The sequence below is a fragment of the Ranitomeya variabilis genome, chromosome 2 (genome assembly GCF_051348905.1).
Source record: "Ranitomeya variabilis isolate aRanVar5 chromosome 2, aRanVar5.hap1, whole genome shotgun sequence".
In the NCBI taxonomy this organism is placed as follows: Eukaryota; Metazoa; Chordata; class Amphibia; order Anura; family Dendrobatidae; genus Ranitomeya; species Ranitomeya variabilis.
In genome coordinates this window covers 442,780,065-443,064,524 of record NC_135233.1, presented here as the reverse complement: position 1 = coordinate 443,064,524, position 284,460 = coordinate 442,780,065, and the positions used below count along the sequence as shown (strand labels likewise).

General features: G+C 43.5%; 1 protein-coding gene across 2 annotated transcripts; it reads left to right on the top strand.

Annotated features, from left to right (window-relative positions):
* Positions 1-79,269: 79,269 nt before the first annotated feature.
* On the top strand, positions 79,270-283,100 carry LOC143806508 (uncharacterized). Of its 2 annotated transcripts, XM_077287121.1 has the most exons (84): positions 79,270-79,425; positions 80,522-80,537; positions 85,037-85,267; positions 87,444-87,575; positions 90,743-90,944; positions 91,276-91,406; positions 92,741-92,866; positions 97,358-97,559; positions 97,885-98,015; positions 102,643-102,768; positions 109,543-109,744; positions 112,863-112,993; positions 117,091-117,216; positions 118,326-118,527; positions 119,122-119,252; positions 121,754-121,879; positions 123,867-124,068; positions 124,664-124,794; positions 128,055-128,180; positions 129,946-130,147; positions 130,610-130,788; positions 131,153-131,260; positions 132,069-132,270; positions 134,818-134,996; positions 135,962-136,093; positions 141,537-141,738; positions 151,910-152,088; positions 152,686-152,829; positions 155,213-155,414; positions 155,786-155,952; positions 157,142-157,273; positions 157,967-158,168; positions 158,914-159,092; positions 159,243-159,371; positions 159,665-159,866; positions 163,534-163,712; positions 163,862-163,990; positions 164,288-164,489; positions 166,769-166,947; positions 167,097-167,228; positions 167,522-167,723; positions 175,794-175,972; positions 176,122-176,253; positions 176,547-176,748; positions 184,665-184,843; positions 184,993-185,124; positions 185,419-185,620; positions 190,933-191,111; positions 191,261-191,392; positions 191,689-191,890; positions 192,704-192,882; positions 193,969-194,100; positions 194,581-194,782; positions 199,387-199,565; positions 211,382-211,457; positions 212,258-212,302; positions 213,321-213,431; positions 214,285-214,329; positions 214,805-214,900; positions 215,058-215,153; positions 215,957-216,001; positions 217,986-218,075; positions 229,689-229,784; positions 231,997-232,089; positions 233,210-233,293; positions 241,342-241,437; positions 241,672-241,755; positions 245,254-245,349; positions 251,982-252,071; positions 263,982-264,077; positions 264,862-264,957; positions 269,090-269,182; positions 269,530-269,625; positions 270,187-270,267; positions 270,409-270,504; positions 271,221-271,316; positions 277,046-277,133; positions 278,240-278,330; positions 279,705-279,778; positions 280,142-280,276; positions 280,907-281,026; positions 281,132-281,292; positions 281,394-281,529; positions 282,784-283,100. In XM_077287121.1, exons 1-84 carry the CDS (start codon positions 79,339-79,341, stop codon positions 282,958-282,960), a joined length of 11,634 nt encoding a protein of 3,877 aa, XP_077143236.1. In that variant the 5' UTR covers positions 79,270-79,338; the 3' UTR covers positions 282,961-283,100. The 2 variants fall into 2 exon arrangements, with proteins under 2 accessions (XP_077143236.1, XP_077143237.1); XM_077287122.1 differs by lacking the exons at positions 92,741-92,866; positions 97,358-97,559; positions 97,885-98,015 and having other exon boundaries at positions 79,271-79,425.
* The last annotated feature ends 1,360 nt before the right edge of the window (positions 283,101-284,460 follow it).

Sequence of the window (284,460 nt, the reverse complement as noted above, 5' to 3'; positions counted from 1 at the left end):
ATGCTATCAGTGTTTGATGGATGTGGGTACACAGCTATGACAGCTTTTAATCACAAGAACAAAGTGCAATCAGAGCTAAGTAAGTACTCTCCAATGAGAGGTATTGTTACATATGCTAGGAAATGTAATTGTTTAAAAGACATAGTGCATTAAATCAGTCACCAATGTCATAAATCATTGTACAAGAATAATATGCTCTGAAAACTATTCCTCACTGACAACTACTGCAAGGTGCAAGAACATCAACAAGCAGCAACCTTATTAATAAAATTATTTATGAATATATTTATAATATCAGGTTTTTTTTTTCAATTTTGTGTTGTCTTCAAAAAACTCTTTTTAAAGGTAATCTGTCACCAGTTTTTTGCTACCCCGTCAGAGAGCAGCATACACAGAATATGTGTACACAGAAAGCTGACAATCACTAGTGTGGGTGGGGTCATAAAGAGCTCATAAATATGGAGGACTACCTGGAAGAATGTTTACTAGTCCTCTAGTGATAATCTCCTGCTGATAAGACAGTGATTTTATCAAAACTACAGCAAGCAGCCCAGTAAGTGACACATCGCTCTAATGCTGATCTTAGATGGGGTAGCAAAAAATCTGATGACAGATTCTCTTTAGCCTTTGTGCCCACGTTTAGGATTTTTAGAATTTTTTTTAGCTGTTTTTCTTCGGTTTTCCACTGCAAAAACATTAAGAAACGCTTACATTAAAGGGAACCTGTCACCACGTTTTTGGAAGATGGGATAAAAATAGCGTTAAATAGGGGCAGAGGTGGGCGTTACATTAGTGTGTGTGTTATGCGTTTATTACCCACCTAAGTTGCCGAAATAACTTTGCAAAGTCTCCGTTTTCGCCTGTCAATCAGGCTGGTCAGGTCACATGGGCGTGGTGTCTTCACCCAGATTTGGCGTAGTTTTCCGTTGGTGGCGTAGTGGTGTGCGCATGCCCAAAGTCCGGAATCCTCTTCCAGGGGATTTAAAATAGCGCGGTGTTCGTTATTGCATTGGTGATCGGTGGGCGCGGCCATCTTCCTTTGGCCGCGCGTGCGCAGAAGCGGCGCTCTGCTGGCCGCGGCTTCAGGAAAATGGCCGCGGGATGCCGCGCGTGCGCAGATGGATATCGCGGCGGCCATTTTCCTGAAGCCGCGGCCAGCAGAGCGCCGCTTCTGCGCACGCGCGGCCAAAGGAAGATGGCCGCGCCCACCGATCACCAATGCAATAACGAACACCGCGCTATTTTAAATCCCCTGGAAGAGGATTCCGGACTTTGGGCATGCGCACACCACTACGCCACCAACGGAAAACTACGCCAAATCTGGGGGAAGACAACGCCCATGCGACCTGACCAGCCTGATTGACAGGCGAAAACGGAGACTTTGCAAAGTTATTTCGGCAACTTAGGTGGGTAATAAACGCATAACACACACACTAATGTAACGCCCACCTCTGCCCCTATTTAACGCTATTTTTATCCCATCTTCCAAAAACGTGGTGACAGGTTCCCTTTAAGGATCCCATTATTAGAATGTATTCCGCGATTTTTGTGCCCATGCTGCGCTTTTTTCCACAAAAAAAACGCATCGTGGAAAAAACGCAGCATGCTCATTAACATTGACCATTGGCCACTATATAAGATAGTAGTGCGAAGCTCCGGAAAAATAAGCGAAAAAAAACACAAGAAAAACGTGAGCGGAATTCCAGTGAAAGGAGTCTGGTTTTGTTCAGGAAAATTCTGCTAACATTCTGCAACGTGGACACATAGCCTAAAGATAGCTTCCTCCCTGCTATCACTTTTGATGGATAATTGCATTAAATATCTTCGGGAAACCAAAGCTCCATTGTTCTCATTATCATGATTGCACGCTGCAAGCCTTAAGGTACCGTCACATTAAGCGACGCTGCAGCGATAGCGACAGCGATGCCGATCGCTGCAGCGTCGCTGTTTGGTCGCTGGAGAGCTGTCACACAGACAGCTCTCCAGCGACCAACGATGCCGGGTAACCAGGGTAAGCATCGGGTTGCTAAGCGCAGGGCCGCGCTTAGTAACCCGATGTTTACCCTGGTTACCAGCGTAAAAGTTAAAAAAATAAACAGCACATACTCACCAGCGCGTCCCCCAGCCTCTGCTTCCTGACACTGACTGAGCTCCGGCCCTAACAGCAGAGCGGTGACGTCACCGCTGTGCTTTCACTTTCAGTTTAGGGCCGGCGCTCAGTCAGTGTCAGGAAGCAGAGGCTGGGGGACGCGCTGGTGAGTATGTGCTGTTTGTTTTTTTAACTTTTACGCTGGTAACCAGGGTAAACATCGGGTTACTAAGCGCGGCCCTGCGCTTAGTAACCCGATGTTTACCCTGGTTACCAGTGTAAAATATCGCTGGTATCCTTGCTTTTGCTGTCAAACACGGCGATACACGGCGACCTAGCGACCAAATAAAGTGCAGACCTTCTAGCAGCGACCAGCAATTTCACAGCGGGATCCAGATCGCTGCTGCGTGTCAAATACAGCGATATCGCTATCCAGGTCGCTGCAACGTCACGGATCGCTGGCGATATCGCCTAGTGTGACGGTACCTTTATTGCTGTAAATGAACACTCATCATTGGGTCTTAGTTCCATTTTTCATGTAAAAGCTGAAATTTCCAGACAGACTGCAAGTCTCTTGATATGAACTCATTGGTTTCATACGTTCGGTGATCTGGCTCTGTACATGGACTGTGAAACTCAGAAGTGTATAGAAACCGGCCTTAACCCCTTAATCCCATATGACGTACTATCCCGTCAAGGTGACCTGGGATTTAATTCCCAGTGACAGGATAGTACGTCATATGCGATTGGCCACGCTCACGGGGAGAGCGCGGCCGATAGCGGCCGGGTGTCAGCTGACTATCGCAGCTGACATCCGGCACTATGTGCCAGGAGCGGTCACGGACTGCCCCTGGAACATTAACCCCCGGCACACTGTGACCAAACATGATCGCAGTGTTCCGGCGGCATAGGGAAGCATCGCGCAGGGAGGGGGCTCCCTGCGTGCTTCCCTGAGGCCCTTGGAGCAACGCGATGTGATCGCGTTGCTCCGAGGGTCTCCTACCTCCTTTTCCCTGCAGGCCCCGGATCCAAAATGGCCGCGGGGCTACATCCGGGTCCTGCAGGGACGTGGCTTAACCAGCGCCTGCTCAGGGCATGCGCTGGTAAGCCTGCAGCCCTGCATGTCAGATCGCTGATCTGACACAGTGCTGTGCAAAGTGTCAGATCAGCGATCTGACCCTATAATATGATGCCCCCCCTGGAGCAATGTTGTAAAGTAAAAAAAAGAAAGAAAAAAAATTTCCTAAATAAAAAAAAATATATACCGTATTTTCCGGCGTATAAGACGACTTTTTAACCCCTGAAAATCTTCTTAAAAGTCGGGGGTCGTCTTATACGCCGGGAATCGCCTTGTACGCCGGGTGTATATGGTGGGTGGGGGGGGGGGAGTGGTCCTGATGACGACGAGGGGGCGTCTCACAGGAAAGTGAGTATCCCCCATTACCTTATCGTAGCGCTGCAGCGTGGAATCTCTGTGCTGGGAGCGGCGGCTGCTGTGCTGTGGGGCGGCGGCTCCTCTTCTGCAGTGTGGGGCCTCTGGTGCTGTCGGGCGGCGGCGGCGTATCTACGGCATCTCCTTAAAGCCTGGAGGCCCCGCCGGCAACTCCATCGGTGCCTCCGGGAAAATGGCCGCTGCTCAGATTCAGATCTCGTGTCCCGAGATTTCGGGACGAGATCTGAATCTGAGCATGCGCAGCCCCCAGCGGCCGTTTTCCCGGAGGCCACCGCATCGCACCTATTGAGCTGCCTCCGGGAAAATGGCCGCTGCTCAGATTCAGATCTCGTCTCCCGAGATCTCGGGACGAGATCTGAATCTGAGCAGCGGCCATTTTCCCGGAGGCCCCCGCATTGCACCGATGGAGTTGCCGGCGGGGCCTCCAGGCTTTAGGGCTGTCCCACACGTCCAGATAATTCCGGTACCGGAATAAATCGGTACCGGAGTTATCCGTGTCCGTGTGCCTGGGAACTCACGGAGGCCATACGAGCGGGACACGTGTGCCGCCCGTATGGCGAGTGGGTACCACACGGAGCGTGTGGTACCCACTCTGCATGGTGCTGAAGCTGCGATTCATATCCTCTCTGCAGTAGCGTTTGCTGCAGAGAAAATATGAAGAATAGTGTTAAAAATAAAGATTTAGGTGTCCGCCGCCCCCCCACCCCCTGTGCGCCCCCCCACCCCCTGTGCGCCCCCCCGCTGGTCAGAAAATACTTACCCGCCTCCCTCGCTGCTTCCTGGTCTGGCCGCGGCTTCTCCTGCATGCGGTCACGTGGGCCCGATCATTTACAGTCATGAATATGTGGCTCCACCTCCCATAGGGGCGGAGCCGACTATTCATGATTGTAAATGATCGGCCCCACGTGACCGCATACAGTAGGAGGCGCGGCCAGACCAGGAAGGAGCGACAGCCGACGGGGGACCCGGGTAAGTATTTTCTGACCAGCGGGGGGGCGCACAGGGGGTGGGGGGGCGGCGGACACATGGATCTTTATTTTTAACACTATTCTTCATATTTTCTCTATAGCAAACGCTGCTACAGGGAAGATATGAATACCGGCTTCAGCACCATGTGGGGGGGACAGCGCTTACTGTAGCGCTGTCTCCTGCACGCACACGGACCCCAGACGGAGAATGTCCGTGTGAGGTCCGTGTTTTACGCGGACCCATTGACTCTATTGGGTCCGTGTAAAACGTGCGCTCCCACGAACACTGACATGTCTCCGTGTTTGGCACACGGAGACACGGTCCGCAAAAAATCAATGACATCTGCACAGATGCATTGATTTTTATGGGTCTACGTGTGTCAGTGTCTCCGGTACGTGAGGAAACTGTCACCTCACGTACCGGAATCACTGACGTGTGAAACCGGCCTTAAGCAGATGCCGGAGGAGCCCTGACTGCATAAAGATACGCCGCTGCCGCCGCCACCCCACAGCACAGAGGCCCCACACTGCGGAAGAGGAGCCGCCGCACCACAGCACAGCAGCCGCCGCTCCCAGCACAGAGACCCCACGCTGCAGCGCTACGATAAGGTAATGGGGGATACTCACTTTCCGGCCCTATAAGACGACATACGGTGTATAAGAAGACCCCCGACTTTTAAGAAGATTTTATATTTTAACTGGTAAAGTTGGGGGGTCGTCTTATACGCCCAGTCGTCTTATACGCCGGAAAATACGGTATATTGTTCCCATAAATACATTTCTTTATCTAAATAATAAAGTATCACCGCGTCCGTATCGACCCCACCTATAAAACTGTCCCACTAGTTAACCCCTTCAGTGAACGCGCTAAGAAAAAAAAAAAAAAAAACGAGGCAAAAAACAATGCTTTATTATCATACCGTCTAACAAAAAGTGGAATAACACGCGATCAAAAAGACAGATGTAAATAACCATGATACCGCTGAAAACGCCATCTTGTCCCGCAAAAAATGAGCTGCCATACAGCATCATCAGCGAAAAAATTAAAAAGTTATAGTCCTCAGAATAAAGCGATGCAAAAATAATTATTTTTTCTACAAAATAGTTTTTATCGTATAAAAGAGCCAAAACATAAAAAGATTATATAAATGAGGTATCGCTGTAATCGTACTGACCCGAAGAATAAAACTGCTTAATCAATTTTACCAAACGTGGAAAGGTATAAACACCCCCTTCCCCCCCCCCAAAAAAAAAAAAGAAATTCATGAATAGCTGGTTTCTGGTCATTCTGCCTCACAAAAATCAGAATAAAAAGTGATCAAAAAATGTCACGTGCCCGAAAATGTTACCAATAAAAATGTCAACTCGTCCCGCAAAAAAACAAGACCTCACATGACTCTGTGGACCAAAATATGGAAAAATTATAGCTCTCAAAATGTGGAGACGCAAAAACTATTTTTTGCAATAAAAAGCGTCTTTTAGTCTGTGACGGCTGCCAATCATAAAAATCCGCTAAAAAAAAGCTATAAAAGTAAATCAAACCCCCTTAGTTAGGGAAAAATAATAAAATTTAAAAAATGTATTTATTTCCATTTTCCCATTAGGGTTAGAGCTAGGGTTGGGGCTAGGGTTAGGGTTAGAGCTAGGGTTGGGGCTAGGGTTAGGGCTAGGGTTAGGATTAGGGCTAGGGTTAGGGCTAGGGTTAGGGGAAGGGTTAGGGCTAGGGTTAGGGTTAGGGCTAGGGTTAGGGTTACGGCTAGGGTTAGGGTTAGGGCTAGGGTTGGGGCTAGGGTTAGGGTTTGGGCTAGGGTTAGGGTTTCAGTTAGAATTGGGGGTTTCCACATCAGGGACTCTCCAAACGCGACATGGCATCCCATCTCAATTCCAGCCAATTCTGCATTGAAAAAGTAAAACAGTGCTCCTTCCCTTCCGAGCTCTACCGTGCACCCAAACAGGGGTTTACCCCAACATATGGGGTATCAGCGTACTCAGGACAAATTGTACAACAACTTTTGGGGTCCATTTTCTCCTGTTACCCTTGGTAAAATAAATCAAATTGGAGCTGAAGTACATTTTGTGTGAAAAAAAGTTAAATGTTCATTTTTATTTAAACATTGGTTTGAGCACCTCGAGGGGTGCAGTTTCTAGAATGGTGTCACACTTGGTTATTTTCTATCATATAGACCCCTCAAAGCGACTTCAAATGTGATGTGGTCCCTAAAAAAAATGGTGTTGTAAAAATGAGAAATTGTGGTCAAATTTTAACCCTCATAACTCCCTAACAAAAAAAAATTTTGGTTCCAAAATTGTGCTGATGTAAAGTAGACATGTGGGAAATGTTACTTATTAAGTATTTTGCGTGACATATCTCTGTGATTTAAGGGCATAAAAATTAAAAGTTGGAAAATTGCGACATTTTCAAAATTTTCGCCAAATTTCCATTTTTTTCACACATAAACACAAGTCTTATTGAAGAAATTTTACCACTATCATGCAGTACAATATGTCACGAGAAAACACTGTCAGAATCATCAGGATCCATTGAAGCGTTCCAGTGTTATAACCTCATAAAAGGACAGTGGTCAGAATTGTAAAAATTGGCCCGGTCATTAACGTGCAAACCACCCTTGGGGCTTAAAGGGCCACTGTCACCCCCTCCAGCCGTTATAAACTAAAAGAGCCACCTTGTGCAGCAGTAATGCTGCAGTCTAACAAGGTGGCTCTTTTAGTTTTTGATTCATTTATTACCTCAATAAAGCGTTTTAAAAATTGGCCACACATACCAGATATTGTACCAGGAGGCGGTCCGAAGCATCCTGTATGAATCCCCCAACTGCCGTCACTCTTCTCTTCAGGGCCGATGGTACCCGCCCCCTTCGCGTTGTTGCTTCTTAAATCCGGCGCCTGCGCTGTGCGTGCCTGCCTGGGGCCTGCGCAGTGTTCTTTGTCAGTCACATCTCAGATGCCGGGTGCCTGACTGCGCCTGTGCGGGCAGTGCGGCCGCCCTGTTACTGAATCCCCGCCCCGCACTGTGTTATTCATTATGCACAGTGCGGGGCTGGCATTCCTGGGCATGCGCACTGCGCTGTTCAGGCGCTCCCCCATCTCGGACGCTCTCCCATCTCTGATGCTCCCCCGCCTTCCCAGGAACCCCAGCCCCGCACTGTGCATAATGAATAACACAGTGCGGGGCGGGGATTCAGTAACAGGGCGCAGTCAGGCACCCGGCATCTGAGATGTGACTGACAAAGAACACTGCGCAGGCCCCAGGCAGGCACGCACAGCGCAGGCGCCGGATTTAAGAAGCAACAACGCGAAGGGGGCGGGTACCATCGGCCCTGAAGAGAAGAGTGACGGCAGTTGGGGGATTCATACAGGACGCTTCAGACCGCCTCCTGGTACAATATCTGGTATGTGTGGCCAATTTTTAAAACGCTTTATTGAGGTAATAAATGAATCAAAAACTAAAAGAGCCACCTTGTTAGACTGCAGCATTACTGCTGCACAAGGTGGCTCTTTTAGTTTATAACGGCTGGAAGGGGTGACAGTGGCCCTTTAAGGGGTTAAGGTGAGTATTGACAAAGAATCTGAGAATAATTTATAAAATGTGTATAGAAAACCAGTTAGTGTAAATTCCATTTGTCATGCGCATGGTAGTCATCAACAACAAGTAGGACATAACTTGCCAATGGGAGAATATATTCAAGCTAAAAGAATTTGCAGTGCTGACAAAGATTTTTGACAACAGTGTGTACTGATAAATCAATGGATATCTGCAAAAAGTTGCGCAAGTAATTATTGGCTCTGATGAGATTTAACCCCTTCATGACCCAGCCTATTTTGGCCTTAATGACCTTGCCGTTTTTTGCAATTCTGACCAGTGTCCCTTTATGAGGTAATAACTCAGGAACGCTTCAACGGATCCTAGCGATTCTGAGATTGGTTTTTCGTGACATATTGGGCTTCATGTTAGTGGTAAATTTAGGTCGATAATTTCTGAGCTTATTTGTGAAAAAAACGGAAATTTGGCAAAAATTTTGAAAATTTGGCAATTTTTACATTTTGAATTTTTATTCTGTTAAACCAGAGAGTTATGTGACACAAAATAGTTAATAAATAACGTTTCCCACATGTCTACTTTACATCAGCACAATTTTGGAAACAATTTTTTTTTTTGCTAGGAAGTTATAAGGGTTAAAATTTGACCAGTGATTTCTCATTTTTACAACAAAATTTACAAAACCATTTTTTTTAGGGACCACCTCACATTTGAAGTCATTTTGAGGGTTCTATATGGCTGAAAATACCCAAAAGTGACACCATTCTAAAAACTGCACCCCTCAAGGTGCTCAAAACCACATTCTAGAAGTCTATTAACCCTTTAGGTGTTTCACAGCAGCAGAAGCAACATGGAAGTAAAAAATGAACATTTAACTTTTTAGTCACAAAAATGATCTTTTAGCAACAATTTTTTTATTTTCCCAAGGGTAAAAGGAGAAACTGGACCACGGACGTTGTTGTCCAATTTGTCCTGAGTACGCTGATACCTTATATGTGGGGGTAAACCACTGTTTGGGCGCACGGCAGGGCTCGGAAGGGAAGGAGCGCCATTTGACTTTTTGAATGAAAAATTGGCTCCAATCTTTAGCGGACACCATGTCGCGTTTGGAGAGCCCCCGTGTGCCTAAACATTGGAGCTCCCCCACAAGTGACCCCATTTTGGAAACTAGACCCCCCAAGGAACTCATCTAGAGGCATAGTGAGCACTTTAAACCCCCAAGTGCTTCACAAATTGATCCGCAAAAATGAAAAAGTACTTTTTTTTCACACAAAATTTCTTTTAGCCTCAATTCTTTCATTTTCACATGGGCAACAGGATAAAATGGATGCTAAAATTTGTTGGGCAATTTCTCCTGAGTACGCCGATACCTCATATGTGGGGGTAAACCACTGTTTGGGTGCACGGCAAGGCTCGGAAGTGGAGGCGTGCCATTTGACTTTTTGAATGGAAAATTAGCTCCAATCGTTAGCGGACACCATGTCGCGTTTGGAGAGCCCCTGTGTGCCTAAACATTGGAGCTCCTGCACAAGTGACCCCATTTTGGAAACTAGACCTCCCAAGGAACTAATCTAGATGTGTGGTGAGCACTTTGAATTTTGATACCCCATATGTGGGGGTAAACCACTGTTTTGGCACACGTCGGGGTTCGGAAGGGAAGTAGTGACGTTTTGAAATGCAGACTTTGATGGAATGCTCTGCGGGCGTCAGGTTGCGTTTGCAGAGCCCCTGATGTGCCTAAACAGTAGGAACTCCCCACAAGTGACTCTATTTTGGAAACTAGACCCCCAAGGGAACTTATCTAGATGTGTGGTGAGCACTTTGAACCCCCAAGTGCTTCACAGAAGTTTATAACGCAGAGCCGTGAAAATAATAAATGTGTTTCCTTTCCTCAAAAATATTTTTTTAGCCCAGAATTTTTTATTTTTGCAAGAGTAACAGGAGAAATTGGACCCCAAAAGTTGTTGTCCAGTTTCTCCTGAGTACGCTGATACCCCATATGTGGGGGTAAACCACTGTTTTGGCACACGTCGGGGTTCGGAAGGGAAGTAGTGACGTTTTGAAATGCAGACTTTGATGGAATGGTCTGCGGGCATCATGTTACGTTTGCAGAGCCCCTGATATGCCTAAACAGTAGAAACCCCCCACAAGTGACCCCATTTTGGAAACTAGACCCCCCAAGGAACTTATCTAGATGTGTGGTGAGCACGTTCAACCCCCAAGTGCTTCACAGAAGTTTACAACGCAGAGCCGTGAAAATAAAAAATCATTTTTCTTTCCTCAAAAAAGATGTTTTAGCAAGCAATTTTTTATTTTCACAAGGGTAACAGGAGAAATTGGACCCCAATATTTGTTGCCCAGTTTGTTGTGAGTACGCTGATACCCCATATGTGGGGGTAAACCACTGTTTGGGCACACGTCAGGGCTCGGAAGGGAAGTAGTGACATTTGAAATGCAGACTTTGATGGAATGGTCTGCGGGCGTCACATTGCATTTGCAGAGCCCCTGATGTGCCTAAACAGTAGAAACACCCCACAAGTGACCCCATTTTGGAAACTAAACCCCCGAAGGAACTTATCTAGATGTGTGGTGAGCACTTTCAACCCCAAAGTGCTTCACAGAAGTTTATAACGCAGAGCCGTGAAAATAAAAAATAATTGTTCTTTCCTCAAAAATTATGTTTTAGCAAGTAATTTTTTATTTTTGCAAGGGTAACAGGAGAAATTGGACCCCAACAGTTGTTGCCCAGTTTGTCCTGAGTACGCTAGTACCCCAAATGTGGGGGTAAACCACTGTTTGGGCGCACGTCGGGGCTTGGAAGGGAGGGAGCACCATTTGACTTTTTGAACGCAAGATTGGCTGGAATCAATGGTGGCGCCATGTTGCGTTTGGAGACCCCTGATGTGCCTAAACAGTGGAAACCCCTCAATTCTAACTTCAACACTAACCCCAACACACCCCTAATCCTAATCCCAACTGTAGCCATAACCCTAATCACAACCCTAACCCCAACACACCCCTAACCACAACCCTAACCGCAACACACCCGTAACCCTAATTCCAACCCTAACCCTAATCCTAACCCTAATCCCAACCGTAACCCTAATCCCAACCCTAACCACAACTGTAACCCCCAACACACCCCTAACCCTATCCGTAACCCTAACCACAAGCCTAATCTTAACCCTATTTCAAACCCTAGCCCTAATTCCAACCCTAACCCTAAGGCTATGTGCCCACGTTGCGGATTTGTGTGAGATTTTTCCGCACGATTTTTGAAAAATCTGCAGGTAAAAGGCACTGCGTTTTACCTGCGGATTTACAGCAGATTTCCAGTGTTTTTTTGTGCGGATTTCACCTGCGGATTCCTATTGAGGAACAGGTGTAAAACGCTGTGGAATCCGCACAAAGAATTGACATGCTGCGGAAAATACAACGCAGCGTTTCTGCACGGAATTTTCCGCACCATGGGCACAGCGGATTTGGTTTCTCCATAGGTGTACATGGTACTGTAAACCTGATGGAAAACTGCTTCGAATTCGCAGCGGCCAATCCGCTGCAGATCCGCGGCCGATCCGCTGCGGATCCGCGGCCGATCCGCCGCGGCCGCGTTTCTGCATGGAATTTTCCGCACCATTGGCACAGCGGATTTGGTTTCTCCATAGGTGTACATGGTACTGTAAACCTGATGGAAAACTGCTTCGAATTCGCAGCGGCCAATCCGCTGCAGATCCGCGGCCGATCCGCTGCGGATCCGCGGCCGATCCGCTGCGGATCCGCGGCCGATCCGCTGCGGATCTGCGGCCGATCCGCTGCGGATCCGCGGCCGATCCGAGGCCCATTCCGCTGCGGATCCGCGGCCGATCCGCTGCAGATCCGCGACCGATCCGCTGCGGATCCGCGACCGATCCGCTGCGGATCCGCGGCCGATCCTCTGCGGATCCGCTGCGGATCCGCGGCCAATCCGCTGCGGATCCGCGGCCAATCCGCTGCGGATCCACTGCCAATCCGCTGCGGATCCGCGGCCAATCCGCTGCGGATCAGCGGCCAATCCGCTGCGGATCCGCTGCCAATCCGCTGCGGATCCGCAGCCAAATCCGCACTGTGTGCACATGCCATAACCCTAACCCTAACCCTACCCCTAACCCTAACCCTACCCCTAGCTCTAACCCTAGTTCTAACCCTAACCCTAGTGGAAAAAGAAAAAAAAATATTTTCTTTATTTTATTATTGTCCCTACCTATGGGGCTGATAAAAGGGGGGGGGGGTTATTTATTATTTTTTTATTTTGATCGCTGCGATAGAACCTACCACAGCGATCAAAATGTACTTGTAATGAATCTGCCGGCTGGCAGATTCGGCGGGCGCACTGCGCATGCGCCCGCCATTTTCCAAGATGGCGGCGCCCATGGAGAAGACGGCCGGACACCGGGAGGGACATCGAAGCTAGGTAAGTATGGGGGGGTGGGATCGGAACACGGGGGGGGGGGGGGGGATCGGAGGACCGGGGGAGCGGACAAGAGGACCGGGGGAGCGGACAGGAGGGAGGAGGGGAGCGGACAGGAGATCGGGGCAGAAAGGACGACTGGGGGGGCGATCGGTGGTGGTGGTGGGGGGGCAGATCGGGGTCTCCAGCCATGGCAGATGCTATTGCAGCATCGGCCATGGCTGGATTGTAATATTTCACCATTTTCATAGGTGAAATATTACAAATCGCTCTGATTGGCTGTTTCACTTTCAACAGCCAATCAGAGCGATCGTAGCCACGGGGGGGTGAAGCCACCCCCCCTGGGCTGAAGTACCACTCCCCCTGTCTCTGCAGATCGGGTGAAAATGGAGTTAACCCTTTCACCCGATCTGCAGGGACGCGATCTTTCCATGACGCCACATAGGCGTCATGGGTCGGATTGGCACGGGTTTTCATGACGCCTACGTGGCGTCAAAGGTCGGGAAGGGGTTAAGCCAACTTAATCATTGAATTCAGATTTTTAATTCAGTCCAATTGCCACTAGAGTATAAAATTCAGTCTCTCTTTGTTTGCTTAATTTGATCATGGGACTTTGATAGGAGCGATTAGTGTAACAAGTTAGTTCATAACATTTCTTCCCTCCTAAATATTTTATCATCAGCATTCTGTTAACTCAATAACTGCTGAGTTCATGACTTCCTCGGGCAATAACATCAGTGCAAAAACTATGATTCGGGAACTTCATGGCATGCAGCCTCACATCACCAAGCAGCGGCATGCAGCCTTACATCACCAAGCACAGTGCCAAGCGTCAGATGTAGGGTTGAGCGACTTTTACTTTTTTAGGATCGAGTCGGGTTTCGTGAAACCTGACTTTCTCAAAAGTCGTATCGTGTGAAATCGTCCGATTATTGTGAAAAGTCGGGGGGCCGACCGAAACACGAAACCCAATGCAAGTCAATGGGGATATATATATATATATTTTTTTTTTCTTCTCTCTCTCTCTCTCTCTCCTCGGACAGTGTAAATCGCTACATTCCTCGGACTGTGTAAATCGCTACATCCAAAATGGTAAGATGGCGTTTATACCCCCACCCCCTGTGACGCCGCAGAAAGCAAGACGAGACCTATGTCATCACGCTGCCCACACTCCTTCATTGGCTGAAAAAATGGCGGTTAAAGCGTCATACGAAACGCGACTTTGGCGCGAAGATCGCCGACCGCATGGCCGATCCCACACTGGGATTGGCTCGGGTTTCACGAAACCCGACTTTGCCGAAAGTCGGCGACTTATGAAATTGACCGATCCGTTTCGCTCAACCCTAGTCAGATGGAGTGGACTTTGGAGCAGTGGAAACATGTTTTGTGGAATGATAGATCTCACTTCTCTATCTGGCATCTGATGGATGAGTTTGGGTTTGGTAAATGCTAGGAGAACATTACCTGCCTGACTGCATTGTGCCAAGCATAGAGTTTGGAGGAGGATTGATATGCTATGGTGTTGTTTTTTTATGGGTCGCATCAGACACTTAGTTCTAAAGAAGGGAAAACAATGCTTCAGAATACCAACCCAATTTGGACAACTGTATGCCTCCAATTTTGTAAGAACATTCATGGGAAAGGGATTTTTGGTCCAGCATGACTGTGCCACAGTACACAATGAAAGGCAAATAACAAAATGGTTGGGGGAGTTTGGTGTGGAAGATCTTGGCTCCAAAATCTTGTTGAAAGCCTTTCATGGGAGTGGAAGCTGTTATAGCTTCAAAGGGGGCAATTTAATATTTATGCAATGGATTTAGAATGGGAGGTCAGAAAAGCTTCTGGAGGTGTAATGTGTAAGTGTCCCAATACTTTTTGTCCATATTATGCATTATTAGAAAATATCTTCCAATGCTAATTAATGATGAACAATTAACAAACATTCTGAAAAATGGATACAAGTTTGCATGGCTGCTTCAACCATGAAGCGTGAAGAGCATTCTACAAATGCTTGCTCCCTGATTATTGGCTTTTCTAAATGCACCATAAAATTGTACACACATAGAAGTGGGCAAAGCTCCTATAGCTCACAAAACTTAGAGTGCTGATCTATTGCATCCCAAGGATATCATGTGCTTGGTGCATTTTATTTAAAGAAAGGAGACCTAATGCAAAAAAAAAGGCTACAGTAAGATGTTAACTGGTGACTACTGATGAGCGAACATGCTCAGATAATGTCTTAGCCGAGCATGCTCAGGTGTTATCCGAGCATCTGGGAGTACTGTACTTGTATATTATGTTCGAGTCCCTGCAGCGGCATGATTTGCGAATTTTAGGCAGCCTCCATACATGTGAGGATTGTTGCAGAGTGCGTCTTCTTGCAGTCACGCTGTAGTTACGAGAGCTTCAATCAGCAAGATATCTTGAGTAAACAGTATTTATTTCATACTGGATAAACATGAGATACAATTCAGTGTCACACAATCCGTGCACTGAGGCATATACATTCTTGAAGAAGGAATAATCAGGAAGTAAGAAAACAACCAACAACAGAGAGTTTCCCTCCCCATATTACAGCAAGTATATAACTTTACACACTATCGCCATCTGCTGTCTGGTTAGTATAAAGTCCTCCTTTCACTTATAATAAGTCCTAATCTGTTGCATATGCCAACACCCTTTCTCAACAATAAGGACTTATTCAATCAAACCCAACTTTTGTATTAGTCTCTGATGTTTATCAGCATTCAACGCCTTCGTAAAGATGTCTGCTGTCATTTCTTCAGTAGGACAGTACTCTAACTTCAAGACTCCTTGTTCCTGATGATCTCTCAAGAAATGATATTTCACATCAATATGCTTGGTTCTTGGATTGACTCTTTCCATCTGAGCAAGAACAAGACATCCTTGATTGTCCCCTTTCAGTTTTGTTGATGCCAACTGTGGTTGTCCTAATTCTGTCAACAATTATCTTAACCACAGTACTTCTTGACTCGCATGTGCTGCGGCAACATATTCTGCTTTTGTTGAAGATAGTGTCACAATTGACTGTTTCTTACTTGTCCAACTTATTGGTCCACCTGAGAGGAAAAAAATATGTCCACTGGTAGATCTTCTGTCAGTTGGATCTCAGCCCAATCTGCATCAACATATCCTGTTAGAATGCAATCATCACTTGTGGGTAATTTGAGCTTAACATTGCTAGTTCCTTTCAAATAACGCATTACTCTCTTCACGGCATTCCAATCAGCTTTATTTGGTTTTGATACCTTTCTACTCAGGATTCCTACTGCTGCTGCGATGTCTGGTCTTGTAACGGTCGCTAGATACAGTAGTTTTCCTATTGCTGTTCTGTATTCTTCATTATTTGGTAGCATATTTTTTTCACTGTTCATCTCTTTGAGATAATTAGTTTCCATTGGAGACTTTACTGTTTTTGCATCCTTTAATCCAAATTTTTCTGTTATGTCTTGAATCATGTGATTTTGATTCAGTAGGAAACTTCCGTCTTCTTCTCTTTCTACCTGTATTCCTAGATATTGTTTTACATTTCCCAAGTCTTTGATTTCGAAATGTTGCTTCAGGATTTTTAGAATGTTTTCGTTATCCCTTTCTTGTTCAAAGCAAATCAAAATGTCGTCTACATATATGAGTATATAAATCCATCTATTACTCAGCCTTTTTGTGTATAAGCATGGATCAGCTTTGCTTCTTTTAAATTTTTCATTTGTAAGTACTTCCGTGATTTTGTCATTCCACGCTTTAGCTGCTTGCTTTAAACCATATATGCTTTTCTGTAGTTTACAAACTTTGTTTGGATTTCTTTCATCTTTGAATCCTGGAGGTTGTTCCATATAAATGTCTTCTGTTAAATCTCCATTCAGAAAAGCTGTCTTTACATCCAGATGTCTCAGTTGCATCTGTTTCATTGCTGCAACTGTAAGTAAAGTTCTTATTGTAGTGTGTTTGACAACTGGAGCAAATGTCTCATCATAGTCTTCTCCATATTTTTGAGAATACCCTTTAGCTACGAGTCTTGCTCGGTATCTTTCAGCTGTGCCATCTGTTTGGTATTTAACTTTAAAAATCCATTTACATCCTATGGTTTTTCTTCCTTATGGTAAATCTGTTAGTGTCCATGTATTTGAGTCTTGCATGGATTTAATTTCTGTTTCTGTTGCTTCTATCCATTTATTAGCTTCTTCTACAGGAAGATTAGATATGTCTTCCCAAGAGGTAGGCTCATAGATTTTTCTTGTGCTTGTCTTTTATGAGAGATGTTTTGGTGGTTTTCCTTTGTTCTCTCTCATTGAACGTCTTGGTTCTGTGTCTGTTTGTAGTTGTGATTCTTCACTTTCAGTATTTTGTTCTTCATTAATTTCTGCTTCTTTCTCATCAGATATTTCTTCAGTTGTGTCACTATTGGTTTTCTCATTTTTTGTTTCAACTGAAATCATAATATCTTCATTTAAATCTTCAATGAATGTCACACTGTTACTCACCGTAACTCTGTCTGTTTTGGGATCTAGGATTCTGTATCCTTTGCAATTTTCACTATATCCAACAAATATTCCTTCCATGGATCTGTTTTGAAGTTTGGAACGTTTTTCTGTTGGAATGAATATGAAAACTTTACAACCAAAAACTTTTAAATGATTGACACTTGGTTTCATACCTTGCCACAGTTCATATGGAGTTTTCGTCAGTTTTCTGGAAAAAAGTCGGTTCTGTAGATATGTAGCTGTCATTGCTGCCTCACCCCAATATTTCTCTGGTAGTTTGGAATCCTTCAGCATACATCTTATCATTTCTGTTAGAGTTCTGTTTTTTCTTTCTGATACTCCATTTTGTTCAGGTGTGTATGGAACCGTTTTCTGGTGCTCTATTCCATTTTGTCGTAAGTAGTCTTCTATTCTGTGACCTGTAAATTCACCTCCATTATCACTTCTGATGACAATTGGCTTCCTTTGAAATTTGTTACTTGATCTTGTTACATTAATTAAGTATGTGACTGTGTATCTTGAGTAATCGTCTATAAAAGTCAACATGTATCTATTGCCTCCTGATGTGGTCACTTTCATGGGTCCACATACGTCAGTATGCACCAAATCAAGTGGTCTTTCGCTTTTCATCTCACTTTCTTTTGGAATAGATATCCTTGTGGCTTTGGATTTTATACAACATTCACATCTTATGATAATTGAGCAATCTGATATCTTTAAATCTTTTGTCAATTCTTTTCTCTGTAGTTCCCTTATACTGTCAGGGTGTCTATGTCCTAGACGTCTATGCCACATGTGAATACAGTTTTTGTGATCATGTGTACATACCTTCATCTGTTCCTTTGGTGTGTCAAAATGATATAATTGTTCATCTGCCTTGACTTTGGTTATCACTTTGTTTCCTGCAATAATTGCACACTCATTGTCTTTGAATTTCACTGTAAGTCCTTTTGCTGTTAAACGTTTCACAGATAATAATCCGCCTTCCAAATTTGGAACATACAACACATCTTGTACAAGTATCTTTGAATCTTGCCCAAACTTGTTTGAACAATTTAGCATACCTTGTCCGATACCTTCTGCGGTTATTTTGCTTCCATCTGCAAGATAAATGGCTTCTTTCTTATCTAAATCAAGATCAGTAAAGAAATTCTTGTCACTTGTCATATGACTCGTGGCTCCTGAATCAATAAACCAACCAAGTGATGATTTCTTGTCTGTTACTTTAAATGTGCCATTCCAATTATTCTCACATGAATCGGAAATTGTGTTTTTTACTTTCTGGGTATGCTGTTTATGTTGTAATTTTTGTTGTTCTGCTTTCCATATGGTACAGTCTTTCTTTAAATGACCTTTTTTCTTACATCTGAAGCATTCTCTTGTCTCTTTATTATAGGGTTTTTTGAATTCTGTAGCTTTAAGAGCATTTTCACTGTCCTTTTCAGTAGAAGAATCATTTCTTTGTTCTTTTCTTCTCTGATATTCATCTATTAGTCTTGTTTTCACAAAATCTAATGTAATGTCAGTTTCTGGTCTCGTCTCAAGGGCATTTATCAAGGCTGTATACGAATCTGGTAAACTGCACAACAATATAGCTGCTACATGACTTTCTTTAACATCTTCACCAATAGATCTTAGCTGTGATATCACTTCCATCATTGAGAATATGTGCTTCTGCATATCGTCATTTGCACTCAATCTCATACTGTAAAGCTTTCTTAATAAAAATAACTTGTGATTCAAGCTAGGTCTTTCATACAGTTTTCTTAATGCTTCCCACATTCCCTTAGCTGTTTCTTCATTTCTTATATGTATTAATTGAGCATCATCCACTAATAAGCTAATGGTGGCTTTAGCGTGTCTATTCTTTTTATCCCATGTCTGATTATCTTGATCTGGTCTTGCTGTAACAATTACTTCCCATAGATCATCCTTAGATAACAATATCTCTACTTTAAATTTCCATAACTGATAATTTTCACTATTCAGTTTAGCTACTGTACATTTCAGTTCTGTGTTACTCATCATCTTTATATAGTCTTACTTGTTTAGAGAGTTGTACTGAAGATATTCTCCTTTATGTCCAGCTCCTGGGATGATGAATTCCTCTGTCACTCTGTATTTATTTCCTTGTTTACAGAGCTTATCTGTGTGCTCCGTTATCTGAGGTTATAAACCAGAATCCTGCTCCCTGGGCTTGTAGTGCAGACCTGTAGTGTCTGGGGTGCCTGGGCCCATAACCTGTTGCAGAGTGCGTCTTCTTGCAGTCACGCTGTAGTTACGAGAGCTTCAATCAGCAAGATATCTTGAGTAAACAGTATTTACTTCATACTGGATAAACATGAGATACAATTCAGTGTCACACAATCCGTGCACTGAGGCATATACATTCATGAAGAAAAAGGAATAATCAGGAAGTAAGAAAACAACCAACAACAGAGAGTTTCCCTCCCCATATTACAGCAAGTATATAACTTTACACACTATCGCCATCTGCTGTCTGGTTAGTATAAAGTCCTCCTTTCACTTATAATAAGTCCTAATCTGTTGCATATGCCAGCAGGATTGCCTAACAAACAGGAAATCTCCACATGTGTTGAGGTTATCTAACAGCAGCAAATCATGCAGCTGCAAGGACTCGAACATAATAAACGAGCATGTCCAAGATACTCGGATAACATGCAAGCATGGTCTGATAAGACATTATCTGAGCACGGTCGCTCATCACTATTGATGACACAAAAGTAAAATTGTTTCCTGTTCTTTGTACACATACTCTACATCTGAGAGCAGCAATTAAGTCATTTTTACTCTTCCGTGCTTCTGGGGCTTTCCATTTGTATTAAGTCAGTGGTAAAATCCAAATGTATTTTTTATACTCGGGTTTTGGATTAAAACATAACCTTTAATGTAAACCCTTAAAAGGTATATCTATCAAAGCAAAAAATAATCAAAAAGTGCAAGGTGCTTAAGACAAACAACACAACATGTGGAGGATGCACTAAACAGGCAAAGATTACACCATTTGGGGATTGCCCATGTCTGTCTGATTTGTACAGAACGAGGATATAAAAAATCCCATGCAAATGAGATAACAAAAAATGCATGTTAAAGGACAATTGATATACTATCCTCATACACGTTAGCAGGGTGTACAATGAGACATGTAGCTAAACCCCCTGTCTTCTTTAAAGGGCCACTGTCACCCCCCTCCAGCCGTTATAAACTAAAAGAGCCACCTTGTGCAGCAGTAATGCTGCATTCTAACAAGGTGGCTCTTTTAGTTTTAGGTTCAAGTATACCCCAAAAAAAGCGATTTGATACTTAGCCATAATTGGTGTCTCTAGCCACATAGGCTGGTCCTCCCTCCCCAGCTTGGCCAGCTCCTCTGCCGTCACTCACATCTTCTTGGTCTTTCTGCGCCGCCCCCTCAGCGCTGTTTACATTTTCAAACCGGCGCCTGCGCTGTGTAGTACTGTTCTGCGCAGGCGCAGTAAAGCTCTGGCCGTCTGCCGTCCAAGCCAGGCTTTCACACTGCGCCTGCGTGGGCAGTGTGGCCCCCACCTTTGGAATCCCAGCCCCGCACTGTGCATAATGCATAACACAGTGCAGGGTTGGGACGGCAGACGGCCAGAGCTTATTGCGCCTGCGCAGAACAGTACTACACAGCGCAGGCGCCGGTTTGAAAACATAAACAGCGCTGAGGGGGCGGCGCAGAAAGACCAAGAAGATGTGAGTGACGGCAGAGGAGCGTTTCGAGCTGGGGAGGGAGGACCAGCCTACGTGGCTAGAGACACCAATTATGGCTAAGTATCAAATCGCTTTTTTTGGGGGTACACTTGAACCTAAAACTAAAAGAGCCACCTTGTTAGAATGCATCGGGGATCTGCGCTAGCGGGATCGGCTTTTAGTGTTGTTAGTCTTAAGCACCTTGCACTTTTTTGATTATTGTTACCTTTGATAGATATACCTTTTAAGGGTTTACATTTGTCCTCATTTAAGGCCAAAACAGCTACTATTCAGAAACTGTCAGACTCGAATGAATTTGTGAATATTTTTTATCTTCTGTCAGTTGGGTTTCCTGATTGGAAAGCTATACTTTTGTGAAACTTCTGCTCCACCTCCCCCTCCCCAATGGATCACTGCTGCTATCCCAGATTTCGTCTACAGCAAAAGAAACCAAAGACGAATGCCTCACCCAGAGACTGGCCAGTGACATTTCTGCAGACATGTGGAAAATGTCCTATTTTGTGAGTTTTGCTGTGAGTCTTTTTCTCCCTTTATGTTAATACTTATATACAATTATCAATTTATAGAAAAATAATCAAATTACAAGGTCTAAGTCAATGGGGAATCATAAAAAACTAGTATATATATAAAATTAAAAATGTATTTAAATCACCTTAAAAAAGTCAAAATTGATACACCACATCCAACGGACAGAAGACTCACAACATGAAAAACATTAAAAGGCTATTATATAGATATCCACATATATGTACCCTGATGGACCCTATAATACTCTGCACTGTGCCCCTGCCTATCAGCGGAGGTTGGCACCCTATGTATGGACGTAGTATATATGGACTTTTCCAAAGCTTTTGATACGGTGCCACACAAAAGGTTGTTACATAAAATGAGAGTAATGGGGATAGGGGAAAATATGTGTAAGTGGGTCGAGAGCTGGCTCAGGGATAGGAAACAAAGGGTGGTTATTAATGGAGCACACTCGGACTGGGTCACGGTTAGCAGTGGGGTACCACAGGGGTCAGTATTGGGCCCTCTTCTTTTTAACATATTTATTAATGACCTTGTAGGGGGCATTCAGAGTAGAATTTCAATATTTGCAGATGACACTAAACTCTGCAGGGTAATCAATACAGGGGAGGACAATTTTATATTACAGGATGATTTATGTAAACTAGAAGCTTGGGCTGATAAATGGCAAATGAGCTTTAATGGGGATAAATGTAAGGTCATGCTCTTGGGTAGAAGTAATAAGATGTATAACTATGTGCTTAATTCTAAAACTCTGGGCAAAACCGTCAATGAAAAAGACCTGGGTGTATGGGTGGATGACAAACTCATATTCAGTGGCCAGTGTCAGGCAGCTGCTACAAAGGCAAATAAAATAATGGGATGTATTAAAAGAGGCATAGATGCTCATGAGGAGAACATAATTTTACCTCTATACAAGTCACTAGTTCGACCACACTTAGAATACTGTGCACAGTTCTGGTCTCCGGTGTATAAGAAAGACATAGCTGAACTGGAGCGGGTGCAGAGAAGAGCGACCAAGGTTATTAGAGGACTGGGGGGTCTGCAATACCAAGATAGGTTATTACACTTGGGGCTATTTAGTTTGGAAAAACGAAGACTAAGGGGTGATCTTATTTTAATGTATAAATATATGAGGGGACAGTACAAAGACCTTTCTGGTGATCTTTTTAATCATAGACCTGAGACAGGGACAAGGGGGCATCCTCTACGTCTGGAGGAAAGAAGGTTTAAGCATAATAACAGACGCGGATTCTTTACTGTAAGAGCAGTGAGACTATGGAACTCTCTGCCGTATGATGTTGTAATGAGTGATTCATTAATTAAATTTAAGAGGGGATTGGATACCTTTCTGGAAAAGTATAATGTTACAGGGTATATACACTAGATTCCTTGATAAGGCGTTGATCCAGGGAACTAGTCTGATTGCCGTATGTGGAGTCGGGAAGGAATTTTTTTCCCCATGGTGGAGTTACTCTTTGCCACATGGGGTTTTTTTGCCTTCCCCTGGATCAACATGTTAGGGCATGTTAGGTTAGGCTATGGGTTGAACTAGATGGACTTACAGTCTTCCTTCAACCTTAATAACTATGTAACTATGTATGTGAAGAAGCGTTGTGGCACCCCCGTTCCATGACGGCTATCCCTGGAGTGCCCTGTTGCACCTTACTAAAATGTTTATGAGCTTGGTATGGTACTCATCCATCCACTCATCTGATGTTTTTTGATGAGACATGAGCTGACATCACAGCCACCAGTGTCTCCCAGTGCCCAGTCAGCGAGATGTAACACCCCTGCCCATGTTGCTCCTCCACGTGTCAGTGGTGAAATGCACCCTGGCAAACATAGAATTTTTTAGGGAACGGGTGATGTGATGTTGTCTGCGAGATGCTGGTGTAGCGCAAGCACAGCTTTCTTAGAGAAGTAATGACGACTGGAGAACTGGTACCGGGGTACTGTGATGGCCACCAGCTTTCGGAAACTGTCTGTATCCACCAGGCAGAAAGGCAGCATTTCCGTGGCCAACAGATTAGAAATGGTGGATTTCAAGGTCTCAGCTTTGGCATGTGAAGGAGGAAACGTTCTTTCGCATAAAGCAACTGCGGAATCGACGGCTGGCTGCTGTGCTGAGAGAGGGTGGAGTAGGTTGAACATGGCAAACTGTTGGACTGTGAGTGAGGTGCAGGCGGAGATATTAAGGTGGATTGAAAAAGATTTGGTGTGCTCGGTGAAAAAAAATAGCAGGCATCTCCACTTCCATAACAGCTGATGGGCTCTCACTCACCCTGACTATAGGGGGTAAAGAAGTGGAGGTTCTACAGTGGGAGATCTTTGTGAGAACACTTGCCATGGTGACAGAAGAGGAAGAAGCAGCGGATGTGGTTAATGGGACGGATGGAGGTTGGTGAGGCCTGCTAGTCTGCATTTTAGCGCAGTGAGATTCCCACACTAAGGCATGTTGATTGCGCATGTGCTGGTTCATGCATGTAGTAGTCAAATTATTGCAATTTTTTCCTCTACTGAGTTGTTTTTGCAACGTTGGCAGATATATTTTGAGTTGGGTCATCCTTTGCAGTCTGAAAAAAGGCCCAAGCTAGGCAACCCTTGCTGCCCCTGCAAACTGCACACTCGCAACCGATGCTGGCCACAGCCAGAGTTGTAAGAAGAAATATGAATGGCACTGAGAAAAAACGCTCTTAGTACTCACTGTTAAAGGATGAATGAGCTCTGAATCACGGACACATTCCAGAAACCTTCACCTTGCTGGAGGTGCTTGCTATGAAGAAGGTGCATACAGAGTCCAAGAAAACAAGAAAAAAGCAGCAGCACTCCAATTGTTGGTGAAAAAAACAACCTTAGTCATTTATTACATAATAAAGATCATGGACAAGGTATTGCGGGTAAAACAAGTGCAGATTATGCAGGCAAATGAAGCAGTCCTGCTTCATTTGCCTGCATATTCTGCACTTGTTTTACCCGCAATACCTTGTCCATGATCTTTATTATGTAATAAAGGACTAAGGTTGTTTTTTTCACCAACAATTGGGTGCTGCTACTTTTTTCTTGTTTTCTTGGACAGCCAGAGTTGTGGCTGAGGATACAGTGCTGGTTGTGGTTGCAGCACTACATATATGTACGGCAAGCTGCAACGTAACGTCCTCATCTTCCTCCTCCTCCACCCCCTCTGCTGAACTACTCAGCTGCATGCCTCTGGGTTCACACCAAGTGGGATTTACAACCTTATCATCAGCATCTCTATTCTCCCACTCCTCGCCCTGAGAGTCACCCTCCTCCTCTTCCTTTCCTAACAGCACAGTACAGTCTGCGTGAACTTCAGGTATTTGAGCCTCATCAGGATCATCTCCACCCCCGGGAGTTGGCTTATGTTGAGGAGGGTCTGGATTCTGCTGGGAGCCTACTTTGTCTGGCCCAGGATCCAACAGGAAAAAAATTTGAGCATCGGTGCAGATGCTTTCCTCCTCTGGATACTGTGAATCTTTGGAGCAAACCTCTTAGGGCATAGAATATGTGAACAGCTCTACAGACTCACCCATCTGTGGTTCCCCACAGTAAGCTGGAAGGTTAGAAAGTTGTGAGGGGGGAAACAAGGGTAATCGGGGTGTCAGCTCTGAGGATTGTACTGTCTGTGATGTTAAGGTGGAGGAAGAGGAGGAGAGGACACTTGATGCAGTGCTTGCCATCCACTGGAGCACATGCTTTTTCTGGTTCTTATCCAAAGGTGTACTGCTGTGTGCCTGCCAAAGAAAGGGAGTCAAGTAGCCTGTCCAGTAACAGATGTTGTCAGTGGTCTTTGGATGAGAGGAGCCGGTGTATGTTCACTAGAGCTTTCAGCAACATTACCACCTAACCCATATACACGTCGAACATCAAGCCTATTCACCCTTCCACCATGGTATCACTTTTTCCAACTCATGTTGAATGTACCCTTCCCCTCTTTTAAGCTGCTGTTTTACAATCCTAGACACAGAACTGTCAGTCACCTGTAACAAAATTAACAATCAGTATTTACTTACTGAGATAGTGTGCCGGCGCAATAATATTGCCCCAAACAATTTTGATTAGGAAATGGGGCCTCCTGCCTGCACCCCAATATTAGCCCAATCAATTTTACTTGGGAAATGGGGCTTCCTGCCTGCACCTTAGTATTAGGTTTTTGACTAGAAAATGGGACCTATTTTCTGCACCTCAATATTAGCCAAAATGATGTTGATTAGGAAATGAGGCCTCCTGCCTGCACCCCAATATTAGTCCAATGATTTTACTTAAGAAATGACACCTGGTGCCTATACACCAATATTAGCCCTAACAATTTGGAATAGGAAATGGGGCCTGGTGCCTGGAAACCAATATAAGCCCTAAAGATTTTGATTAGGAAATGGGGTCTCCCGCCCGCACCACAATATTAGCTCAAAAGATTTTACTTAGGAAATGGGGCCTAGTGCATACATACCAATACTATCCCAAATGATTTTTTATTAAGAAATGGGGCCTTCTATCTGCACCCCATATTAGTGCAAATGTTTTTGATTAGGAAATGGGGCCTGGTTGTTATGACCCCAATGGCGAGGGTCTCAGAGATATCAGCAAGTCTGCGAAGTACAAAAATCCAGCTCATAGGGCAGTGGTAACTGGGTTGACCATATATCTACTCCTAACGCCAACACTAGAAGTAGCCGGGGAACATGCCTACGTTGGTCGCTAGATGTCTCGCGCCAGCCGGAGGACTAACTACCCCTAGAAGAGGAAAACAAAGACCTCTCTTGCCTCCAGAGAATAGACCCCAAAAGTTGGATACAAGCCCCCCACAAATAATAACGGTGAGGTAAGAGGAAATGACAAACACAGAGATGAACTAGGTTTAGCAAAGAGAGGCCCACTCACTAATAGCAGAATGTAGTAAGATAACTTATATGGTCAACAAAAACCCTAACAAAAATCCACACTGGAGATTCAAGAACCCCCGAACCGTCTAACGGCCCGGGGGGAGAACTCCAGCCTCCCTAGAGCTTCCAGCAAGGATAGGATACAAATAATGTACAAGCTGGACCAAAATGCAAACAAAAACAATAGCAAAAAGCAAGAAAGCAGACTTAGCTTAATCAAGCAGGAACCAGGATCAGTAGACAAGAGCACTACAGATTAGCTCTGATATCAACGTTGCCAGGCATTGAACTGAAGGTCCAGGGAGCTAATATAGCAACACCCCTGACCTAACGACCCAGGTGAGCATACAAGGGATGATAGACATACCCAGAGTAAAAACACTAGTAGCCACTAGAGGGAGCCAAAAGGTAAATTCACAACAGTACCCCCCCCTTAGTGAGGGGTCACCGAACCCTCACCAAGACCACCAGGGCGATCAGGATGAGCGGCGTGAAAGGCGCGAACTAAATCGGCCGCATGCACATCAGAGGCGACCACCCAGGAATTATCCTCCTGACCATAGCCCTTCCACTTGACCAGGTACTGAAGCCTCCGCCTGGAGAGACGAGAATCCAAGATCTTCTCCACCACGTACTCCAACTCGCCCTCAACCAACACCGGAGCAGGAGGCTCAGCAGAAGGAACCACAGGCACAACGTACCGCCGCAACAAGGACCTATGAAATACGTTGTGAATGGCAAACGACACAGGAAGATCCAGGCGAAAGGATACAGGATTAAGGATCTCCAATATCTTGTAAGGACCAATGAATCGAGGCTTAAATTTGGGAGAGGAGACCTTCATAGGAACAAATCGAGAAGACAGCCATACCAAATCCCCAACACGAAGTCGGGGACCCACACCGCGGCGGCGATTGGCAAAACGCTGAGCCTTCTCCTGTGACAACTTCAAGTTGTCCACCACATGATTCCAGATCCGCTGCAACCTATCCACCACAGAATCCACTCCAGGACAGTCAGAAGGCTCCACATGTCCCGAGGAAAAACGAGGATGGAAACCGGAGTTGCAGAAAAATGGCGAAACCAAGGTGGCAGAACTAGCCCGATTATTAAGGGCAAATTCAGCCAACGGCAAGAAGGTCAACCAATCATCCTGATCAGAAGAGACAAAACACCTCAAATACGCCTCCAGAGTCTGATTAGTTCGTTCCGTTTGTCCGTTAGTCTGTGGGTGAAAAGCGGACGAAAACGACAAATCAATGCCCATCCTACCACAAAAGGATCGCCAGAACCTGGAAACAAACTGGGATCCTCTGTCCGACACAATATTCTCAGGAATGCCGTGCAAACGAACCACGTTCTGGAAGAACACAGGAACCAGATCAGCAGAGGAAGGCAGCTTAGGCAAAGGAACCAGATGGACCATCTTGGAGAAACGATCACATATCACCCAGATGACAGACATGCCTTTAGACACCGGGAGATCCGAAATGAAATCCATAGAGATGTGTGTCCAAGGTCTCTTCGGGACAGGCAAGGGCAAGAGCAACCCGCTGGCACGAGAACAGCAAGGCTTAGCTCGAGCACAAGTACCGCAGGACTGCACAAATGACCGCACATCCCTTGACAAGGAAGGCCACCAAAAGGACCTGGCCACCAGATCTCTGGTGCCAAAAATTCCCGGGTGCCCTGCCAACACTGAGGAATGAACTTCGGAAATGACTTTGCTGGTCCATTTAGCAGGCACAAACAATCTGTCAGGTGGACAAGAGTCAGGCCTACCAGCCTGAAATCTCTGCAACACACGTCGCAGATCTGGAGAAATCGCTGACAAGATAACTCCTTCCTTAAGAATACCCTCAGGTTCAGCGACTCCATTAGCATCAGGCACAAAGCTCCTAGACAGAGCATCGGCCTTCACATTCTTAGAACCTGGTAAATACGAGACCACAAAGTCAAAACGGGAGAAAAACAATGACCAGCGGGCCTGTCTAGGATTCAGGCGTTTAGCAGACTCGAGATACATCAAATTTTTGTGATCAGTCAAGACCACCACCCGATGCTTAGCACCCTCGAGCCAATGACGCCACTCCTCAAATGCCCACTTCATGGCCAATAACTCCCGATTGCCCACATCATAATTTCGCTCTGCCGGCGAAAACTTCCTAGAGAAAAAGGCACAAGGTCTCATAGTAGAGCAACCAGGGCCTCTCTGCGACAAAACGGCCCCTGCCCCAATCTCCGAAGCATCCACCTCAACCTGAAAGGGAAGTGAGACGTCAGGCTGGCACAAAACAGGCGCCGAAGTAAACCGGCGTTTCAACTCCTGGAAAGCCTCCACGGCAGCAGGAGCCCAGTTAGCTACATCAGAGCCTTTCTTGGTCATATCCGTCAGCGGTTTAACAACGCTAGAGAAATTTGCGATAAAACGACGGTAGAAGTTAGCAAAACCCAAGAACTTCTGAAGACTCTTAACTGACGAGGGTTGAGTCCAATCATGAATAGCTCGGACCTTGACTGGATCCATCTCCACAGCAGAAGGGGAAAAAATGAACCCCAAAAAGGGAACCTTCTGTACACCAAAGAGACACTTAGAGCCTTTTACAAACAAAGAATTTTCACGCAAAATCTCAAAAACCATCCTGACCTGCTCCACATGCGAGTCCCAATCATCAGAAAAAACCAGAATATCATCCAGATAAACAATCAAAAATTTATCTAGATACTTCCGGAAAATGTCATGCATGAAGGACTGAAAAACTGAAGGTGCATTAGAGAGCCCAAATGGCATCACCAAGTACTCAAAATGACCTTCGGGCGTATTGAATGCGGTTTTCCATTCATCGCCCTGCCTAATGCGCACAAGGTTGTACGCACCACGAAGGTCTATCTTGGTGAACCACTTGGCACCTTTAATCCGGGCAAACAAATCTGACAACAACGGCAAAGGATACTGAAATTTGACAGTGATCTTATTTAAAAGCCGATAGTCAATACAAGGCCTCAAAGATCCGTCCTTTTTGGCCACAAAAAAGAATCCCGCACCAAGAGGGGAAGAAGAAGGACGGATATGCCCCTTCTCAAGAGACTCCTTGATATATGAACGCATCGCGGTATGTTCAGGTACCGACAGATTAAACAGTCTCCCCTTAGGAAACTTACTGCCAGGGATCAAATCTATTGCACAGTCACATTCCCTATGAGGAGGCAGTGCACTGGACTTAGACTCGCTGAAGACATCCTGATAATCAGACAAATACGCCGGAACTTCCGAAGGCGTAGAAGAAGCAATAGACAAGGGCAGGGAATCTCCATGAATTCCATGGCAGCCCCAACTTGACACTGACATAGCCTTCCAGTCCAAGACTGGATTATGGGTCTGTAACCATGGCAAACCCAAAACAACCAAATCATGCATTTTATGCAGAACAAGAAAACGTATTACCTCCCGATGTTCGGGAGTCATGCACATGGTAACCTGTGTCCAAAACTGCGGTTTATTTTTTGCCAATGGCGTAGAATCAATACCCCTAAGAGGGATAGGATTTTCCAATGGCTCAAGAACAAATCCGCAGCGCTTGGCAAATGACAGATCCATAAGGCTCAGGGCCGCACCTGAGTCCACAAACGCCATGACAGGATACGATGACAGTGAGCAAATCAAAGTTACAGATAGAATAAATTTAGGTTGCAAATTACCAATGACGACCGGACTAACAACCTTAGTAAGACGTTTAGAGCATGCTGAGATAACATGTGTAGAATCACCACAGTAGTAACACAAGCCATTCTGGCGTCTATGAATTTTCCGCTCATTTCTAGTCAGGATTCTATCACATTGCATTAATTCAGGTGCCTGTTCAGACAACACCATGAGGGAATTTGCGGTTTTGCGCTCCCGCAACCGCCGGTCGATTTGAATAGCAAGGGCCATAGAATCATTCAGACCTGTGGGAATGGGGAAACCCACCATCACATTCTTAATGGCTTCAGAAAGACCATTTCTAAAATTTGCAGCCAATGCACACTCGTTCCACTGGGTCAGCACGGACCATTTCCGAAATTTTTGGCAATACACTTCAGCCTCGTCCTGGCCCTGAGACATAGCCAGCAAGGCTTTTTCTGCCTGAATCTCAAGATTGGGTTCCTCATAAAGCAAACCGAGCGCCAGAAAAAACGCATCAATATCAGCCAATGCCGGATCTCCTGGCGCCAGCGAGAAAGCCCAATCCTGAGGGTCGCCCCGTAAAAAAGAAATAACAATTTTCACTTGCTGAGCGGAGTCTCCAGAGGAACAGGGTCTCAGGGACAAAAACAATTTACAATTATTCCTGACATTTCTAAACTTAAATCGGTCTCCGGAAAACAGTTCAGGAATCGGTATCTTAGGTTCTGACATAGGATTTCTGGTAACATAATCTTGTATGCCCTGCACACGAGCAGCAAGCCGGTCCACACTTGTAATCAAGGTCTGGACATTCATGTCTGCAGCAATCACAAGCCACTCAGAGGTAAAGGGGAAAAGAAAAAAAAAATGAGAGAGAGAAAAAAAACCTCAGAACTTTCTTTCTTATAATCCCGCTTCTGCAATGCATTTAACATTTAATACTGGCCTGGCAAACTGTTATGACCCCAATGGCGAGGGTCTCAGAGATATCAGCAAGTCTGCGAAGTACAAAAATCCAGCTCATAGGGCAGTGGTAACTGGGTTGACCATATATCTACTCCTAACGCCAACACTAGAAGTAGCCGGGGAACATGCCTACGTTGGTCGCTAGATGTCTCGCGCCAGCCGGAGGACTAACTACCCCTAGAAGAGGAAAACAAAGACCTCTCTTGCCTCCAGAGAATAGACCCCAAAAGTTGGATACAAGCCCCCCACAAATAATAACGGTGAGGTAAGAGGAAATGACAAACACAGAGATGAACTAGGTTTAGCAAAGAGAGGCCCACTCACTAATAGCAGAATGTAGTAAGAAAACTTATATGGTCAACAAAAACCCTAACAAAAATCCACACTGGAGATTCAAGAACCCCCGAACCGTCTAACGGCCCGGGGGGAGAACTCCAGCCTCCCTAGAGCTTCCAGCAAGGATAGGATACAAATAATGTACAAGCTGGACCAAAATGCAAACAAAAACAATAGCAAAAAGCAAGAAAGCAGACTTAGCTTAATCAAGCAGGAACCAGGATCAGTAGACAAGAGCACTACAGATTAGCTCTGATATCAACGTTGCCAGGCATTGAACTGAAGGTCCAGGGAGCTAATATAGCAACACCCCTGACCTAACGACCCAGGTGAGCATACAAGGGATGATAGACATACCCAGAGTAAAAACACTAGTAGCCACTAGAGGGAGCCAAAAGGTAAATTCACAACAGTACCCCCCCCTTAGTGAGGGGTCACCGAACCCTCACCAAGACCACCAGGGCGATCAGGATGAGCGGCGTGAAAGGCGCGAACTAAATCGGCCGCATGCACATCAGAGGCGACCACCCAGGAATTATCCTCCTGACCATAGCCCTTCCACTTGACCAGGTACTGAAGCCTCCGCCTGGAGAGACGAGAATCCAAGATCTTCTCCACCACGTACTCCAATTCGCCCTCAACCAACACCGGAGCAGGAGGCTCAGCAGAAGGAACCACAGGCACAACGTACCGCCGCAACAAGGACCTATGAAATACGTTGTGAATGGCAAACGACACCGGAAGATCCAGGCGAAAGGATACAGGATTAAGGATCTCCAATATCTTGTAAGGACCAATGAATCGAGGCTTAAATTTGGGAGAGGAGACCTTCATAGGAACAAATCGAGAAGACAGCCATACCAAATCCCCAACACGAAGTCGGGGACCCACACCGCGGCGGCGATTGGCAAAACGCTGAGCCTTCTCCTGTGACAACTTCAAGTTGTCCACCACATGATTCCAGATCTGCTGCAACCTATCCACCACAGAATCCACTCCAGGACAGTCAGAAGGCTCCACATGTCCCGAGGAAAAACGAGGATGGAAACCGGAGTTGCAGAAAAATGGCGAAACCAAGGTGGCAGAACTAGCCCGATTATTAAGGGCAAATTCAGCCAACGGCAAGAAGGTCACCCAATCATCCTGATCAGAAGAGACAAAACACCTCAAATACGCCTCCAGAGTCTGATTAGTTCGTTCCGTTTGTCCGTTAGTCTGTGGGTGAAAAGCGGACGAAAACGACAAATCAATGCCCATCCTACCACAAAAGGATCGCCAGACCCTGGAAACAAACTGGGATCCTCTGTCCGACACAATATTCTCAGGAATGCCGTGCAAACGAACCACGTTCTGGAAGAACACAGGAACCAGATCAGCAGAGGAAGGCAGCTTAGGCAAAGGAACCAGATGGACCATCTTGGAGAAACGATCACATATCACCCAGATGACAGACATGCCTTTAGACACCGGGAGATCCGAAATGAAATCCATAGAGATGTGTGTCCAAGGTCTCTTCGGGACAGGCAAGGGCAAGAGCAACCCGCTGGCACGAGAACAGCAAGGCTTAGCTCGAGCACAAGTACCGCAGGACTGCACAAATGACCGCACATCCCTTGACAAGGAAGGCCACCAAAAGGACCTGGCCACCAGATCTCTGGTGCCAAAAATTCCCGGGTGCCCTGCCAACACTGAGGAATGAACTTCGGAAATGACTTTGCTGGTCCATTTAGCAGGCACAAACAATCTGTCAGGTGGACAAGAGTCAGGCCTACCAGCCTGAAATCTCTGCAACACACGTCGCAGATCTGGAGAAATCGCTGACAAGATAACTCCTTCCTTAAGAATACCCTCAGGTTCAGCGACTCCATTAGCATCAGGCACAAAGCTCCTAGACAGAGCATCGGCCTTCACATTCTTAGAACCTGGTAAATACGAGACCACAAAGTCAAAACGGGAGAAAAACAATGACCAGCGGGCCTGTCTAGGATTCAGGCGTTTAGCAGACTCGAGATACATCAAATTTTTGTGATCAGTCAAGACCACCACCCGATGCTTAGCACCCTCGAGCCAATGACGCCACTCCTCAAATGCCCACTTCATGGCCAATAACTCCCGATTGCCCACATCATAATTTCGCTCTGCCGGCGAAAACTTCCTAGAGAAAAAGGCACAAGGTCTCATAGTAGAGCAACCAGGGCCTCTCTGCGACAAAACGGCCCCTGCCCCAATCTCCGAAGCATCCACCTCAACCTGAAAGGGAAGTGAGACGTCAGGCTGGCACAAAACAGGCGCCGAAGTAAACCGGCGTTTCAACTCCTGGAAAGCCTCCACGGCAGCAGGAGCCCAGTTAGCTACATCAGAGCCTTTCTTGGTCATATCCGTCAGCGGTTTAACAACGCTAGAGAAATTTGCGATAAAACGACGGTAGAAGTTAGCAAAACCCAAGAACTTCTGAAGACTCTTAACTGACGAGGGTTGAGTCCAATCATGAATAGCTCGGACCTTGACTGGATCCATCTCCACAGCAGAAGGGGAAAAAATGAACCCCAAAAAGGGAACCTTCTGTACACCAAAGAGACACTTAGAGCCTTTTACAAACAAAGAATTTTCACGCAAAATCTCAAAAACCATCCTGACCTGCTCCACATGCGAGTCCCAATCATCAGAAAAAACCAGAATATCATCCAGATAAACAATCAAAAATTTATCTAGATACTTCCGGAAAATGTCATGCATGAAGGACTGAAAAACTGAAGGTGCATTAGAGAGCCCAAATGGCATCACCAAGTACTCAAAATGACCTTCGGGCGTATTGAATGCGGTTTTCCATTCATCGCCCTGCCTAATGCGCACAAGGTTGTACGCACCACGAAGGTCTATCTTGGTGAACCACTTGGCACCTTTAATCCGGGCAAACAAATCTGACAACAACGGCAAAGGATACTGAAATTTGACAGTGATCTTATTTAAAAGCCGATAGTCAATACAAGGCCTCAAAGATCCGTCCTTTTTGGCCACAAAAAAGAATCCCGCACCAAGAGGGGAAGAAGAAGGACGGATATGCCCCTTCTCAAGAGACTCCTTGATATATGAACGCATCGCGGTATGTTCAGGTACCGACAGATTAAACAGTCTCCCCTTAGGAAACTTACTGCCAGGGATCAAATCTATTGCACAGTCACATTCCCTATGAGGAGGCAGTGCACTGGACTTAGACTCGCTGAAGACATCCTGATAATCAGACAAATACGCCGGAACTTCCGAAGGCGTAGAAGAAGCAATAGACAAGGGCAGGGAATCTCCATGAATTCCATGGCAGCCCCAACTCGACACTGACATAGCCTTCCAGTCCAAGACTGGATTATGGGTCTGTAACCATGGCAAACCCAAAACAACCAAATCATGCATTTTATGCAGAACAAGAAAACGTATTACCTCCCGATGTTCGGGAGTCATGCACATGGTAACCTGTGTCCAAAACTGCGGTTTATTTTTTGCCAATGGCGTAGAATCAATACCCCTAAGAGGGATAGGATTTTCCAATGGCTCAAGAACAAATCCGCAGCGCTTGGCAAATGACAGATCCATAAGGCTCAGGGCCGCACCTGAGTCCACAAACGCCATGACAGGATACGATGACAGTGAGCAAATCAAAGTTACAGATAGAATAAATTTAGGTTGCAAATTACCAAATGACGACCGGACTAACAACCTTAGTAAGACGTTTAGAGCATGCTGAGATAACATGTGTAGAATCACCACAGTAGTAACACAAGCTATTCTGGCGTCTATGAATTTTCCGCTCATTTCTAGTCAGGATTCTATCACATTGCATTAATTCAGGTGCCTGTTCAGACAACACCATGAGGGAATTTGCGGTTTTGCGCTCCCGCAACCGCCGGTCGATTTGAATAGCAAGGGCCATAGAATCATTCAGACCTGTGGGAATGGGGAAACCCACCATCACATTCTTAATGGCTTCAGAAAGACCATTTCTAAAATTTGCAGCCAATGCACACTCGTTCCACTGGGTCAACACGGACCATTTCCAAAATTTTTGGCAATACACTTCAGCCTCGTCCTGGCCCTGAGACATAGCCAGCAAGGCTTTTTCTGCCTGAATCTCAAGATTGGGTTCCTCATAAAGCAAACCGAGCGCCAGAAAAAACGCATCAATATCAGCCAATGCCGGATCTCCTGGCGCCAGCGAGAAAGCCCAATCCTGAGGGTCGCCCCGTAAAAAAGAAATAACAATTTTCACTTGCTGAGCGGAGTCTCCAGAGGAACAGGGTCTCAGGGACAAAAACAATTTACAATTATTCCTGAAATTTCTAAACTTAAATCGGTCTCCGGAAAACAGTTCAGGAATCGGTATCTTAGGTTCTGACATAGGATTTCTGGTAACATAATCTTGTATGCCCTGCACACGAGCAGCAAGCCGGTCCACACTTGTAATCAAGGTCTGGACATTCATGTCTGCAGCAATCACAAGCCACTCAGAGGTAAAGGGGAAAAGAAAAAAAAAATGAGAGAGAGAAAAAAAACCTCAGAACTTTCTTTCTTATAATCCCGCTTCTGCAATGCATTTAACATTTAATACTGGCCTGGCAAACTGTTATGACCCCAATGGCGAGGGTCTCAGAGATATCAGCAAGTCTGCGAAGTACAAAAATCCAGCTCATAGGGCAGTGGTAACTGGGTTGACCATATATCTACTCCTAACGCCAACACTAGAAGTAGCCGGGGAACATGCCTACGTTGGTCGCTAGATGTCTCGCGCCAGCCGGAGGACTAACTACCCCTAGAAGAGGAAAACAAAGACCTCTCTTGCCTCCAGAGAATAGACCCCAAAAGTTGGATACAAGCCCCCCACAAATAATAACGGTGAGGTAAGAGGAAATGACAAACACAGAGATGAACTAGGTTTAGCAAAGAGAGGCCCACTCACTAATAGCAGAATGTAGTAAGATAACTTATATGGTCAACAAAAACCCTAACAAAAATCCACACTGGAGATTCAAGAACCCCCGAACCGTCTAACGGCCCGGGGGGAGAACTCCAGCCTCCCTAGAGCTTCCAGCAAGGATAGGATACAAATAATGTACAAGCTGGACCAAAATGCAAACAAAAACAATAGCAAAAAGCAAGAAAGCAGACTTAGCTTAATCAAGCAGGAACCAGGATCAGTAGACAAGAGCACTACAGATTAGCTCTGATATCAACGTTGCCAGGCATTGAACTGAAGGTCCAGGGAGCTAATATAGCAACACCCCTGACCTAACGACCCAGGTGAGCATACAAGGGATGATAGACATACCCAGAGTAAAAACACTAGTAGCCACTAGAGGGAGCCAAAAGGTAAATTCACAACACCTGGTGCCTGCACACCAATATTAGCTTTAATGATTTTGATTAGGAAATTGAGCCTCTTGTCTGCACCCCAATATTAGGCCCAAAAGATTTTACTTAGGAAATTGGAACTGGTGCATACATACCAATAGTATCCCAAATGATTTTAATTAGGAAATGGGGCCTCCTGCCTGCACCCCAGTATTAGCGCAAATATTTTTGATTAGGAAAGGGAGCCTGGTGCCTGCATCCCAATATTAGCTCTAACAATTTTTATTAGAAGATAGGGTCTTCTGCCTGCACCCCAGTATTAGCCCAAATGATTTTGCTTATGAAATAGGGCCTGGTGCATACACATCAATATTAGCCCTAATGATTTGGATTAGGAAATGTGACCTCTTGAGTCCTGACTGCAACACAGTATTAGCCAAAACAATTTGAATTAGTAAATGTGGACTCCTGCCTGCACAACACTAATAGCACAAACTAGTTTGATGTTGGAAGGTGGATTTCACACAGGACAGGATCCTATCTAACTATCTGACAACTTGCAGCAGGAGCAGGCTCTCTGTGATGTTACATTAACAAAATGGAGCCAGCAAAACAACATGTCCACTTTTTAAATGGAGAGGAACATGTGACTTCGGCAGCCAAGAAGCCCTTGTGTCTGGACATTGGGGATGGTTTCTGCGCCTTGATTGGCTGCCGAAATGTACACACATTAAGTTAATTTAAAAAAATTACACTCTGATGCTACTGTGACCTATATGCACACCCTCCCCTCATAAAATACGTCCCCCCCGGCTCATCATACAGGCCAAAGTCCTAATAAAAGCATTAGTGGTAACGCGATCATTTAACAAACTGTGCCTGAAATTTGATGATTTTGAGGGAAAATTCTCAGGAAACCGAACTCCAATTCGAATGTGCTACGTTGATGACGAATTTGAGATCGGTGATCGAATTCTGAACAAGTTTGCTCATCTCTATTCACAGTCGGTATTGCTTCATAAATGGACAGGTTGATTTCACAGAAGCGTGATTGACTTGGAGATTTAGTGTGTTGTTTCAGTGTTCCCTTTATTTTTTGAGCAGTGTGTATATTGAGATTGGCAAACGTTTTCTGAACAAGTTTGCTCATCTCTAGTCACTAGATGAGAGAAATAAGAAGAGTTCGGTGGAGCGAAGATAGATCTAAGTGGAGAGATAATTCCACGTTGACCCATTAAAATTATTATTTACCTCTGTGGATATCATTTCTTGTTTATTCCATAGTTTGGGGGAAGGCTGGAAGAAATAGGGATGAATTCTCAATGCGTCAAGTGAACGGATATCGTCGGGAAATTATATCACTTTGCAAGACCTTGCTATGTAAGTTTTGACTTGGAATGCGAAAGAGTTTCATTCCCCACATAAACATAATATGGTACTGAATCATCGACAATGTCTGAAGATTGATGTCATTTTACTTCAGGAGACACTTCTCGGATAACAGGATTTTTGGAGGATGCAAAAAATGTGAGTGGAATATGTGTCGTGGTCCTCAGCGGTTGGAAACAATGTAAGGCCCCTTTCACACATCAGTTTTTTTGCTATTAGTCGCAATCTGTCGAATTTTGAAAAAAACCCGAATCCGGTGACTGATGCCACTGGATCTGTTTTTTTTCATAGACTTGTATTAGCAACGGATTGCAACGGATGGCCTTACGTTTCATTCGTCATTCGCCGGATCCATCAAAAATTGTGTGTCCGGTGGCCGGAGACACCGGACAAAGTAACGTTTTTTGTGTACATCGAAAAATCAGACAGCGACGGATCCAGCACCATCCACCGTTTGCTCGAATGGAAGCCTATGGGCGCCAGATCTGTCAAATGACGGAATCCGGTGATGGATTGCGTTTTTTTTAACTGAGCATGCTCCGATTTATTTAGGATCCAATTAGCCAGATCCGCTAGTTGGATCCGTCGAAAAAACTAATCCGTCGCATCAGTTTTTCCCAATCTGCAATGTATGGCAAAAAACTGATGTGTGAAAGGGGCCTAAGAGTTATTATTTTAAGTTCTAAAGAATTACTTTGCACACTTCTTATTTGCAAGGGTGAAAGAAAGAGAGATGGCTGCAGAGGATTCCAGGTAATTTTCCCATGGTACAAATGAGAATTTATAATGTATCAGAGTCCAGATGAAGTAAACACATGTTTTCTCAGAGATATGGAGAACCGTATAAGTTCAGATGATGTTCACTTTAAGGTGGTTGAGGAAGATTTTACCTCTGTCCTCAATGGGGAGGCAGATAGGAAGGGATCTAGTGGGACCCTATGATGAGGAGACCTTGATATAATGATATGCCTTTTTGCAGTAGCAGGTTTGGAGGACCCATACAGATTATCTCATTTGGAGTGGAGAAAATTGAATAATTATTAATTTACCCATAATTTCAGATCTTGCTTCAATTATGTTTTTATTTCACAATACTTGATGGCATAACTCCACGACTAAGGATTTGGCTATTTCAGACCACTCTCACTTAGTGCTTGAGCTACAGTACATGATCATTAGCCCAGGTGTCAGAATATGCATTGATGTTTCCCTGGTGGCACTGGTGATGGAGAAAACATCATGGCCAATGACTGTGAGGGCGCAGGCGCTGTTCTGCCAGAGATACTCGCATGGCTGGGACCGGTGGTGCTACCCAGTCAGACAGGTGTGTGCTGTCCAGAAGCTCAGCATTAGTAATCAGCTCCCTGCTGTGGCCAGTGGGGTAGCACAACACCCTACTTTAACTCCTAACATACTGCCGGAAGTTGTGAGTTAGAAGTTTATACTTACCTTGGTCTTTATTCATGTATTAATATGATATTAGATACTTATTGCTGACACTGGACTGACTTAACCCTTTGTTTTCCTTACATTTCTACCTCTGTCCTCCACCCTCTGATTTTGGCCATCTTTATATTGTGTTCTGTCCTCACTAAATGAGACAGGCCCATGTAGCTATCCAGTCAGCTAAACCGCTATACCGGGGTCCGATAAGGAGACTGTGGTTGAGTCTGTGCTTTATTAAACGTAGTGGTATATTGATGCGGTGAAACTGTGAACAATGATATACATGGAATCAGTACATGGTATAGAACGATACATACTACACATGATAAACGTTATGCATTACATTTAGAAGGCTAGTAACTGAACTAGGAGTGCAACTGGTTAAGCTAGGCTAATATAGAGCAGAAATATCTACAGAGAGCATAAAGACATACCGGCAATGCAATCGCAAGGGGGATGAAGTGTAAGCTTCTTTCCTGTAAGGCAAACTGGAAGTGAAATGATAATGGAGGGAAATGTAGGCTGAGCTACCATAATGCATTGCAAAGGAGGAGGAGAATCAGACATAAAAAATACATAACAGAAAAATACAACTGTCAACATGACTCTGACCGCTAGAGGGAGCCAAAGCACTACAAATAAAGGTATGAATATATCAAGTCCTGTATACTGGCTGAGAAACTGCAAATTATGCAAACAGATAATCGGAGGTAACAAATTAGATGGCGGAGACAGAACACTCCCCGTCTGACATCAACGGATGTCACTACTCCTTTCTTCCGAAGGCAACAATAGGACCAGTTCAGATACCGGTCTGGAAAATGTCTTAGGTTCATTCCCTTTGGTCATCCTTAGTTCAACTTTGCGGACGTTGCCGTCCTTGCTCGGGAATGTTGCGGTAACTAGACCAAGTGGCCACTGGTTCCGGTGAATTTGAGTCTTTCACAAGAACAAGGTCACCTACGTTAAGATTAGGTTTAGTAGATTGCCACTTCGTACGTGGCTGCAGGGTAGACAAATATTGTTTGCACCACCTGTCCCAGAAAGTATTTGCAAGACTTTGTACCTGTCTCCATTGGCGCTTGTAGAGGTCCTTAGCGTCGAATCCTCCTGGAGGGGCACTGGACAGTCCCGTTTTCTGGGCAAGTAGAGTAGCTGGAGTCAATAGCAAGGGCTCCTCAGGGTCGTTAGGAACTGGAACCAGGGGTCTTGCGTTAATTATAGCTGCTGCTTCTGCCATGAAGGTGATGAGGCTTTCATGGGTGAGCCTCGCTGCTCCTTCTTGAAGAAGAGTGGAGTCAAGAATTCTCCGTACTAGACCAATCATTCGCTCCCAAGATCCTCCCATATGTGAAGAATGAGGTGAGTTGAATGACCATGTGCAACTTTGGTCACTGAGGAACCTCTCAAGAGTCTTATAGTCTAGATTTGAAGGTATTCCCAATTCCTTTGCTGCACCGACGAAGTTGGTACCTCTGTCTGAGCGTATGTGCTTGATAGGACCACGGATGGCAATAAAGCGTCTTAAGGCATTGATGAAGCTTGACGTGTCGAGGGACTCAATGTGGACGGCTCTGATTGACATGCAAGTGAACATGACTGCCCAACGTTTACTATTGGCTTGGCCGCCTCTAGTACGACGTGTAACACCTGACCAAGGCCCAAACACATCGAGACCAACGCTGGTAAAGGGAGGGTCTGGGCTGAGTCTATCTGCTGGTAGGTCAGCCATCTTTTGAGTTTGAGTCGAACCACGAAGCTGACGGCAGGTAATACATTTGTAGATGACACTACTGATGAGTCTCTTTGCACCGACGATCCACACACCGGCAGACCTGATGGCTCCTTCCGTAAATAGTCTTCCTTGGTGCTTGACCTGAAAGGTGAAAGTGTCTGACTGTAGATTCCAGAGAAGCCCAAGGCTGCGTTGCATTGGTGCGGGGTCTGACCCCAGGTCCAGGTCTCTGAGACCATTACATAGGTCCTGAGAAGGGAATGCTTCCATGAGTTCTTGGCTGTTTGAGGCTATTTTATGAAGCCTAAGGTTCGAGCAGGCAAGCATGTCCTGGGCTCTCCTGAGAAGACTGATGGCAGTCTCATTTGAAGGCATGGCTTTCAGACAGTCGTCGACGTAAAAGTCCTTTTCTATGAATTGTCTGACATCTGCTCCGTATTCTGCTTCTCCTTCCTGAGCCGACCTTTTGAGTCCATAAATGGCGACTGCAGGGGAAGGACTGTTGCCAAAGATGTGCACTCTCATGCGATACTCTGTGACTTCTTTAGTAGGATCATTGTCTCTGTACCAGAAGAATCTTAGGAAGTTCCTGTCTCTCTCTCTCACAAGGAAACAATGGAACATTTGCTGGATGTCAGCGATGAAGGCAATGGAATCCTTACGGAAGCGCATAAGTACTCCCAGCAGTTTGTTATTGAGGTCTGGTCCTGTTAGTAGAACGTCATTTAGGGAGACATCATTAAATTTGGCACTGGAATCGAACACGACTCTAAGGCTAGGTTCACATTGCGTTAGAGCAATCCGTTTAGCGCATAGCGCTAGTGGATTGCGCTAACGCAATGTTTCTTTAGGGTTCGCGTTCATCGTTCCCGCTAGCGCAGATCCCCGATCTGCACTAGCGAGGACCGGACCTCGGACGCACTTCGGACGCTGCAAGCAGCGTCCGAGGTCCGTCACAAAAGAACAGCACATCGCTAGCGCGTGCCGAAAATGGCATGCGCTAGCGATGCGCTACAGAGACAAATCACATTGCTGTCAATGGGTGCGCTAACGGACCCGTTGCACGGCGTTAATTGCGACAATTTCACCGTGCAACGCAGTCCGTTAGCGTTAACCCATTAACGCAATGTGAACCTAGCCTAATCTGGCCTGGTTTCTTAGGGTGGTATACTCCGAACATAGGTAGGAACCAGCATTCTTCAGAGTCTTTGAGAGTGGGAGCTAGTTCTGCGTGACAGTTTTCAAAAATCTTTGACATGAAGGAGAAAAAGTGATCTTTCATCTCTGGTTTCTTTTGCAGATTACGTTTGAGAGAGGAGAAACGTTGTAATGCCTGATTTCTGTTGTTCTCTAGACGTGGTCTGTGGGTTTTGAAGGGAAGAGGTGCGACCCAGCTGCTGGTCTCATCTTTAACGAGTCCCTTGTCCATTACCTCCAAGAACAACTTGTCCTCTACCGACATTGCCACTTGGTTGTCCTGCTTAGTTCTCTGGAAGACTGTGCACCCTAACTGATCCTCATAGCTTCCCGACACTATACTGCTGTCGTGAGTAAAGTCTATTAAATGGTTGGGCAGTTGGATGCTGTGTGGCAGTTCCCTGACATGGAACTCATTGATACAAGGTTGAAACAGAGATGGTCGTCCTTTCTCCAATGTATTTGTCAGCATGCTTGTCACAGAAGATGGGGCGTGCATGCGTCCCAAGCATACGTTGCCAATTATGACCCATCCTAGGTCTAGCTTTTGGGCATAGGGAGCATTGTGGAGTCCATTGATATGACGTCTCACTTTATGAACCTGCAGGATATCTCTCCCCAACAGCAGAATTATCTGGGCCTGATGGTCGAGTTCCGGTATAAGGTGTGCTATTCGCTTTAAGTGAGCGTGATGGATTGCTACATCTGGCGTAGGGATTTCAGACCTGTTGTCTGGGATCTGGTTACATTCGATGATCGTAGGTAGTGGTAGGCAGAATTGTTCGTCTAATGACTCGATTTGGAAGTCTGTAGCTTTCCTGCCTGCTGTTGTCACAGTACCTGCACACGTCTTTAATGAGTAGGGAGTGCTTGGCCCTTTGATGTTGAATAGGTCAAAGAATGTTGATCTTGCCAAGGATCGATTACTTTGATCATCCAAGATAGCATACAGTCTTACAGCCTGGTCTCTATGGCCTTTTGGGTATACTCTGACAAGGCATATTTTTGAACAGGACCTACTGTCTATTGTCCCTTTGCAGACCTCGGTACATTGTGAAGTGATCTCTGGCGTAGCTGTATCAGTGTTCCTTTCCTCCCTGCCATGCTCACTGTCAGCTGGCGTGTTTTGTGCACTCCATGGAGCTGGGCCTGGGTGTAGAGCAGTGTTATGGTCTGTGGTGCCACATTCTGTGCATTTTACACTGACCTTGCAGTCCTTGGCGAGATGAGTTGTGGACGAGCAGCACTTGTAGCAGATACCGTTCTCTTTCAGGAAGCTTCTGCGGTCTGGCATAGATTTTCCTCTGAAGGCTCTGCATTTCAGGAGAGGATGAGGCTTCTAATGAAGTGGGCACTGCTTGTCAGGGTCCTGCACCTTTGTCTCTGATTGGGAGCAGCCAGCAGACCTGTAATTAGAACCTGGAGAAGAAACATAAGTCTTGTGTACTGCCACGGATGTTCTGCGTGGATTTGCAGGTGGTGACGGTGTGGCATATGACATTGCAAAGTCAAAGCTGGGATCGTTTCTAATTCTCGCTTGTTGGTGTATAAAGTCTACAAAAACGGAGAAGGGGGGAAATGGAACACTGTGTTTGTATTTGTACGTGGAACCATGTGTGAGCCACCTCTCCTGTAGATTGTAGGGCAACTTCTGGACTATAGGGTTAACACCTCTGGCTGTGTCGAGAAATGCAAGTCCCTGTAGGTCGTCCTCGTATTTGGCAACTTGGACTTCCTTTAGTAGGTCGCTTAGCTCTCTAAGTTTCTGGAGACCTTTGTTAGAAATTTTAGGAAAGTCATCGATTCTTTTGAACAAGGCTCTTTCTATTACCTCTGCCGAACCGTAACACTCATCCAGCCTCTTCCAGATCTCTCTGAGGCCAGTCTCCGGGCGATTTATATTAATGTCTCTGATTCTTACTGCGTGTTTGACTGACTCTTCTCCCAGGTATTTCACTAACAGGTCTATCTCTTCCCTGTGTTGTAGCCCCAAGTCTCTAATGACATTTTGGAAGGAAGCTTTCCAAGCTCTGTATCCTTCAGCTTGGTCAGTGAATTTCATGAGCCCCTTGGCAACCAGTTCACGTCGTGTGAAGAACCTGGCAAATTCTGTCGTGAACCGATTGTCAGCAGAGTAAGCTGGTGATGGGTCGCCCTGATAGTGATGTGAGGTGCGTTCATACCTGTTAGTGTCCTCAGGGTGGCGCCAGCTGGTGTCGTATTGTTTCGGTCTGACGTACGGTGTGTCAGCAGGGTGATCCACATTGGTTACCTGGTGAGGGGCAAGGTAGTCATTAGCAGAGTTGTTTTGTGTCACGTTTTCGAGTTTGTTTCTGTCCTGGAGCTGAGCCTCGTGATGACTCTCGCTCACTTCGCTGGAGACGTCGTATTCTCGTTTTGGTGCTGGTTCAGGGTTATAGTTTGGATCAGGAAGTTCATTAACATACTGAGATGTGCGTTGTGGTGAGTCTTGTAGTGGAAACTCCAGACTCGACATACTGCTTTGGCTATGCAGCGTGGGACTTTGCGCGGCTTCTAGCGACTCCGCTTCAGCGAGGGCTGCGGCAACTTCCCTTTTTGCTGCTAAGCTTTCTAAGGCGGCATCCACACGTGCCTTTTCTAACTGCGTCCTTCTCTCTTGGTCGGCTCTCTCTAAGCGTGACCTTCTCTCTTGCTCGGCTCTCTCTAATCGTGACCTTCTCTCTTCGTCATCTAAGCGTGCCTTTTCTAATTTAAGTTGCATCTCTTGGTCAGCAAAGCTCGCTCGTATTTTGGCGGCTTCAGCATTTGCGCGGGCAATGGTGACCGCGCTGCTGATGGATGTTGTCTTTGAGGAGACGGAAGTAACAGATCTTGTTCTATGCGATTTGTGAGACATGGTATCTTGGGAAAGTGCTTGGCTGTGCAGAGATTGCTGTAGCTGTATTTAGTCTCTGAGTAGCCGGTGACTTGAATCCCACTAGTTGGATGGCTGCCGTTTCACTGTTCTGTCCTCACTAAATGAGACAGGCCCATGTAGCTATCCAGTCAGCTAAACCGCTATACCGGGGTCCAATAAGGAGACTGTGGTTGAGTCTGTGCTTTATTAAACGTAGTGGTATATTGATGCGGTGAAACTGTGAACAATGATATACATGGAATCAGTACATGGTATAGAACGATACATACTACACATGATAAACGTTATGCATTACATTTAGAAGGCTAGTAACTGAACTAGGAGTGCAACTGGTTAAGCTAGGCTAATATAGAGCAGAAATATCTACAGAGAGCATAAAGACATACCGGCAATGCAATCGCAAGGGGGATGAAGTGTAAGCTTCTTTCCTGGAAGGCAAACTGGAAGTGAAATGATAATGGAGGGAAATGTAGGCTGAGCTACCATAATGCATTGCAAAGGAGGAGGAGAATCAGACATAAAAAATACATAACAGAAAAATACAACTGTCAACATGACTCTGACCGCTAGAGGGAGCCAAAGCACTACAAATAAAGGTATGAATATATCAAGTCCTGTATACTGGCTGAGAAACTGCAAATTATGCAAACAGATAATCGGAGGTAACAAATTAGATGGCGGAGACAGAACATATTGGGACACACCATTAAAGGACTTATCATTTCCTATATATCAAACTTGCAAAAGAAATCAATCTTAAAGTTAGGAAAGACTAGCACACAGTTATAAAAGGCAAACATGACCTTTCAAAAAAAACCTGGAAGAACAATAGAAAGCTAAATGGGTCCAGGCAAAAAGGCAATATGAAGTGTGGTATGATAGGAATGAGTGACTCTGACGCTCTCAATTCTAAAAATCTTTTATTTTGTTTATTGCCTTAATTCAGCAACAACGTTGTTAGGCTCCCGGCGAAATTCTCCCGGAGAAATTACCCGGAGTAATATTTTCCAGTCTTTCATATATTAAATCTTACAGTTTCACTTTGGATGACACATTCTTCTTCGAACAAGATATTAGGGACCTTACGCAAATATTATCAGGCACAATACCCCCATATAAATCCTACCTCTTAAAATCGATGGGAACTTTAAAATACAACTTTACTACCAAGACTCTTAGAAAAGCATATGTTCAAACAAAACACCCCAATTACTGTAGTAGAGATCGCCAGGTCCATAAAAACCTAAAAAAAAAAGAAAAGCAGAATCAATAAAAGCATACAAATTTTGTAATCTATTAGATATCCTGTCTATGTGGGTTGTTTTATGTGGGTGAGAATATTGTATGTAATATCAGCACTCTGTAAATCAGTTTAGGTTTAGTGTGATAGACAATGTACTGATGCAAAGAAGAGGGGGTGACAGATTGAGGATTTTAAAGAAAAAGGAGCTTCATTGGATTTATGAATTATAGTGTCTTTATCCTAAAGGCCTTAATTTGAAATACAATATTCTTGGATGTTTTTAGGGCAGCACGGTGGCGCAGTGGATAGCATTGCAGTGGTGGAGTCCTGGATTCTAATCCCACCTTTGACAACATCTGCAAGGAGTTCGTATGCTCTCTCCGTGTTTGCGTGGGTTTCCTCCGGGATCTCCGGTTTCCTCCCACATTCCAAAGACATATTGATAGGGAATTTAGATTGTGAGCCCCATCGGGGACAGTGATGATAATGTGTGCAAACTGTAAAGCGCTGCAGAATATGTTAGCGCTATATAAAAATAAAGATTATTATTATTATAAGAATGTTATCTACAGTATATTCTGACTTGCTATCTGATCTAGTGCTTCTATTCTTTTTATAGCTTGTAACAAAACACTCCGGGATCGCCTTTGCTGGGGTCAAAGGTCACGTGGTTTGTGCATTAAACTCTGAGGCGACAGCAGGTTTCCAAGTAGACTGACCTCAGGTCAGGTTTATTAAAGTGAAAGCAAATACAGAAAACAAAACATAAAAATAAATCCTTGCCTGTCCGGCGCTAACTATACAAATACGTTCCTATCTAACAACTGGGGGGCTTCTCCCACCCAGCTAACATTACACAGTGCATGAGCACAGCTCCCACTCACGTTTGTCTCACACAGACAGGCATTCTGTGTGCCCCAGGCTGACACCTGAAACCTCCAGCTGGTCAGCCTTTATTCCTGCACTTATTAACCCCTCGGTATCCTGAAGATACTGAGCGGCTTAATTCACATAGGACAAATACCTGGGCGAGATATACCTGCCCCCGACTACCAGACCGACATGACTCTTACATATCCTCCCCCCCTGCTCAGACCACTCAGGTCGAGCAAGAATACTCTCGAAACAGTGTACTCGGGACAGGGCATCAGCGTTCCCCATCTGCACCCCGGGGCGGTGCTCCACCGTGAACGAGTAAGCCTGCAGAGCAAGGAACCACCGGGTTACCCGACTATTACGGTCCTTGTGGAGATGCATCCACTTGAGAGGGGCATGGTCCGTGACCAGCCTAAACTTCCTACCTGCCAGGTAATATTTGAGGGAGTCGAGAGCCCATTTGATGGCTAGGCACTCTTTTTCAATCACGGCATACCTCTGCTCATGTACATTCAGTTTCCGACTGAGGTAGAGGACCGGGTGTTCGACTCCGTCCCTTACCTGGGAAAGTACAGCTCCGATACCAGTATCAGAAGCATCCGTTTGCACCACAAACTCGCTGCTGAAATCAGGAGTCACTAGTACGGGCTGAGAGCACAAAGCCCGTTTCAGACTGTGGAAGGCCTCTTCAGCCGCTGAGGTCCATTTTACCATGACGGAATCCCTCCCTTTGGTAAGATCCGTCAAGGGGGTAGCCATGGCCGCAAAGTTGGGTATGAACCGGCGATAATAGCCGGCAATGCCCAGGAAAGCTTGAACTTGTTTCTTGTTCACTGGTTGCGGCCAGCCCTGAATTGCCTGTATTTTGTCGATCTGGGGTTTAACCACTCCTCTGCCAATCACGTAGCCCAAGTATTGGGCTTCTTCAAGGCCGATGTGACATTTCTTAGGATTCGCCGTTAAGCCTGCGTCTCTCAGGTCATTAATCACCGCCTGTACCTTCCGGAGGTGAGCTTCCCAGTCCACGCTGTAAATTATGATGTCGTCTAGGTAGGCAGAGGCGTACTGCCTGTGGGGCCTCAAGACTCGATCCATCAATCTCTGGAACGTTGCTGGGGCTCCGTGAAGTCCAAACGGCATGTAGATATACTGGAACAGCCCTTCCGGTGTAGCAAATGCCGTCTTCTCTCTGGCCGCCTCGGCCAGAGGGATCTGCCAGTACCCCTTTGTTAGATCCAGGGTCGTAATATATCGGGCTTTACCCAGCCGATCGATCAACTCATCGACCCGGGGCATAGGGTAGGCATCAAATTTAGAAACCGCATTCAGTTTCCAAAAGTCATTACAAAACCGTATGGAGCCATCTGGCTTAGGTATCAACACGATTGGACTGGACCAGGCGCTGTGCGACTCTTCAATGACTCCTAAGTCCAACATGGCCTTCACCTCCCGGGAGACGGCTTCACGGCGTGCTTCCGGAATCCGGTATGGCTTCACATGAACTGTGACACCAGGCTCTGTGACAATCTCATGTTTCACTAGTCTAGTCTGGCCAGGTTTTTCTGAGAAAAACTGTTGGTTCTGTAACAAAAACTGCTTAACCTCAGATTTTTGTCGTTCAGAGAGAGTCTCGGCAATCTGCACCTCCGGTATGGTAGGTGAGCAAACCGGACGGGGCAGATCCGCTGTTAGGGCAGCGCGGTCTTTCCAGGGTTTTATCAGATTCACATGATAAATCTGCTCTGGTTTTCTCTTACCAGGCTGGTGCACTTTATAGTTCACTTCTCCAACTCGTTCTATGACCTCAAAGGGGCCCTGCCATTTTGCCAGAAATTTACTATCCACCGTAGGGATTAGGATCAACACCCTATCCCCGGGTGCAAACGTACGGACCTTGGCGCCTCTATCATAACTTTGCCTCTGGGCTCCCTGGGCCTGTAACATATGTTCCCTAACAAGGGGCATGACAGCAGCAATCCGGTCCTGCATTTGCGTTACATGGTCTATCACCGTTTTAAAGGGAGTGACTTGACCTTCCCAGGTTTCTTTTGCGACGTCCAACAGTCCACGGGGACGACGGGCATATAATAGCTCGAAAGGCGAGAATCCTGTGGAAGACTGGGGAACTTCCCTAATGGCAAACAGCAAATAGGGTAACAAGTAATCCCAGTTCTTCCCATCTTTGTCTATCGCCTTCCGGAGCATCTGTTTTAAGGTTTTATTGAACCGCTCAACCAGGCCATCTGTTTGAGGGTGATAGACAGACGTACGCAACTGGTCTATTTGTAAGAGCCTGCAGAGCTCCTTCATCACCCTTGACATAAAGGGAGTCCCCTGGTCGGTGAGTATCTGTTTTGGAATTCCCACCCAACTAAACACTTGTACCAACTCTTTGGCGATCGTTTTGGTAGCAGTGTTACGCAAAGGGATGGCTTCGGGGTAACGAGTGGCATAGTCTATGATGACGAGGATATGTTGATGTCCACGTGCGGACCTGGGAAGGGGCCCAACCAAATCCATCCCAATTCTCTCAAACGGGACCCCAATAATAGGGAGGGGTACCAAAGGGCTACAGAACCGAGGTTTAGGTGCCGAGATTTGGCACTCTGGACAGGACTCACAATAGTTACGCACATCATTGTGTATTCCGGGCCACACAAAACAATGCAATATCCTTTCTGTGGTTTTTTGTACTCCCAGATGTCCCCCCATTATATGTCCGTGGGCCAGGTCCAGTACCTTCCGCCGATAAGGTTTGGGTACCACTAACTGTTGCACAGTGTCTTCCCCTTTTTTTTCTACCTGGTAGAGTAAATCATTCTCAAGAACCATGTACGGGTACGCTAGCCTAGTGTCAGGTTCTACGGGTACGCTATCTATCACTTTTACATTTTTCCTAGCCTGAGTCAGGGTAGGATCTTTCATTTGTTCGCTGTGGAAGTCATCCAACTGAACTCCCAAATCGGGTAGGCAGGGTGCTGGATGGCTGTCTGCCTCCGCCTCTCGCTGAGTTTCCTCAGTTTCCTCAGTTTCCCCCGCCATAACTGAGAAGGGGAACTGAAGGTTAGATTCAATAACCTCCCCAGCAACATCTTCCTGTGGGGTCTCGTCTAGGAACTCGGGACCTCCAGATGGCATGGGGGAAGATTCACGGTTACAGCCACCGTAAAGGAGCAACTGATTCTCCCACAACTGCCAGAAATGAGGAAAATCCCTGCCCAGGATTATATCATGTAACAATGCGGGAACGAGTCCCACTTTGTGTTGCACAGACCCATAGGGAGTGGAAATACATATGACCGCTGTAGGATATGAGCAGGTGTCACCATGCACACACGTTACAGAAAATTTATCAGACGGACCAGATGGAAGTGCCACCAGACTGGCTTTCACCAGAGTCACCACACTTCCAGAGTCTAGCAATGCCACAACATTTTTCCCATCTACAGACAATTCACGCAGGTGTTTCGCTGTATCATTTTGACCCGCATTCACACTTACTAGCCGTGTAACCAAAGACATGCGTTTCTTAGAGTCCGTAACGTTGCACTGCATGGGTTCAGTGGTAACAGGACAGTTCGCAGAAACATGGCCCTTCTCATGGCAATGGAAACACCTAACAGGCCCCCTATTGAAACCAGAGTCCGACACCCTTGATCTCGGGGTGCGAGCAGTCCCGTGTTCCTCCCCCACAGTTTTTGGCAATTTTCCTTCCCCCGCAGTCCCTGGAACAGTCTTACCGGTTCCACGAGGAGGAGGTACAGGTCGGGTAGTAGCGGTATCATCAGGAAGTCCTTCCGCCACGGAATAACGCTCCACCAAGTCCACCAATTGATCCGCTGTCGCGGGATTTCCTTGGCTCACCCACTTTTTCAGCGCTGGTGGTAGTACTCTCAGGTACTTGTCCAGAACGATCCGCTGGATTATCTCCGGAGTTGTCAGTACCTCGGGTTGCAGCCATTTCTTTATCAAGTAGATCAGGTCGAACATCTGCGATCGCGGCGGTTTATCTGGCTGATAGGTCCACTGATGTACCCTCTGTGCACGGACAGCCGTCGTCACACCCAGCCGGGCCAGGACCTCAGCTTTCAGCCTCTCAAAGTCCTGAGCGACATCCGGGTCCAAGTCATGGTAAGCTTTTTGGGCCTCACCGGAGAGAAACGGAGCAATTAGATCGGCCCATCGTTCCTTCGGCCACTTCTCTCTCAACGCTGTCCGCTCAAACGTTGTCAGGTACGCCTCGACGTCATCTTCTGCGGTCAGCTTTTGCCAGTACCGACTCACATGGATTCTCCTGGACTCTGCTTCCGGGTTAGCCTCAGGCATGCTCACCAAGCGCTGCGCCACCTGTTGGAGAAGCTGGCGGTCTGCAGTCGTCACGTCCACCAACTCCTTCAGCTGTGCGGCCATCAAGCGGTTAGCTTCCTGCTGTACGGCAGCGGACTGTACTAGGGCTTTCACCACGTCTTCCATACTGTCGCCTGTGCCACGGAGTGCCCGCGTTCTCCACCACAATGTAACAAAACACTCCGGGATCGCCTTTGCTGGGGTCAAAGGTCACGTGGTTTGTGCATTAAACTCTGAGGCGACAGCAGGTTTCCAAGTAGACTGACCTCAGGTCAGGTTTATTAAAGTGAAAGCAAATACAGAAAACAAAACATAAAAATAAATCCTTGCCTGTCCGGCGCTAACTATACAAATACGTTCCTATCTAACAACTGGGGGGCTTCTCCCACCCAGCTAACATTACACAGTGCATGAGCACAGCTCCCACTCACGTTTGTCTCACACAGACAGGCATTCTGTGTGCCCCAGGCTGACACCTGAAACCTCCAGCTGGTCAGCCTTTATTCCTGCACTTATTAACCCCTCGGTATCCTGAAGATACTGAGCGGCTTAATTCACATAGGACAAATACCTGGGCGAGATATACCTGCCCCCGACTACCAAACTGACATGACTCTTACATAGCTATAATGTCCAAGTGATGTCCTTGGATTTTTGAACATTGCATCTGATCATGGGTATGTTGATCTGGTCTCCTGGAAATCCTTGATGAGTGCTGCGGGCAATTTTCTACATAGGAAAAAAATGGGAAAATTCTAGCTCCTAAAAGTCTAGTGTTTTTTTTCAAAAAATTTTAAAACATGAATCCACACTGCAAATCAACGTGTTTTAAACGCACGCAGGCATTCTTTGTCAGAGCTTGGCATTTCTGGATGAAGATGAGAAGACTTGCTCAGGCCTGGCCGGTCAATTCGGGGAGCAACTCCGTCCCTGCTGCGGACTGTGCAGGGGTCCTGGAAGTACCTCACTGGGTCCAAGGACACTTAACTAGTGTGAGTACATGAATAGCAATGCCATTCCCTATGGTCGGTCAGCTACTGCATGTCCTAGGTCTGCGTATGCTCAGGGAGCACATCAAAGAGGTAATTTCAGCAACATGCACCACCAGATTTTTAATGGGTTGGCTGATGACGAGTGCGCCAGTGAAATTTGACCTGGAGGGGATTTTTCACTTCCAGGGTAGGACCAGAAGAGGCATCAACAGAGGGACTGTCTGTGTCTGGCCAGTCCCGCATATAAAATGTGCCCAAGCCACCGGGAGAGTGGGTTCTTTGCTCCAGCAGTCTCTACAGCTGGAATGGAGGAGCCACCGCAGCAGCAGAAGCCCCAGCAGGAGCGTGTTGAGCGGAAGCAGCAGCAACAGCAGTGGCTGCGCGGCAGCGGCAATGGCAATAGCTTCATTGGGAAGCATGGCACCATGAGTGACCGTAGGAATAGTCAACAAAGACAGAGCTTTAGAAAGGTGGATGTTGAGAGAATTGATGAATCCACAGCCCTCACAGGGGAGTGTGGAATGTGCACTCTGTAACAAAGGGCTGTCCAATTCTTGACAAAACATACTTTGTCAATCCTGTATTGAATAAACTGTGAAAAATCCCCTAACTTTGCCTAACTTTTCCTCAGAATTAAGATTCATCATTAGGACAGAGGTCAATAATTCTCTAATGTCCCTATCTCATTAGGAGGAAGAAAGGGGTAGGCAAGTTAATAAGTCTATGAGATCATACCCGCAGTCGGACAAATCCGACAGGTCAGAGGGCAAATGTCTTCAATTCCTCTTCTACTTCATCATTGTTTGGCAGTACAGGGTGCCAGTGCTTTCCTGTAGAGCAGACCTGGGCAAAGTGCGGCCCGCAGGCCACATCCGGCCCTCTGGCTGTCTCAGTCCGGCCCACAGACCGAGACAGCCATGGGGCTGAAAACATGAGGTCTGCGGACCGCATCATGCCTGCCCGCTCGCTCACTGCCTCCCACAGTCAGCATTGGTGGAGGAGGGGCCTCCGGCCACTTCCTCCACCAATAAGCGTGTGAAACAGCTGACGCGATGACGTCATGTCATCGCGTCAGCTGTGTACCGTCGGAGAGTCAGCGCATCGGAGACAGCAACAGATGCAATAGCAGGGCGCCCGGGAACGGGACCAAGGTGAGTATGTGGTGCTTTTTTTTTCATGTGTATGAACATGGGTATTCTATGGGGTGAACTTGTGGATTCTATGGGGGTGAACACGGGGATTCTATGAGGTGAAGATGGGGATTCTATGGGGGTGAACATGGGGATTCTGTGGGGAGAACATGGGGATTCTATGGGGTGAACATGGGGATTCTATGGCGGTGAACATGGGTATTCTATGGGGTGAACATGGGGATTCTATGGTGTGAACATGGGGATTCTATGGGGTGAACATGGGGATTTTATGGGGTGAACATGGGGATTCTATGGGGGTGAACATGGGGATTCTATGGGGTGAAGATGGGAATTCTATGGGGTGACCATGGGGATACTATGGGGTGAACATGGGGATTCTATGGGGGTGAACATGGGGATTCTATTGGGGTGGCATGCAGCACATGGGGAGGCTATGGAGGTGTCATGCTGCACATGGGGAGGCTATGGGGTGTCATGCTGCACATGGGGAGACTATAGGGGTGTCATGCTGCACACGGGGAGGCTATGGGGGTGTCATGCTGCACACGAGGAGGCTATGGGAGTGTCATTCTGCACCTGGGGAGGCTATGGGGATGTCATTCTGCACATGGGGAGGCTATGGGTGTATTATGCTGCATATGGGGAGGTTATGGGGGTGACATGCTGCACATGGTGAGGCAATGGGAAGGCTGTATACTGTCATGCAATATATGGGGAGGCTGTGTGGGGCTCAAACAGTATATGGAGAGGCTGTGGGGGCCTCATGCAGTATATGGCAGCTTGTGTGGGGCCTCATTCTGTATATGGAGAGACTGTGGGGCTCATGCTGTATATAAGAAGGCAGTTTATGGGGAGGCTGTGTGGGGCCTCATGCAGTACATGGGGAAAATGGGGCTCATGCAGTACATGGGGAGGCTGTGTGGGGCTCATGCTATACATGGGGAGGCTTTGTGGGGCTCATGCTCTACATGGGGAGGCTGTGTAGGGCTCATGCTGTACATGGGGAGGCTGTGTGGGACCTCATGCAGTATATTGGGAAATACGGGCTCATGCAGTACATGGGGAGGCTGTGTGGGGCTCATGCTATACATGGGGAGGCATTGTGGGGCTCATGCTCTACATGGGGAGGCTGTGTCGAGCTCATGATGTATATGGGGAGGCTTTGTGGGGCTCATGCTGTACGTGGGGCGGCTGTGTGGGGCTCATGCTGTATATAGGGAAGCTGTGTGGGGCTCATGCCATATATAGGGAGGCTGTGTGGGGCTCATGCCATATATAGGGAGGCTGTGTGGGGTTCATGCCATATATAGGCAGGCTGTGTGGCTCAAGCTGTGTATAGCGAAGCTGTGTGGGGCTCATTCCATATATCGGGAGGCTGTGGGGCTCATGCCGTATATAGGGAGGCTGTGTGGGGCTCATGCCACATATGTAGTAGGCTGTGTGAGGCTCATGCTGTATATAAGGGGCTGTGGGGAATTCAAAGATATATAGGGGGTGTCAGTATCCTTAATTATGCTCAATATTAAGTGATACAATTAATATGAATAAATTAATATTGAGTGGAATTGATTTCAAGCTATTAGTTCGGCCCTCCACAATAGTCATGGTCTCTCATGTGGCCCCTCAGGAAAATGAATTGCCCACCCCTGCTGTAGAGGATACGGATAAATTAGTAAAGGCAGTTAAATCCACAATGGGTATTTTTGAGCCGAAAGCCCAAAAATCTGTCCAGGATATCATGTTTCCAGGCTAAAACTGTCATGTCGGACGCTGTTCACACTAGGGCGTCCGACAGACAGCAGTAATTCCACTTACGTCCACTACACGCTCAGTGGCGTCGGCTAGATTTTATCCAGCTTGCTCGGGGTTAATCTAGCTGGTAATCAGGTTGGAGGCTGGGTCACGCCCACGGCCTTTAAATAGTCGCGCTGGACTTTGGGCGTCGCCGATTATAGCTTGTGCTTTATGCCTGGTGATTCCGGTCTGGAGTGGTGGTCTTGTTGTAGGAATATCGTATCTGGTGGTGTATAATCCTTTGTCATATTCCTCCTTCCTATTTGTGTTTGTTTTGCCCTGTGCACATTATAGTGTATTCCTGTGTGTCTGCGGCGTGGTGCGTTTTTCAGTTTTCCCTGTCTGTGCTTTCTGTGGGGATTGGTGTGTTGTCTCTTCACTGGGTGGCGGGTGGTAGTTTCAGCTTAGGGCTGAAACAGGAGTCAGGGTCAGGCCTGGTTGGCCAAGACATGCACACCTTTAGTGTAACTTCTGGGAAAGGGACAGACAGGGTTTCCCTAGCCTGAGGGATATCGCAGGGGCCCGGGTAACCAACCTTAGTCTACCCAGTTCCCCCGTGACAAAAACAAAGGAAGTGTCGGACTTTCCCTGTTAATGAAAAGATCCAAGACCTTGTCAGAAGAGAATGTAAGAAACCAGAGAAGAAAGGTTCCTTTCCTTTCCTCTATCGTTTAAGAGAAAATATCCTCAACATCATCTTGGGATCAAGCCCTGAAATTATATGTACCCGTCTTAAAAGCATATAAAAGGTTCACTTTACTCTTTAAAGAGATGGGAGTGCTTAAGGATCACCTGGATAGGATGGCAGATAGCTTTATTAAGAGTACTTGGAAATCCTCAGCTGGAGCTGTGAAACCAGCCTACTCAGCAACATGTACCACCAGATTTTTAATGGTTTGGCTGGATCAACTTGAAGGTCAGCTGAAGGATAAAGTGGCTAAGGATACAACTTCATTTCTGTTTGACACTTCAGTGGATTCTGCAAGGCTGGCAGCTAGATCAGCAGCACTTTCTGATGCAGCCCGTAGAGCTCTCTGGTTGAAATGCTGGCCAGGGATATTCAAGCTAAGTCAAAGCTATGCTCCACCCCATTTGAAGGGAAATGCTTATTTGGGTCAGTCTTGGATGACATTTTTGAAAAAGCAGAAGACAGCCAAAAAGGACTGTCTAACTTGTCTTTTACAACTTACAGAAGATCCTTTTGGAAAAAAGTTAAAACAGGAAAAGTCCCCCCCAAGGGATCAAGATAGATGGGATGACCAAAGGAAAAAAATCGATGTTTTATGTTTAGGGGGGTCTCTCCCATGGAAGAAAGAAATCCTCCCAGGGGGTCCTGTCCCTGGCTAGGGGGAATGCTCTCCCTATTTTTTCCTGCCTGGAAAAAAAATTCCTCAAGCAGTTGGATTCTCAACCTAGTAAGATTCTCAACCTAGTGAGATCTAGCCTACGGCTGGAGTTTCAAGCTGTTCCTCAGCAGATGTTTATTCTGACATCTCCACAGACGTCTCCGTGGGAACAGCTAGCTTTGGATTCAAAGGTCCTACACCTTGGAGGTCCCTATGCAAGAACAAGGGGAAGGGTTTTATTCCCCTCACTTTTTGATAAAAAAAAGGTAGACGGGGCTTCGAGTACAACAATCAACTTCAGGGGCCTGAACAGATTACTGACAGTTTAGACATTTGAGATGGAGTTGGTACGATCAACCATAAAGATGCTTTTTCCAGACTGTTATAAGGCTGTCCTGAATCTGAAGGATGCATATTATCACGAGCCGATACATGTGGCTTGAATCATAAAAGGAGAAATCAAACACTTTCAGTACAGAGCCCTTATGTTCTGACTGCTGGTGATCCCTTCAGGTATTTACTAAAATAATAGTGGAAGTGACTAGAGTTGAGCGACTTTTACTTTTTTTTCGGATCGAGTCGGGTTTCGCGAAACCCGACTTTGTCAAAAGTCGGGTCGGGTGAAATCGGCCGATTATTGCGAAAAGTCGGGGGCCGACTGAAACACGAAACCCAATGCAAGTCAATGGGGAATCAAAGTCGGCAGTGAGTGGAGGACAGGAAAATACCTACAGTGCCCATTTTAATGCCAAAAACATCAATTCTTATTACTTAAGCTTGTCAATCTTAATTTACTTTATAATAATAGTTAGGCATTGAAAACTGGGGGTCATTTGGCTAAAGTTGCGGGGGGGGGTAGGGCTGGCTCAAGATTTTCGTGGGCCCAGGAAACGCGGAATACGTCACGGCGGTGGAGCAGGGAGAGGTAAGTATTTCAACTTTGCAAGTGCTGTGATCCTGAGCAAGCAGGGGGGGCCCACTCGTTGGCACTGGCACAGGGCCCCTCATAGTACGGCAGTGTGTTTGGCGGTGGGTGGCGCCTCCCACTGGCAGAGACACATTTGCGTACTATGAGGGGCCTTGTGCCAGTGACGTCGCCAACGAGTATGCCCCCCCCCACCTGATGAAGGAACCTGCACTTTCATCTGCACCTTCCTCTTTGTCCCCATGTAAGGTGGTATAGTATGCGGGAAGGGAAACCTGACTTTCAGCAGGGTCAGATTCTGGCTGTGTAGAGAGCAAGGGGAATGTAGTGGTCTGGGTCAATGTACCAGCAGACTCATCTAGCAGTGGCTGGGCAATGGGCAGGATGAGGAGGAAACACAGATATAGGCCCAAATAATAAAGTAGGCTAAATGCAGTTCAAATGTGGTAACAGGACTAAACAGGCGGCATTGCTTTGTTCAGTGGAGGAAAATTGTAATGAGTGGCAGACACAGTTAGTAGGCCCAAATAATAAAGTAGGCTAAATGCAGTTCAAATGTGGTAACAGGACTAAACAGGCGGCATTGCTTTGTTCAGTGGAGGAAAACTGTAATGAGTGGCAGACACAGTTAGTAGGCCCAAATAAATAAAGTGGGCTAAATGTCTGCCAAAAAATTGTTCAAAAATAAAAAGGCGACATTGCTTTGCTCAGTGTCAGAAAATTGTAATGAGTAGCAGACTAAGTTAGTAGGCCCAAATAATAAAGTGGGCTAAATGTCTGCCAAAAAATTGTTAATCAATAAACAGGTGGCATAGTTACGTACAGGGGTGGGCTCCTCTGCTGAGTAGCAGACAGTGGTACTAGGCGCAAAGTATTAACTGGTCTAAATGGAGGCTAGGGCCCCTGTATATTTTAACTATCATCTATCATTTCAACAAATCTGTATTGGCAGTGCCATTGAAGGATTTAACAGCACAGACTACACAGTGGTGGAGCAGGGAGAGGTAAGTATTGCAAGTGGTAGAGCACTGTTCGAGCTGGGGGGAACACTCTCTCGTGGGCGGCGGTACTGGCACAGGGTCCCTCATATTACGACGGTGTGTCTGACGTTGGTTGTGCACCACCACCGTCAGAGACACTTCATTGTACTATGAGGGACCCTGTGCCAGTGCCATCGCCCAAGAGCGGGCCCACCCACCTGTCCAGGCAAACGGCACTCGCACGGGTGCTTGCGCCAGGTGGTGACCACGGCCCTGTGGGGGCAGTCAGCCCATTTAGGGAGGTATAAAAATGGCCTATGGTGGACATTCAGCAGCTGCAAATGGAGGAATTGGAGAAGTCAGTAAGAGGAGGGCAAAAGCAAGACATTTTTCAGGCAAGCTACGTGTCAGCAGGGGAAGGTGGGGCAAAATAATTTGAAATCCATGATTGGTTCATTTTAATGAAGGTTAGATCATCAACATTTTGGGTAGCCAGACGTGTCCTTTTTTCGGTCAGTATTGAACCAGCAGCACTGAAGACTCTTTCTGATAGCACACTAGCAGCAGGGCAAGCGAGCTCCTGTAATGCATATTCTTCCAATTCAGGCCAGGTGTCTATTTTAGATGCCCAGTAATCAAAGGGGAATGACCTGTGAGGGAGAACATCGATAAGGGAAGAAAAGTAGTTTGTAACCATACTGGATAAATGCTGTCTCCTGTCACTTTGAATCGATGCAGCAGTACCTGTCGTGTCAGCGGTCATTGCGAAATCACTCCACAACCTGGTCATAAAACCCCACTGTCCAACGCCACTTCGGATTTGTGCACCTCTAACACCTCTGCCATGTTTCCCCCTAAGGCTCGTGTGAGAACCATCACCGCCGCTGTGTGCTGGGAATGCCTGAACCAAACGGACTACAAGAGTTGCTTGTTTGGTAGCCAATATTTGCTCAAGGTTCTCATGTGGCATGATATTTTGTCATTTTCCTTTATATCGTGGATCCAGGAGGCAGGCCAACCAGTAATCATCATCGGTCAACATTTTGATAATGCGGGGGTCCCTTTTTAGGATACGCAAGGCATACTCAGCCATGTGGGCCAATGTTCCAGGTGTCAATTCATTGCTTGTGCTGAGTTGAGGAGCACTTTCTTGCAAATCAACATCACTTGTGTCCCGCAAAAACCCTGTACCTGACCTTGCAACGACACCAGTTTCTATTGCCCCCTGAGAAGCATCCTCCTCCCATAAATATTCATCCCCATCATCCTCCTCCTCTTCGTCCGCCACCTCGTCCAGGAGAGTTCCCTGAGCAGGCAATGGCTGACTGTCATCAAGGCTTCCCTCCTACTCGGCTGCAGATGCCTGCTCCTTAATGTGCGTCAAACTTTGCATCAGCAGACGCATTAGTGGGATGCTCATGCTTATAATGGCGTCATCTGCACTTACCAGCCGTGTGCATTCCTCAAAACACTGAAGGACTTGACAGAGGTCTTGTAGCTTCGACCACTGCACACCACACAACTCCATGTTTGCCATCCAAGTGCCTGCCCGTGTATGTGTATCCTCCCACAAATTAATTACAGCACGCCTCTGTTCGCACAGCCTCTGAACCATGTGCAGTGTGGAGTTCCACCTTGTTGCAACGTCGATTATTAGGCGGTGCTGGGGAAGATTCAGCAATCGCTGATGGTTCAGCATACGGCTGGAGTGTACGGGCGACCGGCGGATGTGCGAGCAAAGTCTTCGCACCTTCAGGAGCAGGGCTAGTAACTCCGGATAATTTTTGAGGAATCAGTGCACCACCAGGTTCAAGGTGTGAGCCAGGCAAGGTATGTGTTTCAGTTCTGAAAGGGCTATGGCAGCCATAAAATTCTTTCCATTATCACTGACTACCTTGCCTGCCTCAAGATGTACACTGCCCAGCCATGACTGAGTTTGTTGCTGCAAGTACTCAGCCAGTACTTCCGCGGTGTGTCTGTTGTCGCCCAAACACTTCATTTGTAACACAGCCTGCTGACGCTTACCACTAGCTGCTCGATAATGGGACACCTCGTGTGCAACACTGGCAGCTGCAGATGGAGTGGTCGTGCAACTGTGCTCTGTGAATGAGCTTTCGCTTCTGGAGGAGGAGAAGGGGTGGCGAACGCCTACAGCCAACTGTTTCCCAGACCGTGGGCTAGGCAGAACTGTCCCTCTATGGCTGTCCCCTGTGGACCCTGCATCCACCACATTAACGCAGTGCACCGTGATGGACATGTAACGTCCCTGGTCATGCCTACTGGTCCATGCATCTGTTGTGAGGTGCACCTTTCCACTGACTGATTGCCTCAGTGCATGGACAATGCAGTCTTTGACATGCTGGTGGAGGGCTGGGATGGCTTTTCTCGCAAAAAAGTGCCGACTGGGTAGGTCATAGCGTGGTACTGCGTAGGCCATCAGGTCTTTGAAAGCTTCGCTCTCATCTACTACTAACGAGATTAGTATAGCAATGTGGGCGTTCAAACCCTGTGTACGTGGATGAGTACTTTCTTTTCCTAACGAGAGTCTCTTGTAGGGTGAGCTGGACTTGGGAGCTGCATATAGTGGAACTAGCGGTGGTGGTGGACATGGCGGATTGAGAGAGGGTTGGTGATGGTATTCTTGATGTTGGCCTACATACAGTGTTTCCTACCAATAATCTTGTGATTCCCTGACTGCTTTGGCCTTGCGACGATACCTCCACATTTGCTGCTGGTGGTGTCCTAACCGGTGGGCTTACAGTGAGGGAAGCAATGTAGCGTTGCTGACTACCTTCATTCTTAGCAGGTGCACCAACGGTACGGGACGTTTGGTAGTTAGTCCAGGCTTGCAAGTGCATGCTGGTTAAATGTCTAAGCATGCACGTTGTATTTAAATTTTGAAGATTCTTCCCTCTGCTAAAGGTCTTTGAGCATTTCTTACAGATAACTTTTGACTGATCATTCGGATCTTGGTTAAAAAATTGCCACACTACACTCTTCCTACTATGGCATACCTTTTCAGGCGTTGCACGCTGTGCTACTTTCACCGGATGGCCACGCTGTCCTAAAACTGTTTTTGTTTTTGACAAACGTTTTTGGCCTGATACGGGCCTGCCAGATGACAGCTGTTGCGATGTAGATGGCTGCTGTGGATCATCCTCCTCCGCTTCTGAGCTACTGGCAGCGGCACCCTCTTCCCCCAATGGCTGCCAATCTGGGTCAACAACTGGGTCATCTATCACCTCCTCTTCAATGTCATGTGCACCTTCCTCTGTGTCAACATGTAAGATGCTATAGCATTCAGGACGGGGCACCATAGTCTCATCAGGGTCAGATTCTGGCTCAGTACACTGCGAGGGCAATGTAGTGATCTGAGTCAATGGAACAGCATAATAATCTAGCTGTGGCTGTGCATCAGTGCACTCCATGTCCGATTCATCTTGTAATGGGCAGTTAACAATTTCCCTTTCTAGCCCAGGCACAGTATGTGTAAAGAGCTCCATGGAGTAACCTGTAGTGTCGCCTGATGCATCCTTCACTTTTGGTTTGGGTGAAGGACACAAGGAAACGTCTTGTTCCTGACCGGGAGCATCCACTGACGACTTGCTGCTTTTATATTTGGAACTTTCTGAAGAGGAGGCGAAAGAGCTAGAGGCTGAGTCAGCAAGGAAAGCCAAAACTTTTTCCTGCTGCTCTGGCTTTAAAAGCTGTTTTCCTACTCCCAGATAAGGGAGCCTTCGAGGCCTTGTGTAGCCAGACGATGATGCTGGCTCAACACCTCCAGCCTTAGGTGCTATTGTGCTCTTGCCACTACCACCAGATGCACCAACCCCACCACCACCATCAGTACCAGCTGGCAACCACCGCCCATGGGCTCTTCCACCAGACTTCCTCATTTTTTTGAAAATCTAACCAAAATAACAACTGTTATATAGTACTGTAAAACAAGGTAGAAGGTGTACAAAACTCAGGCCCAGTGTATATAACAACGCAATCTAAGTGGCAGAAAGTGGCTGGCTGACATACGACAAACTAACAGGACTGAAGTATATCCACTTTGTGAGAATTTGAATCTCACTTTTTTTTTGGAAGACTGAACCAAAACTCAGGCCCAGTGTATATAACAACGCAATCTAAGTGGCAGAAAGTGGCTGGCTGATATACAACAAACTAAGAGGACTGAGGTATATCCACTTTGTGAGAATTTGAATCTCACTTTTTTGGGGGGAGACTGAACAAAACTCAGGCCCAGTGTATATAACAACACAATCTAAGTGGCAGAAAGTGGCTGGCTGACATACGACAAACTAACAGGACTGAAGTATATCCACTTTGTGAGAATTTGAATCTCACTTTTTTTGGGGGAGACTGAACCAAAACTCAGGCCCAGTGTATATAACAACGCAATCTAAGTGGCAGAAAGTGGCAGGAAGAAATATGAAAAAATACAAGGACTGTGGTACAATTTCAATCTCCCTACAATGATCTCAGGACAAGTATGGCAGCAATAAAAAGGACTGCTGCACACAAAAGTGTGAACAAATAAACAAGATAACTGTGCTGAAAGGAGCAACAGGATTTTTGCTTTTAAAAAAGCAGTTGGTTTGCACAGCAGCGTGCAAACAGCAATGCAGCTATCACTGAGCCTTATAAGGCAGCCTAATAAGCTACAGAGCTGATGCACAAATATATAGCCTCCACTGACCCTGCAAAAAAAAGGTGCTGTTGGACAGTGGAAATCACTACAGCAGAAGGAGTTTGGGGGTTAATCTTCCCTCCCTAACTATATCCCTTCTTCTGATGAAGCTGCAGCAACCTCTCCCTATGCTAAGATCAGCAGAAGTAAGATGGCGGTCGGCGTGCAGGCCCCTTTATAGCCCCTGTGACGCTGCAGAAAGCAAGCCAATCACTGTCATGCCCTTCTCTAAGATGGTGGGGACTGAGACCTATGTCATCACGCTGCCCACACTCTGCATCCTCCTTCATTGGCTGAAAAATGGCGCTGAAAGCGTAATTTGAAACGCGACTTTTGTGCGCAGATCGGCGACCTTATGGCCGATCCCACACTAGGATCAGGTCGGGTTTCATGAAACCCGACTTTGCCGAAAGTCGGCGATTTTTGAATTTGTCCGATCCGTTTCGCTCAACCCTAGAAGTGACAGCTCACCTTCGAGAGAAAGATGCGCTAGTAGTCACATATCTGGACGACTTTATAATTATAAGCAGTTCAGTTCATTCACTGCAATGTTCAGCTAGAAAAGGTCAGCACTCCCGTGAAAAACGTAGGTTGGCCTTTAATCTAAAAAAAAATTGAGATTAAATCCCTTGAAAGTGCAAATCTTTTTTTTTTTTTTAAAGCTACAAGGGATAGGGGGTCCATTTAGGGTATCATCTGATCCAGGAAGTCTAGCCAGGTGAAGAAAAGTCAGTTTCTTTGAACATGAAGGAGTTAGTAAAGGTTCAATATGCCATAAGGAAGCTTCTATTTTCCTTGCAGGGTCACCAGGTAAAAGTCCTTTCAATCAGGTAACAGTGGCCTATATAAATCATCAGGGAGGAACTCAGTCCAATTCCTTGATGGAGGTGACAAGCCAGCAGAGAACCATCTCCTTTGTCTAACACCTCCACATATAAAAGGAAAAGAGAACCACAATGTGGACTTTTCAAGCTGCAATTGGCTAAAGCAGGGAGAATTGGCATTGAACCAATAAATTTTCAATCAGATTGTGAACAAGTGGAGCCTGCAGACCATGGAAGATTGAGTCATTTAAGGCCAAATCCAGGTATATCTTCCTAAAGTAGCTTCCAGGTTTCATAGCACTCCAAAGGTACCGTAGTTCTTCCATCTTTTTGCTCTAATCTCAAAAATCACAAAGAAGAACTTCAAACGCTAAACATCAAAAGTTGTCTGATTAAATACTTATCAGTTACGGAATCCTGGAGAAAAGATAAATCATTATTTGTCTCTTTTCAGGGTCCTAGAAAAGGGGTTAAAGTATCTAAGTGTACACTAGTAAGATGGAAAAGTGATGACATCAGTTGAGCTTATTCTGTGAGGAGTAGTGTTATTCCAGAAGGTCTAAAGGCTCAATCCACAAGAGCTGTCGCAACCTTCTGGGCGGAAAGGTCAAACGTGTCCATTAAACAGATTTGTAAGGCAGTGACATGGTCCTCCACTTCTAACTTTTATAGACACTGTAAGCTGGATTTCACTTCTTCTTATGATCTTACCTTTGAGAGAAGGGTTCTGCAGTGGTCTCTCCTTGAATACTTATTTCTATGCAATACTCTCCATGGTGCTGTCATGGGCGAGAGAAAAAGATGTAATTACTTATCAGTAATGGCCCTTTTATCCTGTAGGTTTCCAGTTCTCGAAGGGCGGACACCCTCTCTCCATGGTGCTGTCATGGGTTCTACAAAATCCCACTACTAGTAGATAATTACATCTTTCATGAGAGATGTATAAAATAACACATGGAGGATGTGGCTATTTAGAGAATGTGCTGGGGTTTTGAATTGTGAAAGTATTCCTGAGGCAGTACTGGAAGGCTAGGGGAGAGTATGCAAGGCAGTATCGAGTGAGCAACAAAAAGAAATACATTTTTGCTTGATTTCGAGAGCAATTACTATATATATAATTACTATTATGAGACATCTCTGAAAAAAGGAGAGAGGAGTGAACGAAGAGCTGGGAAGTTAATTTCAGGTTTGCCAGATATTGTGAGCTTAATAAAAAATAGCTACAATATGTAGATTCTTGAAATGTAGAAACCACATACACTGTTTTTGTTTCACGCCTTAAAAAACTCTTAAAAATGCATCTCTTCAAAATTTTGTTTAATAAAAAAAATGTGAAGAAGCGATTGCTATATTTCAGACTTCCCTAATATTTACTAGCGGTAAATTGAAATAAAAATAGACTGAGCGTTTTTTAAAGCTGTCTGGATTGACATGCATTGTCATACAGTGAGAGCAACTTTTTCTCATTCGAAAAGAGACAGTTTTAAGTTCCCCTTAGCATTTCCTATTATCTAGCTGTTTCCATATTTCGATTCTAAAGATGTCAGGGAGAGACTTGGTGAGCGAGAGCTAATAACCCGGGCTCCTGCAATTTCCCTAAGACTAGGGAAATCCTGACTGACCGTCTACCTGAAGTTTACACTGATGGTGTGCATGTTCAGGCCTCGAACCTCACCCTAACTCCTGAGCTCAGCCCTAGGCTGAAACGTCCACCCACCACCCAGTGAAGAGGTAATACTTAAATACCCACAGTTAGCACAGACAAGGATAAAGGAAAATATACACCACGCCGCCGACACTCAGGAATACGCTATAAATGTGCAGGGCAAAATAAACACAAATATAGGAAGGAGTAAATAAGACGAAGGAATATACACCACCAGCAACGAATCTCCAACCACCAGCTCTCCACTCCAGACCGAGATAACAACGCAAGACAGAAGCTATAATCGGCGACGCCCAATGATCAGGAGAACTGTTTAAAGGCCATGGAAATGGCACAGCTTCCAATCCGAGGATCAGGTAAATTAACCCCGGAACAGCTAGACAAAATCTAGCAGACGCCAATGAGTAAATAGTGGTCAAAAGCGGAATTACCGCTGTCTGTCAGACGACCTGGTCTGAACAGCGTCCGACATGACAAAAGAACCCCATACGAATGATACCTTTAGATTAGTATTTCTTGCTAAAATGATTAAGCATCACTACATCTCAACTTTGCCAGTGTACAGTCTTGACACCATGTCAAGCATTATATATGGTAATAGATCATTATTTTAGTTTGGTATTTTCTTTTCCCTACTTTTCTGGCCTGTGCCCCACAAAATGCTTTTCAATTAACATTAAATAAACAAACACACATGAATATCCAATCACATATAGGTAACAGTAGGTGCCTAATGGAGGCTTGATGCCTTGTTTATGTAAAAGTTTTGGAGCTTTAGATATTCTGATTTGTGATGTTTTATCTAAAACATATCATTGTGTGTTATATCTATATCAGTAGCGTAGCTACTGGGGGGGCAGAGGGGGCCATCGCCCCGGGCCCTGTCACATGAAGGGGCCCACCGGGAGCCAGGGCCACTTCTGTGCCGAGGCAGAACACAACATAGGAGCAGAGCAGTATAATGTCTGCTCCCGTCTGACAAGCTGCAGGCTACTAGCACAGTGGCCGGCTGCAGTCTCCCCCCTGCAGTGAATGGTTTCGCCCTCTGACCTGATCATGAAGCTTTTCCCTGGCTGCAGTTTTCTTCCCTCTGTGCACGCTGGGATTGGCTCAGGCACGCTGGGTCCTAGTGCCCACACCGTGCATTACGCATTACACTTCCTGCTCCTGCCTGCAGTGCAAACTTTATCAGTAAGTGGGGATGGAACTTATTTAGGTTTATTAAATTCAGGTATGTCACTGTGAGACCGTTGGGGTATTGTGGGGGCTGAAAGTGAGTGAGGGGGGACAGGGTACTGGGGGGTGAATGTGAGATGATGGGGTATTGTGGGGGAGGGGAGACAGGGCACTGGGGGTGAATGTAAGACCATTTGGGTGTTGTGAGGGGAGAAGGTGGGTGAGGTGGGACAGGGCACTGAGTGGGTGTATGTGAGATGATGGGAGTATTGGATACTGAAGTGGGGGAGGGGGGACAGGTCACTGGGGGGTAAATGTGAGACCATGGGGGTGTTGTGGTGGGTGACGTGGGACAGGGTACTGGGGGGTGGATGTGAGACGATGGGGGTATTGGGGCTGAAGTGGGGGAGGGGGACAGGCCACTGGGGGCTGAATATTATAATGTTTAGTTATGATATTATATGTGATCCATCACATGTAATATTTGCTGTCTGGGGAGGCTGGAGATGGGGGGGTCAGGGGCTTCTGATACGTACCACCTGGGTCTTTTATGCGTATTAGTATAAGGAGCCCCCATACAGTAACCAAGAGCTGCATCACATTTACAGCACCACTCCAGCATTATTTTTATTTCACTGCTGGAGCGGTGCTGATAATCCCCATCCCCTGCCCCGTCTGATACTCACCTTCCAGCGTTTTCATCTGTTTTTGCCTCGCCTCAGCTCCTTCTCCTGCAGTTTGTGGCCTGTCCGAGGCTCCAGTGTTTCTTATAACTGTGTATAAGGGAGCTGCAGGCCCATCATACTGTGTATACAGGAGCTGCGGGCCCATCATACTGTGTATACGGGAGCTGCAGGCCCATCATACTGTGTATACAGGAGCTGCGGGCCCATCATACTGTGTATAAGGGAGCTGCGGGCCCATCATACTGTGTATAAGGGAGCTGCGGGCCCATCATAATGTGTATAAGGGAGCTGTGGGCCCATCATACTGTGTATAAGGGAGCTGCGGGCCCATCATACTGTGTATAGGGAGCTGCGGGCCCATCATACTGTGTATAAGGGAGCTGTGAGTCCATCATACTGTGTATAAGGGAGCTGCGGGCCCATCATACTGTGTATAAGGGAGCTGTGGGCCCATCATACTGTGTATAAGGGAGCTGCAGGCCCATCATACTGTGTATAAGGGAGCTGCGGGCCCATCATACTGTGTATAAGGGAGCTGTGGGCCCATCATACTGTGTATAAGGGAGCTGCAGGCCCATCATACTGTGTATAAGGGAGCTGCGGGCCCATCATACTGTGTATAAGGGAGCTGTGAGTCCATCATACTGTGTATAAGGGAGCTGCGGGCCCATCATACTGTGTATAAGGGAGCTGCAGGCCCATCATACTGTGTATAAGGGAGCTGCAGGCCCATCATACTGTGTATAAGGGAGCTGCAGGCCCATCATACTGTGTATAAGGGAGCTGCGGGCCCATCATACTGTGTATAAGGGAGCTGTGAGTCCATCATACTGTGTATAAGGGAGCTGTGTGTCCATCATACTGTGTATAAGGGAGCTGCAGGCCCATCATACTGTGTATAAGGGAGCTGCGGGCCCATCATACTGTGTATAAGGGAGCTGTGAGTCCATCATACTGTGTATAAGGGAGCTGCGGGCCCATCATACTGTGTATAAGGGAGCTGCAGGCCCATCATACTGTGTATAAGGGAGCTGCAGGCCCATCATACTGTGTATAAGGGAGCTGCAGGCCCATCATACTGTGTATAAGGGAGCTGTGGGCCCATCATACTGTGTATAAGGGAGCTGCAGGCCCATCATACTGTGTATAAGGGAGCTGCAGGCCCATCATACTGTGTATAAGGGAGCTGTGAGTCCATCATACTGTGTATAAGGGAGCTGCGGGCCCATCATACTGTGTATAAGGGAGCTGCAGGCCCATCATACTGTGTATAAGGGAGCTGTGGGCCCATCATACTGTGTATAAGGGAGCTGCAGGCCCATCATACTGTGTATAAGGGAGCTGCGGGCCCATCATACTGTGTATAAGGGAGCTGTGAGTCCATCATACTGTGTATAAGGGAGCTGCGGGCCCATCATACTGTGTATAAGGGAGCTGCAGGCCCATCATACTGTGTATAAGGGAGCTGCAGGCCCATCATACTGTGTATAAGGGAGCTGCAGGCCCATCATACTGTGTATAAGGGAGCTGCGGGCCCATCATACTGTGTATAAGGGAGCTGCAGGCCCATCATACTGTGTATAAGGGAGCTGCGGGCCCATCATACTGTGTATAAGGCTATGTTCACACTTTGCGGTTTTTGCTGCGGATCCGCAGCGGATTTGCAGCTGCGGATCCGCAGCAGTTTTCCATGCAGGGTACAGTACAATGTTACCCTATGGAAAACAAAAACCGCTGTGCCCACTTTGCGTTTTTCCGCATGAAAATCCGCGCTGATTTTCTGCGGAAAAAAAGAAGTAGCATGTAAATTCTTTCTGCGGATTCCGCAGCGGTTTTCCACCTGCACCAATAGGAAAGTGCAGTTGGAAACCCGCAGTGGAATCCGCAGTAGAAACCGCAGGGAAAACCACCGCCGTTTTGCACTGCGGGTTTTACAAATCCGCAGCTGAAAAATCCGCAGCAAAAAAAGCAGTGTGAACAAGCCCTAAGGGAGCTGCGGGCCAATCATACTGTGTATAAGGGAGCTGCAGGCCCATCATACTGTGATAAGGGAGCTGCGGGCCCATCATACTGCGTATAGGGAACTGTGAAGGCATATTGTGCATATGGGAGCTGTTGGCCCATTACACTGTATATAGGGGAGCTCTGGGGGGCATTATACTTTCTATAGTGGAGTTCTGTCAGCATTATACTGTGTATAGGGGAGCATTGGGCTCATACTATCTATAGGGGAGCAGTGGGAACATCATACGGTGTATAGGGGAGTTATAGAACCATCATACTGTGTATAGGGGAGCTGTGGGGGCCTTAGACTGTGTATAGGGAAGCTTTGAGCTCACCATACTGTGTATAATGGAGCAGTACATGGGGGAACTTAGGGGACATTATTAAATGTTAAGTGGGCACTTCAGCATTATTGTTATAGGGGCACTCAGAGTATTGTGACCATCAAAGTTGCATATGGTCACAATATGGCGGTAAAGTCAATGTTCGTTTTTGTATAGAGATTTATTTTCAATAACAGTGCGGTCATATTCTGAGGTTCCCCTATATTCACAATTAGAGTGCGCAACCGTAGCTGTAATCAGGGTTAGCTGGTTAGGGGCCCACTCAGATGTTTCGCCCCCCCTAAGTTGAAACCCTAGCTACGCCTCTGATCTATATGTATATCTAACACTTCAACAGAAGAATTGTACTTATAAATGAACATAAATAAACCTTTACTTTACTCTTTGACCAAATGAGTATTCTTCTTCCATGATGGTTCTACATGTTCATCTTATGACACCCCAATGGTCAATGTGGACTTCTTCGTTGATAAATATGAATCATTTCATTTAATGGGTGCAACAAATTTGAGGATCTACTGTTCCTTTAACTCTTAAATAGGATGTTTAAGTGTCTTCAGTCAATGTCCATTAACTCTTTCCGCCTACTGACTGTTGAAGGTAGATGGTGTGGGACATGATTCTGCAGTGACGCCTTTTGGCCCAGCAGACCTAGATCAGCTCAGTCATTACCTTGTGGCACAACAGGGGGCTTTTTTCCTGTAGCCATGGTCACAGCTATAGTCCTTTAGGTTGCAGGGTAACTTCTGTCCCTGTGCCTCCTTCCCCCACTAGTCACTTGGATACTGTGATGCAACTAGGATCTACATATAATCTTCTTACCTTAACCCCTTCACGACCTTTGACGCATACGCTGCGTCATGAAAGTCGGTGCCAATGCGACCTATGACGCAGCGTATGCGTCATGGAATGATCGCGCTCCTGCAGATCGGGTGAAAGGGTTAACTCCAATCTCACCCGATCTGCAGACACAGGGGGAGTGGTGCTTCAGCCCAGGGGGGGTGGCTACACCCCCCCGTGGCTACGATCGCTCTGATTGGCTGTTGAAAGTGAAACTGCCAATCAGAGCGATTTGTAATATTTCACCTAAAAAACAGGTGAAATATTACAATCCAGCCATGGCCGATGCTGCAATATCATCGGCCATGGCTGGAAATACTGATGTGACCCCCCCCACCCCACCGATCGCACCCCAGTCCTCCGTTATGGGGTCCGGTCCCCTCCGTCCTGTGCTGCGCTGCCCCGTGCTCCTGCCCGCTCCCCCGTCCTGCTGTCCGCTCCCCCCTGTGGTCCGATCACCCCCCCTGTGCTCCAATCCACCCCCCCACCACCCCTTCATACTTACCGATCCTCCCGGTGTCCGGCCGTCTCCTCGCTGGGCGCCGCCATCTTCCAAAATGGCGGGCGCATGCTCAGTACGCCCGCCGGCAGATTCCATTCAAGTACATTTTGATCGCTGTGGTAGGTTCTACCACAGCGATCAAAATAAAAAAAATAATAAATAAACCCCCCCCCTTTATCACCCCCATAGATAGGGATAATAATAAAATAAAGAAAATATATATTTTTTTTTTTTCCCACTAGGGTTAGGGTTAGAACTAGGGTTAGAGTTAGAACTAGGGTTAGGGTTACGGGTAGGGTTAGGGGTAGGGTTAGGGGTAGGGTTAGGGTTATGGCATGTGCGGATTTGGCTGCGGATCCGCAGCGGATTGGCCGCGGATCCGCAGCGGATTGGCCGCGGATCCGCAGCGGATTGGATGCGGATCCGCAGCGGATTGGCCGCGGATCCGCAGCGGATTGGCCGCGGATCCGCAGCGGATTGGATGCGGATCCGCAGCGGATTGGCCGCGGATCCGCAGCGGATTGGCCGCGGATCCGCAGCGGATTGGATGCGGATCCGCAGCGGATCGGCCGCGGATCCGCAGCGGATGGCCGCGGATCCGCAGCGGATTGGCCGCGGATCCGCAGCGGATTGGATGCGGATCCGCAGCGGATTGGCCGCGGATCCGCAGCGGATTGGCCGCGGATCCGCAGCGGATTGGATGCGGATCCGCAGCGGATTGGCCGCGGATCCGCAGCGGATTGGCCGCGGATCCTCAGCGGATTGGCCGCGGATCCGCAGCGGATTGGATGCGGATCCGCAGCGGATTGGCCGCGGATCCGCAGCGGATTGGCCGCGGATCCGCAGCGGATTGGCTGGATCCGCAGCGGATTGGCCGCTGCGAATTCGTAGCAGTTTTCCATCAGGTTTACAGTACCGTGTACACCTTTGGAAAACCAAATCCGCTGTGCCCATGGTGCGGAAAATTCAGTGCAGAAACGCTGCGTTGTATTTTCCACAGCATGTCAATTCTTTGTGCGGATTCCGCAGCGTTTTACACCTGTTCCTCAATAGGAATCCGCAGGTGAAATCCGCACAAAAAAACACTGGAAATCTGCTGTAAATCCGCAGGTAAAACGCAGTGCCTTTTACTTGCAGATTTTTCAAAAGTCGTGCGGAAAAATCTCACACGAATCCGCTACGTGGGCACATACCCTTAGGGTTAGGGTTGGAATTAGGGCTAGGGTTGGAAATAGGGTTAAGATTAGGCTTGTGGTTAGGGTTACGGATAGGGTTAGGGGTGTGTTGGGGTTACAGTTGTGGTTAGGGTTGGGATTAGGGTTAGGGTTGGGATTAGGGTTAGGATTAGGGTTGGAATTAGGGTTACGGGTGTGTTGGGGTTAGGGTTGTGGTTAGGGGTGTGTTGGGGTTAGGGTTGGGATTAGGGTTATGGCTACAGTTGGGATTAGGATTAGGGGTGTGTTGGGGTTAGTGTTGAAGTTAGAAATGAGGGGTTTCCACTGTTTAGGCACATCAGGGGTCTCCAAACGCAACATGGCGCCACCATTGATTCCAGCCAATCTTGCATTCAAAAAGTCAAATGGTGCTCCCTCCCTTCCAAGCCCCGACGTGTGCCCAAACAGTGGTTTACCCCCACATTTGGGGTACCAGCGTACTCAGGACAAACTGGGCAACAACTGTTAGGGTCCAATTTCTCCTGTTACCCTTGCAAAAATAAAAAATTACTTGCTAAGACATAATTTTTGAGGAAAGAAGAATGATTTTTTATTTTCACGGCTCTGCGTTGTAAACTTCTGTGAAGCACTTGGGGGTTGAACGTGCTCATCACACATCTAGATAAGTTCCTTGGGGGGTCTAGTTTCCAAAATGGGGTCACTTGTGGGGTGTTTCTACTGTTTAGGCACATCAGGGGCTCTGCAAATGCAACGTGACGCCCGCAGACCATTCCATCAAAGTCTGCATTTCAAATGTCACTACTTCCCTTCCGAGCCCTGACGTGCACCCAAACAGTGGTTTACCCCCACATATGGGGTATCATCGTACTCAGGACAAACTGGACAACAACATTTGGGGTCCAATTTCTCCTATTACCCTTGGAAAATTAAAAAATCCTGGGCTAAAAATCATTTTTGAGGAAAGAAAAATTATTTTTTATTTTCACGGCTCTGCGTTATAAACTTCTGTGAAGCACCTGGGGGTTATAAGTGCTCAATATGCATCTAGATAAGTTCCTTGGGGGGTCTAGTTTCCAAAATGGGGTCACTTGTAGGGGAGCTCCAATGTTTAGGCACACAGGGGCTCTCCAAACGCGACATGGTGTCCGCTAACGATTGGAGCTAATTTTCCATTCAAAAAGTCAAATGGCACGCCTCCCCTTCCGAGCCTTGTCGTGCACCCAAACAGTGGTTTACCCCCACATGTGAGGTCTCAGTGTACTCAGGAGAAATTGTCCAACAAATTTTATGATCCATTTTATCCTGTTGCCCATGTGAAAATGAAAAAATTGAGGCTAAAATAATTTTTTTGTGAAAAAAAAGTACTTTTTCATTTTTACGGATCAATTTGTGAAGCACCTGGGGGTTTAAAGTGCTCACTATGCTTCTAGATAAGTTCCTTGGGGGGTCTAGTTTCCAAAATGGGGTCACTTGTGGGGGAGCTCCAATGTTTAGGCACACGGGGGCTCTCCAAACGCGACATGGTGTCCGCTAAAGATTGGAGCCAATTTTTCATTCAAAAAGTCAAATGGCGCTCCTTTCCTTCCAAGCCCTGCCGTATGCCCAAACAGTGGTTTACCCCCACATATGTGGTATCAGCGTACTCAGGACAAATTGGACAACATCGTTCGTGGTCCAGTTTCTCCTTTTACCCTTGGGAAAATAAAAAAATTGTTGCTAAAAGATAATTTTTGTGACTAAAAAGTTAAATGTTCATTTTTTCCTTCCATGTTGCTTCTGCTGCTGTGAAACACCTGAAGGGTTAATAAACTTCTTGAATGTGGTTTTGAGCACCTTGAGGGGTGCAGTTTTTAGAATGGTGTCACTTTTGGGTATTTTCAGCCATATAGAACCCTAAAACTGACTTCAAATGTGAGGTGGTCCCTAAAAAAAATGGTTTTGTAAATTTTGTTGTAAAAATGGGAAATCACTGGTCAAATTTTAACCCTTATAACTTCCTAGCAAAAAAAAATTTGTTTCCAAAATTGTGCTGATGTAAAGTAGACATGTGGGAAACGTTATTTATTAACTATTTTGTGTCACATAACTCTCTGGTTTAACAGAATAAAAATTCAAAATGTGAAAATTGCGAAATTTTCAAAATTTTCGCCAAATATCCATTTTTTTCACAAATAAACTCAGAAATTATCGACCTAAATTTACCACTAACATGAAGCTCAATATGTCACGAAAAAACAATCTCAGAATCGCTAGGATCCGTTGAAGCGTTCCTGAGTTATTACCTCATAAAGGGACACTGGTCAGAATTGCAAAAAACGGCAAGGTCATTAAGGCCAAAATAGGCTGGGTCATGAAGGGGTTAAATCCCCTCCCCCCACAAATGTACTGTGCTGTATCAATATTATCAGTAACATTTGTGTATTCATTCACCTTGTCACTTTTATTCACCTTTCTTGCCATTCACTTGCTCTTTACTCGTTATGTGTTTTGTGTGTTTTGTTTGCTTTGATCACTCTAATGTTATGTGCTTTGTAAGTTCTTCCCCAGGGCAAGTTACGAGACCTGTCAATACCCTGGAAATAATTAATCTATTGTCTTTTACTTTGTGTCCTGGGTTCCCATGGCAGCTGTTTTCCGCCGCTTTTGTGATGCAGCTCTCATAAGCATGTTGCAAGCTCTATTATGATATCCACAGATTGCATCTAAACCTCTGATTTTTTTTTATGGCTCCTTTTAAATATTAGAAAAAACTTTTTCACAGTTAGGGTGATCAATGAGTGGAACAGGCTGCCAGGAGAGGTGGTGAGTTCTCCTTCAATGGAAGTCTTCAAACAGAGGCAGGACAGACATCTGTCTGGGATGAGTTAGTGAATCCTGCTTTGAGCAGGGGGTTAGACCAGATGACCCTGGAGGTCCCTTCCAACTCTAACATTCCATGATTCTATGAAATAGACATAATTTTATTTTTGTTATCATAGTAGCCATTTAAAGACTTGTTTTTTTGAGGGATGAGTTGTGGGCTTATTTTCGTTACCAGTCAGTGTCACCATTTTGTGGTACATGTAACTTATTAATTTTTTTTATTAACTGTTTATTGAGAGGAATAGAAAAAATGCAATTCTGCCTTTTTTATGCCACCGTGATACCAAATGTCAAAAGGTTTATTTGTTTTACAACTTTTGTACAATAAATTTGAAAAAAAATTATTTTTCTGCTGCCATATTCTGAGAGACATGAATTTTACATTTCTCCATCAAAAGAGCTGTGTGAGGTCTTATGGTTTGCATGAAAAACTATAGTTTTCTTTGGCACTTTTTTTTATTCTGGATTTGCTTTTCAACACTTGGTGTAAATGTCATGTTAGCTTTAATTTATGGGTCAAAATCATTATGGTAACATCAGTGGTATATCTTTTTGACTATTAAAGACTATCGGGATGTCTAAAAGAAAGTAAAAGTCCAAACATTAGGCTTCAGGCTGAGGGTTTCACCGAACATACAACTTACGCTGTATATGGAGTTGTACCACATATGTGGTACAACATAAGGCTGGGGTCACACATGCGTGTTTTACGTACGTAAGAGCGCAAAAACTACGTACGTAAAACTCGCATTACATACGGCACAATGCTTCTCAATGGGGCTGCTCCTATTAGCCGTATATTACGGTTCAGTATTATACGGCGTTCTACGGCCGTACAAAATCGCAGCATGCTGCGTTTGTCAGCGTATTGCGCAAATAATACGCCAATGAAAGTCTATGGGGGCGAGAAAAATACGGATTCCACACGGACCAGCAGTGTGACTTGCGAGAAATACGCAGCGCTGTTAGTGAAAAGTCGGTAATTCAATTGCCGGCTTTTCATTTCTCCTTCACAAACCCGACAGGATATGAGACATGGTTTACATACAGTAAACCATCTCATATCCCCTTTTTTTTGCATATTCCACACTACTAATGTTAGTAGTGTGTATGTGCAAAATTTCAGCGCTGTAGCTGCTGAAATAAAGGGTTAAATGGCGGAAAAAATTGGCGTGGGCTCCCGCGCAATTTTCTCCGCCAGAATGGTAAAGCCAGTGACTGAGGGCAGATATTAATAGCCTAGAGAGGGTCCATGGTTATTGGCCCCCCCCCTGGCTACAAACATCTGCCCCCAGCCACCCCAGAAAAGGCACATCTGGAAGATGCGCCTATTCTGGCACTTGGCCACTCTCTTCCCACTCCCTGTAGCGGTGGGATATGGGTTAATGAAGGGTTAATGCCACCTTGCTATTGGAAGGTGACATTAAGCCAGATTAATAATGGAGAGGCGTCAATTATGACACCTATCCATTATTAATCCAATTGTATGAAAGGGTTAAAAAACACACACACACGATTTAAAAGTAGTTTAAGTGAGTAGTGAAATAAACACAGCGGTTGTTGTAATAATTTATTGTTCTCGCAATCCATCAGGAACACCCTCGCTTGGAAAAATAATAAACGCACAAGATACATACCTTCTGGTGAACCGTCTCGTCCCACGAAGTAATCCATCTGAAGGGGTTAACTAATATTACAGGCACGAGCTGCGATAAACCACTCGCTCGTACCTGTAATCCCCGGCGAATGAATGAAATGTAGGTCATTGACCTACATTTCCTTCAGTCGCGGTGATGCGCCCCCTGGTGGATGTCCTCATATGACCTGGAGCGTGGGAAAAAGTTCCCAGGCTGCAGTTCATGAGAACATCCACCAGAGGGCGCCTCACCGCGACTCAATGTAAGTACAGATCCAGCTTTCCTTTCAGCACCCGGGGATTACAGGCACGAGCGAGTGGTTTATCGCAGCTCTGCCTGTAATATTAGTTAACCCCTTCAGATGGATTACTTCGTGGGACGTGATCTGACATCAGAAGGTATGTATCTTGTGTGTTTATTATTTTGCCAAGCGAGGGCCTGGAAATGGATTGCGAGAACAATAAATTATTACAACAACCGCTGTGTTTATTTCATTAAAATCCTTTTTAATCATGTGTGTGTGTGTTTTTTAACACTTTCCAACAATTGGATTAATATTGGATAGGTGACATAATTGACGCCTCTCCATTATTAATCTGGCTTAATGTCACCTTACAATAGCAAGGTGGCATTAACCCTTCATTACCCCATATCCCACCGCTACAGGGAGTGGGAAGAGAGAGGCCAAGTGCCAGAATAGGCGCATCTTCCAGATGTGCCTTTTCTGGGGTGGCTGGGGGCAGATGTTTGTAGCCAGGGGGGGGCCAATAACCATGGACCCTCTCCTGGCTATTAATATCTGCCCTCAGTCACTGGCTTTACCGCTCTGGCGGAGAAAATTGCGCGGGAGCCCACGCCAATTTTTTCCGCCATTTAACCCTTTATTTCAGCAGCTACAGCGCTGAAATTTTGCACATACACACTACTAACGTTAGTAGTGTGGAATATGCAAAAAAAAAGGGGATATGAGATGGTTTACTGTATGTAAACCATGTCTCATATCCTGTCGGGTTTGTGCAGGAGAAATGAAAAGCCGGCAATTGAATTACCGGCTGTTCACAGATATCGCGCTGAATGAAATCTAAATACAGAATATATATATGTGTCTCAATGACATATATATATATATATATATATATATATATATATATATATATATATATATATATATATATATATATATATATATATATACACTGTATATATGTTTTCCCTAACATTTGAGCACATAAATCCATTAGATGTCGGTTTTGCAAGCCTGCGCGAAAATCTCGCAGTACGGATGCCATACGGATTACATACGGAGGATGCCATGCGCAAAATACGCTGACACACCCTGACTACGGATCACTATTTTGGGAACATTTCTCCGTATTACGGCCGTAGTACGGACGTATAATACGTGGCGTATTGTCTTACGCCATGTGTGACTCCAGCCTAAGAGGTTAGAATATGGATATAACCTCACCTCCACACTTATGTCACCTAACCACTAATGTTTATTTTCTTCTCCACTCCCTTTTGAGGGTCCTGTCTAGAGTTGAGTGACTATGTCCGGAATCGGTCTCCGAATCTGAATTTGCCATATTCGTGCAATATTGTTACCCTATTCGAGCCAAATTTATGTTTAATGATCGGTTCCAAACATATTTGGTAATTTCTACTCCCATTGACTCCAATGACATTCAGCAATGTTTGCCGAATATTGCAAAAAACAAGATTCTCCACCGATCGTAATTGGAATAGAATTTTGAAAAATTCGCTCAACTCTAGTCCTGTCTTATCTACAAGATGATTTTTTTTTTATTTAACTCTTTATGTGTGAAGAAAACCTACCAAATATTTTGGCTATCAGTGATGAAAAATTTTAAAGAGATAACTGCAGGGCAAGAGTTGTATCCGGCTGAAAAATGACACCTTCAACTACCTTGTACAATAGAATGAGGAAGTTTGACACAAAAGCCCCAATACCTATTATTTTTGCTTTAGTTCATCTGAAGAAGTGTTTGATGCTCTGTTTCCTACACGTGGAAAGTATCTATGTTGTCAATGGACTGAATATCTTCAGTAAAGAAGAGATCAGGATATCAGCAAATGATCTGTTTGGCTTTATTGAGAATGTATCACAGGAAGATGTTCCGACTTTGTCTGCTGCTCTTTCTTTATTTGCATTTTGGAGAGGTAAGTACCTGGGGGCTGGAAAGTCTCACTGAATAATGAACTAGTGATGGTGTAAAATAAACCCATATAATGATTTAGTTGGGCATGTGTCCAATTATTGCAGAGAAAGTTTTAATTTCTATTTAAAACACCAACCGGTAAGTGAAATGGGAAAGCATTAAAAATACATTTCTAATATATCAGAGATGTATTATACTTTTTGTTGAACCCTTTAAGTTCTTACACCTCAATTAGAAATTTGTGTTACTATAAGGTTACATCAACACATTAAGATTTGTGGATTGAACATCAACAGTGGAATACAGAGGCAACAAAATGGATGAGATGTCAGAAAAATTCATAGACGTGTGTCAGAAGTTTTCCTTTGTGATTTTTTAAAATCAGTAATATGTTAATTAATGCTGCAAAAAAGCAAAGATTTTCCATGGCTTTTCCTCATTAACATGTTTGAGTAGGTAAAAATCTGCAATCATCAAATGCTTTTGTTGCTTGGACTTTGACTCAATTAATTTAAAGGCGCAGAAAATTATAAAAAATATAAGTCCAGGTTTAATTTGTTAGTGAAAAAATAAAAACCCATCTGATCGTATGACGTTACCAATTAATATTATTGAGTGCATGTGGTAGTAATTTCCTTTACTAAATTTAAATTTACTGTGGATGGTATGTCATCTATAATCACATGTTTGCGAGCAAGTTTTACTCTTGTTATTCTCTTGATTATTATTAAGATTGTATACTTGTATTGGTCACCTAACCACAACTTAATAAAATTGATTTACACAAAAAATAAAAACCCTCACACTCTCAATTTTCATCTTCTGACAACCCCGTGGTGAGGTTTCCTGATTCCCCCCTGCCAGTCTTGGTTTATTAGCCTCTTCCCATTGGGTTAATGTCTGGTATGGGACTTTCTTTTTTGGAAGATCATTTGTTGAAATCCTCTGTACAAAATCCACAACAAAATCAGCAGAACTAAGTAAGGATTTTCTGGTGGATCTCCCTGCATATTTTGGGTTAAATTTGCTGCTTACTTGCTAGTGTATTACACAGATCTTTTTCATTATTTTTGACTGTTGTTTCTTTTTGGTTTCAGCTCCAAAGGTGTGATGGTAAGTCCTGTATTTATTAACTATTATCTAAAGCCAAGAGCATTATGGTATTTAAAAAAATGAATTGCATAGTAACGCATCCCTGTGGAGATAACTTACACGTGCTTTTCACAGAATTAGAATATCATCAAAACGTCAATTTATTTCAGTTGTTCAATACAAAAAGTGAAACTCCTATATTATATAGAGTCATTACACACAGAGTGATCTATTTCAAGTGTTTATTTCTGTTAATGTTGATGATTATGGCTTACAGCCAATGAAAACCCAAAAGTCATTATCTCAGTAAATTAGAATAATTAACAAAAAACCTGCAAAGGCTTCCTAAGTGTTTATAAAGGTCCCTTAGTCTGTTTCAGTAGCTCCACAATCATGGGGAAGACTGCTGACTTGACAGATGTCCAGAAGGCAGTCATTGACTCACTCCACAAGGAGGGTAGGCCACAAAAGGTCATTGCTAAAGAAGCCGGCTGTTCACAGAGTGCTGTATCCAAGCATATTAATGGAAAGTTGAGTGGAAGGAAAAAGTATGGTAGAAAAAGGTGCACAAGCAACCGGGATAACCGCAGCCTTGATAGGATTGTTAAGAAAAGGCCATTCAAAAATTTTGGGGAGATTCACAAGGAGTGGACTGCTGCTGGAATCATTGCTTCAAGAGCCACCACACACATACGTATACAGGACATGGGCTACAAGTGTCGCATTCCTTGTGTCAGCCACTCATGACCAATAGACAACTCCAGAAGCGTCTTACCTGGGCCAAGGAGAAAAAGAATTGGACTGTTGTCAGTGGCCCAAGGTGTTGTTTTCAGAGGAAAGTAAATTTTGCATTTCATTTGGAAATCAAGGTCCCAGAGTCTAGAGGAAGAGTGGAGAGACCACAATCCAAGCTGCTGGAGGTCTAGTGTGAAGATTCCACAATCAGTGATGGTTTGGGGAGCCATGTCATCTGCTGGTGTAGGTCCACTGTGTTTTATCAAGACCAAAGTCAGCACAGCCATCTACCAGGAGATTTTAGAGCACTTCATGCTTTCCTCTGCCGACAAGCTTTTTGGAGATGGAAATTTCATTCTCCAGCAGGACTTGGCACCTGTCCACACTGCCAAAAGTACCAATACCTGGTTTACAAACAACAGTATCACTGTGCTTGATTGGCCAGCAAACTCACTTGACCATAACCTCATAGAGAATTTATGGGGTATTGTCAAGAGGAAGATGAGAGACACCAGACCCAACAATGCAGATCAGCTGAAGGCTGCTATCAAAGCAACCTGGGCTTCCATAACACCTCAGCAGTCCCACAAGCTGATCGCCTTTATGCTATGCCACATTGATGCAGTAATGTACAGGAGCCCCTACCAAGCATTGAGTGCATTTACTGAACATACATTTCAGTAGGCCAACATTTCGGATTTTATAATCCTTTTTCAAACTGGTGTTATAAAGTATTCTAATTTTCTGAGATAATGACTTTTGGGTTTTCATTGGCTGTAAGCCATAAGCATAAACATTCACAGAAATAAACACGTGAAATAGATCACTCTGTTTATATTGACTATGTAATATATGAGTTTCACTTTTTGTATTGAAGAACTGAAATAAATTAACCTTTTGATGATATTCTAATTTTGTGAGAAGTATCTGTAGCATCTTAGGTGCCATCTAGAACAAGATGTATGAAAAATGTTGTTGCTGTTTCCATAGTCCCGACCACCTGTGGACTTCATTTATATACAGATAGTCTCATATAAGCCATGAATTACTAATTTGGGAATATGTTAATGTTGTCTTAAACTATCATTGCTAGTGGGGTCCGCCAACCACTTGATGTGTATGGGGGGACCCAACTCTCAACCAACAGATAAACTCTGAGTAGAGAATCATCAGCCCTATTCATCAATAACACATAATCCGTTAGGTTCCTGAAAAAAATCAGCAAATTTTGAAGATGTGTGACAGCGTCAGACGCATGTCTATGGAGAGAGCTCTAAGGGATAAGGTTTCTCCTTGTGGAGAGTGACATACCAGCTCTGGCTTGTCAAGGTAAGGAGACTTATTTGCCGTGATATGCTCCTCTGGGAAATTTAACATGCAAATTGCCTCTTCAGAGAAAAAGAGGACTTGAACTCTATAGCGCGACCTATTGGAAGTAGCGGTCCTACAAGTCACAATCAACCCTTTAACGAGTCTTGCAATATGACTGCGAATTGAGATACTGATTTGGCTCTTATCCTAAGTCATATTGCAAGACTCATTAAAGAGTTGATTGTGACTTGTAGGATCGCTACTTCCAATAGGTGGCGCTATAGAGTTCAAGTCCTCTTTTTATCTGAAGAGGCAATTTGCATATGTCTATGGGGAGTCAGTAGTGATAGCTACCAGTTGAATGAACTGGTATATTGGAATCTTCTCACCAAGTCATTTGTACAAAGAGTGATACCACAACATCAGACAGTAGATGGATACATCGTTGGAAAATACTTTTCTTAAGCAAGACAAAGGATGACAAATTTAACAGGCTTGTTTTGTATTTGCATTTCAATTTTCCTTCTACCCTTCCTCCCTAAAGCCATATTTTTAATTTTTATATTTTTTTTTTTCTGTCAAGATAGTTGAATGTGATTTTTAGTGGTAAAATGGCTTGACAACTTAGCATAATTGTTTAGGTCAGTACGAATTGTGTTGATCAGAAAGATTAAAAAAAAACCCACAAAATAAACTTTACAAAAAAAATTTGCTCTGTAATTTTTTATTTTATTTCTTGAATGGACCTGTATGAGGGCTTGTTTTTTTGTATAACAAGCTGAAGATTTATTCATACTATTGTGGTTATATATAATATTTTAATTGCTTGTCACTGCATTTTTGGAGGACAGTACAAGGACTAAATAATGGCAACCTCAATTTTTTTTGTCTATGCATCTTTTTCACGTAAGGGGTAAATTAACTGAATATTGTAAAAAAAAAAAATATATATATACTTTTACTGGTGCAACAATACCAAATATGTTTATTTACTCTTTTTATTTCTATAGTTTTCAACTAAAAAAAGGATTGACTAATGAATTTATATATTTAAAAAAAAAAAAATTAAACTTTTTCTCTTATTTTTTACTTTATTTTGTTAATTCTCTTTGGGGCCTTGAACTTGTGATAATTTTATTGTGTGTCCTATAGACCGTATTGCTACAACATTGTAATATATATATAAAAGAAACAACAACCTCCCATGAAGCCCAGCCAATGGCTGGGCTTCAAGGAAGTACAAAAATGGCAGCAACCTGCTGCCACGGCAAACGTTGCTGTGTTAAAAGGACGATAATGGAAAAATCTGGGTTTCAAGCTGATAGCATCACACTTCACATTCCCATCAGACTGATCTAAATCTTTTATCTTCTAAACGAGCCTATTCACAGAAGGGTATGTGTACATTGAGTTTTTTGAAGATTTTTTTTGAGCAGAAGCTTTCCAAATGCTCCTCAAAAACTTGGAGTTTCTGCTCAGTTTCTGCGCCAAAAACTCAGGAGAAAGACTGAGTGTCCACATAAGATAACTGTTGAGAGAACAATCGTTTGGCTAGAAAAACAGTGTTGAAGTTCCTAAAGGAGAAAAATGTGACTCTATCAAAGCGTAGTGAGACATAATCCATTGAGTGGGTGAGTATCTATAGGAATTTGCTCTCCTGAAACAGTTGTGCTAACTGAGGCGCAATTCCCCCTTAAAGCATAGCTGTATTTGCAAGAGACTGCTGTCGACCTGGTGTGGAGGGATTGGACTCTGAAACTGTAGTATCCCACAAAAATAGATTCCATACAGAAGGACCAGGGAATGGAGCTGTCTTTACCACCGTGAGAAATCAAGGTGCAGACATTTCTGGTTGCTTGTAGATAAAAAAATGTTTTATTCCAACTGATAAAAACTATGTACACAACGCGTTTCAGCTGTCTGCAGCCTTCTTCAGGTGTATGGAGAAAATGAATTTGATCCTTCTTATATAGCCCTTTCTCAGTGTGAGAGAGGGAGGGGAGACAAAAGAGGAAGAGGAGGAGTGAAAAAAATTATTTGGCTAACTATCCCTTAACCTTCCAGAATCCTCTGGCGGCAGCATATCTCCTTTCAGAACAAAAGGATATGACATTCAAGTCTTCTCTCCCTGAAATTTTCCCTGAAGGCACAGTTGGGAGACCTCCATATACATTAGATCTTTATCCACTGTTCCGCCAAAAACTAATATGTTTATTGATCTCTTCTTTAATGTGTATGAGCCTTGAGTCATCACCTCTCATACCATTCTCTAATGGGAATCTTAAAATAATAATTATAGTAATAATAATAATATTAATAGAGGCATTGTGTAAAATTAGGCGGGCTGGCCGGTTTAAGCTACGGGTCACATGTGCTTGAGCCAGAACACGGAAGAGCACAAGTCCCTGTTGATAATTTCTATAAATTCCTTTTGCGCATGGCAATCTACTTAGTCTTAGCATTATTTATTACAGAAAAACTTGAATGTCAATCAATCAGCATCAAGATCTCCAACTCACAGATAACCGTCACTGGACTGTCAGCGGGATTCTTCTTGCAGAAGATAACGGATATAGATGGAAATGTGATTCGGGCATCTGATAACAGCTTGAATAACACGTCCCTCATGAGCTTGTCATCTGGTACACAGTATGTGATCTACTATGGGGATGAATCAACCAGCTGCTGCCACAAAGTCACCACCAGTAAGTTATGTTTTAGTTACTGTAAATGTAATTCTTTTAATCGGATAAAGAAAAAGACAAAAATTCTCAACATTAATGCTAAATTCAATATCCGTACCTATACCTGTGCCCAAAAGTGGTGAAGTTGAAGCCTCCTGGATGAGAGAAACAAAAAAGATAGAGTGCTGGGTAATAGAAAACATTAAAAAAAAATAATAATTTGGCCGATTATGAGGGATTCGAATAACACTAATACATTAGGGTCTTTTATACAGGACGATGATCACATGATTGATAGTTGAAATGGAATTAGTCAGCAGTTTTCTTGCTATGTAATCTGAGAGCAGCATTATGTAGGGGCTAACATTCTGATTCCAGCAATATGTCACTAACTGGGCTGTGTGGTGTTTAGAAAAAAATCAGTATTTTGTCACCCACAGATTATCCTTAGAGGATTAGTTGACTCGGTACTTGTAGTCCTCCTGCTCAGTATAATCCCACCCCGTCCGCTGATTGGCATTTTTCTCTCAATACACAATTTACACAAAAAGTTCCCAATTAGTGGTATGGTCAGAGGTATACACAGCTCAGCATTCAGATCTACAGAAGAGAAAGGAGGGATTTTATCACAACTGCTGCACGCAGTAAACTAAGTGATATATTGCTGGAATCAGGGTATCTGTTTTTACATCATAATGCTCGAAGATGGGCTAGCAAAATCTTGATGTCAGAATCTCTTTAATACATCCATGGAAAGATGAAATATTAACAAAGAAAATGCTTGGAAATGAAAGCTCTTACTAAAAGTCTGTTTACACTGGCCAGTTTTACTCCATTAACGTGTACGCTGAACCACTATATAACAAGTCAATGAGAGCTTTTCTACTGGCCCATTAAATCTGTATAGGGAAAAACAATTGTTATTATCACAAACTGATCAGAGTTTGATCACAACGTGTAAAATAAACATGTTTTTGCCTCGATTCCCCTTGCGTTTTTGATACGTTTTTTCCCATGTATTGGAATGAGTGAAAGATGCTGCAAAAACGCTGAAAGAATTTTCACGCTACATGTTTGAAACTGCTTTAAATCTGGAAGGAAAAAATAAGCAACAAGTGCATGAGACTTCAGGGATATCACTCATTTTCATAGTACTAGGAAATCCTTAAATTTTGCTGACAAAACTGTTTGGGAAAAAAGTCAACAAAAACCCAGTAATTACTTAACGTGTGCCTTAGGCCTCTTTCACACTTCAGTCTTTTGGCATCAGTCTAAAACCGCCATTTTCCTCAAATAGCGGATCCGCAATTTTTTTTTGTGCATCCGCTATTTTCCCATAGATATGCATTAGCGACGGATTGTGGCGGATGGTCGTCCGTTCCATCCGCCATGCAACGGATCCGTCGAAATTTGGCGGACGTTGTCTAGACATTGACGGACATTATAACGTTTTTTCTCTGCGCCGAAATGGCGGTTCGCGATGGATCCGTCGCATCCGCCATTCCATAGAATGGCCGCCTATGGGCGACGGATCCGTCGCGACCGTCATTTCGGCGGATCCGTTGCCCCAATCCGCTTTTTCAATTGCGCATGCTCTAAAAAGTAGATACTTTTCCCAGACAACCCCCAAGTAACTGATCCGTCAAAAAAACAGATCCGTTAGAACCGTTTTCTCAACAATTGTGATGGATCCGTCGATCCGTCACTATGTCGGAGCAGACTGACGCCAAACAACTGAAGTGTGAAAGAAGCCTTACACTGTTGTTAATCCATTTTTACAAGGAATAATCTTTTTTATTGGATTAAACTTCAATAAATGCTGTGGTCAGTCTGCATCATCAACTCTTTTGCTATCTGTACTTTTTATTTAACTATGAAATGATTGGTTGTGATTCTGGTAGTAATACCTTGTGCCCTATTATGATGAAAGGTTAAGCAATCTACTTGTTTGTCTCCATCTGAAATCACCTCAATATGATTAGTGCAATGAGTAAGTATGGTATACTAGTGATCATAGGGGACTCAAGTTCAGGGTCTCTATCAAATGTACATTTCGATAAACTACTTTAGGGCAAAAATTACTGTAGCTCAGTCGTTAAGGAGTTTTGAATAAAATAAATGATATAAAAATATAAAACTATGTTAGTTTACAGATTCTTGATCCAATTAACATGATATATCCACGTTATTTCCACAGGTCTGCCCATTAGCAGCATTCAGAATAATCCATCTGCACTTCATAGTGCAATGAATGTTGAGTTCTCACCTTTTCACGCTTCATATGGAGACATAGTGGCGTATGCTGTCGTAGTGACAACAGATATGACCGGTAAGGTTGACTCTTTAGAGCCGGAAGTGCAATGGGTGGTGTATAGCATTAGTTTGCACAGAAATGTAACACAGCCCTGGCTGGGGTGGTCCATGGTAGGGTGGTACATACCAGAGGAGGCAACCCCTGACGAAGGTCTGGTTGGTCCAAAATGCGCATTGGCCACGCATCTCCATCAGCACACCACCTTCTCTGGTATGTACCACCCAGCCATGGACAATTGTTAACCATGTGTCATGTTACCACTATCTAACTATTGATTGCATGGGCAGGAGCATGTATATATGTACTGTGACAGAGTCACTTGTGAAGTGATGGAAGGGAGATACATGTCACTGTGCATGATGGCATCAGTGATGTAGAACCAGAATAGTTTCCTCCAGCACACTACGTGTTGAGATGGTTCATTGAAAATTATATTATGGGCTGGTTTTAGTGGGATTTCAAAGAGCGGGAGAGAGAATATCCACCGTATCTCCACCTGCAGTGTCCTGACAGAACCTGTGTGATGTTGAGATTATGTGATCAATCACATGATGAAAGAATCACATGGACTGGGCTTAAATGGCTGACTGCCAAAGCTTTCAGTGTTCAGTGGTTGCCTGGAGAGAGAGCACTCCAGGAAAGTGTGTGCTAAACCTGAACCATGGACATTGCTGCCTGTGAGCGGGCTGACCCCGTTTCCTTTTGTTAATTTGTTTTACTGTTTTTCCCAGAAGGCCGTGCTTACTTTCTCAAGCTTGGTTTATGCTGTCTTCAATAAACCAAGCCTTTTCTTGTAGAGACAGTGTTCCAGTTATACCTCTGTGTCCAGCCGAGTTAGCCGCTCTACCACAGTACATACATTTTCTATATACATTCAATCTATATACATTAAATCTATACATTGTCTGTGATTTACTTTTTTGCTTACTGTATAATATATATACTGTATATACACTTCTCAAAATAATAAAGGGAACACTAAAATCCCACATCCTAGATATCACTGAATGAAACATTCCAGTTGTAAATCTTTATTCATTACATAGTGGAATATGTTGAGAACAATAAAACCTAAAAATTATCAAAGTAAATCACAACTAATATCCCACAGAGGTCTGGAGTTGGAATGATGCTCAAAATCAAATTAAAAAATGAAGTTTCAGGCGGATCCAACTTCAGTGGAAATGCCTCAAGACAAGGAAATGATGCTCAGTAGTGTGTGTGGCCTCCACATGCCTGTATGACCTCCCTACAATGCCTGGGCATGCTCCTGTTGAGGTGGCGGATGGTCTCCTATGGGATCTCCTCCCAGACCTTGATTAAAGCATCCGCCAACTCCTGGACAGTCTTTGGTGCAATGTGACGTGGGTGGATGATGCGAGACGTGATGTCCCAGATGTGTTCAATCGGATTCAGGTCTGGGGAACGGGCGGGCCAGTTCACAGCTTCAATGCCTTCATCTTGCAGGAACTGCTGACACACTCCAGCCACATGAGGTCTGGCATTGTCCTGCATTAGGAGGAACACAGGGCCAACCACACCAGCCTATGGTCTCACAAGGGGTCTGAGGATCTAATCTCGGTACCTAATGGCAGTCAGGCTACCTCTGGCGAGCACATGGAGGGCTATGCGGCCCTCCAAAGAAATGCCACCCCACAATACTGACCCACTGCCAAACCGGTCATGCTGAAGGATGTTGCAGGCAGCAGATCGCTCTCCACGGGCGTCTCCAGACTCTGTCACGTCTGTTTCATGTGCTTAGTGTGAACCTGCATTCATATGTGAAAAGCACAGGGCGCCAGTGGTGAATTTTCCAATCCTGATGTTCTGCAGCAGCCAAGTGTCCTGTACGGTGTTGGGCTGCAAGCACAACCCCCATCTGTGGACGTCGGGCACTCAGATCATCCTCATGGAGTCGGTTTCAAACTGCTTGTGCAGACACATGCACATTTGTGGCCTGCTGGAGGTCATTTTGCAGGGCTCTGGCAATGCTCCTCTTCTTCCTTCTTGCACAATGGCTGAGGTAGCGGTCTTGCTGCTGGGTTGTTGCCCTCCTACGGCCCCCTCCACATTTCCTGGTGTATTGGCCTGTCTCCTGGTAGCGCCTCCTGCCTCTGGACACTATGCTGACAGACACAGCAAACCTTCTTGCCACAGCTCCCATTGATGTGCCATCCTGGATGAGCTGCCCTCCTGAGCCACTTGTGTGGGTTGTAGAGTCCGTCTCATGGTACCACGAGTGTGAAAGCACAACCAACATTCAAAAGTGACCAAAACATCATCCAGAAAGCATTGGTACCGATGGGTCTGTGGCCCCCATGAGCATAATCACTCCTTTATTGAGTGTGTCTTGATAATTGCCAATAATTTCCATCTGTTGTCTATTCCATTTGCACAGCAGCATGTGAAATTGATTGTCAAACAATGTTGCTTCCCAAGTGGACAGTTTGATTTCACAGAAGTTTGATTTACTTGGAGTTATATTCTGTTGCTTAAGTGTTCCCTTTATTTTTTTGAGCAGTCTATATATACTGTGTATATATATATATATATATATATATATATATATATATATATATATATATATATATATATATATATTGTACTTAAGTTACTCTTCCTTCAATATGCATTTTTTTGCCAATTTGTGCTGTCTACTGTGTAATTCTATTGTATCTGTGCTCCTTTGTGTCACCATTTGCTCTTGTACTTGTTTTACCTATTTTACCTTTTGTTGTCCTTCTACTTTAAATCTGCCATTTAACCGGTACCCCAGTTTTCTCCTTTTTTTTTAAATTTAGATATAATGTTTGGTAGGGTCCTAACAGAAAGAGATTTCCTGATTGTGGCAGATGGGCTCACTCATTGTGATCAAATTGTTCACTAAGAACCTCATATTTTAATATCTATTAAAAAAACCCTTTTACATATAGACTATATGGGAATTATTTGAATTGGTTGTTGGCGATCCCTGATTAGGATCCTCATCTCTAAGTGAGGGTAAACGGTGGTTTTAAAGAGCACCTCTTTATTACCATTCAGAAAATATCTGCAGTATTAGAAATGGCAGGGTAGCACAATTCATAAAATGATGCTTTTTTGCTTTCAACTAATTAGGGTGCACTTGTCCCTTTTAATGGCTGTTAAGTTAAAACATTTTGATTCTTAATTTTTCTTTTAAGATGACCATCCACCTCAGGGAATTTTATCTAAAACATATGATGATTTTAAGAACAAGCTCACCAACACATATGTCACCTACATCCTTGGGGAAGAACAGATCGCTAGTTTTGTACTGTCAAAGAAGATAGGTGTTCATGTGGGTGATGGAACAAAGACTCATTCTTATTATAATGGACCACTGGACCCCCAGTTACAGTACAGGTACCCACAGTATATATTTTTTTAGCATTAAAGACATCTGGGGATGAGATGTAGACATTTACAGTATATTTCAAGTGTTATGATGACTGTTTTTTTTATACTTGTAAAAAGATAAGTAGAGTAATTTAAGAGACATGCAACTTTTTAGTTGCATCCAGGCCCTGCTGCTTGGGTGGGATTCTAGAAGACAGCAACCTATAACTTGTAATGGTTGACAGTCTCTATTACAAATAACGCATTGAGGTGAAGAAGAACGCTTGTGAACAAGAACGCTTTTACTTTGTCACCCCTTTAGTGACACTAACTACAATAATCATCTTCTGATTTTCAGGGTCAGCATCGCTGGCTTTAATATAATCCAATATGACCTAACCACAGACACCATCATTGAAGATCAATCTCTGCTATCTTTCACAGACTACATGGGTCCTTACTATTTAATAACTGAGACAAATACAAAAGGTAATCTATATCTATATATATATATATATATATATATATACATATATGTATATAAAGCTAAGTGTATGTATATGTGTATGCATCAAGCCACGCCCACTCCATATAGCCCTGCCCACTCCGCATAGCCACACTCACTCCACACAGCCCACTTTCTATACATACTGTAAGGTACAATCATTAAAAGCATTTTCTGGTTCTATATAAATAAAGCCTAATCTGTAAGTGGAGTGTTAGGGCATAGGTAAAAATAGACAACACGTCACCAGTCCCTAATGTTTAATGGCCCCATAATCCTCTCTCCTCTTCTCTCTCCACAGAATTTTATGTGAAAATCTGTATTTACTGAAGACAGATTTTATCTGTGAATTGAGTTTATTGAGAATAAAGGTACCTTCACACTGAACAACTTAACAACTATAACTATAGCGATCCGTGACGTTGCAGCGTCCTGGATAGCAATATCGTTGTGTTTGACACGCAGCAGCGATCTGGATCCTGCTGTGACATCGTTGGTCGGAGCTAGAAGGCCAGCACCTTATTTCGTCGCTGGATCACCCGCTGACATCGCTGAGTCGGCGTGTGTGACGCTGATTCAGCGATGTCTTCACTGGTAACCAGGGTAAACATCGGGTTACTAAGTGCAGGGCCGCGCTTAGTAACCCGATATTTACCCTGGTTACCATTGTAAATGTAAAAAAAACCAAACACTACATACTTACATTCCGGTGTCTGTCGCGTCCCCCGGGGTCCGCTTCCCTGGACTGTGTCAGCGCTGGCCGTAAAGCAGAGCACAGCGGTGATGTCACCACTCTGCTTTACGGCCAGCGCTTACACAGTGCAGGGAAGCGGACGCCGGGGAGCGTGACAGACACCGGAATGTAAGTATGTAGTGTTTGGTTTTTTTTACATTTACACTGGTAACCAGGGTAAACATCGGGTTACTAAGCGCGGCCCTGCGCTTAGTAATCCGATGTTTACCATGGTTACCCGGGGACTTCGCATAGTTGGTCGCTGGAGAGCTGTCTGTGTGACAGCTCTCCAGCGACCACACAACGACAAAACAGCGACGCTGCAGCGATCGGCATCGTTGTCTGTATCGCTGCAGCGTCGCTTAATGTGACGGTACCTTTAAATATCAGTCCAGGAGGAGAATGAAGTGAATCTTATCTCTGATAAGATATGTTATATAGATTCTTGTTTTCACGAATATTATAAAAAATATTATATTGGTTACTGTTATTGTTACTAGTTCAGTGTTTAAGGATTTTAAGGTAAAGAATATAAAAATATATTAATTTAAAGATTTCTCAATCCTATAAATATGTTTTATGCAGATCTGCCAGATAGCAACATTCAAAATGATCCATCTGGCGGTGCAATATCTGTTGAGTTCTCACCTTTTCATGCTTCCTACGGAGACATAGTGGCGTATGCTGTGGTAGTAACAACAGAGATGACCGGTAAGGATATCTTTTTAGATCCGTGTGTCATGGAGCACCGGGTGGTGTATAGCTGCTGTTTAAACAGAATTTTACTGTGGAAATGGATGTGGACTTTCCTACTGGGGCAGTTTTGAAGTATTCACAAAGCAGTCTATTTACGCAACATAAAGCACAGTCTTTAAACATTACTTAATGTATACACACAGGTCTTGTAAAGTGCATTATACACTGCTCAAAAAAAGGAACACTAAAATCCCACATTCTAGATATCACTGAATAAAATAATCCAGTTGTAAATCTTTATTCATTACATAGTGGAATGTGTTGAGAATAATAAAACCTAAAAATGATCTATGTAAATCACAACTAGTATCCCACGGAGGTCTGGAGTTGGAATGATGCTCAAAATCAAAGTGGAAAATGAAGTTACAGGCTGATCCAACTTCAGTGGAAATGCCTCAAGACAAGAAAATGATGCTCAGTAGTGTGTGTGGCCTCACGTGCCTGTATGAGCTCTCTAAAACGCCTGGGCATGCTCCTGATGAGGCGGCGGATGGTCTCCCGAGGGATCTCCTCCTAGACCTGCAATAAAGCATCCTCCAACTTCTGGAGAGTCTGTGGTGCAAAGTGACGTTGCTTGATGGTGCGAGACATGATGTCCCCGATGTTTTCAATTGGATTCAGGTGTGGGGAACAGGCGGGCCAGTCCATAGCTTCAATGTCTTCATCTTGCAGGAACTGCTGACACACTCCACCCACATGAGGTCTGGCATCGTCCTGCATTAGGAGGAACCCAGGGCCAACCGCACCAGCATATGGTCTCACAAGGGGTCTGAGGATCTCATCTCGGTACCTAATGGCAGTCAGGCTACCTCTGGCGAGCACATGGAGGGCTGTGCAGCCCTCCAAAGAAATGCCATCCCACACCATTACTGACCCACTGCCAAACCGGTCATGTTCAAGGATGTTGCAGGCAGCAGATCGCTCTCCATGGCATCTCCAGACTCTGTCACGTCTGTCACATTTGCTCAGTGTAAACCTACTTTGATCTGTGAAGAGCACAGGGCGCCAGTGTCGAATTTGCCAATCCTGGTGTTCTGTGGGAAATGCCAAGCATCCTGCACGGTGTTGGGCGGTGAGCACAACCCTCATCTGTGGACGTCGGGCACTCAGACCATCCTCATGGAGTCAGTTTCTTACCGATTGTGCAGACAGATGCACATTTGTGGCCTGCTGGAGGTCATTTTGCAGGGCTCTGGCAATGCTCCTCCTGTTCCTCCTTGCACAAAAGCTGAGGTAGCAGTCCTGCTGTTGGGTTGTTGCCCTCCTACAGCTCCCTCCACATCTCCTGGTGTACTGGCCTGTCTTCTGGTAGCGCCTCCAGCCTCTGGACACTACGCTGACAGACACAGCAAACCTTCTTGCCACAGCTCCCATTGATGCGACATCCTGGATGAACTGCACTACCTAAGCCACATGTGTGGGTTGTAGAGTCTGTCTCATGCTACCACGACTGTGAAAACACAACCGACATTCAAAAGTGACCAAAACATCAGCCAGAAAGCATTGATACTGAGATGTGGTCTGTGGTCCCCACCTGCAGAACCACTCCTTTATTGAGTGTGTCTTGATAATTGCCAATAATTTCCATCTGTTGTCTATTCCATTTGCACAACAGCATGTGGAATTGATTGCCAATCAGTGTTGCTTCCTAAGTTGACAGTTTGATTTCACAGAAGTTTGATTTACTTGGAGTTCTATTCTGTTGTTTAAGTGTTCCCTTTATTTTTTTTAGCAGTCTATATATATATATATATATATATATATATATATATATATATATATATATATATATATATATATATATACACATGTATATATGCTTCCCTTATTATATCTACATTGACATCAAATACCTCACACATGACTACAATTCATGCGTTACCATGGTTGTCACTAGCAGGATTGTACTTTCTTAAGTTACTCTTCCTTCAATATGCATACTTTTGCCAATTTTTGCTGTCTACTATGATGTACAATAACAAATTGTATTGTGGTACCGTGTTAGCCAGAAAAATCGATGTGAATACTTTTTGGCCCAATGATGACAGAAGTATTCTAGGAGCGATACCTTTATTGGCTAACCAGAAAATAATATGTTTTCAAGCTTTCAGAGCACAGTGGCTCCTTCTTCAGGCAAGATTACAAATAGATTAATAAGAAACATGCACAACATTTAAAGAATACTACAGCAGGACATTTCTTAGGGGGTGGGAAGTGTGATGAGTCCATAGATAAGCCAAGGTAATCAAATTAGGCATTTTCTTACAAATGGAGAGGCAGTGGGAATAATGTTCTTAGTTATCTGGAGTCCATCTGGTGGAGGTGTGAATTGTATCCATGTAGTGACTCATAAATCCAGGTGTTAAATTGAGTCCTAGGGTACCGTCACACAGTGCCATTTTCATCGCTACGACGGCACGATTCGTGACGTTCTAGCGATATCGTTACGATGTCGTTGTGTCTGACACGCTACTGCGATCAGACATCACGCTGAGAATCGTACGTCGTAGCAGATCGTTTGGAACTTTCTTTCGTCGCTTGATCACCCGCTGACATCGCTGGATCGTTGTGTGTGACACCGATCCAGCGATGTGTTCGCTTGTAACCAGGGTAAACATCGGGTAACTAAGCGCAGGGCCGCGCTTAGTAACCCGATGTTTACCCTGGTTACCAGCGTAAACGTAAAAAAAACAAACAGTACATACTTACATTCCGGTGTCTGTCCTCCGGCGTCTCAGCTTCTCTCGTAACTTCGGCATCGCTCCAGCGCCATGATTGCAAAGTGTGACCGCACTCTACGACGCTGGAGCGATAATCATACGACGCTGCGACGTCACGGATCGTGCCGTCGTAGTGATGAAAATGGCACTGTGTGACGGTACCCCTAGTGTCAATGAATTAAACATATTCATTAGTTTGTATTCCCAAATTTTTCTTTCCCTGTGGTCCTTAAAATTACCTTTTAGTATTAAGACTTTTAAATCTGTCATACTGTGTCCAGGTCCAGAGAAATGTTTTCCCACCAGTGTGTCCATTTCATTCCTGATTGTGTGTCTGTGTAGATTCATCCTAGTTTGTAGTCTTTGCATAGTTTCCCCAATATAAATACTTCCAGGGCACCTCGTACATTGTATCATGTACACCACGTTGGAGGATGTACAAGAAAAGGAACCCATGACCTTATAGTCCTGATTTGTGTTTGGTAAACGGACTATATTTGTTGGTAATATGTGGGTACACGTTTTGCATTTTTTATTGTTACAGGGGAATGTGCCAGTCACTGATGGTGATGAGAGGACACGTCTGACAAGGAGATTCCTTAAGTTAGGGGGCTATTTGTAGGAGAGAAGTGGTAGTTCTGGGAATATGTCTTTCAATTTGTGATCTCTATGGAATATGGGTTGGAGATCAGCACCAATTTTCCTTAGGATGCTCATGAGGGGGTTGTATGTGACCACAAGAGGTACCCTGTTGTTATCCTCTCTCAGTTTGTAATCCAGGAGGCTGTTTCTTGGGATCCTCGTAGCCCTGTGGATCTGCTCATCTATTACCAGTGAGTGGTATCCTTGTTGTAGGAATCTATTCCTCAGTGATCGCAGCTGTAGTTCAGAGCTTGACTATAGATGATGGATTTTTTGTGTGTCTTGGATGAAAGCTGTTCCATCTAAGATAAGCCGGATGTCTGGTGGGCTTGTGGTAAATGGATGTCTGTATGGCATTGTCCTTAATGTATATGGTCATGTCCAGAAAATGTATTTGGGTCTTTGAAACGTTGAGGGAGAGCTTGATGGTTCGGTGGTACTTGTTGAAGTTATTATGGAAGGTGAGTAGATCATCTTTTGAGTCTGTCCACATTATTAGCAGATCATCAATGTAGCAGAAGTATGCAAAAGGTTTAACAGAACAAGATGACAAAAATTCTTCCTCTAGTTTTGCCATAAATAAGCTATGTAATTCTATTGTATGTGTGCGCCTTTGTGCCACCATTTTCTCTTATACTTGTTTTAATGTAGCCTGTTTTACCATTTTTTTGTCCTTCTACTTTAAATCTGCCATTTAACCGGTACGCCAGTTTTCTCTTTTTTTTTATTTATTTAGATATAATGTTTGGTAGGGTCCTAACAGAAAGAGATTTTCTGATTGTGGCAGACGGGCTCACTCATTGTGATCAAATTGTTCACTAAGAACCTCATATTTTAATATCTATTAAAAAAAACCTTTTACATACAGACAATATGGGAATTATCCTCATCTCTAAGTGAGGGTAAAGGGTGGTTATAAAGAGCATCTTTTGATTACCATTCATAAAATATCTGCAGTATTAGAAATGGCAGGGGAGCACAATTTATAAAATGTTGCTTTTTTGCTTTCAACTAATTAGGGTGCACTTGTCCCTTTTAATGGCTGTTAAGTTAAAACATTTTGATTCTTAATTTTTCTTTTAAGATGACCATCCACCTCAGGGGATTTTATCTAAAACATATGATGATTTTAAGAACAAGCTCACCAACACATATGTCACCTACATCTTTGGGGAAGAACAGATCGCTAGTTTTGTACTGTCAAAGAAGATAGGTGTTCATGTGGGTGATGGAACAAAGACTCATTCTTATTATAATGGACCACTGGACCCCCAGTTACAGTACAGGTACCCTCAGTATATTTTTTTTAGCATTAAAGACATCTGGGGATGAGATGTAGACATTTATATTTCAAGTGTTATGATGACTGGTTCTTTTATACATGTAAAAAGATAAGTAGAGTAATTTAAGAGAGATGCATCTTTTCAGTTGCATCCAGGCCCTGCTGCTTGGGTGGGATTCTAGAAGACAGCAACCTATGGCTTGTAATGGTTGACAGTCTCTATTACAAATAACGCATTGAGGTGAAGAAGAACGCTTGTGAACAAGAACGCTTTTACTTTGTCACCCCTTTAGTGGCACTAACTACAATAATCATCTTCTGATTTCCAGGGTCAGCATCGCTGGCTTTAATATAATCCAATATGACCTAACCACAGACACCATTATTGAAGATCAATCTCTGCTATCTTTCACAGACTATATGGGTCCTTACTCTTTAATAACTGAGACAAATATAAAAGGTAATCTCTATATATATATAAAGCTAAGTGTATGTATGTGTGTATGTGTCAAGCCACGCCCACTCCATATAGCCCTGCCCACTCTGCATAGCCACACTCACTCCACACAGCCCACGTTGTTAGCACACACGGGCGGAGACACATTCATCTCGAAAGCCACGCTGCAAAACTCACCGGCTGCGATGTCACAGCCGATGCGAGCCACAATCAGGGCTGCCACTTTCAGAGTATCCGTGCGCGGAAGGCACAGGCCACATCTAGCTCCATCGTGTCTAGAATGGAATTGCTCCTGTGAGGCATTACATCAAGGAAAAGGGAGGAGCCTCATCGATTACACCACTGTGCTCATAACAGGAAAATGTGTGCACGTGTGAGGGGAAGAGAGGAGTTTGGTGAAAATGAGAAGAGTGAGGTGAAAATGAGAGGTGTGAGGTGAAAATAAAGAGGTGTGAGTGGAAAATGAGAGGAGGGAGAGGAAAATAGTGGTGTGATCAGAAAATGACAGATGTGAGGTTAAAATGACAGGTGTGAGGGGGAAAATGAGAGTAGTGAGGGGGGAAAAGAGAGGTGTGAGGGGGAAAATGAAAGTAGTGAGGGAAAAATGAGGGGAATGAGGGGAAAATAGTGGTGTGATCAGAAAATGACAGATGTGAGGTCAAAATGACCGGTGTGAGGGGGGGAAATGAGAGGAGTGAGGGGGAAATGAGAGGAGTGAGGGGAAAATAGTAGTGTGATCATAAAATGAAAGATGTGATGTCAAAATGACAGGTGTGAGGGGAGGAAATGAGAGGAGTGAGGGGGAAAATGAGAGGAGTGATGGGAAAATGAGAGGAGTGAGGGGAAAATAGTGGTGTGATCAGAAAATGACAGCTGTGAGGTCAAAATGACAGTTGTGACGGGGGAAAATGAGAGGTGTGTGGGGGAAAATGAGAGGAGTGAGGGGAAAATGAGAGATGTGAGGGGGAAAATTAGAGATGTGAGGGGAAAAATGAGAGGCATGAGGTGCTGCTGCAGTATGAGGCTGTGTATAGAGAAGAGTGAGGCACTGCAGGTGGAGGCTGTATTCACACATTCAGCATTTGGTCCTTATGTTACCTCAAAGCATATAAGCCAAAACCACGAGTGGGAGAAAAATACAGAAGTAGTGACGTGTTTCTAATATACTTTTCCTCTTATTGTTTTACTCCAAGTTTTAGCCTACAAATACTGAGGTAAAAATACTGACTAAATAACGTGTGAACCAAGTCTAACAGAGAGAAGTGTGATGCTGCAGAAGAAGTAGGCTGTGTATATGATACGCTTTACTGCAATTAGTGCAATTTCTCTCTAGACCAACTGTTTCCAATTGTATATGGAAGAGGAGTGTGAAGTGCTGCCGGGGGAGGCGACTATAAAGGAGAAAAGCTGTGCTGCAGAAAAGTGCTGTGTAAAAAGAAGGAGCATGGGGTGCAGGAGGAATAAGGCTCCTTAACTGCCGCCGTTACAAGTCGTATAGGTTGTTATTAAGGGGGTTAATATTGTGTGACATAAAACAACTTTTGATTCAACAAAATGGCGCTGGTTGTATTCCATGTACCAGTGCGGGAGCGTTGCTATCTTCAACAGCGAAAATTTCTTTTTCTTGTGCATGTGCCCACACTGGTCCTCGTAACACAGTGGGCTGCTCATGTGCAGATTGAGAGCATTGCTTGCAGATAGATGCTATTGAGCATGCACCAGCACCATTTTGTTGAAGCAAATTTTTTCTTTTTTGAAGACCACAATATTAAATACACAGTATAAACGCCTCCATTTTCCAGTTTGATTGGCATTTGCAATGTCCATTAACAAGGCTGAGGGACAGTCCTTGAAAGTAGTAGGGATCGATTTGCAATCTCCATGCTTTTCTCATGGTCAACTTCACGCGGCCTGTCAAGAGTTGGAACTGCCACAAATCTGTTCATCTTTGCACCGGAAGGAAAAACAAAAAATGTTGTTTATCAAAAGGCTTTTAAATGAGTTGAAAATAAAATACTGTCAATACTTGGATAATCATTTAGTTAATTTGTGTTGGAATTCTGTAGTGTTGAATATATGATGTGAAATGTTTTTAAGTGCAAAATAATCATTATAATTTGTTGTAACTAACCACAATTAGTTACTATGCCCGGGCACTTCAGCTGGTATGATATATATTTCTTATTTATTCTTATCCCTGAGATACAGATTTTTTTTTTGCTTTACTGTAATAGATATCTATATAACAGACACTTTCCATATATAAGGTACTGTCATTAAAAAGATGATTAGTTTTATGAAATATAAGGCTACTTTCACACTGGCGTTAACTGCAATACATCGCAATGCGTAGTTTTGCCGAAAAAACGCATCCTGCAAAAGTTTTTTCTGCATTGACTAACATTAGCGACGCATTTGCGACGCATTGACACATGTCGCAACCGTCGTGCGACGGTTGCGCCGTGTTGTGGCGGACCGTCGGGAGCAAAAAACGTTGCATGTAACGTTTTTTGCTCCCGACGGTCCGCTTTTTCCGACCGCGCATGCGCGGCCGGAACTCCGCCCCCACCTCCCCGCACTTCCCCGCACCTCACAATGGGGCAGCGGATGCGCTGGAAAAATGCATCCACTGCCCCGTTGTGCGGCGGAGACAACGCTAGCGTCGGTGACCTCGGCCCGACGCACTGTGACGGACCGAGCCCGACGCTAGTGTGAAAGTAGCCTTAGAGGCATTTTTCTTTACTGCAGTAGATATTATATTTATAAAGCAGACACTTTACATTTATACTGTAAGGTACAATCATTAAAAGCGTTTTCTGGTTCTATATAAAGCCTAATCTGTAAGTGGAGTGTTAGGTCATAGGTAAAAATAGACAACACATCACCTGTCCCAGGGTCGTATTTAGATTTTCTGCTGCCCTAGGCACTTTTAGTGCTGCCTTTCCCTTTGGTGAGTATGACACTATCGGCAGTGACTTTGGCAAGAATCGCTGATGTGAAAGTCACCTTTTGCAGCAGATCCGGCAGTTTTTCTGCATGTGCTGCATAACGGATCACTTACGGCAACACTGCATTTGGCCTCATTCATTCCCTATGGGATTTGTGGCACTTGCCATGACCTGGCAAATGTGATACCATACCTCCCAACTTTTGAAGAAGGGAAGGAGGTATAAAGCTTGTGGCGCCGCGGCAAATTTTAGACCATGCCTCTGACCACACCCATTTCACAACTAGTCACACCCATATCCACGTCCCAACCACAGCCATTTAGCACTGCTGATCACACTGTTTCAAATACAATAATTATAAACAAAAAAATATGGCCACACAGTGCTCCATACTTTATAATGGCCACACATGATGCTCAATACTGTATAACGGCCACACATGATGCTCCATACTGTATAATGGCCACACACAGTTATCCATACTGTATAATGGCCACACATGATGCTCAATACTGTATAATGGCCACACATGATGCTCCATACTGTATAATGGCCACACATGATGCTCCATACTGTATAATGGCCACACGCGATGCTCCATACTGTATAATGGCCACACATGATGCTCCATACTGTATAATGGCCACACACACTTCTCCATACTGTATAATGGCCACACATGATGCTCAATACTGTATAATGGCCACACATGATGCTCCATAGTGTATAATGGCCACACATGATGCTCCATAATGTATAATGGCCACACAGTGCTCCATACTGTATTATGGCCACACAATGCTCCATACTGTATAATGGCCACACATAGTGCTCCATACTGTATAACGGCCACACACAGTTCTCCATACTGTATAATGATCCCACATGATGCTCAATACTGTATAATGGCCACACATGATGCTCCATACTGTATAACGGCCACACATGATGCTCCATACTGTATAATGGCCATTGGCCACACATGATGCTCCATACTGTATAATGGCCACACATGATGCTCAATACTGTATAATGGCCACACACAGTTCTCCATACTGTATAATGATCCCACATGATGCTCAATACTGTATGACCCCCCTCCTGTATGCATGGCTCATCTCCCTCCCATCCCATAAGGCTCATATCCCCCTCCTGTATGCATGGCTCATATCCCGCCCTGTATGCATGGCTCATATCCCCCCCTGTATGCATGGTCGGTCGGGAGGTGACCCAGGACTTATGAAAAAAAAACAAAACACAACAAACCTTGCTCAGGTGCCGCCCCTTGCATTGTCCCCGCCCTAGGCACATGCCCTCAAGTGCCTAGTGGCAAATACGGCCCTGACCTGTCCCTAATGTATAATGGAACCATAATCCTCTCTCCTCTTCTCCTCTCTCCACAGAATTTTCTGTGAAAATCTGTATTCACTGAAGACAGATTTTATCTGTGAATTGACTTTATTGAGAATTAAATATCAGTACAGGAGGAGAATGAAGTGAACCTTATCTGGTATAAGATATATTATATAGGTTCTTGTTTTCATGAATATTATAAAAAATATTATATCGGTTACTGTTATTGTTACTAGTTCAGTGTTTAAGAATTTTTAAGTAAAGAATATAAAAATATATTACTGTGTTAATTTACAGATTTCTCAATCCTATAAATATGTTTTATGCAGATCTGTCAGATAGCAACATTCAGAATGATCCATCTGGCGGTGCAATATCTGTTGAGTTCTCACCTTTTCATGCTTCCTATGGAGACATAGTGGCGTATGCTGTGGTAGTAACAACAGAGATGACCGGTAAGGATGACTTTCTAGAGACGTGTGTCATGGAGCGCCGGGTGGTGTATAGCTGCTGTTTAAACAGAATTTTAGTATGTCAATGGATGTGGACTCTCCTACTGGGTTAGTTTTGAAGTATTCACAACGCATTCTATTTACGCAATATAAAGCACAGCCTTTAAACATTACTTAATGCATGCACACAGGTCTTGTAAAGTGCATTATACAACACAGTAGCCATCACAGAGAACACTCTTTCAGGTTCAAGTTTCAAGATGTAGTGATTTATGTGGAAGCTTTTTTCTTAAAGGATTAAGCACTAAAAAGTCAAGTTTTATAGAATGTTCTTGCAAAAAAAACAAATGTTACTCTAGCCTATTCAGTCGTATCTGCAGCATGTGGTTGGATTATATTGTGACAGAGTCAGTGCCGCTCTGTGTGAGGGGAGATATGTATCACGAAGATTGCTTTCTTCCGTGATCAAAAACCCATAAATTTCCCTCCAGAATACTATGTGCTGAAGGGAGCTCAACCAGTCATTACAAGGGTCTGGGGTTTTTGGTAAGTAGATGAGAGATGTGAGGGACGCCTACTCACCATATCTCTTCCTCAAAGGTGTGGTTGGCAGAGTTAAATGTCCAACCACTGTGTTTTTTTCTCTGTTATTTGTTTGGAGGAAGGAAGTCTCCAGACGCAAGGTCCAGCGGGAGTTGAAGTGTGTTGCATCCCAGAGGGCTGAAGCCATACTGGGAAGGACTGTTTGTATAGACTTTTTATTTTCATTTGTGCCAAAAAGGCTGTTTTTGTGTTATTACTTTGCTTTGTGGATTATGAAGCAATAAACCACCCAGAGACTTTAATTCAAAAGGTTCCTGTGTCTAACTCGGAGTGCAGCTGAGTGAGTCCACCTGACACAATATCCTCACCTCTTAGCCACAGAGAAAGATGATATAAAGAGCATCTCTGCAAAGTGTGGTATATTAAAAAAGGAAGAAGATGGTGGAGGAGCACAATTTATTAACCCCTTCCCGACCTTTGACGCATACGCTGCGTCATGAAAGTCGGTGCCTTCCCGACCTGTGACGCAGCGTATGCGTCATGGAAAGATCGCGCTCCTGCAGATCGGGTGAAAGGGTTAACTCCAATTTCACCCGATCTGCAGGAACAGGGGGAGTGGTGCTTCAGCCCAGGGGGGGTGGCTTCACCCCCTCGTGGCTACGATCGCTCTGATTGGCTGTTGAAAGTGAAACTGCCAATCAGAGCGATTTGTAATATTTCACCCCAAAAAACGGTGAAATATTACAATCCAGCCATGGCCGATGCTGCAATATCATCGGCCATGGCTGGAAAACCTAATCTGCCTCCCCCCCACCCCACCGATCGCCCCCCCAGTGCTCTGTTACGTGGCCGCCCCCCTAATTCGTCCTGTCCGCTCCTCCGTCCTCCTGTCCGCTGCCCCTGTGCTCCGGTGCCCCCTCCCTGTGCTCCAGTCCCCCCCCCCCGTGATCCGATCACCCCCCCTTCATACTTACCGGGCCTCCCGGTGTCCGTCCGGCTTCTCCATGGGCGCCGCCATCTTCCAATATGGCGGGCGCATGCGCAGTGCGCCCGCCGAGTCTGCCGGCTGGCAGATTTGTTTCAGATGTATTTTGATCACTGCGATATAGCCTATCACAGTGATCAAAATAAAAACAATAGTAAATGACCCCCCTTTATCACCCCCATAGGGACAATAATAAAAATAAATAAAATATATATATATTTTTTTTTTTCTGCTAGGGTTAGGGTTAGAACTAGGGTTAGAATTAGGGTTAGAATTAGGGGTAGGGTTAGGGGTAGGGGTAGAGTTATGGCATGTGCACACAGTGCGGATTTGGCTGCGAATCCGCAGCGGATCGGCCGCGGATCCGCAGCGGATCGGCCGCGGATCCGCAGCGGATCCGCAGCGGATTGGCCGCGGATCCGCAGCGGATTGGCCGCGGATCCGCAGCGGATTGGCCGCGGATCCGCAGCGGATTGGCCGCGGATCCGCAGCGGATTGGCCGCTGCGAATTCGTAGCAGTTTTCCATCAGGTTTACAGTACCATGTACACCTATGGAAAACCAAATCCGCTGTGCCCATGGTGCGGAAAATACCGTGCGGAAACGCTGTGTATTTTCCGCAGCATGTCAATTTTGTGCGGATTCCGCAGCGTTTTACACCTGATTCCGCAGCGTTTTACACCTGTTCCTCAATAGGAATCCGCAGGTGAAATCCGCACAAAAAAACACTGGAAATCCGCTGTAAATCCGTAGGTAAAACGCAGTGCCTTTTACCTGCGGATTTTTCAAAAATGGTGCGGAAAAATCTCACACGAATCCGCAAAGTGGGCACATAGCCTTAGGGTTAGGGTTGGAATTAGAGTTAGGGTACCGTCTCACAGTGGCACTTTGATCGCTACGACGGTACGATCCGTGACGTTCCAGTGATATCCATACGATATCACTGTGTCTGACACGCAGCAGCGATCAGGGACCCTGCTGAGAATCGTACGTCGTAGCAGATCGTTTGGAACTTTCTTTCGTCGCTGGATCTCCCGCTGTCATCGCTGGATCGTTGTGTGTGACAGCTATCCAGCGATGCGTTCACTTGTAACCAGGGTAAACATCGGGTTACTAAGCGCAGGGCCGCGCTTAGTAACCCGATGTTGACCCTGGTTACCCGGGACCTTGGCATCGTTGGTCGCTGGAGAGCGGTCTGTGTGACAGCTCCCCAGCGACCACACAATGACTTTCCAATGATCACGGCCAGGTCATATCGCTGGTCGTGATCGTTGGTAAATCGTTTTGTGAGACGGTACCCTTAGGGTTGGAATTAGGGCTAGGGTTGGAAATAGGGTTAAGATTAGGCTTGTGGTTAGGGTTAAGGATAGGGTTAGGGTTGTGTTGGGGTTACAGTTGTGGGTAGGGTTGGGATTAGGGTTAGGATTAGGGTTGGATTTAGGGTTACGGGTGTTTTGGGGTTAGGGTTGTGGTTAGGGTTATGGCTACAGTTGGGATTAGGGTTAGGGGTGTGTTGGGGTTAGTGTTGAAGTTAGAATTGAGAGGTTCCCACTGTTTAGGCACATCAGGGGTCTCCAAACGCAACATGGCACCACCATTGATTCCAGCCAATCTTGCGTTCAAAAAGTCAAATGGTGCGCCCTCCCTTCCAAGCCCCGACGTGCGCCCAAACAGTGGTTTACCCCCACATATGGGATACCAGCGTACTCAAGACAAACTGGGCAACAACTATTGGGGTCCAATTTCTCCTGTTACCCTTGCAAAAATAAAAAATTACTTACTAAAACATAATTTTGAGGAAAGAACAATTATTTTTTATTTTCACGGCTCTACGTTATAAACTTATGTGAAAACACTTGGGGGTTGAAAGTGCTCACCACACATCTAGATAAGTTCCTTCGGGGGTCTAGTTTCCAAAATGGGGTCACGTGTGGGGTGTTTCTACTGTTTAGGCACATCAGGGGCTCTGCAAATGCAACGTGACGCCCGCAGACCATTCCATCAAAGTCTGCATTTCAAATGTCACTACTTCCCTTCCGAGCCCTTACGTGCGCCCAAACAGTGGTTTACCCCCACATATGAGGTATCAGCGTACTCACAACAAACTGGGCAACAAATATTGGGTTCCAATTTCTCCTGTTACCCTTGTGAAAATAAACAATTGCTTGCTAAATCATCTTTTTTGAGGAAAGAAAAATGATTTTTTATTTTCACGGCTCTGCGTTGTAAACTTCTGTGAAGCACTTGGGGGTTGAACGTGCTCACCACACATCTAGATAAGTTCCTTGGGGGGTCTAGTTTCCAAAATGGGGTCACTTGTGGGGGGTTTATACTGTTTAGGCACATCAGGGGCTCTGCAAACGTAACATGATTCCCGCAGACCATTCCATCAAAGTCTGCATTCCAAATCGTCACTACTTCCCTTCCGAGCCCCGCCATGTGCCCAAACAGTGGTTTACCCCCACATATGGGGTATCAGCGTACTCAGGAGAAACTGGACAACAACTTTTGGGGTCAAATTTTTCCTGTTACCCTTGGAAAAATTAAAAAATTCTGGGCTAAAAAAATATTTTTAAGGAAAGAAAACACATTTTTTATTTTCACGGCTCTGCGTTATAAACTTCTGTGAAGCACTTGGGGGTTCAAAGTGCTCACCACACATCTAGATAAGTTCCCTTGGGGGTCTAGTTTCCAAAGTGGTGTCAATTGTGGGGAGTTCCTACTGTTTAGGCACATCAGGGGCTCTGGAAACGCAACGTGACACCCGCAGAGCATTCCATTAAAGTCTGCATTTCAAAACGTCACTACTTCCCTTCCGCTCCCCGACGTGTGCCAAAACAGTGGTTTACCCCCACATATGGGGTATCAGCGTACTCAGGAGAAACTGCACAACAACTTTTGGGGTCAATTTTTTCCTGTTACCCTTGGGAAAATTAAAAAATTCTGGGCTAAAAAAATATTTTTAAGGAAAGAAAACACATTTTTTATTTTCACGGCTCTGCGTTATAAACTTCTGTGAAGCACTTGAGGGTTCAAAGTGCTCACCACACATCTAGATTAGTTCCTTGGGAGGTCTAGTTTCCAAAATGGGGTCACTTGTGCGGGAGCTCCAATGTTTAGGCACACAGGGGCTCTCCAAACGCGACATGGTGTCCGCTAATGATTGAAGCTAATTTTCCATTCAAAAAGCCAAATGGCATGCCTTCCCTTCCGAGCCCTGCCGTGCACCCAAACAGTGGTTTACCCCCACATATGGGGTATCATCGTACTCAGGACAAACTGGACAACAACATTTGGGGTCCAATTTCTCCTATTATCCTTGGGAAAATAAAAAAACTCCGGGCTAAAAATCATTTTTGAGGAAAGAAAAATATTTTTTTATTTTCATGGCTCTGCGTTATAAACTTCTGTGAAGCACCTGGGGGTTTTAAGTGCTCACTATACATCTAGATTAGTTCCTTGGGGGGTCTCGTTTCCAAAATGGGGTCACTTGTAGGGGAACTCCAATGTTTAGGCACACAGGGGCTCTCCGAACGCAACATGGTGTCCACTAACGATTGGAGCTAATTTTCCATTCAAAAAGTCAAATGGCGCGCCTTCCCTTCCAAGCCTTGCCGTGCACTCAAACAGTGGTTTACCCCCACATATGAGGTATCGGCGTACTCAGGAGAAATTGCCCAACAAATTTTAGGATCCATTTTATCCTGTTGCCCATGTGAAAATGAAAAAATTGAGGCTAAAAGAAATTTTGTGTGAAAAAAAGTACTTTTTCATTTTTACGGATCAATTTGTGAAGCACCTGAGGGTTTAAAGTGCTCACTATGCATCTAGATAAGTTCCTTGGGGGGTCTAGTTTCCAAAATGGGGTCACTTGTGGGGGAGCTCCAATGTTTAGGCACACAGGGGCTCTCCAAACCTGACATGGTGTCCGCTAATGATGGAGATAATTTTTCATTCAAAAAGTCAAATGGCGCTCCTTCCCTTCCGAGCCTTACCATGTGCCCAAACAGTAGTTTACCCCCACATATGAGGTATTGGCATACTCAGGAGAAATTGCCCAACAAATTTTAGGATCCATTTTATTCTGTTGCCCATGTGAAAATGAAAAAATTGAGGCTAAAAGAAAATTTGTGTGGAAAAAAAAGTACTTTTTCATTTTTACGGATTAATTTGTGAAGCACCTGGGGGTTTAAAGTGCTCACTATGCTTCTAGATAAGTTCCTTGGGGGGTCTAGTTTCCAAAATGGGGTCTCTTGTGGGGGAGCTCCAATGTTTAGGCACACGGGGGCTCTCCAAACGCGACATGGTGTCCGCTAAAGATTGGAGCCAATTTTTCATTCAAAAAGTCAAATGGCGCTCCTTCCCTTCCGAGCCCTGCCGTGCGCCCAAACAGTGGTTTACCCCCACATATGAGGTATCAGCGTACTCAGGACAAATTGGACAACAACATTCGTGGTCCAGTTTCTCCTTTTACCCTTGGGAAAATAAAAAAATTGTTGCGAAAAGATCATTTTTGTGACTAAAAAGTTAAATGTTCATTTTTCCCCTCCTTGTTGCTTCTGCTGCTGTGAAACACCTGAAGGGTTAATAAACTTCTTGAATGTGGTTTTGAGCACCTTGAGGGGTGCAGTTTTTAGAATGGTGTCACTTTTGGGTATTTTCAGCCATATAGAACCCTCAAACTGACTTCAAATGTGAGGTGGTCCCTAAAAAAAATGGTTTTGTAAATTTTGTTGTAAAAATGAAAAACCACTGGTCAAATTTTAACCCTTATAACTTCCTAGCAAAAAAAAAATTTGTTTCCAAAATTGTGCTGATGTAAAGTAGACATGTGGGAAATGTTATTTATTAACTATTTTGTGTCACATAACTCTCTGGTTTAACAGAATAAAAATTCAAAATGTGAAAATTGCAAAATTTTCAAATTTTTTGCCAAATTTCCGTTTTTTTCACAAATAAACTCAGAAATTATCGACCTAAATTTACCACTAACATGAAGCCCAATATGTCACGAAAAAACAATCTCAGAACCGCAAGGATCCGTTGAAGCGTTCCTGAGTTATTACCTCATAAAGGGACACTGGTCAGAATTGCAAAAAATGGCAAGGTCATTAAGGCCAAAATAGGCTGGGTCATGAAGGGGTTAAGAACATACTGTGATGGTTTGCTGCTTTCTACATCATGAGGATCCTTCTCACTTTTTGTGCCTATTATGGTAAATGAATGTAAACTTTTAATTTCCCTATTTAGACGACCGCCCACCCGATGGCATTTTATCTAAAACATACGATGATTTTAAGAACAAGCTAACCAACACTTATGTCACCTACATCCTCGAAGAAGAATCGATCATGAGTTTCACTCAGTCAAAAAAGATAGGAGTTCATGTGGGTGATGGAACAAAGACGCATTCTTATTTTAATGGACCACTGGATCCCCAGTTACAGTACAGGTACTATCACTATATACAGTTAGGTCCATATATATTTGGACAGAGACAACATTTTTCTAATTTTGGTTATAGACATTACCGCAATGAATTTTAAACAAAACAATTCAGCTGCAGTTGAAGTTCAGACTTTCAGCTTTCATTTGAGGGTATCCACATTAAAATTGGATGAAGGGTTTAGGAGTCTCAGCTCCTTAACATTTGCCACCCTGTTTTTAAAGGGACCAAAAGTAATTGGACAGATTAAATAGTTTTAAATAAAATGTTCATTTCTAGTACTTGGTTGAAAACCCTTTGTTGGCAATGACTGCCTGCAGTCTTGAACTCATGGACATCACCAGACGCTGTTTCCTCCTTTTTGATGCTCTGCCAGGCCTTCACTGCGGTGGTTTTCAGTTGCTGTTTGTTTGTGGGCCTTTCTGTCTGAAGTTTAGTCTTTAACATGTGAAATGCATGCTCAATTGGGTTGAGATCAGGAGACTGAGTTGGCCATTCAAGAATATTCCACTTCTTTGCTTTAATAAACTCCTGGGTTGCTTTGCCTTTATGTTTTGGGTCATTGTCCATCTGTAGTATGAAGCAACGACCAATCAGTTTGGCTGCATTTGGCTGGATCTGAGCACACAGTATGTCTCTGAATACCTCAGAATTCATTTGGCTGCTTCTGTCCTGTGTCACATCATCCATAAACACTAGTGACCCAGTGCCACTGGCAGCCATGCATGCCCAAGCCATCACACTGCCTCCGCCGGGTTTTACAGATGATGTGGTATGTTTTGGATCATGAGCTGTACCACTCCTTTGCCATACTTTTCTCTTTCCATCGTTCTGGTAGAGGTTGATCTTGGTTTCATCTGTCCAAAGAATGTTCTTCCAGAACTGTGATGGCTTTTTTAGATGTTTTTTTAGCAAAGTCCAGTCTAGCCTTTTTCTTCTTGATGCTTATGAGTGGCTTGCACCGTGCAGTGAACCCTCTGTATTTACTGTCATGCAGTCTTCTCTTTATGGTAGATTTGGATATTGTAATAAACCGATACCACACCTGCGCTAATAGGATACCACACCTGCGCTACCTTAGCCACGCCCCCCTCCATACCGCTACTGCTCCGGCGTTGCTTCCGGCCGGGGCACGCTAGGAGTGAGCGGTTCCTGCCCGTGCTAGACGCCCAGCATTCAACCTCCCATCTGGGCACAGTAGGCTCCGGATCTCCCTAGAGGCACGCGGTTCAGCCCGGCTCACCGGCAGAAGGGACTTGGACATCTACTGACCTCCGTAACCATCTTCACGCCTACATCTAGTAAGTGCATGTGTATGTACATAAACTGTCTGCATCCCGGACCTTCTTCACTAAGCAGAGCGCAATTGGCTCCGTTTTTGCCCTCACAGCAGGCAGCGCCGTAGTGTACGCAGCATCCTTTTCCTATTAGCGCAGGTGTGGTATCGGTTTATTACATTATTTATTTTAGACAGGGTTTAGCACAGTCTCTGTCACCTCACCAGCAGCTTTATCTCCCCCTTCCCCTATTGTCCGGACAGTGCAGCGCCAGTGTTTACCCCCCTTTTTAGATTTGGATATTGATACGCCTACCTCCTGGAGAGTGTTGTTCACTTGGTTGGCTGTTGTGAATGGGTTTCTCTTCGCCATGGAGATTATTCTGCGATCATCCACCACTGTTGTCTTCCGTGGGCGCCCAGGTCTTTTTGCATTGATGAGTTCACCAGTGCTTTCTTTCTTTCTCAGGATGTACCAAACTGTAGATTTTGCCACTCCTAATATTGTAGCAATTTCTCGGATGGATTTTTTCTGTTTTCACAGCTTTAGGGTGGCTTGTTTCAACTGCATGGAGTACTCCTTTGACCGTATGTTTACTTCACAGCAAAACCTTCCAAATGCAAGCACCACACCTCAAATCAACTCCAGGCCTTTTATCTGCTTAATTGAGAATGATATAACGAAGGGATTGCCCACACCCGTCCATGAAATAGCCTTGGAGTCAATTGTCCAATTACTTTTGGTCCCTTTAAAAACAGGGTGGCACACGTTAAGGAGCTGAAACTCCTAAACCCTTCATCCAATTTTAATGTGGATACCCTCAAATGAAAGCTGAAAGTCTGAACTTCAACTGTATCTGAATTGTTTTGTTTAAAATTCATTGTGGTAATGTCTATAACCAAAATTAGAAAAATGTTGTCTCTGTCCAAATATATATGGACCTAACTGTATGTACCATTAAACACTTCAGAGAACAAGATATTGTTATTTTTATTCCAATTCTTTTCATGCTGGGTTATCATATAGTACTGATAGATTATTTATATTTATAAAGATAAAAGCAATAATACTACATGGTGAAATAAATAAAAATAAATTGGTTATTTTATAGTTGTATAGAAACAATAGAACAAACGCGGCAGCACTCACCAATCCTGCAGTTCGAGTCCGTCGCACTCCTGTTCCATTTCACTCCCCCGAGCCGTGAAGATGTCATTCCGTGTGTTTCAATAAAGGACAGTTGAACTGCAGTATTGGTGAGTGCTGCCGCGTTTGTTCTATTGTTTCTATATGACTTATACTTTATATCACGCGAGCACCTCCATTCATTTTCGGACGACCGTTTGCCCTGTGTATTTCACACTATTGATAATCTCTGGATATTCAGGCTGTGCTGCTCTCTTTTTTCTTTTTTTATTGGATATTTTATAGGTGTGCAGAGGTTTAAGCTGTACTCAGGTCCTGCTGCCTGGAGGGCCTAGAAGATATTATCATAGACAAAAAGGGCATCAGGATGCAGCAAACCCATATAATAAAGATGGTGGCAACACCGATGCATGATACTGATGAGACAACCACTCACAACCTGCCAATTCATAAAGGGGCTGATTGCTTAGTATTAGAATTGCACCCAAAAAAGGCTTGTATAGGCTGCTGGTCACACACAGGTAGTGCACAGTGTCTGGCTTACAGTCAGCAGCAAATGTCATGAAATGTTTGAGAACAGCCATTACAGATAATGTATTGAGATGCAGAACTTCTAGCTATGAATATGACAGTAAATGTTTTTACTTGGTCACTCCTATAGTGATCCTCACTATCTACAATAATCATCTTCTGATTTTCAGGGTCAGCATCGCTGGCTTTAATATAATCCAATATGACCTAAGCACAGACACCATCATTGAAGATCAATCTATGCTATCTTTCACAGACTATATGGGTCCTTACTCTTTAATAACTGAGACAAATATAAAAGGTACCGTAATCTATATATATATATATATATATATATATATAAAGCCGAGTGTATGTATGTGTGTGTATAGTAAAATAGATCAACTGACCGAACAATATATGTATATAATTTATACTAGTGCATAGCCAACAAAAGTCAAATACAAAATAGATCAATGGCCACACTCATCTGTGCTAAAAATAAGGAAATGTGAAATATGTGGAATGTGAATAGCATAATGGCTTATGAACTTTATGAAAAAAAACATGAGATTTTTAGCACAAGATTTGCAAACGTTGTGAGCCCATTCACCAAAACGTCAAGGTAATCTCAGATCGAATGGGTAACTACACTGACTGCCTGATGTGAACACTTACCTATGGTATCTGAGCTGACTGCCTAATGTGAACACTTACCTATGGCTAATAACAGGATAAAGCCTACTTATATAGGAGGCTCAGAACCAACTGTGTTGAGATGTAATTAAAATCACAGCATGGAGAAGGGCGGGACGTTCAAGTCAGAAAATAGTATATAGTAAAATAGATCAACTGACCGAACAATATACACTCACTGGCCACTTTATTAGGTACACCTGTCCAACTTCTTGTTAACACTTAATTTCTAATCAGCCAATCACATGGCAGCAACTCAGTGCATTTAGGCATGTAGACATGGTCAAGACAATCTCCTGCAGTTCAAACCGAGCATCAGTATGGGGAAGAAAGGTGATTTGAGTGCCTTTGAACGTGGCATGGTTGTTGGTGCCAGAAGGGCTGGTCTGAGTATTTCAGAAACTGCTGATCTACTGGGATTTTCACGCACAACCATCTCTAGGGTTTACAGAGAATGGTCCGAAAAAGAAAAAAAATCCAGTGAGCGGCAGTTCTGTGGGCGGAAATGCCTTGTTGATGCCAGAGGTCAGAGGAGAATGGGCAGACTGGTTCGAGCTGATAGAAAGGCAACAGTGACTCAAATCGCCACCCGTTACAACCAAGGTAGGCCTAAGAGCATCTCTGAACGCACAGTGCGTCGAACTTTGAGGCAGATGGGCTACAGCAGCAGAAGACCACACCGGGTACCACTCCTTTCAGCTAAGAACAGGAAACTGAGGCTACAATTTGTACAAGCTCATCGAAATTGGACAGTAGAAGATTGGAAAAACGTTGCTTGGTCTGATGAGTCTCGATTTCTGCTGCGACATTCGGATGGTAGGGTCAGAATTTGGCGTAAACAACATGAAAGCATGGATCCATCCTGCCTTGTATGGAGCATCTTTGGGATGTGCAGCCGACAAATCTGCGGCAACTGTGTGATGCCATCATGTCAATATGGACCAAAATCTCTGAGGAATGCTTCCAGCACCTTGTTGAATCTATGCCACGAAGAATTGAGGCAGTTCTGAAGGCAAAAGGGGGTCCAACCCGTTACTAGCATGGTGTACCTAATAAAGTGGCCGGTGAGTGTATATATATATATAATTTATACTAGTGCATAGCCAAAAAAAGTCAAATACAAAATAGATCAATGGCCGCACTCATCTGTGCTAAAAATAAGGAAATGTGAAATATGTGGAATGTGAATAGCATAATGGCTTATGAACTTCATGAAAAAACACATGAGATTTTTAGCACAAGATTTGCAAACGTTGTGAGCCCATTCACCAAACGTCAAGGTAATCTCAGATCGAATGGGTAACTACACTGACTGACTATATTTATCAAGCCCCACCCACTCCACATAGCCCCACCCACTCCGCATAGCCACGCTCACGCCACATGCAAAGCCCTGTCCACAAGGCCCACGTTGTTGGCGCACACAGGCGGAGACACATTCACCTCGAAAGCCACCCTGCAAAACTCACCGGCTGAGATGTCCCAGCCACTGCGAGCTACAATCAGGGCAGCCACCTTCAGAGTATCAGTGTGCGGCAGGCACAGGCGACATCTATCTCCATTGTGTCTAGAATGGAGGTGCTCCTGTGAGGCATTATGTCAAGGGAAAGGGAGGAGCCTCATGGATTACACCCCTGTGCTCATAACAGGAAGTTGCAGTGCACGTGTGAGGGGAAGAGAGGAGAGAGGGGAAAATGAGAGGACTGAGGAGAAAATGAGAGGAGTGAGGGGAAAATAGTGGAGTGAGGGGAAAATAGTGGAGTGAGGTGAAAATGAGAGGTGTGAGGTGAAAATGAAGAGGTGTGAGTGGAAAATGAGTGGAGTGAGGGGAAAATAGTGGAGTGATCAGAAAATGACAGCTGTGAGGTCAAAATGACAGGTGTTAGGGGGGAAAATGAGAGGAGTTAGGGGGAAAATGAAAGATGTGAGGGGAAAATGAGAGAAAAAAGGTGCTGCTGCAGTATGAGGCTGAGTAGAGAAGAGTGAGGCACTGCAGGTGGAGGCTGTGTATAAAGCCACATTCACACATTCAGTATTTGATCTGTATTTTACCTCAGTATTTATAAGCCAAAACCACGAGTGGGAGAAAAATACAGAAGCGGTGACGTGTTTCAAATATACTTTACCTCTGATTGTTTTACTCCAAGTTTTAGCTTACAAATACTGAGGTAAAAATACTGACCAAATATTGTGTGAACGAGGTCTACAGGAGAAAAGTGTGGTGGTGCTGCACAAGAAGTAGACTATGTATATGATACGCTTTATTGCAATTAGTGCAATTTCTCTCGGGATCAACTGTTTCCAATTGTATATGGAAGAGGAGTGTGAGGTGCTGCCGGAGGAGGTGACTATAAAGGAGAAAAGCTGTGCTGCAGAACAATGCTGTGTATAAAGGAGGAGCATGAGGTGCAGGAGGAGGCTGTGTAAAAAGAAGGAGCATGAGGTGCAGGAGGAATAAGGCCCCTTAACTGCCACTGTTAAAAGTCATGTAGACTGTCGTTAAGGGGTTAATATTGTGTTAAAAAAACCTTTTGCTTCAACAAAATGACTCCAGTTGTGTTCCGTGTACCAGTGTGGGGGCGTTGCTAAGTTCAACAGCGACAATTTCTTTTTCTTCTGCACATTCCCACACTGGTCCTTGGAACACAATGAGCTGCACATGTGCAGATTGAGAGCATTGCTTGCCGATAGATGCTATTGTGCATGCGCCAGCACTGTTTTGTTGAAGCAAAATTTTATAATGTATGTTTATATGTATAAACGCTTCCATTTTCCAGTTCGACTGGCACATGCAATGTCCACTAACAAGGCTCAGTCACAGTTCTTGAAAGTAGTAGGGATCGATTTGCAATCTGCCAAAAATCTGTTCATCTTTCCACCAGAAGGAAACACCAAAAATGTTGTTTATCAAAAGGCTTTTGAATGAGTTGAAAATTAAATACTATCAATGCCTGGGTAATTATTTAGTTAATTTGAGTTGCAAATCTGTAGTGTTGAATATATGATGTGAAATATTTTTATGTGCAATACAATCATTATAATTTGTTATAACTAACCACAGTTAGTTACTATGCCCGGGCTCTTCAGCTGGTAGGATATATATTTCTTATTTATTAGTATCCCTGAGACATAGATTTGTTTTGCTTTACTATAGTAGATATCCATATAACAGAGGCTTTCCATATATAAGGTACTCTCATTAAAAAGATTATTAGTTTTCTGAAATATAGGAGTCATTTTTCTTTACTGCAGTAGATATTATATTTATAAAGCAGACACTTTACATTTATACTGTAAGGTACAATCACTAAAAGCATTTTCTGGTTCTATAAAGCCTAATCTGTAAGTGGAGTGTTAGGTCATAGGTAAAAATAGACAACCCATCACCTGTCCCTAATGTATAATGGAACCATAATCCTCTCTCCTCTTCTCCTCTCTCCATAGAATTCTCTGTGAAAATCTGTATTCACTGAAGACAGATTTTATCTGTGAATTGACTTTATTGAGAATTAAATATCAGTCCAGGAGGAGAATGAAATGAATCTTATCTGTGATAAGATATATTATATAGGTTCTTGTTTTCATGAATATTATAAAAAATATTATATCGGTTACTGTTATTGTTACTAGTTCAGTGTTTAAGAATTTTAAAGTAAAGAATATAAAAATATATTACTGTGTTAATTTACAAATTTCTCAATCCTATAAATATGTTTTATGCAGATCTGTCAGATAGCAACATTCAGGATGATCCATCTGGCGGTGCAATATCTGTTGAGTTCTCACCTTTTCATGCTTCCTACGGAGACATAGTGGCGTATGCTGTTGTAGTAACAACAGAGATGACCGGTAAGGATGACTTTTTAGAGACGTGTGTCATGGAGCGCCGGGTGGTGTATAGCTGCTGTTTAAACAGAATTTTAGTATGTAAATGGATGTGGACTCTCCTACTGGGGCAGTTTTGAAGTATTCACAATGCAGTCTATTTGCGCAATATAAAGCACAGCCTTTAAACATTACTTAATGCATGCACACAGGTCTTGTAAAGTGCATTATACAACACAGTGGCCATCACAGAGCACACATTTTCAGGTTCAATTTTCAAGATGTAGTGATTTATGTGGAAGCTTTTTTCTTAAAGGATTAAGCCCTAAAAAGTCAAGTTTTAAAAAATGTTCTTGCAACAACCAAATGTTACTCGATCCTATTCAGTTGTATCTGCAGCATGTGGTTGGATTATACTGTGACAGGGTCACTGCTGTTCTGTGTGAGGGGAGATATGTATCACGAAGATTGCTTTCTTCCGTGATCAAAAACCCATAAATTTCCCTCCAGAATACTATGTGCTGAAGGGAGCTCAACCAGTCATTACAAGGGTCTGGGGTTTTTGGTAAGTAGATGAGAGATGTGAGGGACGCCTACTCACCATATCTCTTCCTCAAAGGTGTGGTTGGCAGAGTTAAATGTCCAACCACTGTGTTTTTTTCTCTGTTATTTGTTTGGAGGAAGGAAGTCTCCAGACGCAAGGTCCGGTGGGAGTTGAAGTGTGTTGCATCCCAGAGGGCTGAAGCCATACTGGGAAGGACTGTTTGTATAGACTTTTTATTTTAATTTGTGCCAAAAAGGCTGTTTTTGTGTTATTACCGTACTTTGCTTTGTGGAATATGAAGCAATAAACCACCCAGAGACTTTATTACAAAAGGTTCCTGTGTCTAACTCGGAGTGCAGCTGAGTGAGTCCACCTGCCACAATATCCTCACCTCTTAGCCAGAGAGAAAGATGATATAAAGAGCATCTCTGCAAAGTGTGGTGTATTAAAAAAGGAAGAAGATGGTGGAGGAGCACAATATATTAAGAACGCACAGTGATGGTTTGCTGCTTTCTACATCATGAGGGTCCTTCTCACTTTTTGTGCCTATTATGGTAAATGAATGTAAACTTTTAATTTCCCTATTTAGACAACCGCCCACCCGATGGCATTTTATCTAAAACATACGATGATTTTAAGAACAAGCTAACCAACACTTATGTCACCTACATCCTTGAAGAGGAATCGATCATGAGTTTCGCTCAGTCAAAAAAGATAGGAGTTCATGTGGGTGATGGAACAAAGATTCATTCTTATTTTAATGGACCACTGGATCCTCAGTTACAGTACAGGTAGTATCACTATATACTGTGTGTAGCATTAAAAACGTCAGAGAACAAGGTTTTGTTATGTTTATTCCAATTTTTTTCATGCTGGGTCATCATAAAGTACTGATAGATTGTATTTATAAAGATAAAAACAATAATGATTCATGGTGAAATAAATACGAATAAATTGGTTATTTTATAGGTGTGCAGAGGTTTAAGCTGTACTCAGGTCCTGCTGCCTGGAGGGCCTAGAAGATATTATCATAGACAAAAAGGGCATCAGGATGCAGCAAACCCATATAATAAAGATGGTGGCAACACCGATGCATGATACTGATGAGACAACCACTCACAACCTGCCAATTCATAAAGGGGCTGATTGCTTAGTATTAGAATTGCACCCAAAAAAGGCTTGTATAGGCCGCTGGTCACACACAGGTAGTGCACAGTGTCTGGCTTACAGTCAGCAGCAAATGTCATGAAATGTTTGAGAACAGCCATTAGAGATAATGTATTGAGATGCAGAACTTCTAGCTATGAATATGACAGTAAATGTTTTTACTTGGTCACTCCTTTAGTGATCCTCACTATCTACAATAATCATCTTCTGATTTTCAGGGTCAGCATCGCTGGATTTAATATAATCCAATATGACCTACGCGCAGACACCATCATTGAAGATCAATCTCTGGTATCTTTCACAGACTACATGGGTCCTTACTCTTTAATAACTAAGACAAATATAAAAGGTAATCTATATATATAAAGCTGAGTGTATGTATGTGTGTGCATTTATCAAGCCACACCCACTCCGCATAGCCACGCTCACTCCATATGCAAAGCCCCGTCCACACAGCCCATGTTGTTGGCGCACACGGGCGGAGACACCTTCACCTCGAAAGCCACCCTGCAAAACTCACTGGCTACGACTTCCCTGCCACTGTGAGCTACCATCAGGGCCGCCACCTTCAGAGTATCAGTGTGCAGCAGGAACAGGCCACATCTATCTCCATCATGTCTAGAATGGAGTTTCTCCTGTGAGGCAAGACGTCAAGGGAAAGGGAGGTGCCTCATGGATTACACCGCTGTGCTCATAACAGGAAGTTGCTGTGCACGTGTGAGGGGAAGAGAGGAATGAGAGGAAAATGAGAAGACTGAGGGGAAAATGAGAGGAGTGAGGGGAAAATGAGAGGAGTGAGGGTAAAATAGTGGATTGAGGGGAAAATAGTGGAGTGAGGTGAAAATGAGAGGTGTGAGGTCAAAATGAAGAGGTGTGAATGGAAAATGAGAGGAGTGAGGGGAAAATAGTGGAGTGATCAGAAAATGACAGGTGTGAGGTCAAAATGACAGGTGTGAGGGGGAAAATGAGAGGAGTAAGAGGGAAAATGAGAGGTGTGAGGGGGAAAATGAGAGAAATAAGGTGCTGCTGCAGTATGAGGCTGAGTATAGAGAAGAGTTAGGCGCTGGAGGAGGAGGCTGTGTATAAGGCTACATTCAAACGTTCAGTATTTGGTCAGTATTTTACCTCAGTCTTGTTAAGCCATAACGACAAGTGGGAAAAAAATACAGAAGTGGTGAAGTGTTTCTAATATACTTTACCTCTGATTGTTAAACTCCAAGTTTTAGCTTATAAATGCTGAGGAAAACATACTGACCAAATAACGTGTGAACGAGGTCTAAAGGAGAAAAGTGTGTTGGTGCTGCAGAAGAAGTAGACTGTGTATACGAAATGCTTTTATTGCAATTAGTGCAATGTCTCTCGAGATCAACTGTTTCCAATTGTATATGGAAGAGGAGTGTGAGGTGCTGCCGGAGGAGGTGACTATAAAGGAGAAAAGCTGTGCTGCAGAACAATGCTGTGTATAAAGGAGGAGCATGAGGTGCAGGAGGAGGCTGTGTAAAAAGAAGGAGCATGAGGTGTAATAATGCCCATTAACTGCCACTGATAAAGGTCGTATAGGCTGTCGTTAAGGGGTTAATATTGTGTTAAAAAAATATTTTGCTTCAACAAAATGGCTCTGGTTGTGTTCCATGTACCAGTGTTGCGGCAGTTCAACAGTGACAATTTCTTTTACTTGTGCGCGTTCGCACACTGGTCCTTGGAACACAGTGGGCTGTGCATGTGCAGATTGAGAGCATTGCTTGCCTATAGATGCTATTGTGCATGCGCCAGCACTGTTTTGTTGAAGCAAAATTTTTATTTTTTGAAGACCACAATATTAAATGCGCAGGAGCAGTATAAATGCCTCCATTGTCCAGTTCGACTGGCATTTGCAATGTCCACTAACAAGGCTCAGTCACAGTCCTTGAAAGTAGTAGGGATCGATTTGTAATCGCTATGCTTTTCTCATGGTCAACTTTACGTGGCCTGTTCAAGAGTTGGAACTGCCAAAAATCTGTTCATCTTTGCACCAGAAGGAAATACCAAAAATGTTTATCAAAAGGCTTTTGAATGAGTTGAAAATAAAATACTATCAATGCCTGGGTAATCATTTATTTAATTTGTGTTGCAAATCTGTAGTGTTGAATATATGATGTGAAATGTTTTTATGTGCAATATAATAATTATAATTTGTTATAACGAACCACAATTAGTTACTATGCCCGGGCACTTCAGCTGGTAGGATATATATTTCTTATTTATTTTTATCCCTGAGATACAGATTTTTTTGCTTTACTATAGTAGATATCTATATAACAGACACTTTCCATATATAAGGTACTCTCATTAAAAAGATGATTAGTTTTATGAAATACAAGAGGCATTTTTCTTTACTGCAGTAGATATTATATGTATAAAGCAGACACTTTACATTTATACTGTAAGGTACAATCATTAAAAGCATTTTCTGGTTCTATATAAAGCCTAATCTGTAAGTGGAGTGTTAGGTCATAGGTAAAAATAGACAACACGTCACTAGTCCCTAATGTATAATGACTCCATAATCCTCTCTCCTCTTCTCTCCACAGAATTTTATGTGAAATTCTGTATTAACTGAAGACAGATTTTATCTGTGAATTGAGTTTATTGAGAATTAAATATCAGTCCAGGAGGAGAATTAAGTGAATCTTATCTCTGATAAGATATATTATATAGAGTCTTGTTTTCATGAATATTATAAAAAAATATTACATTGGTTACTGTTATTGTTCCTAGTTCAGTGTTTAAGGATTTTAAAGTAAAGAATATAAAAATATATTACTGTGTTAAATTACAGATTTCTCAATCCTATAAATATGTTTTATGCAGGTCTGCCAGATAGCAACATTCAGAATGATCCATCTGGTGGTGCAATATCTGTTGAGTTCTCACCTTTTCACGCTTCCTACGGAGACATAGTGGCGTATGCTGTTGTAGTAACAACAGAGATGACCGGTAAGGATGACTTTTTAGAGACGTGTGTCATGGAGCGCCGGGTGGTGTATAGCTGCTGTTTAAACAGAATTTTAGTATGTAAATGGATGTGGACTCTCCTACTGGGCAGTTTTGAAGTATTCACAACGCAGTCTAATATAAAGCACAGTCTTTAAACATTACTTAATGTATGCACACATGTCTTGTAAAGTGCATTATACAACACAGTGGCCATCACAGAACCCAGAAGAAGGGCTAGCAATTACCTAAAATACTTTCAGGTTCAATTTTCAAGGTGTAGTAATTTATGTGGAAGCTTTTCTTTAAGGGATTAAGCCCTAAAAAATTAAGTTTTATAAAATTTTATTGCAATAACCAAATGTTACCCTAGCCTATTTAGTCATAGTATCTGCAGAATGTGGTTGGTTCATATTGTGACATTGTCACCGCCTCTGTCTGTGAGGGATAGATATGTATCGCGAAGATTGCTTTCTTCCGTGATCAAAAACCCATAAGTTTCTCTCCAGAATACTGTGTGCTGAAGGGGGTTCAACCAGTCATTACAAGAGTCTGGGGTTTTTGGTGAGTAGGTGAGAGATGGGAGGGACGCCTACTCACCATATCTCTACCTCAATGGTGTGGCTGGCATAGTTAAATGTCCAACGGCTGTGTTTTTTATCTCTGTTGTTTGTTTGGAGGAATGAAGTGTCCAGACACAATATGCGGCAAAAGTTAACATAGCAACATAGTTAGCAAGGCCAAAAAAAGACATTTGTTGATCCAGATCAGCCTATATTCCATCAGAATAAATCCCCAGATCTACCTCCTTCTAAAGAATCTAATAACTGTAAGATACACTGTTGTTACGCTCCAGGAAGACATCCAGGCCTCTCTTGAACCCCTCGACTGAGTTCACCATCACCACCTCCTCAGGCAAGGAATTCTAGAGTTGAAGTGTGTTGCAACCCAGAGGGCTGGAGCCATATTGGGAAGGACTGTTTGTATAGACTTTTTATTTTCATTTGTGCCAGAAAGGTTGTTTTGTGTTATTACTTTGCTTTGTGGTTTATGAAGCAATAAACCACCCAGAGACTTTAATACGAAGGGTTCCTGTTTTTACCTCGGGGAGCAGCTGAGTGAGTCCACCTGCCACAATATCCATACTAAGTACACCTGTAGGAGGCTTAGGTCCAAGAGAGAGGTATAACATTAGTATAGGGTACTAACTGAATGAGATTGCCTGGTCTTGGCAGATGAGCTTACACATTGTGATCCAAATCTTTTTAATCATAGACCTGAGATGGGAACAAGGGGGCATCCTGTACATCTGGAGGAAAGAAGGTTTAAGCATAATAACAGATGCGGATTCTTTACTGTAAGAGCAGTGAGACTATGGAACTCCCTGCCGTATGATGTTGTAATGAGTGATTCATTACTTAAGTTTAAGAGGGGACTGGATGCCTTTCTTGAAAAGTATAATGTTACAGGTTATATATACTAGATTCCTTGATAGGGCATTGATCCAGGGAACTAGTCTGATTGCCGTATGTGGAGTCGGGAAGGAATTTTTTTCCCCAATGTGGAGCTTACTCTTTGCCACATGGTTTTTTTTTGCCTTCCTCTGGATCAACATGTTAGGGCATGTTAGGTTAGGCTATGGGTTGAACTAGATGGACTTAAAGTCTTCCTTCAACCTTATAACTATGTTACTATGCTACTATGTTAAATCTTCACTAAAAAAACCTCACATTTAAATTTGTAGTTTATACAAGACTTTTGCATATAGACTACTTGGGAATTCTGAATTAATAATAGGAGTCCCTTTTTAAGATCCTCACCTCTTAGCCAGACTGCTAAGTGTGTAGTAAAAACGGAAGAAGATGGTGAAGGAGCACAATTTATTAAGAACACACAGTGATGGTTTGCTACTTTCTACATCATGAGGGTCCTTCTCACTTTTTGTGCCTATTATGGTAAATGAATGTAAACTTTTAATTTCCCTATTTAGACGACCGCCCACCCGATGGCATTTTATCTAAAACATACGATGATTTTAACAACAAGCTAACCAACACTTATGTCACCTACATCCTCGAAGAAGAATCGATCATGAGTTTTGCTCAGTCAAAAAAGATAGGAGTTCATGTGGGTGATGGAACAAAGACGCATTCTTATTTTAATGGACCACTGGATCCCCAGTTACAGTACAGGTACTATCACTATATATGTACCATTAAATATTTCAGAGAACAAGATGTTGTTATTTTTATTCCAATTCTTTTCATGCTGGGTCATCATAAAGTACTGATAGATTGTATTTATATTTATAAAGATAAAAGCAATAATACTACATGGTGAAATAAATAAAAATAAGTTGGTTATTTTATAGGTGTGCAGAGGTTTAAGCTGTACTCAGGTCCTGCTGCCTGGGGGGCCTAGAAGATATTATCATAGGCAAAAAGGGCATCAGGATGCAGCAATCCCATATAGTAAAGATGGTGGCAACACCAATGCACGATACTGATGAGACAACCACTCACAACCTATCAATTCACAAAGGGGGTGATTGCTTAGTATTAGAATTGCACCCAAAAAAGGCTTGTATAGGCCGCTGGTCACACACAGGTAGTGCACAGTGTCTGGCTTACAGTCAGCAGCAAATGTCATTAAATGTTTGAGAACAGCCATTAGAGATAATGTATTGAGATGCAGAACTTCTAGCTATGAATATGACAGTAAATGATTTTACTTGGTCACTCCTTTAGTGATCCTCACTATCTACAATAATCATCTTCTGATTTTCAGGGTCAGCATCGCTGGCTTTAATATAATCCAATACGACCTAAGCACGGACACCATCATTGAAGATCAATCTATGCTATCTTTCACAGACTACATGGGTCCTTACTCTTTAATAACTAAGACAAATATAAAAGGTAATCTATATATACATATATATATAAAGCTGAGTGTATGTATGTGTGTGTATTTATCAAGCCACACCTACTCCACATAGCCCCACCCACTCCGCATAGCCACGCTCACTGCACATGCAAAGCCCCGTTCAGACGGCCCACGTTGTTGGCGCACATGGGCGGAGACACATTCACCTTGAAAGCCACCCTGCAAAACTCACCGGCTGAGATGTTCCAGCCACTGCGAGCTACAATCAGGGCAGCCACCTTCAGAGTATCAGTGTGCGGCAGGCACAGGCCACATCTAGCTCCATCATGTCTAGAATAGAGGTGCTCCTGTAAGGCATTATGTCAAGGGAAAGTGAGGAGCCTCATGGATTACACCGCTGTGCTCATAACAGGAAGTTGCTGGACACATGTGAAGGAAGAGAGGAGAGAGGGGAAAATGAGAGGAGTGAGGGGAAAGTGAGAGGAGGAGGGGAAAATAGTGGAGATAGGTGAAAATGAGCGGTGTGAGGTGAAAATGAAGAGGTGTGAGTGGAAAATGAGAGGAGTGAGGGGAAAATAGTTGAGTGATCAGAAAACGACAGGTGTGAGGTCAAAATGACAGGTGTGAGGGAGAAAATGAGAGGTGTGAGGGGGGAAATGAGAGAAATGAGGTAGTGCTGCAGTATGAGGCTGTGTATAGAGAAGAGTGAGGCGCTGCAGGAGGAGGCTGTGTATAAGGCCACATTCACACGTTTTTTATATTTGGTCTGTATTTTACCTCAGTATTTATAAGCCAAAACCACGAGTGGGAGAAAAATACAGAAGTGGTAACGTGTTTCGAATATACTTTACCTCTGATCGTTTTACTCCAAACTTTAACTTACAAATACTGAGGTAAAATACTGACCAAATAATGTGTGAACGAGGCCAAATGAGAAAAGTGTGGTGGTGCTGCACAAGAAGTAGGCTATGTATATGATACGCTTTATTGCAATTAGTGCAATTTCTCTCTGGATCAACTGTTTCCAATTGTATATGGAAGAGGAGTGTGAGGTGCTGTCGGAAGAGGTGACTATAAAGGAGAAAAGCTGTGCTGCAGAAAAATGCTGTGTATAAAGGAGGAACATGAGGTGCAGGAGGAGGCTGTGTAAAAAGAAGGAGCATGAGGTGTAGGAGGAATAAGGCACCTTAACTGCCACTGTTAAAAGTCAAATAGGCTGTCGTTAAGGGGTTAATATTGTGTTAAAAAAACCTTTTGCTTCAACAAAATGGCTCTGGTTGTGTTCCATGCACCAGTGTGGGGGCATTGCTAAGTTCAACAGCGACAATTTCTATTTCTTGTGCGTGTTCCCACACTGGTCTTCAGAACACAGTGGGCTGCGCATGTGCAGATTGAGAGCATTGCTTGCCGATAGATGCTATTGCGCATGCGCCAGCACTGTTTTGTTGAAGTAAAATTTTTGTTTTTTGAAGACCACAATATTAAATGCGCAGGAGCAGTATAAACACCTCCATTTTCAAGTTCGACTGGCATTTTCAATGTCCACTAACAAGGCTCAGTCACAGTTCTTGAAAGTAGTAGGGATCGATTTGCAATCTCTATGCTTTTCTCATGGTCAACTTTACGTGGCCTATTCAAGAGTTGGAACTGCCAAAAATCTGTTCATCTTTGCACCAGACGGAAAACCAAAAATGTTGTTTATCAAAAGGCTTTTGAATGAGTTGAAAATAAAATACTATAAATGCCTGGGTAATTATTTAGTTAATTTGTGTTGCAAATCTGCAGTGTTGTATATATGATGTGAAATGTTTATATGTGCAATATAATCATTATAATTTGTTAGAACTAACCACAGTTAGTTACTATGCCCAGGCTCTTAAGCTGGTAGGATATATATTTCTTATTTATTAGTATCCCTGAGATATCGATTTTTTTTGCTTTACTATAGTAGTTTTCTATATAACAGACACTTTCCATATATAAGGTACTTTCATTAAAAAGATGATTAGTTTTCTGAAATATATGAGGCATTTTTCTTTACTGCAGTAGATATTATATTTATAAAGCAGACACTTTCCATATACCGTATTTTTCCGGATTATAAGACGCACCCCAAATTTTGAGGAGAAAAATAGGAAAAAACTTTTTTTTTATAAATTGGTGGGGCGTGTTATAATCCATGCGTCTTATTACTTACCAGGGGTTGTGGCTGTGGTGGATCAGGGTCCCAGGGTCGTTGCTGGAGGCAGGAGTGGAGCATTGCTGCAGGCTGGGATGAGGGGGTCTGCAGGGGGGCTCCTGTGCTGCAGGGGGGCTCCTGTGCTGCAGGCTGGGATGAGGGTGTCTGCAGGGGGGCTCCGGTGCTGCAGGGGGGCTCCAGTGCTGCAGGCCTGTCTCCGGGGCTGCAGGGCTGTCTCCGATGCTGCGGGGAGCTCTGCCGACATTTTGTGAAAGGCCAGAGCCCCCAGCAGTTAGTCCATGCGTTCCTGTATGACTGACTCCGGGGAAATGGCCACCGGAATCTTGAGAGATGAGATCTCAGCGCTGTAATCTCATCTCCCGAGATTCCGGCGGCCATTTTCCCAGAGTCAGTCATACAGGAACGCATGGACGAACTGCCGAGGGGCTCTGGTCTTTCACATAATGTCGCCAGAGCCCCCCGCAGCACCGGAGTTTCCAGCATCACCCGGGGCAGCAGTGGACAACCGCAGCAGCGGTGGCGGGCGGCAGCGGACACCCCCTCATCCCAGCCTGTAATGGTAAGCGGTATATCCGCTTTGTAAGACGCATTCCCATTTCCCCCCCAAATTTGGGGGAAATAAAGTGCGTCTTACAAAGCGGAAAATACAGTATACTGTAAGGTACAATTATTAAAAGCGTTTTCTGGTTCTATAAAAATAAAGCCTAATCTGTAAGTGGAGTGTTAGGTCATAGGTAAAAATAGACAACACTTTACCCGTCCCTAATGTTTAATGGCCCCATAATCTTCTATCCTCTTCTCCTCTCTCCACAGAATTTTATGTGGAAATCTGTATTCACTGAAGACAGATTTTATCAGTGAATTGAGTTTATTGAGAATTAAATATCAGTCCAGGAAGAGAATGAAGTGAATCTTATCTCTGATAAGATATGTTATATAGATTCTTGTTTTCATTAATATTATAAAAAATATTATATTGGTTACTGTTATTGTTACTAGTTCAATGTTTAAGGATTTTAAAGTAAAGAATATAAAAATATATTACTATGTTAATTTACAGATTTCTCAATCCTATAAATATGTTTTATGCAGGTCTGCCAGATAGCAACATTCAGACTGATCCATCTGGTGGTGCAATATCTGTTGAGTTCTCACCTTTTCATGCTTCCTACGGAGACATAGTGGCGTATGCTGTCGTAGTAACAACAGAAATGACCGGTAAGTTTCTCTCCACAATACTATGTGCTGAAGGGGGTTCAACCAGTCATTACAAGAGTCTGGGGTTTTTGGTGAGTAGGTGAGAGATGGGAGGGACTCCTACTCACCATATCTCTACCTCAAGGGTGTGGCTAGCATAGTTAAATGTCCAACGGCTGTGTTTTTTTTCTCTGTTTGTTTGGAGGAATGAAGTCTCCAGACACAAGCTCTGGCAGGAGTTAACATAGTAACATACACTCACCGGCCACTTTATTAGGTACACCATGCTAGTAACGGGTTGGACCCCCTTTTGCCTTCAGAACTGCCTCAATTCTTCGTGGCATAGATTCAACAAGGTGCTGGAAGCATTCCTCAGAGATTTTGGTCCATATTGACATGATGGCATCACACAGTTGCCGCAGATTTGTCGGTTGCACATCCCAAAGATGCTCCATACAAGGCAGGATGGATCCATGCTTTCATGTTGTTTACGCCAAATTCTGACCCTACCATCCGAATGTCGCAGCAGAAATCGAGACTCATCAGACCAAGCAACGTTTTTCCAATCTTCTACTGTCCAATTTCGATGAGCTTGTACAAATTGTAGCCTCAGTTTCCTGTTCTTAGCTGAAAGGAGTGGTACCCGGTGTGGTCTTCTGCTGCTGTAGCCCATCTGCCTCAAAGTTCGACGCACTGTGCATTCAGAGATGCTCTTAGGCCTACCTTGGTTGTAACGGGTGGTGATTTGAGTCACTGTTGCCTTTCTATCAGCTCGAACCAGTCTGCCCATTCTCCTCTGACCTCTGGCATCAACAAGGCATTTCCGCCCACAGAACTGCCGCTCACTGGATTTTTTTTCTTTTTCGGACCATTCTCTGTAAACCCTAGAGATGGTTGTGCGTGAAAATCCCAGTAGATCAGCAGTTTCTGAAATACTCAGACCAGCCCTTCTGGCACCAACAACCATGCCACGTTCAAAGGCACTCAAATCACCTTTCTTCCCCATACTGATGCTCGGTTTGAACTGCAGGAGATTGTCTTGACCATGTCTACATGCCTAAATGCACTGAGTTGCCGCCATGTGATTGGCTGATTAGAAATTAAGTGTTAACAAGAAGTTGGACAGGTGTACCTAATAAAGTGGCCAGTGAGTGTAGTTAGCAAGGCCAAAAATGCTCCTTGAAGACATCCAGGCCTCTCTTGAACCCCTCGACTGAGTTCGCCATCATTACCTCCTCAGGCAAGGAATTCTACAGTTGAAGTGTGTTGCATCCCAGAAGGCTGGAGCCATACTGGGAAGGACTGTTTGTATAGACTTTTTCTTTTCATTTGTGCCAGAAAGGCTGTTTTGTGTTATTACTTTGCTTTTTGGTGAGTCTACCTGCCGCAATATCCATACTGAGTACATCTGTAGGAGGCTTAGGTCCAAGAGAGAAGTATAACATTAGTATAGGGTACTAACTGAATGAGATTGCCTGGTCATGGCAGATGAGCTTACACATTGTGATCCAAATCTTCACTAAAAAAACCTCACATTTAAATTTGTAGTTTATACAAGACTTTTGCATATAGACTACTTGGGAATTCTGAATTAATAATGAGAGTCCCTTTTTAAGATCCTCACCTCTTAGCCAGACAGCTAAGTGTGTAGTAAAAAAGGAATGGTGGAGGAACACAATTTATTAAGTACACACAGTGATGGTTTGCTACTTTCTAGATGAGGGTCCTTCTCACTTTTTGTGCCTATTATGATAAATGAATGTAAATTTTTAATTTCCCTATTTAGACGACCGCCCACCCGATGGCATTTTATCTAAAACATACAATGATTTTAAGAACAAGCTAACCAACACTTATGTCACCTACATCCTCGAAGAAGAATCGATCATGAGTTTTGCTCAGTCAAAAAAGATAGGAGTTCATGTGGGTGATGGAACAAAGACGCATTCTTATTTTAATGGACCACTGGATCCCCAGTTACAGTACAGGTACTATCACTATATATGTAGCATTAAAAACTTCAGAGAACAAGATGTTGATATTTTTATTCCAATTCTTTCCATGCTGGGTGATCATAAAGTACTGATAGATTGTATTTATAAAGATAAAATCAATAATAATACATGGTGAAATAAGTAAAATATATTGGTTATTTTATAGGGGTGCACAGGTTTAATCTGTACCCAGGTCCTGCTGCCTGGGGGGCCTAGAAGACATTATCATAGACAAAAATGGTATCAGGATGCAGCAAACCCATATAATAAAGTTAATGGCCACACCGATGCACAATAATCATGAGACAACCACTCACAACCTACCAATTCATAAAGGGGGTGATTGCTTATTATTAAAATTGCAACTTCTAGCTATGAATGTGACAGTAAATGTTGTTTCTTGGTCACTCCTTTAGTAATCATCACTGTCTACAATAAACATCTTCTGATTTTCAGGTTCAGCATCGCTGGCTTTAATATTATCCAGTATGACCTAACCACAGACACCATCATTGAAGATCAATCTATGGTATCTTTCACAGACTACATGGGTCCTTACTCTTTATCAACTGAGACAAGTCTAACTTCCTTTAATACCATCTCAAAAATTGGCTCAGTGGAATCTACTTACACAGGTATATGACCCATAAATATGTATATATATAATTTATTCATTTTCTGAGATATTGGAGGAAGCATTTTTTTTTGCTTTACTGCATAAACTTTGAAATCAGCGTCAGCTTGGATGAACGCCATTTTATTTGCATCTCATCTCTATACAATGGCTGTAGGAAAGAAGTATGGTATGCTCAGAAACTCTAGAGATCTTGTGGCTCTCAAGGTCGGGGCTACAGTCAACTGTGTTTTGTGGATAGATGTTCAACATGTTTTTACTCTTAAGTTAAGTCCTTCTAAAGCTAAAATTAGCATAAACTCAGTCTTTACGGAGATTAAAGTATAGAAAATAATATAAACATATGATACTATGTTAATTTACAGGTTCACAACCCAATGAACATGGTGTAATATCTGTTGAGTTCTCACCTTTTCATGCTTCATATGGAGACATAGTGGCGTATGCTGCCGTAGTAACAACAGAGATGAACGGTAAGAGCTGTAGGATGTCCCTGGTTGGGGACTATATTCTTATGGCAATGTAAAAGCATTCACAAAACAGCCTGTGAAAAGTGATAACTTCACTTAATGAGAGGCATAGTCTTTAAACTTTACCATATTTACAGTTTTTGGAACACAGTTCTTGCAAAACAAAAAAAATATACAATGTTCAGGTCACATTTCAGCCTCCATAATTTATCTCACACTCTGCAATGGAACTCTTCCTCCCTTAGTTCACCTCCGGACAGCTTTTTCTTACAGCTTTTTCTCTCGCACATCCTTGGCCTACAGGGACAGCTTATTTCATAGAGCAGTCTCTTCCTCCACTCCATATAGGTGGACAATGCTGATCCTGCCCATCACAGTCAGAGAAGCGCTCAGAGGTGATTGTTATGTTATACAAGTATACCGTTTGTGTAGAGTCCTAGTCATGGCAGATGGGCTCACACATTGTGCTGAAAAGTTTCACTAAGAACATCACATTTAAATGTCTAGTTTAAAACACTCTATACATATACATTATTTATGAATTCTGAATTCATAATGGGGGACCCTTGTTTAGGATCCTCATCTCTTAAGTGAAAAATGGTTATAATGAGCACCTCTTTATAACCATTCATATCTTTTATAAAATTGCTGCCGTGTAATAGAAAAGGTACCAGGTAGTAGGTGAGCCCAATCCTAGGCTAGGTAGTAGGCTTGCACCATCATGGTTTTCTATCTCTAATGTTATGATGGCTCTTGTCCCTTTTGTTTCCAGTCATGTAAAAAAAATGTAAACTATTTTTTTTTATTTTAGCTGACCAACCACCTCAGGGGATATTATCGAAAACCTATGACGATTTTAAGAACAAGCTGACCGACACCTATGTCACCTCCATCCTTGGGGAAGAATTGATTGCAAGTTTGACGCAGTCAAAAAAGATAGGGGTTCATGTGGGTGATGGAACAAAGACTCATTCTTATTTTAATGGACCACTGGACCCCGAGTTACAGTACAGGTACCCGCACTAAGTTTTTAACTTTAAAAGACACATTTTGGTTCCGATTCCTCGGATGCTTGTGCGATTGCAGTAAGGTAGATTGTGTATATATATATATGTATATATATATATATATATATATATATATATATATATATATATATATATATATATATATAAATATATATATATACACATATACACACCACGTTCCAAATTATTATGCAAATATTTTTCTCAGATTTTCCTAAATGGTCGCTGCGAAATGACAGTCAGTCTAATAAAATTCATCACCCGTTAGAGTATACATCGAATTTTATTGAAGAAACCTCCCAATGATAACAGTATAATCTCCAAAATGAATAAAAACTCAAAATGCACTGTTCCAAATTATTAGGCGCAGTAGAATTTCTAAACATTTGATAGAACTGAAAATGCTCATTTGTGGAATTTTCAGCATTAGGAGGTCACATTCACTGAACAAAAAAGCTATTTAACTCCAAAACATCCTAACAGGCCAAGTTACATAGGAACCCTTCTTTGATGTCACCTTCACAATTCTTGCATCCATTGAACTTGTGAGTTTTTGGAGAGTTTCTGCTTGTATTTCTTTGCATGAAGTCAGAATCGCCTCCCAGAGCTGCTGTTTTGATGTGAACTGCCTCCCACCCTCATAGATCTTTTGCTTGATGATACTCCAAAGGTTCTCTATAGGGTTGTAGTCAGGGGATGATGGTGGCCACACCATGAGTTTATCTCCTTTTATGCCCATAGCAGCCAATGACTCAGAGGTATTATTTGCAGCATGAGATGGTGCATTGTTATGCATGAAGATGATTTTGCTCCTGAAGGCACGTTTCTGCTTTTTAGACCATGGAAGAAAGTTGTCAGTCAGAAACTCTATATACTTTGCAGAGGTAATTTTCACACCTTCAGGAACCTTAAAGGGCCCTACCAGCTGTTTCCCCATGATTCCGGCCCAAAACATGACTCCTTCACCTCCTTGCTGACGTCGCAGCCTTGTTGGGACATGGTGGCCATCAACCAACCATCCACTACTCCATCCATCTGGATCATCCAGGGTTGCTCGACACTCATCAGTAAACAAGACTGCTTGTGAACACGTTTCTGCTTGTGAACACTGTTTAGGGATGGCCTAATAGTAGGTTTATGCACCACAGCAAGCCTTTGAAGGATCCTACACCTTGAGGTCCATGGGACTCCAGAGGCACCAGCAGCTTCAAATAACTGTTTGCTGCTTTGTAATGGTATTTTGGCAGCTGCTACATTAATCCAATGAATTTGTCTGGCAGAAACCTTCCTCATTATACCTTTATTTGCATGACCTCTGACTGTGCTCTCTTTCAGTCACAAGTCTCTTCACAGCATAAAGAGATTTGTGACTGAAAGAGAGCACAGTCAGAGGTCATGCAAATAAAGGTATAATGAGGAAGGTTTCTGCCAGAGAGAGTACAAAGGAGGGCAACAAAGTTAATAAAGGGGATGGGAGAACTACAATACCCAGATAGATTAGCGAAATTAGGATTATTTAGTCTAGAAAAAAGACAACTGAGGGGCGATCTAATAACCATGTATAAGTATATAAGGGGACAATACAAATATCTCGCTGAGGATCTGTTTATACCAAGGAAGGTGACGGGCACAAGGGGGCATTCTTTGCGTCTGGAGGAGAGAAGGTTTTTCCACCAACATAGAAGAGGATTCTTTACTGTTAGGGCAGTGAGAATCTGGAATTGCTTGCCTGAGGAGGTGGTGATGGTGAACTCAGTCGAGGGGTTCAAGAGAGTCCTGGATGTCTTCCTGGAGCAGAACAATATTGTATCATACAATTATTAGGTTCTGTAGAAGGACGTAGATCTGGGGATTTATTATGTTGGAATATAGGCTGAACTGGATGGACAAATGTCTTTTTTCGGCCTTACTAACTATGTTACTATGTTACTATGTTACTATGATCACTCTTAAGTTTTCGTGAAATAGCTAATGTTTTCATACTTTGTTCAAGGCATTGCACTATTTCATGCATTTCAGCAGCAGAGAGATCCTTTTTATTTCCCATATTGCTCGAAACCTGTGGCCTGCTTAATAACGTGGAACATCATTTTTAAGAAGTTTTCCTTTAATTAGAATCACCTGGAAAACTAATTATCACATGTGTTTCAGATTGATTTCAGGGATCCATTGAGCCCTGAGACACAATACCATCCATGAGTTTTTTGAAAAACAAAACAATTAAATCTTTATGACACTTAAATCCAATTTGCACAATAATTTGGAACTCGGTGTATATAATTATATAATATTTTGAATGATAATATAAGTAGACCCACTTTAGAGAGGTGCAGAGGTTACAGTTGCATCCAGTCCCTGCTGCCTGGGGGCTTCTAGAAGACAGAACATATGGCGCGTGATGCTAGAGAACCCAAACAAGGTTATGCATTGAGGTGAAGGACTTCACGCTACAAATGTGAATGAAATAACATTTTACTTTGGCACCACTTTAGCGGACAACACTAACTACAATAATCTTTTTCTGATTTTCAGGGTCAGCATCGCTGGCTTTAATATTATCCAGTATGACCTAACCACAGACACCATCATTGAAGATCAATCTCTGGTATCGTTCACAGACTACATGGGTCCTTACTCTTTAATAACTAAAACAGATATAACATCTGTTAATACAATCTCAGAAATTAGCTCTGTGGAATCTACTTATACAGGTATAGGAGACATAAATATATCTGTAATTTATTCATTTTCTGAGATACTGGATGCATTGATTTTTGCTTTACTGCAGTAGATATATTTATAAAGCAGACACGTTCCATTTTTCAAGATTATTCATTAAATGGGTTTTCTGGTTCTATATGAATAAGGCGTAATCTCTGTACTTGGAGCAATAGGTCATGCGATGTGAGCATGGACAACACATCACATGTCCCTAATGTTTAAAGGTTATATACTCATTAGATTAAAGGAGTTGGCCACTTTATCTATACTTTATCACGTGTTGGGGACATGATTTTGCGTATATAGTAATATCGTAGTATATATAGTAATTATATAGTATTATGACAAGTTTGTCTCCGCCAAACGAAGCCATCAGCCTAGTTCTAAGAAGAACACCTCAAATTGGAAAGTTGCTTTTCATTTGGAAGAGGCTGATTGACTTTTGGTTACAAGTATAGATGAGTGAATTTTTTTTTGTTCCCTCTTATTCGGCAAGCTATAGTGCTTGCCGAATAAGCTGCAGTGGGAAACCCGGCTTCCTGGATCGCACCGGCCGATCAGCTGATCAGCGCCGCAGCTGCATGTGTCGCGGCTGTGTCACAGTCATAACACTTGCATGGAGAGCCTGTTTGTTGGGCTCTCCATGCATGTGCTGTGATAGTGACACAGCCACGACACATGCAGCTGCAACCATCCACCTGTCTACGGGCTGATGGAAACTACCGAGCATTGTACTTGGATGTCTGCATGAGCCCCATAGACTTTAAATGCAGTGGTAGCTTGGATGACCAGAACACTATTTGCTTTCCATCTGTATACAACAACTGCAGGGAGGAAGTATGGGACACTCAGAAACAGTACTATCCACTATATGTAAAAGCAAAAAAAAAATTATGCTGCATTAATTTACAGATTCTCAGTCCAATGAACTTGTTTTATGCATATCTTTCCATAGGTCTATCCAATAACGACATTCAGAATAACCCATCTGTACTCCGCAGTTCAATGTCTGTTGAGTTCTCACCTTTTCATGCTTCATATGGAGACATAGTGGCGTATGCTGTCATAGTAACAACAGAGATGAATGGTAAGGGATAACTCTCTATGGTGTATGTGAGGGGAGCGCCGGGTGGTGTATAGCTGCTGTTTATACAGTACTGTAGTATAGCACTGGTTGGCGACTGTCTACTTGCGGCAGGGTGAAATTATTCACAAGACAGCCTTTGGACTTTACTTAATAAGAGGCCTAACGGTGCTTAACATTTTTACTGTTATTAGAATATACTATACAGGGTGGGCCATTTATATGGATACACCTGGGTGGGCCATTTATTAAGATACATCCAAAATGGCCGATTGCAAAATGGCCTCCATGGTCACCACTCATCTTGAAAAGTTTTCCCCCTCCCATATACTAGTGTGCCACAAACAGGAAGTTGATATCACCAGCCACTCCCATTTTATTTAGGTGTATCCATATACATGGCCCACCCAGGTTTTTCCCCATATATGGCCCACCCTGTATATTAACACATGTCAGGCTTCATTTCATCCTCCAGAATTTCGCTCACATTACATTCAGGACTCTTCCCTTCCTCAGTTCACTTCCGGAGCTCTCACCATTATCCATGCACTCTGTGACACATGGCTTTTTCTTTCAGCTGTCTCACTCTCACATTGTTGGCCTACACGAGCAGCTCCCATCATAGGCTGGTCTCTTCCTACACTCCTTATGTGCAGTCATAGCTTGCTTCACTCATCACATTCATAGAGAAGATCTTCACTCCTTAACCTGGATAATCATATGATATTCATATGAATACAAAATAGTACTATTCGATCAAATTCTTGTCTGCTAAAAACAAGCCCACATACAGATTTGTAGGTGGAAAAACAAAAAACTTTATGGCTCCTGGAATATGGCAACAAAAAAAAAGATTAAAGTTGTGCAGAACTAGCAAACATAAAATCTGGAGGGGGGCGTGAAAAAGTGGGGACAAAACATGCGTCGGGGTGGAAGGACGCAGCTCGGACACCGCACACACTGAAGGTAATATTCTAGGACTCTTAGCCCTTTTTCTTATGTTGAGTAGCAGCACGTTATGCAGGCACATTGACTCATTTGGGCATGTAATGGTGGCATGTTCCTTTAGCAAATAGCAGTGTCTCAGGACATTGAGGCTGTTGCCTTGATACATCTGCATGCATTCAAATATATGCCATTGACCATTATAAACCTACTCAAGTACCAGCAATTTAAGCATTCATTTTCTTTTGAGGCATGTTATACTGGCCATGATAAGTAATCTACCTCTAGGAGTAGGATATTCTTTGGTTTGTTAATGTGTACTTATCATTACAAGGTGTGTTTAATGGTGTCCTTAGCCAGCAGCGTCCCTCACATTAGAGGCATTTGTTTTATTTCACTCATTTTCTGTATGTTTAATTTAGTGTTTAGATTTAATAAAATTGTTATTTTTTGATTAGTTTTATTCTCTTGTGCATTTTGGCCACTTCTCTCTCAGAGTAGAGTGTTTTAGTGACACAGATGGGATTTACCGTATTACCTCTTAGCCCTCTGTTGACTGAAAATTAAAAAGTTGGGGCTTTTAGATAAGAGTAACACAAAATGCATTTTAGTAGAAAAAAGTGGGTTTTTTTTGTTCATTCTTATGGCCTGCATAATAAAGCTAACATGTCACATGGTGAACGCTATAAAACCAAAACCCCAAGAAACAGTGATGGAATTGCTCTTTTTTTTTTTTCAATCAACACTTCCCCAAAAACTTTACTATACCCTGTCTGCTGCAGAGATTAAGGGTTGGTCTTATCACGATCTCTCAATTAAGTTTGGTTAAAAAACGTTAATTGTTAATGGATTGACAAAGTACAATTATGAAAGGTATATAGTACATTTTCTGAGAAATGTTTTATAAACATTAGGGCCACCGGTATTGGAGCTTTTAAAGCAAGCAAATACAGCACAACATTTACAGAGCTGTGCTTTACAGTGGCAGAATCTATGCGAATCATATTGGTCAGTGAAATGGCATATCTAACTGGTAAAACTGCAATTTTTCAATTGCACAAGATATTGCAGAATAATTTCTGGAAAACAGTGATGGGTCAGAATAACTGCTACGCTCCTAGCCCTGAGCCAAATAGCAGTTTACGTTCACTTATAGAGTATCGGCATATATGAGAGAAATTGTGAAACGTGTTTGGTTCTTTTTTCTTAAAATGAAAAAAAAAACTTGCCTGAAAACAAAACATTATTGAGAAAAATGTAATTTTTCATTTTAAAATTGCTTAAAATTCTTTGAATAGTCCTTGTGGTCAAAATACAAACTGTTCTCTTAGGAGAATTCTCTCATTTGTATAGCTTTGAAAATAGGTCACTATTTGGCAGGTTGTGCTGTTCTGGTATTTTAGGGGCTCGTCAATACAGACATAGCCTACGGAGGGAATCAGCTCTTTGGCCATATTTTATTATTATTATTATTATTATTATTATTATTAAATATTTATATAGCACCATTAATTCCATGGTGCTGTACTATTCACATTGGCACAAGGTTCTTGTAACAAACAGGGAACACTTTATTAAATGTCCAGAAAACAGTCAATCATCCCAAACAAAAATGAATTCACACTGATTTCTTTTTGAGCCTTGCCAGGTGCCCACACAGCAGTTTATAACCACACTAGATGATGGCCCGAGTCTAACGCATCGGGTATTCTAGAATATGTATGTATATAGCAGCCACATAGTATATAGCACAGGCCACGTAGTATATAGGAGCCATGAAGTATATAGCAGACAAATAGTATGTGGCCTTTGCTATATACTGTAGTATGCGGCTGCTATATACATACATACATATTGTAGAATACCCGATGCGTTAATACAGGCCATGCAATATATAACACAGCCCACGTACTATATAACACAGGCCACGCAGTATATAGCAGCCACGTAGTATATAACACAGGCGACGTAGTATATAACACAGGCCACGCAATATATAGCACAGCCCACGCAGTACAAAACACAGGCCACATAGTATGTAAGACTGGCCACGTAGTATATAGCAGCCATGTAGTATATAACGCAGCCCACGCAGTATTTAGCAGTGTGGGCACCATATTCCTGTTAAAAAAAAGAATTAAAATAATAAATAGTTACATACTCACCCTCTGGGATCCAACGGTGCTCTGGCGATGTGCGCGCGGCTGCCGCCATCTTCCGTTCCCAGGATGCATTGCGAAATTACCCAGAAGACTTAGCGGTCTCGCGAGACCGCTAAGTCTTCTGGGTAATTTCGCAATGCATCACTGGGACCGGAAGCTGGCGGAAGGCGCGAGCGCATCGTCGCACTACGGAGGGTGAGTATAGCAGGTTTTTTTTTTAATTATTATTTTTAACATTAGTTTTTTTACTATTGATGCCGCATAGGCAGCATCAATAGTAAAAAGTTGGGGACACACAGGGTTAATAGCAGCGGTAACGTTACCCGTGGCATAGCGCGGTACGTTACCGCTGGGATTAACCCTGTGTGAGCAGTGAGGGGAGTATGGAGCGGGCGCCGGGCACTGACTGCGGGGAGTATGGAGCGGGCGCCGGGCACTGACTGCGGGGAGTATGGAGCGGGCGCCGGGCTCTGACTGCAGGGAGTATGGAGCGGGTGCCGGGCACTGACTGCGGGCAGTATGGAGCGGGCGCCGGGCACTGACTGCGGGGAGTATGGAGCGGGCGCCGGACACTGACTGCGGGGAGTATGGAGCGGGCGCCAGGCACTGACTGCGGGGAGTATGGAACGGGCACCGGGCACTGACTGCGGGGAGTATTGAGCGGGCGCCGGGCACTGACTGCGGGGAATATGGAGCGGGCGCCGGGCACTGACCGCGGGGAGTATGGAGCGGGCGCCGGGCACTGACTGAAGGGGAGTAGGGAGGGACTAATCGGACTGTGGCCGTCGCTGATTGGTCACAGCAGCCATGACAGGCAGCTGTCGTGACCAATCAGCGACTTGGATTCCATGACAGACAGAGGCCGTGACCAATGAATACCCGGGACAGACAGACGGAAGTACCCCTTAGACATATAGTAGGATATGGGGAATTACGTACTTTGGAAAATTACGTAACAATTCTAGTAGTGGTGCTTTTCCTCCTAACACATGTGAAAAAGAAAATGTTGGCACTAAATAATCTTCATAAATTAGAAATAATATTCGTTTTCACACCTCATTCGATATTAATTCTAAGACAAACCTGTTGGAAAATAGTCAGCACATGTAAATTCCTTGAAGAGTGCTGTTTTAATTGTTTAAATTAATCTCGACTTTGCTTTTCTTACTCTGAAACACTTAAAGAGTTAACAAATTTCCTAAAATACTTGCTGGTTCAATTGTTAAAATTATGAAGTTTATGGTAAAACCTTTTCAGAACTGAGGGAAAAAAAATGAAAAAGCTCTTCAGTTCCAGAGAAATACAGTTTTGTAAAATGACAGCTGCCATCTCCTATCTCAGTAATGGGAAAATTTGTCTTCACTGAGTACAGATTTTATCTTAGAACTGAGAATCTGGTCAAACACTTGGCAAATGAGATTTAATGTTGATAGATGTAAAATAATGCACCTAGGATGGAGTAATCCTATAGCTGCATATACATTAAATGGGAGTATACATGGGATACAGAACAGGAGAAGGACGGGGGATTCTGGTTTTAAGTAAGCTGAGCAGCAGTACTCAATATCAGGCAGCAGCTCTAAAAGCAAACATGATTTTAGGATGTATAAAAAGAGAGATAAAATCCCGCGATCCCAATGTATTGTTACCCCTTTATAAATCGCTTGCGAGGCCACATCTAGACCATGGTATCCAGTTTTGGGACCCACATTTAAAAAAGGACATTCAGAAATTAGAGTCAGTTCAAAGGCGGGCAACTAGATTATTACAAGGGATGGAAGGCCTCTCATATGATGAGAGGTTAAAAAAGTTGGGTTTGCTTAGCTTAGAAAAAAGACGCCTCATAGGGGATCTTGTTTATATGTATAAATGTATGCGTGGTCAGTACAAAGGAGAGCACAGGACTTATTTCTTCCAAAGACTATGCTAAGGACCAGGGGGCAGGCATTACGGGTGGAAGAACGGCAATTCCGACAGCTAAATAGGAAAGGGTTCTTTACAGTTAGAGCAGACAGACTGTGGAATGCCAACCACAAGAGGCAGTAATGGCCGACACTATAACAGCTTTTATACAAGGACTGGATGATTTCCTCAATACACATAACATTGTGGGTTATAGTTAATTTAGTAACAAAAAAAAACAATTGGTCGAGAAAGGCTGAACTTGATGGACCGAGGGCTTTTTTCCATCTCTGTAACTATATAATACCAGGTGATAGGGGAGCATAATTTATATGGCATGCACAATCATGGATTGCTACCTTCTATGTTATGAAGGCACTTGTCCATTTTGCTTCCAGTTATGTAAAAAAAATTACCGTCTTCATTTTCTATTTTAGCCGATCTCCCACCTTCAGGGATTTTATTGAAGACGTATGATGATTTTAAGAACAAGCTGACGGACACATATGTCACCTACATCCTTGAGGAAGAACAGATAGCAGGTTTTGCGCAGTCAAAAAAGATAGGTGTTCATGTGGGTGATGGAACAAAGACTCATTCTTATTTTAATGGACCACTGGATCCTCAGTTACAGTACAGGTATCCTGACTATATTTATATTAGTATTATTTATTATTATGGCGCTTTACATAGATCATATGATGAGATTTAGATATTTTTGCTCCAATTCTTCTGATGTTTGGTTTTTGTGAAGCACTGATAGATTGTATATATATATACATATTGTAGAGTGGCTAAAGGTTGGATAGTCGACGGGAGGTATGTATCACAGAGAAGGCTTGTCGCTGTGATGTAACCCGGAGTGTTTTCTGTAAGGCACATAAAGCAATAAGGAGTTGCTTGGTATATTTGGGTCCGGGTTACGGGTAGCTATGAGAGATGGGAGGGTCTGGCTACCCATATACCTCACCCCTGGGTAAGGGGCATAACCATGCCTGTCTATGGTTGTTTCAGGACCTGTGGTGATGTCAGAACCACATGTCTAATCATGTGACAGGTACCTGGGTGTGGTTTCAGGCTACATAATAGAGGTGTGTTTGGCACATGGTGGTGAGTGTTTGGAAGTCTGTCAGGGTGGACACACTTCCATGTGTCCTGGCTGGACACTGCAGGGTGGCCTGTGTGTTGGACGGTTCCAAGTGGGGACAGACGTCCTGGAAGCACACAGAGACCATACTTAGGCTGGAGAGTCTACGTGCTGGACATGGCACAGCCTGTATGCTTACGGGTCTGAGAGAGAGCGGTGCTCTACTATGGACACTGAGGACTTTTCCATCTGATGTAAGACTGTTTACCCTTGTGTTGCTGACTTAAATGGTTTATGGAGTGAATAAACCTACATGAACATTGAAGAGAATGTGCCTCCTGTTTCTTCCTACGCATCTGAGCAAGTGAATCCCTACAATTGGTGTTTGGAATGCGGGCAAAGATCCAAGGAGCACGTCTTGCAGCGCTGGCTGGTCTGAGCCAGAAGATTGGACGGTCTTGAAAAACCGTGAGTAAAAACTGACCAGGGTCAGTGAGAACTGCAGTTTGTGGATACCTCTGAGGAGAAGAGGGATCCGGGAACCTGTGTGGCCGCCACCAACAGGTAACGGTCTGGAAACCGTGTGATACTGACCGGAGTCAGTGAAAGACTGTTTTTTTTTCTATAAAGCACGTGTGCAGGTGTTTGCTGTGGATCGGCGTGTCCATGAATTATTGTTTTTTTTCCCCTGGTCAACTTGCTGTGGCTCGGCGGGGCCACAAAGACTGAAGGCGTCTGGCGGTAACTCGGTGGGGTCCACGAAGGTGACAAGCGGCTTGCTGTGGATCGGCGGGTCCACGAAGGTGACAAGCTGCTTGCTGTGGATCGGCGGGTCCACGAAGTCTGCGGCTGAGCTGTGCAGTGGCGGTGCAGAGCCTTGTGAAGTGTAGCTGCAGTTGCAGCAAAGAGAAAAAAAAAAAAAGACATTGCTGGTTTAGAGTGTGCAGACTCTTAAAGGGCCAGAGTCACATCGGTGTGCTGTGCGAACTGGGGCCTGAGAGTACTGTGGGAAGTCCACAGGGTGTACCCCAGAGTGGGGTGGTGTCCCTAAAAGTGGGGTGGAGTCCCAAAACGGAGCGGTGACCCCAAATAATTATGGTTGGCCAAAAAGGGGCTGCGTCTCAAAAGGGGGTAGTTGCCCAAAAAGGGGTGGAGTCCCTAAAAGGGGTGGTGGCCCTAAAGGAGAAAATGGTCCACAAGGGGGCAGTAGCCCACAAGGGGGTGGTGACCCAAAAAGGGGTGGAGCTTTCAAAAGGGGAAAAACAATGTTTGTGTTTTGTGTATTCCGAGTGCGGCATAGACTTCCCATTTGATGACAGCCCACAGGTGTGTACTGTTATGTTACACCGTGAAGGAATGTCTGGACTGCTGGACTCAAAGAGTCAGGTGACTCTGACGGGAACTCCTCTCGTTCTCTGTCTAACCGAGAAAAAGGTCAATGTTCGCTGCATGCATGGGGTCACGGTTGACTATACTGTGGACAGAGTGATCATTGATATGTCCAGAAATGTAAAGTGCCAAGATGGCGGTATAACACCAGACTTGTTCTACCCATTTGAGAGGGACCGGGACTTTGTGATCTTTGAAGACATATGGGAAGTTGACGCAGTATGGGGTTGTTCAGAGGAGAGACAGAATGGTCATATTGAAGCCCCACTACAGCAGCAGGTTATGGGGATTCCTGTTAATGGGATGTGTAAAGAGAAAGTAGCGCCACCTAATGTCAATAGTCCAGAGTTACGGGTGACTGGAAGAAAGTGTGGGTCTGACACCTGTTTAAGTGGGGACTTGCTGTTCCAGGATGACAGGGTGAGAGGGGGTGACTCCTATCCCAACTGTGACTCGAGCGCAAAGGGAAAAGAGTGCAGTAAGGGGGAGCCCAGTAAAAATCGCAGAACTTCATCTCATCGCGGGGGACGCAGAAAGGCGGGACAGGTTACACCCTCTGAGAAGAGAGATGATGCGGAAGAGACAGGGTCAGGTGCAGATAACCTTATTGTCCTTGATGAGGAGGTCACTTTATCTCTGACAAACCCTAGCACTGAGGTAGTTAGTGACGGGCTGGGGTTAGAACAGACCTGTAGTAGACCCACATCTGCAATGCCCGGAAAGGGTGAACTGGCTCAGTGTGATGAAGTACCTGATGCTGAAGAGATGGAGATCTCTAAAGATACCAAAAGTCCAGAGGTACCGAAGAGTAAACAGACAGAGAGCCCAGGAGAGGCCATAGAGGTGGTTGCGGAAACAGGTGGAACTCTGAAGAGGCAGAGTGTGGGTGGGCAAGAGCCCCCGTTTGAAAGTTTAATTAAAGAACTGGTGGTGCGACATGTGCTGGCCAAAAGAGAGGACCATAACATAGAGCTGCTTAAAGAAACTGTTGAACAAGAAAGGGTCCTGAGGCAAGCAATTGAGCACAAAGTGGGTGACCTAGAGAAGGATGTCGTTGAACTCAGAGGTCACCTATCAGCGTGTCAGGCCATGAATAAGGGCCATATTGAAAGATATGGATGTGCTCAGAATGGCTCAAGAAAAGCATCAGCAGGAGCTTCTCCAGAGAGAGGAGGAACATCGCTGCCTGGCAGACGAGTTGCCAATGCCCATCTTGGCGAAGGCTCAAGCGGAAGAAAAGACTGAGGAAGAGTTCGTGCTAAAAGCGGAACAAGAGAGTCACCCGGTCGTGACAGACGTCTTGGTGGAAAGGTCAGAGGCAAAAAGGGAGCCATCTGTCTATGAAGAGAGTGAGACCCCGCTCTTCAAGACCGTGATTGATGTACCCGAAGACATGCGAGAAGCGTGCGCCAGGAAGGGTGTGCATGAGGCATTTAGAAAGGCGGTAGAGGCGTGTAGTGTGCACTGGGCGCCTGAGACTCAGCAATTGGTCATACTGTCGACTAAGGAAGTCACAGTGAAGCGGGTGGCTGTCCTGAGGGATATGCACCTACACTGCCTCCGTACAAAACAGAGGATCATTTTGAAGAATGATGAAGCCGTTCGACGTTTGGAGCGTGAGGAACAAGTAAGTCTGCGAAGTACAAAAATCCAGCTCATAGGGCAGTGGTAACTGGGTTGACCATATATCTACTCCTAACGCCAACACTAGAAGTAGCCGGGGAACATGCCTACGTTGGTCGCTAGATGTCTCGCGCCAGCCGGAGGACTAACTACCCCTAGAAGAGGAAAACAAAGACCTCTCTTGCCTCCAGAGAATAGACCCCAAAAGTTGGATACAAGCCCCCCACAAATAATAACGGTGAGGTAAGAGGAAATGACAAACACAGAGATGAACTAGGTTTAGCAAAGAGAGGCCCACTTACTAATAGCAGAATGTAGTAAGATAACTTATATGGTCAACAAAAACCCTATCAAAAATCCACACTGGAAATTCAAGAACCCCCGAACCGTCTAACGGCCGGGGGGAGAACTCCAGCCTCCCTAGAGCTTCCAGCAAGGTTAGGATACAGATTATGTACAAGCTGGACAAAAATGCAAACAAAAACAAATAGCAAAAAGCAAGAAAGCAGACTTAGCTTAATCTAGCAGGAACCAGGATCAGTAGACAAGAGCACAACAGATTAGCTCTGATTACAACGTTGCCAGGCATTGAACTGAAGGTCCAGGGAGCTTATATAGCAACACCCCTGACCTAACGACCCAGGTGAGCATACAAGGGATGGCAGACATTCCCAGAGTCAAATCACTAGTAACCACTAGAGGGAGCCAAAAAGGTAAATTCACAACAGTACCCCCCCCCCTTAGTGAGGGGTCACCGAACCCTCACCAAGACCACCAGGGCGATCAGGATGAGCGGTGTGAAAGGCACGAACCAAATCGGCCGCATGCACATCAGAGGCGACCACCCAGGAATTATCCTCCTGACCATAGCCCTTCCACTTGACCAGGTACTGAAGCCTCCGCCTGGAGAGACGAGAATCTAAGATCTTCTCCACCACGTACTCCAACTCGCCCTCAACCAACACCGGAGCAGGAGGCTCAGCAGAAGGGACCACAGGCACAACGTACCGCCGCAACAAGGACCTATGAAATACGTTGTGAATGGCGAACGACACCGGAAGATCCAGGCAAAAGGATACAGGATTAAGGATTTCCAATATCTTGTAAGGACCAATGAAGCGAGGCTTAAATTTGGGAGAGGAGACCTTCATAGGAACAAATCGAGAAGACAGCCATACCAAATCCCCAACGCGAAGTCGGGGACCCACACCGCGGCGGGGGTTGGCAAAACGCTGAGCCTTCTCCTGTGACAACTTCAAGTTGTCCACCACATGACTCCAGATCCGCTGCAACCTATCCACCACAGAATCCACCCCAGGACAGTCAGAAGGCTCCACATGTCCCGAGGAAAAACGAGGATGGAAACCAGAGTTGCAGAAAAATGGCGAAACCAAGGTGGCGGAACTAGCCCGATTATTAAGGGCAAATTCAGCCAACGGCAAGAAGGTCACCCAATCATCCTGATCAGAAGAGACAAAACACCTCAAATAAGCCTCCAGAGTCTGATTAGTTCGCTCCATTTGTCCGTTAGTCTGGGGATGAAAAGCGGACGAAAACGACAAATCAATGCCCATCCTACCACAAAAGGATCGCCAGAACCTGGAAACAAACTGGGATCCTCTGTCCGACACAATATTCTCAGGAATGCCGTGCAAACGAACCACGTTCTGGAAGAACACAGGAACCAGATCAGAAGAGGAGGGCAGCTTAGGCAAAGGAACCAAATGGACCATCTTGGAGAAACGATCACATATCACCCAGATGACAGACATGCCCTGAGACACCGGAAGATCAGAAATGAAATCCATAGAGATGTGTGTCCAAGGTCTCTTCGGGACAGGCAAGGGCAAGAGCAACCCGCTGGCACGAGAACAGCAAGGCTTAGCTCGAGCACAAGTTCCACAGGACTGCACAAATGACCGCACATCCCTTGACAAGGAAGGCCACCAAAAGGACCTGGCCACCAGATCTCTGGTGCCAAAAATTCCCGGGTGCCCTGCCAACACTGAGGAATGAACCTCGGAAATGACTCTGCTGGTCCATTTAGCAGGCACAAACAATCTGTCAGATGGACAAGAGTCAGGCCTACCAGCCTGAAATCTCTGCAACACACGCCGCAGATCAGGAGAAATAGCTGACAAGATAACTCCTTCCTTAAGAATACCCACAGGTTCAGCGACTCCAGGAGCATCAGGCACAAAGCTCCTAGACAGAGCATCGGCCTTCACATTCTTAGAACCTGGTAAATACGAGACCACAAAGTCAAAACGGGAGAAAAACAATGACCAGCGGGCCTGTCTAGGATTCAGGCGTTTAGCAGACTCGAGATACATCAGATTTTTGTGATCAGTCAAGACCACCACACGATGCTTAGCACCCTCGAGCCAATGACGCCACTCCTCAAATGCCCACTTCATGGCCAACAACTCCCGATTGCCCACATCATAATTTCGCTCTGCCGGCGAAAACTTCCTGGAGAAAAAGGCACAAGGTCTCATAGTAGAGCAACCAGGGCCTCTCTGCGACAAAACGGCCCCTGCCCCAATCTCCGAAGCATCCACCTCCACCTGAAAGGGAAGTGAGGTGTCAGGTTGGCACAAAACAGGAGCCGAAGTAAACCGGCGTTTCAACTCCTGGAAAGCCTCCACGGCAGCAGGAGCCCAGTTAGCTACATCAGAGCCTTTCTTGGTCATATCCGTCAATGGTTTAACAACGCTAGAAAAATTTGCGATAAAACGACGGTAGAAGTTAGCAAAACCCAAGAACTTCTGAAGACTCTTAACTGACGAGGGTTGAGTCCAATCATGAATAGCTCGGACCTTGACTGGGTCCATCTCCACAGCAGAAGGGGAAAAAATGAACCCCAAAAAGGGAACCCTCTGTACACCAAAGAGACACTTTGAGCCTTTAACAAACAAAGAATTTTCACGCAAAATCTTAAAAACCATCCTGACCTGCTCCACATGCGAGTCCCAATCTTCAGAAAAAAACCAGAATATCATCCAGATAAACAATCAAAAATTTATCCAGATATTTCCGGAAAATGTCATGCATGAAGGACTGAAAAACTGAAGGTGCATTAGAGAGCCCAAATGGCATCACCAAGTACTCAAAATGACCTTCGGGCGTATTGAATGCGGTTTTCCATTCATCGCCTTGCTTAATGCGCACAAGGTTGTACGCACCACGAAGGTCTATCTTGGTGAACCACTTGGCACCTTTAATCCGGGCAAACAAGTCTGACAACAGCGGCAAAGGATACTGAAATTTGACAGTGATCTTGTTTAAAAGCCGATAGTCAATACAAGGCCTCAAAGATCTGTCCTTTTTGGCCACAAAAAAAAATCCCGCACCAAGAGGGGAAGAAGAAGGACGGATATGCCCCTTCTCAAGAGACTCCTTGATATATGAACGCATCGCGGTATGTTCAGGTACCGACAAATTAAACAGTCTCCCCTTAGGAAACTTACTGCCAGGAATCAAATCTATTGCACAGTCACATTCCCTATGAGGAGGCAGTGCACTGGACTTAGACTCGCTGAAGACATCCTGATAATCAGACAAATACGCCGGAACTTCCGAAGGCGTAGAAGAAGCAATAGACAAGGGCAGGGAATCTCCATGAATTCCATGGCAGCCCCAACTTGACACCGACATTGCCTTCCAGTCCAAGACTGGATTATGGGTCTGTAACCATGGCAAACCCAAAACAACCAAATCATGCATCTTATGCAGAACAAGAAAACGTATCACCTCCCGATGTTCGGGAGTCATGCACATGGTAACCTGTGTCCAAAACTGCGGTTTATTTTTTGCCAAAGGCGTAGCATCAATACCCCTAAGAGGGATAGGATTTTCTAATGGCTCCAGAACAAAACCGCAGCGCTTGGCAAATGACAGATCCATCAGACTCAGGGCAGCACCTGAGTCTACAAACGCCATGACAGGATACGATGACAGTGAGCAAATCAAAGTTACAGATAGAATAAATTTAGGTTGCAAATTACCAATGGCGACAGGACTAACAACCCTAGTAAGACGTTTAGAGCATGCTGAGATAACATGTGTAGAATCACCACAGTAGTAACACAAGCCATTCTGGCGTCTATGAATTTTCCGCTCATTTCTAGTCAGGATTCTATCACATTGCATTAAATCAGGTGCCTGTTCAGACAACACCATGAGGGAATTTGCGGTTTTGCGCTCCCGCAACCGCCGGTCGATTTGAATTGCCAGGGCCATGGAATCATTCAGACCTGTGGGAATGGGAAAACCCACCATCACATTCTTAATGGCTTCAGAAAGGCCATTTCTGAAATTTGCAGCCAATGCACACTCGTTCCACTGGGTCAGCACGGACCATTTCCGAAATTTTTGGCAATACACTTCAGCCTCGTCCTGGCCCTGAGACATAGCCAGCAAGGCTTTTTCTGCCTGAATCTCAAGATTGGGTTCCTCATAAAGCAAACCGAGCGCCAGAAAAAACGCATCAATATCAGCCAATGCCGGATCTCCTGGCGCCAGCGAGAAGGCCCAATCCTGAGGGTCGCCCCGTAAAAAAGAAATAACAATTTTCACTTGCTGAGCGGAGTCTCCAGATGAACAGGGTCTCAGGGACAAAAACAATTTACAATTATTCCTGAAATTTCTAAATTTAAATCGGTCTCCGGAAAACAGTTCAGGAATCGGTATCTTAGGTTCTGACATAGGATTTCTGATAACATAATCTTGTATGCCCTGCACACGAGCAGTAAGCTGGTCCACACCTGTAATCAAGGTCTGGACATTCATGTCTGCAGCAAACACAAACCACTCAGAGGTAAAGGGGAAAAGAAAAAAAAATGAGAAAGAGAAAAAAAAAACTCAGAATTTTCTTTCTTATAATCCCGCTTCTGCAATGCATTTAACATTTAATACTGGCCTGGCAAACTGTTATGACCCCAATGGCGAGGGTCTCAGAGGAACAAGTAAGTCTGCGAAGTACAAAAATCCAGCTCATAGGGCAGTGGTAACTGGGTTGACCATATATCTACTCCTAACGCCAACACTAGAAGTAGCCGGGGAACATGCCTACGTTGGTCGCTAGATGTCTCGCACCAGCCGGAGGACTAACTACCCCTAGAAGAGGAAAACAAAGACCTCTCTTGCCTCCAGAGAATAGACCCCAAAAGTTGGATACAAGCCCCCCACAAATAATAACGGTGAGGTAAGAGGAAATGACAAACACAGAGATGAACTAGGTTTAGCAAAGAGAGGCCCACTTACTAATAGCAGAATGTAGTAAGATAACTTATATGGTCAACAAAAATCCTATCAAAAATCCACACTGTAAATTCAAGAACCCCCGAACCATCTAACGGCCCGGGGGGAGAACTCCAGCCTCCCTAGAGCTTCCAGCAAGGTTAGGATACAGATTATGTACAAGCTGGACAAAAATGCAAACAAAAATAAATAGCAAAAAGCAAGAAAGCAGACTTAGCTTAATCTAGCAGGAACCAGGATCAGTAGACAAGAGCACAACAGATTAGCTCTGATTACAACGTTGCCAGGCATTGAACTGAAGGTCCAGGGAGCTTATATAGCAACACCCCTGACCTAACGACCCAGGTGAGCATACAAGGGATGGCAGACATTCCCAGAGTCAAATCACTAGTAACCACTAGAGGGAGCCAAAAAGGTAAATTCACAACAGTAGAGTGGCTAAAGGTTGGATAGTCGACGGGAGGTATGTATCACAGAGAAGGCTTGTCGCTGTGATGTAACCCGGAGTGTTTTCTGTAAGGCACATAAAGCAATAAGGAGTTGCTTGGTATATTTGGGTCCGGGTTACGGGTAGCTATGAGAGATGGGAGGGTCTGGCTACCCATATACCTCACCCCTGGGTAAGGGGCATAACCATGCCTGTCTATGGTTGTTTCAGGACCTGTGGTGATGTCAGAACCACATGTCTAATCATGTGACAGGTACCTGGGTGTGGTTTCAGGCTACATAATAGAGGTGTGTTTGGCACATGGTGGTGAGTGTTTGGAAGTCTGTCAGGGTGGACACACTTCCATGTGTCCTGGCTGGACACTGCAGGGTGGCCTGTGTGTTGGACGGTTCCAAGTGGGGACAGACGTCCTGGAAGCCCACAGAGACCATACTTAGGCTGGAGAGTCTACGTGCTGGACATGGCACAGCCTGTATGCTTACAGGTCTGAGAGAGAGCGGTGCTCTACTATGGACACTGAGGACTTTTCCATCTGATGTAAGACTGTTTACCCTTGTGTTGCTGACTTAAATGGTTTATGGAGTGAATAAACCTACATGAACATTGAAGAGAATGAGAGAATGTGCCTCCTGTTTCCTCCTACGCATCTGAGCGAGTGAATCCCTACTAGATATATATATATATATATATATATATATATATATATATATATACAGTATATATATACAATTTATATATTTATATTTATAAAAATAGAAAGAATAATACTATTTGGAGTAATAAATAAGTATGAGTAGTCTCGTTTTATAGAGATGCAGAGGTTAGATTTGGATCTAAACCCTGCTGCCTACAAGCCTCACATAGGGCTTGTAATGGAGGAGACCCCCTATAACAGGTAGTGCACTGAGATGAAGGACTTCTCACTAGGAATGTGAACATTTTTACTTTATCACTCATTTAACGGACCACACTAACTACAATAATCATCGTCTGATTTTCAGGGTCAGCATCGCTGGTTTTAATATTATCCAGTATGATCTAACCACAGACACCATCATTGAAGATCAATCTCTGGTATCTTTCACAGACTACATGGGTCCTTACTCGTTAATAACTAAGACAAATACAACTTCTTTTAATACCATCTCTACATCCGGCTCAGAGGAATCTATCTACACAGGTATATGACAGATATTATACTTATAAAGCAGACACTTTCCATATATACTGTAAGATACATTCAGTAAAAGAGTTTTATGGTTCATATATAAATAAAGCATAATCTCTGTAAGTAGAGTATTAGGTCATGCAATATAAGCAACGACAACACATCACGGGTAGAGCTGAGCTAATTTTTCAAAATTTGGTTCCAATTATGATTGTTTTTTCAATATTCGCTGAACAAAGCCGAACGTCAGAGTCAGTGAGAGTAGAAATTACCAAATATGTTTGGAACCGATCATCAAACATGAATTCGGCATGAATAGGGTTCCAATATGGACAAATATGGCAAATTCAGTTTTGGTGACCGATTCCGAATATTTTCGCTCAACTCTAGTCACCGGTCTCTAACACTTATAGGCCCCATATTCATTAGACTAATGTCAACTGAAAACACTGTATTGTGTGGATAATTGATTAATTTATTTTTAGTTTAAATCCCAGTGAGGCTAACATTAGCTCAGTCTTTAAGAAGTTTAAAGTAAAGCAAATAATGTAAAAATATAATAATTTGTTAACTTACAGATCGTCATTCCAATGAACATGTTTTATCCAGATCTCTCCATAGGTCTACCAGATAACGACATTCAGAATAACCCATCTGTACTCCGCAGTTCAATGTCTGTTGAGTTCTCGCCTTTTCATGCTTCATATGGAGACATAGTGGCGTATGCTGTCGTAGTAACAACAGAGATGAATGGTAAGGGATGACTCTCCATTTTGCATGTAAGGGCAGTGCCGGGTGATGTATAGCTGCCATTTGTACAGAACTGTAGAATGGCCCTGGTTGGGGACTATTTTGGGGGGGCATTATGAAAGCATTCACAATACAGTCTTTGAACAATGGTAACTTTGCTCAATAATAGGCAAAGTTTCTAAGATATTACATGACATATTTACATTTATTCTTTCCTCCCTCATTTCACCTTCGGAGCTCTCACCTTTGCCCATGCACTTCATGACACAGCTGGATTTTTCCTTCCCCAGCTTTCCTGGACATACCAGTACATCATGGCAACTGTGCGGGCACAGTAGCTGGCCAGCGTGATTGCTGCCGGGAGCTCAGCTTACGTTATAGCCGAGACCCAGCTGTCACTGCCAGAAGGGGTGACCACACCGCCCCTGGGTGTTTTACCCTCTTAATTCAGCGATCAATAGCAATCACAGCATTTAGAAGGACGGGAGGGGGCTCCCTCTCGATATGCCTTTTAACGGTGGAAGTTAAGGGTTTTTATTCCATGGTGCTGTTTTTTAACGGCACTGAGAAATAAAGATATAGGGCCTCCAGCATTGGAAATCTCCGGGGTCTTGGCTACCGGGGTAGCTGAGACCGTGGAGAACATTATCATGACCGGTTTTTATGGTTTCCTGTTACGTAATCGGCCATAACAAAAAATGTTTAAGGTTAGGGTTGTTTTAGGGTTAGGGTTGAGGTTAGGGTTGTGTTAATGTTGAAGTTAGAATAGTTTTTTTCAAAAGTAAAAAAAATGATGACGATATGACGGCTAGTTTTGAGTGCAAGTGCTCACTACTATCGAGTTTGCATCGCTTGGTTGGGTATGCATGGAATATCGCGTATACCGCATGTTTTTTGGGTGTCTAACAGCCTTGAAACATGCGGGGCAGGGGCTCGAGCATGTCACTCGAGCACATGCGATATTTGGTGCATACAGAGCACCTGATGCAAACTGGGGTAGTGAGCACTTGCACTCAACATTAATGACAACGTATTCAATATGATGACCTAATGTTATATTCTGTGTCGTACCAGTGGGTTCAAAATGCTCACTATAACACTGGATAAAATCCTTCAGGGGTGTAGTTTACAAAATGGGGTCTCTCCAAAAGCAAAACAAATTTGTGTTCAAAAAGTGAAACGGCGCTCCTTCCCTTCCTAGCTCTGCCACGCACCCAAACATTGGATTTCCCCAACATATGGGGTATCGGCGTACTCAGAAGAAACTGCAAAACAAATTTTGTGGTCAATTTTCTCTTGGTACCCTTGTGAAAATAAAAAAGTTTTCCTCTAAAGTAATTTTTTTGAGAAAAAAAGTTAAATATTAATTTTGTCCTTCATAATTGCTTCAGTTCTCGTGAAGCAACTCAAGGGTTAATGCACTTCTTGAATGTGGTTTTAAGCACCTTGAGGGATGCAGGTTTTATAATGGAGTCACTTTATGGGCACTTTCTGTCATGTAGATCCCTCAAAGTCACTTCAAATGTGATGTGGTCCCTAAAAAAATTATTTTGTAAATTTTGCTGTAAAAATGAGAAATTGTTGGTCAACTTTTAACCTTTATAATGTCCTAACAACAAAAAAATTATGTTTCCAAATTTGTTCTGATGTAAAGTAGACATGTGGGAAATGTTATTTATTAAGTACTTTATATTACACATCTTTCTGATTTAAGGGCACAAAAAGTAAAAGTTTGAAAATTGCAAAATGTTCAAAATTTTTGCAAAATTTCTATTTTTTTTCCAGAAATAAATGCAAGTCATATCAAAGAAATTTTACCACTATCATAAAGTAAAATATGTCATGAAGAAAGAGTCTCAGAATCAGTGGGATCTGTTGTAGCATTCAATAGTTATTACCACATAAAATAACAATGGTCAAAATTGTAAAAAATTGGCTTGGTCATTATGGTCAAAATTGGCTCGGTCACTAAGGGGTTAAAAAGGTTGTGGTTTTTAGAATAGGTTTACATAGAAATACAAATCATTCTGAAAATCTGGGGATGAAATAATTTTCACGAATTATAATATTAATTTTCATAACCCAATTGATATTATTTCTAAGACACACTTGTTGGAAAAAGACTCAGCACACTCCTAGGTAAACTCCATGATGGGTGCTGTTTATCTCAACTTCCTCTGAAGCACTTAAAGGGTTAAGTAAAGTCCTAAAATATTTGCAGGTTCAATTTTTAAGATAACATAGTTTATGGGAAAGCATCTGGAGAATTAAAAAATGTTACATTTTATGTTATTAGGACTCTTAACTCTTTTCTTCCCAGTTATGTTATGTTTTGTTTTGTTCCCAGTTATGTTCCAAAACGTAACCTCTTAATTTTTCACCTTAGCCGACCGCCCACCTCAGGACATTTTATCAAAAACCTACGACGATTTTACGAACAAGCTGACCGACACATATGTCACCTACATCCTTGAGGAAGAACAGATCGCTAGTTTTGTACAGCCAAAGAAAATTGGTGTTCATGTAGGTGATGGAACAAAGACACATTCTTATTTTAATGGACCACTGGATCCCCAATTACAGTACAGGTACCCTCACTGCATTTTGTAGCTTTAAAAGACATCGTAGGGCGAAATTCATATGTTTTTGTGCTAATTCTTCTGATGCTTGGTTCTCTTAAAGTACTGATAGATTGTCTATATTTTTAGAAATCTAGTAATAATATTTGGAGTAAGAAATGACTATAACTAGACTCATTTTAAAGGGGTGCAAGGTTACAGTTGCATCTAAGCTCTGCAGCATAAAAGCCAAATGCATGTCTTCTAATGTTTGTGAAGCCCTATTACAGATAATTCATTGAGTTGCAGGATGTGAGCTATGAATGTGAACGCAAACATTTTTACTTTGTCACCCCTTCAGTGGTCCATGACAACTACGATAATCATGTTTTGATTTTCAGGGTCAGCATCGCTGGCTTTAATATTATCCAGTATGATCTAATCACAGACACCATCATTGAAGATCAATCTCTGGTATCGTTCACAAGATACATGGGTCCTTTCTCTTTAATAACTAAAACAAATATAACTTCTTCTAATGCCATTTCCAAGGAATCCATCTACACAGGTATATGGCATATAAATATATATTTCTCTATTATTTTTTAGCTATTTTGAAATATAAGAATTATATTTATAAAGCAGACACTATCCATATATACTGTAAGGTACCTTCAACCCTTTCATCACCTTGTGATTGCCACAGGTTACCACTTTCTGAGACCCGTAGTGTCTCCATTTTTCGTGATCTTGGGTTGGGTGAGGGCTTACTTTTTGCATGCCAAGCTGATGTTTTATTGATATGATTTTGGTGTAGATATGATCTTTTGGTCACAAGTTATTGCATTTTAATGCAATGATGTTGGTTTTTTTCACGTTACGCCGTTTACCGATCAGATTACTTTTTTTACATATTGATAGATCGGGCATTTCTGAACGCGGTGATACCAAATATCTGCTCCTGCAGACTCCGAGTTGTCATGCCAACCCATCAGCGACCTACTGTCATGTGAACAGGCGCCGATGGACGGGGTTTGTGATGTGTTTCTGGCGCAGGCATGTTAAATGCGGCTGTCAGAGATTCCATCCGGGGCTGTTAGGGGCGCGTGTTAAATCACCTGGCATGTGCTGGAAAAGTTGCAGACTTATCGCCAGAGCCCACAGCAAACAGGGGAAGGCAACCTTGGACGTACCTATACATCCAAGGTCATAAAGGGGTTAAAGTAAAGCAAATAAAATAAAATGTAATACTATGTAATAAATTTACATATTCTCAGTTCAATTACCATGTCTGATATAATTTATACCATGTCTGATATAATTTATACTGCTATTTCATGTAGATTTTTTACCAGTTGCATCACAGAAGGAGGTTTAGAGTTTTACCAATGCATTTATAGATATTCAACCACTCATTTGTCAATGGGACTGACGGAAAAAAGGAGCACTGTACTTCAATGTGTGCGTCAGCTGCATTGACTGTGAATGAAGTGACCGAGTGCTCGTCCATCATTTCTCTACTTGCACTTCTCCTTGCGATGAGTGCAGTATAATAGATATAAGGCACTCAGAACTTCCAATCTAGTGATTGTGGGGTTCCAAGTTATACTGTACATATCTGTTAAGGGTAAATTTCTTGAGACCCAAAGTAACTCAGTCCTTTAGGAATTTAATGTAAAGAAAATAGTATAAAAATGTATAACTATGACAATAGTTCTCAATTCAGTGAATACGTTTTATCCATAATCTTTCCACAGGTCTGCCCAGTAACAACTTTGTGATCAGTCAATCTGAACTCGGTGATTCAATGGACCTTATGTTCTCGCCTTTTAATAGTTCAAATGGACCCATAGTGGCGTATGCTGTTGTGGTAACAACAGAGACAAATGGTAAGGACTAGACTTTCTAAAGAAATACACAGTAGACATGTTGTAGTGTAACATGCCAGCCATCTCTAGATGTAGGACAACAACTTTATATGCCCCGTGTGGTGTAAACTAAGGGCCATATCATCAAAATCAGAGAGCAACAGGAAAGTGCAGCGAAAACTATCCTCCAAGAGGATGGGAAATTTTGTGAACATTACTTAAAAATGTCTCATGAAAGGGGCTTCAAATATTTAGAAGTTTAATAACTATTATTTTGCATTCATTAATTCGTTATTTACCATCTTGAACAATTTCTATGACCACTCATATCTGGCTAATTGCAAGGAGACTTATCAGATGGAAAGAGGTTGTCCATAGGAGAGGACCACTTAGATATTACATTTTATTGCCTAATGCCAGCCATTACTAACTTAGGAGGCAGTTCTCCTCTACCAAATAGTTATCAACATATCAGTCTTCTGCTACAAATCATTTCAGCGAATCTCACAAATTTCATTGTTATCAACTAACAATTTAACCCCTTCTTATGGTTGTGTTGGCAAGTCTTCCTCAAACTGCAGTACAAACACACATACCCCAAAATGGAACAGATAGTGATATTTTGTCTTGTAAACAAGTAGTAAAAATAAAAAAACCTGTATCAATTTTGGATCTTTCATTTTATAAGTGTAAACTATTGAGTTTTGCTTTTAGATGACCATCCAACTCAAGGAATTTTATCTAAAACATACAACGATTTTAAGAACAAGCTCACCGACACTTATGTCACCTATATATTCGAGGAAGAACAGATCGTGAGTTCTGGGCAGTCAAATATGATAAGTGTTCTTGTGGGAGATGGATCAAAGACTCACTCTTATTTCAATGGACCACTGGACCCAGAGTTACAGTACAGGTACAATAACTATATTTCTATTATTAAAAGACGTCAGAGGACTAAGTCTAGATATTGATATTCCAAGTTATCTGATGCTTACTTCTTATAAAAGCACTGATGGATTATCGATACACTGCTCATGAAATTAAGAGAACTTTTGCATATCATGGCATATGCCCAAGTCAATTACACTTCAGGGATATCAAACTGCACAGTTAGAAAGTACAAGCGATTGCGAATTAATTTCACTTGCTCTGGAATTAATGAAAGTGACAACAACCTCTTGGCATCACGTAAGCTCAGCTGCAGCTGCCGCTGACATCCGCTGAGTCACGTTTAAGTTCCACAATGACTCGCATGACTCGGGCGTGACCCATCCTGATTGATTGAACTGTGGTCGGTTTTTCACCGCACATCACAGCTCAGAATCCAGAATGCGCTTTCCTTCTCTCCTTTGCTTTCATTAGCCGCAAGCGCGCTGCATACTGGGCTGTGAAGTGTGATGTGTGAAACACCACCCACCCCTATGTGTGTGCAGGAATGGGTCACGCCTGATTGAAGCAAGACATTCTGGAACTTGACGTGACATCAGTGGCAACTGCAACCGGGATCGCGTGATGCCGATTGAGCGGTCAGCGATAGCGCCGCTCACAGGCACAGATGACTTTTTTAGAAGGTTTAAATCGGTGGGAGCATTATAGAATATAGTGGACAACCCCTTTAACAAAACACACTAGCTATAAAATTATGTTCTGATTTTTAGGGTCAGTATTGCTGGATTTAATAATATCAAGTATGACACAAACACAGACACCATCAATGAAGAACAATCTAGAGTATCTTTCACAAGTTACATGGATCCCTCCTCTGTATTAACAAGGAAAACTATCCATTCTGTTAATGAAATCTCAAGAATCGATTATGTGGAACCTTCTTTTACGGGTATGTTACAGATATTAATTAGCATTTGTGGGTTGGCAAATTTCCTTTAAACATTTTCCTATAAAAGGAATAGTATAAAAATATATTACTGTGTTAAATTTGGATATTTTTCAATCGAATGAACATATTTTGTCTATGATCTATCAACAGGTCTCACTGAAAACATTGTGTTCAGTCAGTCTGAACTTGGGGATACAATAGATGTTACGTTCTCGCCTCTTGACAATTCAAATGGACCTGTTGTGGCGTATGCTGTTGTAGTAACAACAGAGATGACCGGTAAGAGCTAGGCTTTCTACTGAAATACACTATAGATATATTGAACGATTGTAGCATGCCAGCCATCGATAGACGTAGGGCAACCTCTTTCCCTGTTAAATAGTATGGGTGTAAATAGAGGGGGTCTCATGAACTGGGCTGGGAATGAATATCATATAGAATTATTGCCTTTATAATGTTTCTGCAGTGTGTTTATTCCAAAATATAAAAAAATGGCAGGTGAGCGCATCTTATAACACAATCATGGATTGCTAGAGCATCTTCTATGTGATGAATCTAAGCTATTTTTTTAGATAACCACCCACCTCAAGGAATTTTATCTAAAACATACGAGGATTTTCAGAACAAGCTCACAGACACTTATGTCACCTATATATTGGAGAAAGAACAGATCGTGAGTTCTGGGCAGCCAAATATGATAAGTTTTCTTGTGGGAGATGGATCAAAGACTCATTCTTATGTCAATGGACCACTGGACCCCGAGTTACAGTACAGGTACCATAACTGTATTTCTATCATTAAAAGACGTCAGAGGACTAAGTCTAGCTATTGATATTCCAAGCTATCTGGTGCCTACTTCTAAAGGTACCTTCACACGAAACGACTTTGTAACGATATCGCTAGCGATCCGTGACCTTGCAGCGTCCTCGCTAGCGATATCGTTTAGTTTGACACGCAGCAGCGATCAGGATCCTGCTGTGATGTCGCTGGTCGCTGAATAAAGTCCAGAACTTTATTTGGTCGTCCGATCGCCGTGTATCGTTGTGTTTGAAAGCAAAAGCAACGATACCAGCGATGTTTTACACTGGTAACCAGGGTAAACATCGGGTTACCAAGCGCAGGGCCGCGCTTAGTAACCCGATGTTTACCCTGGTTACCAGCGTAAAAGTAAAAAAAACAAACAGTACATACTCACCTGCGCGTCCCCCGGCGTCTGCTTCCTGACACTTACTGAGCGCCGGCCCGAAAGTGAAAGCACAGCGGTGACGTCACCGCTGTGCTGTTAGGGCCGGAGCTCAGTCAGTGTCAGGAAGCAGACGCTGGGGGACGCGCAGGTGAGCATGTACTGTTTGTTTTTTTTACTTTTACGCTGGTAACCAGGGTAAACATCGGGTTACTAAGCGCGGCCCTGCGCTTAGCAACCCGATGTTTACCCTGGTTACCCGGGGACCTCGGCATCGTTGGTCGCTGGAGAGCGGTCTGTGTGACAGCTCCCCAGCGATCAAACAGCGACACTGCAGCGATCGGCATCGTTGTCGCTATCGCTGCAGTGTCGCTTCGTGTGAAGGTACCTTTATAAAGCACTGATGGATTATCGAAACACTGCTCATTAGATTAAGAGAACATTTGCATATCACAGCATGTGCCCAAGTCATTTACACTTCAGGGATATCAGACTGCACAGTTAGAAAGCACAAGCGATTGTGAATTAATTTCATTTGAATTAATGAAAGAGACAACAACAAAACAACTCCCAAAAATGGAATGGTTTCGCCAATGGTGGTCCAGACAGTTAAAATCTCTTTATCCTTCCTGACTGATTATTTTCTATTTTAACATTTTGTTAGTGTTTTGTCACTGCTGGTAGCATGATGCAAATACACCAAAAACAGGCAGAGATGCTTACCTGTCTCAATGGGCCTCAATACAAATGCACAAGCAGGGTGCAGCGGACCCAAATAAAATAGCAAATGCACAGGTGCAATACCTAATGAAACAGCCAGCCTTCAATAAGGGTTTGGCCGTGTGGCACACCAATGCACTAAGATACATACTCTGTATGTGACGTGTTCACACAAGGAATGCAAAGCATCTGGCTCCAGCCTATTAATGACGCCCTGTGGCTTGCTGCCCAGTGCTAAAATGCATCCTGTGTGAACAGAGGCCACAGTGTACAGAACCATTTGGGCCCAACTGCACCCTGCAAAAAATATACATGCAAAACAAAACATATAAATATATGTAAGGTATTAGTTGATATTCTGGCCATAATATGCAAGCCGGCAACCCGCGCCAAGGGTCCTTACGTTTTGCCCGTCCTACTCTAACATGAAAAACACCAAAAAAGGAAAAATTCAAGAAAGCATGATGCAGTAACTAAAGCCCATTAAGTTGTATAGGTAATCCAGGTGATCAAGCTCCTCGAATATGTCACGTCCATGCAAGCAGATATCACAACATGATCTGTTCCGTAAACAAAGCTGATGATGTACAATAACAAATTGTATTGTGGTACCGTGTTAGCCAGAAAAATCGATGTGAATACTTTTCTGCCCAATGATGACAGAAGTATTCTAGGAGTGATACCTTTATTGGCTAACCAGAAAATAATATGTTTGCAAGCTTTCAGAGCACAGTGGCTCCTTCTTCAGGCATGATTACCAAAGCTGGAAAGGGCCATAAAAAGGCATCAATCCAATAGATGTGCTATCTGCTCCTTTGTGCAGGGAAGAAAAGGAGGAGCAGTGCTAAAGTCCCATAATATTACCTTCAGCAGGCTATTGGTATGCCTGTTTCAGAACAAACTGTCAGAAAACGGCTCCATGGAATGAATGAGGGCCAGACTTCATGTAGCAGGATCATGCAGGCTGATTGACATTCAACAAAAAACAACAGAATACGCAGGTCCATTACCATCCTGTTCTCTTCTCAGATGAGACAGGTCTCAATGAACCCTTGGCAGACATGAAAGAGTCTACAGACACCATGTTGAACATTATATTGCCTGCATAATCATTCAGCATGGCAGGTTCGGCAATGGGTTAATGATGCTCTAGGGAAGCATATCATTTTAGAGTTCTGTAAACCTTCATGTGAGGGTCAATGGTACTTTGTTGACAAAATCTTTGGAGCCATTGTAAGACCTGGGTTCCTCCTAGTGTAGAAAAACTCAATGCATCATATGGCCTGAATTTTTATTTCCTGCATAACGAAGGCATTGATGTCATTGACTGGCTTTCATATTCCCTAGACATGAATCCAATTGAGATAATCTGATGCTGCCACATAGCTTCACATACTTTCTTGCAGCTCACTTATTACCTGATCGAGGTCTGGAGGCCTGAGATGAGATTTCCCAGGACACCATCTGCTGTCTCATCAGGGGCATACCCGTATGTTGAGGGGAGTGGATATTAGCATGTGGGACCATATACACTACTAAGTCACATTTTGAGTGACCATGATGAAATTCACACAGATCTATCATATAAATATTTTACTCTGATTTGGGGGGTGATTTGGAATACAGCCTAATCGGGCTGATAATTTTGGTGTCTATTGACTGTCAATAGTAATTTTCAATTTGAATCTTTCCTTCATTGAGATCTGATGTATGGTTTAGGTGTTCGTTTTACTAATTTTAACATTGCACATAGAAATTATCTCAATGTGAACAATGGATTTGTTTGGGGGGCAACAGAAGTTTCAGTTGCACCCAGGCTCTACTGCATTAGACGTCCTTGAAAAAAGCAATATAAACAGCTTTTAATACTTATGGACCCATATTACAGATAATTCATTGATGTGATAATGCTTTGCACTAAGCTATAGAATGTGAACATTTTTCGCTTGTCATTCCCTTAAAGAGGTTATTCTATAATGCCCCTTGTAAAGAAGTATTCCTATAAATACCTCTAGTTGCCATCTGTGCCTGTGAGCAGCGCTATCACTGACCTCTTGCTTGGCATCAAGTGACCCCAGCTCCATCTGCCGCTGACGTCACATTAAGTTCCAGAAAGCCTTGCATGACCTGGGAGTGACCCAGTTGCGCACACCCATCCTGATCGACTGGACTGCGGCCGGTGTTTCACAGCACATCACAGCCCAGTATCCAGTGTCCACTTTCCCTCTCTCCTATGCTTCCATTAGCCACAAGCGCGCTGGATACTGGGCTGTGATGTGCGGTGAAACACCACCTTCCCCATTGGTGTGCGCGAATGGGTCACGCCTGGGTGATGCAAGGCACTCTGGAAAGTTTCATCACATCAGTGGCGGCTGCAGCTGGGATCACGTGATGCCGACTGAGTGGTCAGAGATAGTGCCGCTCACAAGCACAGATGACTTATTTAGAAGGTTTTATTTCGGTGGGGGCATTATAGATTGTAGTGGACAACCCCTTTAACAAAACACTCTAACTATAAAATTATCTTCTGATTTTTAGGGTCAGTATTGCTGGATTTAATAATATCAAGTATGACACAAACACAGACACCATCAATGAAGAACAATCTAGAGTATCTTTCACAAGTTACATGGATCCCTCCTCTGTATTAACAAGGAAAAATATAAATTCTGTTAATGAAATTTCAAGAATTGATTACAGGGAACCTTCTTTTACGGGTATGTTACAGATATTAATTAGCATTTGTGGGTTGGCAAATTCCCTTTAAATATTTTACTATAAAAGGAATAGTATAATAATATATTACTATGATAAATTTGGATATTTTCAATCCAATGAACATATTTTGTCTATGATCTATCCACAGGTCTCACTGAAAACATTGTGTTCAGTCAGTCTGAACTTGGGGATACAATAGATGTTACGTTCTCGCCTCTTGACAATTCAAATGGACCTGTTGTGGCGTATGCTGTTGTAGTAACAACAGAGATGACCGGTAAGAGCTAGGCTTTCTACTGAAATACACTATAGATATATTGAACGATTGTAGCATGCCAGCCATCGATACACGTTGGGCAACCTCTTTCCCTGTTAAATAGTATTGCTATCAATAGAGGGGGGTCTCATGAACTGGGCTGGGAATGAATATCATATAGAATTATTACCTTTATAATGTTTCTGCAGTGTGTATATTCCAAAATATAAAAAATGGCAGGTGAGCACATCTTATAATACAATCATGGTTTGCTAGAGTATCTTCTATGTAATGAATCGAAACTATGTTTCTTTTTAGAAGACCACCCACCTCAAGGAATTTTATCTAAAACATACGAGGATTTTCAGAACAAGCTCACCGACACTTATGTCACCTATATATTGGAGAAAGAACAGATCGTGAGTTCTGGGGAGTCAAATATGATAAGTGTTCTTGTGGGAGATGGATCAAAGTCTCATTCTTATTTCAATGGACCACTGGACCCCGAGTTACAGTACAGGTACCATAACTATATTTCTATTATTAAAAGACGTCAGAGGACTAAGTCTAGATATAGATATTCCAAGCTATCTGATGCCTACTTCTTATAAAGCACTGATGGATTATTGATACACTGCTCATTAGATTAAGAGAACATTTGCATATCACAACATATGCCCAAGTCAATTAAACTTCAGGGATATCAAACTGCACAGTTAGAAAGTACAAGTGATTGTGAATTCATTTCACTTGCTCTGGAATCAATGAAAGTGACAACAAAACAACTCCCAAAAAGGGAATGGTTTCATCAGTGTGGTGGTCCAGACAGAAAGTTAAAATCTCTTTTCTATTTTTGAATGTATCCATTTTTCCAACTGGACAGTTAGAAAGCACAAGTGATTGCGAATTAATTTCACTTGCTTTGGACTTAATGCAAGTGACAACAAGTGAAGAGACAACAACAAAACAACTCCAAAAAAGGGAATGGTTTCGCCAGTGGTGATCCAGACAGTTAAAATCTCTTTAACCTTCCTGACTGATTATTTAATATTTTTCCATTTTGTAAGTGTTCTTGTCACTGCTGGTAGCATAAGGCAGTAACTAAAGCCCATGAAATTGTATAGGTAATCCAGGTAATCAAACTCCTTGAATATGTCATGTCCATGCAAGCAGATATCACAACATGAGCTGTTCCGTAAACAAAGCTGGAAAGGGCCATAAAAAGGCATCAATCCAATAGATGCGCTATCTGCTCCTTTGTGCAGGGAAGAAAAGGAGGAGCACTGCTAAAGTCCCATAATATTACCGTCAGCAGGCTATTGGTATGCGTGTTTCAGAACATACTGTCAGAAAACGGCTCCATGGAATCAATGAGGGCCTAACGTCATGTAGCGGGATCATGCAGGTTGATTGATATTCAACAGAAAATGCCAGAATACGCAGGTCCATTACCATCCTGTTCTCTTCTCAGATAAGAGCAGGTGACAATGAACCCTTGGCAGACATGAAAGAGTCTACAGACACCATGGTGAACATTATATTGCCTGCATAATCATTCAGCATGGCTGGTTCGGCAATGGGTTAATGATGGTCTAGGGAAGCATATCCTTGGATTGTTCTGCAAACCTTCATATGAGAGTCATTGTTACTTTGCTAATGAAATGCCTGGCATCATATGGCCCGATTTTGTACATTGTTCCTGTATAACAAAGGCATTGATTTCATCGACTGGCCTTCATATTCCCCAGATATGAATCCAAATGAGATAATCTGATGCTGCCACATAGCTTCACATACTTTCTTGCAGCTCACTTACTACCTGATCGAGGTCTGGAGGCCTGAGATGAGATTTCCCAAGACACCATCTGCTGTCTCATTAGGGGCATACTCATACGTTGAGGGGATTGGATACTAGCATGTGGGACCATATACACTACTGAGTCACATTTTGAGTCACCATGATGAATTTCACCCAGATCTATGATATAAATATTTTACTCTGATTCTGGGCTTGATTTGGAATACAGCCTCATTGGGCTGATAATTTTGTTGTCTATTGACTGTCAATATTAATTTTCAATTTGAATATTTCCTTCACTGAGATATGTTGCATGGTTTAAGCGTTCCTTTTATTAATTTTAACATTGTACATAGAAATTATCTCAATGTGAACAATGGATTCGTTTTGGGGGAGAAACTGAAGTTTCAGGTGCACCCAAGCTCTACTGCATTGGGCGTCCTTGAAGTAAGCAATATAAATGGCTTGTGATGCTTATTGCCCCATATTACAGATAATGTATTGATGTGATAATGCTTTGCACTAAGCTATAGAATGTGAACATTTTTCTTTTGTCATTCCCTTAACGAGGTTATTCTATAATGCCCCTTGTAAAGAAGTATTTTCTTAAATGACTCTAGTTGTCATCTGTGCCTATGAGCAGTTCCATCGCTGACCTCATACTCAGCACCACGTGACACCGGCTGCAGCTGTAGTGTGCTGGATACTGCGCTGTGACATGTGGTGAAACGCCGCCCACCCCCATGGGTGAGCGTGAATGGGTCACGCTCGGGTGATGCAAGGCATTCTGGAATCTATCATGACATTAGTGGCGGCAGCCGGGATCGCGTGATGTCGATTGAGCGGTCAGCGATAGTGCCGCTCACAGGCACAGATGACAACAAATGGTATTCATAAAAATACTTATTTACAAGGTTTAAATCGTTGGGGGCATTATAGAATGTAATGGACAACCCCTTTAACAAAACACACTAACTATAAAATTATCTTCTGATTTTTAGGGTCAGTATTGCTGGATTTAATAATATCAAGTATGACACAAACACAGACACCATCAATGAAGAACAATCTAGAGTATCTTTCACAAGTTACATGGATCCTTCCTCTGTATTAACAAGGAAAACTATCTATTCTGTTAATGAAATCTCAAGAATTGACTACGTTGAACCTTCTTTTACGGGTATGTTACAAATATTAATTAGTAATTGTGGGTTGGCAAATTTCCTTTAAAGATTTTACTATAAAAGTAATAGTATAATAATATATTACTATGATAAATTTGGATATTTTCTATCCAATGAACATATTTTATCTATGATTTATCCACAGGTCTTACTGAAAACAACATTGTGTTCAGTCAGTCTGAACTTGGGAATTCAATAGATGTTACGTTCTCGCCTCTTGACAATTCAAATGGACCTGTTGTGGCGTATGCTGTTGTAGTAACAACAGAGATGACCGGTAAGAGCTAGGCTTTCTACTGAAATACAGTATAGATATATTGAACGATTGTTCCATGCCAGCCATCGATAGATTTAGGGCAACCTCTTTCCCTGTTAAATAATATGGGTATAAATAGAGGGGGTCTCATGAACTGGGCTGGGAATGAATATCATATAGAATTATTGCCTTTATAATGTTTCTGCAGTGTGTTTTTTCCAAAATATGAAAAATGGTAGGTGAGCACATCTTATAACATAATCATGGTTTTCTAGAGTATCTTCTATGTAATGAATCTAAACTATTTTTTTTAGATGACCACCCACCTCAAGGAATTTTATCTAAAACATACGAGGATTTTCAGAACAAGCTCACCGACACTTATGTCACCTATATATTGGAGAAAGAACAGATTGTGAGTTCTGGGGAGTCAAATATGATAAGTGTTCTTGTGGGAGATGGATCAAAGACTCATTCTTATGTCAATGGACCACTGGACCCCGAGTTACAGTACAGGTACCATAACTATATTTCTATTATTAAAAGATGTCAGAGGACTAAGTCTAGATATTGATATTCCAAGCTATCTGGTGCCTACTTCTTATAGAGCACTGATGGATTATTGATACACTACTCATTAGATTAAGAGAACATTTGCATATCACAGCATATGCCCAAGTCAATTAAACTTCAGGGATATCAAACTGCACAGTTAGAAAGTACAAGCGATTGTGAATTAATTTCACTTGGTCTGGAATTAATGAAAGTGACAACAACAAAACAACTCCCAAAAAGGGAATGGTTTCGCCAGTCGTAGTCCAGACAGAAAGTGAAAATCTCTTTATCCTTCCTGACTGATTCTTTTCTATTTTTCCATTTTGTTAGTGTTCTTGTCACTGCTGGTAGCATGAGGCAGTAGCTAAAGCTCATCAAGTTGTATAGGTAATCCAGGTAATCAAGCTCCTCAAATATGTCACCTCCATGCAAGCAGATATTACAACATGAGCAGATACTTAAAGAAAGCTGGAAAGGGCTATAAAAAGGCATCAATCTAATAGATGTGCTATCTGCTCCTTTGTACAAGGGAGAACACTAGGAGCACTGCTAACGTCCCATAATATTACCTTCAGCAGGCTATTGGTATGCGTGTTTCAGAATATACGGTCAGAAAATGGCTCCATGGAATGAATGAGGGCCTGACATCATGTAGCAGGATCATGCGGCTGATTGACATTCCGCAGAAAACACTAGAATACGCAGGTCCATTACCATCCTGTTCTCTTCTCAGATGAGAACAGGTGACAATGAACCCTTGGCAGACATGAAAGAGTCTACAGTGTTGTGAAATTGGATTTTGGGCTCCCCCGGTGGCCACTGGTGGAATTGAACTGGTGTGCATCATCCTCTCTGTTCACCTGTTTCCATCAGGATGTGGGAGTCGCTATTTAGCCTTGCTCCTCTGTCACTTCCATGCCGGTCAACATTGTAATCAGAAGCCTTTCTGTGCATGTTCCTGCTGCTAGACAACTCCCAGCTAAGTTGGACTTAGTCCTTGTTTGTTTTTGCATTTTGTTCCAGTTCACAGCTGTAGTTTCGTTTCTGTGTCTGGAAAGCTCTTGTGATCTGAAATTGCCACTCTGATGTTATGAGTTAATACTAGAGTCTTAAAGTAATTTCAGGATGGTATTTTGATAGGGTTTTCAGCTGACCATGAAAGTGCCCTTTCTGTCTTCCTGCTATCTAGTAAGCGGACCTCAATTTTGCTAAACCTATTTTCATACTACGTTTGTCATTTCATCTAAAATCACCGCCAATATTTGTGGGGGCCTCTGTCTGCCTTTCGGGGAAATTTCTCTAGAGGTGAGCCAGGACTATATTTTCCTCTGCCAGGATTAGTTAGTCCTCCGGCCGGCGCTGGGCGTCTAGGGATAAAACGCAGGCTACGCTACCCGGCTACTGTTAGTTGTGCGGCAGGTTTAGTTCATGGTCAGTTTAGTTTCCATCCTTCCAAGAGCTAGTTCGTATGTTTGCTGGGCTATGTTCTCTTGCCATTGAGAACCATAACAGTTTGACCGGCCTAAAAGGGTTAAATTAATTTACAGAGAAAGGAGAGAAAAGAGAAGTCTGCTGAAGATTTTTTTTTTTTTTTTTTTTTTTTCTCAGTTCTGAGTGTGCTTGTAATTGAATCTCTTGCAAGTCTGCCTATATTGCAGCCTTTCTCTCTCTCTCTCCTTCTAATCCTGGAATGGCTCTGTGTTCACCTGTTTAAAATGGATATTCAGAGTTTAGCTGCAGGTTTGAATAATCTCACCACGAAAGTTCAAAACTTACAAGATTTTGTTGTTCATGTTCCTATATCTGAACCTAGAATTCCTTTGCCTGAATTTTTCTCGGGGAATAGATCTTGCTTTCAAAATTTCAAAAATAATTGCAAGTTGTTTTTGTCCCTGAAATCTCGCTCTGCTGGAGATCCTGCTCAGCAGGTCAGGATTGTGATTTCTTTGCTCCGGGGCGACCCTCAGGATTGGGCTTTTGCATTGGCTCCAGGGGATCCTGCGTTGCTCAATGTGGATGCGTTTTTTCTGGCCTTGGGGTTGCTTTATGAGGAACCTCAGTTAGAACTTCAGGCGGAAAAGGCCTTGATGTCCCTATCTCAGGGGCAAGACGAAGCTGAAATATACTGCCAGAAATTCCGTAAATGGGCTGTGCTTACTCAGTGGAATGAGTGCGCCCTGGCGGCGAATTTCAGAGAGGGTCTCTCTGATGCCATTAAGGATGTTATGGTGGGGTTCCCTGTGCCTGCGGGTCTGAATGAGTCCATGACAATGGCTATCCAGATCGATAGGCGTCTGCGGGAGCGCAAACCTGTGCACCATTTGGCGGTGTCTACTGAGAAGACGCCAGAGAATATGCAATGTGATAGAATTCTGTCCAGAAGTGAACGGCAGAATTTTAGACGAAAAAATGGGTTGTGCTTCTATTGCGGTGATTCAACTCATGTTATATCAGCATGCTCTAAGCGTACTAAGAAGCTTGATAAGTCTGTTTCAATTGGCACTTTACAGTCTAAGTTTATTCTATCTGTGACCCTGATTTGTTCTTTATCATCTATTACCGCGGATGCCTATGTCGACTCTGGCGCCGCTTTGAGTCTTATGGATTGGTCCTTTGCCAAACGCTGTGGGTATGATTTGGAGCCTCTTGAAACTCCTATACCCCTGAAGGGGATTGACTCCACCCCATTGGCTAGCAATAAACCACAATACTGGACACAAGTAACTATGCGGATTAATCCGGATCACCAGGAGATTATTCGCTTTCTTGTGCTGTATAACCTACATGATGTGTTGGTGCTTGGATTGCCATGGCTGCAATCTCATAACCCAGTCCTTGACTGGAAAGCTATGTCTGTGTTAAGCTGGGGATGTAAGGGGACACATGGGGACGTACCTGTGGTTTCCATTTCATCATCTATTCCCTCTGAGATTCCTGAATTCTTGACTGAATATCGTGACGTTTTTGAAGAACCTAAGCTTGGTTCATTACCTCCGCACCGGGAGTGCGATTGTGCCATAGATTTGATTCCGGGTAGTAAATACCCTAAGGGTCGTTTATTTAATCTGTCTGTGCCTGAACATGCTGCTATGCGAGAATATATAAAGGAGTCCTTGGAAAAGGGACATATTCGTCCTTCGTCATCTCCCTTAGGAGCCGGTTTTTTCTTTGTGGCTAAGAAAGATGGCTCTTTGAGGCCGTGCATTGATTATCGGCTTTTGAATAAAATCACGGTTAAATATCAATATCCGTTGCCACTGCTGACTGATTTGTTTGCTCGCATAAAGGGGGCCAAGTGGTTCTCTAAGATAGATCTTCGTGGGGCGTATAATTTGGTGCGAATTAAGCAGGGGGATGAGTGGAAAACCGCATTTAATACGCCCGAGGGCCACTTTGAGTATTTGGTGATGCCTTTTGGTCTTTCAAATGCCCCTTCAGTCTTTCAGTCCTTTATGCATGACATTTTCCGTGATTATTTGGATAAATTTATGATTGTGTATCTGGATGATATTTTGATTTTTTCGGATGACTGGGACTCTCATGTCCAGCAGGTCAGGAGGGTTTTTCAGGTTTTGCGGTCTAACTCCTTGTGTGTGAAGGGTTCTAAGTGCGTTTTTGGGGTTCAAAAGATTTCCTTTTTGGGATATATTTTTTCCCCCTCTTCCATCGAGATGGATCCTGTCAAGGTTCAGGCTATTTGTGATTGGACGCAACCCTCTTCTCTTAAGAGTCTTCAGAAATTTTTGGGCTTTGCTAACTTTTATCGTCGATTTATTGCTGGTTTTTCTGATGTTGTTAAACCATTGACTGATTTGACTAAGAAGGGTGCTGATGTTGCTGATTGGTCCCCTGCTGCTGTGGAGGCCTTTCGGGAGCTTAAGCGCCGCTTTTCTTCCGCCCCTGTGTTGCGTCAGCCTGATGTTGCTCTTCCTTTTCAGGTTGAGGTCGACGCTTCTGAAATCGGAGCTGGGGCGGTTTTGTCGCAGAGAAGTTCCGATTGCTCCGTGATGAGACCTTGTGCTTTTTTCTCGCGTAAATTTTCGCCCGCCGAGCGGAATTATGATGTTGGGAATCGGGAGCTTTTGGCCATGAAGTGGGCTTTTGAGGAGTGGCGTCATTGGCTTGAGGGGGCTAGACATCAGGTGGTGGTATTGACTGACCACAAAAATCTAATTTATCTTGAGTCCGCCAGACGCCTGAATCCTAGACAGGCGCGCTGGTCGTTGTTTTTCTCTCGGTTTAATTTTGTGGTGTCCTACCTGCCGGGTTCTAAGAATGTTAAGGCGGATGCCCTTTCTAGGAGTTTTGAGCCTGACTCCCCTGGTAATTCTGAACCTACAGGTATCCTTAAGGATGGAGTGATATTGTCTGCCATTTCTCCAGACCTGCGGCGGGCCTTGCAGGAGTTTCAGGCGGATAGACCTGATCGTTGCCCACCTGGTAGACTGTTTGTTCCTGATGATTGGACCAGTAAAGTCATTTCTGAGGTTCATTCTTCTGCGTTGGCAGGTCATCCTGGAATCTTTGGTACCAGGGATTTGGTGGCAAGGTCCTTCTGGTGGCCTTCCCTGTCTCGAGATGTGCGAGGCTTCGTGCAGTCTTGTGACGTTTGTGCTCGGGCCAAGCCTTGTTGTTCTCGGGCTAGTGGATTGTTGTTGCCCTTGCCTATCCCGAAGAGGCCCTGGACGCACATCTCGATGGATTTTATTTCGGATCTTCCTGTTTCTCAGAAGATGTCTGTCATCTGGGTGGTGTGTGATCGTTTCTCTAAGATGGTCCATTTGGTTCCCCTGCCTAAGTTGCCTTCTTCTTCCGAGTTGGTTCCTCTGTTTTTTCAAAATGTGGTCCGTTTGCATGGTATTCCGGAGAATATCGTTTCTGACAGAGGTACCCAATTCGTGTCTAGATTTTGGCGAGCATTCTGTGCTAGGATGGGCATAGATTTGTCTTTCTCGTCTGCTTTCCATCCTCAGACTAATGGCCAGACCGAGCGGACGAATCAGACCTTGGAGACATATTTGAGGTGTTTTGTGTCTGCAGATCAGGATGATTGGGTTGCTTTTTTGCCTTTAGCGGAGTTTGCCCTCAATAATCGGGCCAGTTCTGCCACCTTGGTGTCTCCCTTTTTCTGTAATTCGGGGTTTCATCCTCGATTTTCTTCTGGTCAGGTGGAATCTTCGGATTGTCCTGGAGTGGATGCTGTGGTGGAGAGGTTGCATCAGATTTGGGGGCAGGTAGTGGACAATTTGAAGTTGTCCCAGGAGAAGACTCAGCTTTTTGCCAACCGCCGGTGTCGGGTTGGTCCTCGGCTTTGTGTTGGGGACTTGGTGTGGTTGTCTTCTCGTTTTGTCCCTATGAGGGTTTCTTCTCCCAAGTTTAAGCCTCGGTTCATCGGCCCGTACAAGATATTGGAGATTCTTAACCCTGTGTCCTTCCGTTTGGACCTCCCTGCATCTTTTTCTATTCATAATGTTTTTCATCGGTCATTATTGCGCAGGTATGAGGTACCGGTTGTGCCTTCCGTTGAGCCTCCTGCTCCGGTGTTGGTTGAGGGCGAGTTGGAGTACGTTGTGGAAAAAATCTTGGACTCCCGTGTTTCCAGACGGAAACTCCAGTATCTGGTCAAATGGAAGGGATACGGTCAGGAGGATAATTCTTGGGTGACTGCCTCTGATGTTCATGCCTCCGATTTGGTCCGTGCCTTTCATAGGGCTCATCCTGATCGCCCTGGTGTTTCTGGTGAGGGTTCGGTGCCCCCTCCTTGAGGGGGGGGTACTGTTGTGAAATTGGATTTTGGGCTCCCCCGGTGGCCACTGGTGGAATTGAACTGGTGTGCATCATCCTCTCTGTTCACCTGTTTCCATCAGGATGTGGGAGTCGCTATTTAGCCTTGCTCCTCTGTCACTTCCATGCCGGTCAACATTGTAATCAGAAGCCTTTCTGTGCATGTTCCTGCTGCTAGACAACTCCCAGCTAAGTTGGACTTAGTCCTTGTTTGTTTTTGCATTTTGTTCCAGTTCACAGCTGTAGTTTCGTTTCTGTGTCTGGAAAGCTCTTGTGATCTGAAATTGCCACTCTGATGTTATGAGTTAATACTAGAGTCTTAAAGTAATTTCAGGATGGTATTTTGATAGGGTTTTCAGCTGACCATGAAAGTGCCCTTTCTGTCTTCCTGCTATCTAGTAAGCGGACCTCAATTTTGCTAAACCTATTTTCATACTACGTTTGTCATTTCATCTAAAATCACCGCCAATATTTGTGGGGGCCTCTGTCTGCCTTTCGGGGAAATTTCTCTAGAGGTGAGCCAGGACTATATTTTCCTCTGCCAGGATTAGTTAGTCCTCCGGCCGGCGCTGGGCGTCTAGGGATAAAACGCAGGCTACGCTACCTGGCTACTGTTAGTTGTGCGGCAGGTTTAGTTCATGGTCAGTTTAGTTTCCATCCTTCCAAGAGCTAGTTCGTATGTTTGCTGGGCTATGTTCTCTTGCCATTGAGAACCATAACACTACAGACACCATGGTGAACATTATATTGCCTGCATAAACATTCAGCATGGCAGGTTCGGCAATGGGTTAATGATGGCCTAGGGAAACATATAATTGGAGCGTTCTGTGAACCTTCATGTGAGAGTCATCGGTCCTTTGCTGACAAAATTCTTAGAGCCATTGGAAGACCTGGGTTCCTCCTAGTGTAGAAAAACGTCCAGCATCATATGGCCCGTACTTGTATTTCCTGTATAACAAACGCATTGATGTGATTGACTGGCCCTCATATTCCCCAGACATGAATCGTATTGAGATAATCTGGGGGACATTATGTATCAGTGCATCAGATGCTGCCACATAGCTTCACATACTTTCTTGCAGCTCACTTATTACCTGATAGAGGTCTGGAGGCCTGAAATGAGATTTCCCAGGACACCATCTGCTGTCTCATTAGGGGCAAACCCATATGTTGAGGGGAGTGGATACTAGCATGTGGGACCATATACACAACTGAGTCACATTTTGAGTGACCATGATGAAATTCACTCAAATCTATGATATAAATATTTTACTCTGATTTGGGGGGTGATTTGGAATACAGCCTCATTGGGCTGATAATTTTGGTGTCTATTGACTGTCAATAGTAATTTTCAATTTGAATCTTTCCTTGATTGATATCTGATGTATGGTTTAGGCATGCCTTTTATTAATTTGAACATTGTACATATAAATTATTTCAATGTGAACAATGGATTCGTTTTGGGGGAAAACCGAAGTTTCAGTTGCACCAATGCTCTACTGCATTAGATATTCTCGAAGAAAGCAATATAAACGGCTTGTGATGCTTATGGACCCATATTACAGATAATGCATTGATGTGTTAATGCTTTGCACTAAGCTATAGAATGTGAACATTTTCTTTTGTCATTCCCGTAAAGAGGTTATTCTATAATGCCCCTTGTAAAGAAGTATTCTTATAAATACCTCTAGTTGCCATCTGTGCCTGTGAGCAGCGCTATCGCTGACCTTCAGTCGGCATCACGTGACCCCGGCTGCAGCTGCTGCTGACATCCACTGATGTCACATTAAGTTCCAAAATTCCTTGCATGACCCGGGTGTAACCCCATAGCGTGCACTCCTCCTGATTGACTGGACTTTGGCCAGTTTTTCACCGCACATCACAGCCCACTATCCAGTGTGCACTTTCCCTCTCTCCTATGCTTTCATTAGCCACAAGCGTGCTGGAAACTGGGCTGTGACGTGCGATGAAACACCACCCACCCCCATTGGTGTGCGCGAATGGGTCACGCCCAAGTGATGCAAGGCATTCTGGAACGTGACATGACATCAGTGGCGGCTGCAGCTGGGATCACGTGATGCCGATAGAGAGGTCAGCGATAGTGCCGCTCACAGGCACAGATGACAACAAAAGGTATTTATAAAAATACTTATTTACAAGGTTTAAATCGGTGCGGGCATTATAGAATGTAGTGGACAACCCCTTTAACAAAACACACTAACTATAAAATTATCTTCTGATTTTTAGGGTCAGTATTGCTGAATTTAACAATATCAAGTATGACACAAACACAGACACCATCAATGAAGAACAATCTATAGTATCTTTCACAAGTTACATGGATCCCTCCTCTGTATTAACAAGGAAAACTATCAATTCTGTTAATGAAAACTCAAGAATCGATTATGTGGAACCTTCTTTTACGGGTATGTTACAGGTATTAATTAGCATTTGTGGGTTGGCAAATTTGCTTTAAATATATTATTGTAAAAGGAATAGTATAAAAATATATTACTGTGCTAAATTTGGATATTTTCAGTCCAATTAACATATTTTATCTATGATCGATCCACAGGTCTTACTGAAAACAATGTTGTGTTCAGTCAGTCTGAACTTGGGGATTCAATAGATGTTACGTTCTCGCCTCTTGACAATTCAAATGGACCTGTTGTGGCGTATGCTGTTGTAGTAACAACAGAGATGACCGGTAAGAGCTAGGCTTTCTACTGAAATACACTATAGATATATTGAACGATTGTACCATGCCAGCCATCGATAGACGTAGGGCAAGCTCTTTCCCTGTTAAATAATATGGGTGTAGATAGAGGGGGTCTCATGAACTGGGCTGGGAATGAATATCATATAGAATTATTGCCTTTATGTTTCTGCAGTGTGTTTATTTCAAAATATAAAAAAATGGCAAGTGAGCACATCTTATAACACAAAAATGGTTTGCTAGCGTATCTTCTATGTAATGAATCAAAACAATTTTTTTTTTAGATGACCGCCCACCTCAAGGAATTTTATCTAAAACACACGAAGATTTTCAGAACAAGCTCACCGACACTTATGTTACCTATATATTCGAGAAAGAACAGATCGTGAACTCTGGGGAGTCAAATATGATAAGTGTTCTTGTGGGCGATGGATCAAAGTCTCATTCTTATGTCAATGGACCACTGGACCCCGAGTTACAGTACAGGTACCATAACTATATTTCTATTATTAACCCCTTCATGACCCAGCCTATTTTGGCCTTAATGACCTTGCCGTTTTTTGCAATTCTGACCAGTGTCCCTTTATGAGGTAATAACTCAGGAACGCTTCAACGGATCCTAGCGATTCTGAGATTGTTTTTTCGTGACATATTGGGCTTCATGATAGTGGTAAATTTAGGTCGATAATTTCTGAGTTTATTTGTGAAAAAAACGGAAATTTGGCGAAAATTTTGAAAATTTCGCAATTTTCACATTTTTAATTTTTATTCTGTTAAACCAGAGAGGTATGTGACACAAAACAGTTAATAAATAACATTTCTCACATGTCTACTTTACATCAGCACAATTTTGGAAACAAATTTTTTTTTTGCTAGGAAGTTATAAGGGTTAAAATTTGACCAGTGATTTCTCATTTTTACAACAAAATTTACAAAACCATTTTTTTTAGGGACCACCTCACATTTGAAGTCAGTTTGAGGGTTCTATATGGCTGAAAATACCCCAAAGTGACACCATTCTAAAAACTGCACCCCTCAAGGTGCTCAAAACCACATTCAAGAAGTTTATTAACCCTTCAGGTGTTTCACAGCAGCAGAAGCAACATGGAAGGAAAAAATGAACATTTAACTTTTTAGTCACAAAAATGATATTTTAGCAACAATTTTTTTATTTTCCCAAGGGTAAAAGGAAAAACTGGACCACGAACGATGTTGTCCAATTTGTCCTGAGTACGCTGATACCTCATATGTGGGGGTAAACCACTGTTTGGGCATACGGCAGGGCTTGGAAGGAAAGGAGCGCCATTTGACTTTTTGAATGAAAAATTGGCTCCAATCTTTAGCGGACACCATGTCGCGTTTGGAGAGCCCCCGTGTGCCTAAACATTGGAGCTCCCCCACAAGTGACCCCATTTTGGAAACTAGACCCCCCAAGGAACTTATCTAGAAGCATAGTGAGCACTTTAAACCCCCAGGTGCTTCACAAATTGATCCGTAAAAATGAAACAGTACTTTTTTTTCACAAAAAAATTATTTTAGCCTCAATTTTTTCATTTTCACATGGGCAACAGGATAAAATGGATCCTAAAATTTGTTGGACAATTTCTCCTGAGTACACTGATACCTCACATGTGGGGGTAAACCACTGTTTGGGCACATGGTAAGGCTCGGAAGGGAAGGAGCGCCATTTGACTTTTTGAATGAAAAATGATCTCCATCGCTAGCAGAGACCATGTCACGTTTGGAGAGCCCCCGTGTGCCTAAACATTGGAGCGCTCCCACAAGTGACCCCATTTTGGAAAGTAGACCCCCCAAGGAACTTATCTAGAAGCATAGTGAGCACTTTAAACTCTCAGGTGCTTCACAAATTGATCCGTAAAAATGAAAAAGTACTTTTTTTTCACACAAAATTTCTTTTAGCCTCAATTTTTTCATTTTCACATGGGCAACAGGATAAAATGGATCCTAAAATTTGTTGGGCAATTTCTGCTGAGTATGTTGATACCTCATATGTGGGGGTAAACCACTGTTTGGGTGCACGGCAAGGCTCGGAAGGGGAGGCGTGCCATTTGACTTTTTGAATGGAAAATTAGCTCCAATCGTTAGCGAACACCATGTCGCGTTTGGAGAGCCCCTGTGTGCCTAAACATTGGAGCTCCCCTACACGTGACCCCATTTTGGAAACTAGACCCCCCAAGGAACTTATCTAGATGCATAGTGAGCACTTATAACCCCCAGATGCTTCACAGAAGTTTATAACGCAGAGCCGTGAAAATAAAAAATAATTTTTCTTTCCTCAAAAATGATTTTTAGCCCAGGATTTTTTAATTTTCCAAGGGTAATAGGAGAAATTGGACCCCAAATGTTGTTGTCCAGTTTGTCCTGAGTACGATGATACCCCATATGTGGGGGTAAACCACTGTTTGGGCACACGGCAGGGCTCGGAAGGGAAGGCACGCCATTTGGCTTTTTGAATGGAAAATTAGCTCCAATCATTAGCGGACACCATGTCACGTTTGGAGAGCCCCTGTGTGCCTAAACATTGGAGCTCCCTAACAAGTGACCCCATTTTGGAAACTAGACCTCCCAAGGAACTAATCTAGATGTGTGGTGAGCACTTTGAACCCCCAAGTGCTTCGCAGAAGTTTATAACGCAGAGCCGTGAAAATAATGTGTTTCCTTTCCTCAAAAATATTTTTTTAGCCCAGAATTTTTTATTTTTGCAAGGGTAACAGGAGAAATTGGACCCCAAAAGTTGTTGTCCAGTTTCTCCTGAGTACGCTGATACCCCATATGTGGGGGTAAACCACTGTTTGGGCACATGCCGGGGCTCGGAAGGGAAGTAGTGACGTTTTGGAATGCAGACTTTGATGGAATGCTCTGCGGGCGTCACGTTGCATTTGCAGAGCCCCTGATGTGCCTAAACAGTAGGAACTCCCCACAAGTGACTCCATTTTGGAAACTAGACCCCCCAAGGAACTTATCTAGATGTGTGGTGAGCACTTTGAACCCCCAAGTGCTTCACAGAAGTTTATAACGCAGAGCCGTGAAAATAATAAATGTGTTTCCTTTCCTCAAAAATATTTTTTTAGCCCAGAATTTTTTATTTTTGCAAGGGTAACAGGAGAAATTGGACCCCAAAAGTTGTTGCCCAGTTTCTCCTGAGTACGCTGATACCCCATATGTGGGGGTAAACCACTGTTTGGGCACATGCCGGGGCTCGGAAGGGAAGTAGTGACGTTTTGGAATGCAGACTTTGATGGAATGCTCTGCGGGCGTCACGTTGCATTTGCAGAGCCCCTGATGTGCCTAAACAGTAGGAACTCCCCACAAGTGACTCCATTTTGGAAACTAGACCCCCCAAGGAACTTATCTAGATGTGTGGTGAGCACTTTGAACCCCCAAGTGCTTCACAGAAGTTTATAACGCAGAGCCGTGAAAATAATAAATGTGTTTCCTTTCCTCAAAAATATTTTTTTAGCCCAGAATTTTTTATTTTTGCAAGGGTAACAGGAGAAATTGGACCCCAAAAGTTGTTGTCCAGTTTCTCCTGAGTACGCTGATACCCCATATGTGGGGGTAAACCACTGTTTTGGCACACGTCGGGGTTCGGAAGGGAAGTAGTGACGTTTTGGAATGCAGACTTTGATGGAATGGTCTGCTGGCGTCACGTTGCATTTGCAGAGCCCCTGATGTGCCTAAACAGTAGAAACACCCCACAAGTGACCCCATTTTGGAAACTAGACCCCCCAAGGAACTTATCTAGATGTGTGATGAGCACATTCAACCCCCAAGTGCTTCACAGAAGTTTACAACGCAGAGCCGTGAAAATAAAAAATCATTTTTCTTTCCTCAAAAAATATGTTTTAGCAAGCAATTTTTTATTTTCACAAGGGTAACAGGAGAAATTGGGCCCCAATGTTTGTTGTGAGTACAGTGATACCCCATATGTGGGGGTAAACCACTGTTTGGGCGCACGTCAGGGCTCGGAAGGGAAGTAGTGACATTTGAAATGCAGACTTTGATGGAATGGTCTGCGGGCGTCACGTTGCATTTGCAGAGCCCCTGATGTGCCTAAACAGTAGAAACACCCCACAAGTGACCCCATTTTGGAAACTAGACCCCCCAAGGAACGTATCTAGATGTGTGATGAGCACGTTCAACCCCCAAGTGCTTCACATAAGTTTACAACGCAGAGCCGTGAAAATAAAAAATCATTCTTCTTTCCTCAAAAATTATGTCTTAGCAAGTAATTTTTTATTTTTGCAAGGGTAACAGGAGAAATTGGACCCCAACAGTTGTTGCCCAGTTTGTCCTGAGTACGCTGGTACCCCAAATGTGGGGGTAAACCACTGTTTGGGCACACGTCGGGGCTTGGAAGGGAGGGAGCACCATTTGACTTTTTGAATGCAAGATTGGCTGGAATCAATGGTGGCGCCATGTTGCGTTTGGAGACCCCTGATGTGCCTAAACAGTGGAAACCCCTCATTTCTAACTTCAACACTAACCCCAACACACCCCTAACCCTAATCCCAACTGTAGCCATAACCCTAATCCCAACCCTAACCCCAACACACCCCTAACCACAACCCTAACCCCAACACACCCGTAACCCTAATTCCAACCCTAGCCCTAATTCCAACCCTAACCCTAAGGGTATGTGCCCACGTAGCGGATTCGTGTGAGATTTTTCCGCACGACTTTTGAAAAATCTGCAAGTAAAAGGCACTGCGTTTTACCTGTGGATTTACAGCAGATTTCCAGTGTTTTTTTGTGCGGATTTCACCTGCGGATTCCTATTGAGGAACAGGTGTAAAACGCTGCGGAATCCGCACAAAGAATTGACATGCTGTGGAAAATACAACGCAGCGTTTCTGCACGGAATTTTCCGCATTATGGGCACAGCGGATTTGGTTTTCCATAGGTGTACACGGTACTGTAAACCTGATGGAAAACTGCTACGAATTCGCAGCGGCCAATCCGCTGCGGATCCGCGGCCGATCCGCTGCGGATCCGCGGCCGATCCGCTGCGGATCCGCGGCCGATCCGCTGCGGATCCGCGGCCGATCCGCTGCCAAATCCGCACATGCCATAACCCTAACCCTACCCGTAACCCTAACCCTAGTTCTAACCCTAACCCTAGTTCTAACCCTAACCCTAGTGGAAAAAAAAAAAATATATATTTTCTTTATTTTATTATTGTCCCTATCTATGGGGGTGATAAAGGGGGGGGTTTATTTATTATTTTTTTTATTTTGATCGCTGTGGTAGAACCTACCACAGCGATCAAAATGTACCTGTAAGGAATCTGCCGGCCGGCGGGCGTACTGAGCATGCGCCCGCCATTTTGGAAGATGGCGGCGCCCAGCGAGGAGACGGCCGGACACCGGGAGGATCGGTAAGTATGAAGGGGTGGTGGGGGGGTGGATCTGAGCACAGGGGGGGTGATCGGAGGACGGGGGGAGCGGACAGCAGGACGGGGGAGCGGGCAGGAGCACGGGGCAGCGGAGCACAGGACGGAGGGGACCAGACCACGCACCGGAGCACTGGGGGGGCGATCGGTGGGGTGGGGGGTGGTCACTTCAGGTTTTCCAGCCATGGCCGATGATATTGCAGCATCGGCCATGGCTGGATTGTAATATTTCACCTGTTTTTTAGGTGAAATATTACAAATCGCTCTGATTGGCAGTTTCACTTTCAACAGCCAATCAGAGCGATCGTAGCCACGGGGGGGTGAAGCCACCCCCCCTGGGCTGAAGCACCACTCCCCCTGTCTCTGCAGATCGGGTGAAAATGGAGTTAACCCTTTCACCCGATCTGCAGGAGCGCGATCATTCCATGACGCATACGCTGCGTCATAGGTCGTTTTGGCACCGACTTTCATGACGCAGCGTATGCGTCAAAGGTCGTTAAGGGGTTAAAAGACGTCAGAGGACTAAGTCTAGATATTGATATTCCAAGCTATCTGATGCTTACTTCTTATAAAGCACTGATGGTTTATTGATAAACTGCTCATTAAAGTAAGAGAACATTTGTATATCACAGCATATGCCCAATCAATTACACTTTAGGGATATCAAACTGCACAGTTAGAAAGCACCAGCGATTGTGAATTAATTTCACTTGCTGTGGAATTAATGAAAGTGACAACAACAAAACAACTCCCAAAAAGGGAATGGCTTCGCCAGCCGTGGTCCAGATAGTTAAAATCTCTTTATCCTTGCTGACTGATTCTTTTCTATTTTTCCATTTTGTTAGTATTCTTGTCACTGCTGGTAGCATGAGGCAGTAACTAAAGCCCATCAAGTTGTATAGGTAATCCAGGTAATCAAGCTCCTCGAATATGTCACCTCCATGCAAGCAGATATCATAACATGAGCCATTATGTAAAGAAAGCTGGAAAAGGCCATAAAAAAGCATCAATCAATAGTCAATACATGTGCTATCTGCTCCTTTGTGCAGGGAAGAAAAGGAGGAGCACTGCTAAAGTCCCATAATATTACCTTCAGCAGGCTATTGGTATGCATGTTTCAGAACATACTATCAGAAAACTGCTCCATGGAATGAATGAGGGCATGGGTTAATGATGGTCTTGGGAAGATTATCATTGGAGAGTTCTGTAAACCTTCATGTGAGGGTCAACGGTACATTGATGACAAAATCCTTAGAGCCATTGTAAGACCTGGGTTCCTCTTAGTGTAGAAAATCACCCAACATCATATGGCCCGAATTTCTATTTCCTGTATAACGAAGGCATTGATGTCATTGACTGGCCTTCATATTCCCCAGACATGAATCCAAATGAGATAACCTGGGGGACATTATGTACAGTATCAGTGCATCAGATGCTGCCACATAGCTTCACATACTTTCTTGCAGCTCACTTATTACCTGATCGAGGTCTGGAGGCCTGAGATGAGATTTCCCAGGACACCATCTGCTGTCTCATCAGGGGATTACCCGTTTGTTGAGGGGAGTGGATACTAGCATGTGGGACCATATACACTACTGAGTCACATTTTGAGTGACCATGATGAAATTCATGCAGATCTATGATATAAATATTTTACTCTGATTTTGGGGGTGATTTGGAATACAGCCTCATTGGGCTGATAATTTTGGTGCCTATTGACTGTCAATAGTAATTTTCAATTTGAATCTTTCCTTCACTGACATCTGATGTATGGTTTAGGCGTTCCTTTTATTAATTTGAACATTGCACATAGAAATGATCTCAGTTTGAACAATGGTTTAGTTTTAGGGGGAAACTGAAGTTTCAGTTGCACCCAGGCTCTACTGCATTAGGCGTCCTTGAAGAAAGCAATAGAAACGGCTTGTGATGCTTATGGACCCATATTACAGATAATGCATTGATGTGGTAATGCTTTGCACTAAGCTATTGAACGTGAACATTTTTCTTTTGCTATTTCCTTAAAGAGGTTATTCTATAATGCCCCTCGTAAATAATTATTTTCTATAAATACCTCTAGTTACCATCTGTGCCTGTGAGCAGCGCGCACCCATCCTGATTGACTGGACTGTGGCCGGTGTTTCACCGCACATTGCAGTCCAGCGTTCATGACCTAGACCGTGTTTTGAGTCCTGTCTTCCCTTTTTCCCGGTCTGGTCATGTCCAGAGTTAACCTTTCTCAGCCTCTGTCTGGGTTCAGGTTGACTATTTATCACCGCTGCTTCCTGCAGGCAATGTCAATTATAGTTTTTGCATAGTGCTGCTGTAGCTGACTCTGATTGCTCTGATTGTTTTTGCTGCATTTGCTGTCTGAACCCGTGTCTCTGTTTTCCCCTATTCCTGTCTTGACTCAGTGATCCCCTTTAGTGTGCAGACTCCCTGGCTTTAACTTGGCTTGTATCCTTACCTGTTTTTGTCCTTTGTCTTTTGGCTTATCTGCTTCTTACCGTTACTGACCCCCTGGCTTGTGTCTGATAGCGATTCCTTTGGTACTGCACTACAGTCTAGGATTTGATCCGGCTTGTTTTACTATTCTGATGCCACCTGTGGTAGCCTCACTGCAGGTCAGCTCTGTTTAGGTGCAGACCTGCTTCCTCTCTACTGCCATCTAGTGAAGCCTAAGCGTGCTGGATACTGGGCTGTGACGTGCGGTGAAACACCGCCCACTCCCATTGGTGTGCACAAATGGGTTACGCCCAGGTGATGCAAGGCATTCTGGAACTTGACGTGACATCAGTGGCGGCTGCAGCTGGGATCACGTGATGCCGACTGAGCGGTCAGTGATAGTGCCGCTCACAGTCACAGATGACAAGAAAAGGTTTTTACAAAAACACTTATTTACAAGGTTTAAATCGGTGGGGGCATTATAGAATGTAGTGGACAACCCCTTTAACAAAACACACTAACTATAAAATTATCTTCTGATTTTTAGGGTCAGTATTGCTGAATTTAATAATATTAAGTATGACACAAACACAGACACCATCAATGAAGAAAAATCTATAGTATCTTTCACAAGTTACATGGATCCTTCCTCTGTATTAACAAGGAAAAATATAAATTCTGTTAATGAAATCTCAAGAATCGACTATGTGAAACCTTCTTTTACGGGTATGTTACAGTTATTAATTAGCATTTGTGGGTTGGCAAATTCCGTTTAAAGATTTTACTATAAAAGGAATAGTATAAAAATATATTACTATGTTAAATTTGGATATTTTCAATCGAATAAACATATTTTATCTATGATTTATCCACAGGTCTTACTAAAAACAACATTGTGTTAAGTCAGTCTGAACTTGGGGATTCAATAGATGTTACGTTCTCGCCTCTTGACAATTCAAATGGACCTGTTGTGGCGTATGCTGTTGTAGTAACATCAGAGATGACCGGTAAGAGCTAGGCTTTCTACTGAAATACACTATAGATATATTGAACGATTGTTCCATGCCAGCCATCGATAGATATAGGGCAACCTCTTTCCCTGTTAAATAATATGGGTGTAAATAGAGGGGGGTCTCTTGAAATGGGCTGGGAATGAATATCATATAGAATTATTACCTTTGTAATGTTTATGCAGTGTGTTCATTCCAAAACATAAAATTTGGCAGGTGAGCGCATCTTATAACACAATCATAGTTTGCTTGAGTATCTTCTATGTAATGAATCTAAGCTCTTTTTTTTAGATGACCACCCACCTAAAGGAATTTTATCTAAAACATACAATGATTTTCAGAACAAGCTCAGCGACACTTATGTCACCTATATATTGGAGAAAGAACAGATTGTGAGATCTGGGCAGTCAAATATGATAAGTGTTCTTGTGGGAGATGGATCAAAGTCTCACTCTTATTTCAATGGACCACTGGACCCCGAGTTACAGTACAGGTACCATAACTGTATTTCTATTATTAAAAGATGCCAGAGGACTAAGTGTAGATGATCTTTTCACCCCAAAATTTTTATTTTCACAATGCTAACAGGAGAAATTAGACCACAAAAGTTGTTGTGTAATTAGTCCTGAGTACTCCGATACCCCATATGTGGGGGTAAACCACTGTTTGGGCGCACGGCAGAGCTCGGAAGGGAAGGAGCGCCGTTTTGGAATGCAGACTTTGATAGAATGGTCTGCGGGAGTCATGTTGCATTTGCAGAGTCCCTGATGTGCCTAAACAGTAAAACCCCCCACAAGTGACACCATTTTAGAAACTAGACCCCCCCCAAGGAACTTATCTAGATGTGTGGTGAGCACTATGAACCCCCAAGTGCTTCACAGAATTTTATAATGTACAGCTGTGAAAATAAAAAATCATAATTTTTCCACAAAAATGATCTTTTCACCCCCAAATATATACTTTCACAAGGGTAGCAGGAGAAATTGGACCATGAAAGTTGTTGTGCAATTTGTCCTGAGTATGTTGATACCCCATATGTGGGGGGATCACTGTTTGGGTGTATGGCAAATCTCGGAAGGGAAGCAGTGATGTTTTAGAATGCAGACTTTGATGGAATGGTCTGCGGGCGTCATGTGTTTGCAGAGCCCCTGATGTGCCTAAACAGTAGAAAACCCCCCACAAGTGACCCCATTTTGGGAACTAGACCCCCCAAGAAGCTTACCTAGATGTGTGGTGAGCACTTTGAACACCCAAATGCTTCACAGAAGTTTATAACGCAGAGCTGTGAAAATAAAAAAATCTTTTTATCTAATCCCAAGCCTAACCTTAATCCCAAACCTAGGGCTTCTTTTACATTTACCGGGTTTTTTGCAGCCCGTTATTGCAGGCCTTTTTTTATATGCTGTCTACCGCAAAAATGGACCGCAAAAAACTTGCGGATTGCCGTTTTTCGGGTTTGCAATACTATGGCAGAAGTATTGGGAAAAAACGGCGGTCCGCAAAACTGGAAGTCATGGTGCACCCCAAAAACAACCTTCCGTTGTTTTTGCAGCCCCATTGAATTATAATGAGGGCTGTGTCCATTAGCCATGAAAAATTTCGCACAGACTCGATATTTTTTCACAGCTGTAAATACGGCCCTCATGGCCATACGGCGTTGGGCGCTCAGTAGAATTATTACGGCTCGTTTTTGCGGCCCCATAGAAATCTATTGGGACTGCAAAAACGGGACGCAAAACCATGGTAAGTGTAAAAGAAGCCTTACCCTAACCCTAATTTTAGCCTCAACCCTAGCCCTAACCCTAATTTTAGCCCCAACCCTAACCCTAACGGGAAAATGGAAATTGATACTTTTTTTGTTTTATTATTGTTCCCTAACTAAGGGGGTGATAAAGGGGGGGTTATTTACTATTTTTTATTTTTTTTTTATCACTGTGATAGGGTTTATCACAGTGACCAAAATTAACCAATAGGAAAAATCTTGCTATTGTTGCGAGGTGCCTGCGGCAGATCTCGGTGGGTGCATTGCGCATGCGCCCACCATTTTTTCCCTGATCAAGATGGCGGCGCCCACCAGAGGAAGGAGGGCCGAGGAGCACCTGGAGACACTGGTAAGTATGAAGGGGGGGATCGGGGACCCTATTTCTCTCTTCTCTAATGTGCGATCACATCCGAGGAGAGAGAAATTGCATGGCACATCGGACTTTTTTTTTGCAGCCGCCGCTACACTGTTAGTAGTGGCGATCGCAAAACCAGGTCAGTAAAAACCGACCCGAATTATGTACTTTGTGGTCTTGGCTACCCCCGGCAGCCGAGACCTCGAGATTTGCCGTTTACTGGCAGGCAGATCTCAGCAGGCGCACTACGCATGCGCCCTCCATTTTTTTCCGGGTAAAGATGGCAGCGCCCATGGGGGAGGAAGTGGAAGGACCCAGGGACACCGGGAGACTCTGGTAAGTATCGGGGGTATCAGGACCCTATTTCTCTCTCCTCTTATGTGAGATCACATCAGAGGAGAGAGAAATTAAATGGCAAATCGCACTTGTTTTTTGCGGCTGCTGGTAAACTGTTAATTACCAGCGATCGCAATCCGGGAGTCGGTAAAAACCGACCCGAATCATATTCTCTGGGGTCTCAGCTACTCCCGGCAGCCGAAACCCGGGGAAAATCTGACTCTGGGGGGCGCTAAACACTTTTTCCACAGCACCGTTAATCAACGGCGCTGTGGTTTAAGTACCCTTAACTACCGCTGTTAAAAGGCGTATCGGCGGTTGTTAAGGGGTTAACTTTCCTTACTGATTCTTTTCTATTTTTCCATTTTGTTAGTGTTCTTGTCACTGCTGGTAGCATGAGGCAGTAACTAAAGCCCATCAAGTTGTATAGGTAATCCAGGTAATCAAGCTCCTCGAATATGTTACGTCCATGCAAGCAGATATCATAACATGAGCCATTACATAAAAAAGCTGGAAAAGGTCATAAAAAGGCATCAATCCAATAGATGTGCTATCTGCTCCTTTGTGCAGGGAAGAAAAGGAGGAGCACTGCTAAAGTCCCATAATATTACCGTCAGCAGGCTATTGGTATGCGTGTTTCAGAACATGCTGTCAGAAAACAGCTCCACGGAAAGAATGAGGGCTTGACGTTATGTAGCGGGATCATGCAGGCTGATTGATATTCAACAGAAAACACCAGAATACGCAGGTCCATTACCATCCTGTTCTCGTCTCAGAGGAGAGCAGGTGACAATGAACCCTTGTCAGACATGAAAGAGTCTACAGACACCATGGTGAACATTATATTGCCTGCATAATCATTCAGGATGGCCCGTTCAGCAATGGGTTAATGATGGTCTAGGGAAACATATCATTGGAGAGTTCTGTAAACCTTCATGTGAGGGTCAACGGTAGTTTGCTGACAAAATCCTTAGAGCCACTGTAAGACCTGGGTTCCTCCTAGTGTAGAAAAATGACCGGCATCATATGGCCCGAATTTGTATATGCTGTATAATGAAGGCATTGATGTCATTGACTGGCCTTCATATTCCCCAGACATGAATCCAATTGAGATAATCTGATGCTGCCACATAGCTTCATATACTTTCTTGCAGCTCACTTACTACCTGATCGAGGTCTGGAGGCCTGAGATGAGATTTCCCAGGACACCATCTGCTGTCTCCTCAGGGGCATACCCGTATGTTGAGGGGAGTGGATAATAGCATGTTGGACCATATACACTACTGAGTCACATTTTGAGTGACCATGATGAAATTCACGCAGATCTATGATAGAAATATTTTACTCTGATTTGGGGGGGTGATTTGGAATACAGCCTCATTGGGCTGATAATTTTGGTGTCTATTGTCTGTCAACTGTAATTTTCAATTTGAATCTTTCCTTCATTGAGATCTGATGTATGGTTTATTAATTTGAACATTGCACAAAGAAATTATCTCAATGTGAAAAATGGATTCGTTTTGGTTGGGAAACTGAAGTTTCAGTTGCACCCAGGCTCTACTGCATAAGACGCCCTTGAAAAAAGCAATAGAAACGGCTTGTGATGCTTATGAACCCCATATTACAGATAATGCATTGATGTGGTAATGCTTTGCACGAATCTATAGAATGTGAACATTTTTCTTTTGTCATTCCCTTAAAGAGGTTATTCTATAATGCCCCTTGTAAAGAATTATTTTCTATAAATACCTCTAGTTGCCATCTGTGCCTGTGAGCAGCGCGCACCCATCCTGATTGACTGGACTGTGGCCGGTGTTTCACCGCACATCACAGTCCAGCGTTCATGATCCAGACCGTGTTTTGAGTCCTGTCTTCCCTTTTTCCCGGTCTGGTCATGTCCAGAGTTAACCTTTTTTAGCCTCTGTCTGGGTCCAGGTAGACTATTTATCGCCGCTGCTTCCTGATGGCGATGTCAGTTGTAGTTTTTGCTTAGTGCTGCTGTAGCTGACTCTGATTGGTCCTGCAGCATTTGCTGTTTGACCCCGTGTCACTGTTTTCCCCTATTCCTGTCATCTTGACTCAGTGCTTCCCTTTAGTGTGCAGACTCCCTGGCTTTAACTTGGCTTGTATCCTGACCTGTTTCTGTCCTTTGTCTTTTGGCTTATCTGCTCCTGACCATTACTGAACCCCCTGGCTTGGCTTGTCTCTGATCGCATTTGCTTATTGCTTATTATTACAGTCTAAGATTTGACCCGGTGTCATGTCGGACGCTATTCACACTAGGGCGTCCGACAGACAGCGGTAAATCCACATTCGTCAAATATACGCTCAGTGGCGCCGGCTAGATTTTATCCAGGTTGTCCGGGGTTAATCTAGCTGGTAATCTGGTTGGAGGCTGGGTCACGCCCGTGGCCTTTAAATAGTCATTCTGGACTTTGGGCGTTGCCGATTATAGCTTGTGTCTTGTACCTGGTGATCTCGGTCTGGTGTGGTGGTCTAGGAGAAGAAATATCGTATCTGGTGGTGTATTATCCTTCGTTATATTTCTCCTTCCTATATTTGTGTTTGTTTTGCCCTGTGCACATTATAGTGTTTTCCTGTGTGTCTGCGGCGTGGTGCGTTTTTTAGTTTTCCCTGTCTGTGCTTTCTGTGGAGGTTGGTGTGTGGTCTAATCACTGGGTGGCGGGTTGAGGTTTCAGAATAGGGCTGAAACAGGAGTCAGGGTCAGGCCTGGCGCCCCAGACAAGCACACCATCAGTGTAAATTCTGGGAGAGGGACAGACAGGGTTTTCCCTAGAGGGATATCGCAGGGGCCCGAGTAATCAGCTGTAGTATACCCCAGTACCCCCGTGACACCCGGCTTGTTTTACTATTCTGATGCCACCTGTGGTAGACTCACTGCAGGTCAGCTCTGTTTAGGTGCAGACCTGCTTCCTCTCTACTGCCATTTAGTGAAGCCTGCACCTACCTGCATTGCAGCAGCATGACACCAGCATGCAGTGTGCACTTTCTCTCTCTCCTATACTTTCATTAGCCGCAAGCGTGCTAGATACTGGGCTGTGACGTGCGGTGAAACACCGCCCACTCCCATTGGTGTGCACAAATGGGTTATGCCCGGGTGATGCAAGGCATTCTGGAACTTGACGTGACATCAGTGGCAGCTGCAGCCAGGATCACGTGATGCCGACTGAGCGGTCAGCGACAGTGCCACTCACAGGCACAGATGACAAGAAAAGGTTTTTACAAAAACACTTATTTACAAGGTTTAAATCGGTGGGGGCATTATAGAATGTAGTGGACAACCCCTTTAACAAAACACACTATAGCTATAAAATTATCTTCTGATTTTTAGGGTCAGTATTGCTGAATTTAATAATATCAAGTATGACACAAACACAGACACCATCAATGAAGAACAATCTATGGTATCTTTCACAAGTTACATGGATCCTTCCTCTGTATTAACAAGGAAAAATATAAATTCTGTTAATGAAATCTCAAGAATCGACTATGTGAAACCTTCTTTTACGGGTATGTTACAGATATTAATTAGCATTTGTGGGTTGGCAAATTCCGTTTAAACATTTTCCTATAAAAGGAATAGTATAAAAATATATTACTATGTTAAATTTGGATATTTTCAATCCAATGAACATATTTTATCTATGATCCATCCACAGGTCTTACTGAAAACAATATTATGTTAAGTCAGTCTGAACTTGGGGATTCAATAGATGTTACATTCTCGCCTCTTGACAATTCAAATGGACCTGTTGTGGCGTATGCTGTTGTAGTAACAACAGAGTTGACCGGTAAGAGCTAGGCTTTCTACTGAAATACACTATAGGTATATTGAACGATTGTTCCATGCCAGCCATCGATAGATGTAGGGCAACCTCTTTCCCTTTTAAATAGTATGGGTGTAAATAGAGGGGGTCTCACGAACTGGGCTGGGAATGAATATCATATAGAATTATTGCCTTTATAATGTTTCTGCAGTGTGTTCTTTCCAAAACATAAAAAATGTCAGGTGAGCACATCTTATAACACAATTATGGTTTGCTAGAGTATCTTCTATGTAATGAATCTAAGCTATTTTTTTTTTTAGATGACCATCCACGTAAAGGAATTTTATCTAAAACATACAATGATTTTCAGAACAAGCTCACCAACACTTATGTCACCTATATATTCGAGAAAGAACAGATCGTGAGTTCTGGGCAGTCAAATATGATAAGTGTTCTTGTGGGAGATGGATCAAAGTCTCATTCTTATTTCAATGGACCACTGGACCCCGAGTTACAGTACAGGTACCATAACTATATTTTTATCATTGAAAGACATCGGAGGACAAAATATAGACATTATTACTACAAGTCTTCTGTTGCCCATTTCTTAAAAAGTACTGATAGATTGCTCAAATTAAGAGAACAACCAGGCAGCAGGCAGCATTACTGACATGTTCCAAAGATCCACCATAGCCACACTGTTATCTTCACAGGTGAGAGTAGGTTCACACTTAACATGTGACAGAGTCTGGAGATGCCATGGTGAATGTTAAGCTGCCTGGAGCAATATCCAGCATGACTGGTTTAGTGGTTGGAAGTGATGTTCTGGGGAAAAATATACTTAGAGGGTTGTGCCAACCTCCATGTGATAGTCATTGGTAATGAAAATCTTAGAGCCATTGTCAGACCTGGTTGCCTCCTGTTGCAGAACAATGAGCTACGTCATGTGGATAGGGTCTACACAATTCCTGGATGACAATGGCATTAATGCCATTCATTGTCCCTCACACTCTCCATACATGAATCCAATTGAAAACTTCTGCAACATTATATATCAGTTCATCTGATGCCACCACATAGTGCCACAGATTAGAGCTCACTAATGCCCTGGATCAAGGTCTGGAAGGAGATTCCCCTGGAACACCTTTTGCTGTCTTATCGGGAGCATTACAAGTCTCAGGAGACAGAAATATGCGGCTTATGAAGCTTGAGGACACTTATTACAGATAATGCTTTGAGGTGCAGGACTTTCAGCTATATCTATGAGTGAACATTTTTGCTGTGTGACCCCCTTAGAAGACCAAGCTAACTACTCAACATTTTTTTGATTTTCAGGGTTAGCATCGCTAGCTTTAATAATATAAAATATAACCGAAACAAGGACACCATTAATGAAAAACAATCTATGGTATCTTTCACAAACTATATGGATCCCTCCTCTGTATTATCTAGATCAAATATAAATTCTCTTAATGCAATCTCAAGAATCGGCGCCATGGAACCTCCTTATACAGGTATATTACAGATCTGTATCTCTATATAATACTTTGTAGCCAACTTCATAGAGCAATGCTATCTGACTGTGGCATGCACAGTAAAAGCCAGCAGTCACTCATAGCCAAGGAAGAAGCACTCGCTGTGCTTTCTCTGTCTGTCTCCTTCACATAAATCGAAACCTTCAAAAAGAACCTGAAGACCTACCTCTTCCGGCAAGCCTACAACCTGCAGTAACCACTGATCAACCAAACCACTACAAGATCAGCTCTATCCTCACCTACTGTATCCTCACCCATCCCTTGTAGATTGTGAGCCCTCGCGGGCAGAGTCCTCTCTCCTCCTGTACCAGTTGTGACCTGTATTGTTTAAGATTATTGTACTTCTTTTTATTATGTATACCCCTCCTCACATGTAAAGCGCCATGGAATAAATGGCGCTATAATAATAATAATAATAATTATTGCTCCGATTTCCCCTCTCCTGGCAGTATTGTGAGCGGTACTAACAGTGGGTTATATGCAGTGTCGGACTGGGGTGCCAAGGGCCCACCAGTAACATTGACATTGGGGGGAGGGGCACTTTTCACCTGCATAAAAATGTTACACTACCCCCATTCACAAATGTACCTATATCTCTATATAATCATAAACTGGGTAGTTTGGTAAATGAATGATGAGATGCTGCTTTTTTTGTACAGAATGAATCAAGTGAATTATGTCAAGTAGTGCCCATACAGGAGGGTTGGGGGCACAGACCTGCACAGGGGTCCACTGGGGGATTGACCTGTTACCCTATGGGCCAGTCCGAGCCTGGTTATATGTCCTCCTCAGTCTCCGGACAGATAACCTGTTTACTGCAGAAAAAAACATGTGTGCATGCTGGACCAGAGTAGAAGAAGCCAGCCACTAAGCGAACTATATCATGAACAGCCTGTAATAGGAAAATAGTGCAATATTGAGAATGAATTGTATTTGTAAAAGTTTATTGCTTTTCTAATATCTTTTACACAGAATGCATTTTTAATGTAAAAAAAATATACAAATATATTACTACATTACAGATTCTCAATCTAATGAACATTTTTATCTCTAATCTTTCCACAGAGCTGCTTGATAACAACATTGTGATCAGTCCGTCTGAACACAGTGGTTCAGTAGACGTTACGTTCTCGCCTTTTATTAGTTCAAATGAACCCATAGTGGCGTATGCTGCCATAATTACAACAGAGATGAATGGTAAGTGCTAGAATTTTGGGAAATAGACAATAGACGTAATGTTACGTGCTGGTCATCGATAGATATTAGGGCAGAGACAGACTGCCGTATTTCTCGTGTGAGAGTCGTATCGTAAACCTCATACTGGCTGTTGGCTCTCCTGACCTGAGCTTGACAGCTGCATAGTAATCCATCATGCTGTCTTGCTCAAGTCAGGAGAGGTGCCGGGCCAGTCTGTGCAGTGCGATGCGATTCTCGCGCGAGAAATACGGCAGTCTGTCTCTAAGACAACCTCTTCATATCTTCTGTCAGTTAGTATGGTGAACATAGAGGCGTGTCTGATCAGTTCAGTTCAAGTAGTAGTAAATGTGGAAGATAGTAGGGGAGCATATTTTATAAGTCAAGCACGAGGATGGTTCACTACCTTCTGTCTTATGAGGGTTCTTGTCCCATTTGGTGCTGCTTATTCTTTAAAAATAAACTTTTGATTTTACTTTTTAGACAACCGCCCACCTTGGGGTGTTTTATCTAAAACATACAACGATTTTACGAACAATCTTACCAACACGTATGTCACCTATATCTTTGAACAAGAACCCATCATGAATTCTGAGAAGTCAAATACGCTAAGTGTTATTGTGGGTGATAAATCCAAGACTCATTCTTATTTCAATGGACCACTGGACCCCAAGTTACAGTACAGGTATCCTCATACTTACATACAAGCTTTTTTATTTTTCCACTGATGGAGCTGTATGATGGCTTGTTTTTTGAGGGACAAGATGATGTTTTCAGCGGTACCATGCTTATTTATATCCGTCTTTTTGATTGTGTTTTATTCCACTTTTTATTCAACAGTATAATGATAAATCATTGTTTTTTTGCTTTGTTTATCATTTTTTTTATGGTGTTCACTAAAGGGTGGGACAGTTTCATAGGTCGGGTCATTCCGGACGCGGTGATACCAAATATGTGTACTTTTATTATTTATATTTTTTTCATGCAAATATTTATGTGTACAATACTGTATATTTTGATTATTATTTTTTGTATTTAATTTTTTAAATTTTACATATATTTAAAAAAAAATGTTTTACTTTTTTACTTTGTCCCACTATGGGACTATCATTTTTTTGCAGGCTGATCGCTTGTATTGCATGGGGATGCAGCAGTATCCCAACGCTATGCAAATTGTCAGCGCTGCACTAACAAAGTTGCTGATCATGCTCTGAGCGTTGCGGCGTCTCCGATCCAAGGGAACATGGGCTGTCTTCCCTCTGTCTGCTCCCAGAATGCTGCAATCAAGTTTGATTTATAACAAAGACCGACCTTGCGGATACATTCATTAATGTGCCAATCCCTTCTACAAAAAGTGCCCATGGCACTTCAACGGGGAAGGGGAGGGGCAAACTCCCACATGAATACAATCCTATAAGCTTACCAAGAGCATAATGCCCCATATATAGACATAACGTCATCAATTTCATATAAAGTGTATAAACTCACAGCCCCCCGAGGAAGCTCAGCACGCAAAACGAGCGTCGGGGCTATTTGACTGACATCCCCAGCAGGAAACCACACATGGGTAAGCGTAACCCACGGCACTTTACCTAGATAGATTTATATTTCATGGGCTTAGGGCAATAGGGGTGGGTTAAAATAGGATATGGCACATTTGCCTTTATTTTTACCTGCTATTAGCTATTAGCTTAGGATCTAAGTACCCCTTCCTATTCCCATACAGTGTGTGCACACTCTTTTTGCCCCACATAATTGAGTACTTATACTATATGCTGTTTTGGGCTGCACCCTCACATTTGTTAAATGTGTGTGTTTTTATGCTGTAGGTGTCTATCATTCATCCATTGATCCTCATCATTTATACTGCTTGATATTTATGTTTTACTTATCCCTTGTATCTAGTGTTGAGCATTCCGATACTGCAAGTATCGGGTATCGGCCGATACTTGCTGTATCGGAATTCCGATACCGAGATCCGATATTTTTGTGATATCGGGTATCGGTATCGAAACAACATTAATGTAAAAATGTGTAAAAGAGAGAATTAAAATAAAAAATATTGCTATACTCACCTCTCCGACGCAGCCTGCACCTTACCGAGGGAAGCGGCAGCGTTCTTTGTTTAAAATTCGCGCTTTTCTTTCCTTTACGTGAGTCCCGGCTTGTGATTGGTTGCGTGCCGCCCATGTGACCGGGACGCAACCAATCACAGCAAGCCGTGACGTAATTTCAGGTCCTTCAGGATTTTAAAATTACGTTCCGGCGTTGTGATTGGTTGCGTCGCAGTCATATGGGCGACGCAACCAATCACAGCAAGCCGTGACGTAATTTCAGGTCCTTAAGGATTTTAAAATTACGTCCCGGCTTTGTGATTGGTTGCGTCGCAGTCACATGGGAGACGCAACCAATCACAAGCCGTGACGTCACGGGAGGCTGGACACGCGCGCATTTTAAAATGGGCGCGTGTCCAGCCTCCCGTGACGTCCCGGCTTGTGATTGGTTGCGCCGCGATCAACCAATCACAAGCCGGGAGGCTGGACACGCGCGCATTTTAAAATTTTAAAATGCGCGCGTGTCCAGCCTCCCGGCTTGTGATTGGTTGACCGCGGCGCAACCAATCACAAGCCGGGACGTCACGGGAGGCTGGACACGCGCCCATTTTAAAAAGCGCGCGTGTCCAGCCTACCGTGACGTCACGGCTTGTGATTGGTTAATGGCGGCCATGTTGCCGGGACGCGGACCAATCACAGCAAGCCGTGACGTAATTTCGTCACGGCTTGCTGTGATTGGTCCGCGTCCCGGCAACATGGCGCCGTGACCAATCATAAGCTGGGACGTCACTGGAGGCTGGACACGCGCGCTTTTTAAAAAGCGCGCGTGTCCAGCCTCCCGTGACGTCACGGCTTGTGATTGGTTAATGGCGGCCATGTTGCCGGGACGCGGACCAATCACAGCAAGCCGTGACGTAATTTCGTCACGGCTTGCTGTGATTGGTCCGCGTCCCGGCAACATGGCCGCCCTGACCAATCACAAGCCGGGACTTCACGTAACCAAGTAAAAGCGCGAATTTTAAACAAACAACGCTGCCGGTTCCCTCGCTGAGGTCCAGGCTGCGTCGGACAGGTGAGTATAGCGATATTTTTTATTTTAATTCTTTCTTTTACACATTTATATGGATCCCAGGGCCTGAAGGAGAGTTTCCTCTCCTTCAGACCCTGGGAACCATCAGGAATACCGTCCGATACTTGAGTCCCATTGACTTGTATTGGTATCGGGTATCGGTATCGGATTGGATCCGATACTTTGCCGGTATCGGCCGATACTTTCCGATACCGATACTTTCAAGTATCGGACGGTATCGCTCAACATAGTTGTATCACATTAATAAAGTTTATACACTTTATATGAAATTGATTACGTTATGTCTATTTATGGGGCATTATGCTCTTGGTAAGCAATCAAGTTCGATTGCAGCATTTAAGCTGTGTGCGCGAACGTTCGCATGAACATATCCATCCGTCCCAGGTCAATAAGGCCCAGGTCACAGGGACGTATGGATACGCCCAATGTGGGAAAGAGGTTAAAGGGAAGCTGTGATATCAAAACATGCTATTAACCTATAGATATGGGGTTAATCAGCAAGTAAATAGCATTCTGAAGTGCCCATAAGCCACACTGAAAGCCCGGCTACCAGGATAAAATTTTATTACTCGCAGCAGCCTGCGGCTTTGCGTAATAGAGGTGCTGCTTCAGTCAACGCTTAGTACACTGTGAGTGGCAGCTATAACCATGCCCCGACACAGATTGACAGCTGGCTCATCAACTTACAAAACAGAAAAGGGACCTTATTATTGAACGTTACTAGTGATGAGCGAGAATACGAGTGCTTGGAGATTTTGTTTTTGTTGACACAGCTGCATGATTTACGGCTGCTAGACAGCCTGAGTACATGTGGGGGTTGCCTTGTTGCTAGGCACTTCACAGAATAATGGCAACCGCAAAAAAAAGTCTGACTTACAATTTATTTCTCTTTCCTTTGATATGATCTAGCACATCAAAGGAGAGAAATGGGGTACCCCGAGCCCCCTGGTACCTGCGGCACCTCCTGCATCCCACGGTCCTAGGCATCTTCTTCCATTTTGATCACTGTGATAGACCCTATCACAGTGATCAAAGTAAAAAAAATAGTAAATCAAACCCCCTTTATCACCCCCTTAGTTGGGTAAAAATAATAAAATAAAAAAAAATGTATTTTTTTCCATTAGGGTTAGGGTTGGAGCTAGGGTTAGGGTTATGTGTTGGGGTTGGGGCTGAGTGAGGGTTCAAGGGCCCACTCTCTCTTCATCGCATCATTCTCCTTTGCTCTTCAACATGAACGATTGCTTCATGCCACCGCTCATGATGATAAGCAAATGTTGCACAGATGGATTACAGTGTGGGACACTTTAGATTCTTTCAACTTTGGACAGGTGAGGGATATTGTTTTTTTTAAATGTTATTCTTTTTTTTATACTTGATGTAGATAGCGGGGGCTGAATACAACTCTCAACATTGTCCCCTGCTCGCGCTGACCACAGACCGAGCAGGGGACAATGACAAGATTTGCCCAAAGCACCTGGAGCTAGGGAACAGCGCAAACTGTACCACTGATTCCCAGGTACTGGTACGTTTGATGCTGATGCGGCACACAGCTAGCACATGGTTGCCATACGTATGCCACACACGGACCACGGATATCTCCGGTACTGGTTTTCCCAGTACCAAAAATGTGAAGACTTTTGAAATAGGCCTAAGGGTATGCATATGCACAGTATGCAATCATATTATTTTTGCATTTTATTTTTCTACCACCAAAAATTTCAATTTATTTTTCAATTGAATTGTACAGATTATGAGTGACATTAAAAGTGGTAAAAGTTCTGAAATAATTCTTCTTGATATATATATATATATATATATATATATGTATATATATATATATATATATATATATATATATATATATTTATCAAAAGAATCTAGCATCTTAGCACAGGTACATTATATACACCTTTTATATCCACTACATATATAATAATAACAATAATTATACTTTATATACTGTATACATACATATACATGTATATTTCATAGATTTGCACAGTGGAGTAATTTAAAGGGGGTGCCTTGAACCCACTCTGATGACTGAGAAGTCCCAAAATGCATAATTATATAAAATGTGATGCTTTGCTTTGTTGCTCCTTTAGCTGACTATACTAATTATTATAATCATCTATTAATTTTCAGAGTTTGCATCGCTGGCTTTAATGAAATTATGTATGACCCAAACACAGACATCATCAATGAAGAACAATCTCTGGCATCTTTCACAAGCTACATGGGTCCTTTCTCTGTACCATCTATGACAAACAACACATCCCTTAATAAATTCTCAACAATCGGCAATGAGAAAACTTCTTATACAGGTACATGATAGTTACATATCTCTATTAATTTTGGTTTTCTCAGATATAGGAGGCATTACTTTTGCTTCACTGCAGTAGATATTATATTTATAAGGGCTCGCTCACATGATATGTTTTATCGGATAGCACTTGGACCAATGTTATTCTATGGGACAATGCAGATATGATATTTTTTCTCAAGTCAATTCTTTCATGCAAGAGAATTGGATCACACTAGCCGAGTTTGAAGCGAGTGTCATTAGCATTCTCGAGCTGATTCTCTTGCATGAGAGAATCATTGCTCGTGTGACCCTGGGCCTTCAGCAAACATTTACCTATATATACCACTACCATTAAAAGTATTTATTGATTTCCTATAAATAAAGCTTACTCTTAGCATAAGGGAAAAGTTCAGTAACTTTCTAATGTATTTTGTATTTCCAATTTCCCCACTATCTATATTTGCAAACCTGTAAATTCTGATTAACTGGCAGCAAACAATCAGAGGCAGAAAATGAGTCCATAGGTAGTCCTACTCTCAGCTGAGAAGTAGGTAAAAATGTATCCTTTGTAGACAATTCTCTGAGAAGTCACATTTCAAGAGTAAGTTAGGCATTAGGCAATATAATTAGTGTTGAGCGAGTGTACTCGTTATTCGGGTTTTCCAAGCATGCTAGGGTGGTCTCCGAGTATTTTGGGCATGCTCAGAGATTGTTTGAGTCGCTGCAGCTGCATGATTTGCAGCTGCTAGACAGCTTGAATACATGCAGGAATTGTCTGTTTGTTAGGGTATCCCCACATGTATTCAGGCTGTCTAGCAGCTGCAAATCATGCAGCTGCGGCGACTCAAACAATCTTTGAGCACGCTCAAAATACTCTGAGACCATCCGATCATGCTCGGAAAACCCGAGTAACGAGCACACTCGCTCATCACTACATATAATCAGTGTGGCTGGGTGCACACTATCGGTGGTGTGCCCTTTTAAATAGTATGAACACAGTTGCCTTCATTGGATAAATTTGCAAAACATAAACGGGCACCAGAAACAGTTCAATATGTCTTAACTCACTGAGAGGCAACAATCTTTAATAACACAACAAAATCTCTATAAAGGTAACAGGCATCTGAGATAGTGATTAGTGATGAGCGAGTATGCTCATTACTCAAGATTTCCGAGTATGCTTGGGTGATCTCAGAGTATTTTGGGCATGCTCTGAGATTTAGTTTGTGTCGCCGCAGCTGCATGATATGCGGTTGTTAGACAGCCTGAACACATGTGGGGATTCCCTAACAAACAGGCAACCCCCACATGTATTCAGGCTGTCTAGCAGCCGCAAATCATGCAGCTGTGGCGACACAAACCGAATCTCTGAGCACGCCCAAAATACTCGGAGATCTCCCGAACATACTCGGAAATCTCGAGTAACGAGCATACTCGCTCATCACTAATAGCTAAAGATCGAAGGTTTTTGGCCAACTACTGTCTAACGTGTGTGGGCTCCTTAAGACTGTGGGTTACCAACCTTAAGATACCATATTTAAAATATTTATGTTCATATACTGATATAAGTGCAGCGCCCCAGAGTCCTGGTCGTTGCAGTACTGTGGCTCCGCCGCTAAGGGGGGCTATGTGTCATGATTCCCCAATGGCATGGGAACATCAGAAACACAAAATAACAGACTAGCCCTCGGGTGATGGAAACTCAAGCTGACCGTGACCTAAATCTACCACACAACTAACAGTAGCCAGGAAGCATTCCTACGGCTGCCTAGATGCCATGCGCCAGCCGGAGAACTAACTACGCCTGGAAGAGGAAGGAATAGACCTGGCTTACCTCTAGTGAAATTCCCCAAAGATGATAGTAGCCCCCACATATATTAACGGTGAGTTCAGAGGAAAAGACATACACAGTATGAAGGTAGATTTAGCAAAGCGAGGTCCACTTACTAGATAGAGGAAGGATACAAAAGAGGACTTCACGGTCAGCTGAAAAACCCTTTCAAAAACCCATCTTGAAATTACTTTAAGACTCCTGTGTCAACTCATGACACAGGAGTGGCAATTTCAGTCCACAAGAGCTTCCAGTAACAGGAACTGACAAACTGTAAACTGGACAAAAAATACAAAACAAAAAGGACAAGAGTCCACTTAGCTGATCAGCAGACTGGTAGCAGGAACATGCAACTGAAAGACTCAGGTTACAATGATGACCGGCAAGGAAGTGACTGGAGAGCAAGGCTAAATAGGGAACTCCCAAAACTGATGGAAGCAGGTGAGCTGAGGCAGAAAAGAACACACAAGTCTCCAGTACCACCAGCCACCACTAGGGGAGCCCAAAAAGCGGATCACAACAGTACCCCCCCCCCTTAAGGAGGGGGCACCGAACCCTCACAAGAACCGCCAGGGCGACCTGGATGAGCCCTATGAAAGGCACGAACCAAATCCGAGGCATGAACATCAGAGGCAGTTACCCAAGAATTATCTTCCTGACCATAGCCCTTCCATTTAACCAGATACTGGAGTCTCCGCCTGGAAATACGGGAGTCCAAGATCTTCTCTATAACGTACTCCAATTCACCCTCAACCAGCACAGGAGCAGGAGGCTCAGCAGAAGGAACCACCGGCACCTCGTATCTCCGCAACAACGACCGATGGAACACATTATGGATAGCGAAAGATGCCGGGAGGTCCAAACGAAAGGAAACAGGGTTAATAATCTCCAAAATCCTATAGGGACCGATGAACCGAGGCTTAAATTTAGGAGAAGAAACCCTCATTGGGACAAAACGGGAAGACAACCACACCAAGTCCCCAACACGAAGGCGAGGACCAACCCGACGCTGGCGGTTAGCAAACCACTGAGTCCTCTCCTGGGACAAATTCAAATTGTCCACCACTTGTTCCCAAATCCGATACAACCGATTCACCACAGCATCTACTCCAGGACAATCCGAAGACTCCGCCTGACCAGAAGAAAAACGGGGATGAAACCCCGAATTGCAAAAGAAAGGGGAAACCAAAGTGGCCGAACTAGCCCGATTATTAAGAGCAAACTCCGCCAACGGCAAAAAGGCAACCCAATCATCCTGATCCGCAGACACAAAACACCTCAAATACGTCTCCAAAGTTTGATTAGTTCGCTCCGTCTGGCCATTAGTCTGAGGATGGAAGGCAGACGAAAAAGACAAATCAATGCCCAACCTGGCACAGAATGCCCGCCAAAATCTAGAAACGAACTGGGTACCCCTATCAGAAACGATATTTTCAGGAATACCATGCAAGCGAACCACATTTTGAAAAAACAAAGGAACCAACTCAGACGAGGAAGGCAACTTCGGCAATGGCACCAAATGAACCATCTTAGAAAAACGGTCACACACCACCCAGATAACAGACATCCTCTGAGAGACAGGAAGATCAGAAATAAAGTCCATCGAGATGTGCGTCCAAGGCCTCTTCGGAATAGGCAAGGGCAACAACAACCCGCTAGCCCTAGAACAACAAGGCTTGGCCCGAGCACACACATCACAAGACTGCACAAAAACACGCACATCTCGAGACAGAGATGGCCACCAGAAGGATCTAGCCACCAAATCCCTGGTACCAAAAATTCCAGGATGACCCGCCAGCGTAGAAGAATGAACCTCCGAGATGACTCTACTGGTCCAATCATCAGGAACAAACAGTCTACCAGGTGGACAGCGATCAGGTCTATCCGCCTGAAACTCTTGCAAAGCACGTCGCAGATCTGGGGAAATAGCGGATAATATCACCCCATCCTTAAGGATACCTGTAGGTTCCGAATCACCAGGGGAATCAGGCTCAAAACTCCTAGAAAGGGCATCTGCCTTCACATTCTTAGAACCTGGTAGATATGAGACCACAAAATTAAACCGAGAGAAAAACAACGACCAGCGCGCCTGTCTAGGATTCAGGCGCCTGGCAGACTCAAGATAAATCAGATTCTTGTGATCAGTCAAAACCACCACCTGATGTTTAGCACCCTCAAGCCAATGACGCCACTCCTCAAATGCCCACTTCATGGCCAAAAGCTCCCGATTACCGACATCATAATTTCTTTCGGCGGCAGAAAATTTTCGAGAAAAGAACGCACAAGGTCTCATCACTGAGCAATCGGAACTTTTCTGCGACAAAACCGCCCCCGCTCCGATCTCGGAAGCATCGACCTCAACCTGAAAGGGGAGAGAGACATCAGGCTGGCGCAACACAGGGGCAGACGAAAAGCGGCGCTTAAGTTCCCAAAAGGCCTCCACAGCGGCAGAGGACCAATTGGCAACACCAGCACCCTTCTTAGTCAAATCCGTAAGAGGCTTAGCAACACCAGAAAAACCAGTTATAAATCGACGATAAAAATTAGCAAAGCCCAAGAACTTCTGAAGACCCTTTAGAGAAGTAGGCTGCGTCCAGTCACAAATAGCCCGAACCTTGACAGGGTCCATCTCAACAGAAGAAGGGGAAAAAATGTACCCCAAAAAGGAAATCTTTTGAACCCCAAAAACACACTTAGAACCCTTTACACACAGAGAATTCTCCCGCAAGACCTGAAAAACCCTCCTGACCTGCTGAACATGAGACTCCCAGTCCTCAGAAAAAATCAAAATATCGTCCAAATACACAATCATAAATTTATCCAGATATTCACGGAAAATATCATGCATAAAGGACTGAAAAACTGAAGGTGCATTAGAAAGGCCGAAAGGCATTACTAAATACTCAAAGTGGCCCTCAGGCGTATTAAATGCGGTTTTCCACTCATCCCCTTGCTTAATTCGCACCAAATTATACGCCCCACGGAGATCAATCTTGGAGAACCACTTAGCCCCCCTTATGCGAGCAAACAAATCAGTAAGCAGCGGCAACGGATACTGATATTTCACAGTAATTTTATTCAGGAGTCGATAATCAATACAAGGCCTCAGCGAGCCATCCTTTTTAGAGACAAAGAAAAACCCAGCTCCTAAAGGTGATGAAGAAGGACGAATATGTCCCTTTTCCAGGGACTCCTTAACATACTCTCGCATGGCAGCATGCTCAGGTACAGATAGGTTAAACAAACGACCCTTTGGAAATTTACTGCCTGGAATCAGATCTATGGCGCAATCACACTCTCTGTGGGGAGGGAGAGAACCAATTTTAGGCTCTTCAAAAATATCCCCAAAATCCGACAAAAATGCCGGAACCTCAGAGGGAATAGATGACGAGATAGAAACCAAAGGTGTGTCCCCATGAGCCCCCCGACACCCCCAGCTTAACACAGACATAGTTTTCCAGTCCAGTACTGGGTTATGAGATTGCAACCATGGTAATCCAAGCACTAACACATCATGTAAATTATGCAACACGAGGAAGCGAATCATCTCCTGATGGTCTGGAGTCATACGCATAGTCACTTGCGTCCAGAACTGTGGTCTATTACAAGCCAGAGGTGTAGAATCAATACCCTTCAGAGGTATAGGAACTTCCAGAGGCTCTAAATCAAACCCACAGCGCCTGGCAAAGGACCAATCCATGAGACTCAGAGCGGCGCCAGAGTCCACATAGGCATCCACGGTAATAACTGATAATGAACAAATCAGAGTTACAGACAGAAGAAATTTAGACTGTAAAGTGCCAATAGAAACAGACTTGTCAACCTTCCTAGTACGTTTAGAGCATGCTGATATAACATGCGCGGAATTACCACAGTAGAAGCACAAGCCATTTTTGCGCCTATAATTCTGCCGCTCGCTTCTTGACAGAATTCTGTCACATTGCATTTTCTCTGGCGTCCCTTCAGAAGATACCGCCAAATGGTGCACGGGTTTGCGCTCCCGCAAACGCCGATCAATCTGAATCGCCATTGTGATGGACTCATTCAGACCTGTGGGCGTAGGAAACCCCACCATGACATCCTTAACGGCATCAGAAAGGCCTTCTCTGAAGATTGCCGCTAGGGCACACTCATTCCACTGAGTAAGCACAGACCATTTACGAAATTTTTGGCAGTATATCTCAGCTTCATTTTGCCCTTGAGACAGGGCTATTAAAGCTTTTTCAGCTTGAATCTCCAAATTAGGTTCCTCATACAGCAACCCTAAAGCCAGAAAAAACGCATCCACATTGAGCAACGCAGGATCCCCTGGTGTCAATGAAAATGCCCAATTTTGAGGGTCACCTCGCAGCAAAGAAATCACAATCTTAACCTGCTGAACAGGATCTCCAGAGGAGTGAGGTCTGAGAGAAAGGAACAATTTACAATTACATTTGAAATTCAGAAACCGAGATCTATCTCCGGAAAATACCTCTGGTGTAGGAATCTTAGGTTCAGAAATAGGAGTACATATAACATAATCTTGTAAATTCTGAACCTTCGTAGCAAGATTATTTAAACCTGCAGCCAAACTCTGAGAGTCCATCCTTACACCGGAGAGATCAGAGCCATTCAAGGATTAGAAGGAGAGAAAGGCAAGGCTGTAAATAGAGCAGAAATACAACTGAGCAAACTAAGTAGCAAACATGTGAGGAAAAAAAAAAAAAAAAAAATCTACAGACTTCTTTTACTCTCCTTTCTTCTGCCAATTGCTTTAACAGTGGCCGGTCATACTGTCATGATTCCCCAATGGCATGGGAACATCAGAAACACAAAATAACAGACTAGCCCTCGGGTGATGGAAACTCAAGCTGACCGTGACCTAAATCTACCACACAACTAACAGTAGCCAGGAAGCATTCCTACGGCTGCCTAGATGCCATGCGCCAGCCGGAGAACTAACTACGCCTGGAAGAGGAAGGAATAGACCTGGCTTACCTCTAGTGAAATTCCCCAAAGATGATAGTAGCCCCCACACATATTAACGGTGAGTTCAGAGGAAAAGACATACACAGTATGAAGGTAGATTTAGCAAAGCGAGGTCCACTTACTAGATAGAGGAAGGATACAAAAGAGGACTTCACGGTCAGCTGAAAAACCCTTTCAAAAACCCATCCTGAAATTACTTTAAGACTCCTGTGTCAACTCATGACACAGGAGTGGCAATTTCAGTCCACAAGAGCTTCCAGTAATAGGAACTGACAAACTGTAAACTGGACAAAAAATACAAAACAAAAAGGACAAGAGTCCACTTAGCTGATCAGCAGACTGGTAGCAGGAACATGCAACTGAAAGACTCAGGTTACAATGATGACCGGCAAGGAAGTGACTGGAGAGCAAGGCTAAATAGGGAACTCCCAAAACTGATGGAAGCAGGTGAGCTGAGGCAGAAAAGAACACACAAGTCTCCAGTACCACCAGCCACCACTAGGGGAGCCCAAAAAGCGGATCACAACAGCTATGGTACGTCTGATGGCACTGAAGGAGTTCATCTGACCAGGTATCACAGACACCAATACATTTCACAGTCTGGCCTCCAGGGGGAGCTAAGGGTACTATTCATTAGGCCACTCCTCACAGTCTGGTAAAACTGGGGGTTAGGCAGGAAGTTAGGGAGAACGCTGACTGGGTTGGAACCAGGCAACACCTTGTGGCAGAGGGTGTTGTTGGGGAAGATTCGGTAGGGTCCCTGTCAGGGGTGGGATCCTGACAGAGGCCTGGCAAACAGAGAGAAAGCTATGGGACCGCGCCTGCACTTCATAGCGGCGGTGCCCTAAGAAAGGACAAGAAGCGAGATTTATTGTGCTGAGTGAGAAACGAGATCAAAGCAAGAAGGAGAATACCAGTAGGAGTCGTGCTGTAAGATCGAGGCAACATCCTACTGAGGTGCAAACAACCGGCGGCCGGAACGCCGAGGAGGTACAGAGCTCTAAGCCATACTTCAAACCAACGGCAGGATAGTCAGTCACAGGCGGGCTGTCTCACCTAAATCACCTACGCAAACATAGGGGGCAACCTTTGGAGAGGGGCGACTCTAGGGTCCCGGAAGAGCTCCGAGCCTACCCGTCATACGGGTGCGTCCCAACCATAACACCAGGGAGGGACGGAGGATTAGCAGAAGATCATCTAATCGGGTTGTGAGGGAACACGAGAAACAGACACAACAGTTGTGGGGACTATCCCGTAAGCTCAGCAGGGGAGGACCACAACACATAGCGCTAGTAGGAAGGCACAGATTTCCACCTGCAAAGGGAACTCTGGAGGTGCCATCGGACCGGCCGGACTTGCGCAGCCTGGTTAACCGTATTCCGGATTGAGGACTTTGAGACCTTCAGTAAAGAGGTAAAGAGACTGCAACCTGGTGTCCTCGTTATTAACTGCGACCGGCACTACACCGCACTACCAACACCATCCACACCTATTATTTATTTGGAGCGCCCCTCAGCAGGGTCACGGACCGGGCCTAGCCGCCGTGACAACCCCAGAGCAGAGACTCAGAGGCCCGGTACCGGGTACCCCTCGGCCCTGCGGCAGTGGGGGCGCTGCAAACTTGGCGTCACGAACAGGATCTACTTAAGCCTGAACAATCGGGTCATGTGTGCCTTGGAACTGTGATTTATTGTACTTGGACGGTGACTTATTGCAAAGGCTGTGTATTGCCACTTGCCGCCAGAAGTTCCCGCCAAAACCGCCGCCATTACAGCGCTAAAGAGAGCGCAAGAGAAGAAGAAGGGCGTGGAGTGGGCGTAGACAAGCTGGAGAGCGCGAAAGACAATGGCCGCCCAGTCTAAATGTTTCTGCCCCTTGAGGACGTGTCCGTCAGCAGCCGAGATCCGCCTACTGATCCTCAAGGGGGGGCGGAGACAACGAAAGCGAAACCGCCCACGAAGGAGAGAGCGGGAAAAGGACGAGGAAGAAGAAGTCAGCGACATGGAGGACACCATGGCGAGCTACCCGGAGGGGAACCACAACCAGGCCCCCACCGCTGATATTGACTTCCTGGAGTCCGGAGTGGATGAGCTCGGCGACCAACTCCGGCAGACGCAGCTGAGCACTGAGGCCGGGTGGACGAAGACCATCATCGGGAGCCTCACCAGACATCTGTCGGCAGCCTCGTCTGGTCCGGAGCAAGAAAGAAGTCCCAGCGCTCCGAAGCTGGAAAGCAAGGCCCTGCCGGAAAGCGGTATGCTGCATGCAGAGATGACAACGCCGCAGCACAAGGCCCCGCAATCAGCGTTCCAGACCCCAGCGGAGACGGAGCAGACCGGCACCGGAGGGACCGCATCTGAAGCAGGTATGAAAGACGACCCTGCCCTGACGACCGACACCACTCCAGTGACTGCTAGTGCCACAGCTGCTGACTCCGTTCCAGTGACTGATCTTGCAGCAGCCGCTACCTCCGCTGCAGCAAATACCCATATTCAAGCTACGCAGACCTCCATCGCTGCGCCTGATTTAACCGTACATGCAAGACGGATTAACGGCGTTTGTCCAGCACTGGGTATAACCCTGGACCTCACTTTTCCCAGGCCAAGAAGGGTTAAGTGCCAGGTGCAGCCCTGGAAGCCGTCCAACTAAGCCTCGGAAACCTGAAAATGTACATAGTTAATTGTTTTCACTGTTTTGATGCTAAAACCCGTCCAGGGTTAACTCTTAAAGGGATCCCTCTGTTGACCCGGGATCCCTATTGTTTTTGTCTATTTTCTACTTTTTGCACCAGTTATCAAGAACTGCTGAATCATGAACAATGCATGATACAAACTCCTTGTATATAGTTTGCACCTTCTTAAAGGTGCTCTCTACTGGTTTTATATAAAAGACGGACTCTTTGCGAAGATACGGTTCTTGGAACTTGCACTGGAGTCCTTGCTGCATACGGACTTGCAGCTTGAGAAGTTGCACTACCTCATAGAGACTTGGTCCCCTCTTAAAGGGGATGTTCACATCTTGCACTTATGTACAGCGTTGCCTTAAGAAGGTTAGATGGCAATAATGTCTTGAAAGAAAAAGTAATGATGCTAATATGAAGAAGTTATATGTATGAAGAAGTTATATGTAGCCAACTAGTTGATTGTAAGAAATGTTTGATAATATGTTAGAGAATGAGGACAGAAAGTGAACCCGTACGGGGTTAGTTAGTGAGTCCTCCTAGGAGCCATACAGAGATGGCTCAGTGATCTTAAACTGAAAGAAAAATGATATGTTCTATACTGTGTATAGTAGTGGAAGGACAGTAGGCCTGGGCGGAAAGGGGCGGTCCTGTAATAGAAAGGAGAGGCAGTAGGTCTGGAGCAGTTAGGACAGGCGGTCCTGCAGACTTAAAGTAGGAGAATGTAAAAATGTTCAGTAACCTTATAATGTGATTATAAGAAGGTCTTTAGTGGATTCAGCAGGTACGTCCTTAAAGGCAAAGTTGGATTAGTGTTCAAAATTTTGCACTTAGTAGAACACCCGGTTGGGTAAGAAAAGTTATTTATAGTAAAGTTATTTAAAAGTATTTAACCATGTTTGTAACGTTCAAGTGTCCTCACCTCCCATAAAGGGAAGCTCTGTTAAAAAGTTGACTTGTACTTGCATTTTCAAAATTGTATGTCTTTTTGCTGACATGTATTGTTGTTTTCTTCCCAGTCCAGGAGTACTGGATTTAACCAGGGGGGGGGGGGGAGTGCAGCGCCCCAGAGTCCTGGTCGTTGCAGTACTGTGGCTCCGCCGCTAAGGGGGGCTATGGTACGTCTGATGGCACTGAAGGAGTTCATCTGACCAGGTATCACAGACACCAATACATTTCACAGTCTGGCCTCCAGGGGGAGCTAAGGGTACTATTCATTAGGCCACTCCTCACAGTCTGGTAAAACTGGGGGTTAGGCAGGAAGTTAGGGAGAACGCTGACTGGGTTGGAATCAGGCAACACCTTGCGGCAGAGGGTGTTGTTGGGGAAGATTCGGTAGGGTCCCTGTCACGGGTGGGATCCTGACAGAGGTCTGGCAAACAGAGAGAAAGCTACGGGACCGCGCCTGCACTTCATAGCGGCGGTGCCCTAAGAAAGGACAAGAAGCGAGATTTATTGTGCTGAGTGAGAAACGAGATCAAAGCAAGAAGGAGAATACCAGTAGGAGTCGTGCTGTAAGATCGAGGCAACATCCTACTGAGGTGCAAACAACCGGCGGCCGGAACGCCGAGGAGGTACAGAGCTCTAAGCCATACTTCAAACCAACGGCAGGACAGTCAGTCACAGGCGGGCTGTCTCACCTAAATCACCTACGCAGACATAGGGGGCAACCTTTGGAGAGGGGCGACTCTAGGGTCCCGGAAGAGCTCCGAGCCTACCCGTCATACGGGTGCGTCCCAACCATAACACCAGGGAGGGACGGAGGATTAGCAGAAGATCATCTAATCGAGTTGTGAGGGAACACGAGAAACAGACACAACAGTTGTGGGGACTATCCCGTAAGCTCAGCAGGGGAGGACCACAACACATAGCGCTAGTAGGAAGGCACAGATTTCCACCTGCAAAGGGAACTCTGGAGGTGCCATCGGACCGGCCGGACTTGCGCAGCCTGGTTAACCGTATTCCGGATTGAGGACTTTGAGACCTTCAGTAAAGAGGTAAAGAGACTGCAACCTGGTGTCCTCGTTATTAACTGCGACCGGCACTACACCGCACTACCAACACCATCCACACCTATTATTTATTTGGAGCGCCCCTCAGCAGGGTCACGGACCGGGCCTAGCCGCCGTGACAACCCCAGAGCAGAGACTCAGAGGCCCGGTACCGGGTACCCCTCGGCCCTGCGGCAGTGGGGGCGCTGCATAAATATCACTTCTCCAATTCGTATGCATGAAGTATCTCCATGAAAACAGAATGGTATACTGACTTCTGATACAAGTAACTTGATATTTCTATACTGTTGTAGAACAGTATATATGAGTGTTCATTTTTGTTTCATCATAAATTTTTATTTTAGGCATCATAGTAGGAGCTGTAGTAGTTTTTGTTGCTGCCGTTGTAGTCGCTGCTATCGGATTACGGCGGAAGAAAAGGTAAAATCAGACTTATTTATCACAATTGTTTGACAATGCATTTTTTTCTGTGATCTAAATGTAAAGACTCAAGGAATCCCACGTAATAAACAAAATATTTCAGATAATTGAAAAGGTGAGGACTAATCCATGGGGAGTCATAGTCATCACTTGTGGTGATGTTAGTGAGTAAAGGGCTGCATGTTACAGGGGTGGTGTCTTGGTGGCATTTCAGAGTTCTGTTATCGGTTTAGGATAGATTATAATTTGCTTAGTTCAGAATAACCCATTAACGGGAGATCATCTACAAGCAATATACACTGTAACAGAGAGGGTTTGCAGCTTGTTGTCCTAGCAATACAGCAATCACAGGGTTAAGACCTCTGGTGAGACTAGAAAAAAATATTTCATTCAACCACCTTTTCCAATTTGTCAAATAAAAATATATATAAAAAATAACCAGTACTGTGGTGTCCATAAAAGCCTAAACTAAATTAAATATAAGATCATTATTATTTTTTTGCCACATTGCTTGCCAAAAAATTGAATAAGTGATCAAAAACCTGCATGGACCCAAATATGGTACAAGTAAAAAAAGACAGCTTGCTCTGCAAAAGAATAAAAAGCTTTCAAACAGCTTCAACAATAGAAAAATATAAAATTATAGGACTCAGAATATGGTAACACAGACCAAACTATTCTTTTATATGTGTGTTATTGTCTGAAATGTAGGAAATAACACATACACGACAGCATATAAATGTAGAGTAATTATACTGATTGCAGAAGAAAGCTAACGTGTCATTTTTTCCACCACACAGACTTCCACCTATACTAAAAATCAACAATGCTGGAGAGGAGGAGAAGTGAGTAACTGTAAAACAAAAAATCATGTACAATATAATACGTGTCTTTTTGTATACAAATGCATGCAGAAGATAATAACGATGTACATAGCCAGGGGGAATTATGGCTCACAGAAACCTGGCCAGCAAAGTAAAGTGCATTGTGTTGGCTAGTTATATAAAATAAATAAATAAATAAAACCCACAACAAATATTTAGGTTGAAAAACTTTTTTATGTAATTTTCTAACCTGGATATTACTTATCCTAAGGGACACAGTGACTTAATTTTTGTATTGAAGGGGCATATCTGCTTTTTTAATTTAGTGGTTATAGTTGCTTATTTTATATTCAGGGGGCACAGTGGTTTAATTGTATATTCAGGGGGCACATATGATTAATTTTTATATTCAGAAGGCAGAGTAAGTGACTTTATTTTATATTGTGGAAGCTCAGCTGCTTATTTTTATATTCAGGGAGTAGTGTAACTGATTTTATACTCAAGCGGAGCAGTTTGTTAATTTTATATTCAGCGGGTCGGTGGCTAATTTTTTATGTTAACAGTGATTTATATATATTGTGTATTACTTTTTTTTAAATAGTTTGGACCTGATACAATATTGGTTTACTTTTGGCCTACTTTTTGGTGTGTTTTAACTGTTTTTCAGTTTAGTGTTTCTTAATATTTTTAGCCGATTCATCATTTGCTTCTATTTATAAAAAATTGTCATATTTGTTGCAAATGTACTCCATTCCCACCTCGGAGCGATATTATACGTGCCATAATTTTAGTGGAACATGCTTTTTTTTTTTTGTTCTGGAAAGTCACAAAACAGGTTAAGAACAAAAAATATAGGGCTTTTTTTTTATTTTGCACAACATTAATTAACCACGTGTATCATTTTGATTAAATTGGCCTAAATCATTTTAGCAAGATAAAATCAACAATATAAAAAAAAGAAAGGTGACTTAAAAAATCACAAATACTGTAAGTCCCAGTCATTTGTCTTTTCTGAGATCAACTTCAGTTCTTCTTGCAGGTTGAACTGTGAACTTAAAGAAATCAGCAGCAAAAGCCCTGTCTTATTGAGTCAAGCAAAAGCTGAACCATCAAAGATTTCTACAAGTAAAAAATCAAGAGAGCGTAAGGGGTAAGTAGAACGAGGTCACACATTATGCCATAGACAAAGTAAGATTCTAATACTTATTTTTAGGTATTGTGAATTGTGTTTGTACATATTCTTTGTCATTTGTATATAATTACGGTTGCCCAGAGGTAAATTTAATTCCCTACTGGGGGTGACCGTAAGCTAAAGAAATGTGCATTATGGTGTCTAATGAAAAAACAGTAACTTTATGATGATATACCGTATACACTTTCAGCTGTTTTTACAAGTGTACATGTATATCGGCTCATGTGGTTATCAATGTTATACATGGTGTTATCACCATAAGTTTTGCTACAGTTTTTTCAATGCTGTCTCCCTGTGTGAGATGTTTTCCCATGGAATAAGCCTTTAATAGAAGATTACTGTAAAGAATTTCGCTGCAATATAAGTTTTGCAGTGTATTGTCCTACCAAGTAAAAGTGGATTAAAGATCTGTAGTGTGACTAAAAAAAATGTTTGACTCGACTCCTGTTTCCAATTTTTTTTAAACAATGTACATGAAAAATAAAAAATAACGGGCCACGTGGCATCTAAAAAAAACTCAGAACTATTAATATAATAGTATTATTCTGGTTATATTGTCTGCCTCCAAAATTGAATAATAAGCAGTAAAAGACTGTATGTACACCAAAATGGTACATGTAGACAATTCCACTGATGGAAAAAGAAATAAGTATAGATCACCGAATATGGTGGCATAAAACATTTTTTTCTTTTTTTTTTTAAAGTCTATTATTGTCTGAATGTAGAAAACATAAAAAACTATAGCATATAAGTTTAGTGTAAATGTAGTTACACTGACCTGCAAAATAAAGATGTAATTTTTAACACGCAGTGACCACCATAAAAATGAAAATGGCAATACTGAAGAGGAGGAGAGGTGAGTTACAGCTGAAATATAAGAAATCATCCGGTGTAGCGGCTTAACCTGTGTATAAACTCATGCAGGACATTTGTCAATCAATGTATGTATAGGGTGGGGGGGTGAAGTGTAGGACTCACTGGCCAAAAAGTGATGTGTTGATCTCATGTGTGTATTCTGGTGGCTCACTACATAAAAAAGATAAAATCAACAAACTTTAATGTAAAAACTGATTTTCGTATGCAATTTTCTAATGATATATACATTTCTACCTCATGTGGTGTTAGAATAGTTGTGCAAAAAACACTTACACCACTCACTTTTTATTCTTTAAAGTAAAATAAAAGGGATAAGTTTGAATCATGTGACAGGGCCATTTTATCACATTCTGGGAGAACCCATTTAAAATACACGGTGCAGATAATCAGGAGCAAAACTCTTGAATACAGAGTATGGGTGAAAAGTGACAATCTGACTCAAGTCCTTCTTTCAGGTTGAACAGTGAACCCGAACAACTAAGCTGTGAGACAGAATTCCAGGATAAACAAACAAAGATTCCCACAAACATGAAATTGAAAGAGAGTTGGGGGTGAGTACAAAGACAAGTTCACACATTGTGGTCAAGATTCTGAAGCTAATAACCGACAGTGATTTATAGGTAGTGTGTATTGTGTAGGAATCGTTTCTTATTACTAGTTTTTAGCTGTTGTGTTTTTCTGTGAGATCACTCTCAGTTTTCCTTGCAGATTAAATTGTGAACTTGAAGAAATCAGCTGTGTAAGAGGAGTTCAGGAAGAGCCGAAAAATATTTCCACGAACGTGATATCTAAAGAGGGTCGAGGGTAAGTGCGTTAAAAGTTCACACAATACGGCCAGGAGTACAGTAAGGTTCTGTTGCTAACAGCTAACAAAAAAAAAGAATTATCTATCATTTCTAGGTAATGTGTATTGTGCTTTTTAGGCAATTGGGCCATTTGGATAAAATTATCTAATAGGGTTGCCAAGAGGTATTATTTTTTCCCAGAGGTGACCCGAGCCTGCAAAATATGGAAAATCTTGAATAATTTCATGTAAAAAAACATAAATAAATGCCCCTCCATATCATAGGAGTGTAGCAACAAGCTTTCTGTTGGCATTAAAATGAGAAGAAAAGTACATGTAACTGTAGGGTCTAATGCAAGCTGTACAAGATTCTGTAATTAACGCAACCTTTGAAAAAATATTCTATGTACAAACTATAGACAGTGTTCAAAGTTGAAAATATACTTTCAAGGGTTATTCTAGTCCAATATCTTCAGGAGTGCGCTACTCTCTGGGTTCATGCTTGCCTAGGGAAGTGCACTACTAAAGATTGACAGTTGAGTCCAACAGCCTTATACAGAGGAGATTCAATTGATGCGAGAGGAGAGCAAAATTAGGGAGGTTACAGCAGAGGGGCCAAATTCAGTGTGATTGTTCAGTGATATGGTGTATATGGCATTCGTCTTGCTGAATTTATGATGTACAATAAAAAAAATTATATTGTGGTACCATATTAGCAAGAAAAAAACTACGTAATTACTTTCATGTAGAAAAAAAAACAAAAATTCCTGCTGAATTTGAAATGCAATTATATATTTTTATTTCTTCATTCTTAACCCCTTAGTGACCGAGCCAAATTTTACAATTCTGACTACTGTCACTTAATGAGGTAATAACTCTGGAACGCGTCAACGGATCCCACTGATTCTGAGACTATTTTTTTATGTCACATTCTAATTTATTATAATGGTAAAATTAGGTTCATATGTTTTGTATTTATTTATAGAAAAAATATTAGAAATTTGATAGAAATGTAAAAAAAAAATAGCAATTTTCAAACTTTGAATGATTATCCCTTTAATCCAGATAGTCATACCATAGAAAAACATGTCTGCTTTATATCAGCACCATTTGTAAAATACTTGTTTATTTTGTTCGCATTTTAGGAGGTTTCAAAATGTAGAAGTAATTTTTTATTTTTTTCAAGAAAGTTTACTAAATTTATTTTTTTGGGACCTATCCAGGTTTTGAAATTACTTTGGGGGTCCTATATATTGGAAAAACCCCAAAAGTGATACCATTTTAAAAACAGCACCCCTCGAAATATTGAAAACTGCTATCAAGTAGTTTATTAACCCTTCGGATGCTTTTCAGGAATTAATACAAAGTGGCATGACAGGAATGAAAAAGTTTATTTTTACCACCTAAATGTTGATAACTTCTGAACAGGCCACTGTGGCCGGCAGACTCTAAGGCAGTTATTTGGCCGTGACTACCATGGCAAACATCAGGACCACACAATCATGATCTCAGGGTGCCGATGGGGTTAAAAGGAAGCACTCACACACTGTTAACCATTTATATGATGTAGTCACTATTGACAGCAGCATCTAAGGGGTTAAAAAGATATGGACCGCGCCAACACTGATCGTGGCTAATGCAGCAAGTTGTTAGCTATAGTGTACAACTGACAGCTACTGGATTGTCACCTGTATGGGGAGGCTGTTCTCTTATATCTCAGGTCAGTAAAAAGACGTATTAAGGAGTTAATGCACTAGGAAGCAGCAGCAATCCACAAAAAAAATCTGAAATCAGTGTCAGATAGAAACAGCAAGCTTGCCATTCCCAATCAACTGCTTTTCCATTTCTTGTACTGTACAATAATTTTGTGATGGAGGGAATAATTGTTTTTTTTAGAAATGCAAATGAAAATTCCCCAAAATCCAAACACTTAACTGTAACTGTCTCATCTATTTTACTAGTCAAATTTAAATCCGTACATGTGATTCTAATACAGTGCCCTTTTCCACCCACTCGTTTTACATGCCCCATTTTTCTTGGTTCCTCAAGACAGAAAAATTTGAGGAACCATGCAGTACTCTCATGCAGGAAAAAGTAACTGCACCTCTGCCTTACAGGAACAGAGCTAAGCCCTTGGGGGTTTACTGCATTTAACAACAAGCTTGTTATTTCTTTTACAATGAGCAGACTAATCAATATAGCTTGAGCGTTAAATGTAGGATGTTCAACATTTGTACGTTTGAGAATAGAGATGAATGGAACACTCTCTCTCAACATGGACAGGAGCTACGCAAATTTCTTGACCTTCCAGGATCCCAAGCTCAGCTTATGATTTTGTATGATTTTTGGGGGTTGGTGTGTTGTCACTTGTGCATTACATGCTGCACAGATGTTACCACATCAGGCCAGCGAATCAAACGATGAATTGGAGAACCCGGAAGGTCAGGAAATTCGCACAGCTCCTGTCCATGGCCAATGAGCACTGAGCTGGACTGTGGACCATAGTTGCACGCAGTGATCCGCTCATCTCTAATTGGAATTCTGAGGTGTTGAATCATGGTAGAATAATCAAGACCCCTAGATTGTAGAAATAGAGGCAAGAGGGCTCTAAATGATAAGGTCTGAACAGTGAGTGGCAGGGAATAACCACTTGAGATTCAGTGGGAAAGCGTTAAACAGATTGAGGTTTTTTTGTGACGTGTCTGGAGTGTACTGAAGCATCACTTTCAGTCCCAGGTGTAATCCAAAAACCCCTTATCATTGATATCATTGGCCTACCAGCATCATTAAGCAGGAGGCCAATAGCACTGTTTTTGTTTTTTCTTAGATTAACCTAATTATTTATTTTTTAGGTTGAACTGTGATCTTGAACAAATCATCTGCGAAAGAGGAATCCAGCAAACAGCAAACATTTTAAATATGAAATCTAAAGAGAGTTTTGGGTAAGTAAAGGTCATCAGTAAAATAAGCTGTCATGTTAACGGCCGACTGTGTATTATAGGTATTGCGTATTGTCTTTTTGGTGTTTATGGTCATTTTTAAGAAATTATTTGATAGATGTTCCTAGAGGCAATTTTTTAAAACAAATTTTTGGAAAACCTTGCAGTAATCTCATATTCTGGACTCTAGTAAAATGAACAAAATGGTGAATGCAGCTCTGGAACACATGACAGGCTGTATCACAACCAGTAGCGTAGCTACTGGGGGGGCAGAGGGGGCCGTCTGTCATGATCTCAATGGCAAGAGAACATAGCATAAGCATATATAGGAACTAGCTCTTGGAAGATGGGAACTGAGCTGACCATGAACTAAACCTAACGCACAACTAGCAGTGGCCGGGTAGCATGCCTACGTTGATTCTAGATGCCCAGCACCAGCCGGAGGACTAAATAATGCTAGCAGAGGAAAATATCAGTCCTAGCTCACCTCTAGAGAAATACCCCGAAAGGAGACAGAGGCCCCCCACATGTATTGGCGGTGAATAAAGATGAAATAACAAACGTAGTATGAAAATAGGTTTAGCAAATTTGAGGTCCACTTACTACATAGCAGAAGACAGAAAGGACACTTTCATGGTCAGCTGAAAACCCTATCAAAACACCATCCAGAAATTACTTTAAAACTCTGGCATTAACTCATAACACCAGAGTGGCAATTCCTGTTCACAAGAGCTTTCCAGACACAGTAACGAAACTACAGCTGTGAACTGGAACAAAAATGCAAAAACAAACATGGACAAGAGTCCAAGTTATCTAGTAGTTGTCTAGGAGCAGGAACAAGCACAGAGAGGCTTCTGATAACATTGTTGACCGGCAAGCAACTAACAGAGCAGCAAGGTTATATAGCGACTCCCACATCTTGATGGAAACAGGTGAACAGAGAAGATGAAGACACCAGTTCAATTCCACCAGTAGCCACCGGGGGAGCCCAGAATCCAAATTCACAACAGTACCCCCCCCTCAAGGAGGGGGCACCGAACCCTCACCAGAACCACCAGGGCGATCAGGATGGGCCCTATGAAAGGCACGAACCAGATCAGAGGCATGAACATCAGATGCATTCACCCAAGAATTATCCTCCTGGCCGTATCCCTTCCACTTGACCAGATACTGGAGTCTCCGTCTGGAAACACGAGAGTCCAAGATTTTCTCCACAACGTACTCCAACTCACCCTCAACCAACACCGGAGCAGGAGGCTCAACGGAAGGCACAACCGGTACCTCATACCTGCGCAATAATGACCGATGAAAAACGTTATGAATAGAAAAGGATGCAGGGAGGTCCAAACGGAAGGAAACAGGGTTAAGAATCTCCAATATCTTATACGGGCCGATGAACCGAGGCTTAAACTTAGGAGAAGAGACCCTCATAGGGACAAAACGAGAAGACAACCACACCAAATCCCCAACACAAAGCCGAGGACCAACACGACGGTGGCGGTTGGCAAAAAGCTGAGTCTTCTCCTGGGACAACCTCAAATTGTCCACCACCTGCCCCCAGATCTGATGCAATCTCTCCACCACAGCATCCACTCCAGGACAATCCGAAGATTCCACCTGACCAGAGGAAAATCGAGGATGAAACCCCGAATTACAGAAAAACGGGGACACCAAAGTGGCAGAGCTGGCCCGATTATTGAGAGCGAACTCCGCCAATGGCAAAAAAGCAACCCAATCATCCTGGTCAGCAGACACAAAACACCTCAAATATGTCTCCAGGGTCTGATTAATCCGCTCGGTCTGGCCATTCGTCTGAGGATGGAAAGCGGACGAAAAAGATAAATCTATGCCCATCCTAGCACAGAATGCCCGCCAAAATCTAGACACGAATTGGGTCCCTCTGTCAGAAACGATATTCTCAGGAATACCATGCAAACGAACAACATTTTGAAAAAACAGAGGAACCAACTCGGAAGAAGAAGGCAACTTGGGCAGAGGAACCAAATGGACCATCTTAGAGAAACGGTCACACACCACCCAGATGACAGACATCTTCTGAGAAACAGGCAGATCTGAAATAAAATCCATCGAGATGTGCGTCCAAGGCCTCTTAGGAATAGGCAAGGGCAACAATAATCCACTAGCCCGAGAACAACAAGGCTTGGCCCGAGCACAAACGTCACAAGACTGCACAAAGCCTCGCACATCTCGTGACAGGGAAGGCCACCAGAAGGACCTTGCCACCAAATCCCTGGTACCAAAAATGCCAGGATGACCTGCCAACGCAGAAGAATGAACCTCAGAGATGACTCTACTGGTCCAATCATCAGGAACAAACAGTTTATCAGGTGGGCAACGATCAGGTCTATCCGCCTGAAACTCCTGCAAGGCCCGCCGCAGGTCTGGAGAAACGGCTGACAATACCACTCCATCCTTAAGGATACCTGTGGGCTCAGAGTTACCAGGCGAGTCAGGCTCAAAACTCCTAGAAAGGGCATCCGCCTTAACATTCTTAGAACCCGGTAGGTATGACACCACAAAATTAAACCGAGAGAAAAATAATGACCAGCGCGCCTGTCTAGGATTCAGGCGCCTGGCGGTCTCAAGATAAATCAAATTTTTGTGGTCAGTCAATACCACCACCTGATGTCTGGCCCCCTCAAGCCAATGGCGCCACTCCTCAAAAGCCCACTTCATGGCCAAAAGCTCCCGATTCCCAACATCATAATTCCGCTCAGCGGGCGAAAATTTGCGGGAAAAGAAGGCACAAGGCCTCATCACGGAGCAGTCAGAACTTTTCTGCGACAACACTGCCCCAGCTCCGATCTCAGAAGCGTCGACCTCAACCTGAAAAGGTAGAGCAACATCAGGCTGACGCAACACAGGGGCAGAGGAAAAACGGCGCTTAAGCTCCCGAAAGGCCTCCACAGCATCAGGGGACCAATCAGCAACATCAGCACCCTTCTTAGTCAAATCGGTCAATGGCTTAGCAATATCCGAAAAACCAGCAATAAATCGACGATAAAAGTTAGCAAAGCCCAAAAATTTCTGAAGACTCTTAAGAGAAGAGGGCTGCGTCCAATCACAAATAGCTTGAACCTTGACAGGATCCATTTCAATGGAAGAGGGGGAAAAAATATATCCCAAAAAGGAAATCCTCTGTACCCCAAAAACACACTTAGAACCCTTCACACACAAAGAATTAGACCGCAAAACCTGAAAAACCCTCCTGACTTGCTGGACATGAGAGTCCCAGTCATCCGAAAAAATCAGAATATCATCCAGATACACAATCATAAATTTATCCAAATAATCACGAAAAATATCATGCATAAAGGACTGGAAAACTGACGGAGCATTTGAAAGACCAAAAGGCATCACTAAATACTCAAAGTGGCCCTCGGGCGTATTAAATGCGGTTTTCCACTCATCCCCCTGCCTGATTCGCACCAAATTATACGCCCCACGAAGGTCAATCTTAGAGAACCACTTGGCCCCCTTTATGCGAGCAAACAAATCAGTCAGCAACGGCAATGGGTATTGATATTTAACAGTGATTTTATTCAAAAGCCGATAATCAATACATGGTCTCAAAGAGCCGTCTTTTTTTGACACAAAGAAAAAACCGGCTCCTAAGGGAGATGACGATGGACGAATATGTCCCTTTTCCAAGGACTCCTTTATATATTCTCGCATAGCAGCATGTTCAGGCACAGACAGATTAAATAAACGACCCTTTGGGTATTTACTACCTGGGATTAAATCTATGGCACAATCGCACTCTCGGTGCGGAGGTAACGAACCAAGCTTGGATTCTTCAAAGACGTCACGATAGTCAGACAGGAACTCAGGAATTTCAGAGGGAATAGATGATGAAATGGAAACCACAGGTACATCCCCATGAGCCCCCTTACATCCCCAGCTCAACACAGACATAGCTCTCCAGTCGAGGACTGGGTTGTGAGATTGCAGCCAAGGCAATCCTAGCACCAAATCATCATGTAGATTATACAGCACCAGAAAGCGAATAATCTCCTGGTGATCCGGATTAATACGCATAGTTACTTGTGTCCAGTATTGTGGTTTTTTATTAGCCAATGGGGTGGAGTCAATCCCCTTCAGAGGAATAGGAGTCTCCAAAGGCTCTAAATCATACCCACAGCGTTTGGCAAAGGACCAATCCATAAGACTCAAAGCGGCGCCAGAGTCGACATAGGCGTCCGTGGTAATAGATGACAAAGAGCAAATCAGGGTCACAGATAGAATAAACTTAGACGGTAAGGTGCAAATGGAAACAGATTTACCAAGCTTTTTAGTGCGCTTAGAGCATGCTGATATAACATGAGTAGAATCACCACAATAGAAACACAACCCATTTTTCCGTCTAAAATTCTGCCGCTCGCTTCGGGACAGAATTCTATCACACTGCATACTCTCTGGCGACTTCTCAGTGGACACCGCCAGATGGTGCACTGGTTTGCGCTCCCGAAAACGCCTATCGATCTGAATAGCCATTGTCATGGACTCATTCAGACCCGCAGGCACAGGGAACCCCACCATAACATCCTTAATGGCATCAGAGAGACCCTCTCTGAAAGTCGCCGCCAGGGCGCACTCATTCCACTGAGTAAGCACAGACCATTTACGGAATCTTTGGCAGTAAATTTCCGCTTCATCTTGCCCCTGAGATAGGGACATCAAAGTTTTTTCTGCCTGAAGCTCCAAATGAGGTTCGTCATAAAGCAACCCCAAGGCCAGAAAAAACGCATCCACATTGAGCAACGCAGGATCCCCTGGTGTCAATGAAAAAGCCCAGTCTTGAGGGTCGCCCCGGAGCAAGGAAATCACAATCCTGACCTGCTGTGCAGGGTCTCCGGCAGAGCGAGATTTCAGGGACAAAAATAATTTGCAATTATTTCGAAAATTCTGAAACCCAGATCTATTCCCCGAGAAAAATTCCGGCAAAGGAATTCTCGGCTCAGATACAGGTGCATGACAAACAAAATCTTGCAAATTTTGTACCTTCGTGGCGAGATTATTCAAACCTGCAGTTACACTCTGAAGATCCATTACAAACAGGTGGACACAGAGCCATTCAAAGATTAGAAGGAGAGAAAAAAAAAAAAAAAAATTTCAGCAGACTACTTATTTCTCTCCTTTCTCAGCCAAGGATTTTAACCCTTTAGTGGGCCGGTCAAACTGTCATGATCTCAATGGCAAGAGAACATAGCATAAGCATATATAGGAACTAGCTCTTGGAAGATGGGAACTGAGCTGACCATGAACTAAACCTAATGCACAACTAGCAGTGGCCGGGTAGCATGCCTACGTTGATTCTAGATGCCCAGCACCAGCCGGAGGACTAAATAATGCTAGCAGAGGAAAATATCAGTCCTAGCTCACCTCTAGAGAAATACCCCGAAAGGAGACAGAGGCCCCCCACATGTATTGGCGGTGAATAAAGATGAAATAACAAACGTAGTATGAAAATAGGTTTAGCAAATTTGAGGTCCACTTACTACATAGCAGAAGACAGAAAGGACACTTTCATGGTCAGCTGAAAACCCTATCAAAACACCATCCAGAAATTACTTTAAAACTCTGGCATTAACTCATAACACCAGAGTGGCAATTCCTGTTCACAAGAGCTTTCCAGACACAGTAACGAAACTACAGCTGTGAAGTGGAACAAAAATGCAAAAACAAACATGGACAAGAGTCCAAGTTATCTAGTAGTTGTCTAGGAGCAGGAACAAGCACAGAGAGGCTTCTGATAACATTGTTGACCGGCAAGCAACTAACAGAGCAGCAAGGTTATATAGCGACTCCCACATCTTGATGGAAACAGGTGAACAGAGAAGATGAAGACACCAGTTCAATTCCACCAGTAGCCACCGGGGGAGCCCAGAATCCAAATTCACAACAGCCGTCGCCCCGGGCCCTGTCACATGAAAGGGCCCACCGGGAGCCAGGGCCACTTCTGTGACGAGGCAGAACACAGCATAGGAGCAGAGCAGTATAATGTCTGCTCCCATCTGACGGAGACTCTGCAACCTGGCTATTAGCACAGTGGCCGGCTGCAGAGTCTCCCTCCTGCAGTGAATGGTTTCGCCTGTGACCTGATCATGAAGCTTTTCCCTGGCTGCAGTTTTTCTTCACTCTGTGCACGCTGGGATTGGCTCAGGCACGCTGGGTCCTAGTGCCCACCCTGCATTTCACTTATACACTTCCTGGTCCTGCCTGCAAACTTTATCAGTAAGTGCTGGGGATGGAACATGTTAGGTTTATTAAATTCAGGTATGTCACTGTGATGTAAATGTGAGACCATTGGGGTATTGTGGGCGCTGAAAGCAGGTGAGGGGGACAGGGTACTGAGGGGGTGGATGTGAGATGATGGGGGTATTGGGTACTGAAGTGGGGGAGGGGAGACGGCACTGGGGGGTAAATGTGAGACCATGGGGGTATTGTGGGGGAGGGGAGACAGGGCACTAGGGGGTAAATGTGAGACCATGGGGGTGTTGTGGGGGCTGAAGGTGGGTGAGGTGGGACAGGGCACTGAGGGGGTGGATGTGAGTTGATGGGGGTATTGGGGCTGAAGTGGGGGAGGGGGGACAGGTCACTGGGGGCTGAATATTATAATGTTTTGTTATGATATTATATGTGCTCCATCATGTAATATTTGCTGTCTGGGGAGGCTGGAGATGGGGCGTAGGGGGCTTTTGATACGTACCACCTAAGTCTTTATGAGTATTAGTATAAGGAGCCCCCATACAGTAACCAAGAGCTGCATCACATTTACAGCACCACTCCAGCATTATTTTTTATTTCACTGCTGGAGCGGTGCTGAAAATCCATGTCCCCCGTCCCCTGTCTGATACTCACCTTCTGGCGTTTTCATCTGTTTTAGTCTCCGCTCGGCTCCTTCTCCTGCTTTGTGATCTGTCCGAGGCTCCAGTGTTTCATGTAAGTCTGTGGGAGCCTCGTTCTGGCCTCTTTCTCACTCTCAGGCTATGTGCACACGTTGTGGATTAGCCGCTGCGGATTCACAGCAGTTTTCCATGCAGTGTACAGTACCATGTAAACCTATGGAAAACCAAATCCGCAGTGCACATGGTGCGGAAAATACCACACGGAAACGCTGCGTTGTATTTTTCACAACATGTCAATTCTTTGTGCGGATTCCGCAGCGTTTTACACCTGCTCCTGTATAGTAATCCGCAGGTGTAAAACCGCAGGTGAAATCCTCACAAAAAACGCAGGAAATCCTCAGTAAATCCACAGGTAAAATGCAGCATGTTTTACCTGTGGATTTTGCAAAAACGGTGCGGAAAAATCCGCACACGAATCCGCAACGTGGGCACATAGCCTCATAGTCTTACATTGAGCGCTTGTGACATAGCTTCTCACTTCTGGCCAGTCAGAAGCTGCGCTCACAAGTTTGAGCAGCGGCACTGCAGCAGTGCCACAAAATAGTGAATACGCCGGAGGATGAGTAAATGACCGGGGACGGGGACTTGCGCTTAAAACACTACTCCATCAGTGGAAAAAAAAAACCTGATAGAGTGGTGCATTAATAATTTAATAATAAGCAATTTAGCACTATAAAGTTGATAAAGGCTTGGAATAAATGTCTGCAGTCACTTTATGTGACTGCAGACTGCCAAATCATGACAGGGAGCTGCGGTCCCATCATACTGTGTATAAGGGAGCTGTGGGCCCATCATACTGTGTATAAGAGAGCTGCAGGCTCATCATACTGTGTATAAGGGAGCTGCGGGCTCATCATACTGTGTATAAGGGAGCTGTGGGCCCATCATACTGTGTATAAGGGAGCTGCGGGCCCATCATACTGTGTATAAGGGAGCTGCGGGCCCATCATACTGTGTATAGGGGAGCTGCGGGCTCATCATACTGTGTATAAGGGAGCTGCGGGCCAATCATACTTTGTATAAGGGAGCTGCGGGCCAATCATACTGTGTATAAGGGAGCTGCGGGCACCTTCATACTGTGTATAGGGGAGCTGCGGGCTCATCATACTGTGTATAAGGGAGCTGCGGGCCAATCATACTGTGTTTACGGGAGCTGCGGGCCCATCATACTGTGTATAACGGGAGCTGTGGGCCCATCATACTGTGTATAACGGAGCTGCGGGTCCATCATACTGTGTATAAGGGAGCTGCGGGCCAATCGTACTGTGTATAACGGAGCTGCGGGTCCATCATACTGTGTATAAGAGAGCTGTGAGTCCATCATACTGTGTATACGGGAGCTGCGGGCCAATCATACTGTGTATAAGGGAGCTGCGGGCCAATAATACTGTGTATAAGGGAGCTGCGGGCCCATCATACTGTGTATAAGGGAGCTGCGGGCCAATCATACTGTGTATTAGGGAGCTGCGGGCCAATCATACTGTGTATAAGGGAGCTGCGGGCCCATCATACTGTGTATAAGGGAGCTGCGGGCCCATCATACTGTGTATAAGGGAGCTGCGGGCCCATCATACTGTGTATAAGGGAGCTGCGGGCCCATCATACTGTGTATAAGGGAGCTGCGGGCCCATCATACTGTGTATAAGGGAGCTGCGGGCCCATCATACTGTGTATAAGGGAGCTGCGGGCCCATCACACTGTGTATAAGGAAGCTGTGGCCCCATCATACTGTGTATAAGGAAGCTGTGGCCCCATCATACTGTGTACAGGGGAACTGTGAGGGACATCATACTGTTTGATGGAAGCTGCAGTCCCATTACACTGTGTTCCAAATTATTATGCAAATAATATTTCCTGATATTTTCTCTAAATTACCTATCTGAATTGCAGTCATTGTTATTTTCCAGTCATCTACTATTCTAGTATAATTGCAATGTTTTGGAACAAACTGCCTATGAACGCAGTATCTTTTTAAAAAAAAATAAGCACTCAAAATGCATGTTCCAAATTATTATGCACAGCAGAGTTTTCAACCTCTTTTTTTTATTTTGAACAAAAAAATGGTCAATTGTGAAGTTAGAAGCATTATCAGCTTATTACAAAATGAAATCAAACAGTTTTCAAGTGAAAACTTTATTCTAGGTGATGTTACATTTGCACATAGGACCCCTTGTTCGAAAGAAGCTTCTGAACTCTCTCGTCCATTGAATTTGTCAGTTTTTGGATGGTTTCTGCTTCAATTGTTTTGCATGTGGACAGAATACCCTCCCAGAGCTGTTGCTTAGATGTGAACTGCCTCCCGCCATCATAGGCACTCCTTTTGATGATGCTCCAGAGGTTCTCAATGGGGTTGAGGTCAGGGGAAGATGGTGGCCACACCATAAGTTTGTCCTCTTTTATGCCCATAGCAGCCAGAGATGCAGATGTGTTTTTTGCAGCATGAGACAGTGCATTATCATGCATGAAAATGATCTTGCTGCGGAAAGCACGGTTCTTCCTCTTGAACCATGGCAGGAAGTGTTGTTTTAGAAACTCCACATAGATTATGGAGTTCATCTTTACCTCTTCAGGGATCATAAAGGGGCCGACAATCTCTCTCCCCATGATTCCAGCCCAAAACATTACTCCACCTCCTCGTTGGCGCCTTAGCCGTGTTTTCATGGGGTGTCCATCAACCAGCCATCCTCCACTCCATCCATCTGGACCATCGAGCCTTGCACGGCACTCATCGGTGAACAAAACAGTTTGGAAGTCAGTCTTCATGTATCGTTTGGCCCACTGGAGCCATTTCTGCTTGTGTGCAGTGGATAGAGGTGGTCAACAGGATGGCTTACGCACAGCTGCAAACCTCTGAAGGACCCTGCATCTTGTTGTTCTTGGGACGTTGGAGGCACCAGCAGCTTCAAAAACTTGTCTGCTGCTATGACAAGGCATTTTTGCAGCTGCTCTTTTAACCTTACGCAATTGCCTGCTGGAAAGAGTCCTCAATTTTTCCTTATCAGCACGCACACGTGTGTGCTGGGAATCAGCTACATACTTCTTGATTGTGCGATGATCACCATGAAGTGTCTTGGCAATGTTGATTGCAGTCATGCCTTGACCTAAATACTCCACAATTTGTTGCTTCTCAGCAGCTGACACATCCTTTTTCTTTCCCATTTTGGCAAAAAATGTAGGCTGCTTAATAATGTGGAACAGCCTTCTTAAGTAGTCTTGCCTTTATTTGGACACACCTGCCAAACTAATTTGCACAGGTATCTGCAATTGCTTTCAGTGATATAAAGAGCCCTGACACACCACCATCAATGAGCTTAAATGACAAACAAAAAAATTCTAACCTTATCACTCCTAAATTCTTTGTGCATAATAATTTGGAACACAGTGTATACAGTATTGTTTATAAGGGAGCTGTGGACCCACCATACTGTGTATAGGGAACTGTGAAGGCATGTTGTGCACATGGGGGCTGTTGACCCATTACATTACACTGTATATAGGGGAGCTCTGGGGGGCATTATACTTTCTATAGTGTAGCTCTGTCAGCATTATACTGTGTATAGGGGAGCATTGGGCTCATACTATCTATAGGGGAGCAGTGGGATCATACTCTGTAGAGGGGAGCAGTGGGAACATCATACGGTGTATAGAGGAGTTATAGAATCACCATACTGTGTATAGGGGAGCTGTGGAGGCCTTATACTGTGTATATGGAATCTTTGAGCTCACTATACTGTGTACAATGGAGCAGTACATGAGGGAACATAGGGGACATTATTAAGTGTAAAGTGGGCACTTAAGCATTACTGTATTGTTATAGGGGCACTCATAGTATTGCGACCATCAAAGTTGCGTATGGTCACAATATGGCGGTAAAATCAATGTTCATTTTTGTATATAGATTTATTTTCAATAACAGAGCGGTCATATTCTGAGGTTCCACTATATTCACAATTAGAGTGTGCAACCGTAGTTGTAATCAGGGTTAGGCTACATTCACACTAGCGTCGTACGACGGACGTCGCAATGCGTCATTTTCTCCATACACTTGCATTAGCGACGCATTGCCCCACGTCACATCCGTCGTGCGACGGATGCGTCGTGTTTTGGCGGACCGTCGGCACAAAAAAATGTTACATGTAACGTTTTTTTGTGCATCGTGTCCGCCATTTCCAACCGCGCATGTGCGGCCTGAACTCCGCCCCTTCCTCCCCAGACATTACAATAGGGCAGCGGATGCGTTGAAAAACTGCATCCGCTGCCCCCATTGTGTTTCTATTTCACAGTATGCGTCGGTACGTCGGCCAGACGCACTGCGACGCTAGTGTGAAAGTAGCCTTAGCTGGTTAGGGGCCCACTCAGATGTTTCGCCCCCCCCTAAGTTGAAACCCTAGCTACGCCTCTGATCACAACAGTAAAAGATGCTGTAAATAATGCAACCACTGACTATTAACTTTACGTTTACGTACAATTTATAAAATTTCTGAAAGTAAGCTGTTAAGGGAAACTGTGAAACTAATACAACTGAAGCTGCACATTATATGTATTTATTAACAGAATATGCATCATTTTTGAACATTTTTGACCTGTGCAATGGCTGAAAAGCATAAATCATAGAAAATTGATCGGTATGCAATACCTATTTTTGGGGGTACAGATTTAGAAGGATTAACCAGAATTCTTCTTCTAGGCTGAACAGTCAACTTAAACAAATAAGCTACGAAAGAGAATTTCAAAAGGAGCCAACAAAGATTTCCACAGACATGATATCTAAGGAGAATTGGGGGTAAGTGCGGCAATAGGTTTACACGTTGTAAATGAGTTTACACATAATACATGAGTGAATTAAGATTCTGGAGCAAAAAGCCAACAGTTATTTAAAGCTTCCATGTGCTGTGTTTTTAGTTATTTGTAAAATATTATTATTTTGTGGGCATCCAAGAGATAACTTTTTTCCACCAGCATGCCCCAAAGCTGAAAAGTTTGAAAAAACATTGCTGTGATCTTATCTTTTTTTAAAAAAACGTAACTTAATTTTATAATAATGAGCATTATGTTATAAGATGAGGATATATATAGATTAAGTGGCAGTCACTTCTGTATATGGGGCAAATTGCTTACTTTGGGTGTTACTTATTTTACCACATTGTTTTTTTTTATTCAGTGAGCACATATGGTACTTATTTTTATTAGGCTGCCATCACACTAGCAGTATTTGGTCAGTATTTTACATCAGTATTTGTAAGCCAAAACCAGGAGGGGGTGATAAATACAGAAGTGGTGCATATGTTTCTATTATACTTTTCCTCTAATTGTTCCTCTCCTGGTTTTGGCTTACAAATACTGATGTAAAATACTGACCAAATACTGCTAGGGTGACGGAAGCCTTAGGGTATGTTTCCACGTTCAGGAAACGCTGCTTGTTTGACGCTGCGCAGCGCTGCAGCATCAAACAAGCAGCGTCCAGATGTTCCTGCATAGTGGAGGGGATTTGATGAAATCCCGTGTCCACTATGCGTGGAAACCCGCACGCGGCGGCCCTGCGACTCCGGACATGCTGCGCGTCTTTTCAGATCGCAGCATGCCCGTACACCTTGCGGGGACGCAGCGTCCCCGCAAGGCATATCACAGGGCCCTATGGGAGAGAGCGATCATCCCGGATGTGAAGAGTTAACACATCCGGCATGATCGCGTCCCATTAAGGGGGCGGGGCTTAGCGCCGAGCGGCTTCGCCGCTGCGGCGATACCGCCGCCCATCCGTACCGTGGAGACATACCCTTAGGGCTCATTTCCACATGCGAGGCACACGTCCGTATCTCGCATGTGGAAACCAAGCTGTGGAGCCGGCACTCCAGAGCGGAGCGTGCGGCCGCAAAGGGACAAATGGAGCTGCACAGCTCCGCTCCAAAGTGCCGGCGCCAGAGCTTGGTTTCCACATGCGAGATACGGACGTGTGCCTCGCATGTGGAAATGAGCCCTTAGAGTGTAATATTGCTTAACTACTTCTGGACCACTCATAGGCTTTAAATGTCTGGGCAGTCCACACTTTACTCTTCACTTACACTCTAAAAAAGTCAATGCAGAGAAAGCTGCTTGTACAGTTCATGCAGGTCTAGAGGAAGGGTGCAAACTGTCAGACACACCCAGACTCCACACAGAAAAGGTTTTATTACTGTGTTTTATCTCACCAATCACTGTAAATACAACACTGACCAAGCACTGTGTATACGGATTAGGAAGCACTGATGGTGCTTCCTCCTCCAGACCCAGTGATCACTGAGAGTAGGGATAGAACAGGAGCTGATGGTTCCTAGTAAATCCAGCCAACTCTGCTGTGCAGGCAGGAGGCTGACCTTCATTTGAAACTGGGACTAATATACCAGCCCCATTTACAGGAAAAATCAGCAATAAAAAGAAAGTATTAATATGTCAAAGTGCCCCCTAATGGTCTTTTGAGACCTCATGGTGTGCACAATGTGTGAAGTACATGAAAATAATTATAGAAATTAAAGAAAGCTAAATTAATAAATAAAATAAATAATAGAAAATAAATAAAACACCGTCAGTTCGAATCTCTGTTTCTAGCTCCACACCGTATAAAAAAAATGTCTAGTATATAAAAATAATTTCCACTAAAAGGGGTACATTATTTAAAATGTACCGTAATATAGCAATTCTTTGTGCTTGTGAACAAAAATAAAATAAACAAAAAAGTGGAATAATAGACACATATTACCTACTGGGTTTTTTTTACATTTTCCCCGTTATCAGTAACAAATAAAAAAAGATATAAAAATGACATAAATATGAATATCCAAACAAGAAATTTTTTTTTAGAGCTGTTAAAACTGCATGTAGGAACAGAGAAAAGGAAAATGGCCCTTAACTGTTTACTGTAATTTTGATTTTAATGGTGATTTATAGTTAATTTGCATTAGAACTTGTTTTCTTTTTAGCAGTTTTGTCTTTTGTGAGATCAATCTGAGTTTTTCTTTTAGGTTGAACAGTAAACTTGAACAAATCAGCTGCAAGAAAGGAATCCAGGAGGACTCAGAGATTTCGACAATCTTGAAATCTAAGGAGAGTTTTGGGTAAGTACAGCAACAAGTCCACACATTGCAGTCATAAATACAGCAAGATTCTGATACTAAAATTCAACATTGAAAATCCAACAACTATTTATCAGTATTGTGTGTTGTTTTCATGTATTTTTCGTCATTTATAAAAAAAAAATTATTGATAGAGCTGCCCGTTGACTGAAAAAGTAAGATAAGCTGCTAAGGGTCAGTCTACTGACTCTGGTCTTTAATGCAGCCTGCAGAAGAATAGTTCAAAATACTGCACATAATGCAACCTATGATGATTAATTCTATGTACAAACTATAAGATGTTGTTCAGAGGGGAAAATACATTTTCATTGGAAACTATGAAACTGCTTAAAACTGCAGTCTCTTATTTTAATGAATTACTAAAATAGTATTGAAGATTCCCTAACATTATTTATTTATCTATGCTGATACCCAGGGCCGAACTGGCCTTCTGGCAATTCTGGCAAATGCCAGAAGGGCCTGTCTGGTTGTAGGCTGCCTTGTCTGCTACATTGTTAACAGAATCGGTGTTCTCAAGACACCCATACTGTTAAGAGTTGTGAAGCACAAAGTCGCTGACTCCGTCACTTACCCCAGCAGGCCACAGATATCTTTAGAAAATTTGGTGTTATAGTAAATCTTGCTTGCCTCCATCCAGGGTAATATTAGTAAAATATCCACACCTGGTGCTTGGAAACGGGGACAACATGGGCTTGTGTGATTGCAAATGCCAGGGCTGAATTTCAGTCCCAGCTCATACCTGCTGACATGCCAAATATAGGCAAAACAAAGACTTTGGGGGCGATTCATTAACACTGGCATAGCGCACGCCAGTCTTAATGAAGTGCTCGCTGGAGTACATTGAACTTCATGCGCTGCTCAATGAATCAAGCGCTTCTGATATCCAGTGTGTGCTGTTGCCATAAATGTACACCAGCTGGGGCTGACGTACATTTCTTGAGTAAGTGATGTCACTGGTGAATTTGACATGTGGGCGTCACCTTGCCAACTACCGCCAATACCCTGCCCATGCTACGCTCATATCACGGTATTGTGAAGTATTGCGTTTACTTGTTTTAAGCTGCTTTGTCTTTTGTGAGATCAACCTAAGTACTTCTTGCAGGCCGAACTGTAAACTTGAACAAGTCAGCAGCGAAAGAGATTTTCAGGGGGAGTCTACACAGATATCCACAGATAAGAAATGGGGGTAAGTACCGCAATAAGCTGACACACTGTGCCCATGAGAAAAGTATGATCCTGTTGGTAAAAGTCAATAGTGATAGTGCTTTTAGGCGATTTTAGCCACTTATAAAAAAATACTTAGTAAGGTGCAAAAAGGTACATTTTTTCCACTTGGGTGTTCAATGGTCGAAAAGGCTGGGAAACCCTGCAATAATCTTTTGGAGGAAAAAGTAATCTCTGTATTAGATGATCTTGGCTAAGTTCTTAAAATGGAACTGTACTTTCGATAAACAAATCAATAGCACAGGTGTTATGACCTGGTGGTTAAGGAGCAACATGGGACGAGCTCTGAGGAGATGGTATCTTTACTGACCGCAGTTCCTGAACCTAACACAACACTAGAAGTAGCCGTGGAATGTTCCTGTCACTCCCTAGACATCTCATCACAGCCGGAGAACTAGCTACCCCTAAACATGGAAACAGGAAAGCTATCTTGCCTCAGAGAAAGCTCCCAAAGGACAGACAGCCCCCCACAAATATGGACTGTGAGTGGAGAGGGAAATGACATACACAGAATGAAAACAGGATTTAGCAAAGGAGGCCACTTCAAACTAGATAGACAGAATAGGAAAGGGTACTGTGCGGTCAGTATTAAAAGCTAAAAAAATCCATCACAGAGTTTACAAAAAATCTCCACACCTGACTAACGGTGTGGAGGGCAAATCTGCTTCCCCAGAGCTTCCAGCTTAACTGAATATAGAATACTGACAAGCTGGACTAGAGCAAACATAAAATTAGCTGAATGATTAAGTCCACAGCAAGAGGACAACAAATGACATGCAAGGACTTATCTTTGCTGAACAGGACCGACTATCAAGGAAATCCAAGGAGAGATCTGAATCCAACCAAGAAACATTGACAGCTGGCACTGGCTGAAGATCAGAGCCAGGCTAAATAGCAGAGCAGGAGAGACGATCAGTGGAAGCAGCTGCTAAGCTAAATCCAAGGAGCAGCAGTTCCACTTAAAACCACCGGAGGGAGCCCAAGGGCAGAATTCACAAAAGTGCCATTTACAACCACCGGAGGGAGCCCAAGAACGGAATTCACAACACACAGGCGAATATAAGAAACTTTGTAATATATCTTACCAGCTTCCTTCCCAACTTACCAGCAATTTCTTAGTCTCCCCCCTCCTCCTAAACTTGTCATCCATTCTGAAAAATCAGCCCAAATTCATCTTGCTTAGAGAAGACAGACTACAGATGATATGTGACAAAGCGCCATATACTCTATGGAGAGGGAGTGGAAGAACTGAGGAGCAGGGAGAGAAAGCATGCACAGGGAGACTGAAAGAGTAACTGGCATTTTAAATTTTTTTCACAAATCAATAATACACATGAAAATTAGTGTGATGCTGTAAGAATCTGGCTGCACTCGGATGTCACCCGAGTGCAGTCCTATTGAGCGTGTCGATTCAAACAGGGAAAAATGGAGAGTGGACCCACTGGACCGTGACGACGAACCCCTCTCGGACGAGCTGACCAGGTGGACCGCCCCCTATACAGGGAGAGTTAGGGGCAGGCCCGTGAGGGACTATCGCCACGGAAGCTGGAGGGTCGACTGAGATCAGACGGGTACACAGCAGGCACAAAGGGAAAGAGGGAACAGAAAGGAACTACTGAGACGAGGGAGAAGAAGGGAACGCTACAGAGGCACGGAGGCTGGCAGGACAATATGGAGACACTGAGGCTGACGGGAGCAAGGAAAGAATATAGGAGCCGGGCAGGTACCACAGAGGAAAAGGAACTGAAGGAACACGGCAGGAACACAGGAAACAAGCGGGCACTGCAGAGAGAGGAGGAGACCCAAGGTCAGAGAGCTAGGAATGCACAGAGACCACAGGCGACCAGAAGCACTTGTAAACACAAATGAACATCAGGCACAGAGGAGCAGCAGGAAGCAGTTTACATAGCAGCGTGGGAGCTACTTCCGGGTTACAGTCCTCCAGGATGACAAAGAGGACAGGAAAGAGTGCCAACAGAGGAATCAGATGTGCGCACGCGCAGAGCTGAATGCGACGAGTGTGCGCACCCGGCGAGCTGCAGTGGGGAGAGGCGGCGGCAGCAACGGCATGACAGTACCCCCGTCTTTACGCCCCTCCTTTTTAAGACTAGAAAGAAACCGGGACAAAATACGAGGAGCCCAAATGTTCTCTCGAGGCTCCCAGGACCTCTCCTCAGGACCAAAACCCTTCCAGTCAACCAAAAACAAAGTTTTCCCTCTAAGTTTTTTCATGGCTAGAATGTCCCTAACTTCAAAGACATCATCCTCGGAAACAGGCGAAGGAGAACTAAGGTTAGAAGAATGAAACTGATTAAAAACTACAGGTTTAAGGAGAGACACATGAAAAGAATTAGAAATACACAGAGAGGCAGGCAACTTAAGTTTGTAAGAAACGTCATTAATACGAGACAAAACTTCGAATGGACCGATATAGCGAGGACCCAGCTTATGTGAAGGGATTTTGAGACGGATAAATTTAGAAGAAACCCAAACCTTGTCCCCAGGATGGAATATAGGAGAATCGAGACGTCTTTTGTCCGCATGTCTCTTCATCCTAACTTGAGCCAACTCAAGGGCGGACTTGGTTTCCTGCCAGACCCTGGAGAACTCTCTAGACAGAAGATCAGCCGCTGGTACAGTAGAGACAGGAGGAACCAGAAAAGGAAGACCAGGATGTTGACCGTAGACGATAAAAAATGGAGATTTGTTAGTGGCTTCGCTGGAATGGTTATTGTAAGAAAACTCAGCCCATGGCAGTAAGTCAGACCAATCATTCTGATGAGAATTGGAAAAATGACGGAGATAAGTTACCAAGGTCTGATTAGTACGTTCCACCTGGCCATTGGACTGTGGATGGTAGGCCGAAGAAAAGTCAAGCGAAATGTTCATAGATTTGCAGAGGGATCTCCAGAAGCGGGCGGTGAATTGAACACCTCGGTCAGAAACAATATGTAAAGGAAGACCATGAAGACGAAAAATATGGTGAACAAAAATCTTTGCCAATTCGGGAGCAGAAGGTAAACCTGGAAGAGCGATGAAATGAGCCATCTTGGAGAAACGGTCCATAACCAGGAAGATGACGGTGTAACCAGAAGAATGAGGCAGATCAGTGATGAAATCCATAGATAAATGTTGCCACGGAGTGGAAGGTACTGGCAAAGGATGTAAAAGCCCGGAAGGTATTTGCCTGGGAATCTTATTCTTGGCACAGGAAGGACAAGAGGCGACAAAACTTTGGTCATCCTTAGACAACGTTGGCCACCAGTAAAAACGAGAGATCAAACGAAAGGTTTGGAGGCGTGACCCCAAATTAAGACACGTCTCCTGTTACCTTCAGCGACAAAGGTCTTACCTGGAGGCAAAGAAGTGAGAGAGACTGGAGCAACCGTGTTGACTCTGGCAGGATCGATGATGTGCGCAGGCTCCTCCTCCATATCCACCGCCTGGAATGACCTAGACAGAGCGTCGGCTTTGGAGTTTTGGCAAGAAACGAAGTTCGAAGTCAAACCTGGCGAAAAACAAGGCCCACCTGGCCTGCCGAGGATTAAGTCTTTGCGCAGAACGAATATACGCCAGATTCTTGTGATCTATGTAGATTATAAAACGATGTAAAGACCCTTCTAAGAGGTACCGCCACTCCTCTAATGCTAACCTGATTGCCAAAAGTTCTTTATCACCGATAGAATAATTTCTTTCTGAGGAGGAGAAGATCTTTGAGAGAAAAAACACAGGGCACAAGACGACCAGAAGAGGATTTTTGCGAGAGCACAGCTCCAGCTCCAATTGCAGAAGCATCTACTTCAAGGATGAAGGGTTTTTTGGCCACTGGACGATGAAGAATAGGAGCGGAGGCAAAGGCTTGCTTGATGGACCGGAAAGCCTCTTCGGCCTCAGACGACCACTGATGAGGATTGGCACCCTTCCGAATCATGGAGGAGATTGGAGCTGAAAGAGAGGAAAAGTGAGGGATAAACTGCCAATAGTAGTTAGCAAATCCAAGAAATCGCTGAATTGCTTTCACTCCAAGAGGACGTGGCCAGTTGAGTACGGCAGAAACTTTTCCCGGATCCATACACAAACCAGCGTCGGAAATGATGAAACCCAAGAAGGGTAGAGATGACTGTTCGAAGACACATTTTTCCAGTTTTGCATACAGCCGATTCTCTCTCAAAAGCTGAAGTACTTGCCGTACATCTCTTCTGTGGGTAGACAGATCTGGAGAGAACACAAGGATATCGTCCAAGTACACTACAACACAGGTGTAAAATAGATCCCGAAAAACATCATTTACGAACTCCTGGAAGACTGCGGGTGCATTGCATAAACTGAATGGCATAACTAAATATTCATAATGACCATCTCTGGTATTAAACGCAGTCTTCCACTCATCACCGGAACGGATACGGATCAAATTATAAGCTCCTCTGAGATCCAATTTGGTAAAGATTCGTGCTCAACGTAGACGATCAAAGAGTTCTGGTATGAGAGGAAGTGGGTACTTGTTTTTGATCGTAATAGTGTTGATACCCCGGTAGTCTATACATGGGCGAAGAGAACCGTCCTTCTTTTTAACGAAGAAGAACCCAGCTCCTGCAGGTGAGGAAGACTTTCGAATGAAGCCTCTGGCCAGATTCTCTTGGATATATTCGGACATGGCTTGAGTCTCGGTAGGAGACAATTGGTAAATACGACCTCTAGGTGGAGTAGAACCAGGAAGAAGGTCTATCGGGCAGTCATAAGGGCGGTGTGGCGGCAAAATCTCCACTTCCTTCTTGTTAAAGACGTCCGAGAAAGCGCAATAGGCTGGAGGAATTCCCTCGGATTCCGAAGCAGACCGAGAGGAGGACGCAGGCTTAGGCTTAACGGGAAGCAGGCACCTGTTCAGACAAGACTGTCCCCACCGTAGAACATCGCCAGTACGCCAGTCCAGAGTGGGTTCGTGATTTCTCAACCAAGGAAGACCCAAAAGGAAAGAATGAGACAAAGAAGGTAAAACATAAAAGGCCAGTTTCTCACGATGAAGTTGACGGTCTCCCGCAAAGGCTGACCATCGACGGAAGCTATTTGTCTAGGAGTCTCCAAGGGTCTAACTGGTATCCCAAGCCTGTTAACAACCTTGAGCTGAACAAAGTTCCCAGCCGCTCCTGAATCAACATAAGCCTCCAGAGAAAAGTGACGAGAACCTAAATGTAGAATAACAGACAAAACCAGAGGCGGAGAGGAATCATAACCACCTAGGAAGGCCTCTCTTATCTGTCCTAGGCGGAGGCGTTTCCCGGCTTCTGAGGACAGGCGCGTAAGAGATGAGAGACACTGCCGCAGTAAAAATAAAGCCCTTGTGCGAGTCTCTCCTTGCGGCGTTGCTCAGAAGACTTAAAGCAATCGACCTGCATGGGTTCAGGAGAAGATGAAGAGGCCACCGGGGCTGCTTGAGAAAAACAAGTCCCTCGAGCAACAGTGGTCTGGCGAAGAGGTCTCTTCTCTCTGGCAAGCTCGCGAGTGCGCTCCTGAAAGCGCAGATCAATGCGTATGGCCAAGGAGATAAGATCATCCAAAGAGGTGGGAGTGTCCCGTCCCGCCAGCTCATCCTTAATCCGTGAAGACAAACCACGCCAAAACGCTCCAACCAAAGCCTCATTATTCCACCCAAGGTTTGAGGACAGAGTCCGGAAACGGATGGCGTACTGGGCTACTGAGAGAGTACCCTGGTAAAGGTTAAAGAGGGACTCAGTGGTAGAGACCAGACGACCAGGTTCATCAAAAACCTTGCGGAAGGTATCCAGGAACAGATTGAGTTGGGAGACCAAAGGATCATCACGCTCCCAGAGAGGATTAACCCATGCCAAAGCCTCACCCTCCAAATGGGATACTATAAAAGCAACCTTAGCTCGGTCGGTAGGATAAAGTAGCGGAGACAATTCAAAATGCAACTGGCATTGATTAAGAAAGCCGCGGCACGCTTTAGGATCCCCACCATACCGAGGAGGTCTAGCAAGTCGGGGCGAGAGTTGTGGCGCAGAGACAGGAGTGGAAACAGAGGCCACATTCTGGAGGGAGAGAAGCCGATCATTAATGGAGGCCATAAAATTCAAAATATGGGACTGAGTGTCCCGTTGTAGACCTAGCTCCTGCTGAAGGGCAACCAACTGTGGAGCAATACCAGGATCAGAAGGCTGTAAAGCCGCTAGGCGAGACTCCATATTCTTTAAAAATGACATGATCCTAGTCTGGTTTTCACGCAAAAAGAGTAACTCTTTTTGAGTGGCGGAGACTCCAGCGGGGTCCATGGCCTGATGTTACTGTGATGCTGTAAGAATCTGGCTGCACTCGGATGTCACCCGAGTGCAGTCCTATTGAGCGTGTCGATTCAAACAGGGAAAAACGGAGAGTGGACCAACTGGACCGTGACGACGAACCCCTCTCGGACGAGCTGACCAGGTGGACTGCCCCCTATACAGGGAGAGTTAGGGGCAGGCCCGTGAGGGACTATCGCCACGGAAGCTGGAGGGTCGACTGAGATCAGACAGGTACACAGCAGGCACAAAGGGAAAGAGGGAACAGAAAGGAACTACTGAGACGAGGGAGAAGAAGGGAACGCTACAGAGGCACGGAGGCTGGCAGGACAATATGGAGACACTGAGGCTGACGGGAGCAAGGAAAGGATATAGGAGCCGGGCAGGTACCGCAGAGGAAAAGGAACTGAAGGAACACGGCAGGAACACAGGAAACAGGCGGGTACTGCAGAGAGAGAAGGAGACCCAAGGTCAGAGAGCTAGGAACGCACAGAGACCACAGGCGACCAGAAGCACTTGTAAACACAAATGAACATCAGGCACAGAGGAGCAACAGGAAGCAGTTTACATAGCAGCGTGGGAGCTACTTCCGGGTTACAGTCCTCCAGGATGACGGAGAGGACAGGAAAGAGCGCCAACAGAGGAATCAGATATGCGCACGCGCAGAGCTGAATGCGACGCGTGCGCGCACCCGGCGAGCTGCAGTGGGGAGAGGCGGCGGCAGCAACGGCATGACAATTAGCACCTTTGTATTATATCTTATCAGAGAAATCTGCTTCTTTCTCTGTTAGAACTGAGTTAGAACTGATCAGTCATTATCAAAATTTTCAATTCCTAGATAAAATCTGTATTCAGTGAAGAAAGATTGTTACACTACTGACATAGGAGATGGCAGCTGCTACAGAAAGAGGCAATAGCTAAAGACAGAACTCCCTCCTATCTGCATAGAATCTTATAAGTAGCAGCTGCCATCTCCTATCTCAGTAATGGGAAAGTCTGTCTTCACTGAGTACGGATTTTACCTCTGTTTCTAGCTTCACCCTGTCGGAAAAAAAACAAACATGTCTAGTATATAAAAGAAATTTCCACTAAAAGGGGTACATTATTTAAAATGTAAATGGCGCTATAATAATAAATAATAAAAATAGTGAAGAAAGATTGATACACTACTGAGATAGGAGATGGCAGCTGCTACAGAAAGAGGCAATAGCTAAAGACATAACTCCCCACTCCTATCTGCATAGAATCTTATCAGCAGCAGCTGCCATCTTCTATCTCAGTAATGGTAAAGTCTATCTTCACTGAATACAGATTTTACCTCTGTTTCTAGCTCCACCGTCGGAAAAAAACTAAATATGTCTAGTATATATAAGTAATTTCCACTAAAAGGGGTACATTATTTAAAATGTAATGTAGCAATTCTTTGTGCTTGTGAAAAAATAAAATAAACAAAAAAGTGGAATAGTAGACACATTTTACCTATTTTTTTTTACATTTTCCCCGCTATCAGTAACAAATAAAAAAAAATCTAAAAATGACATAAATATGAATATCTAAGCAAGAACATTTTTTTAGAGCCGATAAAATTGCATGTAGGAACGGAGGAAAGGAAAATGGCCCTTAACTGGTTAATTTTTATTTTAAATGGTGATTTTTAGTTAATTTGCAATATGACTTGTTTTGTCTTTTGTGAGATAAATCTGAGTTTTTCTTGCAGGTTGAACAGTAAACTTGAACAAATCAGCTGCAAGAAAGGAATCCAGGAGGAGTCAACAGAGATTTCGACAATCATGAAATCTAAGGAGAGTTTTGGGTAAGTACACCAAGTCCACACATTGCAGTCATAAGTACAGCAAGATTCTGATGATAAAATTCAACAGTGAAAATCCAACAACTATTTAGCAGTACTGTGTACTGTTTTCATGTATTTTCCATCATTTATAAAAAAAAAATTGATATCATATCACGGTATTGTGAAGTATTGCGTTTTATTGCTTGTTTGTAGCTGCTCTGTCTTTTGTTAGATCAACCTGATTTCTTCTTGCAGGCCGAACTATAAACTTGAACAAGTCAGCAGCGAAAGAGGTTTTCAGGGGGAGTCAACACAGATATCCACAGACATGAAATGGGGGTAAGTACCACAATAAGTTAACACACTGTGTCCATGAGAAAAGTAAGATCCTGTTGGTAAAAGTCAGTAGTGATTGTGTTTTAGGTGTTTTTAGACACTAATAAAAAAATATTTCGTAAGGTTCAATGGTCGAAAAGGCTGGCAAACCCTGCAATAATCTTTTGTAGGAAAAAGTAATTTCTCCTCTGTATTAGATGATCTTGGCTAAGTTCTTAAAATGGATCTGTACTTTTGATAAACATAAATCAATAACACAGGTGAATATAAGAACCTTTGTAATATACAGTGCCTTGCGAAAGTATTCGGCTCCCTGGAACTTTTCAACCTTTTCCCACATATCATGCTTCAAACATAGAGATACCAAATGTAAATTTTTGGTGAAGAATCAACAACAAGTGGAACACAATTGTGAAGTTGAACGAAATGTATTGGTTATTTTAAATTTTTGTGGAAAATCCAAAACTGAAAAGTGGGGAGTGCAATATTATTCGGGCCCTTTAACTTAATACTTTATTGCGCCACCTTTTGCTGCGATTACAGCTGCAAGTCGCTTGGGGTATGTCTCTATCAGTTTTGTACATCGAGAGACTGAAATTCTTGCCCATTCTTCCTTGGCAAACAGCTCGAGCTCAATGAGGTTTGATGGAGATCGTTTGTGAACAGCAGTTTTCAGCTTTCCACAGATTCTCGATTGGATTGAGGTCTGGACTCTGACTTGGCCATTCTAACACCTGGATACATTTATTTGTGAACCATTCCATTGTAAATTTTGCTTTATGTTTGGGATCATTGTCTTGTTGGAAGACAAATCTCCGTACCAGTCTCAGGTCTTTTGCAGACTCCAACAGGTTTTCTTCAAGAATGGTCCTGTATTTGGCTCCATCCATCTTCCCATCAATTTTAACCATTTTCCCTCTCCTTGCTGAAGAAAAGCAGGCCCAAACCATGATGCTGCCACTACCAAGTTGACAGTGGGGATGGTGTGTTCAGGGTGATGAGCTGTGTTGCCTTTACACCAAATATATTGTTTGGCATTGTTGCCAAAAAGTTCGATTTTGGTTTCATCTGACCAGAGCACCTTCTTCCACATGTTTGGTGTGTCTCACAGGAGGCTTGTTGCAAACGTTAAATGACACTTTGTATGGATATCTTTGAGAAATGGTTTTCTTCTTGCCACTCTTCCATAAAGGACAGATTTGTGCAGTGCAGAACTGATTGTTACCCTATGGACAGACTGTCTTACCTCAGCTGTAGATCTCTGCAGCTCATCCAGAGTGATCATGGGCCTCTTGGCTGCATCTCTGATCAGTCTTTTTCGTGTTTAAGATGAAAGTTTAGAGGGACGGCCGGGTCTTGGTAGATTTGCAGTGGTATGATACTCCTTCCATTGCAATATGATCACTTGCACAGTGCTCCATTGGATGTTTAAAGTTTTGGAAATCATTTTGTATCCAAATCCTGCTTTAGACTTCTCCACAACAGTATCACGAACCTGCCTGTTGGTCTCATGATGCTCTCTGTGCTTCAAAGAGAACCATGAGACTATCACAGAGCAGGTGCATTTATACGGAGACTTGATTACACACAGGTGGATTATATTTATCATCATTAGGCATTTAGGACAACATTGGATCTTTCAGAGATCCACAATGAACTTCTGGAGTGAGTTTGCTGCACTGAAAGTAAAGGGTCCAAATAATATTGCACGCCCCCCTCTTTTCAGTTTTTGAATTTCCACAAAAAATTAAAATAACCAATAAATTTTGTTCAGCTTCACAATTGTGTTCCACTTGTTGTTGATTCTTCACCCACAATTTACATTTGGTATTTTTATGTTTGAAGCATGATATGTGGGAAAAGGTTGAAAAGTTCCAGGGAGCCGAATACTTTCGCAAGGCACTGTATCTTACCAGCTTCCTTCCCAACTTATCTACCATTTCTTAGTCTCCCTCCTCCTCCTAAACTTGTCATCCATTCTGAAAAGTCAGTCAAAATTGGTCTTGCTTAGAGAATATGGCCTAAAGATGTTATGTAGCGCTGTATACTCTATGGAGAAGGAGTGAAAGCCTGAGGAGCAGGGAGAGAAAGCATGCACAGGGAGACTGAAAGAGTAACTGGCGTTTTAATTTTTATTTCACAAATCAATAATACACATGAAAATAAGCAACTTTGTATTATATCTTATCAGAGAAATCTGCTTCTTTCTCTGTCAGAACTGATCAGTCATTATCAAAATTCTCAATTCCTGGATAAAATCTGTATCTGTAACCTCCTGCTCTGTGGCCTCCCCTCTAACACTCTCTCACCCCTCCAATCTATTCTAAACTCAGCTGCCCGACTAATCCACCTGTCCCCCCGCTATTCCCCAGCCTCTCCCCTGTCAATCCCTTCACTTGCTCCCCATTACCCAGAGACTCCAGCACAAAAGCCTAACCATGACATACAAAGCCATCCACAACCTGTTTCCTCCATACATCTGTGACCTCGTCTCCCGGTACTTTCCTGCACGCAACCTCCGATCCTCACAAGATCTCCTTCTCTATTCCCCTCTTATCTCATCTTCGCACAATCGCATACAAGATTTCTCTAGTGCATCACCCCTACTCTGGAACTCTCTACCACAACATATCAGACTCTCACCTACCATCGAAACCTTCAAAAAGAACCTGAAGACCCACCTCTTCCGACAAGCCTACAACTGCAGTAACCACCGATCGACCAAACCACTGCACGACCAGCTCTATCCTCACCTACTGTATCCTCACCCATCCCTTGTAGATTGTGAGCCCTTGCAGGCAGGGTCCTCTCTCCTCCTGTACCAGTTGTGACTTGTATTGTTCAAGATTATTGTACTTTTTACTTTTTATTATGTATACCCCTCCTCACATGTAAAGCGCCCTGGAATAAATGGCGCTATAATAATATATAATAATAATAGTGAAGAAAGATTGATACACTACTGAGATAGGAGATGGCAGCTGCTACAGAAAGAGGCAATAGCTAAAGACATAACTCCCCACTCCTATCTGCATAGAATCTTATCAGCAGCAGCTGCCATCTTCTATCTCAGTAATGGGAAAATCTATCTTCACTGAAAACAGATTTTACCTCTGTTTCTAGCTCCACCCTGTCGGAAAAACAACAAATATGTCCAGTATATAAAAGTAATTTCCACTGAAAGAGGTACATTATTTAATGTAGCAATTCTTTGTGCTTGTGAAAAAATGAAATAAACAAAAAAGTGGAATAATAGACACATTTTACCTATTATTTTTACATTTTCCCTGATATCAGTAACAAATAAAAAAAGATCTAAAAATGACATAAATATGAACACCCAAACAAGGACAATTTTAGAGCCAATAAAATTGCATGTAAAAGCGGAGAAAAGCACACTGACCCTTAACTGGTTAATTTTTATTTTAATGGTGGTTTATAGTTAATTTGCAATATGACTTGTTTTGTCTTTTGTGAGATCAATCTGAGTTTTTCTTGCAGGTTGAACAGTAAACTTGAACAAATCAGCTGCAAGAAAGGAATCCAGGAGGAGTCAACAGAGATTTGGACAATCATGAAATCTAAGGAGAGTTCTGGGTAAGTACAGCAACAAGTCCACACATTGCAGTCATAAGTAAAGCAAGATTCTTATGCTAAAATTCAACATTGAAAATCCAACAACTATTATCAGTATTGTGTATTGTTTTCATGTATTTTCCATCATTTATAAAAACAAAAAAATATTGCTAGAGGTGACCGTTGACTGAAAAAGTGAGATAAGCTGCTTGGGGTCAGTGACTCTGGTCTTTAATGCAGACTCAAAGCATAAAGTTGTAGCATACATAATACATATAGGGAAAATCATGCTATGTAATATATGTAAAAAGTATACCCTCCTAAATATGTATGTCACGGACTTAATAGGGACAACTGCCACAACAGAAATCCTAAATCACCACAAGAACACAGTTATATCCCATAAAAAATCACTTTTATTAATATACCTTTAAAAACAATATATAGGCACAAGGGACAAAGGTAGGGGTAGTGGGACACCGAACCACAATACACTGTAAACACAGGGACCTGTAAAACCCCCCATAGCTGGTACACCCAACAGCACTGAGTAGTAATAGGATAACAGCCCGAAAAAATAAAAAGAATGGTAGATAAAATACGACAGGCGTGATATCAAGCACCTACATAGGTGCAAACACAATTAAATATGCACTGTACCTGGTGTATACACCAACTGGGGGGCCAGGACCCACCCCAGGTCCTGGCCCCCCAGTTGGTGTATACACCAGGTACAGTGCATATTTAATTGTGTTTGCACCTATGTAGGTGCTTGATATCACGCCTGTCGTATTTTATCTACCATTCTTTTTATTTTTTCGGGCTGTTATCCTATTACTACTCAGTGCTGTTGGGTGTACCAGCTATGGGGGGTTTTACAGGTCCCTGTGTTTACAGTGTATTGTGGTTCGGTGTCCCACTACCCCTACCTTTGTCCCTTGTGCCTATATATTGTTTTTAAAGGTATATTAATAAAAGTGATTTTTTATGGGATATAACTGTGTTCTTGTGGTCTTTAATGCAGACTGCAGAAGAATAGTTCAAGATACGGCACATTAATGCAACCTATGATGAATAATTCTATGTACAAATTATAAGATGTTGTTCAGAGTGGAAAATACATTTTCATTGGAATCTATGAAACTGCTTAAAACTGCAGTCACTCATTAGAATTAATTACTAAAATAGTATTGATGATTCTCTAACATTATTTATCTATGCTGAAACCTCAAATGTAGGAAAAACAAAAACTTTGGGGCGATTTATTAACACTGCCATAGCGCATGCCAGTCTTAATGAAGTGCTCGCTGGAGTACATTGATCTCCATGAACTGATCAATGAATCAAGAGCTTGTGATATCCAGCGTGCGATATCGCCAGAAATGTACGCAAGCTGGGGGCTGATGTACATTTCTTGAGAAAGTTACGCCACTGATAAATTTGACGGGTGGGCATGACCTCGCCAACTCCCGCCAATACCCTGCCCATGCTATGCTCATATGACGGTGGAGCGCCCCCAGACGCAGGGCCGCGGGGTACTCGGTCCCGGGCCTCTCTGTCTCAGTCCTGGGGTTGTCACGGTGGCTAGACCCGGTCCGTGACCCTGCTAAGGGGCGTCCAATGAAGGGTGTGATGGTGGTGCGTGGTGCAGGTCGCGATGAATAACGAGGACACAGGGTTGCAGTCTCTTTACCTCTTTACTGAAGGCTTCGGGATCCTCAATCCAGAGTACTGCTGACAGGGCTGGCTGAGACCGGCCGGTCCGAAGGCACATCCAGAGTTTCCTTTGCAGGTGGAAATCAGTGCCTACCTTCTAGCGCCTGTGTGTTGTAGTACCTCCCTGCTGAGCACCACGGGATAGTCCTCACAACTGTTGTGTCTGTTTCTGATGTTCTTTCTCACAACTCGTATCTGTTCTGATGTTCTTCTCCGTCCCCCAGATGATATGGATAGGACGCACCCGTATGACTGGTAGGCCTGGAGTTCTTCCGGGACCCTAGCGTCGCCCCTCTCCCACAATTGCCCCCTATGTCTGCTTAGGTGATTTAGGTGAGACAGCCAACCTAAAATTAACTGTCCTGCCGCTGTTTGAAGTATTGCTTGGAGCCTAATACTTCCTCGGCGTTCCGGCCACCGGCTACGTGCCTCAGTAGGATGTTGCCTCGATCTTACGGCACGACTCCTACTGGCTTTATCTCCTTTTTGCTGCGATCTCGTTTCTCACTTCTCCACAATAAACCTCGCTTCTTTTCCTTTCTTAGGATGCCGCCTCAATGTTGTGCAGGGGCGGGTCCGTAACCTTCTGTTCTGTTCGCTAGGCCACTGTCAGGATTCCACCCCTGACAGAGGCCCCCCTGAATCTTCCCCTGCAACACCCTCTGCCACAGGATGTTGCCTGGATCCAACCCAGTCAGCTTCTGACTAACTTCCTATCCAGCCCCCAGTTTTACCAGATTGTGAGGAGTGGCCTAATACATAGAACCCTTTGCTCCCCCTGGTGGCCAGAATGTGAAGTGTAAAGTGTGACTGTGATACCTGGTCAGGTGAACTCCTTAAGTGCCATGAGACGTACCATCACTCCCCTTAGCGGCAGAGTGTCAGTACTGCAATGACCAGGACTCTGGGGCGCTGCACTCCCCCCCCCGGTTAAATCCAGTACTCCCGGACTGGGAAGAAAACAACAATACATGTCAGCAAAAGACATACAAATTTTGAAATGCTATGAACAAGTAATTATAACAGTGCTTCCCTTTATGGGAGGTGAGGACTCTTGAACATTACAAACAAAACATGGTTAAATATTTCAAATAACATACTATAAATAACTTCTATTACGCAGCCGGGTATCCTACTAAGTACAAATTCTGAACAATAATTTAACTTTTCCTTTAAGGGCGTATAAGCTGAACCCACTAAAGGCTTACTATAAAACTCTAAAATATAAATTAACTTTCTCTTTATTTTTCTCTTCTAAGTGCAACATTTTCTTTTTACTCTCTGATTTTTCATATGCAGGACCGCCTGTCTATCTGCCCAGGCCTACTGCCTCTTTTCTTAGTACAGGATCACTGAGCCATCTCTCTATAGCTCTCAGGAGGACTTCACTAACTAACCCCTACGGGTTTACTCTATTGAAACTCGGCTTTCAACTCTTTCCTGTCCTCATTCTCTAGTAACATTATTAAACATTCTCTATAACTATCTAGCTAACTACATATTACTCCTATGTAAAACATTATTACCATCTACTTTCTTTAAGGCAACATTATACTTTAAGTGCAACTGGTGAACGTTCCCTTTAAGAGGGAACCAAGTCTCTTTGAAGTAATGCAGACTCTCTCTATCTACAAGTCCAGTTAAGGCAAGAGCTTCCATGCTGTACTCAGGAACAGTCTCTTCACAAAGCTCTCCTTCTTGTAAAACCAGTAAGGGGCACCTTTAAGAAGGTGCGAACTATTTACAATACAGTTTGTGAACCATTCACCGTCCATGATTCGGCAGTCTTTGTAACATTGTGGAACAAAAGCAAAAATGAAAATAAAAGCAAAAATAAAAAGCAATAGGGATCCCGGGTAAACGAAGGGATCCCTTTAAAAATAACCCAGGTCGGGTATTAGCAGCAAAAAGCAGGGGAACTAACAGGTAACTATGTACAGTTTCAGAGCATTAGGATCTTACTCTGGTTCTGGCGGCCGTAGCTCTGCAGGTTTTACCTGACAGATGGCCCTCTGCGGCCCAGGCAGGCTTGACTCCAAGTCTACTCCCAGTGCCAGGTACACTCCATGGGCTTGGGCCTTCTGCACGACCAGGTCGTGCGCCGCGATGAGTGTCTGCGTGGGCCGGTGGATGATGCTGGCGGCGGCAAAGGCTGCTGCAGCCGCTTCGGCGGCAAGCTCCTCCCCCTCGGTTCTGGATACCGCCAGGACGGCTGTACAGCACTGCATGTCCCAGGCCCACCAACTTCTGCCCTTGAGATGCCGGCGGTACGTTACCACATCTCCCGGCTCCAGGAGGGACTTGGCACCGTCTCCACACAGGCAGGGTTCCACCTTGTCCCGGGTGATGCGAACTCTCAGGGCCGCTCCGATTTCTTGGACGAAGCCTTTCCCCTCCTGGGGCCGGTAAACGATCACAACGCCCCACTTCGGCAAGGAGCCCTCCAGCAGCTCGCCTCGCGCTTCCCGCTCCACTTCCCGCTGGAACTCCGCGATCAGGTGGTTCCTGTATTCTCCCCAAGGGAAGGGCCTGATGTCGTGCCCCCCCGGTATTTTGGGGTCAGGCGGCGGGGCCACTGGGACGCCAGTGATCGCAGTGGTAACTGGGTTAGGTGTGGAGGTGAGGCGCCCTCCCCGGGAGTCGCGGCACTGAGTACCTGCGCTTGAGGTAACTCCTCCGGCGCCACTCCACTCCCCTGAGGGAGGCATACAGACTGGGGACCGTTCAGGCATGGGATGCCCCATCGACAGCTCCCGCGGGTCGAAATCCTCCAACGAGGGCATGTCGGAGTAGTCCTCCGGTGACGGGGGTCGGTGCGGGGCCATTCTTTTCTGCAGGCCTTCTCTGGTCTCCAGTCCCACCTCATCTGAGTCATAGTTTCGTTTCTTTGGTCTCCGCCCGCCATAGAAGATCAGGAGGCGGGTCTCAGCTGCTGACGGACACGTCCTCAGGATACAGAAATATTCAGCCTGGGGGGCCATTGTCTTTCGCGCTCTCCAGCTCGTGTACGCCCACTTCTCACCCCTCTTCTTCTCCTCGTAGCGCTGTAATGGCGGCGGTTTTGGCGGGCATTTTTGGCAGCAAACAGCAACACACAGTCTTTGCAATAAGTCACAGTTCAAGCACAATTTAGGCACAGTTCCAAGGCACACATGACCTGATTCTTCAGGCTTAAGTAGATCCTGTTCGTGACGCCAAATTGGAGCACCCCCAGACGCAGGGCCGTGGGGTACTCGGTACCAGGCCTCTCTGTCTCGGTCCTGGGGTTGTCACGGTGGCTAGACCTGGTCCGTGACCCTGCTAAGGGGCATCCAATGAAGGGTGTGATGGTGGTGCGTGGTGCAGGTCACGATGAATAACGAGGACACAGGGTTGCAGTCTCTTTACCTCTTTACTGAAGGCTTCGGGATCCTCAATCCAGAGTACTGCTAACAGGGCTGGCTGAGACCGGCCGGTCCGAAGGCACATCCAGAGTTTCCTTTGCAGGTGGAAATCAGTGCCTACCTTCTAGCGCCTGTGTGTTGTAGTACCTCCCTGCTGAGCACCACGGGATAGTCCTCACAACTGTTGTGTCTGTTTCTGATGTTCTTTCTCACAACTCGTATCTGTTCTGATGTTCTTCTCCGTCCCCCAGATGATATGGATAGGACGCACCCGTATGACGGGTAGGCCTGGAGTTCTTCCGGGACCCTAGCGTCGCCCCTCTCCCACAATTGCCCCCTATGTCTGCTTAGGTGATTTTAGGTGAGACAGCCAACCTAAAATTAACTGTCCTGCCGCTGTTTGAAGTATTGCTTGGAGCCTAATACTTCCTCGGCGTTCCGGCCACCGGCTACGCGCCTCAGTAGGATGTTGCCTCGATCTTACAGCACGACTCCTACTGGCTTTATCTCCTTTTTGCTGCGATCTCGTTTCTCACTTCTCCACAATAAACCTCGCTTCTTTTCCTTTCTTAGGATGCACCGCATTCAAGTGCAGGCGCGGCTCCGTAACGTTCTGTTCTGTTCGCTAGGCCACTGTCAGGATCCCACCCCTGACAGAGGCCCCCCTGAATCTTCCCCTGCAACACCCTCTGCCACAGGATGTTGCCTGGATCCAACCCAGTCAGCTTCTGACTGTTAAATATTAATTAATTGAATGATTCTTAATCTCAATTCAATACCAAGCACATTGCTTCTTGCTGACATTACAAAGAGCTATTTTTGTGTATGTATCTCAGAGTATAAGTCAACTCCATATAAAGGGCAACACGTGATCTGAGGACACATATATAAACACAGCTCTTAGGAGGGTGGGGGTCTTTTTGTCACATGGGGGCTGTCACCTCCTGCTTCACCATCATTCTCCATGGATGTCCGACAAGGAAGGAACAGCTGTTAGCTGGTAGCCATCATGACCTTCAGACTTCACACAGACAGATGGCTTTTACCATCCAAACTTTGGGAAAGATGAGTATCAAGTGCTGATATCTACACATGGACAATCTGTTTTATGTTTCACTGCAATGTGGTTTTTCTGTGGACAGTTCAATAAACCACTACCTATTTTATGAGAATATCATGACATTTTTCTTTAAGAGTAATGCATCTGGTGAATAGTCTTGATTAAATAAATGTGTGAAAATAAGCATATTTAACACTGACTAACTTCCTATCCAGCCCCCAGTTTTACCAGATTGTGAGGAGTGGCCTAATACATAGAACCCTTTGCTCCCCCTGGTGGCCAGAATGTGAAGTGTAAAGTGTGACTGTGATACCTGGTCAGGTGAACTCCTTAAGTGCCATCAGACGTACCATCACTCCCCTTAGCGGCGGAGTGTCAGTACTGCAACGACCAGGACTCTGGGGCGCTGCACTGGTATTGTGAAGTATTGTGTCTTATTACTTGTTTTTAGCTGCTTTGTTTTTTTGTGAGATCAACCTGAGTTCTTCTTGCAGGCCGAACTGTAAACTTGAACAAGTCAGCAGCGAAAGAGGTTTTCAGGGGGAGTCTACACAGATAGACATGAAATCTAAAGAGAGATTGGGGTAAGTACCACCATAAGTTGACACACTGTAGCCGTGAGAAACACCGGATTACGTACCGGTAATGCTCTTTTATAGAGCCACGACAGCACCCACTGAGAGAGGGGATCCGCCCCTAGGAACAGGAAACCCTACGGAGAGATAAAAGGGGCAGTCCCCCTCGCTCCCACAGTTGGGTTACAGAGATTGCGAGGAACCGCCCAACAGTTTTAGTAGGTCATTCTATATTAACATTTCATCTTAACTTAATCACGTATATTTACAAGAACCAATCACCCTTAATAGTGCTCATATGCAAACTAATATATAAGGGAGGGAAGTGAAGGGGTGCTGTCGTGGCTCTATAAAAGAGCATTACCGGTACGTAATCCGGTGTTTTCTCTTCGCCACGACAGCACCCACTGAGAGACTTTCAGAGATAGTTATTTGGGGGGGATTATCGTGTTAAGAACTGATCTACCGAAACACAAGTCAGTGGAGGCAGATAGATCTAGTCTATAGTGACTATAGAAGGTAGTAGGAGACGACCAGGTTGCGGCCTTACATATGAGTTCTATCGGAACCTCTGCTCGCTCTGCCCAGGATGATGCTATCGCCCGGGTGGAATGTGCCTTTACAGTCTCAGGTGGATCTTCCCCTTTAGACGAATAGGCCAGGTATATCGCCTCCCGAATCCATCGAGATAATGTGCCTTTTGTAACACCAGCTCCTTTTCTCTGACCCTGGAAGGAAACAAAAAGAGCCCTGCTCTTCCTCCAGGTGCTAGTCCTGTCTAAGTAAGTCATTACAGCCCTTTTCACATCTAAGGTATGGTATTTCTCCTCTTCCTGATTTGTAGGGTTTTCATAAAAAGTAGGAAGAAGAATTTCTTGAGATCTATGGAATTTAGTACACATCTTAGGTAGGTAGGAAGGGTCTGTTTTCAGGACAATTCTATCTGGAAATATCGACAGAAAGGGAGGATCTACTGAAAGTGCCTGTATGTCACTTACCCTTCTCGCCGATACTAATGCGACAAGAAGAGCAGTTTTGAGAGTAACGTGTTTAATGTGAGCTGAGTGTAGTGGCTCAAATGGGTGACCCGTTAAGGCTTCAAGGACTAGATTAACATCCCAAGGAGGTATGCGGGGAATCTGAACTGGTTCTGACCTCTGGCAGGCTGAAATAAATCTAGCTATCCACCTATCACCCGCTACATTGTGACTATACAATGCCCCTAGAGCAGAGACTTGCACTTTTAAGGTATTAACTGAAAGACCTAAGTCACGTCCTCTCTGGAGAAATTCTAAAATGTTAAAAATAGGAATTTCTTTTGACAAGGCCAATGGATAAAGACTTAGAAACTTTCTCCATACTCTCACATATATAGAAGTAGTGGATCTTTTCCTACTTAATAATAGAGTATTAATCACTTGATCAGAGAAACCCCTTAGTTTCAACAATTGCCTCTCAAATTCCAGGCTGTCAACCGTAGCCCCTTCACATGAGGGTGGTTGAAGGGTCCCTGGAAGAGAAGATCCTGATCCTCTGGGAGAATCCACGGATCTGAGATGGACATAGCTCTGAGCAGGGAGAACCATGGTCTCTTTGGCCAAAATGGGGCAATCAGGATTATATTGGCTTTGTCCTCTCTTATCTTCCTGATTACTGTTGGTAGAAGTATCAGAGGAGGAAAGGCATACGCTTTCTGAAATGTCCATGGTACCTGGAGAGCATCGAGAAAATCGGGTTTGTCGGATTGGAACATTGAAGCGAACCTTTTTAATTGCCTGTTGTTTCTTGTAGCGAAGAGATCTATCTCTGGTAAACCCCATTTCATGGTTATCATTTTGAAGATACGATGATTTAAAACCCACTCCCCTTGGTGGAGGGTATGACGACTGAGGAAGTCCGCTTTTGAATTGTCCACTCCTCTGACATGTGGTGCCGATAGAGACAGTACATGTTCCTCGGCTATAGTTAGGATGTCTTCGGCTATAGACATGAGTGTTCCTGATCTTGTTCCTCCTTGATGATTGATATACGCTACTGATGTCATGTTATCTGACAGAATCCTTGTATGTGTTCCGTGTAGCTGCGGAAGGAATTCACATAGAGCGTGATGTATAGCCTTCAGCTCTCTTATATTAGATGAGTCGTCTGACTCCGTAACCGACCATAGACCTTGGGCTACCTGATCTCTCAAATGTGCTCCCCAACCACTAGGACTGGCATCCGTGAATATTGTGTTTGAGGGTTTAACTACCCATGGGACCCCACTAACCAAGTGATCTGGTTCTAGCCACCAGGATAGAGATTTAATTACGTCTTCAGAAAGGGAAATTTTACCGTCTAGATGACCTTGTAATTTTATTTCCTCATGTAAAATTGCATATTGTAAACACCTTGAATGAAATTGGGCCCATGGTACTGCTGGGATGCATGACGTGAAGGAGCCAAGGAGGGACATGCCTTGTCTTAAAGATATTAGAGGTTTATCTATTACCGACTGTACCTTATTTCTTATTGTCAATTGCTTGGATTGTGGTAGGAAACATTTTTGGCTTATAGAGTCTATTATAATTCCCAAGAATTTTTGTCGAGTAGTTGGAAGGAGTCTAGATTTTTCCCAATTTACCAACCATCCTAGCCTTTGCAGGGACGAAACCATATCACACAATCGTTGGTGACATTGTGAAGGGGAACTTCCTACTACTAAAAGATCATCAAGGTACGGAATTATGAGGGTATCTCTTACCCCTAGGTATGACATTACTTCCGACATTAACTTAGTGAATACCCTTGGAGCTATTGATAGTCCAAAGGGCATTGCTGTATACTGAAAGTGTCGTATACATCCATTCAACACAACCGCCACGCGGAGATATTGTTGATGTTCTATAAAAATTGGCAGATGGTAATACGCATCTTTTAGATCGAGTACCGTCATAAAGCAATGGGGAGACAACAGTTTTATGGTGGATCGGATAGACTCCATTTTAAAGGTTTGATTCTGTAAGAAGGTGTTCAATTTTTTAAGGTTCAATATGGTTCTGAATGATCCATCTGGCTTTGGGATTAAAAATAGAGGGGAATAGAATCCCTTTTTTTGCTGAAGAAATGGAACTTCCACCAAAACTCCTTTGGCTAGAAGATTCATTACCTCCTGCTCCAAAGCCTCCTGTTGTAACTGGGTTTTTAAAGAAGTCAATAGAAATGAGTCCGGCGGGACTCGGGAGAATTTTAGTTTTAGGCCGAAGGTGATGATACTATTTGCCCAAACATTCGAAGTTATTTTCTGCCATTGATCTGAGAAGGAAGACAATCTACCTCCGACAGGCAGATCTGTTCTAGCGGGGTTTTTCCTCAGTTTTGAAAGGGCGCTTCCCAAAAAAGGCTCCTCTCTGTCTGGTGTCTCTAGTGGCCCAGCGATCTTGGTTCTTGAAATCCTTCCTTTTGTTAAACACGGGCTTTCGGAACGCCCTCCTATAAGATGGAAGGTAATTATTATTATTAGGGAAGCCCTTTTTCCTCTCTCCTGCTTTAGTTAGGATCTCGTCGAGCTTAGTACCAAATAGGTACTCACCCTGACATGGAAGGCCACATAATTTGGATTTTGTCTGGGGATCGCCTTTCCAACCCTTAAGCCACAGGGCCCTACGTGCTGCATTAGTCAGCCCCGCCGACTTGGCCGCCAAACGTATTGAGTCAGCAGATGAGTCTGCCAGGAAGGCTGTAGCACCCCTAATCAAAGGTATTGAGGCTCTCAACTTGTCTCTAGAGAGACCGTTTTTAAGTCCTTCTTCCAAGTCACTTAACCAGACTAACATGGACCTAGCGGTGCATGTAGCCGACACAGCCGGTTTTAGGGCTCCCGCACAAGATTCCCACGCTCTTTTAAGGAGAGAGTCGGCTTTGCGGTCCAGAGGATCTTGTAGTGAACCTGAATCCTCCACAGGTAGCAGGGATTTTTTGGATGTGGAAGCCACTGCTGCGTCTACTTTTGGGGCTTTTGACCAAGTCGAGAATTCCTCATCATTAAAAGGATAACGTCTCTTTGAAGATGGTGGTAATCCCTTCTGCCCCTGGTTTTCCCACTCTTTTTTAATTAAATTTTTAACTGCTGCTATCACCGGAAAGGAGGGTCTTTTCCGTTCGGACAGCCCAGCGAACATTATGTCCTGCTGTGTTTTAGGGGTCTTAGAATCCTCGATGCCCATAGTGTTACAGACGGATTTCACCAGGTTATCTATACTATCGGTGGGGAAGCACGTATCCTGATCCTCATCCGAGGAAACATATTCTCTGGAAATATCCGAATCTGCATTCTCTAATTCGGAAGACTGGTCAGATATGGGTGAAACATATTCTCTTGTCCCCTTAGTACGCGTTTCTTTTCCCGAACTATGCAGGGCTTGTAGTTCTTCTCTAATCAACACTCTAATGTCCTCTGATTTAACCGAGGCCTCCTCCCGTAAGGTGGAATCAATACATGGTTTACAAAGTTTCTTTTTGTAACTATCCGGAAGGGGCTGAAGACATATCGCACACTGTTTGTGTTTCGTTTTTTCAGTACATTTTGCCTAGAGTGTTAGAGGAGAGGGAACAGCAATCAGCTTAATAGGGTAGATGTACACTCACCCCAGTGAAGCGCCTGTGAAGGTACCGGCTGACGAGGAGGAGACTGCAGAGGCTTGTTCTTCTTAGAAGATCCGCTCCGCTTGGAGCGGCTGCTGCTGCTGGCATGGCTGCGAGGAGTAGTTGCGGTGGCCTCAATAGAAGACATCGCAGGGTCCTGTGCCGAATCCATATTGGACGCCGGAGCGTTACTGCCGGCGTCCTTTTCACATGGGGGCCGCCATCTTCTTCCTGTTGAACCCGGAAGTGCTAACCACTTCCGGGTCGCGGCCATATTCCATGTGCCCGCGCTGTCACCGGCACCAGCGCGGGCGCCGTCTCCTCCATCACCCCGGAAGTTTTTGCTATACTTCCGGGGGAACATACTGGGGCTCCACGCCGTATGAGCGCTTGCCGAGGACGGCGCAGCGCTCACCAAACCACAGCGCTAACTCCCCGCAGACGTCCCGGATGAATTCCTGTGAGCCAGCCACTTTCCAGCTCCGGCCTCACGGCGTCTGCCAGCAGAGGGGGGAAGCTGACACCAGGACCCCCGACGCTGCCTCCAGCTCTGGAGCCCTTGCCGTCCTCACAGGTAAACTGCGCAAGCGGCATCCAGGCTAGGCATCCTCTTCTCCGTGGATTTCCCATAGGAACAGGAAACCAAAACTGTGGGAGCGAGGGGGACCGCCCCTTTTATCTCTCCGTAGGGTTTCCTGTTCCTAGGGGCGGATCCCCTCTCTCAGTGGGTGCTGTCGTGGCGAAGAGAAAAAGTAAGATCTTGTTGGTAAAACTCAATAGTGATTGTGTTTTTAGGTGTTTTTGGCCACTTATAAAAAAATTATTTAGTAACGTGCGAAAAAGTAAATTTATTCCACATGGGTGTTCAATGGTCGAAAAGGCTGGGAAACCCTGCAATAATCTTGTGTAGGAAAAAGTAATTGCCCCTCTGTATTAGATAATTTTGGCTAAGTTGTTAAAAAGAACTATACTTTTGATAAACATAAATCAATAACACAGGCAAATATAAGAAACTTTGTAATATATCTTATCAGCTTCCTTCCCAACTTATCAGCAATTTCTTAGTCTCCCCCCTCCTCCTAAACTTGTCATCCATTCTGAAAAATTAGCCCAAATTAGTCTTGCTTAGAGAAGATGGACTACAGGTGTTATTTGACAGAGCGCCATATACTCTATGGAGAGGGAGTGGAAGAACTGAGGAGCAGGGAGAGAAAGCATGCACAGGGAGACTGAAAGATTAACTGGCGTTTTAATTTTTATTTCACAAATCAATAATACACATGAAAATAAGCAACTTTGTATTATATCTTATCAGAGAAATCTGCTTCTTTCTCAGAACTGATCAGTCATTATCAAAATTCTTAATTCCTAGATAAATAGATAATCTTTCTTCACTGAATACAGATTTTTTTTTTTACATTACTGAGATAGGAGATGTCAGCTGCTACAGAAAGAGGAAAGAGGTAAAGACAGAACTCCTTCCTATCTGCATAGAATCTTATCAGTAGCAGCTGCCATCTCTTATCTCAGTAATGGGGAAATCTATCTTCACTGAATAAAGATTTTACCTGTTTCTAGCTCCACTCTGTCGAAAAAAACCAAACATGTCTAGTATATAAAAGTAATTTCCACTAAAAGGGGTACATTATTTAAAATGTAATGTAGCAATTCTTTGTGCTTGTGAGGAAAAATAAACTAAACAAAAAAGTGGAATAATATATAGACAAGAAAAGCACCTGGCGCACTACCATAACATGATTATAAATCAAAATCAAAACGGGGTGCTGACAATGGTGAATATCGAATTTTATAATGTAGAAAAAAGCACCACTGTAATAATGCACACCACGTCATATGTCATATGTCATTTAATGCATAATAAAATACCTAAACATGGCCTATACAACTACTGGCTGTTAGAGTCATACTCATGTGATGGGTTATAAAGTTCAGATTAGCAGTCCCATGAGCCAGTAGTTGTATAGGCCATGTTTAGGTATTTTATTATGCATTAATTGTCATGTGGATTTCATTTCTAATGGACCAGGTTCTCTGCTGTGTTGCATTTTTAGTTATGTTTTAACCCATGCGTGTTGTATCAATAAAAGCCTCTTTTGTATTTTGTGTACATATGACGTGGTGTGCATTATTACAGTGGTGCTTTTTTCTACATTATACAAAAGTGGAATAATAGACACATTTTACGTATAGTTTTTTTTTACATTTTCACCCATATCAGTAACAAATTAAAAAAAATCTAAAAATGACATCAATATGAATATCTAAGCAAGAACATTTTTTTTCCATCATACATGACGGCACCACGAGAGAGGGGATCCGCCCATCAAGGACAGGAAACCTTCAAGATAAAAGGGGCAGCTCCTCTCTCCACATCAGTTGGTTTCCTGTCCTTGACGGGGAACCCTCAAGATGGAAGACTTCTGATGAAGACAGAAGAGGATGCCGGGGCCCGGGTCGGGTGGATTTGGGCAGCCCTGTGTCACTAAACCAGGTCAGGTTGAAGGTGACTGCTCTTGTTACGTGGTGGTGTGTATAATGGAGAGCTTTTCACCAGAGCATTTGATGCCACAGCAAGAGGTGCAGGAGAGGTGGTCTCGCTCAAGCGAAAAGAGCCAGATCCGCCATGGCAGCAGCAGAAGCCGCTCGGACAGCATACAGCATACCTTAGTCTCATTGGTAGACACGGAGAAAACCAATCAACCTCCGGATCCGGTACCCGTACTTTGAAAGCGTCCGAGTGGTGAGTGAACTGCGAGAAAGTCCAGCACGCTAATGTCTGTTCTTTTCTCTTATCTCCTCTCTCCCCTCTTTTCTTACATACATTGGGGGGTGGAGTATAGGAGGTCCCCAAAAAGTATAAGGCGAAAACTAAAAATAAAGAATGTCCCTTATGTAAAAAGCCTTTAATGACATCTTGGGGTAAAAGACTGTGTCAGGAGTGTATCCACCAGACTGTGGCGGAGGAAACACCCTCCTTTAAGATCTCTGATCCAGTCCGAAGTCTCTAGGTCCGTAAAAGCATTACAGACAGCTGACACAGAGGCCAGATCTAGGGACAGATCCAGCCCTTCAGTAGGATCCCAAAGAGATTCCTCGGGGTCAGAGCAGGATTCAGATACGGCCCCAAATCACCTCCCTAAAAAGAAGGTATCCTTTTGAAGAGGAGGCAACCTCATCTTGGGACAGAGCCCCAAAAATTGATGTGGCGGTCTTAAAAGTTGCCAGGAAATCCACCCTGCCATTCGAGGACCTAGGTTCTCTAAAAGAACCTCTGGATAGGAAGGTGGACAGTTCCCTGAAGACAGCATGGGAAGCCTCAGCAGGAGCACTAAGGCCAGCTATCGCGGCCACTTGTGTAGCCAGATCCCTTAAAATCTGGATAGACAACCTGGAGGAACAGGTAGAACAAAAAGTTCCCAGGGAAGCTATCCTAGAGGCAATACATACCAACCATGAGAGCAGCGGCAGTGTTTCTAGCTGAAGCATCAGCAGACTCGGCTAGACTGGCAGCAAAGTCAGCAGCGTTAGCCAACACAGGACGCCGTGCCGTATGGCTTAAATGCTGGCCAGGAGATACAGGCGAAGATGAAGCTTTGCTCTTTGCCTTGTGAGGGGAACTTCCTGTTCGGACCGGCATTAGACGAGGTATTGGAGAAAGCCGGTGATAAAAAGAAAAACTTTCCAAAACAGCCGTTTCAGCCCTTTCGTCGCTCCTTTCGGAGAGGCCAAAAATTCCGCAGCAGTACAGAGACCGAGACAGGAGCAACCTGGACAAGCGACCCAGGGGAGGAAAGGGCTTCTATTTTGGCAAGTCCCCCAGAGACACCAAAAAACCCTCCCAGTGACGGTCCTTCTCAGGTGGGAGGGAGGCTCTCTCACTTCCTTCCAGCCTGGGAGAGGATCTCATCCAGCATATGGATCCGGCAGATCGTAGGATCAGGCCTAAAACTAAAATTCCACCACTGGCCTCCAAGAAGATATATGCAGAACCCGGTACAGTCCTCCCAAGAGAAACAAGATAGTCTGGAAGGAGAAGTAACATCACTCCTAGACAAGCACGTCTTGGAAGAAGTTCCAATAGAGGAAAGGAGGGAAGGATTTTATTCCTCCCTTTTTCTCATAAAAAAACGGACAATTCTTGGAGGACAATAATAAATTTAAAAGGCCTCAACAAATTTCTTTTAATACCATCATTCAAGATGGAAACCATAAAATCAGCGGTGAAACTTCTATATCCCCAGTGTTATATGTCCGTCCTCGACCTCAAGGACGCTTATTATCACGTCCCAATCAGACAACAAGATCGTCAGTTTCTCAGAGTGGCAGTTCAGATGGGGTCCCAGTTGCGTCACTTTCAGTACAGGGCTCTGCCCTTTGGGATAGCAACAGCCCCACGGGTATTTACAAAGCTGATTGCAGAGGTCACAGCACATCTCAGAGAGAAAGACACTCTGATAATACCCTACTTGGACGACTTCCTGATAGTGGGGAAGAACTTTTCTCACTGTCAGGGGCAGGTCAGGATAGTGATGGACACTCTGCAGACACTGGGATGGCAACTAAACCTAAAGAAACAAAAACTAGAGCCAGCTATGGTCCAGAATTTCCTGGGGATAACGGTAGACTCCATGGCACAGGAGTGTCGCCTCCCAGAAGAAAAAGAGGAAAAAATCAAACAGATGATTATGACAACATTAACAAAGCTAGAGATGACTTTAAGAAGGGCCATGTCAGTATTGGGGTCCCTAACCTCCTGCATACCGGCAGTAAAATGGGCCCAGTTCCATGCAAGAGAACTGCAATGGTGTGTGCTGCAGAACGACCTGGAACTTCAGGGGCAGCTAGAGCAGAAGCTCACTCTCCCACTCTCTGTGCTCCAATCTCTCAGATGGTGGTTACAGATAGAGTCATCTCCGAGAGGAGTCCCCTGGACATACACAGCCTCCAAAGTGATCACAATGGACGCCAGTCCATGGGGGTGGGGAGCTCACTCAGACACACTGTGGGTCCAAGATCCCTGGGCTCAAGAGGAGAAAAACCTATCCTCAAACGAGTGGGAACTCCTATCAATAGAAAAGGCGCTAGAGAGATTACTTCCACATTTGACAGGGCATCATGTGAGGGTCCTATTGGACAACCGGACAGCGGTCGCATACATGAACCACCAGGGGGGCACCCGTTCTCGGTCACTGATGCACATAACCAGAAGACTCATGTCTCTAGCCGAAAGGCATTTCCTGTCATTATCGGCCCTGCATATTCGAGGTGTGGACAATATAAAGGCAGACTTTTTAAGCAGGAACCACTTGAGGCAAGGGGAATGGTCCCTAAAAAAGTCCGTTTTTCAACAGATAGTACACATGTGGGGAAGACCCAGGGTAGACCTCTTTGCCTCAAAAGCCAACAAGAAAGTTCAAAGATTCTGCTCCCTGAACCCAGCAGACAGGCCGTTGGCAGTAGACGCCTTCAGTATAGAATGGACGTCAGGACTCCTGTATGCCTTCCCACCGATATGTCTAGTTCCAGCAGTTCTGAGGAAGATCAGAGAGGACAAGGCCAGGGTAATTGCGATAGCGCCCTTCTGGCTGAAAAGACCATGGTTTTACTGGCTGAGAGTGATGTCAGTGACGGACCCGTGGGTTCTCCCGGAAGACCAGGACCTTCTAACGCAGGGTCCCTTCAACCACCCGCAGAACTCCGGGCTTCATTTGACAGCCTGGCATTTGAGCGGTCGTTACTAGAGAAAGAAAGGTTCTCAGCTGGGTTAATATCCACCTTGCTCAGCAGCAGAAAACCAGTAACGAGCAAGATCTATGGGAGAATATGGAAGAAATTCCTCTCCAGCTCAGGGCCAATACGGGAAGGGGAGGTCCCGATAGTGGCAATACTGGAGTTCCTGCAAAAGGGCTTAGATCTGGGGTTAGCTGTTAGTACCCTCAAAGTACACATTTCAGCCTTAGCAGCTTTATTCAACCGTGACCTGGCAAGCAATAGGTGGGTGGTGAGGTTTATCCGAGCCTGTAGTAGAGCTGACTCTGTTCCATCCCCTACTCCTCCACCATGGGATCTGAATTTAGTGTTAACAGCCCTGACAGAAAGCCCCTTTGAGCCGTTAAATACAACATCAGATAAAATACTAACATTAAAAACAGCTTTGTTAGTGGCACTTACATCGGCCCGTAGGGTGGGGGATTTACACACATTGTCAGCTGACCCCCTTACACACAAATCATGGACGATAGGGTTGTATTAAAATTAGATCCGGCATATCTCCCCAAAGTGGTAGCGAGATTCCATAGGGCTCAGGATATAACCCTACCCTCTTTCTGTCCCAATCCTAGTAATAAGAAAGAGGAGAGACTCCATTGCCTAGATGTCAGGAGATGTATCCTGCAGTATTTAGAGAGTACAAAATCTTGGAGGAAACAGAGGGCTTTATTTGTTTCGTTCCAGGAGTCAAGGAAGGGCCTTAAAGCCTCAAAACAAACTATAGCTAGATGGGTGAGAGAGGCCATTATTCTAGCGTATAGTAGTGCAGGCAGGGTTGTTCCACAGGGTCTGAAAGCCCACTCCACGAGGGCCATGGCGACGTCGTGGGCGGAGAGAGCAGATGCTACCATCGACCAAATCTGTAAGGCGGCCACTTGGTCCTCTCCATCTACATTTTTTAAACATTATAGGCTAGACCTATCTGCTACCTCTGATCTCACATTTGGGAGAAGTGATCCCTCCCTAGAAGAGAATACAAATCTCTGTAACTCTCTCGTGGTGCCATCATGTATGATGGAAAAACACGGGTATTACATACCTGGTAATGTGTTTTTTCATGAGACATGACGGCACCCTTATATTCTCACCCTTTTGATCACGTCATTAGTTGGGTGCATTATTAGCATTATTTGTATTATACACTCCCTGGGGTATCGGTGAATAAAACCGTATAGGATGTATTATTTATGTGTACACTAGCCAGCGGAGTTCCTCTCGTACTCTGTAAAACAACTGATGTGGAGAGAGGAGCCACCCCTTTTATCTTGAAGGTTTCCTGTCCTTGATGGGCGGATCCCCTCTCTCGTGGTGCCGTCATGTCTCATGAAAAAACACATTACCAGGTATGTAATACCCGTGTTTTAGAGCCGATAAAATTGGCTGTAGGAATGGAGGAAAGGAAAATGGCCCTTAACTGGTTAATTTTTATTTTAATGGTGATTTATAGTTAATATGCAATATAACTTGTTTTGTCTTTTGTGAGAACAATCTGAGTTTTTCTTGCAGGTTGAACAGTAAACTTGAACAAATCAGCTGCAAGAAAGGAATCCAGGAGGAGTCAACAGAGATTTCTACAATCATGAAATCTAAGGAGAGTTCTGGGTAAGTACAGCAACAAGTCCACACATTGTAGTCATAAGTAAAGCTGGGTTCTTATGCTAAAATTCAACACTGAAAATCCAACAACTATTTATCAGTACTGTATATTGTTTTCATTTATTTTTCGTCATTTATAAAAAAAAAATTATTGATAGAGGTGCCCGTTGTCCGAAAAAGTAAGATAAGCTGTTATGGGTCAGTCTAGTGACTTTGGTCTTTAATGCAGCCTGCAGAAGAGTAGTTCAAAATACTGCACATAATGCAACCGATGATGATTAATTCTATGTACAAACTACCGTATATGTTGTTCAGAGTGGAAAATACATTTTCATTGGAAACTATAAAACTGCTTAAAACTGCAGTCTCTCATTATAATTACCGTAATTACTAAAATAGTACTGAAGATTCTCTAGCATTATTTATCTATGCTGAGACCTCAAATGTAGGAAAAACAAAGATTTGGGGATGATTTATCAACACTGGCGTAGCGCACGCCAGTCTTAATGAAGTGCTCGCTGGAGTACATTGATCTCCATGAGCTGCTCAATGAGCGCTTCTGATATCCAGCGTGCGCTGTCACCAGAAATGTACGCCATCTGGGGACTGACATACATTTCTGGAGTAAGTTACGCCACTGATGAATTTGACGGATGGGCATGACCTCGATAACTCTCGCCAATATCCTGCCCATGCTACGCTGATATCACAGTATTGTGAAGTATTGTGTTTTATTACTTGTTTTTAGCTGCTTTGTTTTTTGTGAGATCAACCTGAGTTCTTTTTGCAGGCTGAACTGTAAACTTGAACAAGTCAGCAGCGAAAGAGGTTTTCAGGGGGAGTCAACAGAGATATCCACAGACATGAAATCCAAAGAGAGGTTGGGGTAAGTACAGCAATAAGATGACACACTGTGTCCATGAGAAAAGTAAGATCCTGTTGCCAAAAGTCAATAGTGATTTTAGATGTTTTTGACCACTTATAACAAATTATTTAGTAAGGTGCGTAAAGGTAATTTTTTTCCACATGGGTGTTCAATGGTCGAAAAGGCTGGGAAACCCTGCAATAATCTTTTGTAGGGAAACGTAATTTCTCCTCTGTATTAGATAATCTTGGCTAAGTTGTTAAAAAGCAACTGTACTTTTGACAAACATAATTCAATAACACAGGCGAGTATAAGAAACTTTGTAATATATCTTTCCAGCTTCCTTCACAGCTTATCAGCTATTTCTTTCTCTCCCCCCGCCTCCTAAACTTGTCATCCATTCTGAAAATCAGCCCAAATTCGTCTTGCTTAGAGAAGCAAGTAGCGGAGCAGGGAGAGAAAGCATGCACATGGAGACTGAAAGAGTAACTGGGGTTTTCTTTTTTTTTTCACAAATCAGTAGTACACATGAAAATAATCAACTTTGTATTATATCTTATCAGAGAAATCTGCTTCTTTCTCTGTCAGAACTGATCAGTCATTATCAAAATTCTCAATTCATAGATAAAATCTGTGTTCAGTGAAGACAGATTGTTACATTACTGAGATAGGAGATGGCAGCTGCTACGGAAGGTGGGAAGAGCTAAGGCAGAACTCCCTCCTACCTGCATAGAATCTTATCATTAGCAGCTGCCATCTCCTATCTCAGTAATGGGAAAGTCTGTCTTCACTAAATACAGATTTTACCTCAGAATTGAGAATTTTGATAATGACTGATCAATACTGGAAGAGAAACAAGCAGGTTTCACTGATAAGATATAATATAAAGTTGCTTATTTTTACATGTACTATTGATTTATCAAATAAAAATGAAAAGAAAACAATAGTTACTCTTCAAAGGGAACTTGTCAAGTGATTCATATAGCCCATACTGTTAGCACCATGAATCAGAGGCACAATTGCAGTCAGGTCTATTCTGTGAAACTCTACGGCGTTTCAGAGAAAATACGCTTTAACGATCTGGCGGCACTGCAGGTGATTGACCAGTGTTTTCTATGTGTGTACATAGACCTGTCAATCATCTAGAGCGGTGCTAGTAAAAGCCAGCCAGTGGACTAGTCTCATTTCTGGCTATGGTCATCTACTGGATTTATATTTTTCAAAATGACAGAATGTTTTAGAGAAAGATGTATACCTGGCTGCAATCATGCAATTTATTCCATGCCGCTTTACATGTGAGGAGGGGTATACATAATAAAAACAGGTACAATAATCTTGAACAATACAAGTCACAACTGGTACAGGAGGAGAAAGTACCCTGCCCGCGAGAGCTCACAATCTACAAGGGATGGGTGAGAATACAGTAGGTGAGGATAGAGCTGGTTGTGCAGTGGTTTGGTCGATCGGTGGTTACTGCAGGTTGTAGGCTTGCCGTGGTTTGGACAGCATGAATCAGGTGATCGGGTCCCTTTTTAAAACCATCCTAATTAACTTTATAAAGTCATTGACCTCACCTTAATGTTGATTCACATCCAGACAGCTCAGCTCTGCTGTACAATCTCCTCCATGCTTCTACTGCTTCCGTCGGTGTGCTAAAAAATATACAAAGGGCATAACGTGCTGTGTATGGGAGATATCACTGAATCTAGTCTCTTCCAACCATCTCCTAGTGGATTGCAAATTAAAGATACATTCTGCAGATGGGAACAGCTCATCTTGAAAAATGTATTGAAAATTACCTTTAAAGGGGTTGTCCGGTCTAAATAAGTCATTCTGTGTGACTGCAGGCTTTTGAATCCCCCCAACGCACGCATTGTGTGCTGCAAGGATTCGCCGGTGTCTGAGCCGGGAACGGCGGTAATGTATGCAACATGAATACTCCCAGGCAGAAGCCGTCTAGTGGGCGTGGCCTCACTCCACACAAGTGTATTAAAAAGCCTGTGCAGATTGGACATCTTCACCCACACTTATATGGAGCAAGGCCACACCAACTGGACGTCTTCTTCCCGGGAGTATACATATTGAATACATCATCGCCGTTCCCAGGTCATACACCTGCAAATCCTCGCAGTGCACAGCGCGTGCGCTGGGGGGATTCAAAAGTCTGCAGTCACACAGAATGACTGGAGACTTAACATTTTAGACTGGACAACCCCATTAAGAGTGTATTTAATGACAAGCTTACTGTTTCCAATAAAATAAGCAGAATAGTGAGTACAGCTCTGGGCTTTAATACAGGTTATATAAAAACAGTACAAAATACTTTAAATAACGCAGCCTTTAAAGAATATATATATGTATACACTATAAAATGGCTTTCAGGGGTGAAATTACACTTTCAAGGAAAACCTTGAACTGCTGAAAGCTGGAGAACATCATCACTTGTGCCTATTTGGCCTGCTCTGTGATTAAGCCTAAGGGCTCATACTCACCTGCGAGAAACTCAGATGATTCTCTCACGTCAATGCCCGGCACTGCACCCGGCACTCAGGAGCGGAGTGTGCGGCTGCATGTATTGCTATGCGGCCGCAAGCTCCGCTCCGAGTGCCGGCAGCAGCGCCGGGTATTAACATGTGAGAATCATCCGAGTTTCTTGCAGGTGAGTATGAGCCCTAAGACTAAAGGTACCTTCACACTAAGCGACGCTGCAGCGATACAGACAACGATGCCGATCGCTGCAGCGTCGCTGTTTAGTCGCTGTGTGGTCGCTGGAGAGCTGTCACACAGACGGCTCTCCAGCGACCAACGATGCCGAAGTCCCCGGGTAACCAGGGTAAACATCGGGTTACTAAGCGCAGGGCTGCGCTTAGTAACCCGATGTTTACCCTGGTTACCAGCGTAAATGTAAAAAAAAAAACACATACTCACATTCCGGTGCCCGGCGTCCGCTTCCCTGCACTCCTCCTGCATCCTGTGTCAGCGCCGAACATCTCCGGCATCTCCCACAGAGCACAGCGGTGACGTCACCGCTCTGCTTTACGGCCGGCACTTACACAGGATGCAGGAGGAGTGCAGGGAAGCGGACGCCGGGCACCGGAATGTGAGTATGTGTTTTTTTTTTACATTTACGCTGGTAACCAGGGTAAACATCGGGTTACTAAGCGCGGCCCTGCGCTTAGTAACCCGATGTTTACCCTGGTTACCAGTGAAGACATCGCTGGATCGGTGTCACACACACCGATCCAGCGATGTCTACGGGAGATCCAGCGACGAAATAAAGTTCTGGCCTTTCTTCTCTGACCAACGATGTCACAGCAGGATCCTGATCGCTGCTGCGTGTCAAACACAACGATATCGCTAGCCAGGACGCTGCAACGTCACGGATCGCTAGCGATATCGTTTAGTGTGAAGGTACCTTAAGACCTCTTTCAGCCTGAGAGGATTCTGGTGTGCAGGGACACTGATTAGACATCAGATTAGCAGGATACTGTATAACAATAAAAAAAAAAAAAATAGCGCATATCATGGGGCAGTATGTTTTTGACAGAAATGTCAGAATCAGATGAAATCTAACCTATTAAAATGCTTTTTACAGGCTAGGGCAAGCTTTTGGAAAGCACTGTAGCATGCCAACTTGGCATGCTATAATGGATTTGGCTCTAATTGCAGGTTCAAGCGTTAGTCACAAGACTGCAAGCATGTGTCTAGCAGACTTGCAGACACATGCCGACTAGCTTCAATGAACATTGAAAGTAGCAGGAAAAGAAGCAAGTGTGTATATTATACACTATTAGGATTCACATGCTACAGTGTTTGCAATAAATTTGCCCTACCTTGGAAAACCCCTTTAAGGTTCTGTTACAGATTCAACAATATATATTGGGGCACAATTGCAAATTTATTAATCAAGGAGCACAGTGACTTATTTTTATAAGCAGGGGAAAGTGAGGTTTAATTTTATATTCAGGAGGTACAGTGGTTTCATTTTACACTCATAGGGGACAGTGGTTTCATTATTGTACCCAAGAAGCACAGTTGCTTCATTTTATACACAGGGGAGAAGGTTGCTTAGTTTTGTATTCAGGGGGCACAGTGGTTTAATTTGATGTTAACAGTGGTTTATACGTATGATTGACCTGAACATTTCTTGCAGACTGAACTGCGAACTTGAACAAGTCAGCTGTGAAAGAGGAATCCAGGAGTTGACAAAAAGTTCCACATACATGAAACCTAAAGAGAGTCAAGGGTATGCACAGCACCAAGTTCACACATAGTGTGCATGAGAAAGTAAGATTCTGATGCTATAATGAACAATGATTTATGGCTATTTTACAGGTTTTAGGTCAAGTGTAAAAAAAATATTGGTATGGGTGATAGGAAGTTAAGTGAAAAGGAAAGACTAGATTAATTTAATAGTTAGGAAGCAAAGTTGGTTAAGTTCATACCAAGAGGAGAAAGTTGCTCAATGTTGTATCCAGGAGGCACAGTGGCTTAATTTTGATCCAACAGTGGTTTACACAGTACGTAATGTGCATTAATACTTGTTTTTAGGAGTTTTGTGAGATCAACCTGAGTTCTTTGTTCTTCTGGCAGATTAAACTGTAATCTGAATCAACTCAGTGGCGAAACAAGATTCCAGGAGGAGTCCACAAATATATCCACAGACATGACATCTAAAGAGAGTCATGGGTAATAACCTACAGTGATTTATTACTATGGTGTATTGTGTTTTTAGGTGTTTGTTGTCATTTCTAAAAAATTATTTGGTAGGGTTACCTGGAACTAAATTTTTCACCAGAGGGGCACCAAAGCCTAATAAATTGGGGAACCCTTGCAGAAATCTCATATGCAGTTGACAGAGCTATGCAGCTCCGCAACTGAGCATTTCCGGAACTGGGATCAGCTGATCGGTGGGAGTGCCCAGTGTTGCACCCTCACCGACCAGAGATAAATTACGTATCCTAAGGATAAGCCATGAACGTAAAAGTTTCGGACACCCCTCTTATGTCTCCATACACAGACTAAAGTCAACTGAAGACTAGGTATTGAAATCTAAGTATTTGAAAGAGCTACACATGCATGTAAATAGTTTGGGGTGAGTAAACCTGAAGATAGATTAACTTTAATTTTCTATTCAGGGCGCACATGTCCTTAATTTAGATGATAACAGTGATTTAAAGGTATTGTGTATTATTTTTTTGCTTTATACTGTTTTGTCTTTTGTGAGACCAACTTAACTTTTCCCTGCAGGTTGAACCGTGAAGTTGATCAACTCAGCAGAGTAACAAGACTCCAAGAGGAATTGACAACAATTTCCACAAACATGAGCAGGTAAGTATAGCAACAAGTTTTCACACTTGGCCATGAGTAAAGTAAGATTCTGATGTTAACAACCTACCTATTGTGACTTATTACGGTACTTGTTTTTAACTATTTTGTCTTTTATGAGATCAACATGAATTCTTCTTCCAGGTTGAACTGTGAACTTGAACAAATCAGCTGCGAAAGAGGAATCCAGGAGGAGTCAACAAAGATTTCCACAAATCTGAAATCTATGGAGAGTCAAGGGTAAGTACAAGAAAAAGTTCACATGTTGTGGCGATGAGAAATGTAAGATTTTGATGCTGATAACTAACAATTAATTATGAGTATTAATAGATTTTAGATTATTTGTAAAAAATTATTGATAGGAGAGCCTAGAAGTAAATATTCTTTCCCAAGGGTGCCTCAAGGCCAAAAAGATTGGGCACACCAGCCGTAATCTTGTGTAGGAAAAAGTAACGGTTCCTCTGCATTATAAGAACCATGCTGAGTTGTTAGGGTATGTGCACACGATCTGGAGTTGCTGTGGGTTTGATGCTGCATACTTATGCAGCGTGAAACCCACAGGGGCCAGATGTTACAGCATACTGGATGGGATTTCTAGAAATCCCATGTCCACTATGTGTCCACAGATGCCTCCGGATCACCCGCGGAGACGGACATGCGGCACGTCTCTTCAGAGTCAGACCGCAGCATGTAAAGAGAAATTTCACCAATAGAATGCATTGAACACGGTGAATCCGCATGGTTCAGTGAACACATGAGGATTCACCTGCATTGCAAAGATGGCAGCACTTTGGACGCAGCGAACATAAGCTGCGTCCAAAGCACTGCTACTTCCGGATCATGTGCACCTGGCCTATGTTGTGTATGCTAATAGTGATTTATAGGTATTGTATACTGTTACTTGCTTTTTGGCCTTCATATTTTTTCTATGAGATTGATCTGAGCTCTTCTTGCAGACTGAACTCTGAACTTATTCAACATAGCGGTGAAGCAAGATTTCAACAGGCGTCAACAATAATTTCCTCAAACATGAAATCTAAAGAGAGTTGGGGGTAAGTACAGAAACAAGTTCCCACACATGAGTAACGTAAAATGTAACAGCTATGTTCACATGTCCAGTAGTGACCAGTCTGAATGGATCCAGCAGCAATCTGTTGGCAAAAAAAAATTGTGCAGACACAACTTTTTAGTCCGTTTTTAAACAACTGATCTCTGCCGGATCTGTTTTTTTTTTTTTAACATTGCTGTCTATGGAAAACGGATTTGTTAATCAGCCATCTTTTTTTCTTTAATTTGTAAAGGATCCGTTTTTTGCCTATTGGATCCTGATTAGGATTGTTAAAATCCAACAGTGATGTAAAGGTATTGAATACTTTTGCTCATTTGTAAAGGTCATTTTTTTCCCCAGGGCCAAAAAGGTTGGAGAACCCTGCAGTATTCTCATGTAGGAAAAAGTAACTGCCCCCCCTGCATTAAAGGAGCTCTTCTAGTCTGTTAGGGAGTGTATCTAGCAATAAGCTTGCAGTTTCCAATAAAATGAACAGAATTGTGAATGCTGCTCTGGAGTATAATGCAGGCTGTACAAGAACAGCACAAGATAATGGAAATAATGCAACCTTTACAGATTATTTCCATGTACAAACTATAAAATGGTGTTCAGAGGTGAAACTGTGAACCTAAAAACTAAAAACTAGAGTTTCTCATTTTATTTATTTACTAAAAGAGTATTGAAGATTGCCTAAGATTTATTATTTGCGTTGTTGCCCTAAAAAAGTGATACATCCAAAATTAGTACAGAGTCTAATTTCTGCTACTTTTTTGGGTGATTAAAAAGTTGTATAATCACTATAATAGAAATGTCACATAGACTTATAGCAGGGTTAAAGGGTGTGAGGGCGCATTTTGAGATTTTAACCCATTTTAAGGTGACAACAAAGTTTTGGTTGCTAGCAAGATGTGCAGGGTGATGGTGATACATTGCAACACTAAACTAAAAAGAAGTCTGCTGGGAGAAGTAGACTGGAGTAGATATCAGGTTAAGTTTTGTACCAATCAATGAGAGGGCAGATAGCACAAGTAGCGGCTAAGCCGTGTTAAGTCTAAAGCCTGTTCCACCTGGGCGGATGTTGGTGTGCTGAAAGTTGGTGTGGCAAGGACATCAGGAAGAAAAGCTGTGACGGAGTCACCCGGCGTATTTAGCAATCCCAAAGAGCAAAACAACGTCCTGGATGCCACTGAAGAAGGGGCTATTTAACTTTTGTGAGGGCTAATAATGACTGGGGTATAGGGAGGTTCTCCATGAAGAAGGGTACATTGCAGTGCTTTGTGTAGGCAATATAGGTTGCCTTTATTGTCTGTGGGGTGGCAATAATATCAGCCTGGAGGAAACCAGTGAAAGGTGATCTGTATAGAGCTAAATCTTGGGAAAGCTATTGTTATAAACTATACAGAACTGAGCACAATGTGCCTTGTGAAAGTACCAGGGAGCCGGTTCCGCACTAGTCTCGCTCACTCTTGGGAAACGTCTTGCTCCTCAGTTGCTCACCTTGTCTCTTCTGCTCCTGTCTTGCTTTTGCTCTGCTACCTGCTCAGTACACACACTACACAGACAAGATCACATCTCATAAATTACTCTTCTCACACCCGCTCATTGAGGGAAAGTGTGCTGGGTGTGACCCCCTGTAAAGTGAACAGGAACACCATCATTCACTGTGTTTACATGTTGGCTTAATTATGTAATGCAAAATGTTGATAAAAATTAGCATATTATGCCTCTTAAAATTTCCAAAACATCATATGTACCTCAACAATGAAAATGTCAATTCACCACACAAAAAAACAATCCCTCACACAGCTCCATGGATGGAAAAATAAATTAGTTACTTTTCTCAGCAAATGGAAAAGAGTCCTAATTAATTTTACAAAGTCCTGATTTTTTTTTTAACAATAAAAATATAAAAAAAAAGTATACAAGTTTGTAAGTTGCCAGATCACTGCACAATGTAAAAACACAACAGAAAATATTGTCAGTATTGTTTTTTTATTCAGCATTTTGCTGAATTTGGATTTTTTTTTTATTATTTAAATGAATGGTGTCATTAAAAAGTACAAAAATAAAAAAGTTAAGGCTTTTGGTAAAAGGGGAGGAAAAAAGTATGTAAGGACAAAAATTGGCAACGTTCGGAAAGTGTCAATGCTCAGTCCTGCACATTAACCAGCTGCAAATTATGTTAGGTATCACACAGACATGCTTCTGCTATCTATCTCATTACCTTAGCATTATAGTAGTCTTCTTCAATGCATCTTTGCCTCTTCAATGACTAAAGTCTGTGGTCAATGTCTCCAACACAAAATGGAGGAGGCATTATCTCTTTCAGTGTACCTCAGATAAAATGGATGAGTTTCTTTTTCTCTCAGTGCACCTCAGACAAAATAAAGGAGGCTCTTTCTGAATTAGGGTATGTGTACACGTCCGGATTTCTTGCAGAAATTTCCTGAAGAAAACCGGAAATTTTCTGCAAGAACTCCGCATTTTTTTTTCGCGGTTTTTTCACTTTTTTTCGCGTTTTTTTAGCATTTTGCAAGCGTAATTAGCTTGCAGAATGCTAAAGTTTTCCAAGCGATCTGTAGCATCGCTTGGAAAACTGACTGACAGGTTGGTCACACTTGTCAAACATACTGTTTGACAAGTGTGACCAACTTTTTACTATAGATGCTGCTTATGCAGCATCTATAGTAAAAGATAGAATGTTTAAAAATAATAAAAAAAATAAAAAAATGGTTATACTCACCCTCTGCAGACAGCCAATCTCCTCAGCGGTGTCCTTTCCTATAGATGCCGGTGTGGTTCAGGACCTTCGATGACGTCGCGGTCACGTGAGCGGTCACATGAGCGGTCTCGCGACCAATCACAAGATCGCGACGTCATCGCAGGTCCTTCACACACACCATCTATAGGAACGGAAGCGACAGCATGCACCGCTGAGAGGCGGGAAGACTCCGGGGCCATCGAAGGTGAGTATATCACTATTTTTTATTTTAATTCTTTTTTTTTTACCAATTATATGGTGCCCAGTCCGTGGAGGAGAGTCTCCTCTCCTCCACCCTGGGTACCAACCGCACATGATCTGCTTACTTCCCGCATGGTGGGCACAGCCCCGTGCGGAAAGTAAGTAGATCAATGCATTCCTAGGTGTGCGGAATCCCCGCAATTCCGCAAATTTAATGAACATGTTGCTTTTTTTCCGCTATGTGATTTTTTCACGGAAAAAAATGCAACATTTGCACAAGAAATGCGGAATACACTGTGAATAATAGGAGACATATGTAAGCGTTTTTTTCGCGTTTTTATCACGTTTTTATAGCGAAAAAAACGTGAAAAATACTGAACGTGTGCACATGGCCTCAGTGTACCTCATACAAAATGCAAAAAGCTCTTTCTCTCTTTGTATACCTCAGACAAAATGATGGCTATATATCTTTATGTGCCTCAGGCAAAATGTCAGCTGTATATCTTTATGTACCTCAGGCAAAATGGAATAGGCTTTTTTTCTCTCAGTGTACCTCAAAAAAAATGGCGGCTGTATGTCTTTGTATACCTCAGAAAAAAATGGAGGCAGTATATCTTTATGTACCTCAGGCAAAATGGATTAGGCACTCTGTCAGTGTACCTCAGATAAGGCTACGTTCACATTTGCGGTGTGCGCCGCAGCGTCGGGCACCGCAGCGTCGCCGCATGCGTCATGCGCCCCTATATTTAAAATGGGGGCGCATGGACATGCGTCGCACTTGCGTTTTGCGCCGCATGCGTCCCTGCGGCGCCCACGTCTGGGCGCAGAGGACGCAGCAAGTTGCATTTTTGCTGCGTCAAAAATCAATGAAAAAAAGGACGCATGCGGCGCAAAAGCGCAGCGTTGTGCATGCGTTTTGCTGCGTTTTTGTTTGCGTTGTGCGTTGCGGCGCCGACGCTGCGGCGCACAACGCAAATGTGAACGTAGCCTAAAATAGAAAAATTTTTTCTCTTTTTCTCTGTGTTCCTCGTACAGAGTGAAGTATTTTCTCTTTCTTACTTTGCTTCAAACAACATGGAGAATGTGCCCTCTCTGTCTACCTCAGATAACTGAAAGACACTTTCGATCAGTCTACCTCATAAATTGGAGGATGCATTCTCTGTGTCTTCATGAAGAATGTAGCATCTTCACTCTCTTACTTCCTCAGATAAAATGGAGCACACTCAGTCAGGCAGCTGTACTGCATCCTCTCTTGGCTCCCATTATCTTCCTGACAGGACTGCCATACATTCAGTTTTCTCTTTTTCCTTTTTTTGTACCTCTTTCTAGTTTGTTTTTTTCTCCCTGGGGATAATGAGAGATGTATTATTTTTTTATAATTAAAATATCTGCAAAATAAAAATAAGGAAACAAAAGCAACGAAGATGTAAAAAGTCCCTACCACAAGAAAATATGGATTTTATTTTCATATAAAACTTACTACATACACATAACAAAATTTTTTTTTAGAAGGTGCCACAAGCATTATAATCTGGAGAGTTCATTCTAAAAGTTATATAGTGTAGTGTAAAATATGAACAGTAAATATATATATATATATATATATATATATATATATATATATATATATATGAAAAATAACAATATATAAATAACACAGTATTATTTATGTAGCCAGAAATAGCACTAAAATAATAATAATAATAATAATAATACTAAAAAAAATAAAAATATAGTAATAATAATAATAAAAATAATAATAAAAAAGTGGCCAGTGATTTCTATTTATTCTTGCTTCTCCCTTGAATATTTTGCCTTATTATTTATTTTTTTTAATTTTCGTATTAGCCAATATTCTAATTTTTTAAGTCTTTACCAAGGGCGTGTGACTCACATGATCCTCTGGGGAGTGTCTTTCGCCTGCTCTGCATTATTATCTTTCCAGACACACCTCATTGGTAAAGACAATAAAAATTAGCACCAAATAAAATGACCCATATTTCAGGCAGATTTTTGAGAAAGAGAAACAAATGCCATATATTTAGGGCCATTTTTTTACCTTGCAACAAGTGTTCTCTAAGATCCGTTCCGGCTCGATCATTAAGGGGTTAAGAGTGTGTGGCAAAAAAAGCAACCTATATCAGAGATGAGTGAATTTATTTGCATGGAATTTAATTCTCTTCAATTTTTATATAAAAAAAAATTATTGCAGTTTCATCTTAATACAATATATTGCAAAATTTCTTGTTTTAAAGATGTTATTCTCATCTTCATAGATTCATATTCTCAGACAGAATTTGGAAAAAACAAGAACTTTTCCAATTTACTGCTTATTGAAATTTTCAGCCATTCTTGAGATATTAACACTTTTCTTTTGTTTACAGCTTGTTGCCTAGGAGCCGACCACCGCTGTTATCTAGCTTGTAAGCTTGCACTGATACCGTCTGTGATTAAGGTAGCTTGATGCTCTTGGTATCTACAAAACAGTGCGTACAAGCTCAATAGAAAAGTGTGTAAGCACTGCACATGTTCTGCTGTCTTGCAGCGGTGGTCGGTCTCCAAGGCAACGAACTGTACTCAAAAGAAAAGTGTTAATATCTCAAGAACGGCTGGAAATTTGAATAAGCAGTAAACTGCAAAATTGCTTGTATTTATGAGAACTCTCTGACAACATCCATATGGGAAGATGAAAATAATCCTTTAACTTGTGCTAATAATTTATTTAAAGTGCAAGTTTAGTTATATTTAAAATTGCAACCTTCTTTTTATAGACTCCGCTTTATGGAGAGTGAAAACTATGAAGCTTTGTTCAAAAATCTGCTAGCAAATAACTGCTCAGGCTTCAATATGGAGTATGATGTATGTATTGAAACAGAACCTCAGCATGTCATTAGACTGAGGATAAATGAATTTTTCTCCACTTCTATGCTGTGAATATTACAAATCAATGGCGTCTGTATCCTCCTCATTATCCAGTTGCTGTAAAATCCTGCACTTGTCACCACAGGTCCTGACTCCAGTCACCCCTGGCAAACAACTGTTATGAAGTTTAGTTTATGTAGTTTAATATAGCAGTGACTCAAGGGAATCTGTCACCAGGATTTTGCCTCCTAATCTGAAAGCAGCATGATGTAGGAGCAGATACCCTGATTCCAGCAATGTGTCACTTACTGATCTGCTTGCTGTAGTTTTGACAAAATCACAGTTTTATCAGCAGGAGATTATCATTAGAAGACTAGTAAACCTGATGCCATGTAGTGCTGCATATTCATTAGCTGTGTATAAAGCTGCACTCACCACTGATTGACAGCTTTTTGCCTATGCACAGTGCATGCACTGAAAAAGCTGCCAATCAATGATGTGGGCAGGGTTATACAGGGCTAGGCATTCAGAGAATTGGTAGATCTGCAGCAGAGAAAACATGGATTTTATTAAAAATACAGCAAACAGCCCGGTGAGTGACATGTCCCTGGAATCACGGACTCTACCCGTATATCATGCTGCTCCAAGGTAGGGTAGGAAAAATCTAGCGACAGATTCTCTTTAAGACGCTCATATACATTAGTTAGCTGCCAGATGAACAATTACTCTCAGCTGATTTCCCCATACAGAGGAACGCGCAGCTTGACTATGCTGACCTAGCTGGGTGGCATGTGCGCCACCTGGTAGAAGAGGTTTGTACAGAAATGACCTAATGATGAGCTGGGTAGCAAATGAATCACTCCTTGATGAAATTAGTATTCTCTCTGAAATTAGTGCCATATGCAGAGAGAAATTATCGGCGCCCTGACAGTGGACGCAGATGGAGCAATAACCTGCTGACAGATTCCCTTTAATGTCTGCTTTTTGAGTAGAAGCCGTGACGCCAACGTACAGAGCCTTACTGCTTATTTTTAATTGCTAATATTACAATCAAATCAATAATTTACACCTAATTTGTGACTGGTAATATTTCTATTCATTAGACTCTGAAGTCTGTAGGTATCGTTCAATCAAGGTCTGTGGCTGTTCATGCTTCTAATAAAGAGAAGAACCGTCAAGATGCAGCCTACCCATGTAAGTCACCGCCACTGAGTTATCTATCCTGTTACACATGAAGTCCCCACCGGTCCATATTACAGTCCCAGCACTGCCATATTAAGACATGCAATGGACAATGCCACAATTGCCTCATTTATAAGTAGATGATACACTGTGTCTGCCAATCCACCTATTCTTCCCTTTGAATTGCCTAACGATTCTGGAGTATCTTATTTAGCACGTGTGCGGTATCGTTCCTCTGTTACTCCTCCTAGAAATTTATGAATTAATTGACATTTGTAAATATAGTACAGCATCCTTATACAGCGTAGCACTTGAAACAAGGATTGGAAAGTGTTAAGTCACCCCCCATACCCATTAGATGAAAATGGTCTCAAACATGTCACAGATTATATCGCCAGGATTTCCATGGATGGTCATCTGTAGAAAAAAAACATAAAACTGCCAACTGGTGTTATGAACAATTACAGAAGTGCGTCTGAAAAAACAACAACCGACGATGGTTCTATATTGACGAAGTTGACCATTTTATTTCACTTTTATCGGATGTCTATCAGCTCAACTAAGACTACGAGAGGTAGTGACACAACCCAAACTGGTAATAATAATAATAATCTTTATTTTTATATAGCGCTAAGCTAACATATTCCACAGCGCTTTACAGTTTTTGCACACATTATCATCACTGTCCCCGATGGGGCTCACAATCTAAATTCCCTATCAGTGTGTCTTTGGAATAACATCCAGCTGTCAACTTATTCATAAATTTCTAGGAGGAATAACCGAGGAATCGCACTATGTAGAATTTAGAGATGTTCCACAATTTCAATAATAAGGGGAATACCATTATTTACTCAAATATACATGTCAGGAAAGGAGACAGGACTTCGTTAAAACAAAATCATCAAAACTACAAAAAGTTTTACCAGTTTATGATATACTACATGTATCAAAAAATATCCTAATCATTACTGCTGTTATTGATATTATTACCATTAGTGTTTAAGTATTACTATATCATATCATCATAATCATATCATAACATCATATCATATTACTATGATATGATGTTATTATTTATTTTATCATAAATTTAAAGTGAGTGAGTAAGCCCAAACTGCAATGTAAATTAAGACTTGTAGGGGGGATCGGACGTATATCCCAAAGGGGCCATCGAGTGTATCTCTAAATACAGTGTGAGAGCACCCTTAGAAGGCTATGTGCTTAGTTTGCACTGTCAATTTGGAATGACGGACTCCGTTTAAAATTATTATATTACATGATATATAATAATGTATTACATATACTGTAGTATATTATATTATATTATTTTATTTTATATTTATTTATAATTGTCTTTTAATGAGTGTATATATATTTTAATTACAGACGACACATCTCGAGTTACATTGTTGACCCTTGAAAACTCCTCCGATGGTTATATTAATGCCAGTTATATTCCTGTAAGTGGTTTATGGAGGCACTTATAATGACTGAGATTGGATGATGAAGATGCTTTTAATATCTAGCTCTTTGATAGATAATAGCCCAGTTTATATTGTACTTTTATAATAAATAATACGTGGGTTATGAACATGGCAGGAGATATAGTTGAAGGATCCTGGGCCCCGGGGGAGAAATCTTTATTAGAGCACTCACTGAGTGGAAGGGGGAGCCTAAGTAACTAGACTGAGTGCAACTTCTACCTCTGTATCCCCTATAGCTACACCCCTGAACCAGGATGATTGTTTAAAATCAAAACTTATAAATATCACATACTTCTTTACTATTACTGCACATGTTTAACTTTTATTTTTCTTCTTCAGGGGTACAGATCTGAGAGAGAATTTATTGCTGCTCAACACCCATTACCCGGGACCATGAAAGACTTCTGGTACATGATTTGGGAGCAGCGTGTTAACACTATTGTAATGTTGTCTAGTAAGCAAGAAAATTACCAGGTACAGTGATACATGTGGATTCTCCATTATTAATATTTTAGGTCGTGCAAATACTTGACTTAATCATCCCAGGGCCGTCCTATATTGGGTTGTAAAGTACCATTTTGGCATTATTATTATTTTACCATTAGGTCTCAATCAGTAATGTATGTTCAGTGTGTGTATTCAAATACTTATCAGTTGCTGTCTTCTGCTGTTTTTAGCACTGTCTCGCTCCACTCCACAATCTTGACAACACAGCTCTTTCTTGCCATGGACCGTTAATTTTTTTCTTAATATAAGTGTATGACCGCTTCGTTCTGAGCTCATAGACTTAAATTGAGAAAGTAACTTTCAGTCACACAGCAAACACTAATTATAACTGTGGTCACAAGAGCAGGAGAGAAAAAGAGCAGCGCTGGGAATGGCAGAAGACAGCAACCAGAAATAAAATACACCCATCAGAATTGAACATTTTTTTACATTATTTTCTCCTTTGTTGCATTCCAAGAACCAATTACTTTTTTTTATCTTTCTATCAAGTATAGGTGTAGAAAGGTTTTGACACTCACCTTGCAATGTAAAAAAAGTTACTTTTATTGTAGGTTTTAATTTGTGTATAAGACTTGCTCCCATTTGTATATATTCTAGGGGAAAGGTGAAGAATACTGGCCAAAACCTGAAGCTAAAACATTTGGTTGCATCATAGTAACTTTCATGCATGAACACATCTACAACAGCTGGACTATCAGAGACTTTATGGTGACTAATGTAAGTGCACAGTATCTTCGTATAGTATTAGTATTACTACTTTCTAGTCAGTTTATGTTGTATATTCTGTACTATAAAATATACTGTGTTTTTTTTCTATCTCAGTTGAAGGACTGCACAAGTCAACGAGTTCGGCAGTTCCATTTTACTGAATGGCATCAGAGTGGTAAGATGGATGATAGAGAAGTGCTAATGCAGTTTGTACATGAGGTCCGACAATACAAGAAAGACATTTCTTCTAACTGCCCCACTGTGGTCCATTGCAGGTAGGAAGAATGAAAAAAATATATAAAATATATATAAAACTATATCTGCTCTGCCACATGTTGCCACGTATTTGGTAGTTTGACATATGACTTAATTCTAGGACCGGCACTGGGAGATCTGGGATCTTCATAGCTCTTGATTGTATTATTAATCAGCTGGAATGTGACAAAAAGGTCGACGTTTGTGGAACAGTCCATAAAATGCATTTGCATCGGCCCTTAATGGTGCAAACAGTGGTAAGTTTTATTGTTATTTCTGCTATTAAAATGGTTGAAAGTCTTTTAAGAAAATGTTTATTAAAAGAAAGTTGGTTGGTGGCAAATATTTCCTCATTGGGAGGAGAGTGCCACAGACAACATCGTGTCTGTACAAGTATGTCAAGACGCATTGTCAAGTACAGGGCTGGACTGGCCATCTAGCAATTCTGGCAAATGCCAGAAGGGCCTGCTTGGTCATGGGCTGCCTTGTCTGCTACGTTGTTAACAGAATCCGTGTTCTCAAGATACCCATACTGTTAAGAGTTGTGACGGAGTACAAAGTGGCTGACTCAGTTACTTACCCCAGCAGGCCACGGGTATCATTAGAAATCTTGGTCTTGTAGTCAATTTTGCTTTCCTCCATCCAGGGTAATATTAGTAATATATCCCATCTGGTTCATGGGGACGGGGACAACATGGGCCTGTGTGATTTCAAATGCCAGGACTGAATTTCAGCCCCAGTCCATACCTGGTCAGGTATAGTGCAGCTGTCCCATCCATTACGCATGAATCATAACCGCTATGTGCAGATGCAACATCATCAACACTGCTAATTTCTTATTACTGTCCCCTCAAACATTTATTTTACCTTTTCTGATGCAAACAGCATTCTTGCGTAAAATATGAGTGAGTGACTGGTAGAAGATCTCGACCACCAAAGTGGATTCCACTGAAGTCTGTCCATTGGCCACTATCTACCATGCTGAATACGACACTGGTAAAGTGGTTGCATTAGTTATTTGTCACCTAAACATGATGCAGGTGACATGGGTCCTAGCTGTACCCAACCTCCCTATCGCCTGACAGACTTGGTTCTCAGTGGCGGTTATCTTGGTAAGAAACCTTTAAATTGGCTCTTGCAGAATAAACTATTCCTGCACTTTTTAACAGGGTGGTGGCTGACGCTGCCACTGAATGTTACCATCCTCTCCACCATCTGTGAATATGCAGTCTGCACAGTATCTTGCAACAATCAATGCTATCAACTCTGATAGAGCTCAGTTATTGGCAGCAGCACTGTCTGACGGAACGTCAGCGCTGCAGACAATAACCAACGCCAGATGCAAAGAAGAATGTTCTCATTCACTGACAACAAACTAATATTATGGAAATAGTGAAGAATTATTACAGAAACTACATTAGGGTGTTGTAGAACTTTTGATAAGTTTTATTTCTATAAAACCAGGAGAGACTCTTCAAGTTTTAATCTTATGAATGTGTTCCCCCTTCTAGGATCAGTACATATTCCTGCACTGCTGCACTCTAGACATAATCAGAGACAAGAAGAAAGTGAACACCGATGATCAGAAAGTCACTGAAGACAGAAGTGAGGACGCGATACTCCACACAGTTTATTACCATTCACACACCCTGATTGAATCAACCCAAGGACAGCCATCTCTTCCCTGAAAGTCGCTGCCAGTCCTGTCATGTGATCATTGTATTTTTCTAAAACATTTCTTTACTAGAATATCATGTATTCCATAAAGTCTTTATATGCACATTGAGTATATATTATAGAGTCTACAATAAATACCCATTATTATCTGTGTGGTCTTACTTATGTAGTTTCAATTCTTAATAATTAATGTAATAAAAATCTTAGAGGGGTTGTACCATTATCAACATATATCACATTTACATACGATACGTGATAACGTGCATGGTTGCTGAAAGTCCAAGCGATGGAACCCCCATCAATCAAGAAGGCAGAGAAAAAGAGTAACAACGTAACAATAATTTTGAGTTAAATTTTATCACCACTTTCAATAGCCGACATAAAAGCATTCAAAGAATTGTTCAGAACCATTGGCATATTCTGCTGAATGATCCGGTTTTAGCAAAAACATTACCCATCCCTTTCTAACCTTTAGGGGAGCTACTACACTAAAAAATGTTTTGGCCTCCAGCAAAGTCAAAGAAAAAAAAGAATATCCTATAACAACTATCCAGCAAGTGAAAAAGATTACCAAATGTCACACTAGAAATTATCTTTCCTGCCATGCGGTTTGAGATGGCCTTTTCTTAATTTACCATCAAGCATACTGGGGTAACTTTCTCCATTAAAATTCATATGTTCTGTAGCTCTAGTTTTGTCATATATGCCATCATTTGTTCCTATGAAAAACTATATGTTGGTAGGACCACTCAACCTCTCCTTAAACTCACACCGGTCCAATATTCAAAAAGGTTTTCTCAAATATGGACTATCACGGGATTGCGTATAATCATAAAAGAAAAAATATTAAGTAACAAAGGGGAATCAGACGTGTAACATATAAATCCCTTTAAAAATATAATTTTATTAATTAGATATATTTAAAAATACCACTTCCCAGTGAAAACAGAAAAAATGTATAAATATATTAGGGGATACAAATATAGGTGCACCTGTCCTAATGGATAACCCTACGCTGGCCTACTGCCCCTGCCTGACAGTGGAGGTTGGCACCCTGATAGTTTATTTGGCGCCCCCACTCCGCGACGGCTATCTCCTGCTGGCCCTATTAAATACCTTGCCAACTGAAGGGGAGAAAACAATGAGCAATATAAAGAGATGAAGGAAGGGCAAGCAGGCAAAAACTAAGGTGCACACTATATATATGTTGACCAACTCCCTACTTATGGTCCCAATAGGGACAATATGCTACAGGCATATAGCCAAAATAACTCATAGATTTTTAGTACAGTTGTCCTTGTATGTACTCACAAAAAATGTACTGATGTGCATAGATAGTGAGACCTCGGTAGGAAGAGGAACATAGATACAAATGACCTGGTTCAGTCCGGATGCAAGACTGTGCATAGCTACACTGCCTGGCACACGATGTTCATAATTACCACCACTACACATAGGATAGGATACATATAACTAGTCGGCAGTCTCCAAGAGATGTTTTTCACTAGACA

Bases quoted from the DNA above. Each gene is read 5' to 3' on its own strand.
- LOC143806508 (XM_077287121.1), top strand. From the start codon at position 79,339: ATGATCTGTTTGGCTTTATTGAGAATGTATCACAGGAAGATGTTCCGA. The intron at 124,069-124,663 runs GTACTATCACTA...TCTGATTTTCAG, and splicing joins GATCCCCAGTTACAGTACAG to GGTCAGCATCGCTGGCTTTA. The intron at 155,953-157,141 runs GTATATGGCATA...ATCTTTCCACAG, and splicing joins CAAGGAATCCATCTACACAG to GTCTGCCCAGTAACAACTTT.